The sequence below is a fragment of the Mobula hypostoma genome, chromosome 1 (genome assembly GCF_963921235.1).
Source record: "Mobula hypostoma chromosome 1, sMobHyp1.1, whole genome shotgun sequence".
NCBI lineage: Eukaryota > Metazoa > Chordata > Chondrichthyes > Myliobatiformes > Myliobatidae > Mobula > Mobula hypostoma.
Window position 1 is genome coordinate 171,350,156 of NC_086097.1, and position 288,358 is coordinate 171,638,513.

The 288,358-nt window shown below is 41.9% G+C and overlaps 1 protein-coding gene across 5 annotated transcripts; it reads right to left on the bottom strand.

Annotated features, from left to right (window-relative positions):
* Positions 1 to 23,543: 23,543 nt before the first annotated feature.
* Positions 23,544 to 169,422, bottom strand: LOC134352492 (cadherin-7-like). 5 transcript variants are annotated; one of them, XM_063059769.1, is made up of 13 exons: positions 169,274 to 169,422; positions 128,334 to 128,380; positions 123,078 to 123,388; positions 117,705 to 117,999; positions 116,391 to 116,510; positions 104,004 to 104,171; positions 95,916 to 96,103; positions 78,307 to 78,560; positions 67,872 to 68,008; positions 60,639 to 60,760; positions 47,822 to 47,939; positions 42,834 to 43,085; positions 23,544 to 37,187 (listed from the first exon to the last, which is right to left on the bottom strand). In XM_063059769.1, the coding sequence occupies exons 3-13, from the start codon at positions 123,261 to 123,263 to the stop codon at positions 36,700 to 36,702; spliced, it is 2,328 nt and encodes a 775-aa protein (XP_062915839.1). In that variant the 5' UTR covers positions 123,264 to 123,388; positions 128,334 to 128,380; positions 169,274 to 169,422; the 3' UTR covers positions 23,544 to 36,699. The 5 variants fall into 5 exon arrangements, with proteins under 5 accessions (XP_062915839.1, XP_062915836.1, XP_062915846.1 ...); XM_063059766.1 differs by lacking the exon at positions 128,334 to 128,380; XM_063059776.1 differs by lacking the exons at positions 104,004 to 104,171; positions 128,334 to 128,380.
* Between the last annotated feature and the right edge of the window lie 118,936 nt (positions 169,423 to 288,358).

Consider the following 288,358-nt stretch of genomic DNA (forward strand, 5'->3'; position numbering starts at 1 on the left):
TACCATACAGTCCATCCCTCAGCACCATCACTAAATAATTCAGCCCCATTGTAGCACCAGCAAGAAAAAATCTCTGGCACCGCCACCGTAGGTGGTGGTTATTTAAAAAGGAAGCTTTGAGAGCATTTGTCCATTGTACGTGGCCTATCAGAAGTGTCAACAGAGATTTACTAAGAGGTATTCCTGGCAGGTTGGCGGCAGTTATTTAAAAGAGGCCGTGGCTAGGAAGAGATGTTAGCTCCGTGTAAAGCGTCTGTCAAGGTTTCTTTTTTGTTTTTATTCCTCTCTTACTGTATCATTTAAATGGCTATGGTGTGCTCTTCGTGCCGGATGTTGGAGAACTGGGAGACCCAGTGCGTGAAGTGCATCCGGCTGCAGCACCTTGAAGACTGTGTTAGGGATCTGGAGCAGCAACTGGATGACTTTCAGCTTGTGCGAGGGAGTGAGGATATAATTGATCAAAGTTACAGAGAATTAGTCACCCCGAAGTTGCAGGAGGCGACTAGCTGGGTGATTGTCAGGAGAAATGGAAATAGGCATTTAGAGCAGAGCACCCCTGTGGCCATTCCCCTCAAAAAGAAGTATCCCACTTTGGATACTTTTGTGGAGGATGATCTCCTGCGAGAACGCCATGGTGACAGGGTTACAGGTACTAGGCATGGGTCCATGGTGCAGAAGGGAAAGAGAGAGAAGAAGGGAATGGTAATGATAGGGGACTCGATAGTAAGGGGAACAGACAGGGGATTCTGTGGACGTGAACAGGATGTGAACAACATACCTGGGATGGTTTGTTGCCTCCCAGGTGCCAGGGTCAGGGACATCTCAGATCACATCCACAACATTTTGGAGAGGGAGGGGAAGTGGCCAAATGTCTTGGTACATATTGGTACCAATAAAATAGGAAGGAAAAGCAATGCGGTCCTGAAAAGAGAATTTAGAGAGCTAAGTCGAAATCGGAGAAGCAGGACATCCCGGATTGTAGTTTCTGGATTACTGCCTATGCCACACGCCAGTGAGGGTAGAAACAGAATGATTTGGCAGATAAATGTGTGGCTGAGCAGCTGGTGCAGGGGGCAGGGCTTCAGGTTCTTGGATCATTGGGATCTCTTCCGGGGGAGGTATGACTTGTTCAACAGTGACGGGTTGCACCTGAACCTGAGGGAGACCAATGTTCTCGCGGGCAGGTTTGTTAGAACTGTTGGGGAGGGTTTAAACTAACTTGGCAGGGAGGCGGGAACTGGAGTGATGGGACTCAGGATAGGACAGATGGTAAAAAAATAAAGATAGCATGCGGTCAGACTGTCAGGAAGGGCAGGCCGGTGATGGGACTTAGTTGCAGCCAACAGGCTGAGTATCAAATCATTAGGGATGCAGAATCAGAAAGGATAGCAAATATGGTACTCAAGGTGTTGTATCTGAATGCGCATAGTATAAGAAATAAGGTAGATGATCTTGTTGCAATAGTACAGATTGCCAGGTATGATGTTGTGACCATCACTGAATCGTGGCTGAAGAATGGTTGTAGTTGGGAGCTGAATGTCCAAAGTTACATGTTATATCGGAGAGATTGGAAGACAGGCAGAGGGAGTGGTGTGGCTCTACTGGTAAAGAATGGCATGAAATCAGTAGAAAGATGTAACATAGGATCGGAGGCTGTTGAATCCTTGTGGGTTGAGTTAAGAAACTGCAAGGGTAAAAGGACATTGGTGACAGTTATATACAGGCCTCCCAACAGTGGCTGGGAGGTGGACCACAGGTTACAACAGGAAATAGAAAAGGCGAGTCAAAAGGGCAATGTTATGGTAGTCATGGGAGATTTAAACATGCAGGTCAATTGGGAAAATCAGGTTGGTAATGGATCGCAAGACAGTGAGTTTGTTGAATGCCTAAGAGATAGCTTTTTAGAGCAGTTTGTCATTAAGCCAACTAGGGGATCAGCTATACCGGCTTGGGTGTTATGTAATGAACCAGAAACAATTAGGGAGAGAAAGGCAAATGAACCCTTAGGAACCAGTGATCATTTGCAATTTGATAGGAAGAAAGTAAAGTCTGACGTAGCAGTAGTTCAGTGGAGGAAGGGAAATTACAGTGATATGAGAGAGGAATTGGCCAAATTGGTCAAAGCAGGAATGTCAGCAGAGCAGCAATGATGTGTGTTTCTGGGGGAAATGAGGAAGGTGAGGGACACGTGTATTCCAAAAATGAAGAAATACTCAAATTGTAAAATAGCCCAACAGTGGCTGACAAGGAAAGTCAAAGCAATTGTAAAACCAAAAGAAAGGCCATACAACAAAGCAAAAATTAGACAGAAGGTAGAGAATTGGGAAGTTTTGAAAAATCTACAGAGAACAACTAAAAAAATCATTAGAAGGAAAAATTGAAATATAAAAGCAAGCTAGCAAATACCATCAAAGTGGATAGTAAAAGATTTTTCAAATGTTAAAAATAAAAGAGAGATGGATATAGGACCACTAGAAAATGAGGCAGAAAAAATAATAACGGGGGACAAAGGGATGGCTGATGAACTAAATGATTATTTTGCATCAGTCTTCACTGTGAAAGACACCAGCAGTATGCCTGATGTTGTAGTGTGTGTAGGAAGAGAAGTGGGTGCAGTTACTGTTACAGCCTGATGAACTGGTTGGAATTCTTTGAGGGGGTTACAAGTAGGATAGATAAAGGGGATGCAGTGGATCTTATATATTTGGACTTCCAGAAGCCCTTTGACAAGGTGCAACACATGAGGCTGTTTACCAAGTAAAGAGCCCATGGTATTACAGGAAAGTTACTACCATGATTAGAGCATTGGCTGATTGGTAGGAGGCAGTGAGTGGGAATAAAAGGATCCTTTTCTGGTTGGCTGTCAGTGACTAGTGGCGTTCTGCAGGGGTTAGTGTTGCGACCGCTTCTTTTTATGCTGTATATGAACATTTCAGATGATGAAGTACTTGTCTTTGTTGCCAAGTTTGCAGATGATACAAAGAATGGTGGAGGGGCAGGTAGTGTTGAGGAAACAGGTAAGATGCAGTCGGACTTAGACAGATTAGGAGAATGGGCAAGAAAGTGGCAAATGAAATATAATATTGGAAAATGCATGGTCATACATTTTAGTAGTAGAAATAAATGCGCAGACTATTTTCTAAATGGGGAGAAAATCCAAAAATCTGGGATTCAACGGGACTTGGGAGTCCTTGTGCGGAACACCCTGAAGGTTAACTTGTGGGTTGAGTTGGTGGTGAGGAAGCCAAATGCCATGTTAGTATTCATTTCAAGAGGTCTAGAATACAAGAGCAAGGATGTGATACTGAGGCTTTATAAGGCATTGGTGAGGCCTCACCTTGAGTATTGTGAACAGTTTTGGGCCTCTCATCTTAGAAAAGTTGTGCTGGCATTGGAGAGGGTCCAGAGGAGGTTCACAAGGATGATTCCAGGAATGAAAGGTTTATCATTCGAGGAATGTTTGATGACTGGGTCTGTACTCACTGGAATTCAGAAGAATAAGGGAATCACATTGAAAACTTTCGAATGTTGAAAGGCCTAGACAGAGTAGATGTGAAAAGGATATTTCCCATGGTGGGAGAGTCTAGGACAAGGGAGCACAGCCTCAGGATAGAGGGGAGCCCTTTCAAAACAGAGATGCGGAGAAATTTCTTTAGCTAAAGGGTGGTGAATTTGTGTAATTTGTTGCCACATGCAGCTGTGAAGGCCAGATCATTGGGTGTATTTAGGCAGAGATTGATAGGTTCTTGATTGGACATCGCATCAAAGTTTACGGGGAGAAGGCCGGGAACTGGGGTCGAGGAAGAGATTAAAAAAAGGATCAGCCATGAGTAAATGGTGGAGCAGACTCAATGGGCCAGATGGCCTAATTCTGCTCTTATGTCTTATGGTCTAATATGTGATGTTGTGGGATGGATAGGATCATCATCGACACCAGTCTGCTGTTGAACTGAACATCTACCCACCTGTTCTAATCGGAATGAGAAATGAAGTGACCGCCGGCTGATGTGTAGACCCCGGAATCCTCCACCAAGAGAGCTGAAAAAAACTGTGGAGTGTTGTGGATACAGCTGAGCACATCACCTCAGAAATCAGCCTCCCCTTCATGCACTGTGTCAACTCTTCTCATTACCTCAGTAAAGCAGCCAGCAAAATCAAAGACTCAAAGACATCCAATTCCCCCCTCCCCCCCCCCCCCACCATCCCACCCTGGACATTTTCTGTTCTAGAATTAGTATCGGAATTGAAATTGTCTTTTTTTTTAATTGTCACACCTATGACTAACCACAAAATTTCCAGTGCACCTTCACTATTCCTCGCACACGGTAGAATGTCAGGTCCTCGAGTGGGGAAAGTTTAAGTAAAAGTTTGGGTCACAGAGAGTGTCAAGTGTCTGGAACCGGCTGCTGGGGGGAATGGTGAAAGTAGATATGATAGAGGTGATTCAGAGTCGATTGGATATATACACAAATCTCCAGGGAATGGAATGATATAGATCATGAACAGGCAAAAAAAATTTAGTGTAATTTGGCATTGTGTTCAGCATAGACATTGTGTGTTGAAGGGCCTGTTCCTGTACTATACTGTTCTCTAAGTCTCTTTGAATGATCTTTGCCCACTCATTTACTACATCTCTATTCTCCTGTGCTTTCTTCATAAGATACACTCTTATTAATCATAGTGACATTAGCAAATCTAGCAACCATGCCTTCTGTGCCTCTATCTGAGCCATATATCTTTTATTAAACCTTTACACAACAGTTGGGAGCCAGTTGAGGGATCGTATGCCATTCATAGGCCCAAAAGCGTAAGAAGATGATAGCTGTGGAGAGGGAACAAAGGAGATTTCTGGAACATTTCCAGGTGGGCAGGTCACAGGTTTTCAAGGAAGCTGGGGAAGCCGGAGCTGTATCCTTAGAGCAGGGAGATTAGAAACTGTTATGACAGAAGTGTTTAAACATCCAGCAAGAGAGCACCTGCGTACAATGCTCCCTCAGTTGACATCTTCTGGATAGACCATGAAACTCTTGATTTCACTTCTTTTATATCTGTTTTTAATCTTAAGTGTGTTTCTGGAACTGTTAGAGCCTGCGATTTACAGTTTGGAATCAAGAGAGTGATCCATTGGTTTGCTGTTTCTGAGAAGATTCCGGGAAGCAGCGAGTGTGAGCCATGAGGTGAAGAGACTATGAGATGGGGCACAAGCTGATGTTCACTGAATAATGCTTGCATTACTTGCTGAGAAAAGTGATGAAGTTTGAAACATCGAGGCGAATGCAGGAGGTGAGCTCCAACTACCTGTCTTTTATTTGCTGATGGGAACATTCTGCTGCCAGAGGGGGAGTCTGTGTGGCCTATTTCCATGCCTAGAGGTTGGGCCTCTGCGTTCCGGTGGTGTCTCTCTCTTTCAATGATGTCAAAGGATGTTACCAAGGTTTTGTGTTTACGAATTTGCACTATGAACTGTTTAGTCTTATAGTTTTTATATTCTGTGTTTTCCCCTGCTTTTCCTTGTTGTTGTTTTTGTGTGGAGGGAGGGGCTTTGGGGAATTGAAGTTTTTGTTGCATTTTGTGTGGGGGGAGAGGGGTCTTGGGATTGATGTTCTTGTTTGTTTCTGTTAGATTTTTGTGTAGGGAAGGGCATTTTGGGGGTCAATGTTCTTGTTGCATTCTGTGTGAGGGTAGGAAGGTTTGGAGGAGGGGTTGATTATCATGTTATGTGTGGGGGGGGCGAGTTTGCTGTTTCTCTTTGAAATGACTTCCATGGTTTTTCTTTGTTTCGTGGCTGTCTGAAGAAGAAGAATCTTAAAGTTGTATAAGGTATACACATTTTGATAATGATTGAACATTTGAACCTATGAATCTTTGAACCTTTAAGGTCATAGAAGTCTTCGAAAAGGTAAATAAGGAGAGGCCACAGATTTAATCAGATTGATTAATATTCAGAAAGGAAAATATACCTTCTGGAAACAGTGGTTAGGACTTAAGGCTCACAGACTGACAGAAAGGTATATTCAATAGGTCCAAATGACGAGTCTCGACCTGAAACGTAGACTGTCCATTTCCATCCACAGATGCTGCCTGATCCGCTGAGTTGCCCCAGCAGTTTGTTGTTCCAGGTTTTAGCATCTGCAGTCTCTTGTGTTACAAATTCAAATAGAGTCTTCAAAGGAAACTGGATTCTTAGTGGAGGGGAAGAAATGTAGGAATCTGGAGATGGAGTTGGGGAGTGGAATTAAATGATTATTCTGCATAGATGTTGTGGACCAAATGGGCTTCTGTACTTTTCTGTTCCATAATTCCATGTACTAATGGAAGTTTGGCTGTGTAGAATCATGGAATTATTATATAACAGGAGAAGGATATTTGGCTCATCAACTCTATGTTAGCTCCTAGTAAAATCAGTTTAATAATACCATTTGCACTCAACTATTCTATAAGATATTCTCCCTTAAATCTATCCAATTTATGATATATTCTCCCTTGGATGTTACCCAATTTCCTTTTCAATAACTGGTCTGATTCTCTTCTGAGCAATTCCAAAGTAAAGCATTCATCCCTTTTCATCACTGTCCCTTTTATCGTTTGTGAAAATGTTTAAATATGTGCCCCATAAACACTCAAATGACTGCAACAGTCCATAAAAATCAGGAGCAAAAAGTGGAAATTATTTGTTGCTCTGCAAGAGCTGGCATCAACTCGTTGGACCTAATGGTTAATTTCTATGCCATAGATTTGAAATTTTATGGTTGTAAAACTGCTGAAACTGTCACACAGAAATCACTGACAGTCTTCTGGAATGAGTGGCTTGTCCATGTGTTTGGTGAGGTTATAAGATGAGGGGAGTATTGGAGCTACTCTTTTCTAACAGAGGGATGGGTACCCGGTGGGGGGGGGGGGTGCTGTTGACTAAACACACGGTTAATAAAACTCTGAGTAATTAATCCTTGTGATCGGATGGTAGTGGCAGTCAGGGTTAGGTAAAACTCCCTTAGGAAGTGGAGATGTAAAGCACTGGGCAGAATGGAGCACAGTAATGGGAGGGACCAGAGCCCCTTGACATTGAGCTCTAAGTACAGGTTTATACGGTGATAATAACAGCCTGCCAGAGGATTCTGAACCGCCACTATGGTAGGTCATTTGGTTAAGACAGCATCTCCCAATTAAATGGGGTGATGTTGCCTTTATTGGGATGGACAGCTGGAGGTACCATAAATGCAGCCATTCGGTTGCCGAAAGGGTTGGAGTACGAGGGAAAATGTAAGCATAGCCCGGTGGGGAAACTGAATAAACAGACAAGGTGTGGTAGATCCTACATGAACCATAAGATGTTTTAAGGCATGGGTCCTAAAGGAACAGATCAATGGAGTTTTTACTCCCATGCGATGTGGAAGGTACACTGTGAGAGGAAGGGAACTGTTTAAGGGAGGGACATCTTCTGAGGCCTCCCCCACTAAGGATTCATCTGATACTTTGTCAGATTCCACATCTTGTGATCTGGGTTCCCGATATCCCTTGCTGGAAACTTTACAAAGGGAGCTGACAGGTCTCCAGCAGCAGTAGGGTCAGGCAAAGGGTGTGCCCTCTTGCCCCGCTCACATGGGGATGGGGTCAGGGCTCCTGGCGGATATATTCAGCGGCCCTTTCCCAGCCAGGGATGCAAGTGCCTTCCGTGCTCATTGTGGTGCGTTGACAGAAAGGAAAATGAGTAGCAAATGCACACCAGCAGCAAGAACACCATCATTCCACGTAACCCTGACAGGTAGCAGGGTCCCCGAGCTACAATAGAGGGTTTAGGGGGTTCCCTTCTTTCTGCCCAGGTGGCTACCTGCAAGTGGCCATTGGATTGTACCAGCCAGGACCTAGGACTGTCTTGGCAGCGATATTTCCCGAGTGCATTCTGGGTATGAATGTGCTGAAGGGTAGATCCCTGCAAACAAGTAAGGGTCACTTTACCTTTGGGGTGCCCCGGCTTAAGATATTGATGAGATTGCCCAAGTGGGAGCCTTTGGCGATTCTGCTTCCCTCGAGAGTGATCAACACCAAACAGTTCTTGATTCCGGGAGGCAACAAAGAGACTGGGGAGACTATAGGTGCCCTGTTGTGGGAAAGAGTCAGTCACCCCGTCACTTACCTCTCTAACAGCCCGGTATGGCCAGTGGGGAAGGGGATGGAGCACGGCACATGACGGTTGACTATTGACAGTTGAACAAGCATGCACCACCCCTCACAGCAGCTGCCTCAGATATGGTGACCATTATTGAGGAAATAGGGGGTAGGAAAGGGAACCACTGGTATGCGGTAGATGTCCTGTCCAATGACTTTTCCTCCATTTCCAAGTCTGGAATCACAGGACCAGCTCACCTTCATATGGGATGGTCGCAGCAACACTTTTCACTGCCTCCCCCAGGGGTATGTACACAATCTCACGTTGTGCCACTGCATAGTAGCTCAAGATTTATAGGGGATACAGCTAGATCCCAGTATCGCTGTACCCCACTATATAGACAATGTGCTGTTCCACGGGCCCTCACAGGATGAGGTGGTTACCTCTCTGAGGAAGCGGGGTTAGTCCATCAACTCTGATAAGATACAAGGCCAAGTCAGGATGTTCTATTCCCGGTCATTTTGTAGCATTCTGGACAGTGCAAGATACCTGATAAGACCAACTGAATGATCTTGAATGCTATGGATCCCACCTCCAGGAGTAGATGTAGCAATTTGTAGGGCTCCTTGTGTATTGGCGCCAACATACCCACACCTGCCCATGATATTATCACCCCTATAACAGGTCTCATGCAAAAAGACCACTTTCCAATGGGGCCTTTGAGACTGACAACAGGCAATGGAACGGGTCTCCCATTAGTCCCCCGACAGAGTGGACACCCTTTGAGACTGCCACAGGCAGTGGAAAGAGTCTCTATTATCCCTAGACAGAGTGGACACTCTTTGAGACTGCAGTTTTCAGCTAGCCCTGGAGTGGTCAAGTGGAGCCTGTGACAGGTGCCGAAAGGGTGACGTTTCCCCTTGGGGATTTTTGGACAAAGACTTTCCCCAAGGCAGAGACCCAATGTATCCCCTTCCAGAGGCAGTTTTAGGCCTGCTATTGGGCCCTCCTGGGCACTAAACACCAGACAGCCTCTGAGTCAGTTGTAATACGACTGCATCTCCCTATCATACAGTGGGTGAAGTCTGACAATACATTTTACACAGAGGGACATGCCCAGCAGTCTTCAGTCATTAACTGGAAACGGTACATTGCAGTCAGGCAGAGAAAGGTCCTGATAGGCTGAGCCGTCTCCATGGATAGGTCATCCACCTGCCTGATAACAACCGTTTCACTCACGATGACATCCCTACAATTGACCCCCTCACCCATACAGTGGGGTAAGGTGTAAGATGATCTGACCCCTGAGGAGAAGCAACATGTCTGGTTCACCAATGGCTCCAACTATTGATGGGATGGCAAGCAGTGGTGGAGGGCCACCATTTCCACCCTGCGATGTGCAAGGTAATAAATGAGCAGGAGGGAATGTGTGGGTCCATACAATTGGCCTGAAAAGTGGCTGGGCCTATTAGAGTCCACACCTTTTGGGACTTTGAGGATGCCATACTGTATATAGAGCTGCTCAGATCAGAATGGCCACAGTGTGCTCCGAGGTGCAGGACAGCGGTGGCCTGGTGGTCTGGGCACACCAGAAAAGTGGCCACTTAGGTGTGGATGGGATAAGGAAATGGCCAGATGCTTGGGGAGTATCTCTAACTTATGACAAGGCCGAAATGGCAGCAATAAGTTGATAATTTGCCTGACCTGCCAACAGATTAAGGCCAGGAGATGGGCAGCAGGTCCATCAGGACACATCTGAAGGGATACAGGAGGTGGTCAGGTCTGGCAGATAGATTATGTTGGGCCTCAGCCATAACAAATTAAAGAGCAGTATGTGCTGACCATAGTTGATACGTAATTCAGAGCCCAGTGACCATGCTGACCAGTAAAACACAATAAAAGGATTACAGTGCTTGTCATCCATGTATGGGATTCCCTAGGAGATTCTATCAGGCTCACATATTGCAGGAGCTAACATCCAGGATTGGGCTGTAAAATCCAGCACTTTGTGGGTGTATCAAATCCCATAATACCTGCAAGCAGTGGGGCTGATCAAAAGCATGAATGGGTAGTTGAAGAAATAGATTAAGCTATTGACCCCTACCCACTCCCTCCAGGAGTGTCTGTGTGTGCAGCAGCAAGTGATGGGCCACCTGAACTCATGGCCAGTGAGTCTGGGTAGGTCCCAAATGCCCCAACGTTTAGAAGTGTCAGACCCTCCAAAGCTTGAAAAAGTGAAGTTGGAAGAGGAATCGGGGTAAGTCGGGTGCAGCAACCACTTGGGTCCACTGGAGCACAGGGAGATTGTGGCACACAGGCCAGGGAATATGCGATTGGTGCTGTTACCGGGGGAGCTGGGAATGACATGTCCAAGTACCCAATGATTAACCAGGTGGGAGTAAGTGTGTGTCTCCCTACACTGCAGAATGGCGAAGTGGTGGGTGCTGATGGCAATGGTGATGACACTGATCTGTGGTGGGAGGTTCTATAACATGTTCCTGTGGATGGCGTGTAAATATGCAAACAGAACCAATGTGTCGGACTGCTGGACTTCAATGAGAACTCTGCCCTACACAGCAGAAGGAATCCCATTAAAACCAATCTTCTGTGGTCTGATCAATGATTTATCGAACCTCAGCATTACATCCTTGTTTTTATATTCGAGTCTTCTTGAAATGAATGCTAACACTGCATTTGTGCTGCTTGCTGCTGACTCAAACTGCATATTAACTTTTAGGAATCCTGCACTTCTCCTCTTTTACCTCTGATCTCAGAAATTACTCCATGTTTAGAAAATAGCTTATGACATTATTCCTCCTTGTTATGTGCATGGCCAGACACTACCCAAAACTGTATTTGAAATTGGTCGATTTAATGTTAAGTTCCAAAATCTGTAAAGTCCTGTTCAGTGTGTTTCCATTGGGCCCCATTGGAACAGTGTAGAAACCCAGTGACTGCAAAGTCAGAGTGAGAACTGACAACAGACACTGGACTCTGGAGCCACAGACTGCTGGAGGAACTCAGCAAGTCAAGCAGCATCTGTAGAGTTAAATGGCCAGTCGATGTTTTGGGTCAAGACCCTTTGTTTAACTCAAATAAACAGAAACCAGAAACCTCAGAAGATCATCAGTGAGGGAGGGTATTACAGAACCTCTGATGGAGAGAGCAGGAAAGGTTCTTCAAATTCAGCGTACCGTGAAGAAACGTCACAGTGAAGTAGTACAATAGGGACACAAGAGACTGTAGATAATGGATCTGCAGCAACAAGCAAATTACTGAAGGAAGCCAGTGAATCAGGCAGCATCTGTGGAGAGAAACAGAAAATCAGCATTTTGGGTTCAAACTCTTCATTTGATAATTAAAGTGACAAGAACCGCAGGGTAAATTGTAAGGAGGTACCCTACAGAGTGGTGGTCTGTTTGGTCACTGAGTACATAGGAAGCTGAGGCTGAACCATTTTGCAACACAAAGAATGAAGGTATTAGATACAAAATGTGCAATATATCAGCCCTGATCTAACTGAATGATAACTTGAAGGCTATTCCTGGCGTACTCCAGCTCCCATCCCTCTTCTTTCTGAGGTTTGTGGGTATTTGGCAGTCAATCAAAAACTGTGATTTGTAAGGCTTGGTTGTGGAAGTGTCTGGGACAATGACAAATAGAGGGAGTTAAGACACATATTGGCACAATTGAAATGAATGAGGAGACACTCTTGTGGTTTTGCTTCTGTTCCAAAGGTTAACTTGAGAAACAGTAGACCACTAACCCTCCTAACATCTGCAACAAATCATTAGAAATAACGAGAAGAAAGGGTATGAGTGTTAATACCATTTTAATTGCTTTAAATATAAATGGAATTATGTATCACTAGTAATGCCTCATTGCAGAGACTCTTAGAATTCAGTCAGATTCTACGACCAATACTTAAATGCTGGGCTCTGGATTGTTTGAGAAAATAAAAATGATTATTTCCATCTTCATTCATGACTTACTAACAATCTCTTGGTCACAGACAGTTTTAAACTCGTGATTTCAAAGAATGCAATTTATTTAAGGGAATGGGAAGAAGACATAAATCCAATGGTAACTCATCAGCTGTAATAATCCTTTGGTATTTGTCATGTCACTAAAGAGCCTTGCAGGCAGCATAAATTTACATGGGGTAAGGAAGGTATTATAGTATTAAGAGCAGAGATTCCAATTAAGTGCACACAGCAGAGCAGCTTAGAAAATGTACAACGAGGAAGAAATTCAAAGGGTCAAATCAGCCTCCTTGTAAATCTCCAATCATAATTGGGGATTATGTGCCTTGGTCATGTTCAGTTAGTTTCAGTCTTGGTTCTGACTCAATGTTAGACATTCAAATCCCAGCAGAGAGGTTTGTGTACTAAAAAAAATCTAGGTTGAATGTCAAGTGACTGTGACGCCGTCTTCTGTAGTTAATGTCTGCCTCTCAGGTGAGTGTGAAGAAACCTGAAAGCAATAAAGAGAAGGGAGAAGGGCAGTTCTCTGGTGCAGTAAAACAAGCTGCTGGAGGAGCCCAGTGGGCCAGGCAGAGTCCATGGGAGGGAAATGGACCACTGCTGTTTCAGACTGAGGCCATTCACCTGGTTTGAAACAGTAGACGGGAGATGGTATGGATAAACAGGTAATGGGATGGAAGATGTGGCAAGCGATGGATGATGCAGGCAAGGAGAGGTTGAAATGCAGCTGCAGTCAAATAGGGGAGGGAAGGGTGGAGAGAGGATAAAGAGCTTGCAGGTAATAGCTGGAGGCAGGTGGTGGAATCTGATAGGACAGGGAGGTGGAACATGGAACCAAATAAATGAGGTATGGAGATAAGATGAAGAGAGTACATGAACGGGGCCCAACGGGAGAAGTATTCGGGTAATAAACTGATAGAGTGGATGGAGGAATTCGGTGACAGAGGGCTGCGGTTACAAAGAAGGGTGTATGCATGAGAGGACCTGAGTTGATCAGAAAGGGTGAGAAAGAGACAGTATTTTATGGTCAGTATTTACCCCTCAGGGGACATCATTTGCATGCCCTGTGTTGAATCGCTGCACTTTGACACAAAGCAGCTCATCAGCTGTAATGTATGAGTTAAAATGTATGTGATGCTGAGAGGGATTGACAGGAAGATGCCAAGGAGATGTTTCCTTTGTCTGGAGACTAGACTTGGAGGATATAATCTCAGGGCTAGTGTCGACCATTTGGGAGTAAAACTGGAGCAAGGCTCCTTGAATTCCATTCATTAGCAAAGAATCATGCAGAAATACAGCACAGAAACTGCTCGTACAGCCCACCAGACTGCACCATCTTGTTACTTGTTACATACACCTGTTAGGGTGCATCCTCCAGATACTTTATAAGGTAACCATAGCCTTCAGCCAGGAGCAGGTGTCATCAGGTGATTCCCATCCTTCACCGAGTGTTTCAACCCTTAACCACGACACTCTCCAGTTGGTGGGCCAGCAGTGGTGGCCAAATCACGGTCCATCTGTTCCTGGCTTCCAGCTTCCCTCCTCTCGCCTACTCCAAATCCAACAAGAGGCTCGTTCTGCCTCTTCCCCCATCCTAGGATTGAGGAATAAGGATAAACCTCAATGCCATATACATGATTTAGGAATTTAAGAATTTGTGTTGGTTGTGGTGTGAAATGCGGCCTAAAGAGATTAAAGAATGGATATAGAATATGGAATCAAGCAGTTTTGGGCCCCTTACCGAATAAAGTATGTGCTGGATTTGGAGAGGGTTCAAAGGCCATTCATGAGAATGATTCTGGGAATGGAAGGGATATCATATGAGGAGCACTTGATGGCTCTGTGCCTGTGCTCGCTGGACTTTAGCAGAATGAGGGGGATTCCCATTGAAGCCTATCAAATGATGAACGGCCCAGAGAGAGTGGATATGGAGAGGATGGTTCCTATAGTGTGGAAGTCCAGGACAAGATGGCACAGCATCAGAATGTAAGGGCATCATTTAGAACTGAGATGAGGAAGAATTTCTTTAGCCAGAGGGTGATGAATCTGTGGAACTCATCGCCACAGATGGCTGTAGAGGCCAGGTCATTTTGTGCATTTAAGGCGGAGGTTGAGATTCTTGATAAGCCAGGGTGTGAAAGGTTATGGGGATAAGGGAGGAGAATGATTTTGAGAGGGAAATAGATCAGCCATGATCAAATGGTGCAGCAGACTTGATGGACTGAATGGCCTAATTCTACTCCTATGTCTTATGATTTTATGGAATAAATGTACATGAATACGTAAATACCAGTGAGTATTTACAATGTAAACATCATTATAAAATGTGGTTTAATGTGTTTACAATGCAGTGCAGTGACTGCAGTAATAGTTAGAAGAGTGTGGTGGTCTAACCAGAATGGCTGATTAGATAAACTGCCTGGAGGAAGAAACTTAAGATGGCATGAAGCTTTTGTTTTGTTTTTGTTGAAGGGAGATTTTGTTTTGTTTTTGTTGAAAGGAGATTTTGAAAAAGGCATTTTACAGGGTGGGTCGTGTCCATCTCCCCCACCCCCACTATTTATACTGATCCAACATTATTCCCATTCTTCTCTGCCCATATCCTCAGCTCCACCCAGATTCTACCACTCACGTCCATGAGTAGTGGCCATTTAACATACAGACTCATATCTTTGGCATTTGGGAGGAAACCAGAGCTCCCAGAGGAGACCCATGCACACACAGCAAAAATGTGTAGTTTCCACACAGAAGTTGGTCTGAAAACATGTGAGTGCTGTGAGGCAGTGGCTGTGCCGGCCGCCCCATGGTATAGCTCTTCATTCAATTCGTGTTAGATCTGTGCTTAAGTAAGTACTCAAATCAGTATAGGCAGTATGTTGCAGCTCATGGGCTATGGATCTAATATGCCCACTCTTCAATAGATATAGCAGCACACTTGGGTGCAGTGACTTCTACTGGGTCAATGAAAGGTGTTATTGTCCTTTTAAATGTATTTTCTATGATCACAAGATATTCCATGCAGGAATGCTGCAAGTCCAATTCATTGGTTTATCAGTGAATGGCGGGGGAGCTTCATGGCCTCGGTCATAGCAAGGACCAGGCCTCAAGCCTCAGTGTCGCCTGTTCGCAGCTACTCAGGCATCGGAGTTAGGCACTGCACCGGAATGCTGGAGGTAGTGTGGCGTGGTGTCCATGCTAGAGTCAGCGGTGCTCCCAGTGTTCAACTGGCAGAAGTCAAGCTGTAGTGTTTTGGACTACAGACTATTGCAGTGGGCTCAGGAACTTGGATTATATTTCTTTCTGTGATTACTATCTTAAATGTGCTGGCTATCTTATACATGTTATATGTCCCTTGTGCTGTGTATGACTGTTAGTATTGTGTTTTGCACCTTGGCCCTGGACTAATGCTATTTCATCTGGCTGTATTCGTGCACATTGATGTATGGTTGAATGACAATTATACTTCAGCTTGAACCTGAAATGGAGTGAATTTCAATCGAACTACATGCAACAGGGCAATGAGATGTGTAGCTTCAAAGAGCATAAAAAACAAGAAATTTCTGAAATATAAGATGGAACAATACCCATTAACTATTGCAAATAGTAACAATTGTACATTGTTGGCAAACATTCTCGAGAACTTTTAACTTAAAAATTTGTCATTACCTCCTTAGTTCTTGTCTTTTGGCATATTCTGGGTCAGTATAATTGTGTTAGTAGCTGTATATATTACACCCCCCCCCACTAATGCCGGCAAGGCACTGCATGCACTCTACAGCACCATCAGTGACTTTCAATCCAAAAACCCTGATGGTATCTTCATTGTCGCTGGTGACTTTAACCATGCAAACCTAAAAACAGTCCTGCCGAAATTTCACCAGCATGTTGGTTTTGCTACAAGAAGCAAGTGAGGCTCCTTCCCCCCGTCTTAACTGCATTTTTCAGGAGAACCATTGAGAGTGTCCTGGCAAGTTACATCTCCATTTGGTATGGAAACAGCAGGAAGAAGGTACAGGGGCCTTATAGTCTGTGAGCCAGTAGGGTTGGTCGGTACGATCCGAGGGAAATAATGCTCATAGTGATTTTTGGCAAGGTATACATCTCTAGAGTTAGAAAATATGTGACAGCTTTATTACTTCAAAGAAGTAATCACTTTTTGTATTGTTACGTACCCCGTAACTGGGTTGCCAAACCAGCAGAAATGGATCACTCAGTTGGAGTCTGGAGTACTAGAACTAAGAAAGTTTTATTAAAGAAACAAGCAACACAGTAATCGAAAGGATAATAAATGCAACAATTCAACAATGATAACCACACATGTGCACAGAATTAAGATAACAGCATCAATCAAGCTCTATCGTTGTCTAGGGGTAAATGACCAATTTCAAAATGACTCAAAGTTCAGTCCAGTTAGTAGTTCAGTTCGCAGTAATCGTTGCCATGGCGATGGACAAGGTGGGGGAAGAGAGACATAGAATAGGAACAACTGATCATTCAGAATGGCTTCACTCACAGACCAGCGAGATGGCTCACAAACAGCATTTGGGGCGGGTCCTTGGTGATGTCACCTGAGGTCACCGACTGTGACCCCTCCTCCAGATGCGGTCGATCCTCTGCAGTGAACCCGGCACCCAGGCAAGGGCGGACACACACCGGGTTCCCGCTGATCGTACCTTTCCACCCTTGTCGTTGTCTGGCACTTCTCACCCACTCGTGAGAGGCGCACCGCTTCCAGGGTCTCGTTACCTCGGGTGGCGTGTGTGTCTGTCTTAGCGAACCTGTCCCTTTTTATCCCCCTGCTGGGGTATCGCCTGTCCATCACTTCAAACAGTTCAGGGTTCAAAGGGAGGAGCCGCTCCAGACAGCTCTCTCTCCCACATCCCTTCATTACACAACTCCAGACGCTGCTCCATTGTTCCTTATCTCTCCTTCCCCTGAGGGCAGGTGGCAGACCAACTGCTGATGCCACTGATGCTAGCCCAGGCCAGCAAACATCTTAATTTTATGTGTATTCTCGTAACAGTATATATTCCAGATTAACATCAGTACAGCAGAAAATGTTACCCCCCCCCCAAAAGGTAAAAAACCTCATTTGGAAAGATTTCTGGAGTTTTATCAATGTCATGATATTTTCCATATTGTATCAAATCAAAACAATCTTAAGCTTTTGTCATAGCATATAGAATTACAGTACAATAATTCAAATGTGGAGTTCTACATGGCCATAACCTAGGCCCCATTTGGTTGTAAAATGAATATATAAACGTATTTAATCAAAGACTGCTTTCCATATTTTGTTTTCCATACTTTCATAACCTATTAATAATCATAATAATTTTCCAAGTCTTCCACATCTTCCACCTCTTCATCTGAACTTTCCACACTCTCTGAGGTGGATGCCTAGTTCTCACAGTCTGCCAGTCTACACATGTCAGTACACCTGAGGCCATTTGCAACACACATACATCTTGCGAGTGAACATTTTTTTGGACAGTTACAGGCCAGTAGATCCCGGATGGCATCGGGTGCTGGCTGGCCTTCCATCCAGTGCACTACCAACTGTTCAGCTTCCTCTTCTCTCTCCATCTTCCATCCTCTGCCAACAGGGCTTGGCACTTGTGCGTCCTTCTCCAAACATCTTCTCCATGTACCAGCCTGGTAGTTGGCATGCTGTGCATGTTTTGTTAAGCAGTCCTTGCATGGTGGGAGTTGATGACTTTCGATTCCACCTTTTTTGGCACAGTAAAGGTGATACCTGAGCCCATCGACCTTGGTGGTCGACGCTTTTGGGGCATACAGGAGACATGTAAGTGTCTCCAGTTTGTCCATCAGCTCTGGGGAGAGGTCCCATTCCTGTCCTAACTCTGAGAATGTGTCCTGAGTTTCCCTGCTGCTGATCAGTCAGAAGTTTTAGGGCACTTGTCTTCCCTTTGCCTGCAAAAGCACCTACAGTGTCATATCCTGTATATGTGTGCAACCCGATGAGAGCCCTACAAACCTCTATGCCAACAGTGGTAGCAACCTTCCTAATGTCTACAAGCCTTGTACAGGTTCTAGTGCCACACTTCTGGAACAATGGGGCCTCAATCCTGTCACAAAATGCTAAAGACATGAAAAAGACTTCTGTGTCTTCTGAGCAGACCACTACAGATTGGTATCCCTCTCTTGTGGCATGGGCAGCATGGAGAAGTAGGTGGCCATCTGCTTCTTCTTGTTGACCCGGAAGAGCTGACACCTCCTCACTGTCTTGAGACGTGATTCTGTAACATTTGTCATTCACAGTTGCATACAGAATCTTCTCCTGTAGCTTTGCTCTGTACTCCGCCTTCCTCCATTCATGGACTATGAAGCTAATGAGACTATTTTTGTTACTGACTTTGGTCAGCGAGCTCATTCACTGCCTCACCATCCGTGTGCCTGTGATACCTTGCAAGTCATGACCAGTCTCTTCATCCCGTAGAGATCTTTCACTATTCTTTATAGAGTTCTCCTTGTATGTGTCAAACACAACATTGATTCTGCTACTCTGACTGCCTTCCCTCAGAGCCATACCCAGAATTGTCACAGCAACATCTCTGAAAGTAATTTGATCACCTTTCACTCTTTGGACCAAGTTTATTCCATCAATGACTGTAGCAGAGTTTCCTGGGAGTTGCTCTTCTACTGCTACATTTTTCTGCAAGGTTGTGGCTTTATTTGTCTTTCTCAGCAATCCTTCTGGTGTGGACAGGGCCCAAGGCAATGGTCCAAGGGGATGAGAAAGGATATCCTCCATACGTAGACTGCGCCCTTGTGCCATCACTATGATATGCATCCAAACAAAGACCTGTCTGCTTTCAAGATGATCGCCCTCCCATTTGATTTCACTTCTCTCTTCTTACACATATCACTGAATGTTTTCAGCTTGTTGGTTTTCACTGGGTCATGGAATTTCTTTGCTGGTGGGTCTTCCTCTAGCCTCTCATCCTTGAAGGTTGCTTAGCATTGCTCACCAATCACATATGCCTTCATCAGGTCGGAGGCAACATCCTTGGGGCTGCCTTTGGCATAGAGATGCTAATGAGGTCCCAATTCTCTGCAAATGGGTTGACCATTCATGTATGAAGCTAACCACTGCTGAAACTACTTCCTCAACTTTCTGGATTCTTGACCGCTGCAGCTCCGCATGACAAAGCTCTGATTTGTTGCCTTGCACCATCTCCGTTAACTGTCCCACTGCGGTGTTCAGCTGTTATGTCGTAACGCTTGATAGCTCCAGCATTCAGGCTGAACCGTGATGTACCTCCAGGAGTCTGTGTGTGTCTTTGTTCACTGTGGCTTCAATAGCCTGGTCCACAGGGATCTGCCCAAAGGGGTTGTTACTTGACAGTTGCACTGAGAATTGGCCTGTCTTGAAGCCCTCACACACAGAAGGATTCTTCTCTGGGAGGTTCATCATCTGAGCAAAGTAAGGGGACAGGTACCTGGCATAATTCATCTTACCATAGGCAAAGCACCATGGGACCATGGTTCTTATAGCATGGAGGTTACCATGCAAGCTACCACTGCTGCAATGTTATCACATATTTTCTAGCACTAGGGGTGTATACCTTGCCAAAAATCATGATAAGGATTATTTCCCCCAGATGGAACCGGTGGCCCAAATTTGGGGTCCTAGTTCATGGACTATTAGGATTCATGCCACTGAGTTCAGGAATAGTTACTACCCCTCAGTCTTCAAGCTCTTGAACCAGAAGGGATAACTTCACTCAACTTCGTTTGCTGCATCACTGAACTGTTTCCACATCCCAAGGACTCACTATCAAGGACTCTTCATCTCATGTTCTTGATATTTATTGCTTATTTATTTTTTTCTTTTGTATTTGCACAGTTCGTTGTCTTTTACATATTGTTTGTCTGTCCCGTTGGGTGTGGTCTTTCACTTTGTGTCTGTTAGATTTATTGTGTATGCCTGCAAGAAAATTAATTTCAGGGTTGTATATGGTGATATATATGCACTGTAAATACTTTGATAATAAATTTACTCTGAACTTTTCTCTGTTGCTCCCCAAGACGCTGGAATTTGATGTTCTCAGTGGTTTTCCTGTCTCTCCGGCTTCATCTCGGCTACAGTGTAATAAGCCTTCACCTGTACTCCTAAACCTGAGGTGACCTGTATCTTCAGAAGCTCTCATCACCTCCATGTAACTGTAAGGAAGCCAGCTCATCCTGAGCCAGATTCTGACCGTGGGAAGCGTACTTGTTCCTGAGGGGTTTTGATAGTGTGGATGTGGAGAAGATGTAGATATGAATAAGAAGCATTTGTTCCCTTGAACGTGTTCCATCATTTAATGACTGACCTAACTGCAACCTCAACACTATATTTCAGTCTACCTGTGGTGAATTTTCATGCAACAAGCTATCTCTAACTTAAATTATTCACAAATTGTTACCAACATCAGTAGTAAGGAATGAAAAAAATTAATGCAATTATGTGGGTCCCCTGGAATCAGAAATATACTTGTAACTGAAATGACAGAATAATTAAACAAATATTTTTGTTTAGTTTTCAAATAATTGTTAAGGGACCAGAATCAAGAATCACCATCATGTATAATATCACCAGCATATGTTGTGAAATTTGTAAACGATGTGACAGCAGTACAATGCAATAGATGATACTATAGAAAAAAACTGTGATTTATGTCCATTTAGGAATCATATGGCAGAGGGGAAGAAGCTGTTCCTGAATTGCTGAGTATGTGCCTTCAGGCTTCTGTACCTCCTTCCTGACGGCAGCAATGAGAAGAAGGCACCAGGGATCTAATGGGGAGAAGGTGATTGGAGGAGTTGTGAACAGTATTAGCGAATATTGTGGGATATAGAACCCTTATAGATTTGGGAAGAGAAGACCACAAGACCATTAAACATAGGGGGCAGAATAAGGCCATTTGACCCATTGATTCTGCTCTTCCTTTTGATCATGGCTGATATATTTTCCCTCTTAACCTCATTCTCCTGCCTTCTCCTCATCATTAGAAATCAAGAAATTGTCAACCACTGCTTTAAATGTACACAATGACTTATCCTCCACAGCCATCTGTGACAATAATTTCCACAGCTTCACCACTCTCTGGCTAAATAAATTCCTCCTCATCTCCGTTCTAAAGGGATGAACTATTCTGAGGCTGAGTCTGCTGAATAACTCAAATGGCAGAAGAGTTCAATCTGAACAAGTGAGAGCTGTTGCACTTTGGTGTTGGTGGGGGGGTGGGGGAGGTGTCAAATAAAAGGAGGGAGTATGCAGTTACTGTTAGACCTCATGATATTGAGGTACAGAATGATCCTGGGGACCAGATCCATAGTTCACTGAAAGTAGCTACCCAGATTGTTAAGGTGGTCAGGAAGGCATGTTTGCCTTCATTGGTAAGGGTGCTGAGTAGAAGAGTAAGGATGTAATGCTGCAGGTATACAATTTTTTAATCAGGCCATATTTAGAGTATTATGTGCAGTCCTGAAGAAGGGTCTTGGCCCAAAACATTAACTGTTAATATATTTCCATGGATGTTCTGTGACCTTCTGAGTTCCTTCAGCATCTTGTGTGTGTTGCTCTGAATTTTCAGTAGCTGCAGAATCTCTCGCGTGTATTATGTGCAGTTCTGGTTGTCCCATTATAGAAGGATGTGGAGACTATGCTGAGGGTACAGAAGAGTTTTACCAGGATGTTGCCAGATTAGAGTGTATCAAATACAAGGAAAATGGACAAACATGGGTTATTTTCTCCGGAGCAGTAGAAGCAGAGGGGAGACCTGATAGAGGTTTCTAAAATTATGAGAAGTAAAGGTAGGTTTTCTCCAGGGCTGAAATACCAAACAGCTGAAGAAATGCCCCTAAGGTTAGAGGGAGAATGTTTAAAGGTAATGTGAAGGGCGCATTTTTATTTACGCAGGGTGTGGTAGGTACTTGGAATGAGTTACCAGGAGTAGTAGTGGAAGTAACTAGTCTGGTGGAGTTTAAGGGACCTGTAGATAGATGAATGAATATGAAGGGCATTGAGGGATATGGATGGTACACAGGAAGAGGATGTTCAGTATAAATCGGCATCAACATCAGCATATCCCTATGGGCCAAGTGGTTTGTCCTGCACTGTACTGTTCTATGTTCAAACTAAAGGAGATCAGCATTATTAAGAAATTGAGATTTAAGCCAGTCAGTGACCTGTAAACACAAAATAATCTGCAGATGCTGTAAAAGATCAAAGCAACACTTTCAGTACGCTGGATGAACTCAGCAGGTCGGGCAGCATCAGTCAGAAATGATGAGTCGATGTTTCAGGCCGGAACCCTTCGTCAGGACACTGACACTTCAGTCAGAGACCTGCCTTGATCTTGTGAACCACAGAGTAATAAACTAGGTGCCATAGAAATAGAAGTGCTTTTATTGCTATTTTCCAGAATTTTATAGATCATGAAGTTTCTAGAAATTGAAGAGTGGCATGAAAGTCAGGAAACTATAGATTGATTAGCATAAAATGAACAGTAGGCCACATGCTGGAGGTTCCTATAAAGAATTGGATAACAGTACACCTTCACAATATCAGTAGATGACTCAAAGTCAACATAGACTGCTGGAAAGGAAATCATGTTTGACAAACCAGTCCTTTGAGGCCGTAACTGGCACAAGAGATAAGGGAAATTTAGTGATGTGTACTTGGATTTTCAGAAAGCCTTTGATAAAATCCTGCATAAAGGAGATACAAGAGGCTGCAGATGCTGGGGATCAGAAGCAACAAATAACATGCTGAAGGAACTCAGTGGGTCAGGTAACATCAGTGGAGGGAAATGGACTGAGAACAATTCAGGTTGAGACAACTTATCTAGCCTGAAAGATTGAGAGGAGATAGCCAATGTAAAGAAGTGAGGGAAAAGGGTATGGCAAGATCTGGCAAGTGAAGGGAGGTACTAGGCAGACGGGGGGGGGGGGAGTAGTGACAGAGGCTCGGAGGTGATAGGTGGAGGCAACAGAGGACAGCAGATGATGGAATATGATAGGAAAGGAAGATGGAGCGTGGAGGTGGTGTGGGCCAGTAGGAACAGGTAGGAGACCGAGTGGGAGGAGAGTATGTTTGATGGGCTGCTGGAGTGTGTAGTGGAGGGAACAGAAACAGGATAATGGAGACTGAAGTAGATGTAAAAGGAACTGGGTTGGTCAGAAGAAGAGAGAAAAGGTTAAGATTGGGAGCAATTTACCTGAAAATGGATATTTCAAAATTCATGCCATTGGGCTGTAGACTACCCAGGCGGAATGTGATATGCTGTTCGTCCAGTTTGCATATAGCCTCACTCTGGCAGTGGACATAAATTCTTTCTGTGGTATGGATTATTCCCATTATAAAATAACCACCAGATTCTACAGAAAATGAATAGCAACTTGACCCAGTTATTGGAGACAAACTATTTTATTTTATACACATATATAAATAGAAATATAGGATAAAAAGAAATATATATTTCAAATTTACAGGGAACAGAATTTATTTCTTATGCAACAAAGCACTTTGTCATTGATACTCAAAAGCTAACAAATCTAAAGCACAAACATAGATGTTCTCAAATGTATACAAAATATGTTAAATAATGGAATAAATTTTTAAGTTTCTGTAGCAATGAAAATATTAATATTGCCCATACTTCTAGTAACAATTTGCATCGCCCCACTTTTACTTCTGCTTGTTGGAAGGGGTAATTACCTGGAAAAGGAGTGTCTTCTCCACCTCAGGGATCCAAACCTCACCCACTGAATGCATCCAGAATTTTCTGTTATCATTATAGATTATGGATGTTAGGTTATGTATTTAATTTTAAAAACAAATTGTCAAAATCAGGACTGAAGTGTTACAATCTCTTGATCTAGCTGATGACCATTCAGATTTGATAAATTATGCCAATGTTGTCATCAGATTTATGGGTCGAGTATGGGCAGCAGAATTCATTGCACTTTCTGTACATTCTAAATCAACAGCAAACTAGCTAGTTAATTATAAAGCATTTGAACTTATCCATAAATCATCAAACTCTTGATCACAATAAATGTCCCCAACTCTCCTTTAAACTCCTCCTCTTGAAGGATTTCGTCACCTGGTTTTGTACTTCTATGGTAAAGTGATGATGGCACCAAACAGCAACTCCTTTGCTTGTATCTTCGGAAACAGCTTTATTTCTATCTTTGATATCTTTTTTTTTCCTTTTCGAGGTTTTTTTGAAGACCCTAGCCTGGAGTTACACTCTGACTTCAGTTCTTTGCAGGAATGGGACCTGCTGTCAGGGCCTCACCACCAGCTACTTTTTTGATATCCCAAGGACGTGGCCTGGAAGACTAGTGTGCCTTCAGTGAACTGGATTTTCATGGCTCTGGAGATGGGCTGATTCAAGGCCGGTGCCCCTGACTGAGGTGTCATGGGAGAACATGGAACATCAGGAGCAGCGGGTTAGCTGCTGTGAGTTGTTTGTCCAGAGAGCTGAGCTTTCTGGGTGCAGAGCTTGAAAAAGCGGTGCAACAGACTTTTAACGTCATCAATCAGTGAGTTGTTTATTACGCCTGCCCTCGCGCTGTGAAACGGGGACATCTCTTTTTCCCCTATAGGGAGAGAAAGAGCCTGTGGTATGTCGAATTACCGGGTGAACGAGTAGACTTTAGGGTACTGCAAGTCTGTCTTTATTGATGCTTTGCTGCACACTTGAGTGCTTGGTGGGGGGCGCCAATGCTTTTTGTTGGTGGGGGCGGTGGTGGGGTCATTGCCTTTCTGCTGCTTGTGTATGAGAGGAAACGTTTAACTATCATTCATTCTTTGGGGCACTCCTCTGTTTTCGTGGATGTTTGCAAAGAAAAAGAATTTCAGGATGTATATTGTATACATTTCTCTGACATTAAATATACCTATTGAAACCTAAAACAGAGGAGTCGATGGACCTAGTAAAGGTTTAGTCACCTATTTTGTACATCTATGGTAAAGCTGAGAAAGCGATAAACCTAGTGAGGGTTTAGTCACCTGTTTTTTGTATGTCTATGGTAAAACAGAGGAGATGATGGACCTAGTGAGGGTTTAGTCACCTGTTTTTGTACGTCTGTAGTAAAACAGAGAAGGTGATGGACCGAGTGAGGGCAAATGGAATTAGTGTAGATCTGATGAGCTGAAGGGCCTGTTTCTATGCTGAACAAATCCAAAACTCTCAGAATGAGTGTTTCCATTGTAGCTTAGTCTCAACAGGCATGATAAAATTCTTGTGAAATATGTTGGCATCTTTGACGATTCAACCTTACAAAACTATAGAAAGATGATGACCCTTTTGTGCATTGAATTGGTAGTAGCTCTGTGTAACAGGAATTCATTGATCAAATTGCCTTAAATTCTCCTTATAGTTTGACACCTTACTCAAGTACTGCCAGTCCACATTTCAAAGCTACAATTAAATTTGTCTTCACTATTATATCTACTAGCATATTCCAGATTTGAACCATGAAGAAACTTTGTCTTCCTTTTCACTTTTGGTTCTTTTGCTAGTTACATTTGTTCAATGCCTTCTAGTTCTTGATCCACGCCACTGGTGAGAACAGCTTTTCTCTACCTGATCAGTCTATACCCTTCATTATCTTAAATACCTCCATTAGATTCTATTGCAATGTTCTTCATTTGAAGGAGAACAACTTTTCTCTATGATTAACGTACATTCTCTTGGAACATTTTTAGTAAATCTCTTCTGCACTCCTTCAAAAGTTTACAGCTTTCCCAGTGTGTTGTGCCCAGAAATGGATCCTCTCAGTCAGCTCCACCACTGCTTGTGTTCTTCTTAGTCTTAGCCTATCTCAAACATTCCTTGTTCCCTCAGTTTTTTCTCATTCTTGGCAACGTAAACTATGTTTGATTTATAACATGTCCTACAAGAACATCCATGATGAGGGACAGGGAATTATGGTGGCCCAAATGAAAGGACTCAACTTCAAACATAAACTGTCCATTTCCCTCCACAGATGCCGCTGGATCTTTAGAGTTCTTCCAGTTCTTTTGTGTGTTGCTTCAGCCTCCAGCATCTGCTGCCTTTTGTGTCCACTGTTCTAATGACGCTCAGCATTAGAGCAAGGAAGAGCATCTCACCTTTTGGCCAGATGCATCATAGTCCACTAGACTCTACACTTCAGATGATCAGCCTTTACAGTTTGTATCAGAACTGGCCAGCTCTGATGAAAGATTGTCAACCTGAAATGTAAATGATTCCCTCTGTGCGCCCTCCACAGATGGCTACTTCCAGCATTCGCCGATTTTATTTCAGGCTTCTAGTGGCTGCTGTTTTTTTGACATTGTACATACTTTCAGGTCAGAAATAGGACAACTGGTGTAAGGATAAAAGAAAGCTGAGGAGAGTCTGGAACTCTCCCTATAAACAGATGGTGAGGGCGGAAACCTTCAGACATTTAAAAACCGTTTTGCTGAATGTAATAAATCCCAAAATGATCACAGAACTATCAGACCATGATGAACACAATGGACCAAACAGTCTCCTACTCTGCTATTAATATTTATGACTATGATTATATGGTTAACATCTAGTACAAGCTTAAAGACCTGCTGAAGTGCTCCAGCATTTTGTGTGTGTTGCTTTGTATTTCCAGCATCTGCAGAATTTCTCATGTTTATGGTATGTTGAAAAGGAACTCCAAAGATATATGAAGACAATCAATGTTATTGCTTCTGCTGAAATTGCTACATTGTGAAATAGATTACAATTATGGAACTAGTGGGCTGAATGACCTGTTTCTCAGCTGTGTAGCTCTATTCACCGAAAGTCACGTCACAGGTAGACAAGTGGGCAAAGAAGGCTTTTGGCATACTGTCCTTCATCAGCCAAGGCAATGAGTACAGAGGTCAGAACATTATGTTGCAGTTGTACAAGATATTAGTGAGACTGCATTTGAAATATTGTGAACAGATCTGGTCACCCCGTTACAGGAAAAATGCCACCTAGTCAGAAAGAATGCAAAGGAAATTCACGAGGACTTGAGGGTCTGAGTTATGGAGAAAACTTGAACAGATTGAGACTTTTTTCATTGGAATGAGGGGTGATCTTATGGAGGTGTTAAAATCATGAATGCACACAGTAATTGCATCAGAGTTGGGGAATCAAGAACTAGAGGCCATAGACTGAGGGTGAGAGGGGAGAGATTTAATAAGAACTTGTGGGGTAAACTTTTCACCCCAAGGGTAGTCAGTATCAGAATGAGCTGCCAGAGGAAGTGGTCGAGGGAGGTACACTTACAACATTAATGTGTTTAAACAGCGACATAGATAAGAAAGATTTAGAGAGATAGCCCAAAAGCAGGCAAATGAAACCAGCTTAGTTGGGAATACTGGTTGGCATGGAACCGTTGAGCCGAAGGACCCGTTTCTGTGCCTTACGACTCTACAACTATAATCCAACTGTCACCTCTGGTTAGAAGAAATTGATCTAAACGATAACACTTACCGGGGCTATACACAGAAAAAAATATCTATAGTGTGCAAGTAGCTTTCTGTAATGTAGAGGTTAAATCCATAGAGATGGTACTCAGTATAAACAGGAGGCTGATAAATTTATCATAATGGAATACAAAATGTGGTTTTAGATAATGGTATAATGGATAAGCTGTGTACAATCTGACAGATGAAGATCTTTTCTAGCTCATCCCCAAACACTGCAAACAGTGGGGTTCAACTGTATGCAAAATGCCACCTTGGAACTGTGCAAAGATAGAAATAACTGCACAATTTTCTTTCTATTCATCTATTAGTTCAATTTCTGCAGATACAATTGAAGTGATTGTTGGAAATATTTCCACTGACAGCACTTACTGTATAAATGTTGGTTTAGGGATTCCTTGCCCAGTGGCGCCCTCGATAAATATAAAAAGCGGCAGCTTAATAAAATCTTCATCTTAAATTGTATGAGCAAGTTTACAGTTATTCCCAGCAACCGTACCTTGCAATAGGAATAAAGAGAAAGTTCAACGCTATATTACTACTAAGCTGGTATTCATCGGCTGGGGAGGAATAATTTATTTAAACAATGGCAGTTAAAATTGATACACACGGGGAAAAAAATCTCCAGTTTACAAATGTGTGTGTGTATATATATATATAAACTAATTGCATTCTTCTCATGCTAACCAAAGATGAAGAAAAGAGTTGTATTTATATAGTGCCCTTCACAAACTCAGGATATACTGAAGTGCTCCATATTTGGAGGTTGTCACTGTGATATTGAAGGAAACAATAAACAGGGGCATCTGCATTTCACCAGCCCACATATGGATCCACCTATTGCCTGCCAACTCTTCCCTCTACCTCTTTATACTGGTTCCCTCTCCTCATCTTTTCAGACTAGATGTAGGGTCTCAACTGTAACCGCTGATTGTCGAATTCCCTCCACAGATGCCACCTGATCCATTGAAATTCTCCAGTGTTTTCTGTGTTGTTCCAGATTCTAGCATCTGTAGCTTCTTGTGTCTCCACTCAGCTCTAGGTGTCTGCTAAATCATGGTTGATAAAGACATACAGCCACAACAATAACCTCTCACTCAATGTCAGCAAGACCAATGAGCTGATTATTGACTTCAGGAGGAGAAAACTGGAGGTCCATGAGCCAGTCCTCATTGGGAGATCAGAGGTGGAGAGGGTCAACAATGTTAAATTCCTTGATGTTATCATTTCAGAGGATCTGTCCTGGATCCAGCCCTCCGGTGAAAAATGATATCGTATCAGTTAAATAGGCGCCATGGACAATTCTAATTTGATGGAGAGGGATGTGAAAGCACAGAGGAACATCTGGAAAAATTTCTGAAACGCTCATTCGCTGCTGTCATTACTGCGCAGTTGGGAATCTTTCGGAGGGAAGGCCTCAAAATCCCCGGCTTTGCCTGCTGTTGGCGACCAAGAAGGAGGTCGAATCGTTCAGATAGAGATGGTGCTCAGTACTCGGTGTCGGAGAGCTGATCAGAGCTCGAAGTTTTCGGATGACTCAGAGCCGGACCGTGGTTGGATATGGCAGGGAGAGTTTTTCTTCCTTCTCCCGTCTGTGTGAGATGTGGGACATTTGAGAGACTTTGAACTTTTGCTGTGCTCATGGACTTCTTCATCAAGTTATGGTATTGTTGCACTGTTGTAACTATATGTTATAATTATGTGGTTTTGTTAGTTTTTTCAGTCTTGGTCTGTCCTGTGTTTTGTGATATCACACCGGAGGAAATATTGTATCATTTCTTAATGCATGCATTGCTAAATGACAATAAGAAAAGGACTGTGTGTCTTCATAATCTAATCTAAATCTAAGTGCCATTACGAAGGAAGTACAACAGTGCCTCTAGTTCCTTAGAAGTTTGCAAACATTCAGCATGACTTCTTAAACTTTGACAAACTTCGAGAAGTGAGATTATATTGACTGGTTGCATCACAGACTGGTATGGAAACACCAATGCCCTTGAACAGAAAATCCTACAAAAAGCAGTGGATATGAGTCAGTCAATCATGAATAAAGCCCTCCCCACTATTGAACATATATACATAAGACGCTGTCACAGGAAAACAGCATCTATTATCAAGGACCCCCACCATCCAGGCCATGCTCTTTTCTGGCATCAGGAAGGTGGTACAGGAGCCTCAGGGCTCATACCACCAGATTCAGGAACAGTTACTACCACCTTCAATCAGGCTCTTGAACCAGAGGGGACAACTTTATTCATCTTCTCTTGCCCCATCACTGACTGTTTCTACAATCTATGGACTCACTTTCAAGGATTTTTTCATCTCATTTCTCGATATGTATTGCTTTTTAATTTTTTTCTTTCGTATTTGCACAGTTTGTTGTATTTTTCACATTGGCTGTTTATCCGTCCTGTTGTTTGTCTGTCCTCCTGGGCACTGTCTTTCATTGGTTCTATTGTGCTTCTTAGACTTATTGTGTATGCCCACAAGAAAATGAATCACAGGGTTGTGTATGTACTTCAATAACAAATTTGCTTTGAACTTTAAGCATTGAAACAGACCCTACAGCCCATCTCACCCATGCTGATCTTTTCCTTCAGTGACACTTTTCTTATCCCATATACTTTCATATCCATCATCTCTGCCTTGAATAGACCCAGTGACTGATCTTCCATGGACCTGTTGGGTATTCACTCCTCCCTGGATGAAGAAATGAGGCCCTGACCCCTCATTCTAGACATGCCAAATTGATAGGATTTGGGTGATAGGTGAAATATTTAAGGAGGTCCTGAGAGGGAATCTCTTCACTTAGCGGGTGATACTAGTGTGAAACAAGCTACTAGCGATGTGGAAAATGTGGACTAATTACAACATTTAAGAGAAGTTTAGATTGATATATGGATGACAGGGGAATGGAGGGATTTGGTCCAGGTGCAGGTAGATAGGACGAGGCAAAACAATGGGCCAGCACTGACTAGATGGGCTAAAGGACTCGTTTCAGTTCTGTAGTATTCTATGTCTCTAAATTAGTGAACACATTCACCTCACGTCTCCCTTGTTGGACCCTGTAGGAAAGTTTTACATTGCGATGCAATTGCCTCACATTCTTCAAAACAATGGAAGATGAGCGAAGCCCTACCGCCCCCCACCCCGCCACATGCACCTCCAACAACCCATTCCCTCCCAAGCCTGTTCCACCATACCATGAGGTCATGACTGATCTGCACATTAACTCCATATGCTTAAAACTAAATCTATCATTCCTAAGATGAAAACTCACTGTCCATGCAGCCACAATTTCTATTTGCAGAAGAAAAATCAAAGGGTATCGCTTTAAGGTGAGAAGGGAAAGATCTAAAAGGACACAAATTACAACTCCATAGCCTAGAGGGTTATGCATATATGGAGTGATTTGTTAGAGGAAGTAGTTGAGATAGGTACGTTGACAGCATTTAAAAGACACTCAGATAAGTGCATGGATAGGAAAGTTTTGAATGGATATGTGCCACACAAGGACAAATGGAATTAGCTTAGGTAGGCACCTTGGTCAGCATGGACCTTTTTGGGGACAGCACTGTGTCTATGCTCTTTGGTTCTATGATTCTTTAAGTGAGTTCCAAATTTCTACCATCCTGTATGTACAGACATATTTCTTGATGTTAGAACTGAAATTAAACCAGGGAAAGCTGGAAATATTCAGCAGGTCAGGCAGCAACTATGTAGAGAGTATCAGATAAGATTAACGCCAACCTGAAACGTTAACTGAGATTCAATCTCCACAGCTGCTACCCAATTTGCTGAGTGTTCCCCACCCAGTTTGATTTTAGATTTTCACAATCTACAATTATTTTTCCCTTTGCTTATTAAGTTCTGAGCTCAGTAATTATACTCCTTAGTAGAATACTGTCATCTCAGTTCCAAAAATTCAGGCTTTCAGAGACAATTTATAAAGAAATTTAATTTCCAGGACAGTTAATGAATGAGAGAAAATTAATCTGTTGTCACACAGCTCAGCCCAAAGTCTTAAGTTAATCAACTTTTGATGCAATAAATGTTTTGGCTGAATGTGGAAGCTTTAGAGAAGTCAGAGCATATTTACCAGGATGCTGCCTAGCTTTGAAAGCATGTCTTATGAGGAAAGGTCGAGAAAGCTAGGACTGTTCTCTTTGGAGCAAAGCAGGATGATAGTCAACTTAACAGAGGTGAATAAGATGATAAGAGACATAGACAGAGAGGACAGCCTGTGCCTTTTTCGTAGAGCAGTGGTGGCTAATACCAGTGAGGATCCTTTTAAGGTGAGTGGAGGGAAGTTTAGGGGAGATGTCAGAGGTAGGTTTTAACTCAGAGCGAAGCAAGTGCCTGGAACGCACTGCCAGGGTGTTGGTAGAGGCAGATACATTAGGGACATTTAACAGACTCTTAGATAAGCACATAGAAGAAAAACAAATGGAGGATTATGAGCTTTATATGAGGGAAGGGTTAGGTTGATCGTAGGGTAGGTTAAAAGGTCAATACAACATCAGGTACTGAAGGGCTATGTTCATTTGCACAAACAGACTTCATTTCTACCAGTGCCCAGGAAGAATGTGGTAGCCAGCCTCAATGACTATCATCCAGTAGCACTTCCATCCTCTGTGATGAAATGCTTTGAGACGTTAGTGATGAAGCGTGCCAATTCCTGCCTGAAGAGCAACTTGGATCTGTTCCAATTTACCTACCATCACAACAGGTCAACAGCAGATGCCACTTCAATGGCACTCCACTCAACCCTGGAACATCTGGACAGTCAAGATGCATGCATCAGGATGCTCTTCTTTGACTACAGCTCAGCATTCAATATCATCATCCCCTCAAGACTAATCAATAAGCTCCAAGACTTAGGCCTCAATGCAATTGGATCATCATTCTTCCCACTTGTAGACCCCAGTCGGCTCAGATTGGCAACATCATCTCCCCCACAATCTACGTCAGCACAGGTGCACCACAAGGCCGTGTGCTTAGCCCCTATTTTACTCGCTTTACACTTATGACTGTACGGCTAAGCACAGCTCCAATGCCACATTTAAGTTTACTGATGACACTAATGTCGTGGGCCAAATCAAAGGTGGTGACAAATCAGGATATAGGAGGGAGATCGAAAATCTGGCTCAGTGATGCTACAACAGCAATCTCTTAATGTCAACAAAGCCAAAGATCTGATTATTGACCACAGGAGGGGGAAGCTGGACATCCAGGAGCCAATCCTCATAAGGGGATCTGAGTTGGAGAGGGTCAGCAACTTTAAATTACTCAGCATTATCATTTCAGAGGATCTGTCTTGGGTCCAGCATGTAATCACTAGTACAAAGAAGGCACGGCCATGCCTTTACTTTCTTAAAACTGTGTGTAGATTCAGCATGTCACCTCAAACTTTGAAAAACTTTTATAGGATGAGCAGCGGAGAGTGTAAAGACTGGTTATGTCATGGCTTCTTATGGGAATACCAATTTTCCCGAAAGGAAATGGCTTCAAAAAGTAGTGGATACAGCCCAGTGCATCACAGGTAAAACCCTCCCCACAATTGAGCACATTTACAAGGAGCACTTTCACAGGAAAGCAGCATACATCATCAAGGACCTCCAACATCCAGGCCATGCCCTCTTCTCTTTGCTGCCATCAGGAAGGAGGTACAGAAAATTGGATAGGCAAGAACTATCTACGGGAATAAGGGTGAGGGGACACTTGACTGCAACTTAATATCGCAAGGGGTTCTGACAGCATGGATTCAGATTTCTTGATGATATACTGTAGATGGGGGCCAAGCCAGTCTATACCAGCTGGATTAACCCACTGCAGAGGAGTAAGTGTAACCAAACGCACAGTGCTGAGGATATGGGACTGGGAGAGGAACCTTACAACGCAGCTGAGTGGGTCAATTGGATTGCTCTGTGAGCTGGCACAGAGTGGACCAATCAATCTGTCTGTTAATCCATGTCATTCGTATGGCCAACTTGTCTACCTGCACCTTCTCAGGAATTGCAGCACTATATTCTGCATTCTGCTTTGTTCTTTACTACCTCAGTGTAATTGCGTACAGAATGTGATGCTTGGATGGCACGCAAAACGAAAACACATCACTGCTTTTGTGCATATTGCTGGAGAAACTCAACCGCTTGAGCAGTATTTGTTGACATTTTGGGTCGAAATCCTGTATCACAATTGAGAATGAAAGGGCAGGTGGCCAGTATAAAGAGGTGGGGGGGGGAGGGAGTCTAAGGTGATCGGTTGACTGAGAGATGACAGGTTGTGTCAGGAGTTTGGAGTTAGTTGGAGTTGGGACAGTGGAGTGAAATGGGGGGAGTGGGATGGTGGAATGTGAAATATCTGGAATGAGAAATGAGATAAGCAACAACATGAAGGACCACCAGGGCTAGGCTGTGATAAGTAAAGGTGAATAGAGAAGCCATTAGGGGAGAGGGGAATGGCAGATGGAATCAAAACCAGAGAGGGGATGGATGGTGAAATTGTGGATGGACTGTGGTTGGATGGTGGAAAGTAAGCCAGAAGTTTGACTGAGTGAATAAATAAGAACAGAAAATGCTGGAAATATTCAGCAGGTTGGGAAGAGCAACAGAGTTAATTTTTCAGGTTGAAGGCACTTCATCAGAACTGGGAAGGAGAAAAAAGAGGCACACTGAACTGGAGGGAGGATCACAGGGTTATAGCGGGTGTGTCTCTGATAGGGTAAAACTGGGATCTACACAGAGATTAACTGTAAACAAGGCTACATTGGAGCATCAGTAGCTGAGAAGAGACCGATAGAAGTGCATAAGATTATAAGAGGCACAAATAAATAGTTTGATCTATTTCCCAGGTCTGAAGTTTCTAATACTTTCAGACATGCATTTAAGGTGAGAGGGATGAAAGTTCAAAAGGTATGTGCCTGGCAAGTCTTTTTTAAAATATAGAGCCTGGAATGTGCTGCCAGGTGTGATGATGGAGGCAGGTGCAATGGAGGCAGTTAATTAGTTCCTAGATAAGCACATTAATATACAGAGAACGAAGAGATATTGATCATGTGCAGGCAGAAGGGATGGCACAATATCATGGGTTGAGGGTTATGTTCCTGTGCTATACTATACTACGGTTTAGATTCTAAAGTGACTTGGTCAGTGAGTGAGAGAAAGGAGATATAGAGTGAGAACACAGGCAAAAGAAATTAGACAAGAGAATGCAGGAGTTAGAAATGCAGAGCAGGAAGACATGGTCAGATCAGGCTGGGCTTCTTCCCCACTTCCAGAGAGAGAACAATGGAAAATAAAACACAATAAACTGAGCCAATATCACCAATGGATGAGTGATACAAAATGTGGCTTGCACTCAGAGCTGCTTATTGCTGAGAATTCTGTAACAAATGGTGAGAGTCTGTTTCCATTGGTTGGATAGATAGTAACAAGAGAGAAATAAATTAAATCAGTCACCAATAAAAGAGCATTTTGATCACTGGAGCTATGGAATGAACAATCTTTCCGTTAACTGTGAGTACTGTTTGTAAAGTGAGCTGGTTCAGTATCAGTATTATTTCCTGCCTAGACATTGATAGGTCACATAAGCATCCCTAATAGGGTCCTAATCACTATTAAATTGCTACTGTCACGATAGTGCAGTCAGAAGTGCTCTTCTGAGATTGGTTTGGTGCTGAGCAAGTTTTGCTTTACACCGTACAAGGCAGTCTTGGTAATGCATGAGACAGGCGCTGCGTGACTGAAATGGAAAGTATCCTGTCTTGCTGAATAAGCGCAAAACTGCTCTAGGAAAGCTACAGGAAAACACAACAAAAGCAGGGTGATTAAAAAACTCTGCAGCTTAACTGGTAAGACTACTGACTCATAATCAAAAGGTTAAGGGTTCAAATCCCCCTCTGGGGAATACAGAACAACAAGTGGAGTATGTTATTATATTGGAGCAGTTGCCTTTTCAGAAGGATTGCTAAAGCAAGAACAGTCTGTTTTCTCAGGTGGATCTAAAGGATCTCACAATGCTATTTTGAAGCAGAAAAGGACAGTTCTGCCTGGTCTCCTGGTTAACATCAGTCCCACAGCTAGAATCAAAAAATGATTAGCTGGCTATTTTCATATTGCTGTTTCCAGGAGCTTGCAGTATGTGCAAATTGGCCAATATAATTCCTACACTACAATAGTGACTTGCAACTCATAAATACCTTGCTGATTAAAAAGTGCTTCAGGACATCTGTAGTGAAGGGTGTTATAGAAGTCTAAGGCCGGCTTTCTTAAAATTTGAAATATTCTCTTACTGATCCACAAAATGCACCAATCTACACACTTCCATCAGAATTTACACTGAAATGTTTTGTTGTAAATGAGTTAGTGCCTTTGTTAGAACAGCTTAGAAGATCTGGGTAACAGATTGTGCACTGCATCATCTTGAATGTTAGTTATCTGCATAACGCCAGATCCCCTCAATGCATCTTCCTCATCACCCTCCACTATCACCACACCCCTAAGTACTGTGCAACCTTGAAAAGATGATGTTTCTAGTGAGTGGCAACATCTCCATTTAGTATTGTATCTGAAAGAGGCCACCATGAGTGTCAGTTTAGTTCATGTATTCATGACCCTAGAGGGTAAGAGAACCCATAATCTACTGACCAATGGTAGAAAGACACTGAACCTGTAGATGTGGCTGACCTCTGACCCATGAGCTTAGGAAATGGAGGAACACTAATTCAAATTCCGTTGGTGCTCAAAATTTTACACCAACGAATTCAGAATGCTAAATAAATCACTTCATTTTGTCTTTAGTTTGCAATGTTCCAAGTCCATGTCAGGTGAGAACTGACATGAAAAGGATCTTCAGCAGTCACATTCTCCACAGATTCCCACTGAAGCCCATTTGTTATCCCAGTGTCGCTGATGAATTTTTCCATTGCTCTGGATTCACGCCAAGAATTTCAGGTTCCAAACATCTAATGAGAAGCAATCTTCTGAAAGTGGAAAGTGGTAAAAGTTTTTTTGCATCAGAAGGAATGCCCAGATGTAAGCAGGCACAGTAGGTGAATGAGGCGACATCAAAAGCACGGGGATGACCTCAACAGAGATACTCACGACTGCCTCCTGCCTTCATGAGGCTGTGTCATAGTTCCCATACAGTTCAGCCAGGTGGTGGAATCGGGGACCCCAGTCGCAGAGATAATCGTAAGGTGGGTCTGAACTAGAGGCTATTGAAGAGATTGAACTTAGGGATCCTGCCAGTGAGCCACTCCCCTCAAATGCATAGGTCTGCAGGGAATCATAAGGGAGAGCAGAGGGATCCGTGTCCGCTTCCCTCAGCCTGTCGTTGATAAACTCTCGGAATACAGCAGCATCAGGCCCCAACCCAAGAGACTGCCTGCATACTGACCGAACTTCTGATTTTACGTTGTCACGGAGCTTGGCTGCTCGCCTCATGTGAGACCCTCTCAGGGTAGCAATGTTGAAAGCCTGGGTGTCCTCCTCTCCGCCTCCTTCGTCGTCGTATCTGATAATGTTCTCACACACATCGTCACCTTCGTCAGCTGACTGAGGCTCCTTCTTGTGTTGCCTGAGCGTAAGGAGGAGGAGAATAATTGCTGAGGAGGAAAACAAAAGAAAGTTGCGTTACAGGTAGACAAGGTGGTGAGGATAGCTTTTGTCACACTAACCTTCAGCAGTCAGAGAACTGAGTATCAAAGAATGTTATGTTACAGTTGTACAAGATGGTGATAAATTTGGAGTATCACGTTTTATTTTGGTCAGCATTTTAGAGGGAAGATGGTATTAAACTGGAAAGAGTGCAGAAGAGATTAGCAAGAATTTTCCTGGGACTCAAGGGACTTGGTTGTAGAGAGAGAGTGAGAAGGTTGGGACTTTATTCATTGGAATCTGGCAGAATGACTGGTGAGAGCTGTGCTAAGTCATGAGAGATATAAATACGGTGAGCACACAAAAGTCTTTTTTTCCCAGGGTTGGGGAATCAAAATCTAGAGTGCATAGGTTTAACGTGAGAGGGGAGAGATTCAAGAGGAACACGAGTGGCAATGTTTTTACCTAGAGAGTGGCCCATATATTCCATATATAGCCAAGCTACCAGAGGAAATGTTTGAAGCATTTAAAGGACACTTGGACAAGTACCTGAATAGGAGTTTAGACTGACAAGGGCAAATGGGATTAGCTTAGATGGGTATCTTGGACGTCATGGATTAGTCGTAATTTGAAAAGATTCAGCTGGCCATTTGCAATACGATGATAACTTGAAGCAGGATCCAGCAACCAACATTGTAGCTGGACTTCAACCACACTGAACATGTCACACAGCACCTTTCAATACACAAGGTGCTGGAAGATTTGAAACTTTTTATTCATTGAAGAGATGTGAGCTTTTCAGGCTAAGACAACATTTAATTGTCCATCCCTATTTTTCCTCGGAGACAAAAGAGGCAACAGAGATGGAAAATGCTAGAATCTGGAATAACTCATAAGACTGGTGGCACTACATATGTCAGGTCAGGTACCAGCATCCTTTGAAAAGGTAGTGATGAGCTGGTTTCTTGAACTGCTACAGTGTTTGAGTTGTGAGTACTATCCACAATGTTATTAGTGAGTTAAAATCTTGGAAATCTCTCAGTGAAAGAATATAGTTCCAAGTATGGATGGTGAGAGCCTTGGAGGGAATTTTCCAGATAGGGACTTGGGACTCCACCTATCGAAGACATCTTCTGTTCGCCATGACATCTAAAAGTTCGACAGACTACCATGGGTGTGTAAGGGTGGGAATATTGACTGGCTGCATCATAGCCTGGTATGGAAACACCAATGCCCTTGAATGGAAAATCGTACAAAAAGTAAAGGATACAGCCCAGTCCATCATGGGTAAGGCCCTTCCAACCATTGAGCACATTTACACAAAGTGTTGTTGCAGGAAAGCAGCATCTAACATCTGGGACCTCAATCACCCACGTCATGCTCTTCTCGCTGCTGCCATTAGGCAGAAGGTACAGGAGCCTCAGGACCTCACCATCAGCTTCAGGAACAGTTACTACTCCTCAATCATCAGGCTTTTGAACCAGTGGCAACAACTTCACTCAACTTCACTTGCCCCATCACTGAACTGTTCCCACAACCAATGGACTCACTTTCAAGGACTCCATCGCATGTCCTCGATATTTATTGCTTATTTATTTATCATCATTATTTCTTTTTTCATTTGTATTTGCAGTTTGTTGTCTTTTGTATATTTTTTTTGTCTTCCCTGTTGGGTGTGATCTTTCATTAATCCTATTATGGTTCTTGGATTAACTGAGTATGCTCTAAAGAAAACAAATCTCAGGGTTGTATACGGTGATATATGTACTTTGATAATAACTTCACTTTGAGCTTTGACCTGCAGACTTAATTTCAAGGTCTCTTTACAACTCATGGTCTCAGTATTATATTTTTTTGAATTGCATTGTCTGCCTTATTTTGTATATTGGTTTATTGTCTGTCTTTGTCTGTTATGTATAGTTTTTTTTTTGTAAATACTATTATAGTTCTCTTTTATCCCTTTTAAAGGCCTGCAAGAAAATGAATCTCAAGTTAGGATATAGTAATATATACTGTACGTGCTTGGGTAATAAATTTACTTTGACCTTAAAAGAATCCAGTGATTGGAACTTCACAACTTTTGGGATGGAGCATTAGACAGTTTGATGACCCTTACACTGAGCCCTCCAGCACACCTCAGCCAAGGAGGACGGGTTGCACTTGAATCTGAGGGGGACCAATATCCTGGCAGGGAGGTTTGCAAAAGCTATTGGGGAGAGTTTAAACTAGAATTGCTGGGGGGTGAGAACCAAACTGAAGAGACAGAGGAAGAGGTGGTTGGCTCACATATAGACAAAGCTTGGAAACAGTGCGAGAGGGAGGATAGGCAGGTGATAGAGAAGGGATATGCTCAGACCAATGGTTTGAGATGTGTTATTTTAATGCAAGAAGCATCATGAACAAATCGGATGAGCTTAGAGCGTGGATCAGTACTTGGAGCTATGATGTTGTGGCCATTACAGAGATTTGGATGCCTCAGGGGCAGGAATGGTTACTCAGAGTGCCAGGCTTTAGATGCTTGAGAAAGGATAGGGAGGGAGGCAAAAGAGGTGGGGGCTTGGCACTGTTGATCAGAGATAGTGTCACGGCTGCAGAAAAGGAGGAAGTCATGGAGGGATTGTCTACTGAGTCTCTGTGGGTGGAAGTTAGAAACAGGAAGCGGTCAATAACTCTACTGGGTGTTTTTTATAGACCACCCAATAGTAACAGGGACATCGAGGAGCAGATAGGGAGACAGTTTCTAGAAAGGTGTAATAATAACAGGGTTATTGTGGTGGGAGATTTAAATTTCTCAAATATTGATTGGCATCTTCTTACAGTAAGGGGTTTAGATGGAGTGGAGTTTGTTAGGTGTGTTCGGAAGATTTCCTGACACAATAAGCCTACAAGAGGAGAGGCTGTACTTGTTCTGGTATTGGGAAATGAACCTGGTCAGGTGTCAGGTCTCTCAGTGGGAGAGCATTTTGGAGACAGTGATCACAATTCTATCTCCTTTACCACAACATTGGAGAAGGACAGGAACAGGCAAGTTAGGAAAGCGTTTAATTGGAGTAAGGGGAAATATGAAGCAACAGGTAGGAACTTGGAAGCATAAAATGGGAACAGATGTTCTCAGGAAAATGTATGGCAGAAATGTGGCAAATATTCAGGGGATATTTGTGTGGTGTTCTGCATAGGTACGTTCCAATGAGACTGAAAGGATGGTAGGCTACAGGAACCATGGTGTACAAAGGTTGTTGAAAATCTGGTCAAGAAGAAAAGAAAAGCTTGCGAAAGGTTCAAAAAACTAGGTAATGATAGATATCTAGAAGATTATAAGGCTTAAGAATGAAACTAGGAGAGCCAGAAGGGGCCATGAGAAGACCTTGGTGAACAGCATTAAAGAAAACCCCAAGGCATTCTACAAGTATGTGAAGAGCAAGAGGATAAGATGTGAGAGAATAGGACCAATCAAGTGTGACAGTGGAAAAGTTTGTATGGAACCAGAGGAGATAGCAGAGGTACTTAATGAATACTTTGCTTCAGTATTCACTACAGAAAAAGATCTTGGTGATTGTAGGGATGACTTACAGATAATTGAAAAGCTTGAGCATATAGACATGGAGAAAGAGGGTGTACTGGAGCTTTTTGAAAGCATCAAGTTGGATGTCTCTGGGACCGGATGAGAGGTACCCCAGGCTACTGTGGGAGGCGAGGGATGAGATTGCTGAGCCTCTGGCAATGATCTTTGCATCATCAATTGGGACAGAAGAGGTTCCAGAGGATTGGAGGGTTGTAGATGTTATTCCCTTATTCAAGAAAGGGAGTAGAGATAGCCCGGGATATTATAGACCAGTATGTCCTTACTTCAGTGGTTGGTAAGTTGATGGAAAAGATCCTGAGAGGCAGGATTTACGAACATTTGGAGAGTCATAATATGTTTTGGAATAGTTAACATGGCTTTGTCAAATTTAGAGAAGTGGATGTAGTGTATATGGATTTCAGCAAGGCATTTGATAAGGTACCCCATGGAAAGCTTATTGAGAAAGTAAGGATGGAGGCATAGGATCCAAGGGGACCTTGTTTTGTGGATCCAGAACTGGCTCACCCACAGAAGGCAAAGAGTGGTTGTAGATGGGTCATATTCTGCATGGAGGTCAGTGACCAGTGGTGTACCTCTGGGATCTGTTCTGGTACCCCTTCTCTTCATGATTTTTATAAATGACCTAGATGAGGAAGTGGAGGGATGGGTTAGTAAATTTGCTGATGACCTCACTACAGGAAGGATGAGGAAACTATAGAAAGGGTGCAGAGGAGGTTTACAAGGATGTTGCCTGGATTGGGGAGCATGCTTTATGAGAACAGGTTGAGTGAACTCAGCCTTTTCTCCTTGTAGCGTCGGAGGATGAGAGGTGACCTGATAGAGCTGTATAAGATGATGAGAGGCATTGATCGTGTGGATAATCAGAGGCTTTTTCCCAGGGCTAAAATGGCTAGTACAAGAGGGCACAGTTTTAAGGTGCTTGGAAGCAGGTACAGAGGAGATGTCAGCACTAAGATTTTTACACAGAGAGTGGTGAGTGTGTGGAATGGGCTGCCAGCGATGGTGGTGAAGGCAGATATGATAGGGTCTTTTAAGAGACTCCTGAATAGGTACATGGAGCTTAGAAAAATAGAGGGCTATGGGTAACCCTAGGTAATTTTTAAAGTATGTATGTGTTCGGCACAGCATTGTGGGCCAAAAGGCCTGTATTGTGCTGTAGGTTTTCTATGTTTCTTTCCCACCAGTGGGAGCTAGCATTTGCTGTTATTTATTCACCTCAATCCATCAGTGTAAGCCTCCCTTCCCTTCTTCACATGTTTGCCCAGCCTGCCATGAAATGAGAAAATACTATTGGGTTCACCACTCCCTGCAGATTGTCTCCCATTCTCACGACTTCAGACATCCTACCCTGCAAAAACTCATTTCAGGGAGGTAGCAACATCAACTTGCGGGAGACTCCCGGAACTTCCGGGAGAGATGGGATGTCTGCACTGTAGCTCCTTAGCAGCTAGCCAGCTAGTTTAAATAACGTTAGCTATGCTAATGAGGAAAAGACACCTGTTAAACTCACCTCAACATGTCTTTTACATTTTAACCCACCATAGGCAATAGAAAAGTCACTGTTGCAAACAGTGCAGCCAGCAACACTGTCATTATTTTGACCCTTATTAGGCAGGGGTACACTTTAGTGTAGTCTGGGGTGACGTACGTTTTATATTTGCTTATTTTGGAACACTCTGCCATGGCGTTCTCTCTCTCTCTGTCTCTCTCTCTCTCTCTCTCTTGTGGTCGCTCTTGCTCTCTCTCTCTCTCTCTCTCGTGGTCGCTCTCACACTGTCTCGCTTCCTCGCTCATTCTCAAAAAAATTGATTTGCGGGATATTGTATATAATTTGTGGGCACCAGGGAGCCACTATTAATATTTGGGAGTCTCCCAGAACTTCCGGGAGAGGTGGGATATCTGCTACTTTTTCACTAAGGAGGGAATTTGTAAGTTTAGCTACCTGTTTTATAACTTGACATGATTAATGTTGTTCCAAGATCGCAAGTCCTGATGTGAAGCACCCCCCCACATACTTTTCATCCCCACGGGTGACACACAGTGCTAGTAGAAAGGCAGTGAGCTTCCTCACCTAATATCATCAGAAGGCAGACTACCACAGCAATGAGAGCTCCTGTGCTAAGGCCAGCAGGTAGCAGTAAAGTCTCAGCGTTGCATAGTTGGCCAACGCCATTGTTACTGCATTTACACACAAAGACAGTGAGGGTATTGGTGCTGCTCCGAGAAGGCATCCCATTATCCTCAATCAGGATGGGCAGCAAGTAAAAGGCCTGTGACCGCCGATTAAATCCAGTTGTCCGTGTCAGAATTGCAGCGGTGTTATCTGCAGACCAAGACAATACACAAAATCTTTGTTAGGCAAAACAGTAAAATAAAATTACAGTAATTTAATAAACTGTTATTATCATATATTGAGGTACAGTGAAAGACTGCTATGTACGCCATTCCTACAGATTGATCCTTCATTTAGTACTTCGAGGACGGACTCGGGAAAAGCATCAAAAATATTACAGAGAAAGTGCTAGGTCTTTACGAGGATGATTAGTGAGGTCAAGAGTTCATCTTAAGAAGTGAGGGGATCATTCAATAGTCTTTTAACAATGGGATAGAAGGCATCCTTAAGCTTTAGTTCTATGTGCTTTCAGTTTTTGTATCTTCTGTCCAAAGGGAGTGAGAAGAGAGAATGTCTAGAGTGGTTGGGACATTGATTATGTTCTTTGCTTTACTGAGGCAGCAAGAAATGTAGACAGAGTCCATGGAGAGAGTGCTGGTTTCAGGGTCTGCTGAGCCGTGCCCACAATCCTCTATAGTTTCAAGTGATTACGTGCAGAGCAGTTGCCATATCAAGCTGAAACGTATCCAGATGGAATGCTTTCTGTAATATATTGATAAATATTGGTGAGAGACAAGGGGGACATGCCAAATTTCTTTAGCCTCCTGAGGGTGTAGAGGCACTGGTGAGCTTTCTTATCTGTGGCATCCATGTAGCTGAAACATGACAGGTTATTGGTGATGTTTATCCCAGGGAACTTCAAGCTCTCAACCATCTCTACCTCAGCACCATTGATGGAAACAGGTGTGTCCACTTTCCCACTTCCTGAAGTCAATAACTGGCTCTTCTCAGTGTATGTGGCAAAGAGAACACCCAGCATATTCTCCATGGGTTAATATCAAAAGACATATGACACAACACAGTGGTACATTAAGTCAAAGTCACTCTCGGTTGACATTCCTCCAATTTACATCCAGTCACAATGTCTGCTTGGATAACAAACATTATCCCTGTGGAACTATATATAAAGCATGCATAGGTTATTTGGCCCAACTTGAACATGCTGTTGACAAGGGCCTCCATCTGCACTTCCTCTTCATTCACAGAGCCACCTATTCCTTCTGTTTCAAGTGTCCATCTACATTGCCAAAGTACCTGCGGCTTTAGTTCACCATGTCATATTCTGACCATTCTGTCCATGGTCTCTTGAACTGCCACACTGAGGCCCAATGCAAACCTAAGGGACAACACCTCATATTCGGACATATTCCAGTCTTCAGGATTCAATATCAAATCCACTAATTTAAGATTACTCACTTTCTGTTTATATCAGAATTGTCCAACTCTACTCAATATCATACAATCAGATCATTAGGCAAATCATTCTTTCTTGCGCAGAGAAAATAGAAGGTGGAGTTTGATCTGGGCAAGGATGAGTTGCTGCACTTTGGAAGATCAAACAAGGGGAAAACAGTTTAAAAGGCAGGACCCTTAACAGAGTTGAATGTACCAAGGAAGAAGAAAGAATGAGCGGATTAAGCTGAGTCTTTATCAATTGAGTCCATCTGATCAATTGCAAGGGAGTAGAAGATCCCTTAGAATAACGATGCATCTCAGTGTGTACACGAGAAATTAAACTGTATTAGGTAGCTAAAAGAACAGAAGACACTAGAAATATTCAGGTCAGTTTGCATCAGTGGGAAAAAGAATCACCCTTCTGGGTCAGAGATCCTTTGTTAAATACTCAACAGCCTGGCCTGCTGAGCATTTACAGCATTTTCTCTGTCTGTCGTAGATTCCTGACATCCGCAGCATTTGGTTTTCATGTGCCAATTGACTTAAATGAAACCACCACATTTAAAAAAAAAAGTTACAGGACATACAACAAGAAAAGAGCTCAGAGTTTCTCTAGAGCACTTTGGTAAGTTACAGTATTTTGGGGGCAGAAACATTTCACTCCCTCTGACAAAAGCAGAGACACACATCCATCTGCAGTTCCTGTAGGATTGGCATTGCCCTTTACTGAATGCCAAGGTTCATGGACCTATCACAATGATCCTATATCACACTACAAAATGCACGGAAGACGTCCTGCCTCGACCCTGTGCCGAAGACGCCGCGCCCCAGTGGCCTCAATGACTACAGACCGGTGGCATTGACCTCCCACATCATGAAGACCCTGGAGAGACTTGTTCTGGAGCTGCTCTGGCCTATGGCCAGGCCACACTTAGATCCCCTCCAGATCACCTACCAGCCCCGACTAGGAGTTGAGGATGCCATTGTCTACCTGCTGAACCGTGTCTACGCCCACCTGGACAAGCCAGCGAGCACTGTGAGGGTCATGTTTTTTAACTTCTCCAGTGCGTTCAACACCATCCACCCTGCTCTGCTGGGAGAGAAGCTGACAGTGATGCAGGTGGATGCTTCCCTGGTATCATGGATCCTTGATTACCTGATTGGCAGACCACAGTACGTGTGCTTGCAACACTGTGTGTCCGACAGAGTGATCAGCAGCACTGGGGCTCCACAGGGGACTGTCTTGTCTCCCTTTCTCTTCACCATTTACACCTCGGACTTCAACTACTGCACAGAGTCTTGTCATCTTCAGAAGTTTTCTGATGACTCTGCCATAGTTGGATGCATCAGCAAGGGAGATGAGGCTGAGTACAGGGCTACAGTAGGAAACTTTGTCACATGGTGTGAGCAGAATTATCTGCAGCTTAATGTGAAAAAGACTAAGGAGCTAGTGGTAGACCTGAGGAGGGCTAAGGCACCGGTGACCCCTGTTTCCATCCAGGGGGGTCAGTGTGGACATGGTGGAGGATTACAAATACCTGGGGATACGAATTGACAAAAACTGGACTGGTCAAAGAACACTGAGGCTGTCTACAAGAAGGGTCAAAGCCGTCTCTATTTCCTGAGGAGACTGAGGTCCTTTAACATCTGTCGGACGATGCTGAGGATGTTCTACGAGTCTGTGGTGGCCAGTGCTATCATGTTTGCTGTTGTGTGTTGGGGCAGCAGGCTAAGGGTAGCAGACACCAACAGAATCAACAAACTCATTCGGAAGGCCAGTGATGTTGTGGGGATGGAACTGGACTCTCTGATGGTGGTGTCTGAAAAGAGGATGCTGTCAAGTTGCATGCCATCTTGGACAATGTCTCCCATCCACTACATAATGTACTTTTTGGGCACAGGAGTACATTCAGCCAGAGACTCATTCCACCGAGATGCAGCACAGAGCGTCATAGGAAGTCATTCCTGCCTGTGGCCATAAAACTTTACAACTCCTCCCTTGGAGGGTCAGACACCCTGAGCCAATAGGCTGGTCCTGGACTTATTTCCTGGCATAATTTACATATTACTATTTAATTATTTATGGTTTTATTACTATTTAATTATTTATGGTTTTATTACTATTTAATTATTTATGGTGCAACTGTAACGAAAACCAATTTCCCTCAGGATTAATAAAGTATGATAAAGTATAACTACGACTATGACTATGACTAATGTGCAGCTGCCAAGAGGGCAACTTAAGTTAAATCATGTGCTCAGTAGGGAGTAGCACAAAAAGCCAGAGACATCAGCAGACCTAGCCCTGACCACAACTCTGCATGGCACTGGAATTGGTTTATTATTGTCACATGTAACACGATATAGGGAAAAACTTGTCTTGCATGCTGTTCATACAGATCAAATCATTGAGGCAGAATGAAGTGGAACAACTACAGAAAAAGTGCAGTGCAGGTAAACAATAAGATGCAAGGTGGACAGTGAGCTGAATTGTAAGGTTAAGAGTCCAACTTATCATACAAGGGAACTATTCAACAGTCTTATAGTAGCAGGATGAAAGTTGCCCTTCAGCCTGGGGGAACGCACGTTCAGGTTCGTGTACCTTCTGATCAATCGAAGAGGGAAGAAGAGAGAACATCCAGGTGTAAGAGGTTTATTTATTATGCCGACTGCTTTACTAAGGCAGTAAGTGTACAGTCCAGAGAGGGGAGGCTGGTTCTTCTAATGCTTTGAGCTGCATCCACAACTCTGCAGTTTCTTGCAGCCATGTGCAGAGCAGTTGCCATGCAGAGGCATTATGCATCCAGATAGGATGCTTTCAATGATGCATCAATAAAAATTCAAAGTTCAAAGTTCAAACTATATTTATTATCAAAGTACATATACTGTATGTCACCATATACAACCCAGAGTTTCAGTTTCCTGTGGGCATGAACAGTAAATAAAAGAAACACAATAGAATTCATGAAAAACTGAATACAACAGAACAAGCAACCAAAGTACAAAGGACAATGAACTGTGCAAATAGAAAAAGAAAAGAAAAAATAATAATAATAATACTTAAGCAGTAAATATTGAAAACATGAGATTGAGTTCTTGAAAGTGACTCCATAGGTTGTAGGAACATTTCAGTGATGGGGCAAGTGAAGTTGAGTGAAGTTATCTCCTCCGGTTCAAAAACCTGATGATTGAGGGGTAATAACTGGTCCCGAACCTCGTGGTTTGGATCCTAAGGGTCCTGTACCTCCTCCTTGATGGCAGCAGCGAGAAGAAAGCATGGCCTGAATGTTGGGAGTACTTGATGATAGTTGCTGCTTTCCTGTGGATTGGAGAGAATCAAACGAACATGCCAACTTCTTTTGCCTTTTGAGGAAATAGATAGATACATTGATATCTTTCCGTTGCCATGGCATCTACATAGTTGGATCACGACGGGTTATTGGTGATGTTCACTCCTAGGAATTTAAAGCTTTCAGCCCTCTTAAACCTACCTTGATTATCTCTGACAGTGAAGTTGAGACTACTGGTAGCATCTGTAGCAAGAGTGAAGCGGAAATGTTGGCCCTCCACCGGATCATCCTTGTCCACTGCACTGATAGTCTGAATGAGCTGAAGAGGGAAAGATTCAAATATCAGCCTAACATAGAAACATAGAAACATAGAAAATAGGTGCAGGAGTAGGCCATTCGGCCCTTCGAGCCTGCACCGCCATTTATTATGATCATGGCTGATCATCCAACTCAGAACCCAGCCTTCCCTCCATACCCCCTGACCCCTGTAGCCACAAGGGCCATATCTAACTTCCTGTTAAACATAGCTAATGAACTGGCCTCAACAGTTTGCTGTGGCAGAGAATTCCACAGATTCACCACTCTCTGTGTGAAGAAGTTTTTCCTAATCTCGGTCCTAAAAGGCTTCCCCTCTATCCTCAAACTGTGACCCCTCGTTCTGGACCTCCCCAACATCGGGAACAATCTTCCCGCATCTAGCCTGTCCAATCCCTTTAGGATCTTATACGTTTCAATCAGATCCCCCCTCAATCTTCTAAATTCCAACGAGTACAAGCCCAGTTCATCCAGTCTTTCTTCATATGAAAGACCTGCCATCCCAGGAATCAATCTGGTGAACCTTCTTTGTACTCCCTCTATGGCAAAGATGTCTTTCCTCAGATTAGGGGACCAAAACTGCACACAATACTCCAGGTGTGGTCTCACCAAGGCCTTGTACAACTGCAGTAGTACCTCCCTGCTCCTGTACTCGAATCCTCTCGCTATAAATGCCAGCATACCGTTCGCCTTTTTCACCGCCTGCTGTACCTGCATGCCCACTTTCAATGACTGGTGTATAATGACACCCAGGTCTCGTTGCACCTCCCCTTTTCCTAATCGGCCACCATTCAGATAATAATCTGTTTTCCTATTTTTGCCACCAAAGTGGATAACTTCACATTTATCCACATTAAATTGCATCTGCCATGAGTTTGCCCACTCACCCAACCTATCCAAGTCACCCTGCATCCTCTTAGCATCCTCCTCACTGCTAACACTGCCACCCAGCTTCGTGTCATCCGCAAACTTGGAGATGCTGCATTTAATTCCCTCATCCAAGTCATTAATATATACTGTAAACAACTGGGGTCCCAGCACTGAGCCTTGCGGTACCCCACTAGTCACCGCCTGCCATTCTGAAAAGGTCCCGTTTATTCCCACTCTTTGTTTCCTGTCTGCTAACCAATTCTCCACCCACACCAATACCTTACCCCCAATACCGTGTGCTTTAAGTTTGCACACTAATCTCCTGTGTGGGACCTTGTCAAAAGCCTTTTGAAAATCCAAATATACCACATCCACTGGTTCTCCCCTATCCACTCTACTAGTTACATCCTCAAAAAATTCTATGAGATTCGTCAGACATGATTTTCCTTTCACAAATCCATGCTGACTTTGTCCGATCATTTCACCGCTTTCCAAATGTGCTGTTATCACATCCTTGATAACTGACTCCAGCAGTTTCCCCACCACCGACGTTAGGCTAACCGGCCTATAATTCCCCGGTTTCTCTCTCCCTCCTTTTTTAAAAAGTGGGGTTACATTAGCCACCCTCCAATCCTCAGGAACTAGTCCAGAATCTAACGAGTTTTGAAAAATTATCACTAATGCATCCACTATTTCTTGGGCTACTTCCTTAAGCACTCTGGGATGCAGACCATCTGGCCCTGGGGATTTATCTGCCTTCAATCCCTTCAATTTACCTAACACCACTTCCCTACTAACATGTATTTCGCTCGGTTCCTCCATCTCACTGGACCCTCTGTCCCTTACTATTTCTGGAAGATTATTTATGTCCTCCTTAGTGAAGACAGAACCAAAGTAATTATTCAATTGGTCTGCCATGTCCTTGCTCCCCATAATCAATTCACCTGTTTCTGTTTGCAGGGGACCTACATTTGTCTTTATCAGTCTTTTCCTTTTTACATATCTATAAAAGCTTTTACAGTCCGTTTTTATGTTCTCTGCCAGTTTTCTCTCATAATCTTTTTTCCCCTTCCTAATTAAGCCCTTTGTCCTCCTCTGCTGAACTCTGAATTTCTCCCAGTCCTCAGGTGAGCCACTTTCTCTGGCTAATTTGTATGCTACTTCTTTGGAATTGATACTATCCCTAATTTCTCTTGTCAGCCACGGGTGCACTACCTTCCTTGATTTATTCTTTTGCCAAACTGGGATGAACAATTGTTGTAGTTCATCCATGCAACCTTTAAATGCCTGCCATTGCATATCCACCGTCAATCCTTTAAGTGTCATATGCCAGTCTATCTTAGCTAATTCACGTCTCATACCTTCAAAGTTACCCCTCTTTAAGTTCAGAACCTTTGTTTCTGAATTAACTATGTCACTCTCCATCTTAATGAAGAATTCCACCATATTATGGTCACTCTTACCCAAGGGGCCTCTCACGACAAGATTGCTAATTAACCCTTCCTCATTGCTCAAAACCCAGTCCAGAATAGCCTGCTCTCTAGTTGGTTCCTTGACATGTTGGTTCAAAAAACCATCCCGCATACATTCCAAGAAATCCTCTTCCTCAGCACCTTTACCAATTTGGTTCACCCAGTCTACATGTAGATTGAAGTCACCCATTATAACTGCTGTTCCTTTATTGCACACATTTCTAATTTCCTGTTTAATACCATCTCCGACATGGAACTAAACATCTCAGCTCCCCCTATGATTGACAGGAGCTGGATTGTGGTTGCAGGATGGAATGGACGTTTAAATATTCTCTTTTGAAGCCATTTGGAGTCAATATGTGCCATTCTAGTCAATTCATTACAGAAAGGATGCAGAGTTTTTGGAAAGGTTCACTGGGATGCTGCCTACGGTAGAGGGTTTGTGTTATAAGGAGAGGATGCACAAACTTAGGTTGTTGACTCCAGAGTGCTAGACACTGAGCAGAGAAGTGAGAGAAAGTTTTTAAAACTATATATGGCTTAGAGTCTTTTTTTTGCCAGGGTGCTATTGTCAAATACTAGAGGGTATTGCTTTAAATAAGGAGTTGGGATGGGTGGCGAAGAAGTTTAAAGGACATGTACAGGGCTAACTTTTTAAAAATATGTACAGAGAATGATTAGTATCTGGAATGTACAAGCAGGAGTAGTGGCTGAAGCAGGCACAAGAGTGACATTTAAGACTCAAAGTCATTTTTTTTTATCATATCCACAAGTACATGTATGCACAGGTGCAATGAAAATCTTACTTGCAGCAGCATCACAGACATATAGTATCAGAAGCACACATTTACCATAAAACCATAAAATATAGAAGCAAAATTAGGCCATTTGGCCCATTGAGTCTGTTCCACCATTTCATTATGGCTGATCCAATTTTCCTCTCAGCCCCCATTTCCTGCCTTCTCCCCATATTCCTTCATGCCCTGACCAATCAAGTATCTATCAGCCTCTGCCTTAAATATACATAAAGCCTTGGCCTCCACAGCTGCCTGTGGCCAAGAATTCCATAGATTCAGCGCTCTCTGTCCAAAGAAATCCCTCCTCTGATCGCCCTCTATTCTGAGGCTGTGTCCTTGGGTCTTAGACTTACACCATTGGAATCATCCTCTCCACATCCACTCTGTCATGGCCTTTCACCATTCGATAAGCTTCAATGAGGTCATCCCTCATTCTCTTGAATTCCATAAATACAGGCCATTCAATCCTGGAATCATTTTCATGGATCTCCTTTGAAATCTCTCCAGTTTCAGTACATCTTTTCTAAGATAAGGGGGCCCAGAAGTGCTCACAATACTCTGTGAGACCTCAGCAATGCTCAGCATTCCAGACTCTAGTGATTCTTGAAAGATCATTACTAATGCTTCAATAATCTCTTCAGGGACCACTTTTAGAACCTTGGGGTGTACACCATTATTTACCGTCAAACCTTTTATTTTCCCAAGAACCTTCTCTCTAGTATTGGTAACTTCACACACTTCATGACCCCTGATACTTTGAATTTCCACCATTCTGCTGGTGTCTCCCAGAGTGAAGACTGATACAAAATACTTACTCAGTTCATCCACCATTTCCTTGGCCCCCATTCCACCCCTCCAGCATCATTTTCCCTCAGTCCGATATCCACTCTCACCTCTCTTTTGTACTTTATGTATCTGAAGAAACATTTGGCATCCTATTTAATATTATTGGCTAGCTTACTTTTGTATTCCATCTTTACTATCTTAATGACTTTTTTTTTAGTTGCCTTCTGTTGGTTTTTAAAAACTTCCCAATCCTGTAACTTCCTACTAATTTTTGCTCTATTATATGCCCTCTCTTGGCTTTTATGTTGGCTTTGATTTCTCTTGTTAAACACAGTTACGTCATCTTTCCTTTTGAATACCTTTTCCTCTTTGGGATGTATATACCCTGTGGCTTCTGAATCGCTTCCAAAAATTCCAGCTATTGCTGCTCTGCCGTCATCCCTGCCAGCATACTTTTCCAAACAATTCTAGCCAACTCCTTTCAATGCCTCCGTAATTCCCTTTACTCCACTTAATACAAATACATCTGACATTAGCTTCCCCTTTTCAAATTTCTTGATCACTTTCCCCCAAAGGTTCTTTTACCTCAAGGTGTCTAATCCTACCCAAGTCATTGGTACTTACATAGACCATAACCTCTGGCCGTTCACTCTCCCACTTAAGAATCCTGAGCACTTGATCAGAGTTGTCCCTGGCTCTGGCACCAGGGAGGTGACATAACATCCGGGAATCTTGTTCTTGCCCACAGACCCTGCCGTCCGTTCCTCTAACTGATGAATCCCCTATCACCAGAACATGCCTTTTCTTCTCCCCTTCCCTACTGCATCACAGAGCCGGACTCAGTGTTAGAGACCAAACAGCCAAATCAGCGGCAGGAGCAGGTCACAGGGATGAGGTTTCACACAGGTCTGCGACGCTTGTTTAAAAGTACAGAAGAGACAAGCGGGGTGGCCATTGCTGGAGTAGGCCAGTAGTGAGAATAGGAGTGTCAGGCTTTGGCTCAAAGGAGATTTTGGCTCCGGATAAGTTTCTGTTAAGGTTCACTTTTTTTCTCTCACTGTACCTAGTGTAGAAAATGGTTGTTGTGTGTTTTTCATGCCAGATATTAGAGTCCTGGGAGACCCAAAGTCTGTGTGAAAAGCATCTGGCTGCAGCTCCTTGGACACCGTGTTAGGGATCTGGAGCAGTAGCTGGATGACCTTCAGCTTGTACAGGAGAGGAGATCATCGATTGCAATTACAGGGAGGTAGTCAGCCCGAAGTTGCAGGAGGCGAGTAGCTGGGTGACTGTCAGAAGAAACGGAAATGTGAATAGGCAGTTAGTGCGGAGCACCCCAATGGCTGTTTCCCCTCAATAATAAGTATACTGTTTTGTGGGGGCTGACCTTCCAGGGGAATGCCACAGAGACCTGTTTATTGGCACTGAGCATAGCTCGTGGTCCTGAAGGAATAGAGGGAGAAGAGGCAAGTGGTAGTGACAGGGGACTCAAAAGTCAGGGGAACAGACAGGATATTCTGTGGATGTGAACGGGACACACAAATGGTATGTTGCCTCCCTGTTGCCATGGTCAGTGACATCTTGGATCATGTCTACAACATTTTCGAGAGGGAGGGAGAGTAGCTAGATGTCTTGGTATATATTGGTACCAATGATATGGGAAGGAAAAGCAAAGAGATTCTGTGAAGAGAATTTAGACAGTTAGAGAATTTAGAAAGCTGAGAAGCAGGACCTCCTGGGAAGTAATTACTGGATTGCTGTCTGTGCCACATGCCAGTGAGAGTAGAAACAGGATGATTTGGCAGATTAATGCCTGGCTGAGAAACTGGTGCTGGGGCAGGGCTTTTCGTTCCTGATTTATTGGGATCTCTTCTGGGAGGGGTATGGCCTGTTCAAAAGTGACAGGTTGCACCTGAACCTGAGGGGAACCAATATTCTCGCAGGCAAGTTTGTTAGAGCTTTTGGGGAGGGTTTAAACTAATTTGACAGGGGAGTGGGAACCAGAGTGAAGGGACTCAGGATAGGATGGATGGTAAAAAAGGAAAGATAGCATGTTGTCAGATTGTCAGGAAGGGCAGGCAGATTATAGGACATAATTGCAGCCAGCAGGGTGAGTATCAGTGCACTAGGGATGCAGAATCAAAAAGGATAGCAAATACAGTACTCAAAGTGTTGTATCTCAATGCATGGAGTATAAGAAATAAGGTGGATGATCTTGTTGCACTATACAGATTGTCAGGTATGATGCTGTGGCCATCACTGAATCGTGGCTGAAGGATGATTATATTTGGGAGCTGAATGTCCAAGGTTACACGTTGTACCGGAGGGATAGGAAGGTAGGCAGAGAGGGTAACATAGCTCTGCTGGTGAAGAATGGTATCAAATCAATGGAAAGATGTGGCATAGGATCAGAAGATGTAGAATCCTTGTGGGTTGAGTTAAGAAACTGCAAGGGTGAAAGGATCCTGACAGCAGTTATATTCCGGCCTCCCAACAGTAGCTGGGATGTGGACCACAGATCACAATAGGAAATAGAAAAGGCATGTCGAAAGGGCAATGTTATGATAGTCACGGGAGATTTCAACACGCAGGTCATTTGGGAAAATCAGGTTGGAAATGGATCTCAAGAGAGTGAGTTTGCTGAATGCCTATGAGATGGCTTTTTAGAGAAATTTGTTGTTGAGCCTACGAGGGGATTAGCTATACTGGATTAGGTATAAAGTAATGAACTGGAGCTGATTAGGGATCTTAAGGTAACAGAAACTTTTGGAGGCAGTGATCACAATATGATTGAGTTCAACTTGAAATTTGATTGGGAGAAAGTAATTTTGAGGGATAGGAGGTGGATTCTCATTGAGACCTTTTGTAAGTTGAAAAGCCTAGACAGACTAGAAGTGGAAAGGATGTTTCCCATAGTGGAGGAGTCTAGAACAAAAGGGCACAGCTTCAGGATAAAGGGGCGTTTATTTAAAACAAAAATGCAGAGAAATTTCTTTAGCAACAGGGTGGTGAATTTGTGGGATTTATTACCACAGGCAGCTATGGAGGCCAGGTCGTTGGATGTATTTAAGGCAGAGCTTGATAGGTTCCTGATTGGAGATGACATCAAAGGTTACGGGAAAAAGGCAAAGTAGTGTGGCTGAGGAGGGGAAAAAAAAGGATCAGCTATGATTAAGTGGTGGAGTAGACTCGAAGGGCCAAAAGGTTAAATTCTGCTGCTATGTCTTATGGTCCCGACCACTGTGAGTTCCTCTGTTAGGTCAACCCCTCCAATAGCAGCCAAAGTGATATTCCTGTTGTTAAGGAGAATGACCAGAAGGGTACTCTGCTCTGGCTCCTTAACTCATTTTCCCTTCCGGATTGTCACCCAGTTTCCTGCTTCCTGCACCTTGGATGTAACTACCTCTGTATATATGTCCTATCTATCACACCCTCAGTCTCCTAAATGATCCGGAGTTCATCCAGTTCCAGCTCCAACTCCTTAACGTGGATTGTTAGAAGCTGCAGCTGGATGCACTTCTCGCAGCTGTAATCAGAGACACTGGAGGTCTCCCTGCCTTCCCACATTCCCGCAAGAGGAGCATTCCACTATCCTGCCTGGCATCTCTACTGTCCGAGCTGAGCAGATATAAAGAAAGGAAGGAGAAAAAAGAACTTAACCTAGATCTTTTCTTTTCTTTACCTTCTCAGATTGAAGCCTCTGTTCGTGGAGCCTTGAAAAGCTAAAGCCTCAAGATCACCACTCTGACTCTGTTCTCTCAGACGATGGGCACTGCACTTGTCCCTGCCTTCCTTTAATTTACTCTTCCTAATTAATCACAAATGCAGATCAGCTTTATTGTGCTGCAGCAACGATCCACTGCTCCCTTTTCTACTTGAGCAGTGGACCTGAGTGAAACCCCCTCCTCTCAAAAGTTTCAATGTCTGGACTAGTTGCTGGTCAAAGCACTATTTCGAAGAGAAAAAATTCCACGTGAAAGAACACAACTAGAGGAAAGCAAAATCCATTGTAGTGGAAAGTGCTCACAATGTTTTTACACAGGTAATGATAAGAGTTGTGCAGGTTCGTTCAAGAACTGAATGGTTAAAGGAAAGTAGCTGTGGTAGATGAGGGAATTCAGGCTTCTGTACCTCATGCTGAATGGCAGCTATGAGAAGCAATACACACAAAATACTGGAGGAACTCAGCAGGGAAGATAGCATCTACGGAAAAGAGTAAACCGTCGACTTTTTTGGGATAAGATCCTTTATCAGGAAGGAAGGAAAAAAACTCTGGGAAGTCGATTGGTGAAAGAGATAAAGGGCTGGTAAAGGGGGAATCTGATAGGAGAGGACAGAAGGCCATGGAAGAAAGGGAAGGGGGGAGGAGCACCAGAGGAACGTGATGGTCAGGTGAGGAAATAAGGTGACAGAGGGAAATGGGAATAGAGAATGGTGAGGGAGCGGGAAGCAATAACAGAAGTTTGAGAAATCGATGTGCATGCCATCAGATTGGAGGCTATCCAGAAGGAATATGAGGTGTTGATCCTCCAACATGAGTGTAGTCATACTGCAGGAGTAGAGGAGGCCGTGGACTGACATGTTGGAATGTGAATGGGAAGTCGACTTGAAATGGGAGGAGAGGGGCAGGAGGAGGGGAGGGGGAGAGGGGAGAGGGGAGGTGGTAGCCGACAAAAAGGCAGGCATAGTTAAGACCCATGCAAATACCTGTGGCTACACCTTTTATTTGAAGGAAGTAGGAGGAGCCAAAAGAGAAATTATATATAATATAGATATAGAGAGAGAGAGAGAGAGAGATATATAGAGATAGAGAGAGAGATAGAGAGAGAGATAGAGAGAGAGATAGAGAGAGAGATAGAGAGAGAGATAGAGATAGAGAGAGAGAGAGAGAGAGAGAGAGAGAGAGAGAGATAGAGATAGAGATAGAGATAGAGATAGAGAGAACGAGAACAAGAACAAACCAGTTATGCTAGATGGTGGAGAATGGTGGAAGAGGGGAATTGTTTGGGTCTGGTGTCCAGAAGGCAGCAGAGAGCTTTGAGGCCTTCCTGTTGGGGGATAGAGGTGTATAGAGACTGGATGTTTCATAGTGAAAATGAAGCAGCTGGTCTGGGTAGTGGGGATCTTTGTTGATTTACATGCAAGGAAGGTAGAAGTGTGAATCATGCACAGGCAGAAGTACAATTCAAATTGGTACTATGGTTGGAAAAGACATCATGGACTGAAGGGCCTGTGACTCAGTGACAGTCCATACTGATCTATGTTCACAGCTCTGATGAGGGATGGTGCTACTCTTTACACCCTCAAGTCAGTCTTTCACTCTGATTGATGGGAAAGATTTATGAAGATTGATGGATGCTTCGAAGTCATTGTTTCACACCCTTAATGTCAACAAGATCAGAGATATATAAAAAAATCACATAGGCTGTGGGGACTATGGGAAGATTTAATCTCAGTATATAAAATTATCACTGGTCTGCACAAAGTCAACAGCAAGGGCAAACTCTCCTGAGCACAGGGGAAAATGGAGCATCCATTCAAAATAATTATTTAAAGGACTGGTGGAGGAGGCGGCGGGTGTGAGGCAGAATAATATCGCCCCATCAGTGGTGAAATTCACTGCCCAAAGGAACGGTGGAGACACAAAACTCAGCAAGTTACTTAATTACTTGCGTGAAATCTTGAAGTGCCAGGACTCACACAGGTGAGGTTCAGGAGCTGGGAAGTGGATGTCCGTTTGTTTTGTCAACACGGATAAGGTGGACCAAGTGGCCTTCTGCTCTCTAAGGTGTGATTTCTTTGTGTTTTTAAATGCACTGAAAGCAAAAACTCGGCACAGAAGCTGCCTGACTTCCTGTGTGTGTGTGTCTGCCAGTGGCTACTGAATGAGTCCGGTGCAAAGTAAATCATGGTAAAATGGTGCATAAAAGAATCTTATTTCTCTGCTGAATGCTCCACTGACTTTTTGGAACACATTGTTTCCCCATAAAGGATTGAAATTGGTGATTCTCAGATGAACAGGAACAGACAAGCTGGAGAAGCTTTGCAGGCACCGTGGTCTCTGCACACTCGATACTGGAGGCTTGCTTAACTCCAGCTGTTCCTTTCAATTGGTAAGCTGATTTGTTGTCCAACATCACTTGTAGGATTCGTTTTAGCAAGTTAGAATGATAAATGATAACTAGGTGATGCGGAATGGGAGAGCTCAGACGAGCTGGAGATACTCTCTTGTGGACATTAAGTGCCAAGTTTAAAAAACAACCGGGGCCTATTGGAACTTATCTATGGAGCAGGAAATTGCTTGGGTTATTAGTAACTTAGCAAGGGCCGAAAAAAAGAAGCGAGCTACAGGCAGAGCAGCCATTGTGGGAACAGACATTGTTGGAGTTGGGCAGTGTTAGAGTAATCATGCTTTTGCTCAACCAGCTTTGGTGAGAACAGGCGTAGGCTAAACCGTAAGCTTGAGAAGTTAGGGTTATAACAAGTGTAGGCAAGATGTAGTTCAGGCAGTCGAATGCTTCTCTTGGGAGATGTGGGACTTTAGGGTGCCTGACAATCTCCCTGATGACCACATCTGCAGGAAGTACGTCCAACTGCAGCTCCTGACTGATACGGTTAAGGAACTGGAGCCAGAGCTGGATGTACTCAAGGCCATCTAGGTGGCGGAAAATGTCATACTGAGGTGGTCACACCGAGACTGTGGGCTTCAGATACTAGATGGGTGACTACCAGCAGAAGTGAAGTGAATAAACAGTCAGTGCAGATTTCCCCTATGGCCATAGGACTCAGCAACAAGCATACCCCTTTGGATACTGCTGGGGGGGATGACCTATCAGGACACAGCAGCAGCTGCCAGCCCAGTGGCACTGTGGCCGGCTCTGAGGCTCAGCAGGGAAGGATAAAGTCAGGCAGAGCGATAGTGATTGGAGACTTGATAATTCGGGAGATGGACAAAAGATTCTGCTGCAAGAAATTCGCCAGGGTGGTGTGTTGTGTCCCAGATGTTAGGGTCAAGGATGTCTCAGAGGGGCTGGAATTGGAATGGTCGGAGGAGGGTTACATAGAAACATAGAAAACCTACAGCACAATACAAGACCTTTGACCCACAATGCTGTGCCGAACATGTATTTATTTTAGAAATTACCTAGGGTTACCTATAGCCCTCTATTTTTCTAAACTCCATGTAACTCTCCAGGAGTCTCTTAAAAGACCCTATCATATCCACCTCCATCACCATTGCCGGCAGTCCATTCCACGCACTTACCACTCTGCGTAAAAACTTACCCCTGACATCTCCTTTGTAGCTTCTTCCAAGCACCTTAAAACTATGCCTTCTTGTGATAGCCATTTCAGCCCTGGGAAAAAGCCTCTGACTATCTTGGTGGATATTGGGAAAAATAAGAATGTGAAGAAACGAACAGGATAGGCCATTTAGCCTCTCTTGTCTGTTGTGCTTATAACTCCAGCACCACCTTCTTAAACCATCTCCATATCCCTTGATTAATTTATTGGGTAAAACTCCATCAGGCCTTGAAGATCCTGTTGCAGAAGGCATTGGATTAAATTCTGAACTTTACCGTAAATGGAAATATTACCAATTTCCATTTACCTGAGTGTTCTGGGGACCCATAAAATGATTCAGACCTTAATTTTAGACTTCCCATTTCTTCTCCGAGTCTTTGCAAGACCATCTGACATAGAAGCACCACCCCACCCCATTCTCCCACCTCTGCCCGTAACCATGAAGCCCTTTACCAATAACATTATATCACTGCCTCAAATACACTCATTGATTTGGCTTCCACATCTCTCTGTGCAACAAATTCTACGGATTCACCACCTTCTGGCAGAAGAAATTCCATATCTCAGTTCTAAAGGAATGCCCTATAATTCTGAGCCTGCGCCCTCAGATTCTGGACTCTCCTACTAATGGAAACATTTTTTCCACTTCCAATCCATCCAGGTGTTCCAGTATTCTCCAGGTATAACAATCCAAGGCTGTAACTTTTCATGTGAACAATTACTGTCCTTTTTCTGCCAACTCATTCTAAATTGATCCAATTACCCTCTCCCCAGAACTCCATAAATCTTTTTCTGACAAGTGCTTATCTAGTGTTCTTTTCAACATAATTGAATCTGTTCCAGCAGGTCTGCAGAGTCTTGTCACATATAAACAGACCTATCAGCCCACTGAATCTCTGCTGACCATCACACGCCCAATGACACTAAATCCATATTCTACTCCTTGGATCTGCATTGGATCTCCTCCCACCCAGATCATACTGCTATCTCCCCATTACAGTTAAATAATCTACCAGCCACCACATCATCAGAAACTGGAACACACAGAGGAAACCCATAGAGTCACAGGAAGAACGTGCAATCTCCACATTGACAGCACTCAATGTTAGGATCGAAACTGGGCCTTTGGAGCCGTGAGACACCATTGCACTATTGTGTTGCCTCCAGATACCAGCATTTATCTCTCCATAAATTCTGCTACTTAGGCCATGAAATATTTTGTGTATTAAATAAAGTATCAACAATGAGGACCCTGAAATCAGTAGATCATAACATAATCTTTCATTGATTTTTTTGACAACTCATATGTAATACCTAACCCAAAGTCCACTCAATTAGATAGGTAAACTTCCCTCAAATCAAGGACCACACCCCATGGAGTGAATTCAAAAAACTCCTGAAATGATACTTGCATCTCCCACATGGCAAGTGAGAATAATTTGCAACAGGAACAGCCTCCTGTTTCTGGGGATTGCTTACCTGCCCGTACTTTGCATTTTCACACACAAATGTTTCATAGGGAATTGGAAACATCGGAGAGTGATCATTCTTATCCAGGACTCCTATGTGTACCAAAACAGAGGTAATCTTCTTTGAGTCATCTGGAGAAAGGAAGGGATAATGAAGAAGGGTTTACTAATATTTATACCTCTTTTTCCTCTAAGCCTAATCACTTCTCTTCTGACAATTTTGCTCAATGCCTGCCATTGCTTAAAGACTGTTGCTGATTTTAAAAGATTTTCCATTTGTTTCACTCATGGCAACAGACCCTTCAATCTGAAGATCAGTGTCCATTTACATTAATCCTAAACTGATCCCATTTAATTCTCCCTACAATCCTATAATCTAATCACCCACAAATTCTCCCATTAGGGTTAATTAACTTACCAACTTGTCTACTTTTGGGATATGGAAGGAATTGAAGCGTCCAGGGGAATCAATGCAATCACAGTGAGAACATGCATTAGACAGTGCCAGAGATCAGAATTGAACCTGGGATATTGGAGCTATGAGGCGATATACCATTGTGCCAGCCAGAATGAGCTGATTAGTTGGATTGTCTTTTTAACACCAGTTTCTGAATTTGATCATCTATTAGGCGGAGAAGATGGCGGCACGACGGTGGCGCGTGTGACCTCTCCGGTGACGAATATCTGTTATCTGTCAAGTAGGGGACCGTGCACAATTCTGATTTGATGGAGATGGACGTGAGAGTACAGAGGAACATCTGGAAAACTTCTGAAATGCCCGCTTCGCTGCCGCTGCTACTGTGTTGTAACCGGAATCTCCAGAGCAGAAGGCCCCGAAATTCTTGGCTTTGCTTGTTTCAGCGGCCGGGGCAAGGTCGAAGGTGCTCGGCAGACGATAGCACTCAGGAGGCTATATTGGAGGGGCTGGTCGGAGGCTCGAAGTTTTTGGACGGATGGACTCAGTGTCGGCTGTGGTCGGCTGCTTCCAAGGCATCGACAAGTTGACGGTGCCTGGAGGTTTATGGCAGGGAGTTTCTCCCTTTTGCCACCTGCTATCAGGGACTCGGGAGTCGATCGACTCAGGGACTTTTCAGACCTTTTTTACCGTGCCCATGGTTTGTTCTTCATGAAATTATGGTATTGCTTTGCACTGCTGTAACTGTATGTTATAATTATGTGGTTCTGTCAGTGTTAGTCTTTGGTTTGTCCTGTTTTCTGTGATATCTCTCTGGAGAAACATTGTATCATTTATTAATGCATGTATGCATTATAAATGACAATAAAAGAGGACTGAGTGTTCTCATAATCTAAATCTAAGCTCACAGTATTGATTGAGTAGTGACTCAGTGTGACGAGAATACACATAAAATTAAGATGTTTGCTGGCCTGGGTTAGCATCAGTGACATCAGCAAGTGGTCTGCCACCTGTCCCCAGGGGAAGGAGAGATAAGGAACAATGGAGCAGCGTCTGGAGATGTGTAATGAAGGGACGGGGGAGAGAGAGCTGTCTGGAGCGGCTCCCCCCTTTGAACCTTGAACTGTTTGAAGTGATGGACAGGCGATACCCCAGCAGGGGGATAAAAAGGGACCGGTTCGCTAAGGCAGGACACACGCCACCCGAGGTAACGAGACCCAGGAAGCGGTACGCCTCTGACGAGTCGGTGGGAAGTACTAGACAACGGCCAGGGTGGAAAGGTACGATCAGCGGGAACCCGGTGTGTGTCCGCCCTTGCCTGGGTGCCGGGTTCTCTGCAGAGGATCGACCGCATCTGGAGGAGGGGTCACAGTCGGTGACCTCAGGTGACATCACCAAGGACCTGCCCAAAAGCTGCTTGTGAGCCATATCGCCGGTCTGTGAGTGAAGCCATGTCTGAATGATCAGTTGTTACTGTTCTCCCTCTCTCTCTCCCCCCACGTTGTCCATCGCCATGGAAACGATTACTGCGAACTGAACTACTAAACTGGACTGAACTTTGAGTCACTTTGAAATTTGGTCATTTACCCCTAGATAACGATAGAGCTTGATTGATGCTGTTATCTTAATTCTGTGCACATGTGTGTTTATAATCGCTGAACTGTTGCATTTATTATCCTTTCGATTACTGTGTTGCTTGTTTCTTTAATAAAACTTTCTTAGTTCTAGTACTCCAGACTCCAACTGAGTGATCCATTTCTGCTGGTTTGGCAACCCAGTTACGGGGTACGTAACACTCAGTAATAACAAGTTATGTTTTATATAATTTACCACATGATATGTAGGCATCACAGGTAGAAGAGATACTACCCTTTTGTAACTGTCCCTGAAAAACGTGCTGAACCATCTTCTGGAACATCTGCAGACCTGGTAATGTAGGTTCTCCTAGATATGGGATTCTTAGGCTGAAACCTAGTAATGAGGAACAGTGAGATATACCCAAAACTAATTGGTGTGTAAGTGTTATCCTTCAAAGTACTTGCATGATTACTTACATGATAGTACCTCATTTAAATAGAGATGATGAGTGATTCGTGGTCTCAAGGACACAGAAAACTAGAAGTAATAGGATATTTATTATAACATGCAGATAATATGAAATGGAACAAGTAATCATACTTGACAGTTTGATTGCAATTTTGAACCTCTTCCATGAATGGTATTGGTTTGTTGCCATGTACTGATATAAGGTAAAATGAAACTATGTGCGCCACCCAAGCCGATCATACCATGAGTGTATTGAGGTAGTAAAAACAAAATAGAATGCAGAAGGTACTGTTGCAGCCATGGAGAAAGTGCATTTCAGGTTGGCAAATAAACTGCAAGGGTCATGAGTAGATCGGGAGATCAGTTGTTCATCTTTAACATAGAAGAGGTCCATTCAATAGTCTTATAACATTACCAATTATACCAATTTTTATCAATGCACCATAGAAAGCATTCTGTCTGGATGCATAAAGGCTTGGTATGACAACTGCTGTGGACACAGCTCAGCATATCGCAGGAACCAGTCTCCCCTCGACGGATCTATACTTCAAACTGCTGCAGTAAAGTAACCTGCATAATTAAAAATCTCACCCACCTCAGACATTCTTTCTTTTCCCCTCTCCAATCGAGCAGAAGATACAAAAGCCTGAAGTCATGTACCACCAGGCCCAAGGACAGCTTCTATCCCACTGTTATCAGACTCTTGTATGGACTTTTTGTTCCAAAATATGGATCTTAGGCCTTGCAACCTACCTCATTATGATCTTGCTTTTTATTGTTTACCTTCATTACACTCTTCTGGTAGCTTTTACTCTTTATTTTTCATTGTTATTGTTTTACATTATTCTTTCTCAATGCACTGTGTAATGATTTGATCTGCATAAACAAGCTTTTTACTGTATCTTGGTACGTGACAATAATAAACCAATGCCAATATAACCACAAGGTAGAAAGTGTACTTGAGTTTAGTGCTATGTGCTTTCAAACTTTTGTATCTTCTGTTCAATGGGAGAGGGCAGGGAGATGAGAGAATAACAAGGGTGGGAGGGGTGTCCTTGGTTATGTCGACTACTTTTCCAAGGAAAAAGGAAATGTAGATGGAGTCAAGGGAGGGAAAGCTAAATTACATGATGGACTGGGATAAGAATAGAAAATTGAAATTATGAGAGAATTTGCTAGATACAGTTTAGCATAGAGTCACCACACTCCAGCACCATTGATTGTGTGGTAATTGTATGTTTTATATCTAATGTCAATGGATTTTTATTAACCAAAACTATTAAGGAATAAGGAATATTAGGTTAGGTCACAGATTGATTATGCTTCCAAATGATAGAACTGGTTAGGGAAGATGTGGACTGAATGGTGTTCTCTTCCTCAGAGATGCAGGAAGATGGAAGATCAAATCTTCCTCTCTCATCTAAGCAACACACAAAAAAATGTTGGAGGGACTCAGCAGGCCTGACAGCATCTATGGAAAAGAGTAAATAGTTGACATTTCAGGCCGAGACCCTTCAACAGGACTGGTAAAAAAAAGATGAGAAGTCAGCTCAAGAAGTTGGGGGAGGGGAGGAAGAAATACAAGGTAGTAGATGATAGGTGAAACAGGGAGAGGGATGAAGTAAAGAGCTGGGAAGTCATTTGGTGAAAGAGATAAAGGGCTGGAGAAAAGGGATAAGGGGGAATCGGAAAGGAGAGGACAGAAGGCCATGGAAGAAAGGGAAGGGGGAACAGCACCAGAGAGAGGTAAAGAGATAAGGTGAGAGAGGGAAATGGGAATGGGAAAGGATGAAGGTGGATGGGGGGAGCATTACAGAAGATCAAAAAATTGATGTTCATGCCATCAGGTTGGAGGTTACCCAGATGGAGTATAAGATGCTGCTCCTGCAACCTGTGTGTGACCTCATCACAGCAGTAAAAGAGGCCATGGACTGACGTGTCAGAATGGGAATGGGAAGTAGATTAAAATGGGCGGCCACTGGGAGATCCCGCTTTTTCTGGGGGACAGAGCATAAGTACTCAAAGCAGTCTCCCAATCTACGCCAGGTCTCACCAATATACAGGAGGCCACACTGGATACAGTAGATGACCCCAACAGACTCACAGGTGAAGTGTCGCCTCACCTGGATGAACTGTTTGGGGCCCTGAGTGGTAGTGAGGAAGGAGGTGTAGGGGCAGGTGTTGCACCTGTACCACTTGCAAGGATAAGTGCCAGGAGGGAGATCAGTCGGGAGGGATGAATGGACAAGGGAGCCATGTAGAGAGCGATCCTAGTGGAAAGCAGAAAGTGAGGGGGAGGGAAAGATGTGCTTGGTTGTGGTATTCTGATGGAGAAGGTGGAAGTTATGGAGCATTATTTGCTGGATGTGCAGGCAGGTGGATGGTGTGAAGGCAGATGTGTGTGAAATGGAAGAAATGTGGTTGAGGGCAGTATTGATGGTGGAGGAAGGGAATCCCCTTTCTTTGAGCAGGGAGGACATCTCCTTAGTTCTGGAATGAAAAACCTCATCCTGAGATCAGATACGACAGGGACGGAGGAGTTGAGAGAAGGGGATGGTGTTTTTATAAGTAACGGTGAGAAGAGGTATAGTCCAGGTAGCTGTGAGAATCAGTGGGTTTATTAAAGATATAGGTAGATAAGCTGATGCAAGAGATGGAAACAACAATTGAGAAAGGGGTGGGAGGTAAATTTGAGGGCAGGGTGGACGTTGGAGGCAAAGTTGATGAAGTCAACAAACTTGGCCTAAGTGCTGGAAACAGCACCAATGCAGTCATTGATATAGCATAAGAAAAGTAGGGGCATGATACTGGTGTAGGCTTGCAACATAGACTGTTCCACATTGCTGTAAAAAAGACAGACACAGCTAGGACCCAAGTGAGTGCCCATGGCTACACCTCTTGTTTGAAGGAAGTGGGAGGAGCCAAAGGAGAAATTATTGGGAGTTAGGACAAGCTCTGCAGATGGAAGAAAGTGGTGGTGAGGGGGAGCTGGGTTGCGTATGGTATCAAGAAAGAAAAGGCGAGTTTTGAGGCCTTTCTGGTGGGGGATGGAGGAGTATAGGGACTTGACATCCATAGTGAAAATAAGATGATTGGGGAACTTGAAATAATTGAAAAGATCAAGAGCCTGTGAAGTGTCAGTGTTGTAGGTAGGAAGGAACTGAACCAGGGGATATAAAACTGAGTTGAGGTATGCAGGTACAAGTTCAGAGGACTAGGAACAAGCAGAAACAATAGGTCTACCTGGACAGGCAGGTTTATAGATCTTGAGTAGGAGAAAGAAATAGGAGTTGCAGGGTTAAGGAACTATGAGGTTGCTGGTAGTGGACAGGAGATCCCCAAAGTTAATAAAGTCGGTGATGGTGTGGGAGACAATGGCCTGGTGCTCCTTAGTGGAGTTCATTTTGAAGGGTAGGTAAGTGGAGGTGTCTGACTGTTGTTGCCTGGCCTCTGCAAGGTAGAGTTCAGTCCACCAGACTTCAACGGCACTCCCCTTATCTGCGGGTTTGTTGCTGAGTGTGGAGAGACTGGAAAGCAATGCGTTCGGAAGGAGTGAGGTTGGAATAGGAGAGAGGAGTAGTGAAGTCAAGATGGCTGATGGCTCTTTGGCAGTAGTGGGGTCCTGTCTGAGGGGTAGGTAATCCCATATACAACTTTTTCTCATCAATCCTTCACTGTGCTATCTCTTGTCTTGTTGTGTGGTGTTGTTCTTCTCATCGGCACTGGTTTTCCATCTGGTTTATGGGTTTAAAGAAAAGGTTCAGGTCTCTAACGAGCTGTTATAAATGTCTGGCATGGAAGGCAATGCACCCAAAATGGGTAAGTGTGATTAGAATAGACAGGTACAATGATCAGCATGAACACCCTCAGCTGAAGAACCCATTTCTGTGTTGCACCACCCTATGATTCTCTATGATGAGGAGGTGCTGGACTGCTTGAATCTGTATTGAAGTACTACTCAAGAAATTAGTCCTACTAACTGCTTTTGATGGAGATAGATCACATAACATAATAAATGAACTGAAAGGATTAACATAATAACATTATTGCCTTCCACCGTGTGCCAGGTTTTGAGGACGTTCAAGTTTTGGATGCTGAAGAGAGAATGATGGTCAGATTAATGGCTCTAGGTAATACACACAAAATGCTCGAGAAGGATTACAGCTCAATATGTTGACTATTTACTCTTTTCTATAGATGCTGCCTGGTCTGCTGAGTTCCTCCAGCATTTTGTGTGTGTTGCTTGGATTTCCAGCATCTGCCGATCTTCTCTTGTTTGAGATTAATGTCTCTGTTCATTCTGCTTTGCAAACTATAGGTAATAGCAGCTTTCTGATTGTATTACTAGATTAATAATCCAGAACTATCAAACAATGCACAGAAAAATCTCAATGCAATTGGAAAAATGTTTAAGCAATGGAATTGTTACTGAATTACAACTCCTTCCTTGTACATGTAAAATACAAGACCCTCATCAGAACTGTTATGAACTAAATTAAAGAAATTAACAAAATAATTATTTGGTGAAATTCAGCCTGATGTAGGAAGCTGCTATTGAAAATCAAAAACTAGATGATTAAGAACGAACTTTTAAAATGGAAACAAAATAGTCGATGGTGTAAATCTGAAAGAGAACTGTAAAGTGCTGGAAACACTCAGTAGGTCAGGCAGCACCATTGGCGAGTGAATGAGAGTTAACATTCCAATTTAATGATTATTTCAAAGACACCCGACCTGCCGAATGGCTCCAGCATTTATTGGTGTTACTGAGTATGAACTTACTTGCTTCTGAAGCCCACACTGATACATTGTACCAAGGGATCTCCTCTCGGTCAAGGGATTGAGAAGTTATGATGGTCCCGTTGTTTGCATCAATGATGAAGGCACCACCCATATTTGTCTGACGATTAATGGAATACCTGCACAGGAAGCAAACCACCCAATTTTAAAACATTTTGTCTTTGTAATGTAAATCCACAGCAGCACCGCACACTCTACAAATAAATAGTCTTCCCAAAATAAATTTGATTAGAATTCAATCTCTTTCCTGAACTTAAGTTAAAAGCAGCAAAATCTCATTTTTAAACAACGCAATCTCCAGACTGACAGAGCTGAATCATAGTTGAGCATTCACTTGCAAACATATTTATTGCAATAAAAATTTGGCAAGCTTCAAGTACCCTCCTCTCTGTTCAAAGTACAGAGCATTTCAGACACAGGGTTACTGGACTGAAACAATAACTATTTTCTTCTCTTCAGATGCTGCCTGACTGAATTGGCTATTGTGAGCTTATGTTAGAACTTCTATATGTATATGATACTGTTTAGACCATTTAATATATACTTTGTTGTGAACTTGAAGTTCAATGATCTGGAAGACTATGGACCAAGCAGGAGCTGACACACTGGCTCTTTCTTGATTGGCATGGAAACAATAGTCCGATTGGCCTTGTGACTTAATTTTATCAACTGGAATAAAATAAATTGAAATAATCCTCCTGGGCGGGGGGAGAACATGGTGGCATGACGGCAGCGTGTGCGGCCACTTCGGTGATGATACCTGTTATCTGTCAAGTAGGGGACCATGCACAATTCTGATTTGATGGAGATAGACGTGAGAGTACAGAGGAACATCTGGAAAATTTCTGAAATGCCCGCTTCGCTGCCACTGCTACTGTGTGGTAACCAGTATCTCTGGAGCTGAAGGCCTCGAAATCCTCGGCTTTGCGTGTTTCAGCGGCCGGGGAGAGGTCGAAGGTGCTCGGCAGAGGATGGCGCTCGGGAGGCTGTATCAGAGAGGCTGGTCGGAAGCTCGAAGTTTTTCGGACGGATGGACTCAGTGTCGGCTGTGGTCGGCTGCTTCCAAGGTATTGGCAAGTTGACGGTGCCTGGAGGTTTATGGCAGAGAGCTTCTCCCTTTTGCCGCCTGCTATCGGGGACTCAGGAGTCGATCGACTCGGGACTTTGAGACTTTATTTTTACCGTGCCTATGGTCTGTTCTTCATCAAATTATGGTATTGTTTTGCACTGCTGTAACTATATGTTTTAATTATGTGGTTCTGTCAGTGTTAGTCTTTGGTACGTCCTGTTTTCTGTGATATCACTCCAGAGAAACATTGTATCACTTCTTAATGCATGTATGCATTTCTAAATGACAATAAAAGAGGACTGAGTGTTCTCATAATCTAATCTAAATACACCAGTTGAGATCCAAACTATAATTGACACAAATACACAAAGTGCTTTGAGAAAACATCAGGAAGTCACAAGCGATTCTGCATATGCTAGAAATCTTGAGCAACACACATATAAAATGCTGGAGGATCTCAGCACGTCAGGCAGCAACTGTGGCAGGAAATGGAAATCAAGCTTCCAGTCTGAGATCCTTCATCATCACTGGCCTGCTGAGTTTCTCCAGAATTTCACATGATACCACCTGTTGATCCACCATTTCAATGCTGATGATTAAGAACCTATCAGTGCTAATCCTATTAACCAACACTACGCACAACCTTTTAAACACTGAGGAGTTGTGCTCATATAGATAGTTTGACATCTTTAGAAAGTTTCTGCCTCCACAGCTCTCAGAGAGTGTATTCTAGAACAATTGATGTTTTATTCCATTCTGTCACCATGGAAACAGATGCAGGGAGCATCACCTTGCATCTTTCCTGCTTATTACACATTGCCAATGGACAAGCATTACTGTTAGGGATTATTCTGGAGTGATTAAATTATGGAGAACATAATTATGGATTAATTAAAATCCATAACTGGTTCTCCGTTGTCTATCCTGTCTGTTATATCCTCAAAGAATTTCAGCATATTTGTCGGGGAATTTCCGCTTAAGGAAACTTTGCTGACTTTGGCATTTTATTGTGTGCCTCCAAGTGCTCTGAGATAAAGCCTATATACAATATAACTTTAACTGAGATTTTAAATGTACTGTTATTGGTTGATTATTGTCACATGTACTCCAATACAGTGAAGCACTTGTCACGTGTACAGTTCATACACATCGAATCATTACACAGTGCATTGTGATAGAACAAGGTAAAACAATAACAGAATACAGAACATAACAGCTACAGAGAAAGTACCATGCAGGTAAACAATAAGGGGCAAGAACATAGTGAGGTAGATTGCGAAGTCAAGAGTCCAAATTATTGTTCCAGGGAACCACTTAAGTAGTCCTATGAAACTAGTCATTGGGTATAGGACATTCTGATCCTGTACCATAGAAACTGCACAGCGGAAGACAATAGATAAATGTTCATATTAATTGGAGCCCATTGAAAACTTCAGGATGTGTGCAGGAAAGACATTCAATGGCCATTTCCTGTATAAAACCCATTTTAAAATGTATATCCCAGACTCTTAATGCATAATTGAGGACAACAACACACACACAAAATGCTGGAGGAACCCAGCAGGCTGGGCAGCCTCTGTGGAAAAAAGTACAGTCGACGTTTCAGGCTAAATGAGGACATGTCTGATTTGTCTCTATTAGGCCCAGGTCTGATCTGATTAGTTGTATTGTATGTTAAGGGAGACATAGCATAATACTGTAACAAAGGAGGGCATATTTGGGAGCTAGGAGATTGTGCTCAGAAGCACTTGTGAACAGACACCAGCACTGAAAATTCAAAGGGCTTGAAGGTTTCAAGGCAGCTGAAGAAATTGTGGTGATATTAGCAGTGATCTTTCAAGACTCAACAGATTTTGGAATGGTTCAAAATGAAAAAAAGCAAATGTTGCACCACTCCTTAAAAAGGGAAGGAGGGAAAAGACAGGAAAGTATATACTAGTCAGCCTCACTTCGTTAACTGGTAACATAATGGACTCCATTATTAAGGATGAGGTGTCAGTATACCTAGATGCACACAATAAAATGCTGGTGTCACTATAGTTTCCTTTAGGGAAAATCATCCCTGACAAATATGTTAGAATTCTTTGAGGAAACAACAGGAAAGGTAATAACAAGACCTTGGTCAGACCCCACTTGGAGTACTGTGTTCGATTCAGGTCACCTCACTGCAGGAAGGATGTGAATACTATACGAAGAGTGCAGAGGAGATTTACAAGGATGTTGCCTGGATTGGGGAGCATGCCTTATGAGAATAGGTTGAGTGAACTTAGTCTTTTCTCTTTGGAGCGACGGAGGATGAGGGGTGACCTGATAGAGGTGTATAAGATTATGAGAGGCATTGATCATGCTGATAGCCAGAGGTTTTTTCCCAGAGCTGAAATAGCTAACATGAAGGGGCATAGTTTTAAGGTGCTTAGAACTAGGTACAGAGGGGATGTCAGGGCTATGTTTTTTTTACAGAGAGTCGTGGTGCGTGGAATGCAATGCTGGTGATGGCAGTGGAGGCGGATACAATAGGGCCTTATAAGAGACCCTTAGATAGGTACATAGAGTTTAGGAAAATGCGGTAGGGTAATTCTAGGCAGTTTCTAGAGCAGATTACATGGTTGACACACCATTGTGGGCTGAAGGGCCTGTAACATTCAGTAGCTTTCTATGTTCTATATTCTAAAGACAAAGGAGAGTTAGAGGACGTAGATTATTTGCATTTTCAGAAGGGCTTAAACAAGGTGTTGAACATGAAGCTGCTGAACAAGAGTATGTGGTATTACAGGAAAAGATACTAACAGGGTAAGAAGATTGGCTGACTAGCAATAGGGAAAGAGTGGGAATAGATGTGTCTTCTAGATGGCTGCAGATGACTAGAGGTGTTCCACAGGGGTCAGTGTTGGGACCGCTTCTTTTCACGTTATATGTTTATGATTTGGATGATGGAATTGATGGCTTTATGGCCAAATTTGTGGAAGATACAATGATAGGTGGAGGGGCAGGTAGTGTTGAGGAAGCAGAAAGTCAGCAGAAGAACTTAGACAGATTAGGAGGATGAGCAAAGAAATGACAGATGGAATACAGCAGAGGGATGAGTATGTTTATTGCACTTTGGTAGAAGGAGTAAAGGCATAGACACCTTTCTATATGGGAAGCAAATTCAGTAGTCAGAGGTGCAAAGGGCTTGGGAGTTCCAGTGCAGGATTCCCTGAAGGTTAACTTACAGTTTGAGTCAGCAGTAGGAAAGGCGAATGCAATTCATTTTGAGATGATTAATGTATAACTACAAAGATATAATGCTTAGAATTTACAAAAATATTGGTCAGACCACACTGAATTCTTTTGGGCCCCATATGTAAGTAAGCATGTGCTGGCACTGGAAAGGATCCAAAGGAGTTTTACAAGAATAATCCCAGGAATGAATGGCTTAATGTTTTGGGCCTGTATCTACCAAATATTGTAAGAACTAGACAGAGTGGATGTGGAGAGGATGTTTCCAATAATGGGGAAGTCTAGGACCTGGAGGGCACAGCTTTAGAATGCTGTGGAGTACAAGTTATTAGGTATATTTAAAGAGGAAGTTGATCAGTTCCTGATCAGAATCAGGTTTCATATCACTGGCATATGTTATGAAATTTGTTAACTTTATGGCAGCAATACATGATAAATTAATATAGAGAGAAAAAAAACAAGTTGCTTTAAGTATATATACGTATGTATGTATATGTGTACCAAGTATTATTTATAATACTTATTTTAACTTAACTACTTTTTATATATATATATATATACACAAAATAGTTAAGTTAAAATAAGTATTATAAATAAAAACCGAAATAAAAAAGCATGGGATAGTGTTCATGGATTCAATGTCCATTTAGAAATCGAATGGCAGAGGGGAAGAAGCTACTCCTGAATTGCTGAGTTCCTGTTTCCTGACGGTAACAGCGTGAAGAGGGCATGTACTAGGTTGTGGGAATCCTTAATGATAGACATCACCTTCCTAAGGCACCTCCCCTTGAAGATATCTTGGATTCTAAGGAGGCTAGGACCCATGATGGAGCTGATTAATTTTACTCAGCTATGGAGGGAAAGGTAGGAGAATGGGGTTGAGGGGGAAAATAATTCAGTATGATCAAATAGCTGAGCACTCTATGGCTTGAGTAGTCTGATTCTGCTCCCATGTATTATGCTAATATTGAACCCCCCCCCACCCCCCACCGCTATCTTCATAGCTAAACAGTAAGAAAAGTCTGTTTAACCTTGAAAGCAGTTTCAGAAATGGTTGACTATTGAAGGCAGAGACATGAAAGTATTTCCTCTGTGGGTGTTGAATCTTTGGAATTCATTGACCTAGAGGGCTTGTGTGGGGAGCTAAGGTTTTCGTGAGGACCTGAAATGGGTAATAGTTGTTTAATGAGAGTTATTAATCATATAAGAGTTCCCTATGCTTTTTCCTTGTGATTCGCTCTTCATATTGCAGTCTCCCAGTGCTTTCCATTTAAACTTGTTAAGTTTTCTTTGATTGACTGAGGATTTCCCTGTTACTTGTATTATTTAAGCAGATGGTTATCACGGGGCCCTAGTTTTGAGAATCTTTGTCTCACAGTGTCACTCAGCTGAACCACTGATGTTCTTTTGGAATTCATATGAATAGACTCTGATTGCTGTCTCTACATTGGAATCTATCTTTCCTCTGCACTTGAGTTCCCACATCGTGAGCAGTAGAGCAATGGATGCTGTGTCAATGAATATGATCAGAGCAGAGATGAACCAATTTTTGGATTACTGAAGTGTTAATAGTCACAAAGGGAACTGGAGCTGAGACCCAAATCAGATCAGTTATCTGTTAGTGGGGTAGCATCAAGGTTCTGAAAGGTAAACTTCTGCTCCTTATCCTTTTTGGAATTGATGTAGATTCAAAGGTTCTCAGAAATCAAGGAGGTTATGGCCATTTTACTTAGTGTTACAAGAACAAAGAAAGGCAAAGAAAAAGTTGTAATAATCTCCAACTTAGATTAGAGATAAAGCACACTGCTAGTACATAACATATGAAATAACCAGGTTCAAGTGGTGTGACACCTGCTGCAGAAAAACTGAAGCTTCTAGAAAATACAGAATAAGTTGTATTAGAAAATTTACTGAACAATTGCACACATACACTATTGGTGATTACATAAAAATCAGAAGCAAGCAAAGGAAAGTTAAACTACAACAAAAATAACAATTCTACACTCTAATCCAACACCCTTGACATACTTGTGTATGGAATAATCTGTGCAATAGCATGCAGAAAGTAGTGTTTCATTATATCTCGAGTTACACACACACACACACAATACTGCAGAAACTCAACAGGTCAGGCAGCATCTTTGGAAGAGAAAGAACAGTCAATGATTGTGACAGAGACCCTTTGTCAGGACTGGATTGAAGAGCAGAAGAAGCCAGAATTAAAAAGGTGGGGGTACAGGGAGGAGTTCATGCCTGTAGGTGATAGGTGAGACCAGGTGACAGGGAAGGTGGCTGGTGCATGCGACAATAATAATCAAAATAATCTTCAGTTTTCTCTGCTAGTGAGAATACACCACAACACTTCAATTATTGGAAAATAATGTAAACATGCTTAAACCAGATTACATACCATACATCTGCTCAAATGTAAGGAGCTAAGTTTCTTCTTTTATCAACCACCTCAGCCCTTAAAGCTTTTTGCCAAGGTGGCTTCACGCGAGGAACAATGGTGTCCTGTTGTTACTGAACAAGTCACCGTTACCTCAGTAATACATGTTAACCTCACATAGTAGAACACAAAAGCCTTACGCACTAGATTTCTGACCAAATCTTGATGCAATTGACTCATTTGACTAAGCTGACAAGAAATTGAACTGCACAAGTTTAACCCTGCAAGAGAAAATCTGCAGATGTTGGAAATCTGAGCAAAACACACAAAATGCTGAAGGAAATCAGTAGGCCAGGCAGCATCCATGGAAAAAGGTATGGTTGACATTTCGGGCCGATTCCTCCATCTCCATTGTATCTGCTACGCCATCCTCTTTTCTCAATTCCTCCTTCTCCACCACATGTGCTCTCACGATGAGGCTTTTCATTCTTGCTTCTAATTTTATGTAATGTCCTCCTTTTTCAAAGAAAGGGGCTTCCTTTCTGCCACCATCGAAGTTGCCCTCAACCGCATCTCTTCCATTTCATGCACCTCTGCTCTGACCCCACCCTTCCACCACCCTACCAGGGATAGGCTTCTCTTGTCCTCACTTACCACCCCACCAGCCTCTACGTCCAGCACATAATTATCCGAAACTTTCGCCATCTCCAACGGGATCCCATCACCAAGCAGATTTTTCCGTCCCCCCACTTTCTGCTTTCCGCAGGGATTATTCTTTATGCGACTCCCTTGTCTATTCATCCCTCCCCAGTGATCTCCCTCCTGGCAAGTGGAACAAGTGCTACACATGTCCCTACACCTCCTTCCTCACTACCATCCAGGGCCCTAAACAGTCCTTCCAGGTAAGGCGACACTTCACCTGTGAGTCTGTTGGGGTCATTTACTGTGTTTGGTGTTCCCAGTGTGGCCTCCTGTAGATTGGTGAGACCCGATGTACATTGAGAGACCATTTCGTCAAGCACCTGCGTTCCATATGCCAGAAAAGACAGGATCTCTCAGTAGCCACGCATTTGAATTACACTTACACTTCCCATTCCCATATGTCCATCCGTGGCCTCCACTGCCGTGATGAGGCCACACTTAGTTTGGAGGAATAACACCTTATATTCCGTTTGGATAGCCTCCAACCTGATGGTATGAACATCGATTTCTCAAATTTCCAGTAATTTCTTCCCAACCCCCTCTTCTCCATTTCCCATCCCCTTTTCACTTTTGCACCTCACGTCCTTGCCCACTCATTGTCTTCCTCTGGTGCTCCTTTCCCCCCTTTCTTTCTTCCATGGCCTTCTCTCTCTTTCCCTAATCAACTTCCCGGCTCTTTACTTCATTCCTCCCCTTCCAGGTTTCATATGTCACCTAGTGGTTCTCTCTCTCTCCCCCCCCCCCACCTTTTAAATCTACCCCTCAGCCTTTTTTCTCCAGTCCTGCCGAAGAATTTCAGCCCGGACTGTCAACAGTACTTTTTTTTTCCATAGATACTGTTTGGCCTGCTGAGTTCCTCCAGCATTTTGTTTGTGTTGCTAAGTTTAACCCTGAAGTCCTTTTCCTGAGGATTGGTACTTTGTTATTAATAAAATATCTCCCATCTTTATTATTCACTTGATTCTGGAGGTCACTAGTAATGTGCCTCAGTCACGAATCTCCCAATTGATGCTGCTGTTAATTGCTTCTAACTGCAATCTGTTGAGCTCTCAATGTTTCAGCAAACATTCATCCCACAGTGCAGAAAAATATCTCTAGTCAGTATCAAATTGTTGTTTCTGGGATCTAGCTGTGTGCACATCATCTACTCTCTTCCTTCTGTTCTACAATGACTTCAACATAACGCATCTGTTGGATAGTTCCTTGTATCTTCCTGAGATTGTGAAAGTTGCTATACAAATGCAAGATCTTTGCTTACTTCCTCTGCCATTGATGCATATTCTAATTATTACAGAGTCAAACAGCACACTTAGCAATTAGTCCTGCCTGTGGTGTCATTTCTCCAATAAGCATCCCAAACAACAAGTGATTGTGTACAATAGCACAATGTCTTGAATTTCAAAAATCTGGATTAAATGCTTAACAAAAGTTTATAAAATTATGAAGAACATTGAGGTAGTGATAGAAGTAGACATGAGGAATTTAAGAGGCTGAATATGCAAGGATTGTAAGGATATGGGTCATGTTCAGGCTCAAGAGATTTAGTTTAATTCAAAATAGTGTTCAGCACACACATCCTGGGCCATTGGGTCAGTTCCTGTACTGTACTGTTCTCTGGTCTTGAATAGAATACCATAGAAACAAACTCTTCCAATGGAATTGTCCATGGTGAGCAAGATGCCCATCTAAAAGTAACCCCATATGCCATTGAAACTTTCCTATCTATGTACCTGTCCAATTGTCTTTTAAAATTGCACCCAGCTCAACTGATTCCTGTGGCAGTTTGTACTACATACACACCACCCTGTGAGAAGTTGCCCCTCAGACTTCAAATTGTACCTTCCACCTTAAACATGTGCCTTCTAATTCTTTTAAGTTTCCCTTCCCTGTGAAACAGATTGCGCATTCACTATATCTTTCCCTCCATGATTTTATACATTATAATAAGTTCATTTCAAAGGCTCCTACACCTCAACAAATAAATTCCTCCTGCAATTCAGGCCCTCAAGTGTTGGAAATGTTTTTGTAGATCTTCCTTGTCCACTTTCTAGCTAAATGACATGTTTTACATCGCAGGGTAACCGAAACCATTCACTATCACCGAAACCACGCAGCCTCACTAATGAGCTCATGGCAGCCAGTGTTCAATTTCTATCAAGTAAATTAAATGGGACCAGCTTAGGTGGGAATCTTGGTCAGCATGGACCAGTTGGACCGAAGGACCTGTTTCCATGTTGCACAACTAAAGTCTGATGTTAAACGTAACATTTCAATGATGATATCCACAGAAATCACATCATCAAATTCTAGTGTGATCTCTCAGAAGGGGTGAAGGAACCTTGCCATTCTTTTGGATGGCCAGTATATATGCAACTCCCCACTTACAGAACGTCTTTTGCACTCTTCTGATATGATCCAATGATCCACTTAGTTTAAAAAGCAATTAGGGTAGGTAATTAATGCAATCATGCACATATCTTTGAAATAAATATCAAAAAAAAGAAACATGACTTTAAGGTGTGCTGATTCATTGCTGCTGTACACACCTGGATAAAGGAAAATAAAAATTTCTGTCTTCCCTGCTTCAATATTGACAGGAGTATTCTGCTGGTTTAGGGAGATATGTTTGATATGTTCCTTGTGAATATGCCCACAGAAGCAGCAGATAATGCAAGCAAGTCTAAAGCCGGAGTAACAACATCACTAAATGATGTCAATAATGAACTAGCAACAAGACACTCGCAAGTGAGTCAATTACGGCGAAATCTTTGAAAGTTCATTAAGCACAACGTGAAAACAGGATGACAACTAATAATGGTTGCTTGTTTTAAGTGTTTATCTGGTCCTCCTGACTATTTTCATTGTCTTGAATTTATTTATATTGTTCAAAGAAGCGAAATAGCAAGGCTTAAGTGTGCAATTTCCTCCTCTGTTGTCACAGAAGCAGCAGGGGTTCCTGTAATCAGGATTGCATGGAGAATTTACACACTGCTTAATGGAATTGGCAATCAGCTCCATCATTCTGAAGCATCGCCTACCTGATTGAATTGTTTGCTGCGTCGGGGTCCCTGGCAGTCACCTCTCCTACAAAGGCTCCTGGCTCCCGGTTTTCGTGAACCCAGAAAGTGTACGTGGAAGAGAGAAAGAGCGGGGCCTCGTCGACGTCAAGCACATTGATCTTCACACTGGTTGTATCTTTAAATCGTTCCAGCCGGAGCTGCCGTGGGTCAATGTGCTTGTTGAGCACTTTCACCCTGAGGCTAAACCACCTTTTGGCCTCATAGTCCAGAGTCTGAAGGAAAGTACAGAAAGGATTCTGTTAACTCTCTAATCATTACTGATTCCAAAAACATCAGGTTATTGATCAGCCACACATTCCAACACAGATAACTTGCCAGCCACATGATTAAAGGCCTGCTTGTTCCTTTGAGTAGTTCTGCCATTCAGTTTTAATTAACCAGATTGTGGGCATCACTCACATTTGGTACCTTGCTTCGGGAGTAACACAGTGAGAATGGAGAGTGGTTACGAATTGATCATCTATTAGTGTAGGGCTTCCAAATAAGAGGAAAGTGACATGTAGAGCCTGACATTAGGAAAAAATTTCAATGTTACTGGAAATTACTTTAGAATTGAGCCATACATCAAAGTCAAGTTTATGACGTAGGTGAAGGAATAGGCCATTTTCTTAATAGGCCTTTGATGCCCTTATTAATCAAGAGCATATCTACCTCAACTTTAAATACGCCCAATGATTTTCCCTCCACAGCCATCTATAACAATGAATTTGACAGATACACCACCCTCTGGCTAAAGAAATTTCTCCTCACCTCCATACTATGAAGACATCTTTCTATTCTGAGGCTGTGCCCTCAGGTTCTGGACAGTTCCACTATTTCAATCATCCTTTTCATGTCTACCAGGCCATTTAATATTCGGTAAGTTTCAATGAGATTCCCCTTCATTCTTCTTAGCTCCACTGAGTACAGACCCAGAATCATCAAAAGGCTCCTCATATGTTAACCTTTCCATTCCTGTAAACCTCCTCCAGGCTCTCTTCAATGCCAACACATTCTTTCTCAGATACAAGGCCCAAAACTGCTCACAACATACCAAGTGAGGTCTGACCACTGCTTATAAATTCTCAGCATTACACTGTTGCTTATATATCCTACTTTTCTCAAATTAATGAAAAATTACATTTGCTTTTCTTATTACCGACTTAACCTGCAAGTTAATCTTTAGGGAACCCTGCATGACCCCTTGTATCTCCGATTCCTGAATTTGCTCTGTTTAGAAAATAGTCTTTGCTTTTATTCCTTCCACCAAAGATCATAACGTTTCAACCCCCAACACTGTTTCTATCTGCTGCTTCTTTGCCCATTTTCATAGCTTGTCTGAGACCTTCTGTAGCCTCTTTGTTTCCTCAATACTGCCTGCCCCTCCACTTACTTTGCATCACCTACAAACCTGGCCACAAAACCATCAACTCCATTATCCAGATCAATAACATATAACATGTAAAGTAGCTGTCCCAACCATGATGCTTGCAGAACACCACTACTCACTGGCAGCCAACAAGAAAATGCCCCCTTTATTTACACTCTTTGTCTTCTGCCAGTCAGCCAAGCTTCTGTCCATGCTGCACTTTTTCTATTGTATTATGTACAACAATATATATGGTCAGGAGCAATGAAAAACTTACTTGCAGCTGCATCACAGGTGCACTGCTTTAGAGACACAATGTTCAGAAGAAAAAAGACAAATGAAACATAAATTATACAAAGAATACATGGAGGAACAGAATCGGAGGAAGAACAATAAATCCAATTGTAGTGCAAAGCGAGGTAGTGTTTTTGCCGATGCGTTCAATAACTGAATCGTTGAAAGGAAGCAGATATTTTTGAATCAGTGGTGTGGGTCTTCAGTCCTGTCTGATGGCAGCTGCAAGGAGATGGCATGGGCCAGATGGTGGGGATCTTTAACAATGTATCTTGCCTTCTTGACATAGTGTCTCAGAGAAGCATTACTGCCCATCTCTAATTTCCCTTGATAACACAGAGCACAATAGGAGTAGCTGCAGGCCACCTGCCCTTTTGAGACTGTCCACCGTTGAATGGGTTCACATCCCTCGTTGTCATCATACCTTGGAAATGAACAATCAAGCCAAATTGGACAGCCCATTCCACCGGGCAGTAATCATTCTCTGCTGAGGGTAGGTAAGGACCATCCACTCATTCCGTGGACGTGACGCGTTAAACCACAAAAAGCCAACATGAAGAAATGTAACATCGATATCAACGTCAACAATTGGGAAACCAATGCCAAGGACAGGAAACTCTGGCAAGCCATCATCCAAGAAGGAATAGCAACTTTCAAAGCTAACAGATGTGCAGAATTACAAGAAAAGGGAAGAAAATGGAAAGAGAGGCAGCAACAACCAAAGCCCAATCTGCCATTGGAACTACCTGTCCTGAATGCGGAAGAATTTTCAAAGTCAAGATTGGACTCATAAGCCGCTTGAGAGCCCATAAGTAGATCAACAGAACGAAGACCATCATCCTCGACCTCCAGGGTTAGCCACGATGACCTCTTCTGTACCAGTTCCTCATCCCCCTCAGTTCTCAAATCTTTCAAAAATTCCAGCACTAAGAGGCTTGGACTCTTGATAGGGAGATGTGACTTCAAATCCCACCATTGAAACTAGAAAAGTTAAATTCAAAGACTTAAATAAATCTGACATTTTAAATCTGGTAGTAGGATTGCTTATTTTATTTTTTTCAGAAGACTTCAAGTTCCTGGTACACCTGGTATTTATTGTCATTCCCTAATGGGTTTTGAATCTAGGTTGGAGTTTTGAATCATTTATGTTAAGCATACAACTACTGCCTATAAACGTCCCATCTGCTGGGAGCAAGATATTCCAGGGATATCAACATCCCATCTGCTCTATTAAGTGAAAAAACCCTGTTGTCCTTGCTTGGTCTGACTAGAATGTAGCTCTAGACTGCTTTGTAGTAATGGCAACCCTTTTTCATTGAACTACCCTACCTATGTTGCCTTACTTTGCCTGTTTTTGCCAAACTTTGATTTCTCTAGACTGTATAGTTTCAAACTTTGGCTACCATTCAGCCATGCTTGTGTAATGGAAATTAGATCACACTGATTTATGAATATTTGCCACATTAACTCCCATTCAGCTTTTTGCAAATGCATTGTGCATTTAGATATACTGCTTACAGATTTAAACTTATAACATTTTTCCCAGAAAGCATTTTGCTTCAGGAGTTAATGTAGAAAGCAAATAAAATAGGCAGTCTAAACAAAGGTAGGCATTAAATTGTGTCAGAGCAAAGAAAGATGTTAAATTGGAAAATCATCATACGAAATGCGTAAATGGGCAAAAAAGGTCAGTGAGTTTAAAAAGGGGGCCCTTTACGTTTTTGATGATACCAGCTTTTTTAGGTTTTGGAATGGTTGCAGTATATTTATAGGAAGGAAAGGTGATCTCACATCCTTAAAAAAAGGAGAGAGAAAGCAGGAAAAATGCTAGAATCTGTAATTGTCATGGTCCCATCTGGCAAATCCCCATCTTGCTATTACCCCCTTAATTGGGCCTTAATCCCCTCGTCCGATTTCCAATTATTCCCAGTTCCACTAATTACAGCACACCTGGTTTCCATTAGTGAACATAGGATAAAACTCGTGTGGTACAGCCATACTTTGCCAGTTTGTTGGCTGACTCCAGAGTGAGTAGACCTTGTTTCCTGATTCCTTGGGATTGACAGTTCTAAGCTCTGTATCATTTCTGGGATACTCTATGTAAACCTCAACTCTGTATGAAGACTCTCCTGGATACTGGTTCCCTGTTTGCGGTGGTGCTAATGCCTCACGACTGCCTCTGCGCCTGTGTCCTGCACTTGGGTTTGTCCTCAGCCTCATCTGTGCAACAGAATGAACTAGCCAAGAATGAACCCAGCAGACACAGACCCTGTGCAATAGGCCCTCGATAGCTAGGGATACCTACTGGGTGCCCGCAACCAGCTGCTCAGAGAAATCACGGAAAACTTCTGTGTGCTGTCCACGAATGTGAGGAAGGTCAGTGAGCAGGTTGACTGGCTATTTGCTTCCCTTACTCCGTCCCTTCCAAGAACCCTGACTAACCAAACTGCACAGCCTGGGATGGCTACGCCCCTTGGATAGGCAACACACTCCCCTCAAGAGCTGTATGTACCCAAACTGAAACCCTACACTGGGGACCTAGGGAAGTGCTGGGCCTTCTTATTACAATGCTCTTTGGTCTTTGAGCAACAGCCACATACATACACCTTGGACAGATTGAAGATTGCATACTTCATGGGGCTGTTACGAGGTGATGCCTTGGCATAGGCCACCATGTCTGGAACAACTGCCCAGAGGTCTGTTCCTCCTTCGTCTCTGAAATGAGGAACGTCGTTAAACAGCCCATTCGCGGTAAGGACGCCACTAAGCGCTTGCTAACTCTCAGTCAGGGCTTGTGAAGCGTAGCTAAATACTCCACTGAGTTCCAAACATTAGCGCCGACTCTGGGTGGAATGACGAGGCACTACGGGAAGTGTTCCGACAGGGCCTCTCAGATAAGATAAAAGATGAACGGGCAGCGAGGGATGATGCAGACAGCCTGGACTCTCTAATCTCTCCAGCCACCAGGCCCAATAAGAGTGTCTAACCAGTCGCCCCGCTCCTCGGGTCAGCCCACGTCCCACCTTACCATCTTCAGCCAGCCTCCCTTCCCCAGCCGCTTCAACTATGGTTCCTGCTCCGACCGTCCCCACTACCCTGGGAGAGGAACCGATGAAGCTGGGACAGAACCATCTCTCCCCTGCTGAACGACTTCAGAGGCGGAGAGCTGGGGATCATTACCATTGCGGCCAGCCATGACATTTCCGGGATACCTGTCCTCGTCAGCCAAAAGGGAGAGCTCACCAGTAGAAAGGGGGACCCTGGTGAGCCGGATGACACTCCCTTCAGTCCGCCAGACCTGATGCAGATCCCAGCTACCATGAATTATCAACAACAGTCCCTGTCCCTATGTGCCTTGGTGGATTCCCGAGGGAAATCTGCTGGGTGAGGACAGAACCTCCCGGGCCGGAATACCTCGGGCCCCATTAAGTATCCCTCTGGAAGCCCTGGCACTGGATGGAAAACTGCTGGCTCAGATTACCCACTGTACGCCACCCCTGACCTTCATTCTGTCTGGAAACCATCAAGAGGAGGTACAATTTAATCTCATCCATTCTCCTCAAGCTCTTGTAGTTCTAGGATATCCCTGGCTGAACCACCACAACCCCTACATCGACTGGTCTACCGGGAGGATAGCCAGCTGGAGCCTGTTTTGCCACTCCACCTGTCTGCGGTCGGCTCCATCCCCTAGGGAGATTGCCGCAACCCCATCTGTCTTGGAACCTCTCGACTTGTCCAGAGTCCCCGCAGAATGCCATGACCTGGGATAGGTATTCAACAAACAACAGGCTCTTTCCCTGCCTCTGCACTGCCCATATGATTGCACTATCGACCTTCTCCCCGGGGCCTCGTTACCCACCAGTTGTCTTTATAACTTAGCCGGACCAGAAAGAGGCCATGGAGAAATACATTCATGAGTCCCTCGTGGCGGGCATTATTCGACCTTCATCCTCCCCGGTGAGTGCCGGTTTCTTCTTTGCAGAGAAGAAGGATGAGTCGCTTCATCCCTGTATTGATTACTGAGGTCTAAACAATATAACAGTTAAAAATAAGTACCCACTACCCCACATTAACTCGGCATTTGAACCACTTAACGGGGCCACCATCTTCTCGAAGTTGGATCTTCGTAGCGCCTACCATCTAGTCAGGATGAGGGATGGAAATGAGTGGAAGATGGCCTTTAATATACCTTTGGACCACTTCAAGTACTTGGTCATGCCGTTTGGCCTCACCAGTGCCCCTGCTGTTTTTCAAGCCCTAATCAATGATGTATTGAGGGACTTTCTTAATCACTGTGTTCGTCTACCTAGATGATATCTTAATATTTTCTAGCAGCCCCCAGAAACACACTCACCATGTCCATCTAGTCCTCCAGAGACTGTGGGAGAACAAGTTACTTGTGAAGGCAGAGAAATGTGAGTTCCACGTCCCTTCGGTCAGCTTCCTGGGCTACATCATCGAGAGCGGGCAGGTGAGGGCAGATCCTGAGAAGATCCAGGCGATGGAAGAATGGCCCAGACCCACAACCCGCAAGCAACTTCAGCGGATTTTGGGGTTTGCAAACTTTTATCGCCAAGTTATCAGGGATTACAGTCGGGTGGCGGCGCCCCTTACCCGACTTACCTCGCCTACCACACCTTTTTGTTGGGACTCAGAGGCTGATTCAGCATTCACTGACCCGAAGAGGCGGTTCACAACTGCTCCCGTCCTGGTCCAACCGGACCCCTCATGTCAATTCATTGTTGTGGCTGACTCCTGTGACTCAGAGGTAGGAGCAGTCCTGTCCCAACGATCAAGTACGGATGTAAAGCTTCATCCCTGTGCCGCCTTTACTCACCGACTGTCCCCCGCTGAGCAGAATTACGACGTGGGGAATCAGGAAATACTGGCAGTCAAGCTAGGGTTGGAGGAGTGGAGGCACTGGCTGGAGGGGGCAGAACACCTGCTTATTGTGTGGACTGATCATAAGAACCTGGGATATATTCAGACCGCCAAACGTTTGAACTCCCGCCAGGCCTATTGGGCATCATTTTTTTGGATGGTTCAAGTTTTCCCTCACATACCATCCAGGGTCCAAGAACAGGAAACCTGACACGCTCTCCCGCTAATACAACTCCAAGGAGGACACTTCCAGCCCAGAGACTATCCTCCCACCATCCTGTGTGGTGGCAACCCTCACTTGGAAGATTGAGTCCATAGTAAAGGAAGCCCAACGGTTTGACCCTGACCCCACCAATGGACCCACTGATCGCCTTTCTGTGCCTGATTCCGTCAGATCTCAGGTTCTCCGGTGGGAGCGCACATCTCAGTTAGCCTGCCACCTCGGGAGTGATCGGACACTGACTCTCCTGAAAAAACACTTTTGGTGGCCTTCCATGGAGGCGGATACCCATTCCTATGATTCTGCATGTTCCGTCTCTGCCCATGGGAAAAGCCTCCCATTGGCCACCTACGGGATTACTTCATCCCCTACCTGTCCCTAGTCATCCTTGGTCGTACATCACCCTAGATTTTGTCACCGGTCTACCCTCTTCACACAGAAACACCACTGTACTCACCGTGGTAGACTGGTTCTCCAAGCCGGTACACTTTGTAGCCCTCCCTAAACTCTCTTCTGCTCAGGAAACCGCAGACTTTCTCGTCCATCACGTCTTCCGCCTCCATGGAATCCCCACGGACATCATCTCCGATCAAGGTCCGCAATTCATCTCGCAGGTATGCAAGGCCTTCTGTCAAGCCTCAGGTGCCTCGGTCAGCCTGTCATCCGGCTTCCAACCACAGACGAACGGGCAAACGGAACAGGTCAACCAGGACTTGGAGGCGACACTACGTTGTATTACAACCAACAGCCCGTCTACCTGGAGTGACCATCGCGCGTAGGTTGAGTACGCGCACAACTCTCTGGTTAGTACTGCCATCAGAACGTCTCCCTTCGAGTGCTCCCTTGGGTACCAACCCCCGCAGTTCCCCACACAAGAAGAGATTGCAGTGCCATCTGTTCAGGCCCATATCAATCGGTGCCACAAGGTTTGGGAGGACACGCACGGCCCTGCTCAGATCAACTAATCGCAATAGGAGAATTGCTGATCGACACCGGACTCCTGCGCCTGAGTATCAACCCGGGCAGATGGTTTGGCTTTCATCCAAAGATATCCCTCTCAAAAACGAGCCTAAGAAACTCGCCCCTCACTTCCTGGGACCTTTCAAGGTCAAAAGTATCATCAACCCCACAGCAGTCCGACTTACACTACCAAGATCTATGCACATCCACCCTACTTTTCATGTTTCCCAATTAAAACCACTTTCAGTCAGCCCCTTGTGTCCTCCAACTGAAACCCCTCCACCCGCCCGGATCAACGACAAACATCCGGCAGCTACTAGATGTGCGCCGTCGGGGCAGGGGCCTCCAATACCTGGTCGACTGGGAAGGGTACGGCCCAGAGGAGTGTTCCTGGGCTCCCTGATCCTTCATCCTGGACCCCTCTCTCATCCAAGACTTCCATTGGGACCATCCGGACAAGCCTGGAGATTCGCCTGGAGTCACCCGTTGGGGGGGTGGGGGTGGTGGGTACTATCATGGTCCCGTCCAGCAATTCCCCATCTTGCTAGTACCCTCTTAATTGTGCCTTAATCCCCTCAGCTAATTACCAATCATTCCCAGTTCCACTAATTACAGCACACCTGCTTCCCATTAGCGAACATAGGATAAAACTCGGGTGGCACTGCCATGCTTTGCCAGTTTGTTGGTCGACTCTGGTGTGAATAAACCTTGTTTCCTGATTCCTTGGGACTGTCAGTTCTAAGCTCCGTATCATTTCCTGGATACTCTACGTAAACCTTGTCTCCGTAGACTCTCCTGGATACCGGTTCCCCGATCGTGGCGGTGCCAACGCCTCACGACTCTACCTCCGTGCCTGTGTCCTGTACTTGGGTTCGACCTCAGCCTTGTCCTTGCAACAATAATATAGAATAATTGTATAAAATCTGATCACCAGACTCGAGGGCAACTTTTGACCCAGTGCTATCAGACTCTTGAATGGATCGTTCAATTGCTAAAGCTGCACTCTTGATCTCCAAGTCTACCTCATTAATCCCTTGCACTTGCGTGCTGCACTTTCTCTAAAGCTGAATCAGAACCCGATTTATTATCACTGCCATACATTGAAACATTTGTTGTTTTGTGGCAGCAATGCAGTGCAGTACCTAAACATTAGAATAAGTTACAATAAGAATATATTAAAATAAATACAGGTCCACAATCCCTATCTGAAATCCGAAAAGCTCTGAAAACCGAAGTTTTTTTTTTGTGGAGCGTGTCGTAGCAAGGCATGTTTGGCTTTCCAACTGCTGACGTCACTCAGGTGTGACGTGGCCGCACTAGCAGAGGCCGCCAGACGTCAGTTGTGATTCAGCGCTCGTACTGGTTACACGTGCATTTGCTGTTCGCTGATATTTTGTGTTCACTGTTGACTTTGTGTTTAATTTCACTGTGAAAATGTCAAAACGAGCTGCAGATACCCCTATGGGTAACAATGAGAGAAAGAGAAGGAAGCATCTATCATTATTAATAACGCAGGAAGTGGAGTTATTGCAGAAGCTTGATCGTGGTGTGTCTGTGCAGCGTCTTACTGAAGAATATGGTGTCGGAACTACTACTGTATATGATTTAAAGAAACAGTAAGACAAGTTACTGCAGTTTTATAGTGACAGTGATGACCATAAACTAATGAAAAATAGGAAGACACTGCATAGGACAGAAAATGAAGATCTTGACCGTGTGTTGATTGAGTGGATTAGACAAAAAGAAGTGAACGTATGCCACTGAATGGCATGTTGATCATGAAACAAGCTAGAATATATCATGATGAACTGTCAATATTCAGAGGGTTGGCTGCAAAAATTTAAGAAGCGTCATGGAATAAAATATCTGAAAATCTGTGGTGAGGAAGCTTCTGCTGATCATGAAGCAGCTGAAAATTACACTGACGAATTTGCCAAGATAATATCTGATGAAAACCTTAGCCCTGAACACATTTACAATGCTGATGAAACAGCTTTGTACTGGCACTGCGTCCCTAGAAAAACATTAACACGGCTGATGAGAGAGCACCAAAAGGTTTTTAAGATGCCAAGGACAGATTAACTATTCTTGGGTGTGCCAATGCAGAAGGCACACACAAGGTGAAATTGGCAGTGATTGGAAAAAGCCAACATCCGAAATGTAAGAGAGCGCGGACTGGAAAAACCCGGAAGTTCCCTCTCCAGCACTCGTTGTTTGAGCATGTACAGACTTCTTTTCTTGTCATTATTCCCTAAAAAAATACAGTATAACAACTATTTACATAGCAATTACATTGTATTAGGTATAACAAGTAATCTAGAGATGATTTAAAGTATACGGGAGGATGTGCGTGGGTCCGGAGCTCCCCCGGGTCCTAAAGTCCACCCATACTGAGACTGAGACAGACAGGTTAATTATCAATATAATTTTCAATTTTCTGAAATCCAAAAAATTCTGAATTCCGAAATTCAACTGGCCCCAAGAATTTTGGATAAGGGATTGTGGACCTGTAAATAATGCAAAAAGAGAGCAAATTAGTGAGTTAGTCTTCAGAAATCTGATGGTGGAGGGGAAGAACAATGAGGCTACTGCACCTCCTTTCAGATGATAGTAATGAGAGGAGGGCATGCCCTAGCTGGTTAGGGTCCTACATAATGGATGCTGAATTCTTCAGGCATCAGCTTTTGAAGATGCCCTTGATGGTAGAGAGGCTTGTGCCCATGATGGAGCTGGCTGAATTTATAACCCACTTCAGCTTTCTCTAATCCTTTGTCTCTATACCAGATGGTAATGCAAACCACAGATCATCTGTGGAAAATTACAGAGTCCTTGGTGACAAACCAAATCACTTCAAATTCCTAAGAATTATCACTGCCGGTGTACCTTCTTCATAATTGCATCAATTGTTGAGCCAAGGGTAAATCTTCAAATATGTTGACACTCAGGAACTTGAAGCTGCTCCCCCTTTCCACTGCTGATCACTTGATCTTGACTGCCTTGTGTTATCTTGATTTCCTCTTCCTCAGGTCACTAGTCAATTCCTTGGTGGTACTGACAGTGAGAGTAATCTGCTACACTATGTTCTGAATTCTGCATTTTTGTTTCATTTTTGACTTCAGTGTACTAATGTATGGCATGCTCTGCCTGGGTTAGCATGCAAACATGAGCTTTCCACTGTGTTTTGGTACATGAGATAATCAAGAATCAATATCAATCAATCCTAAAATCAAAGTTCAAAGTATGTATATTATATACATCCTTGGGATTCATTTCCTTATAGGCAGTCACAAAACAAAGACACCCAATAAAACCTTTCAAAAAGGACCATTGAACACCCTATGTGCAGAGAAGAAAACAAATCGTACAAACAATAAAGTAATAAGCAAATGATATTCAGAACTGAAGTGAGTCCACAGCCACGAAGCCAGTCACCACTGCAGTTGATCCTAGAACTTATTAGTTGCAGGTGTAGAGGTGAGTAAACATCACTGAACAGCGAGCTGAAGACTGGCACATCCCTCACCTCCGGCCTTTCCCTTTTGGCCTGGCACTTAAATTGGTCAAACCTCAGGTTGTTGCTCGCATTCAGGTCTTTGCCCTGCTGCCTCACTTCAGTTCTGCCGCTTCAAATCACCTCCAAGTCCCCTCCGGCATAGAGTTGCCAACTGTCCAGTATTAGCTGGGACTCTGGTATATTGGGCTAAATTGGTTTGTCCCTTATGGGACCACCCCCTCCCCCGCCGTCCCTTATTTCCCCCACTAAGTAGAGTGTTCCTATGAAACCTTTCGTGCCAAAATGGCGTAACGCGAAGAAGCAATTACCATTAATTTATATGGGAAAAATTTTTGAGCATTCCCAGACCCAAAAAAAACAACGAAATAACACATAAAACCTAAAATAACACTAACATACAGTAAAAGCATAAAACGATATGATAAATACACAGCCCATATAAAGTAGAAATAATGTATGTACAGTGTAGTTTCACTGAACAGAATTGCCAAAACCGACTTGTAGAAAAAAAATCGGCACGTACACACGTCACACATGCACACACAGGTGCCCATGCAAGGCTTCATGGTCATGGTAGCCTTTCTCAGGGTAAACACAAGTGTCCCGTATTTGCCTGCTACTTTTGTCCCTTATTTGGAAGTGAGAAAGTTAGCAATCCTACTCCGGCAGCCAAACATTGGCTGATTCCCCACTCTCGGGCACGAGTCCAGCAGCCTTGATTCGGCCCAATACACCACACCACAACCATCCTACACCTTTGTAACTTCTGTTCACAATACAAAAATACCAAGTCATACAGCCGGTTCAAAAGCTAATTTCTAAAAAGGAAGCTACGGACTATTGATTAGAGTGATCATGGTCCAGAAAAAGTGTGATTAATAAAGTAATTAATAGCTGCTTTTACTGCCAGCAAGTCATCGCTATGTTTAATCAGCACCATCATAAACCGGAAAATCCTAGTAAATGACAATATGATTGAGTAGAGTCAGGGTGGTTTCATGAATGGGGAAGTACATTTAACTAATCAATTGGAGTTCTTTGAAAATATATCTAGTAGAGTGGATATGAGAGAACCAATGCATATGGTGTACTTGGATTTTCAGAAGGATTTTGATAAGTTCCCACATGGAAGCTTGGTGAACAAGATGCACATAGAACTTTGGATGTAATGTGCCAGTGTGGATTAAGATCTGGTTAAGTGATAGGGATGAACTAATTTTTCTCAATTTGGTAGGCTGTGCCTGGCAGGATTCCAGAACAATTGAAGCTTGGGTCCTGACCATATACAATCTGCACATCAATGTAGTGGACGGGACCAAATATAACAGATCCAAGTTTGTGCAAGACATGAACCGAAGTGAGAATGCGAGTATTGTTGCTGAGACTTCGGGGGCATATGGAAAAGGAAGTATCAGCATAGAGTAACAGAGTCATAGATTTATGCAGCATGAAAACAGGCCATTCAGCCCAAATTGTCCATGCTGACCAAGATGTCTATGTAAACTAATCCTTTTTGCCTGCCTTTGACACATATCCCTTTGAACCTTTTCCATCTATTGACATGCCTAAATATCTTTTAAACATTTTGATTGCACCTGCCTCTACAGCTTGCACTGGCACCTTGTTCCATATACCAATCACACTATCTGAAAAAGCTTTCCAACAGCTCCCTTTTAATTCCTTCCCCTGTCATCATAAACCTCTGTGCTTTAGTTTTAGACTCACATACCCCTGGAAAAAGACTGCAACTTTCTACTCTGAACCTCCTAGTTTTTTAAACCTATATTTGATCACCCCTCAGCCTCCTTCACTCCAAGGAAAACAGTCTTTACATGTAACTCAAGCCTTCTACTCCAGACAATATTCCTATCAATCTTTTCTTCACTATCTCCAGCTTAATCACAAAGTTCCTATAGCGTAGTTACCAGAACTGCACACAATACTCCAAGGATAGTGAACCAATGATTTATATGATCATAACATAACATCCCACTCCTGTAACTCAGTGCCTTAACTGATGTAGGCAAGCATGGTGTTCATCTTCTTCACCACTCTACTTAACCGTGTTGTCACTGAAGGAAATTTGCACATTTTTCCCTAGATCACACTGTTCAATAAACCTTCCCAGGACCCTATCATTCACTTTGTAAGCCCTGGTCTAGTTTATCTTTCCAAAATGCTGCATCTGGCAGTTGTCTGATTTAGATTCCAACAGCCATTCCCTTTTCCCATTTCTCATTTCTCATTGTTCTAACTTTCTTCATTGTCTACTATAGCAATTCTGCTCATATTTCTTATATAAAAATTTAATTACAATACACAGTATTTCTCATGTAATGTAGGTTACAGTAGGCTATTGAAAGATTCAGTACTGAGCTGAGAAGAGGAAGATGGAGTTTAATCTGGAGAAGTGTGAACTGATACACTTTGGAAGATGAAACTTGAAGGTAGGGTACAGGTTAATGGCAGGATTCTCAGCAGAGGGAAGGAACACCAAGGTTGATGTCCATAATCTCTCAAAGTTGACTTGCAAGTTGACTGGGTAGTTAAGGTGTATGGTGCATTGAGCTTTCTTAGTTGGGAGATTGAATTCAAGAGCCACAAGGTAATATTATAGCTCTATGAACAGTGGTGAGACCACTCTTGGAATATTGAGTTCGGTTCTGGTCACTTCACTATAACAAGTATTACCAAGATGCTGCCTGGATTAGAGAGCAGATTTTATGAAGATAGATTGAGAGGCTTGTGTTTTTCTCTTTGGAGCGAAGGTGACTTGACAGAGGTATACATGATATTAAGAGGCATCCCATGTCTTCCCACCCATAAAAATGCCATCCCCTTCTCTCAATTCCTCTGTCTCTGCTGCATCTGCTCTCAGGATGAGGCTTTTCATTCCAGAACTAAGCAGATGTCCTTCTCCATCACAGAAAGGGACTTCCCTTCCTCCACTACCAAAGCTGCATCTCTTCCATTTTGAGCACGTCGGCCTTCACTCCATCCTTCTGCCACCCCCACCAGGGATAGAGTTCCTCTCACCCTCATTTTCCATTCCACCAGTAACTTCAACCATCTCCAACAGGATCCCATCCCCAAACACATCTTTCCCTCCCCCTCACTTTCTGCTTTCTGCAGGGATCGCTCCCTATGCAACTATCTTGTCCATTCATCCTTTTCCCTGATCTCCTGTCTGGCAGTTATCCATGCAAGCAGAACAAGTGCCTCGTCTGCCCCTAAATCTCCTCCCTCACTACCATTCAGAGCCCCAAACAGTCCTTTCAGGTGAGGCGACACTTCACCTGTGAGTCTGTTGGGGTCATCTACTGTGTCCGGTGCTCCCGGTGTGGCCTCCTGTACATCAGAGAGACCTGATGTAGATTGGGAGATGGCTTCATCGAGCACCAATACTCCAGAAAAAGCAGGATCTCCGGGTGGCCACCCATTTAAATTCCACTTCCCATTCCCATCCCAACATACCAGTCCATGGCCATCTCAACTGCTGCGATGAGGCCACGTTCAGGTTGGAGGAGCAACACCTTATATTCTGCCTGGGAAGCCTCCAACTTGATGGCATGAACATCAATTTCTTCAGCTTCTGGCAATGCTTCCCCACCCCCTTTCCTTCACCATTCCTCATTCCAATTTTCCCCCCTCACCTATCTCCTTACCTGCCCATCACCTCCCTCTGGTGCTCCTCCCTCTTTTCTTCCATGGCCTTCTGTCCCCTCCTATCAGATTTCCCATTCTGCAGCCCTGTATCTCTTTCACCAATCACCTTCCCAACCCTTTACTTCACCTAACACCTTGTGCTTCTACCTCCCTCACCACCCACCTCCTTACTCTGACTAATCTTTTTTCTCCAGTGCTGATGAAGGATCTCGGGCGGAAGCATTGACTGTGCTCTTTTCCATAGATGCTGCCTGGCCTGCTGAGTTCCTCTGCCTTGTGTGTGTTGCTTGGATTTCCAGCGTCTGCAGATTTTCCCTTGTTTGTGTTGAGGCATAGATCAAGTAGAGAGCTAAAGACTGTTTCCCAGGGCAGAAAACAGCTAATATCAGGGGGCATCATTTTAAAGTGATTGGAGGAAAGTGTAGGGGGCGATGTCAGAGGTAATTTTTTTTTGCACAGAGTGTGGTGGGTGCATGGAATCCTCTGCATCAGATGGTGGTGGAGGCAGATACATTAGACATATTAGAAACTCTTAGATAGGCACATGGATAATAGAAAAATGTTGGGGTATGTAGGACAGAGGGTTAGATTGATCTTAGATTAAGTTAAAAGGATGACCCAACATCATGGGCCACAGGGCCTGTACTGTGCCTCATTGCTCTCCTTTTTATGTTCTACGTTCCAGATCTGATGAGCAATGAGTACATAGGGGCTGAACTAGTTCCCTTGACCTGCTAATGAATAATCAAAGGCTAAGATTCAAGATAATATTCTGCTATTATAGTTCTGAGAGCAAGAGGGGGAACCTTGTAACTTTCATGAGTGAGAATAGGGAACTTGTTACCTCTATATACACTGACCTGAGTTAGACTGCATTGAATTAATTCAGCAGAGGAAGCAGATTTAATAGGCATTTTCAAAAGGAAAGAGATAGTTCTTGATGGGGAAAGCAATGGGGAAAGAGAAGGATATGGGATTAATTCCAGCAAGACCAAATAATCTCCTGAGAAGAGCTTATTCACCATATAGTATACGCCGGGTATGCATTAGATCCTTTTTCCTGAAAGGGCAAATAGAGGAAATAAACTGCCAATTTTTACATAGTAAAAGACAGTGATTATAATACTGATAAGTGATTCCAGAAACATTAGGACCGTGGAAATAAATTAAGCTTCGAAAGTGCATATAAAACAGTGATGCAGGTCTCGGGCTGATCAATTAACAGAATGGATTGGGATCTTCCTTGTACTGAACAGAATAGATTACAGAGCAAGTTGTTTTATTTTTTTGAGAAAGCTGGAAATTTTAATGCAGGTTCAAATCCAATCCTCAATTGAAAATAGGAGTACATTTTGGTTTAAGCCTTGTGTTTGCTCATTTCACATAGAGCTTAAGATGCCTAACATTTTGTGTGGAGCTGAACAGGGGAGCTTGACATTGTGGAAACTAGAAAAACTTAAGGAACTCAGAAGAATAAGGGAGGGAGGAGAAGATGGCGGTGTGACGCAGCGCACGCGGCCGTTCCGAATGAATATCGATATGTGTAACTAAGGGTGCCATGCACAATCCGGATTTGATGGGAACAGCCATGAAGTGCAGAGGAATATCTGGAGAAACTTCTGAAATGCCTGCTTCACTGCCGGTGCTACTGTGCGATCGAGAATCTCCAGAGACGAAGGCCCCAAATCCTCGGCTTTGTGTATCGCCTGTTGCCGGGGTCGGGGTCGAAACGCTCAGCAGGGATTCTGCTCGGTGCTCGGTGCTGAATAGGTGGTCGGAGGCTTGGAGTTTTTTGGATGGACTCAGAGTCAGACTGTGGTTGGATGCTTCCGGGATGCTGCATCGGCAGGTTGGCGGCACTGGAGGTTTACCATGAGATGATGGGACTTTCGAGAGACTCTGAGACTTTTACTATGCCATGGTCTGTTCTTATCAAATTACGGTATTGCTTTGCACTGTTCTAACTATATGTTACAATTATGTGGTTTTTGTTAGTTTTTAAGTCGGTTTGTCATGTGTTTTTGTGATATCATTCTGGAAAAACATTTTTATCATTTCTTAATGCATGAATTACTAAATGACAATAAAAGGGGACTGCGTGTCCTCATAATCATAAGTCACATGATTAATTCATTAGCGTGATACACATACAGAAAGTGGGTTCAAATACCACCAAAGCAATTGAGAAATTTTAATTAATGAATTTGAGGCAGTATATAAAAAAAACCTGGTTTTAAAAGTGGTGGTAATGAAACTATTGGACTCTTGAGCAACACGTACACAATTCTGGGGGAACTTTGCAAGTCAGTCAACATCTATGGAGGGAAATAAACAGTTGATGTTTCAGGCTGAAACCCTTCACCTGGACCCTAAACTTTGATTGAAATCAAGCCTGAAACTTCAACTTTTTATTCCCCTCCATAGACGTTGCTTGACTTGCTGAGTCCCCCTGACATTTTTGTGTGTTTTGCCCAAACTATTGGACTGTTGTGATAGAACCCATTCACACAGAAAGAAATTGGCCATCTTTACCAAATGTAGTCCATATGAAACCCCAAACCCACCAAATGTAGTTGACTCTTAACTGTTTCCTTGACTTCGGGCATGTAAGGATGGAAATAACTGTTTGTAATGTGAGCAATCTGTATTTGAATTCCAAAAAACAAAAATCATCTGCACCAAACCTTCTTTAGAATGATGACACCTTCTTGGCTCTCACTATTTGTAAGTATGCCAAATGTATCCGAGCCATCACTGCCTTCTACAGTGTAGGTCATTTCTGTATTTTGTCCAATGTCGGCATCAGTAGCCATCACCTTCCCGATGGTGGTCTCGATATCGGCCGATTCTGGCACGGAAAAGTGGTACCACTCTAAAAAAGAGAAAGTAAATCCAATGCAATCAGTGACAAAGGTCCCTCTACAACACCATGCAGCTGCTGGAAGGTACTAAAGCAAGAAGTGAACACACATAGGTAATGTTGAAACATGTTCTTAGTGTCACAGGCAAAAGGCAAATGTGGGCCAGTAGTAGCTACAATCTGTTCTGAGGTACCAGTGATAATACAGGTTAGATCAGAGACTAGATTAGTTTAGCTTATTGTCATATATACCAATATTCAATTAAATGCCTTGCTTGCGTGAAGCCCAGAGTAAAATATGTTACATATCATAAATCTAATGTTAAATACAGTGATGAGCAAAAAGCAATTCAATGGCGCAAACATAGTCGTACAGTCTGTAGTCCTACCAAAAAATCAATGATAAAGTACAGAGGTATGGGGAGAAAACATTTCCAGATACAACCAGAATTATTTTGCTGGAGGAACTCAACAGGTTGAGCAGCATCTGTGGGAGGAAAGAAATTGCCAACATTACCGGTCAAGGCAAAAATAAAAAGACTCAGCCCAAAACATTGACCATCCTTTTGCCTCTACAGCTGACACTCAATCTGTTGAGTTGTTCCAAGTGTTTTCTAATTGCTCCAAATTCAAGTGTCTGCAGTCTCCTGTGTCTCCACAGTCAGAATCTACCTCTGTCACACAATAGTGAGCGAAATTTTCCACTCCCCACAGTAGTGAGATGACATTTCAAATTCCTGCTAAAATTCTTTCCAATGTCACAAATGTAAGATCTTCCAATCAGATGATGTGATGGAAATCAATAAAACTCCTGTTGCTTGAAACTTTGTTAGTTGGTAATAGTTTATTATTGTCACATGCAGTGAAAAGCTTTGTATTCATGCCATCCAGGCATGTATTCCATTCATCAATATATCAAGGTAGTACAAAAGGGAAAAAAATACTGAATGCAGAATATTGTACAGAGAAAGTGCATTGCAGGTAAATAAATTAAGCGCAGGGGCCATGGTGAGGTTGACTGAGGGATCGAGAGTTCATCTTTATTGTATAAGAAATTCATATTCAAGAATCTGATAATAGCAAGATAGAAGCTGTCCTTGAGCCTGGTGGTGAGTAGAAAATCCTCGACATGCTCCACGGGTCAGACAGCCTCTACGGGGTCACTAGCAAGGTTAAAACTGCAGATCGAAGCCCCTTCATCAGAAGTCAGGTGCAATAGTTTAAATTCTTTGAACCAATATATTCCTTGGAAAGTGGAACCCTAATGCAGTTTAATTAATCACAATACCATATTACAAAAGTATGTATTGCTGGGATGAGTGGTTTAAAATCCCTGATATTTGTGAGACCATGTTGAACCACTTAGCAGCTTCACTGAAAGACACCTCATTTCTTTGAATGTTGAATTAATTTTTTCAAAGTGAATTGGTATCTTTGGAAAAAGTAAAACAAAGGAGACTGCAGATGTTGGAATCTGGAAGAGAATACAGAAACTGCAAAAACTCGGTAGGCCAAGCAGCATCTGTAGAGTCAAGAGACATAAATCCATATTTTAGATTGAGACCTTGCCTCGCAAATGTTGACTCAAACCTTCAACGATGCTGCTTGACTCCACCCCCAACCTCACCCTAAATTTCTTCCAGCATCTGGTTTTATGTTCAAAGAAAATGAAATGCAGTTTGAGGTTCCTTCCTCAATGACCAGGATCTCAAACTGTTACCTGGTGTGAATGTGGCCAATTTGTGGGCAGATGCTAATCCTGACAATTTGATGAGTTAGCTCTTTCTTGTGAGGGAATTAAAATCAAAAGTGTGGTCACTGATAAACACAGTTGAGAAATTCTATTGTTGAGAAAAATTAGTTCAATGATGCAGCAGTGTCTGAGGTGAATATGACCGAGGCACTTACAGAGCAACAAGTAGTAAACACCTCTTGGAAAAAGGAACAGTATGGTGCGACAATAGAGTGAGGGAAAATGATTGCATGGCCCATCGGCACTGGTACAGCTTTGTTAGACCAAATGAAAATCAGCAGTAGGTTTAACATCACTGGCATATGTCGTGAAATTTGTTTTTATGTGGCAGCAGTACATTACAATACATTATAATAAATTATAGCAAGTATATATATTAAGAAGTTACATTAAATAGGTAGTTTAAAAAGGGAAAAAACAGTGAGATAGTATTTATGGGTTCAATGTCCATTGTGAAATCTGATAGCAGAGTGAACGATATTATTCCTGAATCATTGGGTGTGTGCCTTCAGGACAAAACCAAAGAACTGTTTTCTGAGTTTAATGCATACCTCTATATCACCATTCTAACAATGAAAAAGTCCAATAGGAGATTGCAATACTAATGCACTAAGGTCAAGGCTCTTGTGCTTGGAATAGTTTCACACTTCTTATGTGCCATGCTTTTCATAGTCTTATGAGCCTATGGTATCCTTTGGCCAATAAAAGCATACTTTCAAAGTAGTGTCATTGTTTTAAATGTAGGAAAAACAATTCCCGCAGAGCAAGCTCCCACAAGCAGCAATATGATCATACTGGGATAAATTGCTTTTCTGATGCCGAACGCAGGATAAATATTGGTCAGGAAACTGGGGAGAACTGCCTTGCTGCTTCTTCCAAAACAGCAACATTTGATTTTTAACACCTCCAAGAGGAGGCAATTTCTTGGTTCACTACCTTGCATAACAGATGGCACCTCTGACAGTGTAGCACATTCTCATAGGGTGTTAGTCTAGATTTTCTTGTGGCACTCCTGAAGGGGGGACTTGAATCTACAGCCAGGAGTTGCTACTTCTGATTCTGAGTGGTATAATTTCCTCTCGTAATAGATACATGTGTGGTAGCTTACTGAGGTAGAAAAGTCCTCACAATCAATTGTGTGTTTAAGTACTTCAATGTGCAACAGACCAAACTTTTAGCAATTGATACATGTTTATATTTTCTTTAAGTGATGGGTTTCTAGTGTTTCTTTGTGGATTGACACCGATTCTCTCAACCCATCACAGCATCTACTTGATATTATATCTTCACTTGCTGTGGAGTGCCATCTGCTGCAGACTCAAGGGAAAATATAATAGTGAGTTCAGATGGTGGTAACAAGCTGTCACTGGCTGATTTTTGGATGGAGGCAATCCATTTGCACTGCACTAGAAGTGAACTGGCCCTCAGGGCAGACATTTTGAGAATAAAACTCCAATTATCCAGATTGTGTAGGGAACCAGTGTGCCTACCACCAGCAGTTTGGGAAGCAATTGGTAATGAATGCAACAGAGGAAAATATAAAGCATTGGAGCAACACAAAAAATCTCAGGCAGATAAAAACAGTATTGTGTTTATTGTGTTTGGGTTTGGTCACTCTGCTACAGGAGCAATGCTATTAAGCTCTAAAGAGGGTAAAATATTTTTACAAGGCGTGTGAGGGCTTCAGGGACTGAGTTATATGAAGAGATCATACAGACTGTGCCTTTACTCCTTGGAGTTTTGGAGAATGAAGAGTGATCTCAATAAGGAAAATAAAATTGTGAGGGGCGTAGATAGGGTGAGCAGTTTTCTTCCAGGGTTGTGGAATTGAAAACTGGAGGCCATAGTGCCAAAGTTAAGGGTGAGAAGATTAGTAAGAACATGGAGGAATGGTTTTTATCCAGCAGGTAACATTGTTTGACCGGATTGAAATTCTGGTTGAATGGCGCCCCAACAACCTCTTACTCCAACGTTTGTAAAATCAAAGAGCTGATTATTGACTACAGGATGTGGAAACTGGAGATCATGAGCCAGTCTTCGTTAAGGGATCAGAGGTGGAGAGGGTCAGTAATTTTAAATTGCTTGGCATTATCATTTCAGAGGATCTATCCTGGGACCAGAACATATGACCCATTACAAAGAAGGCATAGCAGTGCCTTTACTTAGAGGTTTGCACAGATTTGGTAGAGCAAACTTCTAAAGGTACACAGTGTCCTGACAATCTCCATCACAACCTGGTATGGTAACACCAATGCCCATTAATGGAAAAGCCCTTAAAAGGTAATGGATACAGCCCTGTTTATCACAGGAAAAGCCTTTCCCACAATTGAGCACATCTATAAGCAGCACTGCCTCAAGAAAACAGCGTCCATCATCAGAGACCCAAACCATCCAGGCATGCTCTCTTTTCCCTGCTGATATTGGCAAGGGGGAATGGGAACTTTAGCTTCAACAGCACCAGGTTTAGGAACATTTATTATCCTTCAATCGTCAGGCTCTTGAACCTGCGTGGAAAACTTCACTCACCTCAAAACTGAACTGATTCCACAACCTATGGACTCAAGTTCAAGGACTCCACTACCCAGCTTCTCAGTAATATGTATTTATTTATTATTATCTATGTTTTTGTATTTACATAGTTTTTCTTCTTTTGCACATTGGTTGTTTGAGAGTTCTGTGCATCAGTTGTTAGAAGCATTGAGGAAGGTACTCCATACGTGCTGAAGAAGCACATGGACAGGTAGATGGATGACAAGAATTTAGAGGGCCTGGGAAATGGGATTGGACAGCATGGATGTGCATGGTTTTAAGGGCTCTTTTCTGAGCTGTGCAACTCTGTCTCTATGACTTCAATGAATGAAAGCTAACACTGGCCATCTACTTCTGAACGAGTGCAATGTTTGGTTGCAAATGTCAGAAGGTTCAACAGTACAATGTTCCTAATTGCATGCAAATTTGATTAAAGTGAAACTTGCATTTATATAATGCCTTTCAGGGTATAAAACTGTGCTTTAGAGCCAATTAAGTATTTTGTAATGTGTCATCATTATGGTAATGAAAGACGTTGCTTAGAATTTCCAGCATCTGTAGAATCACTTATGTTTATGATCAGCGGCCAATTTACAACCCGGAACTTACTATGTACAGGAAAGTGACAAGGTAATGTGTGTTTGTCATGTTGATTACAGAGTAACTGTCAACTGGGAGACATATGTACACTGTACATTTAATTGTATACATTCATGACACTGTATGACTTCTGACGTGGTGGAAACCATTTTGAGAGTAGTTAATGCAGTACAGGAAACAGAAAAGAACAAATAATACATCTGGATCATAGATTTAAATGTGTGCACTACATAATAAGGAGAAAATCTCCAGCGAGTAAAACATAAGTTAAAATATGAGTAATTGTATGTTGTTCTGGTTACTTGGGGTATTGTCTGCAGCTCTGGTCAGCACACTATAGGAAAGACTGCCCATAACCCCAATCCTGCCTTCGCAACAGATCACCTCTTGCATTACCATTTACTTGTCTCTGATAGTGTTTTGGTTTGCACTAATGTCCTGTATTACTAATGTATAATTTTATGTTCTATGTGCTCCATGCGTCTGTGAAGCTGCAGCAAGCAGGTTTTTCACTGAACCTGTACTTCAACATACTTTCGCTTATGACAATAACCTTGACTTGATGTGACATATTTAAGTTGGAGGGGAGCAGAAAATCTTCACAAGAACCTTGGCTGGACTGAAGGCTTGAGCTATTAGGAGAGATACAATAGATGAAGTCTGTTTCCCTGGAGCAAGAGAGGCTGAGAGGTGACATGAAAGAGCAATGAGACACATAGATTGACTCAGATAGCCAGCGTTTGTTTCCCATGGTAGGAGAGTCTAAAATTAGAGGGCATAGATTTAAGCTGATAGCGGAGAGGTTTGAAAGGGGTTCTGAAAAGTTTATTTATTTATTTATTGAGATATTGTGTGGAGTAGGCCCTTGTGGCTCAGCCAGGCCACACAGTAAACCGATTTAACCCTAGCTTAACTACAGGGCAATTTACAGTAATCAATTAACCTACCAATCAGTAAGTCCTTGGACTGTGGGAGGAAACTGGAGCACCCTGGTTGTACTGTAAAGTGCTCTGCTAACTGCTACGCTACAGTGCAGCCTCAATTACAAGACAATTTTTCACACAAAGATTAGTTAGTATCTGGAATGAGCTGCCAGAGGAGGAAGTGAACATTTAACAACATTTAAGAGGTACTTGAATAAGCAGAGCATAGAGGGCTAAGGAATTAATGAAGATTGGTGTAATTGGTGTAGATAGTCATGCTAGTTATCATAGACACGGTGGGCTGAAGGTATTGTCCTTATGCTGTAAAAGTCAATAACTATGAGGAATAATATTTATAGAAAAATTATGAGCATGACATAAGCAATTCTTCCATGATTCAGAATAAGTGACAATTACACATTTACAAAATAGGCTTCCTGAGAGATCTGAGGATGCTTCCCTTCTGTTAGAGACCAACATCTCAAACAATGAGGTATGGTAGCATACAGTGAGTCACCAAACTAACAGCCTAGCTTTTGAAACACACTGATCCATCAGCATTAGTTTAAATCCCACCATCACAACAGGGAAATTTAAATTCAAGATATTAGTTAAAGAAAAATATATTCACTGTAACACTCAGCATGAAGCTTGTGGATTGTTGTAAAATCTTTTGGTTCATTAAATGATCCTTAGAGAAGGAAATCTGCTGCCATTTCTCCGCCTGTTCTACCTCTCACATGCGGTGATGCCTTATGTTTGTGGTCCTGGTGAAATGAGGTAAAGTGGTAAAATGGTTTAATATTGTCACATGTACTGAGGTGCAATGATCTGTTTTGCATGCCATTCTTATAGATCATTTCAGGTAGTACAATGAAAAAAAACTCTCGCAGTTATAGTTAAGGTTCAGTGCAGGCAGGCAGTAAGGTGCAAGGCCATGATGAGGTAAAGTCCATCCTATTGTAACAGCAGCAATGGGGCAGCTTCTTCCCAATGCGACTAGAGAGAAAAGAGAATGTCCAAGGTGGGTGGAGTCTTTGATTATGTTTTGTGTTTATGCTTTGCTGAAGCAGTAAGAAACATAGACAGAGTCCCTGGAAGGAAGGCTGGTTTCCATGGTATGCTGAGCAACGACCATAACTCTGTGCAGTTTCTTATGGACGTGGGTAAAGATGTTCCTATACTAAGCCATAATGCATCTGAATAAAATGCTTTCTGTGGTGCACCAATAAAAAATGGTGAGGGTCAAAGGAGACGTGCCAAATTTCCGCAACTTCCTGAGGAAATAAAGGCACTGGTGCACTTTCTTGACTGCCAATGACAACACCATGATCCAAGCATCTATTGGTATGACAACCTAACTGTGATTCCCAGCCAGCTGAGCACATGATGATGGAACAAACCAGGAATCTCCAGCACTGGGATGTCTTTATCCATCAGGAACGTTTACTTCATAGCAGACCTACAAAGGGCTTAGTATTAATTAAGCCGTGCAACAGAACCTAGGAATGGGGGCCTAGTACCTTTCGATGCATCTCAAAGCACTTTACAGACAATTAAACTTTTTTGAAGCTTTGTTACTGTTTTAGTATAGGAATCATGACAATCAATATGTGGACAGCGAGCTCCTGCATACAGAAATAAGTGAATGATCTGACTATCTTTGACTGAAGGTAAATATTGTCCAGGACACTGGGACAGCACACTTGCTCTTCTACAAAAAAAAAAGGTGTATCCTTTCCATTCACGAGAGACGGGACATTGACCCTTAGTCTACCATTTCATTGGAAGGATAGCACCTCCAGATGTATAGCATTACCAGAGTCCTGCAACGAAGTATTAGCCTAGACTTTTCTGCAGGATTAAACGTCAGGAGTTAAAGGACTCTGCAAAGATCTCCTGATCTTGAAACAATTTTCTCTATCTTTATTACGTCGACAGTTTGTCACTCCAGGTGGTCGTTGCAAATAAATTTCCCTTCATGTTTTCATGAGATGTTCTGGTTATAAATTTATGCTAATGGAGACAGGAAGACATAATGCGGTGTCTTCAGTATTTATAACTGATGTGATACTGAGAGATCTCATTGAGCTGAGAACGTACTTACTGTGTTGGAATTTTGGTCCATTGTCATTAACATCAGATAAGGTGATGGTCACAGTTGTTGTCCCCGAGAGACCTCCTTTCAATCCAGCCATGTCCTTTGCCTCAACAATAACCATGTAATGTTCTTTGACCTCTCTATCCATGTTAGGTAAAGCTACACGAATAATTCCTGTGGAAAACATTCCACTCTTGATTAAAAAGGAATCATTCCTCCTTGTACAACATATCAGATAACCAAAAACAATAGCACACAATTTATAATTGGTTTCATTATCTCCTGTTAGCCGTGGTCGCAATTCTAGGGGATTTTCCCATGAGATTTGTAAAAAGGTAATTTCTGCTCATACAAGTAATTTAAAGTTCTTTCAATTCCATGAAATGACATTTCAGCTAGCTAAATCAGGGCAGACCTATTTTGTTGAATATTTCTATGTAGGACACTTAAGGCATTGAAAAAATGTGTGTCAACTCTAAATGAATGAAATATCATCATCTTTGCAATTTCCAAGCATTTGAACCATCAAGGCACAGAAGGCAGCAGAACAAACGCTGGTAGATGGTACTAGAATACAACAGGTGGGTATTTGATGTTCGACATGCGCACGGTGGACTGAAGGGCCACTTTCTATGCTGTATAGTTCTATGCCTCTATAACTGGTAACATCTCCCTCACGTTCCCACAACGTCAGATGATATGTGGCAAAGAACAGAAAGCTGGAGGAGTCCAGTGCATCAGGCAGCATTTGTGGAGAAAAATTTCCAAATTTTTCAACCAAATTTCCAGCTTCAGATGCATCAACTAGACTGAAAGGCTGGAGCCAGTATAAAAAAAGTTGGAGGGGAGGGATGGAGCAGGAGTTGGTACATGAGCAGGTGGATCCAGGTGAGGAGAGCAAATGGTAGAGGGGAGAGTGACACTATTCCCAATGTTTGTTGCTCCAGATGTTGGCATCAATTGTCTCCACATGACTCAACGGTTTCAACCAGTCTTACTTCTTCACTTTCCGTTGTGCAACATGGAGCCGTACTTCTGTACAACGCAGAAAGGGGCCTTCATGCACTCTACATGTGAAAAGTTTAAACTTTCATGGGCTTTAAAATTCCCTCTCATCTTGAACCCTCATTTTTTAAACTTTTGACTGATTTTGAACATCTTCCCTATCTCGAAATCTAATGAATCTTCACCGCACTCCCTCTACAAAAAGGATATAATTTCCTGGAAAATATGAATGGTTGAAAGATCTTTATTGCAGTCTTGCAGACAGAGGTGTTTAGTGAAGACACCATGAAAGACACTAGCAGTACGGTGAAAGTTCCAGGTGTCAGGAAGCATGACGTGTGTGAAGTTACCATATCTAGAGAGATGATTCTTGGGAAACAAAGGTCTCAAGGTAGATAGGTCAACTGGACAACACGGTGTAAACCCTGGGGTTCTGAAAGAGGTGGCTGAAGTGATTGTGGAGGCGTTAGTAATGATCCATCAAGAATCACTAGATTCTGGAAGACTGAAAAATTTCAAATGTCACTCCACTCTTCAAGAGGAAAGCAAGGCAAAAGAAAGGAAACTATAAGCCAGTTAGTATGACTTCAGTGGCTTGGAAGAAGTTGGAGTCGATTATTGGAAGATGTTGAGGTCTCAGAGTACTAGGAGGCACATGATAAAATAGGATGTAGTCAGCTTGATTTCCTCAAGGAAAAATCTTGCCTGACAAATCTGTTGGAATACTTTGAAGAAATAACAAACAGGATAGACAAAGGAAAATTGGTTGATGTTATGTACTTAGATTTTCAGAATGCCTTTAACATGGTGCCACACGTGAGGCTCCTTAACAAGAAATGAGCCTATGGTTTACAGGAAAGCTTCTAGCATGGATAAAGCAGTGGCTGATTGACAGGAGGCAAGGAGTTGAAATAAGGGAGCCTTTTCTCGTTGGCTGCCAGTGACTAGTGTGTTCCATAGGCGTTTGTGTTGGGACCGATTCTTTTACATTATATGTCAATGATTTAAATGAATTGATAGCTTTGATGCAAAGTTTGCAGACAATATGAAGATAGGTGGAGGGACAGGGAGTTTTGAGGAAGTAGAGAGGCTACAGAAGGACCTAGACAGATTAGAGGAATGAGCAAAGAAATGGCAGGTGGAATACAGTGTCGGGAAGTGCATGGTCCTGCACTTTGGTAGAAGAAATGAAAGGGTTGACTATTTTCTGAATGGAGAGAAAATACAAAAAAAAAATGAGATACAAAAGGACATGGAGGTCCTTGTGCAGGATTCCCTAAAGGTTAGTTTGCAGGTTGAGTTTGTGGTAAGGAAGGCCAATGCAAGGTTGGCATTCATTTCAAGAGGACTAGGACATAAAAGCAAGGATATAATGTTGTGACTTGATAAAGCAATGGTGAGGCCTCCCTTGGAGTATCGTGAGCTGTTTTGGGCCCCCTACCTTAGAAAGGATGTGCTAAAACTGGAGAAGGTTCAAAGGAGGTTCACGAAAATGATTCCAGCGTTGAATAGCTTGTCATATGAAGAGCGTTTGATGGCTCCGGGTCTGTATTTGCTGAAATTCAGAAGAATGAGGGGTGACTTCATTGAAACCTATCAAATGGTGAAGGGCCTTGATAGATTGGATGTGGAGAGGATGTTTCCTTTGGTGGGAGAATCTAAGACCAGTGGACACAGCCTCAGAATAGAGGGGCATCCTTTTAGATAAGGAGGAACTTCTTTAGAAAGAGAGTGGTGAATCTGTAAAATTATGTCACTGACAGCTGTAGAGAACAAGTTTTTACATATATTTAAGGCAGATATTGATAGATTCTTGATTATTGTGGCCATCCCTGAAACTTGGCTAAATGATGGCTGCAATTGGGAGCTGAACGTCCAAGGATATACGATGTATCAGAAAGATAGGTTAGTAGGCAGAGGGGTGTTGTGGCCCTGTGTATAAGAAATAATATTAAATCATTAGAAAGGGATGACATAGGATCAGAAGGTGTAGAGTCTCTCTGGGTTGAGTTAAGAAATGGCAAGGGTTAAAAGACCCTAATGGCAGTTGTATCGAGGCCTCCAAACAACAGCCGGGACGTGGATTACAAATTACAACAGAAGATAGAAAAGGCATGTCAGAACGGCAATGTCATGATAATTGTTGGGGATTTTAACATGAAGGTGGCATGGGAAAACCAGGCCAGTACTGGACCTCAAGAGAGAATTTGTAAAGTGTCTAAGGGATGGCTTTTTAAAACAGCTTGGTGTTGAGCCCACTGGGGGATCGGCTGTGCTGGACTAGATATTGTTCAATGATCTGGAGGTGATAAGAGAGCTTAAGGTTAAGGAACCCTTAGGAAACAGTGATCACAATATGATAGAGTTCACGTTGAAATTTGAGAAGCAGAAACTAAATTCCAAAGTGTCGGTATTTCAGCGGAATAAAGGAAATTTCAATTTCATGAAAGGGGAACTGGCCAAAGTTGACTGGAAAAGGACACTAGCAGGAAGGACAGCAGAACAGCAATGGCTGGAGTTTCTGTGAAAAATGAGGAATGTGCAAAATAGATATATTCCAAATAAGAAGAAATTTTTTAATGGAAGAAGGACACTACCATGGCTGACAAGTGAAGTCAGAACCAAATTAAATGCAAAAGAGAGGGTATAGAAGGAAGCCAAAGCTAGTGGGAGGATGGAAGCTTGAGGGGCTTTGAAAAACTTGAAGAAAACTAAGAAGGTCATTAGGAAGGAAAAGATGAATTATGAAAGGAAATTGGCAATTTATATCAAAAAAGATACTAAAAGCTTTTTTAAGTATATAAGGGGTAAATGAGAGTTGAGGGTAGATATAGGACCAATAGAAAATTACGCTGGAAACATTGTAATGAAAGACACAGGGATGGCATAGGAACTGAATGGGTATTTTGTATCAGTCTTCACGTTGGAAGACATCAGCAGTATACTAGACATTCAAGAGATCAGGGAAGTGAAGTACAGGGGGGGGGGTGATTGATAAGTTTGTGGCCTAAGGTAGAAGGAGATGTTATTAACTTCGAGCTTTCTGCATAATCACTCAAAGAGTTGAACTGCATGTGCATGTAATGAGAACTGTATAACTCATCTCCTTCTACCTTAGGCCACAAACTTATCAATCACCCCTCGTGTGTGCAGTGAAAATTATGAGTGAAAAGGTGCTCAGGAGGCTTAATGGTCTGAGGGTGGATAAATCTCCCGGACCTGGTGGAATGCACTTTTGGGTTTTGAAGGAAGTAGCTGGAGAGATTGCAGAAGCATTAACGATGATCTTTCAAGAATCGATAAATTTTGGCATTGTACCGGATGACTGGAAAATTGCAAATGTTACTCCACTTTTTAAGAAGGGTGGGAGGCAGCAGAAAAGAAACTATAGACCTGTGAGCCTGACATCAGTTGTCGGGAAGTTGTTGGAATCGATTGTTAGGGATGAGAATACAAAGTACCTGGAGGCATATGATAAGATAAGCCAAAGCCAGCATGGTTTTCTGAAAGGAAAATCATGCCTGACTAACCTACTGCAATTTTTTGAGAAAATTACAAGCAGGGTAGTCATAGGAGATGCAGTGGATGTGGTGTACTTGGATTTTCAGAAGACCTTTGACAAAGTGCCACACATGAAGCTGCTTAGCAGGATAAGAGCCCATGGGATTACAGGAAAGTTACGAGCATGGGTGGAGCATTGGCTGATCGGCAGAAAACAGAGAGTGGGAATAAAGGGATCCTATTCTGGCTGGCTGCCGGTTACCAGTGGAGGTCCACAGGAGTTGGTGTTGGAACCGCTGCTTTTTACAATGTATGTCGATGATTTGGACTATGGGATTGATGGATTTGTGGCTAATATTTGCTGCTGATACAAAGATAGCTGGAGGAGCAGGTAGTGCTGAGGAAACAGAGAGCCTGCAGAGAGACTTAGATAGTTTAGGGGAATGGGCAAAGAAATAGCAAATGAAATACAATGTTGGAAAGTGTATGGTCATGCACTTTGGTGGAAGAAATAAACGGGCAGACTGTTATTTAGATGGGGAGAGAATTCAAAATGCAGAGATGCAAAGTGACTTGGGAGTCTTTGTGCAAGACACCCTGAAGGTTAACCTCTGGGTAGAGTCAGCGGTGAAGAAGGTGAATGCAATGTTGGCATTCATTTCTAGAGGTATAGAATATAGGATCAGGGATGTGATGTTGAGGCTCTATAAAGCACTCGTGAGACCACACTTGGAGCATTGTGTGCAGTTTTGGGCTCCTTATTTTAGAAAGTATGTGCTGATATTGGAGAGGGTTCAGACAAGATTCATGAGAATGATTCCAGGAATGAAAAGGTTACCATACGAGGAACGTCTGGCAGTTCTTGGGCTGTGTTCCCTGGAGTTCAGGAGAATGAGTGGGGATCTCATAGAAACATTCCGAACGTTAAAAGACCTGAACAGATTAGATATTGCAAAGTTATTTCCCATGGTAGAGGAGTCTAAGACAAGAGATGCTGAGAAATTACTTTAGTCAGAGGGTGGTAAATCTGTGGAATTTGTTGCCACAAGTGGCTGTGGAGGCCAAGTCATTGGGTGCATTTAAGGCAGAGATAGACAAGTTCTTGATTAGCCAGGACATCAAGGGTATGGGGAGAAGGCAGGGGAGTGGAATGGCAGAAAGAATTGGATCAGCCCAAGATTGAATGGTGGAGCAGACTTGGTGGGCCAAAATGACCTACTTCTGCTCCTATATCTTATGGTCGGGGCACATAGGGATATGGGGAGAAGGCAAGATATTGGGGCTGAGAGGAAAATTATATCAGCCATGATGAAATGATGACACAGACTCGATGGGCCAAATGGCCCAACTGTGCTCCTATATCTTAAGTTGTTATGGTGACTCACGGACTGATGTGAGAGACCAAACAAATTAAGGTATGTTACAGCAACAAGAACAGCCCACTGCAATAAGATTAGCTCAAGCCTGAGCTCTGTGGAAAGGTTGTGTAGACTGGGATTTTATTCCCTGGACCGTAGGAGATTGAGGGGTGACCCAATTGAGATATACAAGATAATGTGTGATGAAGACAGTCTGCTTCCAAGGGAGGGGGTACTAAAAACAAGAGGGCAAAGGTTTAAGTTGAGAAGTGAGCAATCAGGAGCCCCTCAGGTTCCTGTTAAATGTCTGCCCTCTCACCTTAAACCTATGTCCTCTAGTTCTTGGTTCCCCAACCCTAGAAGAAAGATTGTGCGCATGAACCTTAACTGTGCCCCACATGATTTGATATCTTGTTTTTTTTATATACAAGAACTTTTGCCACAAGTTTGCTTTGCTCCTCCAGCAGTGTTATACGCATTGATAGAGCAGTCATCCGGGCAAAAGAAAAGTCATTGTATTAAAGAACAAATCTTCCTCAAATGCAGGGAACAAAATGTATCCAGATAAACCAACAATGTTGAGGATCAAATAGCAAGTGTAAAGCATTTTGTACTGGAGGCTGTACAAATCGCTCAGGGGTGGATTACCACAGGTTAAAACAAAGATAAAAAAGAAGTACTGTTGGAGTTTATCACTTTTGAAGGAAAATTAGCATTCTAAATTAGCTGAAAAAATTCATCTCTTTGGAATGTGTGCAGATGCTACTGTCATTAGTATTCACCACCTTTCTTCCAATTACATTGTAACAATTCGTATTCCCCTGCCATGATTCTGACTGCAGGTTCCGAAACGGTAAGAAACTATTTAAAGAAAAATACGTTTTTTCCCCCTTTTCTTTAGGGAATGCTACAGAGAAAAAAAAATGTTATTTATATTATTTTGAAGACCCTTAACTGCACTGGCTAGGTTACACCTCGATTATTATGTGCAGCACTGATCACATTATCAGAAAGAAGTGGTCGCAATGGAGAGAATGCAGAAGGAGATTCACCAGGATGGACACTCAGTTATCTGGAGACAACAAATAGTCTTGGCTTGTTTTCCCTGAGGGTACTGGGGGGTGATCTCATGCAGGGATATAAAATTGAGGCATAATTTACCCCGATATTCAGAATCTGTTTCCCATGGTAGGGTGTAAGTTTGAGAGAGGAAGGAGCTTTAAAGGGATTTGAAGAAATTATAGAAAGGATAGATAGAGCAGACAGAATCTTGTTCTCATGGTAGGGTATCAAAATAAGAGGGCAGAGGCTTAAGGTGAGAGGAAGGTGTCTTAAAGGAGATTTGATGGAAAGACTACCCTGCCCTGCAGAGAATGCTTGATATCTGGAACTCACTTCCAGAAAAGGTGGAGGAATAAATACAAAGGCAATACTTAAGTGATTTTTAGACAGGAACATAATAGGCAAGGCATAGAAGGATACAGTTTTAATGCAGGCAAATTGGATTAATGCAGAAGTGGAAAACAATCAGCATGGATGTGATGGGATGAGGGGCCTATTTCTATGCTTTTTGAGTCCCTGGCTGTATAACAGTCACAACTGCAAGGATATTTTTGAAGTTACCATTACACTGAACAGTTCCACAGATGACAATAGTCAGATAATATTGACTAATTACCAAATGCTGGTGAAGAAAACAGGGAGAGATCCCCAATTACTCTTTGAAATAGTATCAAGATGCCTGCAATGTCTCACTGAGGAAAAAGAGCCTTTGTTGTTTATCCTTCCTGATAGTGTAGCATGACATTCAGTCAGCCTGTAGTTTTGTCTTCAATTCTCTGCAGCAGAGAGCAACAAGTAATTTCCATGACATGTTGAAATGACTACTCTTCTATGCAGCTCCCAATGTGACAGAACTCCCTTTATTTTCTGAATGACTTTACTCCCAAAAGAACTCAAGCAGCTCAACACCGTCCAGGACATAATGGCACTGTGTGCACTACCTTAAACAGAAGCATGTGGAGACTTTGGGGGAGTGTGAAGAACAATTTTCCCAGTGTGTTTCCTGGATTCAAGGCTGTGAGCTAAAAGCAGAGGTTGCACAACAGGTTGTTTTCTCTGGAGTGTCGAAAGTAAAGATTAGAAAGTATGGATTTATAAAATTATGATAGGCATAGATATGGCAAACCAAACACAAAAAAGAGAAAATCTGCAAATACTGGAAATCCAAACAGCACACACACAAAATACTGGAAGAACTCAGCAAGCCAGGCAGCATCTACGGAAAAGAGTACAGTCAATGTTTCAGGCCGAGACCCTTCATCAGGACTTCATGCGGAGATCGTCGACTTTATTAACTTTGCGTCCAACTTCCACCCTGCCCTCAAATTCACCTGGTCTGTTTCCGACACCTCCCCTTTCTCAATCTCTGTCTCTATCTCTGGAGACAGCTTCCCACCAATTCTCACAGCTACCTCGACTATACCTCTTCCTACCTTGTTACTTCTAAAAATACCATCCTCTTCTCTCAATTCCTCCATCTCTGCCGCATCTGTTCTCAGGATGAGGCATTCATTTAAGAACTGAAGAGATGTCCTCCTTTTTCAAAGAAAGGGGGTCCCCTTCCTCCACCATCAATGCTGCCCTCAACGGCATCTCTTCTATTTCACGCACGTCTGCCCTCACCCCATCCCCCTGCCACCCCACCAGGGATAGGGTTCCTCTTGTCCTCACCTATCACCCCACCAGCCTCCCCGCCCTACATGCAATTCTGTGTAACTTCCGCCATTTCCAGTGGGATTCCACCAAGCACATCTTTCCCTCCCCCCCATTTCTGCTTTACGCAGTGATTGCTCTCTACTCAACTCCTTTGTCCATTCGTCCCTCCCCACTGATCTCCCTCCTAACACTTATCCTTGCAAGTAGAACAAGTGCTAAACATGCCCCTACATCTCCTCCCTCCAAACAATCCTTCCAGGTGAGGTGCTACTTCACCAGTGAGTATGTTGAGGTCATCTACTGTATTTAGTGCTCCCTGTCTATCAGCGAGACCCGACACAGATTGGGAGACAGCTTCGATGAGCACCTATGCTCTATCCACCAGAAGAAGCAGGATCTCCCAGTGGACACCCATTTTAATTCGGCTTCCCATTTCAATTCCAATATGTGAGTCCCAGACCTCCTTGACTCTTGCAATGAGGCCACCCTCAGGTTGAAAGAACAGCATCTTGCATTCCGTCTGGGCAGCCTGCACCCTGATGGCATGAACATCGATTTCTCGAACTTTTGGTAATGCCCCCCGCCCCCATTTCACTATTCACCATTCCTCATTCCTATTTCCCTCTTTTACCTTATTACCTCTGTCTGGTGCTCCTCCCCCTTTTCTTTCTTCCATGGCCTTCTGTCCTCTCTTATCACATTACCCCTTCTCCAGCTCTTTATCTCTTTCATCAATCGACATCAACTTTTTAGCAGTTTACTTCATCACTTCCCCTCCCCCTGCCCACTTCACCTATCACCCTGTGGTTCTTCCTCCCCTCCCCTCAGATTCTTACTCTGAATCTTCATCTTTTCTTCCAGTCCCAATGTAGGGTCTCGGCCCGAAACGTCAACCGTAGTCTTCTCCATAGATGCTGCCTGGCCTGCTGAGTCCCTCCAACATTTCATGTGTGTTGCATAAATAGCATAGATCCTTTTTCCCAGGGTAGAAATGTCAAGTACTAGAGGAAATGCAGTCAATGTGAGAGGGAGGGAGTGGTGGAAGCAGATGCAGTAGTGACATTCAAGATGCTGTCAGAGAGATACATAGATATGCAGGGAACAGAGAGATGAACAGATGCAGAAGAGATTTTGTTTATTTCAATATCATTTTCTGTGCAGACATTGTGGGCTGAAGAGCCTTTTCCTGTGAATTACTCAATGTTCTATGATGGCATTGGGTTTGATGACTGCGAAGTTTTAAGCTCAAATGAAAACCTAAAGCCTTACTGGATATATAGTAAACAACTATGAGCCCCCTCACTAAAGGGAGATTATACTGTAACTACCCAACCTTCAAAGACTAGTTTATTTTTCCATTTAATCTCCACAGTGAATTTAGCTGCCAAAATCCACAATTAGATCTGTGGGTCCCCTTACCCTACCAAGGAGAAGATACTTCCAGCTAATAAACAAGTTTAAAAAACAGCTATTTTATTTTCAGTGAAACAAATCCAAACATTCTTAAAACACGTTTAAAGCTCAGAGGATTTTAAAACAAAGCATTTTCATAACACAAAGATTTTTAAACCTAAAACAATTCCCAAATCATAAAGCACAAAACATGTCTGAATTATGAAGGATTTCTCAAATATAAAGAATTTTCAAAACACACCTACAATTCTTATAAACTAAAAAGACAAAGACTAACAAGTCATCTGTCACAGAAACTAAAGCTGGAGGAATAGATTTGCTTTGTGTTTTGCCCATATTTCTTTATGTTCTTGCTCTCTATAATTATAGCCATTTTCTACCACTGGTGTGACTTCACAAGCATCCGATATTTCCTCAGATTTTTTTTTAACATAAATGCTCTGAAAGCATTTTCAGAGACAGTTACCAGCTAATCCTGTAAAAAGCTAACTTTTCCAAGTATATAAAACTTACAACTATAAACACATTAGTTATTGATATAGTTAGTTAGGCATCTGTTAGTCTCATGAGACCATGGATTTGCGCCTTGGAAGGTTTCCAGGGCGCAGGCCTGGGCAAGGTTGTGTGGAAGACGTGCAGTTGCCCATGCTGTGAGTCTCCCCTCTCCACGCCACCGATGTTGTCCAAGGGAAGGGCATTAGGATCCATACAGGTTGGCACCGATGCCGTCGCAGAGCAATGTGTGGTTAAGTGCCCTGCTCAAGGACACAACACACTGCCTCAGCCAAGGCTCAAACTAGCAACCTTCAGATCATTAGACAAAGGCCTTAACCACTTGGCCACGCGCCAGCTATTGATAGAGTAAATTATATTATTCATCTGTTCTGTAAGTTTCCTTGAACCAAGTAACTTAAGAGATGGCTTGTCTGTTTGAAACAACCCAAATTAAACAACCCATTGTCATATACTACTCTTTGAGCAATAATAAAGCAGGTGTAGTGAGGTACCAACTGCTTCTTCACAGACAGTTTCTTCTATCGACAGAGCTTGTTTGCAAAACTGTTTTATAGGCAGTACTTTTAACTTCAAGCTGATTACTTATTTTTGAAAGCAAGCTTAGCAAACATGATATCTCTTGCACCAGATGGTGAATATCCATCACAATTCTGTTATTCTCCAAGTCAAAAACCACCTGATCTAGAAATATTTTGTGGTTTCCTCATTATTGCTGGTTCTACTTATTTTAGCAACCTCTTAACATCATGAATATATGAATTTTAGCATCAAACAATACCTATGAAGCTATGGATTAGAATGAGGGGTAGCCCAAGTGTCTCTTTGAAACATAATTGCTGGTACATTTCTTGTTCAATGAGACAAAGAGTGAGTGGTTAGGAGCAATTGGCTAGAAGTTTCCTACGGTGACACAAATACCTCAGAGTGGTGTTGTTGTTGTTCAGTCGTTTAGTTGAGTTCGACTGTTCATGACCTCATGGACCATAGGGTCCATAAGGTTTTCATGGAAAGATACGGAAGTAGATTGCCAGGCCTTTCTTCCATGCAGATACTGCTGCTGCTCAGGTTGGGACCCAGCTGGGTTTGAACTCAGGACCATCTAACTTGAAGTCCAGTGCTGATGCCACTACACCACCAGCTGGCCCATAGAGTGGTGTAGAAGAGAAAAAGGCCTTTTGGTCCAGCATGTCCATGCTAAACTTTGTGTCCATCTACAGTTATCCCATTTGCCCACATTAGGACCATTTCCTTAAGTGCTTTGACTATTTACTTGCCTGTCTAAATGTTTATTATATTTAATATCTGCTTCTGCCTCCACCACTTCCTCTGGCAGCAAGTTCCAGATATCAACTACACTCTTTGTGAAAACATACCCCTCATGTCCTTTTTATAGTTCCTTTCTTTCACCTTAATCATATCTCCTCCTATTTTGATGCGCTCAGCCTCCTTCACTCCAGGGTAAACAAACCCAGCTTACCCAAGCTTTCCTCGTAACTAAAGACCTATAGTCCTGACCACATCTGGTGAGGCTCTTCTTCATTCTCTCCAGCACAACATATCTCCTATAATGTGGTGACCAAAAATTACCCAGTACTCAAAATATAGTCTAACCAAGGTTTTGTAAAGTTGCAACATAACATCCCAACTTTTGAAATTTTATGTATCTGAAAACTCTAGTCATGATCTAGTTGAATGGCTCAGGTTGCTGAAAGGATAACCGGTTCTTTTTCTTTTATCCTGTTCCTGTTACAAAGAATGTAATTCCTTTATATTTTAATACCAATTTGAAATATGTTTCTCATCTTGATTGTATATTACCACTCATTATTCAAGCTTATTGGGGAAGACCGTCACACTATGAGGTACAAGACTCTAGTATTACCTGTTGTTGGTTCTATCAGGAAGTATGGTTGTCCTTGAAGTATACGGTACACAATCCTGGCATGGGCCCCAAATGAGGGGTCGTCAGAATCTGTAGCTGTTACTTGGGTAACTGAAGTTCCTGCACACAGTTCAAGGAACACATTCATTAAACATTTCTCGCACACTCTTTTCCATTCAAATCCTCTCCTGTTAAAATGAATATACAGCATCAAACACATATGGCAGTAAAAATGTCTTCCATTTATATAGCACCTTGCTTTATGTGTAAAAAAATCAAGGCCTTTAGAAGAGCTCAGTAGGTTAGGTGAAGGGAGGTTAGGTGAGTTTCTCTTGGCTAAGGAGCCCTGAATCGATAGTCTCAGAATAAGTGGTCAGCCATATTGAAGATGAGATGAACTTTTTTTTCCACTCTGAGTGGTGAATATTTGTAATTTTGCACCATGGTAAGCTATTTTTGAGATTGTTTGAAATATACTGATAGGTTTATGTATATTAAATGAATTAATGGATTTGTAGTTAGCGCAGGACATTTGAGCAAAGCCATAATCTTAACAAATGGTGCAATAGGTTCAATGCCTAGAATGGCTCCTACCACTTATGCTGCTGTTAACAAACAGAATTATGATGAAACCCAATGTGGTAAAATTATGTGCTCTATTATATGTAACAAAAATGCATCATGTAGTGTTGTACAGGTCCTCCTGGGATCTATTTCGTGTAGACACACAGCTAATGATTGGCACAGATTTAGGAACTGAAAGGCAAAAGCAGTTTGAGGGGCTGAATGGCCAGTCCTGTGCTTATTTTTTTTATGGAAAGTTCAAAGGAGTTGTGCAGGGCAAGTTTATTGACTTACACAGAGTGACAGGTGCTTGGAATGCACTACTTGGAATGGTGTTGCAGGCAGATATGATAGGCTATTAGAGACGCACAGGAATGTGCAGGAAATAGAAGGATATGGGCATGTGTAAGCAGAAGGGATTAGTGTAGGGTGCATTTCATTACTTATTTAATTTGATCAGTACAGTATTGTGGGCTAAAGGACTTGTTCATGTATTGTGCCATTCTGTCTTCTATTTTGCAGAAATATAGTGCGAGTATGTACAATCAAACTAATCCGTCCCATTTCCCTCATCTATTAGAGTCATTGTCTAGTAGAGACAATGGTACAATAAGTAACCACTATTTATATAGAACCTTTAATGTATCTATCATATCTATCAGCCAACTAGTAGCGATTGCTGTACACCCAAAGCTCAGTTGGAGAGGTGAGGTGATGATCAGAGCTGCACATAATATTCTTGGTGCTTACCGTCAGGTGACATTTCAGGGACGGTGGCAACATAAGGACCATCCAGAAACCTGGGTTCATTGTCGTTGATATCCTGGACTTTGATGTTGAATTCAGACTCTGGTTCAACAAGCTCATTGGTTGCCTTATTTATCACTTGTGCCCGCAATGTGTAGAAGGGTTTTTCCTCTCGGTCCAGCTTCTTCATGAGATAGATGTCTCCTTTATCCTCCACAATAGTGAATATGGTGCCAGCTCCTTCACCGCTCAGGGTATATCTCAGAGTACCATTACCATTGTCTGAATCAGAATGTAGCTGTGGGTATAAAGTTATCCAGGCAATTTTAAGGTTGCAATTTCACTGGTAATGCAGGGAAACCACCATGACTCCAGCAAAACTCATCACAACACAATATTAACAATAATTCCACCTTACACTGAAACATCACTGTATTCAAAACAGCTGGCTTTGAAAACTTGTAGCTGTCCAAAAATTGGATGCAATGTGCTCACTCTCAGGGATGGCAGGAATTTACTGCAGACAAGTTTGAGGTGTTGCAGATTGGGAAGATAAACAGTGTAGGACTTATGCAAGGAATGGTAAAACACTGAAAGTGCAGTAGAAGAAAGATCTGAAGATTCAGATTCATAATTTCTTAAAAGTGGTGTCACAGGTAGATAGGGTCATAAAGAAAGTTTTTGGCACATTGGCCTTCCTAAATCAGAGCACTAAGTACAGGAGTTGGGATGTTATGTTGAATTTGTGCAAGATGTTGGTGAGGAAAATATGGAGTATTGTGTGCATTTCTCCTTACCTACCTACAGCAAAAATATTGAAAGGGTACTGAAAGAGAAAATTTACAGCGATGTTTCCGGGAAATGTCCTGAATTAGAGGGAAAGGTTGAATAGGTTAGGAGTGCAGTAGACCGAGATGAGATTTGATAGAGGTATACAAATATTATGAGGGTATAGAAAGGATAAATGCAAGCAGATTGAGTGAGACTAGAACTAAGATCATAGGTGAAGTATAAAATGTGAAATATTTAAGAGGAACCTGGGGGGTTGGGGATTTCTTTACTCAGATGGTGTTGTGTGTATGGCACGAATTTCTAGTGGAAGTGATGGATGCGGGTTCAATTACAACACTTAAGGGAAGCATGGATAAGTACATGGACTAGATGGACAGAAGGGCCTGTTTCTGTGCTGTAGTGCTCAATGACTATGAATTTAAATTCCATACGCCAGCCTGCAAAATGCTATAATGAAATGAAGAGTTTATGATGGCACACATTATGAATTTACATTGCATAATACCACCTCTGACTATATTGGTATTGGTGTATTTTTCTACATGTACCAAGATACAGTGAAAGGCTTGTCTTGCATAGTGTTTATGCAGATCAAATCATTGCACAGTGCACTGAAGGTAGGACAAGGTAAAACAATAACAATGCAGAATCAAGTGTAACAGTTATGGAGAAAGTGCAGGGCAGTAAACAATGAGGAGCAGGCTAGTAATGTAGTGGATTGTGAGGTCAAGGATCCATGTTATCATACACAAAGTTAGTTCAAGAATCTAATAACAGTGGGACAGACACTGTCATTGAGCCTAGCAGTACATCCTTTTGTAACTTCTACCCATCAAGAGAGGGGAGAACAGCGAATGCCCAGAGTGGATGGAGTCTTCGATTATTCTGAGTTCTTTACTGAGGCAGCAAGAAGTATAAACAGAGTGTGTTGTGGAGAAGCTGGTTTCCATGATGTGCTGAAATGTCCATAACTCTCTGCCACTCTTGTGGTCACAGCAGAGCTGTTGCTATATCAAGCCATTACATGTCCAGATAGAATTCTTGCTCTTGATTAAAATTGGTAAAGGTCAATGGGGACATGCCATGGAGTAAAGTCTAATTTATTGGTTCTAATTGTGTTCTTTCTTTAACAATTCTTGAATAAATTTATGTTTATTTTATGTATTCTTCTAAAAAGGTTATATCTCTAACACTATATGCCTGTGATGATCCTGTAAGTTTTTTAGTTGCACTTGTACTTGTGCATATGATAGTAAACTCTACTTGGCTTCGTACTGCAGGTGCAATGTTCCACCCAGTTGTCACAAAATGGACAATATTATGCCAAATATCTTTATTGTGAAACCATTACACCAGATGTCAGTTGCTTAAACTTCAGCAAGGTGATACAGAATGACATGGTTTATCAGTTCCATAGCAAGCTCCTTTCATGGAATATTATGCCCCAAGTTACGTCATCCAATATATTCTAACACTGAGCTCTTTTATAACTCTTCATATCTCTCACTGAAATAGAAATGAGCAGGGACAAGGTTTCTGCTTCGCAGATGTCCAAAACAAGTACTATAATTTGTAGGCACAACAACACTCTGGTGAAAGTATTGGACTCCCCTCCACAAAGCCTGAATTATTGATCCAAGGACTCTGAGAGTTGGGGAATTACCACTCAAGCAACCTAAAATAAAACCCTTGTCAGTGGTGACCAGGGAACTATTGATTTTCATAAAAATCTATCGCTGAGGAGATACAGGAGCTTTAAGACCCTTATTGTTCTGGCAGAAGGGATTAGTTTAATAGGGCATTTGATTACTAATTTAATTAGTTTGGCACTACATTGACGGCCAAAGAGCCTGAGGGCCTGTTCCTGTTCTGTACTGTTCTATGTTCTAAATTCTTGTGATATTTACACAGAGGAACTTAATGTTCTCAATTTTCAGAGTGTGTGGAAACCTGATTCAATTCTGAAGCTGAGTGGCTTACTTCTGGGTTGTAAAGAAAAATGAAAAATACAATCTGAAATTTTGGTTAAAGTAAATGATAAATAGAGCTATGTGATATTTATGCATGAAATCAGGCACAGAATATTAGACCTAGTGGTTTGTATAGAATCATAGGGTCATCCGGCACAGAAGCTCGTCTTTTGGCCCAATTGGTCCATGCCAACCAAGATTCTCATTTGTCCCATTGGACCGCATTTGGCCCATTTCTCTTTAAACATTTCCTATCTATTTACCTGTCCAGATGTCTTTTAAATGCTATTATTGTATCTGCCTCAACCACTTCCTTTGGCAGCTCATTCAATAGACTGTGCATCTTCTGTGTGAAAAGGTTGCCCATCGGGGTTGCAAATAAGTATCTCCCCCTCACTTTAAACTGAAGCAGCCATTTCTGTGCCAAAGATCCTACATATAGGGTTCTGCCTGTACATGATCCCTGTGCCTCCATTCCCTGAATAAATAGTGCAGATAGCTCAACAAGTAGGATTTTAAGGACTATCTTTCAGTACGAGAGAGAGAGAAAGAAAGTCGAGGACATAGGGAGATGATGCTCTAATGAGGTAACTATAAACTGAATGAGTGATCACAGAAGATCTCTGGTTATCCCATTACACTGAGCCCTCTCCTTGGCCTATCTCCACAGCCCCTCCTTTACCTTTGCTTAATAAAATCTATAAATATCACATTTAAAATTTACAATAGATCCAATGTTATTTGCCATTGGAGGAACAGAAGTCCAGAAATTGACATTCTGAGTGTGGAAATGAACACTATCTGTAAAGGCTGGCTCTAATTTTAGCTTGTCTCCTTGTCCTAGATTCCCCAGCCAGGAGAGTTAGTATTTTTTCTACATAGTAACAGTTCTACTTCACATCATGAAATCTTCAGTCCATTATCATTTAACAAGGTGCACAAGTGTTCTTTAAAGTTTAACACGAATTTCAAATATAGAAGAATACAGCAAAGTAACAGGCCCTTCAGACCACAATGTCTGCTTGAACACAGTGTTGAAGTAAACTGAATCCCATCTGCTTGCACATGATTGGTATCTGCCCCCGTCCCCACACACCTATCCTTGCATATTCATATGTCTAACAGTCTCCTAAATAGCACAGTCATACCTGCTTCCACCAATACCCATGGCATCTTGCTCCAGGCACCTACCACTCTGTTAAAAAACTGCACACAATACTCCAAGTGCAACCATTTTATATAGCTGTAGCATGACTTCTTCACTCTTATACTCAATGTGCTGAGCAAGGAAGCCAATCATGTCATATGTCTTTTTACCACCTTATCCACTTGAGGCCAGTTTCAGGGACCCATGGACTTGGACCTCAAACTCTCTGTACATCAATGCCTTTAAGGGTCCTACCATTATCTATGTACTTCCTCCTTACATTTGACCTCCCTTATTATTCTGATAAATGCAGCAAGGTAAGCATAATCTTCCATATATCTCAGAACTGCTCTTAATGCTCCAGGTCTGATTTCAGGTCTTTGTATCATTCTGGTACAACTTTCCTGTTTTTATCTTCCGGTTTACTGACAGCCATCCATCTGCATTTATGACTATGTTCCACACCTGATCATATTGGTGAGAGGAGGCAAGCTGAAACAGGGAGTTGTTCAGGGTATTTTTTTCATTACACATAGTGGTGGGTGCCTGCAACACACAGCTGGGGTAGTGATGGAAACAGACGTATTAGAGGCATTTAAGAGTCGGTTAGATAGGCACACGAATATCTAGGGATATAGATCATGTACAGGGTGAAGAACTTTAGTTCATCATGCTTGACACAGACATTGTGAGCTGAATTACTGTTCCTATGGTTTACTGTTTATGTTACATGTTTTATAAAGCTTTTCTCTTCTTTTTTCAAGCTCTAGAACTAACATGTTAGAGGAATTGTCTCAACAATCCAATGGATTCATGTTCAATTTTAATTGTATTTCAACCATACACATAAATACAGCCAAACAAAACAACATTCTTTTGGGTGCAAAACACAGAACCAACAATCATAAACAACACATATAATTATGATAGCAGAGAAGCCTACAGTTACAAACAAGTATTTAAAAATTCGTAATACAGCCCAAGTCCCTGAGTGTCATGGCCTGTAGATTGATGGCGCTTGAATGTTGTCCTGGAGCCATGTTTCTACAAGAATAGCCCACAGAAGTTCCTTACTATGCATAGTGCAGCCTCAGGTGAAGGCAATCCAGCTTGTCTCCCACTGAGCTGACAGTGAGAGACAACACCGATGGGAGAATCCAGTGGCATATAGTCAGCGCCAGCATCTCCTTCCTCGGCAGCTGCAACAGGCAGCCCCGAGGCACGAACGAGGACCTTGTCCGTGCACACAATCAAGGCCATGCGGCTTCCCCACCAGTCTCACCAACGAACTAGCAAATCAGAATCACAGTGCGGTATTCTATATTACCAATGTCCAACAGGGTTTTGCAATTACAACAAAAACGTCCACACCCTCCATTCAATTATACACTGGCTCTGCGCAACACTTTGTGTGATTATACTAACACATTATTAACTTTAAAAATGATCTTAAAACCAGTGGCTCACCTTCCCAATGTAGAGTCGATTCTCTATGACTTGCTCTTCTAAGACAAAGAACTGGTTCCACACCCACTTCCGCTTGACACGATGCTGAGGGTGATGGTGATTCCCGACCTTGTGGTGCTCTGAGTAAACCAGGGTCATCAGCCAACATCCCACGAGAATGGCCCACCAGTTGCGCCAGCTTAACATTACTGGTGAGCAGGGAGTGATTCACATGAAGGAAATAATCGGGGCAGATGTTCGATGGATAATAACTACATCTAAACTTCTTCCCTTATAATGCAGTCTGAAAATCAGTTGAACGCTTCATATTTCTGGAAGTAAAGAACAAGTTGAGTCATAATGTCAGAGTCATCTAGTCATCGGGTAGACCCTTCAGCCCATTGAATTTGTGCTGGCCAGTAAGTGCACACTTGCTTTGGATCCATCTCTTGCTTTGATAACGTGAACTGGTAACATTGACCACTCAGCTTTCACACTGTGCTATTTAGCTTCTAGACAATATTTTAATATGTCCAATGTTGCAGAAGGGGTTAGTTTGGCTTAGCATCATGGTGGATCATATAGCATCATATTTTGGGCTGAAGGACCAGTTCCTGTGCTGTGTTTGAAGTAATTCAGACTTGGGATTTTTAATTACCTATTTCCCCATGGTTCCCACAATGCTTTTCAATATTCACATTTATATTTATTCACTTTCAAAAGTCTTCATTTGATTTGCTTCCTGCAGCATTTTAGGCACAACATTCCAGATTGCAACAGGCTCCAGCGTTAAATATTGTCCGCTGTCATTGCTCCTGTCAATGGCTTCAAGTCTGTCTCCTTATTCCCATTCATTAGCTGTGTTTACTTCTGCAAACAGCTATAAAAATAGATTCTGTCTCAGATAGTATTGTCCTGTTGTTCTTAGAGATGGTCACCATAGATGTTTCTAGATTTGAGGACATTTAATTTTTCCAATCACCCATATAATACACAGACAGAGGTTGATGTGGTGACAAATATGACAAAGGCATTTAAGAGGCATTTGAGAAGCACATGTATGTGTAGAGAGTGGATCTAGGCAGAAGGCATTGGTTTAGTTTGGTGTATAATTAATTAACTGAAAGACTGAGGAAACTTTAAAAAGCAACAAAGAACTACTAAGCAAGTAATAAGGAAGGGGAAGGTAGATTATGAAAGTAAACTATCATAAAATGTAACAACAGGTAGGAAAAGTTTCTATAATTTTAGAACATAGAATAGTACAGCACATTATAGGCCCTTCAGCCCACAATGTTGTGCTGACCCTCAAACCCTGCCTCCCATATAACCACCCCCCACCTTAAATTCCTCCATATGCCTGTCTAGTAGTCTCTTAAACTTCACTAGTGTATCTGCCTCCACCACTGACTCAGGCAGTGCATTCCATGCACCAACCACTCTCTGAGTAAAAAACTTTCCTCTAATATCCCCCTTGAACTTCCCACCCTTTACCTTAAAGCCATGTCCTCTTGTATTGAGCAGTGGTGCCCTGGGAAGAGGCACTGGCTATCCACTCTATCTATTCCTCTTATTATCTTGTACACGTCTATCATGTCTCCTCTCGCCCTCCTTCTCTCCAAAGAGTAAAGCCCTAGTTCCCTTAATCTCTGATCATAATGCATACTCTCTAAACCAGGCAGCATCCTGGTAAATCTCCTCTGTACCCTTTCCAATGCTTCCACACCTTATATAAGGTGGAAAAGGGTGGCTAAAGTGAACTTAAGTCTCTTGGAAGATGAGAAAGGAGAAATAATATTGGCTTAATGTAGAAATGTTGAGGCCTTGAATGACTATTTTGTGTCAGTTTTGATAATGGAGGACACGTCTAACATGCCAAAGAGAGATGTTATGGATATGATGGGAGATGATGACTTTGATACAGTCACTGTCACTAAAGGAGTAGTGATGAGCAAATTAGTGGGCCTAAAGTTAAACAAGTCCCGTGGTCCTGATGGGATGCATCCCAAGGATACTGAAAGACATGGCAGAAGATATAGTAGACAATTTTGCGTTAATTTACAAATTTTCTATAGTCAGGAAAATGTTTGAAACTATCATTAAGGAAGAAATAGTGAGTCATCTAGATAGATTTCCACCAGGCAGACAGCATAGATTCATGACAGGTCCTGTTTGACAAACTTACTATAATTCTATGAGGATATAATGGGCATAGTGGATAGAGGGGAACAGTGGATGTTTTATACCTAGATTTCCAGAAACCATCTGATATGCTGCCATATAAAAGATTTAACCATGAGATAATGATGCATGGAGATGTGAGTAATGAATTAGCATGGATAAAGGATTGGTTAACCAACAGAAGACAGAGTTAGGGCAAATAGGTGTTTCTCTGGTTGGCAGTCGGTGGTAAGCAGAGTGCCACAGGTATTGGTGCTAGGTCCAGAACTGTTCATGATATACACTGATGACGTGGAAGAATGGATCAAGTGTTAGTAAACCTAGGTTTGCTGATGACACTAACTTGAGTGGAAAAAAAATTGTGCAGTGGATGCGAAAATTCTGCAGAGAAATATAGATAGGGTAAGTGAGTGAGCAAGAGCCTAGCAGATGAGTACAGTGTTATCAACTTTGGAATGAAAAGTAGAAGATCAAATTATTATTTAAATGTTTAAAACCATACCGTGCTGTTGAGCCGAGGGACTCGAGAGTGCCTGTGCATAAATTGCAAAAGTTGATTTGCAGGGGTAAGAGCTGATCAAGAAGGCAAATGGAATGTTAGTCTTCAGTTCTAGAGGGTATGAATTTATGCTGGGAGGTTGTGCTGTAACTGTACAAGGTGCTGGTGAGGCTTTACCTGGAGTTCTCGTCGCCACAGCGGACAAAAACATTTTGGGTTTGGAGGCAGTGCAGAGTAAGTTCAGGAGTCTGTTTCTGGAGATACAGGGATTAGCCCATGAGGAGAAACAGCCTCCTGGGACTAGCTGGAATTCAGAAGAGTGAAGTGGGGATTTGAAAGAAACATAAAATTATGAAAGGGCTAGATAAGATAGAAACAGGAATATTGTTTTCACTGGTAAGTGAGACCAGAACAAGTGCAGATGGCCTCCTGAGTTGGGGAAATAGACTTAGGATGCAGATGAGGAGAAATGCCTTTTCCCAAAGAATAGTGAATCTGTGGAATCCTCTGCCCAGGGAAGCAGTGAAAGTGACCTCATTAAATATACTTAATTTGCAGTTAGATTTTTGCAAAGCAGGGGGATTAAGAGTGATAGGAAAACAGAAGATAGATGGAGCTGAGTCCACAGCCAGATCAGCCATGATCATACTGAATGGTGAGCAAGCTCAATGGGCCAGGTGGCCTACTCCTGCTCCTAACATTTATGCCTGGATGAGTAGTAGAATCTGGGGGAACTGGTGGGAATAATGGGAGAATAAAATGACATCAGTGCAGGACTAGTGTAAATAGGTGCTTAGTAGCTGTGGTGAACCCCTGGGCTATTTCCATGCTGTATGGCTCTGCAGTTCTGTGTTAAATCACCTGTCCAGTTTCATTTCCTAAGATAAGATCAATTACTGTCCATCTCTAGTAAGAATACTGATGTTGTTTCAAAAATATTCAAGTTTATTTAACAAATTCCAATCTACCAAAGTTCCTTGCACTATAATCCCAGTCAGTATTCAAAAAGTTAAAATCCCCTCTAACATAACCGTAATTGTTCTTACACCTATTTGCAATTTGCTTACCTCTTGTACCTAATAACGTGGTCTCTAAGAGTATGTACATGGCCCTCTGCTGCTGTAGCCAATGCACTTCAAGGTTGAATGCGTTGTTCACTGAGAGATACTCTTCTACGCACCACTGTTGTAACACATGGTTATTGGAATTGCTATCACCTTCCTGTCAGCTTGAACCAGCCTGGCCATTCTTTTCTGACCTCTCTCATTAACAAGGCACTGCCACTCACTGGTTTTGTTTGCTTTTCACACCATTCTCTGTAAATTATAAAGGCTGTTGTGTGTGAATCCGAGGAAATCAGCGGTTTCTGAGATATTCAAACCACCTCGGCTGCCACCAACAAATATTCTACAGACAAAGTCACCTAGATCACAATTTTTCCCCACTCTGCTGTTTGGTCTGAACAACAGACTTAACAAAGTCTGCATGCTTTTATGCATTGAGTTGCTCACACACGATTGGCTGATTAGATAAATAGATTAAGGACTAGGTATACAGGTGCACCAAGTAGCCACTGAGTGTTTCTGTTGTCTCTGCTTACTGTTATTAACTCAGCAAAGTGATAGATCTGCCCTTATTCTTAAATTCTACCCATTTTGTGTAGACGATCTCCTTAATCTCTGGTGTGACCCGAATTCTCTGTCATGCCTGAACCTGGTTTACAGAGTATGCATTATGATCAGAGATTAAGGGAGCTAGGGCTTTACTCTTTGGAGAGAAGGAGGATGAGAGGAGACATGATAGAGGTGTACAAGATGATAAGAGGAATAGATAGAGTGGATAGTCAGCGCCTCTTCCCCAGGGCACTACTGCTCAATACCAGAGGACATGGCTTTAAGGTAAGGGGTGGGAAGTTCAAGGGGGATATTAGAGGAAGGTTTTTTACTCAGAGAGTGGTTGGTGCGTGGAATGCACTGCCTGAGACAGTGGTGGAGGCAGATACACTAGTGAAGTTTAAGAGACTACTAGACAGGCATATGGAGGAATTTAAGGTGGGGGCAGGGTTATATGGGAGGCAGGGTTTGAGGGTCGGCACAACATTGTGGGCTGAAAGGCCTGTGCTGTGCTGTACTATTTTATGTTCTATGTACTATGTTCTCTGTTCTGGAACAATAAGCTGCTAGTTCTGCCCGTCACTTAACTACTGTTCTGTGACCGCAGTAACATAATAGGTCCAAGTGTTGATCCATCTATAGAATGAGTTCTGGTCTATATACTTACGTTTAGTGCACCCTGATATAAGGAGGACTGATCAAGGCAATAGCTCAACTGTAAATCTTCTCACAATGATTAAATATCTTCCAGATGGAATGCAATCGATATTCAGAATATGAAACTACATTAAGATAACATTAGCTACTCATGGACTGTATTTTGTTTTACATTTGAGATTGGATGTAAGTGCAAATTGCTCTTGTAATCACCTTGTTATTGATGGCTTAGGATTCAACTTCATTGAAATTTTCTGCACAAAATATATCATATTGATTCTAATGTCAGTCCATTCCATGCTTTCTTTGACCACTGGAACATCTTACCCAATTGACTGTGCTCTGTATCACTGCCACTCCTCTCAGAATGTCCCCTATCCAGAGAGAACACAGAGGAGATTTACAGAAATATCATAGAGTCACAGAGTACTACAGCAAGAAACAAACCCTTTGGCCCATCCACTTCAAACCAACCCAATCTTCTGTCCAGTCCCACCTACCTGCACTCAGATCAAGTCCCTCGAAGTCTCTCTCAACCATGTACTTATCCAAACTTGTCTTAGCTGTTACAATTGAATGTGCATTTGACAGCTAGTTCCGCACTCTCACCAGGGATGACGTCCCTTGATTACAAAGGAGAGGTGTAGTTGTCTTTGTTGAAACAAGAGAAGGCTGAGAGCAGGTTTAATTGAGATGAGGTAGAGTTGGGAAGGATTTCCCTGACCAGAGAAGAAAATGCATAGGAGGCAAAATAGAAGGTAGCTGATGGATTATTGTAGGTGGTTGATGTGCTATTTTTATACTAGTGTAAAAATGGGTGATCAGCACAGATCTAGAATAGTCACAGACTCCTAGAATCCTACAGCATAGAAACAGGCCACTCAGTTCAACTAGTCTACGACAACCAGTGAGAATCCTCTGTATTAATCCCATCTCCCAGAACTTGGTCAATACTCTCTATGCCTTTTGTGATTCAAGTGCTGGCATTTCTTAGGCACTTTTTAAATGCTTTTAGTGACCTGGCTTCTCAGGACATGCACTTTCAGTACTTAACAGTCTCCGGATGAAGACAGGTGCCTCACATCCCCTCAACATCTCTTCTCCCTTACCCTAAATCTGTGCCTTCTAATTTTATCTACCTCTGATAAAGGGATTTTTCCTGCATTCTTACAGGGGCATCTTCTTCAGAGCAAAGGGGAGTTTGTATTTGAATGAGTTGCCAGAAATAGCATATTAACAATATTTAAAAGCCATCTAGATAAGGATGTGGGTAGGACAGGTTTGGAGGACTGCAGGCCAAACTTGGGTAGATGGGTCTAGGTCACTGGGAAACACATGGATGAGCTGGGCTGAGTGGCCTGTTTCTGTGCTGTATGACTATGACTCTTTAGTCGTTCTGGTTAAAAAAACAGAGCTTACAAGAAATAGCAGCTCATTTATTTTATGAAGTGTTCACTGTGCTCTTTAGATAATGACTGGATCTAAATTTCCTTCAGCAATGAAACAGTGGGGAAGGATTCAATGCATAACAGGAAACACATTCCTAGGTTAGAAATGAGGCAAATAGGTTCTTGCTCTGCGGCAGATAAATATCTCTCCTGTAAATGAGTTTGAATGCATTAAACCTAAAAAAAGATAATTTGAGTAAGTGGTAGTGGCTTGAATGTGCAATATGAAAGAGGGGCTTGCTAGTCGGTCTATTGAACCTGAGTGAGGGTTCAATGTTAAATATATTTTCTCCTCCATTTGCCAGCACTCCCAACAGGACTGAATTCAAAAAGCAAGACCGCAGAAAAAGTCGGCAAAGGAAATAAGTCTGTGGAACAGCTGCACTGTTCTACTTTCGAGTCAGTCAGAATTAACTGGCTCATCTTGTTCTGTGCCTTCCACAAGTCAATGTTTTTAAAATGAAAAGGAAAAGTGCAGCCTGAGAAGCCGCCTTCTCTGCCTGTCAGTTTAATTGATGCCACAAGTTGTCCTTTTTGTGAACACAGCTTTTCCGAGGATTTGAATGTATTATCTTTGGTAGTGACTAACTTCTATATCATTGCAATCAATGCACTGTCAGTCTGACACCAACCAGTTTAGCTCTGACTTTTTCTTAGGCCTGGTATAAAATTATATTCCCACTGGCTCCACAGCACCCTGCTACCTGAGCACTGCCTCTTTTTGCGTTATCTCAGAATCGGCTTTATTGTTACCGATAAATGTTGTAAAATTTGTTGTTTTGCACCAGCAGTACAATGCAATACATAAAAAGTACCACATTGCGAGAATATACTGTATTAAAAATAAATAAGCAGTGAAAAAAGAGAATAGTGAGGTAGTGATCATGGGTTTATGGACCGTTTATGGATCTATCCCATGAGTGTCGTGGAATAGTACAGCACAGAAACAGACCCTTCAGCCCACTGTCTGCATGTTGGCCTATACAGCTCCCATTTACATGGAATAGTACAGCACAGAAACAGACCATTCGGCGCACTGTCTGCATGTTGGCCTATACAGCTCCCATTTACATGGAATAGTACAGCACAGAAACAGACCATTCGGCCCACTGTCTGCATGTTGGCCTATACAGCTCCCATTTACATGCATTTTGTTTTCTGTCCCTTAACGATTTAAGGGCTTACTTGTTACTTGTTGCATACACCTGTTAGGGTGCATTCTCCAGTTACCTTATAAGGTAACTGTAGCCTTCAGCCAGAACCAGATGTCATCAGGTGGTTCCCAACCTTCACCAAGTGTTTCGACCCTTAACCACAACACTCTCCAGTTGGTGGGCCGGCAGTGGTGGCCAAATCACTGCCCATCTGCTCCTGGCTTCCAGTTTCCCTCCTCTCACCTACTCCAAATCCAACAAGAGGCTCGTTCTGCCTCTTCCCCCATCCTACGGGCTGCTTGTTTTTGCTCCTTTTGTCCAGGCCCAGAGCTGACAACAACCACCATGCTGATTTGGCTGGGAAACCTCTGCAGCCGATCTCCACAGGGAACAACCATGCCTGCCATCCCTTGTCTTTACACTCCTGCGCTAAGAGCTGGTACTTCAAGGACTTTCTCTCGTAGGCCTCTTCCCATCCCTCCTCCCATGGCACAGTCAGCTCAACAAGAATTATTTTCTTGTCTTCGGTTGACCACAGTACAATGTCCGGGCGTAGGGTTGTATGCACCACATCCAGGAACGGCAACCTCCTTCCCACATCGACCCTCATCTCCCAGGACCTGTCCGTTAGCAGCAGATTGGGCTTTGGTTGTTTGGTTACGAAAAGCCTAGCTCCCTCTTTGATGAAGGTGATGGCCTTCCTCAAATCTGTGCCAGCCGTCCTCTTCTTGCATCTCTCCGGCTCTAGTGTCAGCAAGAACGAGAAGCACCTTATCATAGTGCCACCTATACCGTCCTCGAGTTAGAGCTGTTTTACACCCGGACAGTATATGAGCCAGTGTTCCCTTTTGACCACAGAGCTTACAGTTTGGGTCCTCTCTCATCCCCCGTGTGTACAGATGTCATGGTGAAGGAAGGGTGTCATACACAGATTGCAAGAGGAAGGAAATACAGAAGGACTCCAGTCTCCATAACTCTGCCGATAAGATCTTGTGCTTAGGCAGATCCCATTTTGTCCAGGCACCCTGGGACCCTTGTTCTACTGCCTTTGACATCTGCTTCTCTTCCTCACAGATCCATACTTCTGCCTGTAACATGTCTCGCCTGTTCTTTATGCTTGCGTTTTCCCACTGCTGGAAGTGAGGTGAACCGAGGCCTTGCCGCTCATTGATCCACATCTAGACCCGCTCTGGTGTATCTTGAGCCCTCTGATGTTCTTGCAGATTTTCCCGCAATGACACCTTACAGTGAATTCCTCTCCGGTCAGTGTTGTTTGCTTTAGCTTCCTCTGCTTCCTGTCCTGGCCATTGCCAAATACTTCTTAAATGTTGTGAGAATACCTGCCTCCACCACCCCTTCAAACAATGTGTTCCAGATTTCAACCAGTTACTAGATTAATAAATTATTCTTGAAATCCCCTATAAACTTCTAACTGCTCAACTTAAATCTGTCCCCACTTATTTTAGGCACCTCAGCTATGAAAATAAATGTTTCCTTCTATCTGCCCTATCTTGTGTACACTTGTGCTGATGGAGATTATGGAGGAGATGTTGTTGCCAATCCAAGTAGACTGGGGTCTGCAAGTGAGAAAATTGAAGATCCAGTTCCACAAGGAGGTATTGAGGCCTAGGTTTTGAAGCTTAGTGATTGGTTTTGAGAGGATGATAGTATTGAAATCTGAGCTGTAGTCAATGAAGATCATCCTGATGCATGATTCTTGAGGTTTAAGATATCGGTGAACACTTCAGCCAGTTGATCAGCAGAGGTCTTTAGTACTCGACCAGGTACCCCATCTGGGCTGGATGTTGGCCTCAGAGGCGGAAATCACAGGGTCATTGTGGGCTCTGGGTGTTTGTGAAGGTACCTCCTTGTTTTGATGGTCAAAGTGTGTATAAAACACATTGAGATCATTCGGGAGCAAAGCCTTGTTGTCAACTTTGTCAGAAAAACACACAAAATCCAGACTTTTATGTGTATTGCTCGGGTTTCCAATATCTGCAGATTTTCTCTTGTTTGTTACCTATGTCAGTTTGTTTCACTTTGTAGGAGGTGATGGCATTCAAGCCCTACCACAACTGTTGATCATCCTTCAGTGATTCACTTTGGTCCGGAATTGCCACTTCGCCCATGAGGTGACTTTGCAGAGATCATACCTGGACCTCTTGTATTTTACTTAGTCATTAGACCTGAATGCCACTGGTCTGGTCATCAGCAGATTGCAGATCTCATGGTTCATACAGGACTTCTGATTAGGGAAGATTTTGAGTGATATTCTGGGGATACACTCATTTACAACTGTTTTTATAAAGTCTGTGCCAAACATGGTGCATTGGTTCGAATCCTCTGATGAGTCCTTGAACATGGCCCAGTCCGCTAACTTGAAGTAATCTAGTATCCGCTCCTTTGCCTTCCACGGCCAACTCTTTGTTGTCCTAATCTCTGCAGCCTTGTCTTTAATGTTTGCCTGTATTCAGGATAACTAAGTGATCAGATTTCCTGAAATGCAGTCTATGCATGGGACAGTAGGCATTCCTAATCATGGTATAGCAGTAGTTGAGTGTATTGGGAACCCTGGTGCTACAGTTGATACGTTGATAATAATTGGGCAGAGATTCCTTCATACACATCTGACTGAAGTCCCCTACAATGATTTGAAAAACATTGGGATAAGATGATTCTTGTTCAATACACAGAGTGCCTGCTTAACATTGGATTGTGCTGGTATGTAAACTGTGCTCAGGATCATGGAGGAGAACTCTCCCGGTAAGTAGAACAGTCGGCACCTAGTAGATCAGATGTTCCAGGCCAGGTAAACAAGAATGTAATAAGGCCGCTCAACAAAGAATTTATCATGAAACACAGACCCTCAGCGTCTGCCTTCTCCAAATCAGCAGTTTGGTCCATTTGGTATATCAAGAAACCCTTGGGTCTAACGGACATATCCGCCATATCTCTGTGAAACACAATAATTCTGCATTTCTCTCCGGTAGAGCAACCTTGCCCTTACGTCCTCAGTCTTGCTCTCTAGTGACTGCACTGATGCTGGGTGGATGAAATTTTATGCCTCCTTTTTTAAGCCTGGCTTGGAGTCAGTCCTCCCCTCCTCCCTTTCTTTCGTCATCTTAAAGAATGCCTGAGGGTTAAGTCTGCCTGAGTCCTTCAGAAGATGGTGAAATTGCTAGTTAATTCAGATGGTTCAAAGGTATATTACTTAAAGAGAAATTACAGGCTGCAGATTGCAGTGAGAATAGTTGAGTAGTTCAAAAAAGTATATTTAGAAGTTTTGTAAGGTGCCTGTAACATGTCACTGTGGCTCACCAGCACCATCTTGCACCACAAGGCTACGTGCTTAGACTCCTTCTCTACTCACCTTATATTTATATGGTGTGGGGCTAAGCACACTTCCAAAGCCATATTTAAATTTTGCTGTCATTGGCCCAATCAAAGTGATGACAAATCAGCAAAAAGGAGAGAGATTGTAAATCTGGCTAAGTGGTGCCACATTAACAACCTCTCACTCAATGTCAGCAAGAGCAAGGAGCAGATTATTAAAATGAGGACAAGAATACTGGAAGTCCATGAGCCAGTCCTCATCAGGAAGTCAGAGGTAGAAAGGGTCAGCAGTTTTAAATTCCTCAGTGTTTTCATTTCAGAGGATCTATCGTAGTTCCAACAGGTAATTGCCATTATGAAGAAAACATGGCAGTGTCTCTACTTCCATAGAAGTTTGTGAAGATTCAGCATGCCACATAAAATGTTGATAAATCTCTAGATATGCATGGTGGAGAGTATATTGACTAGTTGCATCATTGTCTAGTATAGACACACAAATGCCCTTGAATGGACAAGCCTACAAAAAGTAGTGGATGTGGCCCAGTCCATTACAGGTGGAGCCGTTCCCACAACTGAAAGCATCTGCATGGAGCACTGTAGCAGGAAAGCAGTATCCATCGTCAAGGAATCACACCATGTTCTCTTCTCACTGCTGTCATCAGGAAGGAGGTAGAAGAGACTTTGGCCCACACCACCAGGCTCAGGAAAATACCCCTCAACCATCAGGCTCTTGAACCAGAGAGGATAACTTCACTCACCCCATCACTGAAACGTTCCACAACCTATGGACTCACTTTCAAGGACTCTCCATCTCATGTTCTCGATATTTATTGCTTATTTATTTATATACATTTTGGATTTTCACATTGATTGTTTGTCCGTCCTATTACAGGGTGGTCTTTCTTTGATTTTAGAGTCATAGAGTCCTTGAGAAGCGCAGCGTTTAACCTGCCTGATGCCAGTGACTGGCACTAGGACCTTAGCCCTCCATATCACTACTGTCCACTTACCTATCCAAACTTCTCTTAAACACCGAAATTGAGATTGCATGGATCACTTGTGCTGGCAGCTCATTCCAGACTCTTACGACCCTCTGAGTGAAGAAGTTTCCCCTCATGTTCCTCTTAAACTTCTCACCTTTCACCCTTAAGCCATGACCTCTGGTTGTAGTCCCACCCAACCTCAGTGGAAAAAGCCTGCCTGCATTTACCCTATCTATACCCTTCATAATTTTGTGTACCTCTAACAAATCTCCTCTCTGTCTTCTACGTTCTAAAGAATACAGTCCTAACCTATTCAATCTTTCTTATAACTCAGGTCCTCTAGAACTGGCAACATCCTTGTAAATTTTCTCTGCACTCTTTCAATCTTGCTTACATCTTTCTAATAGGTAGGTGACCAAAGCTGCAAACAATGCTGCAAATTAGGCCTCACCAATGACTTATACAACTTCAACATCTTCTGTACTTAACACATTGATTTATGAAATCCAATGTGCCTAAAGATTTCTTTATCACCCTATCTACCTGTGATGCCACCTTCAACAAATTATGCACCTGTATTCCCAGATCCCTTTGTTTTACTATTATATTGTGTTTCTATTGTGTTTCTTGTTTTACTGTGAAAATGAAAATGAATCTCAGGGTTGCATATGGTGAGATTTATATTTTGGTAATAAATTCACTTTGAGCTTTGAAGTATACCCCTCGTAAGGGAGGTGCTTGGAATGCTTGCTTTTGTTATTCAGGAATTCAGGAGTTCAGACGTCATGTTACAGATGCACAAAGTATCGGAAAAGCCACATTTGGAGTACTGAGTTCTGGTTGCCTAGCTCTGGGAAGAACCGCATTGAACTAGAGAGGTTGCAAAAGAGATTTACAAAGATGTTACCAGGACTGGAGGGCTTGAGTTATAATGATAGCCTAGGACTTTTTTTCCTTTGAAAATAAAGGGTCTAGGGGAGGCCTTATGAATTTACTGTATATAAAATCATGAGGGGCATGCATAAAGGGAATTACCAAAGTATTTTCAGGAAACAAAGGGAGTCCAAAACTAGAGGGCACAGATTTAATTTGAAAGGGCAAAGATTTAAAAAAAGGCACAAGAGAGATTCTGCAGATGCTGGAAATCTTGACCAACACACACAAGGTGCTGGAGGAACTCAGCATCTACGGAGGGAAGTAGTCAACATTTCAAGCTGAGGTCATAGCTCCTCCAGCATTTAGTGTGTGTTGCTCAGGATTTAAAATGGTTCTGAGGGGATTTTCATCCCCAGGGTGGTATACGGATGGAATTGGCAGAGGAAGTGGTAGAAGCAAGCACAATAATGATATTTCAAGGCAGTTGAACAGTTAGAAAGATAGGAAAGGTTTAGAGGGATATGAGCCAAACACAGACAAGTGGGACTAAGTCAGTTAGGGTGAAGGAGGAACCTGCTGCATGGGCAACAACTTGTTCTCATATCGTAATGCCCTAGCTCGCGTATTGATGACAACTAGGACACAGCATCCGTGGTCAACCCCAAACACTGGAGGACTCCTAGATTTAAGGTTGGGAGTGAAAGGAAAAATTAACAAGGAATTACAAGGCAGGTTTCTCACACAGAGAGTGATAGGAGTGGTGTGTGACTGTTTCACCTCGGGGTACGTGGTGGAAACAGATACAATAGCAACATTTAGGATGTATTTGAGCAGTCACATGGACAGTAAGGGAATAGAAGGATATAGATCATGTACAAATAGTTGGGATTAAGTTGGATTGGCGTCATAGTCTGCATAGGCACTGTGGGCCAAATTGTTCCACGTCCTATGTGCTTTTAATCACTGTTCAGTACAAGGAGAGATTAGCAGATTTTCACACAAAGAGCAATGTGATCATAACCAACCACTGTTCTGGCAACATTGAGTGAGGGATAAATATTATCAGGGCTGCTGGCAGGACTCCCTGCCTCTTCTGTGAAAGCCTGCTCTGGGTCACATACTGCGTGCTACGACACCTCATCTGAAACCCAGCATGATTGTGTGGCGCTCACTCTGCACCTCTGTGTTAACCCAGCATTTTTGTCTGCGAACTTCTGGCATGGGAATTGAACCTACAAGATTTTGCTTAAGAGGAAAAGTGGTATTACCCATGAAGTCAGACTTGGCTCTATTATCGGACAGGCAAGAAACGGCAGATGCTGGAATCTGGAGCAACAGACAAAATACTTGAAGAACTCAGTGGGTCAGATAGCATCTATGGAGAGGAATGTCCAGATGACATTTTGGGTCAAGTCCCCTCATCTGCAAAGTTCCACCAGTGTGTTGTATGTTGTTAGCTCTCTATAACTGTTTAAAAGGCAGTTTTTCAGATGCGATCGTTAGCAGTCAGCAACAGTATTATATAGTGACTGAGTGGAAAAATCTTTTATTTTGCAAAGTGATGCTGATAAAAAAATAGCATCTCATGAACTTAAGTGGTGAGATCCCTGGAACCCACTCGAAGTAAATAGGAATGAGCTGATATATAATTTTTTCTAAACAATCTTATAGTTTCAGAATGTAAATTGTTTGGTTTTGATAGAGGCTCTGAGGTACGGGTTAAAACACTATAGAGCTGTGTTCATGCCATCAAATTCATTGATGGGGAACGGTTAAAATTCAGAGCACATATCGCTGGCTCGTGTGTAAATCTACATTGAAAGAATGTTTATTCCCATTCTGTTACTGCAAATAATATCGGCTATAGGCAGTATTGAAGAATGAGGCTCATTATTATCCAATCCTCCATCCCCAAACCTTCCTGGGAAGAAGACTGCAAACAAAGGGACCTAGTGAATGCTGGGCTGGTTTTGAAAGGGAAAGTGAAAGAGAGAGAAAAGGAGACGATGAAAGGAAGGAGGAGGCAGGGTGTTGAAGGATGGCATGAAGGAAGGGGAGGAAGGAAAAAGAAAAGGTAAAGGAGAGAGAAAGTAAGAAAGGTATGGTGGAAGGGAGAGATGGAAGGAGGAAAGCAGCAAAGGAGGGGACAAGGAAAGAGGAAAGGAGGAAGGGGAAGAAGGAGGCAATATGTGAAGAAAGAAATGATGTAGGGAAGGAAGGAGTGAGAAAAGGAAGAATGCAGGGAATGGAAGAAGGAAGGAACTGATAATGGAAGAAGGAGATGAAGGAAAGGAAGGTATTGATATTGGTACTGGCATTAATTTATTATTGTCGCATGTACCTACATACAGTGAAAAGCTTGTCTTGCATACTATTCATGCAGATCAAATTGTTACACAGTGCTTGGGGTAGAACAAGGTAAAACAATAACAGAATGCAGAATGAAGTCTAACAACTATAGAGAAAGTGAAGTGCAGGTAAACAATAAAGTGCAAGATCATACCAAGGTAAATTGTGAGGTCAAGGGACCATCTTATTGCATTAGAGAACTACTTAATAGTCTTATGACAGCTTGATAGAAGCTATCCTTGAGCCTGGTGATATGGGCTTTCGTGCTTTTATATCTTCTGCCCAATGGGAAGGGGAAAAACATTGGCTACCTTCTCTCTACTCTTTCAATCCAGATGAAGGTCTCAACTTGAAATGTCACTGCCCAGTTCCCTCCAAAGATATTATCTAAGTTCTTCCAGCATCTTTTTTGTTGCTGCTGTTTTGTATTTTGTTTTCTCAGTGGAGTCGTAAAATGGAGACACAAGAGACTGCAGATACTGGAGTCTGGAACAGAAAATAAAATGCTGGAGGAACTCAGTTAGGGAGCTTCTGCAAGCAATAATGAAGGTCATAGCCTGGAAATTAACCATTTGTTTCCCTCCACAGATGCTGCTCAACCTGCTGAGTTATTCTGGTAGTTTGATTTTTACGATGTTGTATTTCTTGAATTTCTTTTGTTCATGAATACATTTTGTTTTTGAAATTAAGCATGCTTTGGGGAAAGAACATGGCCTAAGATTCTGTTAAGATTTGGACACTGAGTGTGTAACGCATGGAATGGTATCTCAAACATCACTTATGTGTATTGTTAAACTGTGTTGTTGCATTACAGTAATATTGTATGTATTAAATAGATGGCACAATAAATCTAGGGAAAGGTATGTACAGACTTCCTATGTAATCTCCATCTACTCATTTACTTATTTGTCTCCATGTCTGTTTTCTTATTTATTTAATATTTATTCATTTATTCGGTTATTATAAATTAGTAACTTTTTTAAGTCTTGCACAGTGCTACTGCCACAAAGCAAGAAATTACATGACACATGTTAGTGATAATGAAACTGATTCTAATTCCAATTCTGAATATTTTTGAAATTTTAAAAAATGTAATGTTAAAGCCTTTATCAGAAGAACATGCTGATAAAGGGTCTCCAACATGAATCATTACTCCTCTTTCTCTCCACAGGTGCTGTCTGACCTCCGAGCGCTTCTGTCACTTTGTGCTTTTATTTGTACAGAGTCTGCTGTTCAGCGCGACTGCTCCCACAAGGGACCCGTGCAAGCATGACTTGTATCATTTCATAGCAATTTCTTGTTTCAGATTGTCCAGTTTTGATGCTGGATATATTTAGGTGGGTTGTTTTTAAATATTTGATTAATTTGCATGATGTTCTCACTTCTCACAGGTAGAGTTCTGTTGTAGATGTCTCCAACTTCAGATTCCACACTGCATAATAGGGCCACTGACACAGAATTAGACCCCCGGGAATATTGATAGCGCAATTTTTACGCTACTTCCTATGCAGACAATTACAGGGTCAATTATTATGAACCAAGGCCAGATGTAATGGCTGAGACACAGTGAAGTGATCCATAGGAGATTGTATTGAGTTCGTGAGATAGCAAACTCCATTGCTAACAGATTCCAGTCCTTTCACTCTCATGGAGTAAGAATTGCCCATTTGGTTTGAGAAGACAAATTTGTTGAGAAGCACTAGACTCCAGAAATTAAAGGTACTACTTTGGGTAAAACTTTACTTTTGCCCTCATACTAAATGAGTTGAAAATGAATTTCTTCTCACCTTTTGTTCAGCTGCCTCATGACTACAAAAGCAACAAAGGGTAAACAGTGGTGCTAGAAAGTTTGTGAACCCTGTAGAATTTTCCCTATTTTTGTATAACCTAAAATGTGATCAGATCTTCATGTAAGTCCCAAACTAAATAAAGAAAACCCAATTAAATAAATAACACAAAAATTATATTTGTTCATTTATTTATTTAGAAAAATGATTCCATATTACATGCAACACACATCAAAGTTGCTGGTGAATGCAGCAGGCCAGGCAGCATCTCTAGGAAGAGGTACAGTCGACCTTTCAAGCCGAGACCCTTCATCAGGCATTCACCAGCAACTTTGATGTGTGTTGCTTGAATTTCGAGCATCTGCAGAATTCCTGTTGTTCCATATTACATGTATTTGTTGGAAAAAGTATGTGAAATTTTACATTCAGTAACTGGTGTGACCCCCTTGTACAGCAATGACTTCAACAGAGCATTTGTGGTAACGGTTGATTCGTCCTGCACATCAGCTTGGAGGAATTTAGATGCATTCCTCCTTACAAAACTGCTTCAACACTGGGGTGTTGGTGAGCTTCCTTGCAGAACTACTGCTTTGGGTCTGTCCACAGCATTTCTATAGGATTAAGTTCAGGACTTTGACTTGGTCATTCCAAAACACAAATTTTCTTCTTTTTAAACCATTCTGTTGTTAACTTACTCTTGTCTTTCTGATCATTGTCTTGTTGCATTATTCAACTTCTATTCAGCTTCAGGTGATGGACTTCCAACCCTGACGTTATCCAGTAAAATGTCTTGATGAATTAAAGCAGCCTCAAACCATGATGCTCCTTCCACCATTCTTCACGGATGGGATGAGGCACTGGTGTTGGTGTGCAGTACCGTTTTTCCTCCAAACAGAGCAATGTGCATTTCTTCCACAAAGTTCAACTTTTGTCTCATCTGTCCACAGAATATTGTCCCAGGAGTGCTGTAGAACATCCACGTGGTCCTTTGCAAATTTGAGTTTTGGAGAGCAGTGGTTTCCTTCATGGTGTCCTTCCATGAACACCATTCTTGTTCAGTGTTTTCTTTATAATAGGTACATGAACAGAGATTTCACCAAGTTCTAAAGATTTCTGCAGGTCTTTTGCTGTTACCTTTGGGTTCTTTTTCACCTCCTTCAGCAATGCAAATTGTGCTGTTGGTGTGATCTTTGCAGGATACCCACTCCTAAGGAGAGTAGCAACAGTACTGAGTTTCCACCATCTGCAGACAGTTTCTCTTACTGTGGACTAATGAGCACTCTGGTCTTTAGATATGCTTTCGTAGCCTTTTCCAGCTATATGCATCTCTACAATTCCTCTAAGGTCCTCTGAAAGTTGTTTTGATTGAGGCGTGGTGTACATAAGCAGATCTTTCTTGAGAAGAGCAGGCTCTGTCAGTAACCTGACTTTGTGTGTCTTTTTTATAGGGCAAGGCACCCCTATAGCCCACACCTCCAATCTCATCTCATTGATTGGAACAGCTGACTCCAAATAGCTTTTGTGGAAAGCATTACCCCTGAGGTTCACATACATTTTCCAACAAATATATGTAATATTGGATTATTTTTCTTAATGAAAAAATGAACAAGTATAATGTTATTTGTACTATTTATTTAATTGGGTTCTCTTTATCTAGTTTTAGGACATATGAAGAACTGATCACATTTCAGGTTATATTTATGCAGAGATAGAGGAAATTCTACAGGGTTCACAAACTTTTATAGCATCACTGTAGTTTTAAGATGAGAGGGCAAGGATTTACAGAGAGAGAGGTGGGTGCTTGAAACAGGCTGCCAAAGATAGTGGTGGAAAAGTACAACAGTGTTTTTCAGGAGGATTTTAGATAGTCACATGAACAAGTAAGGAATGGAGGGACATGGACAGTGCTAGCCGGAGCGCACGGGAGCGCTTCTGGCACCTCTTTAAGAAAAAAAGCCGAAATAAACAAGCTAATTAATTAGGTGCCGCCCAGGGTGATTTGGGTATCTCAGAAACTGCTGATCTCCAGGGATTTTTACACACAACAGACTCTGGAGTTTACAAAGAGTGGTGCCAAAAACAAAAAAAAGAAATCTAGCGAGTGGATTTAACAAGATGTTTTCACTCACAAAACAGCCACTCACTGAATGCTTTTTTTTGTTTTTGGCACCATTCTTTGTAAACTCCAGAGTCTGTTGTGCGTAAAAATCCCTAGAGATCAGCAGTTTCTGAGATACTCAAATCACCCTGGGTGGCACCTAGTTAATTAGCTTGTTTATTTTGGCTTTTTTCTTAAGGAAGTGCCGGATGTGCTCTGGTGTGCTCTGTCTAGCACTGTACCCCTGGACATGGACCACCTCCAGGCAAAAGTTTAAGTTAACACAAAATAATCTGCAGATGCTGTGATCAAAGCAACACTTTCAGTATGCTGGATGAACTCAGCAGGTCAGGCAGCATAAGTTAGAAACGATGAGTCGACGTTTCGGGCGGAACACTTCGTCAGGACTGAAGAATGAAAGATGGGGAAGGATTTGAAGAATGCTTGTAGCTTCAGTTGAAAGACCAGTAACTTGAAAGACAAAGGGATGGGGGAGGGGGAGCATTGACATCATAGCCCTTGAAAACAATGGGCAGTTGAAGTCTTGAAAACAATGGGTAGTAGAAGGTTTAAATTGGCATTAAAAGTTTAAAATTTTAAATTGGCATTCATGCTCAGTACAATCATTGTGGGCTGAAGGCTCTATTCCTGTGCTGTACTGCTGATGAGACCATGGTCTAACAAGATGAAAAAGTTGCTCCTTAGGTTCCTATTAGATACCTCCCCTCTCAGTTTAGATTCATATTAAATATCTCCCCTCTAGTCTTGATTCCTCAATCCTGGGAAGAAGACTGGCCACATTCACCCTATCTATACCCCTTATAAGTTTGTACATTTCAGTGGATGTGGAATAATTCTTATTAAAGGCAGAGATTTGGTTTAAATCAGCTCCAGATGGTGTCAACTACCCAGTCTTAGAACTGCACCACTTGGATATGCATCAAAGCAACCACAGAGCCAGAATCTGTAATCCAATAATGACCTGAATTTGTGCCCCAAGGTTGAAGTGTGCCGAATACTAGACTTAAGGGTCCTGTCTTAAATGATGTATTGAAGCAAGAAGTGTGAGAGGCGATTTTATTAAAACATAAACTTTTGAGAAGGGTTGACAATGAAGGACATTTTCCTTCAGTGTCAGATTCCATAATATGGGCCACTGTTTCAGAATTTAGGTGCTGATTTAAGCCAGGGATATGAATTTTTTGTTTCATGCATTGGACTGTTATTCACTGAAACTCTCTACCTTAAAGAGCTGTGGAAGCTAGTCACCAAGTAAATTGAAGGTGAAGGTAGAGTTTTAGGTAATAGAGTTAATGTGGTCAGGGCATAAGATTAGAGTTGAGACCAGGAATCAGTCGCGCCTTGGTGACTTCTCAAGCGACTGGGTTCTTATGTTTTTCATCAGTCATAATCCATCAGAATTTATTCCTCCTCATAGTTGCTTTCCAGTCCTGATGATCTACCTCCACCCCACCACTTATTCTTTCCTTTCTCAGCTTTGTATCCAGCAAAACATTACTGTTACGGCAATACAATTTTGCGGAGTATATATAGATTGGCGAATTTGCCCCCGAGTGATGCAAGATGATTTCAAATCCGATAAAGGCACATTTTTTTTTCACAAATCCTTGGTCGTTGATTCCTTGCCTGATCTGTTACTGATCTTCTGATGATAGGTTTGTCTCTTATTCTTGTTGCCAAAGACATTTTCAGTTTATACATCCACCACCCTGACCTGCAGGAAAGAATTAAGGCTTTCTTTGGAAGGACTTGATGCAGAAAAATGAGAGTAATCTTTGATCCCATTTTTATCTCCAGTGATGATTGGTTGCAATGTGTCTTCCATTTTAGACAAAGGTTTTATTGATTGTGAGGAAAAACAATCTGTTAAATGCCACAACAAGAGTTGGTGAGCAGCTAGGAGGCAGTGAGTATGGATAATGGGTACTGTATTAACTCAAACTGTCAGGATGAGACTTGTGTCCGCAAGGAGTCTGTGGGGTTTCTCACAACATCTATCAGTGGCTTGACTAAAAGAATGGAGAACCTTATATCCAGATTTGTTGATGTAATCTAGTCAGCAGGAACAGTGCAGATAGTGGGGGGAAGCTTCCAAAGAGATGTTAAAAGAATAAATGAATGGGCAAGATTGTGGCAGATGAGGTTCAATGCGGAAAAGAAAGTCTTTGGCTCTAGGTCTAAAACAAAGATAGATTTATGTGTTTTGTGAATAGGAAAGACCAAGGAACTGTGAAGAAGATTTGAGGGTCCTTGCACAGGGGTAATAAGTGGGACTCGATGGGCTGAATGGTCTAGTTCTGATCCTATGTCTTATGCTCTTATGAATCATTGAGAACTGATGGATTGGAGGCAATGTCATTTTAAAAAGGCCAGCTTTAGACCATTTTGGATGATTGAATGAGGAGAAATTTCTTTACTCACTGAACCTTCTTGTATATTAGAGAAACCAAAGAATATAAGGATATTCCCTAAGTGGTGGTAAGTTGCGAGTTAAACCACGATCTTGATCAACAGTGGAACAGACTCAATGGGACAAAGAACCTACTTCTGTTTACCACAACCAAGACAAGCATTTTGTTATAAATTTCACATTTATTTATTTTGTTACGTGAATGCAAATTCCTCAGGAAACTTGGCAGGATTCAAACTTATACTTCTGGATCAAAGATGCAAGAATGTGCAGGAGAACTCACACATGGTGTACAGTTCTAGTTGCTATGCAGAACACAATAACACCAGGGACCTCACATGGTAATGCCGCAAGATGTGGCCAGGAGTCTTTCGGTTAAAGGAGGAGAATTGAGACAGTGGATCCATTTCCCTTGGAGCAGAGAAGGCTGAAGGAGGAGCTGAACAATATGTTAAAAGATATGGATTGGGGGTCTAGAGTAGATCAGGGTTCCACAACTGGGGTTCTACAGAACCCTAGGATTCCATGAGAGGCAACTAGGGGATCTATGAGAGATCATGATTTTAAAAAATCAATATCACTTTCTGAACTTCTTGCAACATGCAATGCCAGCACTCGCAGTGATGGGCAGTGATCGAGCAGCCCCTTTAGTAATTTCGTTAGAGGTCCCTCAGCCCAGTATGGACTGTGTTTATTTGCTTGAGTCCATTCTCAGCTTTTGATGGAAGATAGAGGAGGCCATTGATAATTGATGAGCACTGTATTGCATGGAGGAGAGGATGGTAGGCTGATAATTGGTGACCACTGTACTGCACAGAGGAGAAGACAGTAGGCTGATAATTGGTGAGCACTGTATTGCACGGAGGAGAGGACGGTAGGCTGATAATTGATGAGCACTGTATTGCATGGAGGAGAGGACGGTAGGCTGATAATTGGTGACCACTGTACTGCACAGAGGAGAAGACAGTAGGCTGATAATTGGTGAGCACTGTATTGCACAGAGGAGAGGACGGTAGGCTGATAATTGGTGAGCACTGTATTGCACAGAGGAGAGGACGGTAGGCTGATAATTGGTGAGCACTGTATTGCACAGAGGAGAGGACGGTAGGCTGATAATTGGTGAGCACTGTACTGCATGGAGGAGAGGACAGTAGGCTGATAATTGGTGAGCATTTTACTGCACAGAGGAGAAGACAGTAAGCTGATAATTGGTGAGCACTGTATTGCACGGAGGAGAGGACGGTAGGCTGATAATTGGTGAGCACTGTATTGCATGGAGGAGAGGACGGTAGGCTGATAATTGGTGAGCACTGTATTGCACGGAGGAGAGGACGGTAGGCTGATAATTGGTGAGCACTGTACTGAACAGAGGAGAAGACAGTAGGCTGATAATTGATGAGCACTGTATTGCACGGAGGAGAGGACGGTAGGCTAATGAGGAGCCTGCAGTGCACTTTCTAAGCATTGAATGACATCAGCCTCTCCCTGCCGAATTAGCCCCCACCCCAACTTCCCCTTACACACCACCAACTGACTTATGGGAGTGAACAAATGACTGGCATAGTAGAAAATTGGAGTGAAAGTTTCATTCTGAAGATGGTCCAACATGGCCATTTTTGTAGAGGAGGTGTGAGGCGGAAGAAGAGAATTTTAGGCCTACGGACAATTCTGATTAAGGCGATTGATGAAGAATCAGAACTTTCTGAGTCTTTTCACTTTACTAGTACAACACCAGACAGAAAAAATCCATCTTTACAATGAAAACTACTTATCAATGGGTTTTACACAATCTGCTGTTCCAAGTTGTCCTATTCCATGTGCCTAGTCTGTGGAAAGCAACTTTCAAATGTAGCAAAGGCTCTAGTAACATTGTAAAGACACTTAACTACAAATCACAGCTGTATGACATGTAAAATGCTGATTAATTAAACGACTATTGGATTCTCAAAACAAACAAAATAAAGTCAGTCAGTAAAAGAAATCAGGACACAAGTTATTTAGTAGCTTTAATACCAGTTTCACTTGAAAAACCATGTGAAAACCTGGACAAAGAGCACAGCAATCTCCTGCTACAGACAGAAATCCGGTGGCTTAGCAGAGGAAGAGTTCTCGACAGGGCATTTGAGCTGAAAGGTGAATTGCAGGAGTACTTTCAAGAAAACACTAGGCCAGACTTTGCTTTGAAGATGAAGAATGGTTGTTGAAAATAGCCACGTAACATACATTTTCATCACATGAACTAGTTGAACAAGTATCTGCAAGACCCTGGAGAAAATATTTTGACTTCAAGTTACAAGATTCTTGGATTTAGAAGGAATTGAAACTTGGAAAAATCATGTTGTAAAAGGAAAACTTGAAATGTTTCCACTGTTGCTTGGGCTTGAGAGGGAGGAAGGATATCAGAAAATCATGAGTCTTATTGAAAACCACCTGGAAGAACTACAGAAGAAGATTGAGCATTATTTTCCCTCCCTTTGAACACAAGTGTACGACTGGATGAGGGACCATTTCTCTGAATCTTCTGCTTAGCCTGAGAACTTGACTTTGAGAGAAGAGGAAGAACTTTGTGAGCTGCACTCCGATCGTGCACTTAAGATGAGATTTACTGACTTGCCCCTGGACAAGTTCTGAATTTCTGTGAAAAAAAGAGTATCCAGCCATTCATTAGAAAGCAATTAACATTTTGTTGCAGTTTTCAACTTCTTTCATGTGTGAGCAAGCTTCGTCTTGCTTAATAAGCATCAAAAGCAAGGACAGAAATTGTCTCATTTCAGTTGAAGATGAAATCTGTGTGTGCTTATCTTAAATTTGAACCAGAATTGAGAAATGTATTATGTTTGCTTTATGAATTTTTAAAATTTATGAAAGGGAAAGAAAGAGTAATTTCAAGAAAGATAAGCTAATCTTAACTATCCTTATTTTTAAAGTAATGTGTGTGTGTGCATGTGTCGTGAAATGAGGAGGAAGTTAAGGGTCAACCAAGTTGATGGGCTATGAGTCAGATATAGGCCAGACCAACTAGAGGTCCCCTTCTTTGAACGACATTGATAAAACCTACTTACCAACCGAACATTTGACTTAGTGTGATTTTGTGCCAAATATATTGCTCATCTTTTTGCTTGCAAAGAGCTTTTGTCATGGTAGTTCATCTCAAAGTGTTGCTCAGATTTTTTGAAAAATGAGCAGGTTTTAAAGGATATCCTAGAGAAAATGAAAGGGGCAGAGCAATGGAGCGGGTTAAGACAAAGGTCCAGATTTTAGGCAACTGTTGGTGTCAGGGTCAATTGAAGTTGTGAATTGCAACTGACTGCATTTGCCTCAGGGATACCATAGAATGAGTCCGTGGGGAGATCTGAAAGCAATGTGGTGAGTTATAAAATCTGTATGTTCACGGAATGGGTCGGTGAACACAAGACTAATGGTGCATAGGACCACCTACGAGCATAGATCTAGGATACCACTAGTAACTTCGAACGAAAATATTCATAACTTCTGCAGATCCATAAAGATCAGTAAAGATCAGCAAAAAGACCAGGATAGAATATAGTGTTCTCAGTAGCACCATTAATATGTTTACCCAGCAAGTAACAAACAAATACACATCCCAATATATTAATTTTATGTGTCAGTTAGTAGCAGTAATAAAGAATTGCTGAAGCAAAAATGTGATTTTAGTAATTCTGGCAGAGTCCTTGAGTTCTACGTATAACAAAATTGCTATTTCAGTTTTTATTAAAGTGATTACATCCTAAGTGTATTTAAATGTGACACTTGATGGCATTGCTATGGGTTAATGACATTAATTACCTTTGTCCAGTGCTATGATATTTTATTATTGAAGATATTTTTATTTACTGCTTGTTGAACTTCATAATGGATGCCTATGTAACGTTTTAAAGTATTATAGAGTCCTATTGCAAAATAATCTGTTTGACATTGCACAGTTAATTGTATTCTCTGAATAAAATTGTTTTTGACTTTGTTTCCCTTGTCCAAAATGGGTTCACTACTCACTGGTTAAACTTCTTTTAAATGTAATCATCTCCTTTTGTAAGTTTTTCTCTTTCTTGTAATAAGATGCTTTTTGGTATTTAAAAAAGTACACACACTTTAAACAATATCTTCACAAAGATCAGATATCTCACTAACTATTTACCTGAGTATCAGACACTTCTAACACAGTAATGAGTATATTGTTTACACACTAACTTACAAATTCATCTTTCGTGAGTACTTTAGCAATTATAAGAAAATAGGAACTAGAAGCAGGAATAGCTGATAATACCTCAGTTCCACTTCCCTGCACTAATGGTATATTCCTGAATATTGAATATTTTTATTATTTTTAACTTCTGGCTAGGCACAGCTCCAATGTCGAATTTAAGTTTTCTGATGAGACCATGGTCTAACGATGATTCAAAAGTGATGACGAATCAGCATATAGAAGGGAGACTGAAAATCTGACTGAGAGGTGCCACAATAACAACCTCTCACTCAATATCAGCACAAGACCAAGGAGCTAATTATTGACATGAGCGGGAAGAAACTGGAGGTCCATGAATCAATCTTCATCACAGGATCAGAGTTGGAGTGGGTCAGCAACTTTAAATTCCTCTGAGTTATTATTTTGGAGGACCTGCCCTCAGCCCAGCACATAAGTGCATTTACAAAGAAAACATGTTAGTGCCTTTACTTCCTTAGGAGTTTACAAAAATTTGGCATACCATCTAAAACTTTGGCAAACTGCTATAGATACTGTATGTAATGGAAAGTATATTGCATGGCTGTATCAGAGCCTGGTATGGAAACACCAATGCCCTTGAATGGAAAATGCTACAAAAAAGTAGCTGATACAGCCCAGTCCATCACAGGTAAAGCCCTCTCCATCACAGAGCATGTCTACACAAAGCATTGTTACAGGAAAGCAGCATCCATCATCAGGGACCCCCACCACCCAGGACATGTTTTTTTTCTTGCTGCTGCCATCAGGAAGAAGGTTCAGGAGCCTCAGGACTCTCATCAACTGGTTCATGAATAGTTATTACTCCTCAACCATCAGGCTCATGAAACAAGAGATAACTTCACTTCATCATTAAAATGCTCCCACAATCTATGGACTCAGTTTCAAGGACTCTTCATCTTTTGATCTCAATATTTATTGCTTCAATATTTATTATTATTATTTCTTTCTTTTTCAATTTGCACAGTTTATCATCTTTTGCACACAGGTTGAAGGCCCAAGTTGGTTCGGTCTTTTATTGATTCTATCATAGTTAATATTTATTATGGATTTATTGAATATGCCTGCAAGAAAATGGTGACAGATATGTAGTTTGATAATAAATTTACTTTGAACTTTAAACTTTGAATACACACAGTGACTGAGTGTCCTCAGCCCTCTTGTAATGAGAATTCAAAAAGCTCACTCCTTTGAGTGAAGAGGTTTCTTTCCATATCTTTACCCCTTATTTTGAGACTGTGATGCCCAGACCAACTCACTCCTGTCAGAGGACATGTCACCTCCACTTTATCCTTCAATAGGACCATGTCAATAGGACTCTTTAGGTTGTTATAAGGTTGTTATAGCCAAGTGTGGTAGTGGGCATAAGCTCCCACCAACTATTAAAATGCTCCCAATGGCATACATGTCAAATAGCCTCTGACAACTGAGTCCAGCTCCTGGTCTTCATGTGTGGCTTAGCTACTAGGCTCAGTGGAACCATTACCCACTCATGAGGAAGGCCTATGGAAAAAGTCAAAACTGGAGTCCCTAAGGCAATCCTACATTGAGTTCAACATTGACTCGCAATTCCTGCATTGCCCCTGGTGCCAAATTGCATTGGATTCATCAGCTGCATGGAGAGGGGAAGCCTGTTGCATGGGCAACAGCTTTCTCTGCATACCGTAATGCCCTGACTGGCATATCACTTAGGCAGATATATGCTCTTGGTTCTAGAGAATACAAAGTCGATCTCTGTATCTCCGTCTTATTAGACGATTCCCAATTCCCAGGCAAATCTACACTATATTTCTGTTATCCTAACTACATCCAGAGATTAGTTCAAGTTCTTTTTCAAAGCCATCACTGGTGTATTTGCTTCCATTACCTTTACAGGCATTAATTCATAACATATTTTGTTTTCTTTGTATTGATCTTGTCTCAACAACCACTGATTTGTGTCTCTGAACATCAGCTTTTTTGAAAACAGATTCTCCTTCCTTATCCAATCAATGATCCTTGTAACCTCTGCCTGGAGAAGAGCCTTAGATTTGGAATCTGTGTGTAGGGGGATATCTGGTGGAACAATGAAAAGATTTGTACTGAAAGGGGGATACACTAAAAGTGGACATTCTTCTGAAGGCATTTTAAGCGGAGAGACCAATATATGCAATGAAGAAATGGGACAGGGTGGCGGGGGGGGGGGGTGGCGGGGAAGCCAGAAGGATTGACTCCAGGAGGAAGGAAGGGTAAGAAGATTTTGGAGAATGGTCAGGATTGTCCAGAGACTGGTGCAGCGAGAAAAATTCTGAGGACTTTGGGAATAATTTTATTTTTTCTTCTTCCTTTACATGTCCAGAGAAAGCAATGGCAGAGAGGATGTGTTTTGGTTCCACAGCACCGTTGACAGCATTTGTGCCCATGGAATAGATGTCTTCAGGCCATCCTTTATAACCAGGTCCAGGGCAGGACTTTAGAGTGTGCTTTAGTGACTGTGCCTTGATATATTGTTTGGTCAGTAGGTAATGCTACATCTCATCAATAAATTGACCCTCTTCCATTCCTTTTACAACTGCAGCTTGATGATGCCCAAATATTGAAATTATATGAGGTATTTAGGCAGGCAGAATCAGAATTAGGTTTATTGTAATTGTCTTACAAGAAAGTAGTTGTGATAGAGGGATCTAGCCCATGTGTAGGCAATGGGTTTAGTCTAAAACGGCATCTTAGACAGTGCAGGTTTTGTGAGCTGAAGTGCCTGTTCCTGTGTTGCACTACACTGCTCTATCTTCTATGCACTGCTTTGGGAGCAGAACAGGACTCCATATGGTCACACAGTAGATACAGTTATTTCCAAATACAGCAACAACCCCTGGCTGAGTTGACTGCCCTCAGCTCAGCACATCACAGGAACCAACCTCACCTCTGTGGACTCTTTCCACACTTCTCACTGCCTCAGTAAAGCAGCCAGCATAATCCAAGACCCCACAAACCCCAGACATTCTTCCTTCTCCCCTTTCCTATTGGGCCGAATATGCAAAAGCCTGAAAGCACATTCCACCAGGTTCAAGGAGAGCTTCTATCCCACTGTTACCAGACCTCTTACATGATAAGATAGTTTCATGGCCTTGCAATTTACCTCATTATGATCTAGTACTTAATTGTTTGTCTGGACTGCACAATGCACTGTGTAATGATTTGATCTATATAAACAGTTTGCAAGACAAGCTTTTCACTGCATCTTGGTACATATGACAATAATAAACCAATACCAACACCCTACTCCAACAGCTTACGATGTCTTGTACTGTTACAATAGGGCCCAAAGCAAATGTAATGGACAGCAGCTCATCTTCTGTCTGGGCACACTGTAGCTTTCTGATCTCAATAATGACTTCAAGAACTCCGTCTGTTTAAGCCATCCACCTTCAATATTAGCTTTCCTTTGTTTTCTTTTTTTTTCTTATTTTGTTCTGGGAGTAGAGAACATGACAACTCTGATCAGTTGGGTAAGGCCTCGTGTTTAGCATTTCACATTCCTGCATTCATCTATCAATGTTCTGTTAACTCTCTGTAACTGCTGCATTCACTCAATGACCAGATAACGTTGCTCCTTGATAATCCCAATGGTTACCTCATGTTTACCCATCACACAGAAACCAGACTCCCTTCCATGGATTCTGTTACACTGTTTGCTGCCTCGGTAAAGCAGCCAGCAAGATGCCTCCTACCCTGTACCCTTTTCCCCTCTGTCATTGCACAAAAAATACAAAATCCTGAAATAGTATACCTCCAGACTCAAAGACAGCTTCTATCCTGCTATTATAAGACTACTGAAGAGTTCTCTAGCCTGATAAGATGGAATCTTGATCTTACACTCTACCTCATTATGATATCTACCCTGTACTGTACTTGCTCTGTTACTGTACACCTTATTCTGCATTGTTATTGTTTTGCCTTGTACTATCAATGTAATGTTGTAACAAACGGAACTGCATGTGTCATATGCAAAAGAAGTTTTTCACTGTAGCTTGGTACATGTGACAATAATAAAGGAGTGTATAAATTTACAACCCTCCTGCAACTGAGAAAGCTTCTTTTGCCTCCTGTCTATTTCTGACAAAAAGTGTTTGACCTGAAACATTGTCTGCTTTTCGACCTCCACCTGTCTGGACTGGGGTAGGAGGAAGAAAATTTAACTGAGGTTGGGTTGAATCTGAAGATGGCTCACAAAGATTAGTGGAGCTGGAGCATGTGGGCAGGGTTTGAACTGCTGTCAGACTGCATGCTAGTAGCTTATTTGGTCACTGTAAGTTGAAGGTGAAGAGTAGAAGCTGGGGGAGAGTTAATGGGAATGCATAGAGAATAAGGTGGTATCAGTACACAAGTGATATTATTTCCAATAATATCGTTACTCATAGAGCAAATGCTTTGTAAGAAGACTTCCTTACCAGCTCTCCTTAATAGCCCCACTGCAGTTAATAAGTCACATTTTAGTAACAGCTTCGTGGTTGGCAGCGCTATAAGAATTTGGAAGCAGATTCAACTAAACATTAAGGCCCCAAAAACTTATATTGACACTCCGATTTGTGACAATCATTCCTTTTTGCCTGGCCTGAATGATACTGTTTTTTCTACCTGGAAACAGAGAGGCATCTGCAGTGCAGGTGACCTATATATTAATGGAAACTCTGGCTCATCTGCGCAGTTACAAGCAGTTTACAATATCCCTGCATCTAGTTTTTTTAGATATTTACAAATTTGAGATTATGTTAGGAAATATATACCTAACTTCAAAGTTTTAGACAAACATGAGTTCCTGGAGGCAATAAATAAATTTGATCCTGTTACTCGTAGTCTGGTATCCTATTTTTATCAGATCCTACATAATGGAGCTCGCGTGAATACTGCAGGTTTTAAACAGGCGTGGGTGGATGAATTGGGTATAGAACTGACAGAGGAGGTCTGGGATGAGTGTGTAAAGAGTATACATGCTTGTTCGGTCAATGTCAGACACAGACTTATACAGTTTAAAACAATACATAGACTCCATTATTCCAAAGAAAAGTTGCACAGTTTCTACCCTGATGTTTCACCAGTTGTAATAGATGTAAATCTGTGAACGGCAACTTGTCACATTCATTCTCGTCATGTTGTAAACTTTATGCATACTGGAAAAGTATTTTTCACTGTTTCTCTGAGGCTTTTGGGAAGCGCTGGGAACCAGACCTGCTCATAGCCATCCTTGGAGTAACAAGCTCCCTATCTTCAGCCAATATGTATGAAAAATGGCTGTATTATTTGGAATGGTGATTGCTAAGAAGTTAATCCTGCAAATGTGGAAAATGGACTCTGCCTACATACGATCTGTAGCTGAGAGAACTGGCAAATACTTTACATTCAGAGAGACTGAGACTATATAATGAGGACAGAGGAGACATCTTTGAAAGGATATGGGGCCCTGTAATGGACTTTCTCACGGGGTGAGAACTGAGGTTTTTTTGGCGTGGTGAACCTCTGCTGTGTATGTTTACATTTGCCTTTATATTTTTCTCACTTTTGCTGCTCAATATTTAATTTGATTTTGTTATGGTTGTGGTTTTTGTGGATGTGCTGTATTTTTTGTGTCATTTTTGTTTGTTTGTAATAAATAAAAATAAAAATATATAATCTAAATTTGGTATTACTACAACAATGGTATTAGTTCCAAGTAAGTGGCATTAGTACATTTATGCAAGGAGGGAGCAATTTGAAAAGAACAAGACTCATCGGAAGTGAGTCATAATTTGAAGCAATAAGTGAGTGAGAGTGAAACATCAATGCAAGGCATGAGCCATTTGAAAGGAAGAAGCCTTGTCAGGAGTACGTTTTAATTGAGCCAAGAAAAAGAAGGAAGGTTTAAGCGGAGTGGCTATTGCTGGAACAGGCCAGAGCAATAGTGGGAGGTTTTTGCTCAGCAGGCTCAGCAAGAACTGACTTGGGAAAGCACAGGTAGAGGTTCTAAGCAAGTCTCTACTAAACTTTTTCCTCTTTCCTTGTCTATCAGTACATAGCTAGTGCAATGAGGGGTCCAGTGTTAGTGGTATGTTGTCTGTGTGAGATGTGGGAACTTTGGAAGACCTTAAGTCTCCCTGATAACTACATCTGCAGGAAGTACACCGAGCTGCAACTTCTTAGAAACTATGTTAATGAACTGGAGCTGCAGCTTGATGACCATGGGCTCACACGGGAGAATGAGGAGGTGATAGCTAGGAGCCACAGAAAGGTAGGCACCCCAGAGTCACAGAAGGCAGGTACCCTGGGTGACTGTCAGGAGAAGACAAAGAATACACAGCCAGTTCAGAGTACCCCTGTGGCCGCTCCCCTGAATAATAAATATAAAGCCACGGATACTGTTGGGGGGTCGTTGGGGATGACCTACCGGGGAGAAGCTGCAGGTCTCTGGCACTGGCACTGAGTCTAGCTCTGTGGCTCAGAAGGGAAAGAGGGAGAAGAGAAGTACATTAGTGATAGGGTATTCCATAGGTTAGAGGAACAGACAGGAGAAAAAGAAACCCGAATGATATTTTGCCTCCCGGGTGCCAGGATCAGAGATGTTTTGTACTGGGTTCACAGCATTCTAAATTGGGGGTGGGGGGGTGAGCAGCCAGAAACATGGTACATATTGGTACCAACAACATATGGAGAAAAAAGAGTGAAGGTCCTGAAGAAAGAATATGGAGAGTTGGATAGAAAGCTGAAAAGCAGGATCTCCAGGGTAGTAATCTCTGGAATGCTGTCTGGAACATCTGCCAGTGAGGGTAAGAACAGGATAATTTGGCAGATGAATGCATGGCTGAGCAGTTGGTGCAGGGGACAGGGTTTCAGATTTCTAGATCATTGGGATCTCTTTTGAGGGAAGTATAACCTGTACAAAGTAGACATGTGCCGGTCGTGCATGCAGCCTGGTACAGCCGTTCTGATCTATTCTTACTTTCTTCTTCTTACTTTTTAATTTATGTTATTTTTTGTATTTTTTTCTCTCGCGATAACACGTCGAAGCTGCACCCTCTCTAACATGCTGGTAGAGAGAGTTTTATTTGGGTTTTCTTTAGCGCTGGAAATGGTTACATCCCGACACGCGGGACAGAAGCAAGGTTTCATTGTGTATTCCACGGACCAGCAAATACTGGCCGGTTTAGCAAGCAGAGTGGCGGACACCTCTGTTGAAATCCGGAGGAAAACACACAGAGGATGCAGAGGGGGATCACAAAGTTGAGGAAAGAGGACTGGGTCGAGACAACAGAGACTTTTGAAGAAGAGGAGTTCGGTGGGTAATACCATTCTGGCTGACCGGAAGTGCACTGAGAGCGGTCAGCGTAAAGAAGTTGGGTGCTTACTGATCTAGTTAACAACAGATGGTACAATCGAGGAACGATCGAGGAACGTGTTTGCAGACTGGATATTGAACTTTTTACTGTTGGACTTCGGCCACATTCCACCGTGATACAACACTTGGCGGCACGGGAGGTCGTTCCTGCCTGTGGCCATCGAACGTGCAGCTCCTCCCGTGGAGGGTCAGACACCCTGAGCCAATTGACTGGTCCTGGACTTATTTTCCACCTGGCATAGTTTGCATTTTGTTGTTTGATTGTTGGGGGTTTTTGTATTGCTATATTCACGCTCTATTCTTGGTTGGTGTGGCGGTAACAAAACCAAATTTCCCTTGGGATTAATAAAGTATATCTATCTATCTATCTACCTAAACCCAAGGGGGAGCAATATCCTTGCAGGCAGGTTAGCTAGAGTGGTTAGGGAAGGTTTAAACTATGATGTGGACATGACTGAGTCGTCACTGAAAGAAGATCATAGTTGGGAACTTAACATCTAAGGATACTTTATACCTTATACTTTATTGTCGCCAAACAATTAATACAACATACAATCATCACAGCGATATTTGATTCTGTGCTTCCCGCTCCCCGGAATACAAACCAACAGTAAATATTAAAAATTTAAATTATAAATCATAAATAGAAAATAGAAAATGGAAAGTAAGGTAGTGCTAAAAAAAATCGAGAGGCAAGTCCGGATATTTGGAGGTTACGGCCCAGATCCGGGTCAGGATCCGTTCAGCAGTCTTATCACGGTTGAAAAGAACCTGTTCCCAAATCTGGCCGTACGAGTCTTCAAGCTCCTGAGCCTTCTCCCAGATGGAAGAGGAATGAAAAGTGTGTTGGCTGGGTGGGTCATGTCCTTGATTATCCTGACAGCACTGCTTCGACAGCGTGCGGTGTAAGGTGAGTCCAAGGACGGCAGATTGGTTTGTGTGATGTGCTGGGCTGTGTTCATGATCTTCTGCAGCTTCTTCTGGTCTTGGACAGGACAACTTCCATACTGGGTTGTGATGCACCCTACGGTGCATCTAAAAAAAGAGGGTTTTAGGGGACAGGCCAAACTTCTTTACCTTTCTCAGGAAGTAAAGGCGCTGGTGGGCCTTCTTGGCAGTGGACTCTGCTTGGTTGGACCAAGTCAGATCATTTGTGATACTGACCCCAAGGAACTTAAAGCTTTTGACCTGTTCCACTTGCGCACCACTGATACACTTTGTATCAAAAGGTAGGCAGAGGATGTAGGGTGGCTCGGTTGGTAAAAAATGAAATCAAATTCTTACATAAAGGTGATATAGGATTAGTTGATGTAAATCCTTGTAAGTAGAGTTAAGAAATTGCAATGGTAAAAAGACCCTGAAGGGACTTATATACAGGCTCGTACGGGGGTTACAAATTACAACAGGAGATAGAGAATGCTTGTCAAAAGGACAATGTTATGATAGCAATGGGGGATTTCAATATGTAGGTAGATTGGGAAAACTAGGTTGGTGCTGCATCCCAAGAGAGGCCATTTGTAGTACGCTTATGAGATGTCTTTTTAGAGCAACTTGTGGTTGAGCCCACTTAGGGGAAAGATAATTCTAGATTGGGAGTTGGTAATGAACCTAATTTGAATAGGGTGCTTAAGGTAAAGAAACATTTAGTGCTCATTTCACCTTTTAAATTGCTGAATTACTTCTGATGAAGATATTAGAACAGTTTCTCCAATTCTCCTGTTTCAGGTAGCCTACTCTCCTACCTCTTTTCTCTCTCCTCCTGATCTACACAGATCCTCCTACACTTAGCCTCTTATCATCCAGCCCCAAGTTTCTTTCTCATCTCCACCCATTCCACCTGCCCATCATCCACACATTTCTCGTTGTCTCGTTTACAACTCCCTCCGCGTATCCCACCTCCTTTATTCGTTTCGCTGCTTCACCTTGCAGTCCTTTCAGATTCCATCATCTTCACCCCTTTACTGTCTCCACCTTTCTCCTCTTAGCCTACTTTGCTACTTCCATCCTTCCCTCCTTCATCTGCCTTTCATCCTTTCTCACCTAGATCCACCTATCGCTTGCCGGCTGTTGCCACACCCCTCCTGCTCACTCTTTTATACTGCCCACCTCCCCTCTATCTTTCAGACTCTCGTCCCGAAATTTCAACTGTCCATTTTCCTCTGCCGATGCTGCCTGACCTGCTGATTTCATCCAGCATCATTTCTTTTTGCTATTGATCTGGATTTTTTTTTGTGGAAAATAATATTAAACAATAATGAGAAATAATGCTGAGGAACAGCATCCAACAGAGTGTTACAGTTACAGGGGATGCGCAGTGCAGGCCGAAAATAGGGCAATATCATAATGAGGTACGTTGTAAGGAAGATTGTGAGAACTGAAATTAAAAAGACTTTGTGGGGAAGGTCCATAATGCTACGAGGTTCCTCCAACATATTACGTTCCTACAGTGATGTTGGGAAAGGTGTTCCACTATTTAGACTCTGCAGCAACAAAGGATTGGGAATGTGGGTTTAAATTAGAATCGTATGCAACTTGCAAGCGGTGGGATTTCTATGTTCCCAGTAGTCTTGTCCTTGGTTGCCAAGATGCAGAGTCATTGTCAGAGTAACTTCAGTGTATTTTGTAGATGATGCACACTGTACTCGCTGTGCATTGATGGGAGAGGGAGTGAATGTTGAAATTGTTGATAGGGTTGCCAATCAAAATGGCTTCTTTGACCCGGAATCTGTCAAAGTCTCAAGCTTTGCTGGAATAATCCTCTTCCAGGAAAAATGGGATAAAAATTACAGTGAAGGTTTTGAATTTTGATGATTTTCGTTCTGTAGCTCAGTGCCAAGATTTTAAAGGTTTCATAAAGACCCTTTCATAAAAAAATCACACATATCCTTCAGCCTTTAATATAGAAGTGAATCATATACAACTCAGATTAAATGCAATACTTCAATGTACTATAACATACTGACAAGATGTTTCCTTTACAAAATGTCAGCTGTGGCTCAGTAAGTACAACTCTCAGCTCTGAGTGAATATGTTACCCACTCAAGGTCAATTCCTGAGACCTGACTGTGACCATGTGGGCTTACATTGCAGAACTGAAGGAAGCTGCACTCTGTAGCCTGCATCTCAAGTGCTAACTCGTGCCTGCCTTCTCCATCAAAATATGGAGAGCACAGGACACAATCTTGAAGAACAGCAGGGTAGTTTCTCCTTGTGTCACATCCTGTATTTATCCTTCAATCAGCATCAGATTCTGATCATTCTCATGTGACAGGTTGTGGGAGCTTGCTGCAAGCACATTGGCTGTCATGTTTCCCGTTGTAGAACAGTGACAACACTTCAAAAAGGACTTCAGTTTCTACAGAGCATTTGAGGCACTTGAGGTTTGTGAAGTGCTGCAGAAATGCAGTCTTTCTTTGAAAGAATCTTACAGAATAGAAATAATATCCTCAGAGTACTGAGTTCACACTGACAAACAAGAATCCATTTACACATAACCTATAAAAAAACATTTTCATTCTCTCCACTGCCCCTAGATTCTACTACTCACTTACACACAAGTTAGTCACCAATTAACCCAGCAGTGTGTAAGATTTAATTACATCCTCTCAGCTGGTCATCACTGAGAGAAGATGGCCCCAGTGCCTATCAGATGCATCCACCTCTACCACAAATCTTCCAGAGGGGTTTGAATGGCAGAGAACAGGAGTGGTGGTGAAATGTCCCTTGACTCCTCAAAAGCATTGTCTGTGCCAACAGACCTGATTATCTGTGAGGGAGGTAAGAGCCACAGTAATTTGGCTGAGGAAACAACTGTAGAAGTTGGAGAAGCCCGAGAAGTGATGTAGCTGATTGAGGGAACAGTATGGGGGGGCCATTCAATGATAACAGACAACCTCTCTGGGTCCGTGGTTATGCTTTGGGGTGAAAGGATGTAACACAGGAAGGAAATGACTGGGATGCAGAACTGGCACTTCTCTAACTTGCAGTAGAGTTGGCTTTCGAGGAGACATTGAAGGACTGTGCAGATGTGACGGATGTGGTCTTGGCGTTCCTTGGAGAAGATTAGGGTGTCGTTGAGGTAGACAAACACATAGCTGTGTAGCACGTCTCAGAAAATCTCTTGAATGATGGCTTGGGAAATGACTGAAGTGTTGGATATTCTGAAAGGCAGTACTCGTGGTGGCCAGTGGGTGTTATAAATGCCATCTTCCACTCATCCCCCTGGTGGTTGCAGATTAGGTTGTACGTACTCCAGTCTGGTAAAGATCTGGACCCCATGGCGTGTTTTAAATGTGCTATCAATCAAGGGGCGAGCGTAGCAGTACTTAATGGTGATTTTGTTGAGTTTATGATAATCAATGCAGGGACAGAGACCCACAACTTTCTTTTAGACAAAGAATAATCCTGCACTGGTTGAATGAAGCCATGCTGTAGTGCTTCAGCAATGTAGTCATTAATGGCTTCGCCTCAAGAGGGGAGGGGGAGAACAGATGACCTCGGGGGGAGTGATTGCACAGCCGTGTGGTCTGTGAGGCAGCAGGTTCTCACTTTCCTTTTACTGAGGTTGATGGCTAAGTCGTAGTGTTCCTGCTGGAGTTTGGTGAAGTTGAGGGTTTACTCCATCTTCAGATGTACAGCATGAACATCTTGTAGGTTTTTGCAAGTGAATTGATGTGAGGCATTTAAAGTTTACAAAAAAGAAAGAGAACAACATATTTATTGAACATCAAAACCTGAACGCAAATTGTGTTGAAGTCCTTTACGTTACCATATCATCACGTCAGACCAGCCTCTTAAAGTGAACCCCAACTCATCGTTAGTGGTTATGAATTATGTGCGTTTCCACCAACTACATTACCCTACAAACTGAGTTTGCAGGCAGGTGGGTCCCCACCTCAGCAGCGAACCAGATGATGAGGCGAAGTGAGGGTTGTGAGTAGAGACCAGGGGCTACTCAAGATGAGAGGAGTGTTGTGTGAGTCAATAAGGAGGAACTGGGTGGATTCACAGTACTCCCCGATACTCAAATGCCCAGCCTGTGAGCACACTCTGACTATCCCAAACACCAAAGGACATTTGTCAATGGCCGTACTGCAGAAGGGGTGAGAGATAGGCTCGGTGGGGAGTCCACAGTGCACACATAGAGTCCTGTCTCGAAAGTTGTCTGATGCGCTGGAATCCACCAGAGTCTCCTGTGTGCATAGAGCTGTTGGGGTGTGGAGGAGGATGGAGGGGGTGAGTCAGGCATCGGTGCTGGAATGAGAGACTGGAGAGTGCTTTCCAGATAAAAACCCCCTCATCTCTACCTGGTGGAGTTGTTTTCACAGACAGAGTGGCTCTGCGGTGAGTGCACAAGTTGTTTCTCCACTGATGTTCATGCTTTTCTGGGGGTTAAGAGAGTTCTCTCTGACTGCATGGGTTCTGGATGCATTGATAATGAGGGTTCTGCAGCCTGAAATTGTTCTGGGAATGGAACTGGGGTGCTGGCTGATGATGTAGAGGGTTGTTCCATAAGACCCTTGTCAACATGGACAGCCAGAGCGATAAGGCTTTGAAGGTTGTTCGGTATTTCCCAGGTAGACAGTTCATCTTTCAAGTGGTCTGAGAGTCTGTGACAGTAATGGGCCAGCAGCACTTTTCCATCCCAGTTACACTCCACTGCGAGGGTTGTGAATTCCTCCGTGTAATCCAGCACGAAGCGTTAAGTGTTGGGACTGGCCAAGTATCCAATCTGCCTTCTCCTTTCTACTTCTTGGATGGTTGAAAATTCAGCGCATCTCAGCAGTGAAACCCTCATACTTCTTGCAGATGGTGGTTTTATTGACCCATTTAGCGGTAGGCCAGATCCGAGCATACTCAGTCTAGAGAGATGACAAAGGCAGTCTGGCTCGGTCCATGGAATACAGAGCTGGCTACAACTCGAAGTGAAAGGTGCACTGGGACAGGAAGTGAGGCATCAGGATGGGGATCTGTCAATGTGTTTGGGCACCAGGATCCATGGCTCTGAGGGAGGTTGACTGGCATGGCGTTGCTGTAATAAGACGGAAAGTTGGTTGAGAGTGACGAACAGATGGTCAATGGTTTTCTGCTGCTCCTGCATCATGTGTTCATGTCAGCTGATGACTTCCTTGAGGCGAGCATATTCTGCTAAGTAAATCACCAGTTCACCCACCCTGTCGGGAAATGTAGAGGAGACGACCCAAATGCAGAGCAGCAGAGATGATTTAGCAGTGAGCAATAACTTTACTGATAAACTGCATAATAACAAGCCACAAGGGGCCCTGAAACAAGAGATAATGGATAGTTAACATGACAAAGCAACTGAAGACTAGGAGCATGGTTGGTTTGAATAAGTGAACAAGGATTGTGGACGAGAGCTGGGTTTAAGTGGACTGCAGGGGATGAGTTAGAAACGTGGCAGATGATTCGTGTTAGCCGGGTGGAGATTGGGATGTGTCTGCCAGTATAGATGCATTTGGGGCATTTAAGAGTCTCTTAGATAGGAACATAGATGAAAGAAAAATGGAAAGTTATGCGCTGTGTAGGAGGGAAGGGTTCAGTTGATAATGGAGTAGGTTAAAATGTCAGCACTAGATCGTTGGCTGAAGGGCTCATATTGTACAATTTTCTGTTGGAGAAAATTAAAGTACCCAGTGGAAACCCATATAGTCGGAGGGAAAATGTGTAAACCCTACGCAGAGAACATTGGAGGTCACGATTAAACCCAGGTCATAGGAACTGTGAGGTGTCAGTGCTACTGTGCTGCCTGTTTCTTTGTGTCACCAATACCAGCATTCAGAAAAAGGAGCTTCCAGTAAAATTAAGCATAAATGTATAGAGACAAGAGCTCAGAAATATTCAGACCGTAGGACAAAGAACAGCACAGCATGGTAACAAGACCTTCAGCCTACAGTATTTGCGTCAATAATGCTAACATTTTAAACTAATTCTAACTGCCTGCATATATTCAGGTTCCTCTACTCCCTACCTGTTCACGTGCCCATCTAAATATCTTTCAAATATTCTATCATATCTGCATCCACCACTACCCCTGGCAGAGCAATCCAGGCACCTCCTATTCTCAGTGTTAGATAAAACTTGTATCATAAATCTCTTTTACAGTCACCTCTCTTACCTTAAAAGATATTTTCACTCCGGGTAAGAGAAGCTGCCCTTTCTATGCCTTTCATAATTTTGTAAACTTCTATCAGGTCACCCCTCAGCCTTCAATGTTTTTGAGAAAATAATCCTAGTTTGTCCAGACTCACATTCAGGCAATATCCTGAAGAACATCTTCAGCACCTCTGCAAGCCTTGGTATACGCTCTGTGATGGGGAGACAGACTTTGTGTGATCATGTGACCAGCAGATTCACACAGAGCTGCACACACTGACTTTGTGTGATCATGTGACCAGCAGATTCACTTGATGAGCTCGCTGGCATTGATTTCCACCGTATTCTGTCTATCATATTGCAGTGTATTGATGTTGTACAATACTTAAATATGCTCGGAGCTGTAAGGGTCTGCAGATGCTGGAACCTGGAGCATCAAACAATATGCTGCAATAACTCAATGGATCAAGCATCATCTCTGCAAGTAAAAGAAATGTCCATATTTTGAGTCATGGCTTGAGCAAGGTTTTGACCCAAAGCATTAACATTTCCTTTCTCCCCACAGATTCAACTTGACCTGCTGATTTACTCCAACAGATTGCTTGTTATTGTGATGAATTCATCCTGTCAGTAAACAGCATAAGTACTTCATGCTCTATAGTTGCTGTTCATAACAAATTACGGACACTTGTTCACGGTTTCTGGTGTCTTCATGTTATTGTTATTTGTGCTCATGCAAACTAACTGTCCTAAACTTGTTGCAGTTCACCTCCAGGTAGGAGAGAGATGAATTAAAGAGCTGGGAAGTTGATTGGGAAAGAGATACAGGGCTGGAGAAGGGGGAATCTAACAGGAGAGGACAAAAGGCCATGGAAGAAAGAAAAGGGGGAGGAGCACCAGAGGGAGGTGATGGGCAGCCAAAGAGATAAGGTGAGAGAGGGAAAAGGGGATGGGGAATGGTGAAGGGGGGTATGCATTTCCAAAAGTTTGAGAAATCGATGTTAATGTCATCAGGTTGGAAGCTACACAGACCGGATCATACTGGAATGGGAAAGAGAAGTGGGAATAAGATGGGTAGCCACTGGGAGATCCTACTTTATCTGGTGGACACACCATAGGTGCTCAGCGATATACAGGAGGCCACACTGGGAGCACTGGATACAGTAGATGAGCCAACAGACTCACAAGTGAAGTGTTGCCTCACCTGGAAGAACTGTTGTGGCCCTGAATGGTAGTGAAGGAACAGGTGTAGTTCAACAACAATTTCGTCCCCACTGTCATCAGGTTCTTGAATCAACCTGTAAAACCCTCCTTTTACCTTGGTCTATTTTCCCTCAACTTATACTGATATTGTTATGTTCATATTTGTTTATTGTGACTGTAAGTTAACTAATTTATGTTAATATAAGTTGAAGTTAATTTAGGGCTGTCAAGTTTGTAATGTACTGTGCTGCTGCAAAAAAAACCTAAAAAAACCCTAAATTTCATGGCATATGCCAGCTTCGCTGCCGCTGCTACTGTGTGGTAACCAGTATCTCCGGAGCTGAAGGCCCCGAAGTCCTCGGCTTTGCGTGTTTCAGCGGCCGGGGAGAGGTCGAAGGCACTCGGCAGAGGATGGCGCTCGGGAGGCTGTATTAGAGAGGCTGGTTGGAAGCTCGAAGTTTTCGGACGGATGGACTCAGTGTCGGCTGTGGTCGGCTGCTTCCAAGGCATTGGCAAGTTGACGGTACCTGGAGGTTTATGGCAGGGAGTTTCTCCCTTTTGCAGCCTGCTATCGGGGACTCGGAAGTCGATCGACTCGGGGACTTTTGAGACTTTATTTACCGTGCCCATGGTTTGTTCTTCATCAAATTATGATATTGCTTTGCACTGTTGTAACTATATGCCATAATTACGTGGTTCTGTCAGTATTAGTCTTTGGTCTGTCCTGTTTTCTGTGATATCACTCCGGAGAAACATTGTATCATTTCTTAATACATGTATGCATTTCTAAATGGCAATAAAAGAGGACTGAGTGTTCTCATAATCTAATCTAATATGTACCCAGGGTAAGCATGCCCATGACAATAAACTTGAACTTGAAATACAGTTTAAGGGTGATCAGAATTTCTGCCTCTCTCACTTCTTCAGGCAATGAGATCCCCATCACCAGCACCTGTGGGGTGAAAATATTTTTAAACTCACCTCCCCTCTAATCTTCTATAGGATCATTTTAAATCTCTACCCTGGCTTTTGACTCCACTGCTAAGTGAAATTTGTCTCTCCTGTTCACTCGATTGTGGCCTCTTGTAATTTTATACATCTCAATTAAGTCTCACTCATTCTCTTCTCTCCCAAAGGAACAACCACATCTATCATAAGAGCTACAAATGTTTCTGCCTTGGTAACCTCTTCATAAATCTTCAATGAAATCATCTTGTTTCAGTAACGTGGTGATCCAAGCTGCATACTCATAGAATCGTAAAGACATACAGCACAGGAAGAGGTTGTCTTCCCAGCTCGGGGATATGCAACAGCCAAAAAAACACTAGTTCGGTCATAGGAAGAGTGTGCGAGCTCCACACAGGCAATACTGGATCTCAGGATTGAACCTGGGTCACTGGAGCTGCAGGATGGTAGCCATACACGCTAGCTGTGTCACTATGCTCTGGTCTAACTAATGTTGAATACATTTCTTGCATGACTTTACATTCTGCAGTAAAGGAAATCATTAAAAAACTAACTGCAAGCATTGGAAATCTTAAACCAGGGAGGCACTCAGCAGATCAGACAGCATCCATGGGGAGAGAAACAGAGTCAATGTTTTGGGTTTATACTTTATACTTTACACTTTATTGTTGCCAAACAATTGGTACCACAACGTACAATCATCACGGTGATATTTGATTCTGCGCTTCACACTCCCTGGATTACAAATATTAAATATTAAAAATAGTTAAAATTAGTAAATATTAAAAATTTAAATTATAAATCATAAATAGAAAATAGAAAAATGGTAAGTAAGTTAGTGCAAAAAAAGCGAGAGGTAGATCGGGATATTTGGAGGGTACGGCCCAGATTTGGGTCAGGATCCGTTCAGCAGTCTTATCACAATTGGAAAGAAGCTGCTCCCAAATCGGGCCGTACCAGTCTTCAAGCTCCTGAACCTTCTCCCGGCGGGAAGAGGGACGAAAAGTCTGTTGGCTGGGTGGGTTGTGTCCTTGACTATCCTGGCAGCACTGCTCCGACAGCGTGGGGTGTAAAGTGAGTCCACGGACGGGAGATTGGTTTGCTTGATGTGCTACGCCGTGTTCACGATCTTCTGCAGCTTCTTTCGGTCTTGGACAGGACAACGTTCATACCAGGTTGTGATGCACCCTAGAAGAATGCTTTCTACAGTGCATCTATAAAAATTAGTGAGGGTTTTAGGGGATAGGCAAAATTTCTTTAGTTCTCTCAGGAAGTAAAGGCGCTGGTGGGCCTTCTTGGCAGTGAACTCTGCTTGATTGGACCAAGTCAGGTCATTTGTGATATTGATCCCGAAGAACTTAATGCTTTTGACCTGTTCCACTTGCACACCACCGATGTAAATGGGGTCGTGCAGTCCGCTACTCCTTCTGAAGTCAACAACCAATTCCTTTGTCATTCTGATTTCATTCCTCTTTATGCTTTGTGCCTTGCACCATGGTTAATAAAGAAAGATCCCATAGGTTATCTTAACTATATTCCAACCTATTCAACAGCAGTTATGGATCCGTACACATCAAGTTCAAGGACATGCTCAGGTTTATTGACATTCAACTGTACACGAGTATGAGACTAAATGAAACAATGTTCCTCTAGGACCAAGGTGCAAAACATAGTATATATATCACATACAAAACACACAATTATACCAATACAAGTAACAGATAATGCAAAAATATTCTGTCGATGTACAAGTTGACAAAAAGTACACGTACAACCTAGAGGTAAATATGCCACATTATTAATATTACTAGCACTGTCATAAGTAATATGTACTGGGTGGTAGCAGGGTGTTGAGAAGTCTCACAGCCTGGGGAAGAAGCTACTACCCAGCCTAACAGTCCTTGTCCTTATTTCTGTAGTACTGTACCTTCTGTTTGATGGTAAGAAGTTAAAGAGATTGTGGGACTTTCTACAATCTACTTCTTTCATCCTTTGTTAATCTCACTAACAATTTTGATTCAGCTGGGAAAATCATTACTGTGCTAAATTAATTCTAGATCAGTATGAGTGGGACTGGAATATTAGCTCCAAGGAATCTCACAGATAGCAATCTTCCAGTCATGAAAGTATCTATCAATTATCATCTCTATTTCCTGCCTTTAAGCCAACTGTAGATGTAGCTTGGGGCAAAAAATAAATTGTAGGAAGAACTCAGCAGGTCAAGATGCAAAGAGATGATCAACATTTCAAGTCGTAGACCTTGCATCAGGACAACACAAGGCTCCCCACCATTGAGGACATCTTCAAGATGCCTCAAGAAGGCAACATCCATCATTAAGGATACCCAACACCCTGGACATACATGAAGTACCAATGCCTTAAGATGCACACTCAATGTTTTAGGAACGGCTTCTTCCCTTCTGACGTCCAGTTTCTGAATGTTTCATGAACACTAGCTCACTATTCCTCTTTTGCACTAATTATTTAATCTGTTTGTTTGCTTGTTTATTTATTTATTATTGTAACATAATAAATGTTTATATCTTGCACTGTACTGCTGCCAGAGAACAGCAAATTTCATGGTATATGTCAGTGATAGTAAACCTGATTCTGCAGATGTTGGAATCTAGTGCAAAAATTCAAACTGCTGGAAGAACTCAGTGGGTCAATCAGCAACTGTGGAGGCAAAAGAATGGTAGATATTTTGGATTTAGATCCAATTCTCCCCACTCGCCTTTAAATTTGCAATGGTTTGTATTTGTTTCACCAGCTTGCCATGTAGGACTTCGGTAAACCTTTGCTGAACTTCATGAAGATCACATTAAAATGACTGCCGTCACTAACACACCTTGTTATCTCCTCAGGAAATCCAATCATGACGCACATTCATGCTAACTTCCCCTGACTAGTCTGGGCCTTTCCAAATGTACCTTATAATGGACTCCAATACATAAAAGCAGTCAAACCACCTGGTCACAATTACATGGTTTAACCCTTCACCCCCTTTTAAATCGAGGTACAACACAAACTTTTGAAGTATTTGAAATTTTGAGTGCTTTTTGTGCCTTCTTTTACACTAGTCTTTTATACTTGTTCAAGATGCCCACCCACTGATTGCAGTGGTTGACTACAGTCTCTTCCTACTGTCTTCATTTTCACAGGTGCTCCCGTGATGTTGAGTGTGTCTTATGTCCTACCCATAAATGAGTATGTTAGAGAACCTACAGAGCTACAGTACAAAAATGGAAAGATTAAGTGATTCAATTCAGTACTTTACAATTGTGTATAGGCAGGTAGATGACTGGATATGTTCATTGACAATGTTTTTTTATGATAAATACACTTTCAAATAGATTAATGAAGCTGTACTAACTCCCTGTTCTTAAAAAATATTCAGACTTTTAACTTAATAGGCTTGTTGTATTCCACTGCCAGATTTCACCAATGATCTCATATTGAGTATTATATGCAAACTTGAAAAGTGATCTAATCAACACAACTTCAAGAAGAATTTGGACATTATTTCCTTATTATGTTCAAATATTGTCTCATTTTCACACATTAGTTAAAAATATCAGGTATACATTTTATACATTGTCAAATGTAAAACATTTTGTGGAAAAGCTCAGATTTCAGTATGAAGATTCTGATCAAATTCAAAAAAATTCCACGTTATCTCCATCAAGTATTATCTATAGTTCTGTCCAAATTACATTGAATTAACTGGTTGCGTTTCATGCATAAACACTTAAAAGCTCTCAAGTATTTTCACTTACATCATGAATTGCTAATGTATTTGGAAAATTAAATAGTATCACTTTGAATTTTACTCTCTGAACAAACAATGCGGAATATATTATTCAACTTACAATGATCCCACAGTATAAATACTGTAAGTAAAAATGCAGCATGCTCAAAAATACTCAAGGACAGTTTACCTTGGATAGAATGTGCAGCAATTTGTTCCAGTCCACACATAAAGCTCATACAGACGTACAACCACAGGCAGAACCGGCTTGAACTTTTCCTGTTCTGTGTATGTTTCTGTGGAGAACTATCCACTCTTGAAAGTTACCCAGCTGAAGAGTCCAGTTCTCCCAAAAAAGCATCTGGACAGTACACCTATCTAAGCATTCTTCTTGATGGTTTTGCTGGCTGTCAGCTCTTGTGTCCCGTGAGAAGTACTTGGCAGTCAGAAAAAGAACTTCTGTCATGCATGAGTCAGCCACTGCTGATTGTGATGCAGATAGCCCAAGCCAAGTGCAGTACAAATGGAATTTCTCCGAGAAAAATCAAGAGCTCATTGGGGGAAAAAATGAGCTAGTCTTGCAAAGAGGCAATTCATCCTGTGCTGAAGTACTTGCAAGTGCAAGGAATGTGTCTTTCATTCGGTGATTAGTCAGAGAGAAAGCGATCGGTTTAGGAACTGGGAGGAGGGCCTTCAAAGAAAACAGCAGCAAACTTTGCCTTTCCTCCTCCAACACTCTGACCATTATTCCTTTTGGAAACATAACCGTCTATTACTCTGCGTAGCCCTAGGAATTCCTGGCCACAAGCTGCTCTGCTTTCATCCAATTCCTATTTACACACGTCTTTTAGAGCCAGCACACTAGTGTCTGTATTTAAGTTCATGGACACCCTTGGAATGTAAATGCACGTGGTTAGAAGGTATGTCTCTTCGGTTAAGCACAGCACCAGCTCTGAATTCTATGATTAAGTGGAATCAAAGAAATGTTTGTATTCCTTCTTGTGTTATTTTTAAAGGCAGGATTTGCTGATCTGGTGGTTTTTGCTCTCAGAGAAATATAGAAGCACAGAGCATGTATGGAAACCACTTGGTTCACCAGGTCTGCAATAATTCTTTGTGAGAGCAAGCTGATTAATAAAAACAGAAGATGCTGGAAGCAATTCAGTGAGTCAGGCAATATCTGCAGAGGGAGACAGAATTAACAATTGAAGGATATATGTTGAATAACTTTATTTTGGATTTCCAACATCTGCAATTTTTAACAATTTCCAGTCATTTCCCTGACTTTCTCCCTATTCACAGTAAACCTTCCAAATACATTTCCACACTATTTTTGAAAGATGTTATTGAACGTGCTTCCTTTAGCGTGGACCAGTGTGGTCCAGACACCAGCAGCTCACTGCTTTAGACAAAAAAAAAGTGGTCTTTCCTTATCTACTTTGGGTACTTGAGCAAATTATTGCAATCAGGGTCCTTTAACACTGACCCTTCTGTCACTCAAAATTGTTTTTCCTGACACAGACACAATAGGCTGAAAGGCGTCCCTGTATACAGTAACTATTCTATGAGATTGGTGTCGTTAAGCATTTTGGTCAGCACTGATGAGAATCGGAATCAGTTTTACTATGGCGTGAAATTTGTTGTTTTGCGACTTAACTACAGCACATGGCCTGAGTCTGTCAGTGCTGGTAGAAGTATATGACATAAGCTATTTTGAACAGTTTATTGAACACCTCTCTATTCCAAAAGACTTAAGAAAGTTTGTCTGCATTTATAGCATAAACTGAGAAAAATCTTTAGCTGTTGCACTTCATTCTGTATTCCGTTATTGTTTTACCTTGTACTACCTCAGTCCACTGTTTTACTGGTGCATGAATGGTAATGCAAGACAAGCTATTCTCTGCACCTGAGTACATGTAACAATAGTAAACCAATTGATCAAGCTACCAGGCTTACTCCCATTTTTCCAGCCTTGGGGAATCAAGAACAAGAATGCACAGGTTTAAGATGAGAGGGAAGAATTTGAAGGGCAGAAATTTTACACAGAGGATGGTACATTTATGGAATGAACTGCCACAGGAAGCTGTTGATGCAATCAGAAGGAAAGTGTGCCAGAGTCTTCATTTTCTTCAGAGGTTAAGGGGTACAGTTTCTCATGGAGCAGTAACAAACTTCTACAGATAAAATGGTGGAAGAACTCCTGAATTTTGTGTGTGTTGCTTGGATTTCCAGCGTCTGCAGATTTTCTCTTGTTTGTGATTGGACAATTTCTATAGATGTACTGCTGAACATATCTTGACTGGTTGACCAGTTGTATCATGGTCTGGTACAGCAATTCAGATGTGCAGGAACATAGAAGCTGCAGAGATTTGTGAACTCAGTCCAGTATATCACATCCCTCCCCTCCAACAGTCATATCTACATTGCGTACTGCCTCAACAAGAGAACGTCTACCATCAAAGATCTGCACTGTCTTCTTCCAGCTAACGTTGGGGCAGGTAGTACAGAAACCTGAAGTCCCACACCACCAAATTCAAGGACAGCTCCTTCCCTTCAACTAGCAAATCCCTAATCACTGTAGTTTAGAAATACTACGACCACTTCAACTACTTTGCACTGAAATGGACTTTGTTTTGTTTTTATAGTAATTGTGTATTCTTGTAAAAACATGCAATTGTGATGTTTAATTTTTGTTTTCTTCTGATGCTACGTGATGCTGTTGAAAGTAAGCTTCTCATTTCACCTCTACATAAATGTACTTGTGTAAATGACAATAGACTTGACTCTGACATTGATTCTGTCCTGGGGTTTAAATGGGAGAAAGGAAATATGATAAAATACTGTGGAAAATATTATATTTTTTATTCCTTGGAGTCTATATATGCTTCCTGATTTGAAAACAAGCTTTTTTTAAATTATTTAAACAGCAGCTTTTAAATGTCTTTGAATATCAGAAATATTTAAAAACCTTGTCAGCATTTCAATCAATTAATCAAAGTACATTTATTATCAAAGAACGTATAAATTATACATCTTGAGATGTATACAGGCAGCCACAAAACAAGAAACCAGAAGAACCCAATTTAAAAAAAAGAAAGACCATAGCTTCTGTGCAGAGAAAGAGGAATAAAACACATACATCATGCAAATGTCAGCATTCTGAACCAAATGGAATCCTTAGATTCACTCCCTGGAGCAGCCCAAGTAGTAGGCCCAAGCCTCGATCTCAAATTCATCATAAACACTGCGAAAACACTGCAGAGACGATAGCCACTGGAGAGAGGAAAGAATATTGTGGGAGAGCAATCGTAATCAGCCCAGCCCTTGCCTCCAAACTTGGGCTTTCCAGTGTATCTAGATGGCTTTTAAATTGTCCAAGCACCGAGTAGTGCCTCGCTCTAGGACCCAGGCCCCAGCATAGCAACACACCCAGGCCACACAGCTCAAAGCTGTTCTCGATCTCACCGAATTGGTTCAGAGCTTGGAATGATTCAACCTTACACCTGGGTTAGGTGGACGGGCATTTAAACTCTTTCACATTGACTCCTCTCCAAATCATTCACTCTAACTCCGACAGTGATACCAACTCTGCCCGTGACCACGTCTTGAACACGTTGCACTCGAGCTTTACACTGCTCCTGAATGGCCCATCCCATGAATTAGCTTCACCTCTGCTTGCTTCTTCACTGTTTGCTATGATAGGTGACCCCAATTTACTTCAGAAAAAGCTTTATTAGTAATGGATTTAGTCGTATATTTTACCTTCTGATCTACCAGTAAGCTGTCGCACAGCTTCAGTAGTGCCATCTTAAACTGAAGATCTTAAATCAGAAGAGGTAACTATAGGGAAATATTGGACAAAGCTGGGTTGGTCTCCCTATGGCATTGGAAGCTGAGGAGAGACCTGATAGTGTTTTTTTAATTATGAGAGGCATAGGTAAGTAGGCAGTTAGAATAATTTCCCCAGGGAAGAAATGTCATATACCAGAGGTCATAGCTTATAAGATTAGAGGGGTGTCATTTAAAGGCAACATGAATGATATGTTTTTTACAGAGAGCAGTAGGTGTCTAGGATAGACTACCAGGGGTAGTAATGGGAGCAGGCAGCATGGTGGAATTTAAGAAGCTTTTACACAGACACATGATTCTGAAGTAACTGGAAGGATACCGATGATATATTGGAAGAGAACGTATATTATAAGTTGGCATCAAGACCGATGCAACACCATGTGGTGAATGGCTATCCAGTGTTGTACTGTTCTACATTTATTGACAGTAGGTGAGGTTCTGCCCCTAGCCCACCTATCTATCATAGGTCTTTAGGGAGCAGGCATCAGGAAGTTAGCTTCACTTGTTGAAGCCCCAGTTAGGCATGGAAAGTGAGCTCATTTGGCTCTTTTTCACGAAGCAGTTTCGGGGTGGAAGGAAATAATGGACATCAGTCATGGATGGGCCAATTCTATCTTGGTTTTATAAAAAATCAAAACTACCCGCAGAACCCAGAAATCTGAAAGAAAAACATGAAGAAAGACTCAGCAGGTCAAGCAGCATCTATGCAGAGAAGTAACTGATACTCTTTCCACAGAAGCAATGTGGCCTGATAGGTTTTGCAGCCATTTCAGTTTTGCTTCACCTTGAGTCAACATTTTGTTCTGAGGAAGTCTTCCATCCATGGAAATGTTCCAGTAAATCTTCTCTGCAATAATTAGAACTCTCATACAGTTGAACTATTAGGTGGGACATCAAGCTTTTGATAGACTTTGGGTGATCACTGACTGTTATGTGGACCAGGGGCTTTGGATGATCTTGGAAGTTAACTAACATGAATGCTGCATTGACCTCAATCTTTAGTTAGGTAGTAAAGTCACCTTTGATGGATACATTTCCATAGCTGCCATCACTCCTCAGAATAGGGTGGGTCTAAAATGAAGGGAGAACTGTTCTGTGATGACAGAAAACCTACAAGTAATCATTGGAGACTGGGGTGCCAAGGCTCAGAGTTCCATCAGCACTGAGGAGTGCCTGGATGGAGAGAGTGAGGTCTGCAGCCTTAGGATGGAGACTGAGGAGTCACAGTCAGAGCAAAACCTTCCATCCTGTAACAAAACATCACAGGAAACTTTTTGGGTGAGTCACTGAACAGCTCAGCCATTGTTCCTCAAGGATACGTTCTGGAAAATTGGTTCTTTTGCACATTTTTGTAAGCCTGGGTGAACAGTGTTATAGAGAGACATACAGTAGTATCATATAGCACAGAAACAGGCCCTTTGACTCAACTTCTCCATACTGACCAGGATGCCCATCTAGCATTTGGCTCATAACCTTCTAAACTTCTCTTATCTCCATTTGATTCCATCAGCCCATCTACCTCTCTTCAGCTATCACCTGCTTGCTTTTCCTCCACTCCCTATCCTTACCTTGTTATACTGGCTATCTTCCCTGTACCCTTTCAGCTCAGAAGAAGAATCTTGATCTAAAACATTGACTGTCTATTTCCCAGTGAGTTTCCCTTAGCAGCTCATTCCTTGCTCCTGATTCTGGTATCTGCAGTTTGAAATTGGAATTGGTTTATTATTGTCACATGTACCAGCATATAGTGAAAGGCTTGTGTTGTGTATTGTTCATACAGGTAAAATCCTTTTTCCTTTGTACATTGAGGTAGTAGAAGGGAAAATAATACCAGAATGCAGAATCAAGTGTTACAGTTACAGAGGAAGTGCAGGCTATGAGGTCCCATAACGAGGTAAATTGTGAAGTCAAGAATCTGTCTTATCCAACTAGGGAACCATTCAATGGTCTTATAATAGCTGAATAGAAGCTGACCTTGAGCTGGGTGATACGTGCTTTCAGGTTTTTGTTTCTTCTCCCCAATGCGGTTGGAGAAGAGAGAATGTCCGGTGTAGGTAGGGTCTCCTTTCCATCATATGGGATAAAATTGTGACATTGTTGTGTTTCCTCAGTAATCTGCAGGAAAACAGATCTCCCTGTTAAAGCCCATTGGTGCTGGAAAGAGGGAGCAATTCTGTAGCTGTATCCTAGTGAGCATTTGTATGTTCTGGAGAGGGACAAAGAGAAACATACCTAAACTGATAATTCATTTTGCAGCAGCTCCCTCCTGTGCTGTTAAAATACTCAGACTTCTTAACAATTTACAGCAATAAATAACTGCAAGACATCTAGGTTGCTCTTCATCTGCCCTTGCTATATTTTCCAGGAAGATATCACTTTCATCTTGTCATGCTTCTGTCAGACAATGCCAAGGGAAACTTTTGAGATTCCCACGTGTATTTCTTCTGGTAAAGTAACAAAACAAGCCTTCAATGTCAAAAACAAAATTGAGGAGGTTTTCATTGTAAAATGAAATTTAACTTCTTGCAAACTGAGGATCTGTGAAAACAATCACCATGTCTGCATGAAGAACCCACTCACAGCACAAGGAGAAGACTTCAGGGGTTTGCCTCAAGGACCACAGGTTTAATGATAAACAGGGTTCGGTCTCAGTATTTCACTTCGCAAGGACAGAAAATGAGTTGCTGGAGGAAGGCAATGTGTGAAGCAGCATCTGTGGAGGGAGATGGGCACTTCATCTGCAGTGACTCCAGCTGCTTGGTATCTTCAGCAATCGCAGGTGTGTGTGTGTGTGTATGATGCACTGCAATATAACCAGTAATTCAAACAAAGAAAAGAACTCAGTAAAAATAGCTCATATTGTGTAAAATGGCATGACTTACTGTTGTTTGGTTTACAGACAGCCAGTTTTTTTTCTCCAGAAGCAAGCAAACTGAATGCTCTACCCTGTACATTAGTATAACTCAAGGCACGGTAGTGTGGTGGTCAGCACAGTTCTTTACAGTACAGGTGACCCAGGTTCATTTCCCACTGCCGCCTGTAAAGAGTTTGTACATTCTCCATGTGACTGTGTGGGTCTCGTCTGGGTGCTCAGCAATCTTGTCTCTTGCCTCCTTCAATGACCTGGTGTAAGTCCCATCAGGCCCTGGGGACTTATCTGCCTTAATACTCATTAGGGTGCCCAACACTTCTTCCACCTTGACCTCTAAATGTCCTACCATATTTATACACTCAGCTCTGATCTCCTGGTGCTCCATATCCTTTTCATTGGTAAATACTGAAGCAAAGTACTCATTAAGTACCTCAGTCACATTCTGCACATCCAAGCAAATTATCATCCCCTTTCCGTAGTTATCCTCTTGCCATTGATGTATGTATAGAATGCTTTGGGATTCATCTAGCTTGCCAAGGACTTTTCATGGCCCCTCCTGGCTTTCCTAGTTCCCTTCTTTAGTTCTCTTCTGGCTTCTTTATACTCCTTGTGTGCTTTGTTTGATCCTAACTTCTGAAACTCGACATAATTTTCCTTTTCCTTCTTAACTAAATTTATCACCTCTCTGGACATCCAAGGTTCTCTTATCTTTCCATCCCCATCCTTCCTCCTAACAGGAACATACCTTTCCTGTCCTCTGTGCAATTGATCTTTAAATACCCTCCACATGTCTCATGCACCAGAACCAATAAGCGGTTCTTAGTTCCTGCCTAATGCCCTCATAATTTGCCCTACTCCAGTTCAAATCTCTCCCACAAGGACCAGGCCTATCCCTATCTATAGTTATCGTGAACATGTTGATTAATCTTTTCTGAGCTCCTTCTGGTGCTACCACATCCTTCCTGTCGTGTGCTGACCAGGACTACACGCAGTATTCCAAGTGCAGCCTATCAACGATTTCTACATCTGTTACATGGTATCCCAACGACTATACTCAGTGCCTTGGCTGATGAAGTCAAGCATACTGTGCGCCTTATTTTCCGCTCTGTATACCTGTGTCTCCAATTTCAGAGAAATATGGAATAGGCTACAGTCCACATGAGTAAGATGCTTACTTGAGCAGCATCACAGTCACATAGCTTCGTATAAGCAGCATTCACAAAAGAAGCATAAACTAAACATAACTTATTCCTAAATTTTACAAGAAATAACGCAGGTTGAACAAAAAAAATGTAAGTATAAAGTTTTAAGTGCTAAGAGCTCGCACACACACACACACACACACACACACACACACACACACAAAATGTATATTTGTTGTGAAAGGGAACCAGAGCACTTAGAGAAAAACCAAACAATCACAGTGATAGTGTCAAACTCCATACAGACAGCACCTACAGTTGAAGTCAGAAGTTTACATACACCTTAGCCAAATACATTTAAACTCAGTTTTTCACAATTCCTGAAATTTAATCCTAGAAAACATTTCCTGTCTTAGGTCAGTTAGGATCACTACTGTATTTTAAGAATGTTAAGTGTCAGAATAATATTAGAGAGAATGATTTATTTCAGCTTTTATTTCTTTCATTACTTTCCCAGTTGGTCAGAAGTTTGCATACACTTAGTATTTGGTAGCATTACCTTTAAATTGTTTAACTTGGGTCAAATGTTTTGGGTAGCCTTCCACAAGCTTCTCACAGTAAGTTGCTGGAACTTTGTTCCATTCCTCCAGACAGAACTGGTGTAACTGAGTCAGGTTTATAGGCCTCCTTGCTCGCACACACTTTTTCAGTTCTGCCCACAAATTTTCTATTGGATTGAGGTCAGGGCTTTGTGATGGTCACTCCAATACCTTGACTTTGTTGTCCTTAAGCAATTTTGCCACAACTTTGGAGGTATGCTTGGGGTCGTTGTCCATTTGGAAGACTCATTTGTGACCAAGCTTTAACTTCCTGGCTGATGTCTTGATGTCTTCAATATATCCACATAATTTTCCTTCCTCATGATGCCATCTAGTTTGTGAAGTGCACCAGTCCCTCCTGCAGCAAAGCACCCCCACAACATGATGCTGCCACCCCCATGCTTCACGGTTGAGATGGTGTTCTTCAGCTTGCAAGCCTCAGCGTTTTTCCTCCAAACAGTAGTCATTATGGCCAAACAATTCAATTTTTGTTTCATCAGACTAGAGGACATTTCTCCAGAAAGTAAGATCTTTCTCCCCATGTGCACTTGCAAACTGTAGCTTGGCTTTTTTTTAATGGCGGTTTTGGAGCAGTGGTTTCTTCCTTGCTGAGTTGCCTTTCAGGTTATGTCGATATAGGACTCATTTTACTGTGGACATAGATACTTCTGTACCTGTTTCCTCCAGCATCTTCACAAGGTCCTTTGCTGTTGTTCTGGGATTGATTTGCACTTTTTGCGCCAAAGTACATTTCATCTCTAGAAGACAGAATGCGTCTCCTTTCTGAGCGGTATGACGGCTGCGTGGTCCCATGGTGTTTATACTTGCATACTGTTGTTTGTACAGATGAACGTGGTACCTTCAGGCATTTATAAATTGCTCCCAAGGATGAACCAGACTTGACATCATTTTCTGACCTCAATCTGATAGAAAATTTGTGAGCAGAACTGAAAAAGCGTGTGCGAGCAAGGAGGCCTACAAACCTGACTCAGTTACACCAGTTCTGTCTGGAGGAATGGAACAAAATTCCAGCAACTTACTGTGAGAAGCTTGTGGAAGGCTACCCAAAATGTTTGACCCAAGTTAAACAATTTAAAGGCAATGCTACCAAATACTAACAAAGTGTATGTAAACTTCTGACCTACTGGAAAAGTGATGAAAGAAATAAAAGCTGAAATAAATCATTCTCTCTACTATTATTCTGACATTTCACATTCTTAAAATAAAGTAGTGATCCTAACTGACCTAAGACAGGGAATGTTTTCTAGGATTAAATGTCAGGAATAGTGAAAACTTGAGTTAAGTGTATTTGGCTATGGTGTATGTAAACTTCTCACTTCAACTGTATGGTCAGGTTGAACCTGAGTCACTGTAGCTGTGAGGTAGCAGTGATTGTTCATTTTGTCCTGACATTTCCTCACTTGAGCATGTCATATTTAGTTTGATAATGCTCCTCAGAACATCTTGCAACAATAATACATATGCCAGTGTGGGTGTTGACATACTTCATAGCAGTCCAATATTACCTGCTATGTCAATAGAAATTTAGCTTATTAAATGAAGGCATTTAAAATATGCTGGTCCAAATGGGTAAATTACTAGGTGCACTAGATATTGTACCTGAATAAAATGTTATAGTATCACTGAAAGGCAGCATCATTTCAGCAAAGAAAGAATATAGCACAGCAAATGATTTCTTTGCAAACTGCCTTTCACACTGTTTTGTGGGCATTATTTCCAGATAATCTATACCTTGGAGATGACATCTTGTTATTGATTCTGGCAGTCTAGGATTAACCCTGCGCATGTTGACAACTGTGATTTAGTCAGATTGAAGGTTTGTACCCAATTTAGCAAGAGCAGGATTCATAGTCAGCACACGCCTTCTCTGCATATCACTTGAGAATTTTTTAGCAGATTGAGGTGAGGTGATCTCCCGTTTCTTCCACATCGATGTATATAGCATTTCTCCAGGGAAGATCAGATAGAAATTTATAAGATTATGAGAGGCATAGATGGAGTAGAGAGCTGGTATCTTTTTCCCAGGGTCAATATGTCTAATAGTTGAAGACATGCATTAAAAATGAGAAAGTGGCTAAGTTGAAAGGGGACATATTGGGCAAGTTTTATTGTTCATAAAGTGGTGAGTGCCTGGAATCTGCTGCCAGAGATGGCACTGAGGCAAGTATGATAGCCGCATTTAGAGGCTCTTAGATAGGCACTTGAATGTACAGAGAATGGAGGGATATGGATGTGTAGGCAGAAGGGACAAGATAAGTTAGGCTTTTAATTACTAGTTCAACTAGCCTGCTAAAACATGACTGAAGGGCTTGCTCCTGTAGTGTACTGTTCTATATTCTATGTTCCTCTATATTCAATCAATAGATTAAAACACCATAATCTGGAACTCTAGGAAATTAGGTGGCACTGGAAGACCAAATTTTCAAGACCATTTGATGTTATTCACCATGAATATGGGATTACATGGTTTATGTTTTATAAGAAAGGCAAGAAGAGGGGGCGAAACCACTTTGTTTATTCCCTTTAATCTCTGTTTTAAAGGGACGTCCTTCTAGTCTGAGGGTGTGACCTCTGGTTCCAGATGCACACACCACAGAAACATACTCCACACATCCACTCTATCTAGGTCCTTCAATATCCAACAGGTCTCAATGAGAACTACCCCCCCCCCACCAATTCTTCTAAACTCGAGCAAGTATGGAATATTTCATTCACGGAATCATTCACGTGAACCTCCTCTGAACCAATGCTAGAACATCCTTCATCAGATAAGGGGCCCAAAACTGTTCACAGTACTCCTAGTACAGTCTGAACAATGCTTTCTATAGCCTCGGTATTAGATCTTTGTTTTTATATTCTATTCCTCTAAAAGTGAATGCTAACATTGCATTTTCCTACCTAACCACTGAGTCAGCCTGCAAGTTAACCTACAGGGTATCCTGCTCAAGGACTCCCAAGTCCCTTTGCTCCTCTGATTTCTGAATTCGCTTCATGTTTAGAAAAGAATCTATACCTTTATTCCTTAAACCATAAGTCAGAGGAGTAGAATCGGGCCATTTAGCCCATCGAGTCTGCTTCTGCCATACCATCATGGTTGACCCAGATCCTTCTCAACCCCATAAACCTGCCTTCAATTTTTGCTTTAAATATACCCATGACCTTGGCCTCCACAACTGTTTGTGGCAGAGCCTTCTACAGATTCACTATTCTCTGACTAAAAAAATCCTCCTTAGTTCTGTTCTAAAGGGTTATCTCTCAATTTTGAGGTTGTGCCCTCTAGTTCTGGACACCTCACCATAGGAAACATCCTCTCCATATCCACCTTGCCTAGTCCTTCCAATCAGTAGGTTTCAATGAGATACCCCTCTGCTTTACCAAAGTGCATGACCATACGCTTTTCCACACTGTGTTCCATCTGCTACTTCTTTGGCTTTTCTTCTAATCTGCCTAAGTCCTCCAGCAGACTACCTGTTTCCTCAAAACTACCTACCTCTCCACCTATCTTTGATTTGTCTGCAAAGCTATCAATTCCATCATCCAAATCATTAATGTATAACATGAAAGAAAGTGGTCCCAGCATAGACCTCCATGGAACATCAATAGTCACTGACAGCCAGACAGAAAAGGCCCCTTAGTTCCCACACTTTGCCTCCTGCCAATCAGCAAATCATCTATCCATACTCGTATAATTCCTGTAATACCATGCGGTACTACACGGTGCAGAAAATATTTTGTCACTGAGGTGTGGGGAAAGATGGTTCCATCATTTTGGGCAGCAGAAACCTGTGCATCTGTAGACCTCAGGAAGGTAGAAAGGATTGTGAATTCTCTTAACATTGAATACTGTTCTGGTGAGCTGCTGAACAGGTAAAAATCCTTTCAAATCCAAAATCTGTTGCAGATAAGCAAAACACGTGAAAGTGACTGGTGCTAACATTGAGGTGATCTAGCAATCTTCAGTTACTTTCCTCCAAAGAAACAGACCTAATCAACAATGCGATGTGGAAATACATTAGCTACACTTGTTCAGCAAACACACAGACTCACCTAAAAACTTAATTAGTATGTGGATAAAGTGCATAAGAGCTCTGATGTATCAATGGACATAATTAAATTGAAGTTTTTTCCCTTGATATTTGAGAATTGCTGAGAGGTGCTCACATCTGAAGCACAGAACTATCTAAAAGTCATTATTGACACAGACTAAAATAAATGAGTGGTGCAGTGGTGCAGCAGGCAGAGAAACTGGCTCACAGAGATCACAACCTTGAGTGCTGTCTGTGAGAAGCATTCTCCTTGTGACCTCAGGGTTTTGTCTGGGTGCTCCAGAACCCATTAAAAAAAGACCAACAAACACCCAATGTGCAGAGAGAAAACAAACACACATCGTGCAAATAAAATATCTGGAGGTATTGAAGGGGAATATGGGGAGAATAAAATAGGATTGGTATAGAACGAGAGTAGATTGATAGTTGATGGTCAGTGTGCACTTGGGCTGAATGAAGGACCTGTTTTAGTGCTGTATGACTCAGTGACTCTCCAAAACTAATTTAAACTTGGATTGGTCGTTCTCCATCATATCTGACAATGACAGGAAATGTTTGTGGGAGGGTTTTTAAAGAGGAAAAGCCACTGCACTGGGACAGTTTCGCTCTCTCGACTTCAGAATTCTGAGTCCAGTAGTATGAACAAGCATCACAAACAGGGGTCTTCCTTACTTAGAGTGGATGATCATGACGTCTTCTGTGCCTTGTTATGCCTCTGGCTGTCCACAGAGGGTTGTAGTACCATCTTTCTAGCCACTGGATCTCATGGTAGATCTTATCCGCACAGTTGGCTAGAGCTGACTTCACATGCAAGGACAGACATGTCCCCATCTCACCGGGGTATGAGGTTGCCAGCTACACTCACCTGGTTTAGCCCACCTGGTGAAGCAGTGTATGGGGTGTGGATGCAAACAGATTCTTGAAGCCACAGGTGGAGACCAAATGTGAGTGAGCCCCTTCACCAGAGGTGCTACCCCTCCCTGGACACCCCATTTAAAATAGGCCATGTTTATTTTCTTTCAAACTTTGATGCTAATCTTGGGAACCTACAAGCAAGAATGACAGACTTAAGAATGTCAGCAGGTGCAGGTCGGTTTGGAAACCTGGAACAGATCATTCGTAACAAGTCATTGCTGAGGCTACACATGAGAGACTACAGCAAAGATACCATTAAGCTGGAAAGAATGCAGCAAAGACTTACAAGATTGCCAGCGCCTGGAGACTGGCATATAAGGAGAAATTGGGCAGGCTAGGATTTTATTCGTTGGAGTGTAAGAGACTGAGGGTGATCTGATAGAGAGTAAAATAATCATGAAGGACATAGAAAGGGTGAATATACAGAGTCTTTTCTCTCAGGGGTGGGAAACTAAGAATTTATGGGCATAGATTTAAAGTGAGAAGGAAAAATGTAATAGGAACCTGAGTGGCAGTTTTTCCACAGGGAGGGTGGTGCATATATGGAACGAACTACAGAGGAAGTGATTAAAGGAGGTACAATACAATACTTTAAAAATATTTGGATAGGTACATGGATTTGAGGTTTAGAGGGATGTGAGCCAAACACAGGCAAATAGGACCAACATAGATTGAGTATCATGGATGGTATGGACTAGTTGGCCTGAAAGTTGTGCTTCCGTGCTGTACTGCTCTGTAACTATGGCTCAGTGCAGGACACATGCTGTAGATTTCAGGACTGCTGTAGGAAGCATGTCAGCCACTTGCACTTTGTTAGGCTGACCCTGATGACAGTTTTTGGTGTTGCTCTGTGAAACGATGGAATCAGCAGAGCTACTGTCTCCTGTCTCCAGAGACCCAGGTTCAGTCCTGACCTCAGGTCTGGTGTTTGTGTGTTCTCGCCATGAATGCACCAGGTGCTCCAGTTACTTCCCGCATGCCAAAGATGTTGCTAGCCTATAGATGAGTGCTAAAATCTGGGGGGAGTTGATGTGACAAAAAATAACTAATGAACTGGGATTGATGGAATTGCTCTGGCTGTCGGTTTGGTCCTGATGGGTTGAATGTCTTCCTTCTATATCACAAGGTTTAAAAAAACCTTTCACTTTGACTTTCTGTCTCATTAAGCTAATCTCACCTCCAGTTCTAAATACCCTTGTCACATCTATTTTGCTGACTGTCATTATTTCTTTATTCTCCCCTATTTCATCATGCCTCCCCAAATTCTACATGCACCTACACAAGGGGGCGAGGGGCTGGGGGAGTTAATTTCACACGTAGTTAAATCATGTACGTATAATTTATTAATTTGTTGATGTTAACATATGTTTGTCTTTGTGATTCTCTGTGATACAGCGGCAAAAAGCTAATTTTCATGGCATGTATGTCTTGACATTTCCAAGTTGAAACCTGAAACACTCACAGTCGGTAGCAGCCTTTAGATCAGCTCTCCATGGCCAAATCATTTCAGCCCGTAGAAACAGGTGGAGACAATTTAAACCTTCAAACTTTTCCACTAGTCAGTGAGATTAGACCATAGAACAGTATAGCACAGGAACAGAAACATGAGCAAATCTGTAGATGCTGGAAATCCAAAGCAACGCACACAAAATGCTGGAGGAACTCAGCAGGCCAGCCAGTATCTACGAAAAAGGTTAAACAAGTGTGTTTACTCTTTTCAATCAATACTGCCCGGCCTATTGAGTACTTCCAGCATTTTGTGTGTGTTGCTTTGGCACAGGAACAGGACCTTCAGTCCATTATGTCTGCCATGTCCATTGCTTCAATCTAAACTAAGATGATCTACTTCCATGTCCTGAGCCCTGAACGTACATGCAATCATAAGAAAGTGCACCAGCATGCTTACTTTCTTACAAGGTAAAGAATCAGAATCAGGTTTATTATCACCGGCATGTTACGTGAAATTTGTTAACTTAGGACAGAGGTCCCCAACCTTTTTTGCACCGCGGCCTGGTTTAATATTGACAATATTCTTGTGGATTGACTGACCCGGGGTTGGGGGGGGGGCGCGGTGTTCAAGTAGGGTTAAACTCACCTCAACATGTCTTTTACAGTTAAGGTTGCCAACTTTCTCACTTCCAAATAAGGGACAAAATTAGCAGTCAAATCCCGGGACACTTTACCCCAGGAAAGACTACCATGACCATGAAGCCTTGCGCAGGCACCTGTGTGCGCATGCGTGACGTACACGTACATGCCAATTTTTTTTCCCACAAATCGGTTTTGGCTTAATCTTCCCAACTATACTGTACATACATTATTTCTACTTGATATAGGCTGTATATTTATCATATCGTTCCTGCTTTTACGATATATTAATGCTATTTTCGGTTTTATGTGTTATTTGGTATGATTTGATAGGTTATTTTTGGGGTCTGGGAATGCTCAAAAATTTTTCCCATGTAAATTAATGATAACAGCTTCTTCGCTTTATGCCATTTCGGCATGAAAGGCTTCATAGGAACGCTTTACCTTAGCGGGGAAATACAGGACAAGGGTGGTCCCGTATGGGACAAACCAATTTAGCTCAGTATATGGGATGTCCGGCACATACGGAACAGTTGGCAATCCTATGTTCAAGTTCAACAGTGCGTGACAGGGAATGAGGAGAGGTGCAGCTGACTCATAATCGTTTCCTCACGGCCCGGTAGCACATGCTTTGCGGCCCAGTACCGGTCCGCAGCCCGGTGGTTGGGGATCGCTGACTTAGGAGATTTGGCTTATCACCAGTCAACAAACTTCAGCAAATGTACCGTTGAACACAATCTGACTGGCTGCATCATCGTCTGGTAGAGTAATTCGAATCTGCAAAAATGTAAGAAGCTGCAGAGAGTAGAGGTCACTGCCCAATATATTATGGCTATATCCTGCCCCACCACTGATAATGTCCATAGGAGTTGCTACCACAAGAAAGTAACATCCATTATCAAACATACCACCATCCGAGCCATGCCATCTTCTCACAGCTACCGACGGGCAGGAAGTACAGAATCCTGGAGACACCCACACCAACAGGTTCAAGACCAGCTACTTCCCTTCAATTAGCAAATCACTAGCCACTGTTGTTTAGACCATAAGACCATAAGATATAGCAGCAAAATTAGACCATTTGACCCATCGAGCCTGCCCCTGAGAAAAAAAGACTGCGTATTCACCCTTTCTATGCCCTTCATGATTATTTTACTCCCTATCACAGCTGATCCAATCTTTCTCTCAGCTCCAATATCCTGCCTTCTCCCTATATCCCTTTGTGTCCTGACCAATCAAGAATCTAGCAAACTCTGCCTTAAATATCTATAAAGAATTGGCTTCCAAGCTTAGACTCTCCTACCATAGGAAACATCCCTTCCACTCTATCAAGGCCCTTCACCATTCAATAGGTTTCAATGAGGTCACCCCTCATTCTTCTCAATTCTAATGAATACAGGCTCAGAACCATCAAACACTCTTCATATGACAAGCCATTCAATCCTGGAATCATTTTCGTGAACCTCCTTTGAACCTCCTCCATTTTCAGTACATCCTTTCAAAGATAAGGGGCCCAAAAGTGCTCACAATATTCCAAGTCAGGCCTCACCAGTGTCTTATATACTGTAGTTTCAACATTGTATCCTTGCTTTTATTTTGTATTTCTCTTGAAATGAACGCTAACATCACATTTACCTTCCTCACCGCAGACTCAACTATCAAAATAATCTTTAGGTAATCCTGCACAAGACCCCTTAGTCTATTTGGGCCTCAGTTTGTTAATATTTTCTCTCCATTTAATAATAGTCAACCCTTTAGTTTCTTCTACCAAAGTGCATGACCATACACTTCCTGAAACTGTACTTCTTTGCCACTTTACTTCTCTTAATCTATCTAAATTCTTCTGTAGCGTCTCTACGTCTTCAAAACTACCTGTTCCTCCCCCATCTTAATTTTGTCTGCAAACTTTGCATCAAAGCCATCAACTCCTTCATCCAAATCATTGACATATAATGTAAGAAGAATCGGTCCCAACACATACCCCTCTGGAACACCACTAGTGACCGACAGCCAGCCTGAAAAGGCTCTCTTTTTTCCCACTCTTTGCCTCATGTAAATCAGCTACTGTTTTAATCCATGCTAGAATCTTACCGGTAATACTATAGGCCCGTAACTTGTTAAGCAGCCTCATGTGCAGCACCTTGTCAAAGGCCTTCTGAAAGTCCAAGTACACAACATCAACCAATTCTCCTTTGTCTATCCTGCTTGTTGTTTCTTCAAAGAATTCAACAGATTTGTCAGGGAAGATTTTCCCCTGAGGTTGTTGGGAAGTTGTTGGAGTTGATTGTCAAGGATGAGGTTACAGAGTACCTGGAGGCATATGACAAGATAGGCAGAACTCAGCATGGATTCCTTAAAGGAAAATCCTGCCTGACAAACCTATTACAATTTTTTAAGGAAATTACAAGTAGGCTAGACAACGGATGTTGTATATTTGGATTTTCAGAAGGCCTTTGACAAGGTGCCACACATGAGGCTACTTAACAAGTTAAGAGCCCATGAAATTACGGGAAAGTTACATACATGGATAGAGCCTTGGCTGATTGGCAGGAAACAGAGAGTGGGACAGAGTGGTTGGCTGCCGGTTATCAGTGGTGTTCCACAGGGGTCCGTGATGGGTCCGCTTCTTTTTACATTGTACATCAACGATTTGGATTATGGAATAGATGGCTTTGTGGCTAAGTTTGCTGACGATACAAAGATAGGTGGAGGGGCTGGTAGTGCTGAGGAAACGGAGAGTCTGCAGGGAGACTTGGATAGATTGGAAGAATGGGCAAAGAAGTGTCAAATGAAATACAATGTTGGAAAGTGTATGGTTATGCACTTTGGCAGAAGAAATAAACGTACAGACTATTATTTAAATGGGGAAAGAATTCAAAGTTCTGAAATGTAATGGGACTTGGGAGTCCTCGTACAGGATACCCTTAGGTTAACCTCCAGGTTGAGTCAGTGGTGAAAAAGACGAATGCAATGTTGGCATTCATTTCTAGAGGAATAGAGTATAGGTGCAGGGATGTGATGTTGAGGCTCTATAAGGTGCTGGTGAGAGTTCACTTGGAGTATTGTGGGCAGTTTTGGTCTCCTTATTTAAGAAAGGATGTGCTGACGTTGGAGAGGGTACAGAGATGATTCACTAGAATGATTCCGGGAATGAGAGAGTTAACATATGAGGAACGTTTGTCCGCTCTTGGACTGTATTCCTTGGAGTTTAGAAGAATGAGGGGAGACCTCATAGAAACATTTCGAATGTTGAAAGGCATGGACAGAGTGGATGCGGCAAAGTTGTTTCACATGATAGGGGAGTCTAGTACGAGAGGGCATGACTTAAGGACTGAGGGGCGCCCATTCAGAACAGAAATGCAAAGAAATTTTTTTAGTCAGAGGGTGGTGAATCTATGGAATTTGTTGCTACGGGCAGCAGTGGAGGCCAAGTCATTGGGTGTATTTAAGGCAGAGATTGATAGGTATCTGAGTAGCCAGGGCATCAATGGTTATGGTGAGAAGGCGGGGGAGTGGGACTAAATGGGAGAATGGATCAGCTCATGATAAAATGGCGGAGCAGACTCGATGGGCCGAATGGCCAACTTCTACTCCTTTCTCTTATGGTCTTATGGAAACCGTGCTGACTATGGCCTATTTTATCATGTGCCTCCAAGTACCTGAGACCTCATTCTTAATAATTGACTCCAACATCTTCCTAACCACTGAAGTAAGACTAACTGGCCTATAATGTCCTTTCTTTTGCCTCTCTCCTTTCTTGAAGAGTGGAGTGTCATTTGCAATTTTCCAATCTCTTGGAACCATTCCAGAATCTGGTGATTATTAATAATGCTTCCACAATCTCTTCAGCCCCCTTTTTCAGAACCCTGGGGTGTACACCAACTGGTCCAGGTGACTTATATACCTTCAAATCTTTCAGTTTCCCAAGAACCTTCTCTCTGGTTATGGTAACTTCAGACACTTAATGTTCCCCTGACATATGGAATTTCCACCATACAATAGACAATAGGTGCAGGAGTAGGGCATTCGGCCCTTCGAGCCAGCACCGCCATTCACTGTGATCATGGCTGATCATCCACAATCAGTACCCTGTTCCTGCCTTCTCCCTATATCCCTTAACCCCGCTATCATTAAGAGCTAACTCTTTCTTGAAAGCATCCAGAGAATTGGCCTCCACTGCCTTCTGAGGCAGAGCATTCCACAGATCCACAACTCCCTGAGTGAAAAAGTTTTTCCTCAACTCCGTTCTAAATGGCCCACCCCTTATTCTCAAATTGTGGCCTCTGGTTCTGGACCCCCCCAACATTGGGAACGTTTCCTGCCTCTAGCATGTCCAATCCCTTAATAATCTTATATGTTTCAATCAGATCCCCTCTCATCCTTCTAAATTCCAGTGTATACAAGCCCAGTCACTCCAATCTTTCAACATATGACAGTCCCGCCATCCTGGGAATTAACCTCGTGCACCTCCGCTGCACTCCCTCAATGGCAAGAATGTCCTTCCTCAAATTTGGAGACCAAAATTGTACACAATACTCCAGATGTGGTCTCACCAGGGCCCTGTACAACTGCAGAAGGACCTCTTTGCTCCTATTCTCAACTCCCCTTGTTATGAAGGCCAACATGCCATTAGCTTTCTTCACTGCCTGCTGTACCTGCATGCTTACCTTCAGTGACTGATGAACAAGGACACCAAGATCTTGTTGTACCTCCCCTTTTCCTAACTTGACACCATTCAAATAATAATCTGCCTTCCTGTTCTTGGTACCAAAGTGGATAACCTCACAGTTATCCTCATTAAACTGCATCTGCCATGCATCTGCCCACTCACCCAACCTGTCCAAGTCATCCTGCATTATCTCAACATCCTCTGCACATTTCACACTGCCACCCAGCTCTGTGTCATCTGCAAATTTGCTAATGTTACTTTTAATCCCTTCATCTAAATCATTAATGTATATTGTAAGTAGCTGCAGTCCCAGCACCGAGCCTTGCGGTACCCCACTAGTCACTGCCTGCCATTCTGAAAGGGACCTGTTAATCCCTACTCTTTGTTTCCTGTCTGCCAACCAATTTACGATCCATGTCAGTACCCTACCCCCAATACCATGTGCTCTAATTTTGCCCACTAATCTCCTATGTAGGACTTTATCAAAGGCTTTATGAAAGTCCAGGTACACTACATCCACTGGCTGTCCCTTGTCCATTTTCTTATTTTCATCCTCAAAAAATTCCAGAAGATTAGTCAAGCATGATTTCCCCTTCGTAAATCCATGCTGACTCAGACCGATCCTCTTACTGCTATCCAAATGTGCTGCTATTTCATCCTTTATAATTGACTCCAGCATCTTCCCCACCACTGATGTCAGGCTAACTGGTCTATAATTCCCTGTTTTCTCTCTCCCTCCTTTCTTAAAATGTAGGATAACATTAGCTACCCTCCAGTGCTCAGGAACTGATCCTGAATCTACAGAACATTGGAAAATAATTACCAATGCATCCATGATTTCTAGAGCCACCTCCTTAAGTACCGTGGGGTGCAGACCATCAAGCCCTGGGGATTTACCAGCCATCAGTCCCATCAGTCTATCCAACACCATTTTCTGCCTAATGTGAATCTCCTTCAGTTCTTCTATTTCCCTAGGTCCTCCGGCCACTATTACATCTGGGAGATTGTTTGTGTCTTCCTTAGTGAAGACAGATCCAAAGTACCTGTTCAACTCGTCTGCCATTTCCTTGTTCCCCATAATAAATTCACCCGTTTCTGTCTTCAAGGGCCCAACTTTGGTCTTAAATAATTTTTTCCTCTTCACATATCTAAAGAAGCTTTTACTATCCTCCTTTATATTCTTGGCTAGCCTGCCTTCATATCTCATCTTTTCTCCCCGTATTGCCTTTTTAGTTATCCTCTATTGCTCTTTAAAAGTTTCCCAATCCTCTGGCTTCCCGCTCATCTTTGCTATGTTATACTTCTTCTCTTTTATTTTTATACTATCCTTGACTTCCCTTGTCAGCCACGGTCGCCCCTTACTCCCCTTAGAATCTTCCTTCCTCTTTGGAATGAACTGATCCTGCACCTTCCGCATTATTCCTAGAAACACCTGCCATTGTTGTTCCACTGTCTTCCCTGCTAGGATGTCTTTCCAGTCTGCTGGTGTCCATACTGCTACTGTCTTCGACCATGAAGACTGATACAAAAGAACTTATTCAGTTCGTCCACCATTTCATTGATTCCTATTACTTCCTCTCCAGCATCATTTTCCAGAATTCTGATATCCACTCTTGCCTCTCTATTACACTTTAGTATCTGAAGAAACTTCTGGTACCTTCTTTCATATTATTGGCTACCTTACTTTCATATTCCATCTTCTTAATGACTTCTTAGTTGCCCCGTTGTTGGCCAGAAAGACTGACAATCTACAAATCAGTGAATTCAAATGAATCAAGAACGTTGGAAGAAGTCTTGGTTCTTGCCGCATGCTTGGGGATGGAGGCTGCCATTTTGTGAAGACACTCTATTCTCCATTTTGCGAGCTTGACCTGCTGGGCTTAATCAATGTTTTAAAGAAGACACGATGACTCGTCAGGTAATCTGCTGGACTGGAAATCATTTCCAAATAAGAAGCTATTTGTGAGATGTTCCTTGGTTGGCTATAACATGCAGGTTTGTGAATGTTGGGGTTGATGCCTGCCTGAAGTGATTCGAGCTCATTGCTGATTGAGAACAAACAGCCTTAAATTATCGACTGTCACTTGAAGGGAAGAGGGCAATAAATTGAGCAGAGCCAATAACAAGGTGTTAAGGACAGACTCACGGCCTGTGGCCAATGACTCTGGAATGCGATGTTTGAATTGATAAGGAACGGATATAAAAGTGGATGCTTTGTGTGTGCTGGTAGCGGTAACCATCGCAGATACAAGCGTGAGTAACTCTGTGTGAAACACATGGCTAGTGAATCAGCATAACGGGGAACGCCTGGCCAGTGTAAACTCCTTTGCCCAGGTGATACCTTTGCTATTCTTTGACTGTTCAGGAGAGTCAGGAATACTTAGTGGGTGTGCACACAAGGTACTTAGTGTATGAATTTACGTACCAGTTAGTTTGAACAATAAAGGTACTTGTCAGTAAATACAGATCTCTCTGTGCCTCACTAAGCATCACTGTAAATAAAAGTACTATTTTTTTTTACAACACTGTTGATTTTTAAAAGCTTCCCAATCCTCTAACTTCCCTCTAATTTTTGCTCTATTATATGCTCTCTCTTTGGCTTTTATCTTGGCTTTGACATCTCTTGTCAGACATAATTGTATCATTTTTCCTTTAGAATACTTGTTTCTCTTTGGGATATATTTATCCAGTGCTTCCCGAATTGCTTCCAGAAATTCCAGCCATTGCTACTCTGCCATCATCCCTGCCAGTCTTTTTTTTTGATCAAATCTGGCCAACTGCCCTTTTGTGCCTCTACAATTCCCTCTACTCCACTGTAATACTGATACATCTGACATTAATGCCTCCTTCTCTAATTTCAGGGTGAATTTGATCATATGATCACTTGGCCCAGAGATTTCTTTTACCTTAGGCTCTGTAATCAATTCTGGATCATTACACAACACCCAATCCTGAATAGCTGAACCCATAGTGGGGTCAAAAAAAGCTGTTCTAAAAAGCCATCTCGTAAGCACTCTAGAAATTCCCCCACCTGAAATCCAGCACCAACCTGATTATCCCAACCTACCTGCATATTGAAATTCCCCATGACTACAGTAACATTCCCCTTTTGACATGCATTTGCTATCTCCTGCAACACTCTGGGCACTGTGACCACTGCGTACTAAAATAGAATGGGTTATTTTGTTTTCATGGAAAAGACTTTAGGAGTAAACCCCAAGGAAAAATCCAGACCTGGAGTCCCTAAGGCAGTCCTGTGATGAGTTCAACACTGACTGGCAACTTCTGTGACACTGCTAAACTGTATCAGTCTCCACCGTTCCTTCAGATTCATCAGTTGTGGGGGGTGGGGGCGGTGGGATGGGATGTATGTTACAGGGCAGTAACGTACTGCCCTGGCTCGCATATCACATTAACAGGTAGGGTGCAATATCCATGGTAAGCACATCCAATGGAGGCCTCAGTTGTGTTTTCAGAACTAAATGACTACCATCCAGTGGCACTGATGCCAATCATCGTGAAGTGCTTTGAACAGCTGATAATGGCACATATCAAAAACCTCATACATGCCACAGTGGATACTCAGCAATATGTTTACTGACAGCACTTCTCTGTAAAAGATGCTATAGCATCTGTCATGCACCTATCCCAGCTACAACTAGAAAACAAGGACGCCTATTTAAGAATGCTCTTTCTGGATTTCAGTTTGGTATTCAGTACTTTTGTCCTTCGGGCCCTGGTGAACAAACTGCTACTCCTCAGTCTAAATGCACCATTGTGAAACTGGCCATCAGACAGGAAGGCTCTACAACAGGTAGTCAAAATTGTCCATTGTATTACTGGCACCAGCCTACCTGCCATCAAGGACGTTTATACAGAAAGGTGCCAGAAAAGGGCCATGAAGGACCATGAAGGTTTCCACACACCCTGCTCATGGACAGTTACCCCAAGCAGTAATGATGATCAACACCTCCACCCACTATCTCTACCAGTTCTTTGTTATTTCCCATCAGTCACCTTATGTACAGCCAAGCATCAGTTTATGGACATGTAATCATTCTATGTATATAAGCTATTTTGTGTATTGTTATTTATAGTGTGTTTTTTATTATTATTCTGTTCTTTATCTTTTGTGTTGTTCTATGTGCTGCATTGGATCCAGAGTAACAAGAGTTCTCCTTACCCTTGTGTACAGGAAATGACATTAAACAATCTTGAATCTTGAAAAACATGTATAGTTTATGTTTAGTTTATGCCTGTGATACATGTAATTGTGTATAAGACAATAAACTCAACTTTGACCCTGACTTGTTATATGATCCATATCATTCTTCATTCCTCCTCTGCCTTTTCATGTACCTATCTAAATGCTGCTTAAACGTTGCTAACATCTGCTTCCACCACCTCCCTCAGCAGCATTTTCCAGGTGCCTACCACTTTCAGTTTACAAATCTTCCCTTGAACATCTTTAAACTTTTCCTCACTCACCGTAAATATATGTCCTATGGTATTTGACATTTTGAGCCCAGGAGAAGTATTTTCTCTCTACCTGATCTAATGTGTTCACTTCTATCAGTTCCAACGCTCCAGAGAATACAATCCAATCTATCCAACCTGTCATTATAGCTAATACTCTCCAATTCAACATCATCCTGGTGAACCTCCAAATCTATCACATCCTTTCTGTAATTCAGCAAACAACTACACACAGTACTCCATATATGGACTAACCAAAGCTTTGTACGCCTGTAACATAATGTGTCAATTTTTAGACCTAGTGCCCCAAGCAATGAAGTCAAGCACCCTGTATGCATTCCTATGAATTGTGTTGCCGATTCCAGTCAGGTACCACAAGATCCCTTTGTGCATCAATGCTCTTAAAGATGGTGTCATTTAATGGATACTTGCATTTGAACTCTAGAAATGTACGACCTTACACTTGCTTGGATTAAACTCAATCTTTCATTTCTCTGCACCGTGTCCTTTGTAATCTTTTGCTAATCAGACCAACTAAATTTCTGTCCAGATCATTCATATATTAAAAAAAAACACACAATGGCCAATTAACTGACCAACCTACCTATTTGGGAATGTAGAGGGAAACCAGAGCACCTGGATGAAACCCATACCATCACAAGGAAAGTGTACAGACAGAACTGAATCTGAGTCAATGATACTGTGTGCCATTGGCTGTACTAGCTGAATAATGGCTTGATAAGGAAACTACTTAGCCTGTGACTGTAAGAAACTGCAGAGCGTTGTGATCACTGCTCAGCTCATCACAGATATTAGCCTCCTCCCAAAGGACTCTGTCTATATTTCTCCTTGCCTTGGTAAAGCAGCCAGCATAATAAAAGACCCCATTCACCTGGACATTCTCTCTTTTTCTCCTCCCATTAGGTAGAAGATACAAAAGCCTGAAAGCACTTACCACCAGGCTCAAGGTCAGTTTCTATCCAGTCGTTATTAAACTATTAAATAGTTTCCTGACACTTTACATTGGGCTATTGACCTCCCAATCTGTCTTGTGATCTTGCACCTTATTGTTTACCTGTACTGTGCTTTCTCTGTAGCTGTTACATTTATTCTGCACTGTTAATGTTTTATTTTTTTCTACCTCAATGCACCGTGTAATGATCTGGTCTGTATAAGCAGCATGCTTGACAAACTTTTCACTGTGTCTCAGTACATCTGGCAATAATAAACCAATTCTGAAAATGAGAGCACTAGATCCCTCCCTTCCATGCCCTGAATATTCATATTCTGGTCATTATGCGAATTTCTCCCTCCACCACCAGTTTTGGCAGGAACCAGCCCCACCCCTATAAAGTTGTTTGAAAGTAAGCAAACAACTCAGTGGAAACACAGAAGACATCACAGACAGAATGGCTGCTGTGCCAACTTGAAAGGTGAAAAGAAAATATACAAGTTACACCTTGTTGACTTTGGCAAGCGTCACAATCTCACAGAAGTCTCTAAAGGGAGCTGGTCTCATGCATTTAAATTGTCAGCTTGGTGCAGGGTGGGTGATATTCACTTCCTGCCTGAGGTGTTATGGTTTTAAAATTATCCCACACAAGATCGGATTGGAGCTGAAAACACCTTCACAGTCAGGTCCTTTGCAGTGCGGTTATATAATCTGACCATTTTATTTCTCCACAGGAGTCATTATCATTGTCTTTTTTTGGTATGGGAAGAAGTATTTAATTTCCTGGAAGGTCATTTATTGTTACAGATAGGGAGAGATGAATGCCTTAAAATGGCACATCTCATTTATTTATTCTTTCACCACATATGAATGTTTGATAAAGCCAGTATATATTGTCCTTCTTTAATTACCCCTGAACTGACTCAGAGAGCACAGAACAGGCCCTTCAGACCAAGCTCTTTAAACTAGTACCTAAATGCCTAATTAAACTAAACCCTTCTGACTTCACAATGTTCCTATCACTCCATTCTCTGCATAAACACATGCCTATCTAAGAGCCTCTTAACTACCCCTGTTGTGTTTACCTCCATCACTCCTAGCAGTGCATTCCAGGCACCCAATATTCTGTGTAAAAATAGCCCTGCACATCTCCTTTCAAATTACTTCCTACCCCATCTTAGCTTATATGCATGCTCTCTATTATTAGACATTTCAATCCTGGAGAAAGATACTGGCTGTCTACTTTATCAATGCCTCTCATAATTATAAATTTCTATCAGGTCTTCCCTCAACTTCTGCCTCTCCAGAGGAAACAGCCCAAGTTTTTCCAACCTCCCTGTATAGTAATGTCCTTTAAATCAGACAGGATCCTTCTGCAACCTCTCCAAAGCGTCCAAATCCTTCCTGATGAGTTGACTAGAACTGAATGCAATACTCCAGATGCAGCCCAGCAGACTTTTATACAAAAGCAATGTAACTCAATGGACTCTTGAACTCCATTTTTTTAGGAGATACAGCATGGGTACTTTTGCTACTTAGGAAGCTGGGTGACATCAGATGGCAGGTGCGACATGGACATCAAAAGAAGAATAGGGATAGCAAAAGACACCTTTATGAGAATGAAGAGTGTACTGACCAACACTAAACTAGGCATGACAACCTGCCTCAGAGTACTGAAATGTTACGTTTATCCAGTTATGATATATGGCTCAGAATGTTGGGCAATATCTAGTGACATGAGGAAACGAATTGAAGTAGCAGAGATGTGGTTTTTGAGGATGCAAAGAATATCATGGATGAAACGAATATGTAACGAGGATGTCATGAACAGAGCAAGCACAAAAAGAGAAATAATGTATGAGATCACAAAAAGGCAATGTAACTTCATTGGACATGTGATTAGGAAAGAGGAGTTAGAATACACGGTAATTATGGGAAAGATTGAAGGGAAGAAAGCAAGAGGAAGACAAAGACAAATAATGATGGAGACAGCAGCCAGAGAACTGGAAATGAATACCAATGAATTGATCCACTTGACCTGAAACAGGAGTGTGTGGGCCATGGCAGTCAAAGCTCAAACTGGGCATGGCACCTAATAATGATGATGACAGCATGGGTAACGGGCTCTTTTGGCTGAACAAGCCCACTGTCCATTACACCCATGTGATCATTTAACGTACAAACCTGTACGCCTTTACAGTGTGGGAGGGAAACCGAAGCATCGGAGGAAACCCAGACGTTCACAGGGAGAGCAGATAAACTCCCTATGGAGAGCAGTGGGAATTAGTCCTTTGAGTAATAAAGGACCTTCTTTACCACCTATTAACTTGTGTAGACACTTTCACTATGGGCTTTGACCCCAGATCCCTCTATACGTCAATGTTGTTAAGGGTCTTGCCTTTAACAGTGTACTGTCCCTAATTATAAGCAATTGGAAGTCAGTAAGTGAATGACAACCACATTAGTGGGTTTGGAGTTACATATGTAATCAGATCTAACATACTTCTATCCCTAATAGCTGGTATAGAATCCGGTGTTTTTTTTTGCAACGTCTATGAGTTTCAGGTCAAGCCAAGTCGAGTTTATTGTTGTGTGGATAGTACAGTGAGGTAGGGGTACAATGGAAAGTTTGCTTGCATCAACATTATAGGCATCTGGGTTCAGGCAACACACAGAATATAAGCTATACATAAATTATATCAGTGACAAGAGAGAGAGATCAAAGCATAATGCAAAAACAAGACCTTAATGCAAAAAATACATAATCAGAGACAAGTCCGCAAGTCCATAACGTAAGAGGTGTTTTGGGATGTTCCATTGCTGAGGTAAGGTTATGGATGTACAGATTGGTTCAGAAGCTTAATGGCTGTAGAAAAGTAGCTTTTCTTGAAAATAATGATGTGGGACTTCAACTTCTGTGTCACCTGTCTGACAGTAGCAGTGAAAAGAGGGAGTGACCTGAATATTGGGGATCCCTGATGATAGATTCTGTCTGCTTGTGGGAGAGCCTCCCGTAGATGCTGTCAATGGTGAGGAGGGCTGTGTCTGTGAAGGACCAGGATGAGCCCACTACTCTTTACAGCCTCTAGCATTCTTGCATAATGGCATTTCCATACCAGCCAACCAGAATACTTACAGCAGTGCATCTGCAAAGATTTGTTAAAGTATTTGGTAACATGCCAAATCTCCTTGAGCTTCAGAGAAAATAGATGTGTGGTCATGATTACCAATAATGGCTTTTAAATTCCAGATGTCTTTAATTACTTGAATCTAAATTCTTCAGCTACAGTAGTAGGTTATGAACTTAATCCTCTGGGTCAATGTACCTCACAATACTATTCTAGTTACTTAGTTACCATTCTAACATACTCATTGTCTGCTCTGAATACAAGTCCTGCCAGTTAACTCATGAAGCTCTCTCCCCAACATTGCTGTGGGAGTACCATCACTAGAGGGGCTGCAGCAGTTCAAAGTGCCTCATCACCAAATTCTTGGGGACAGTTACAGAGGGGCAGTAAACGGTGGCCTTGCCACTGTCGGACACATCCAGGGAGTGAAGGAAATGAGGTTCTTTTCCCTACTTGTCAGTTGTTGTTGCCAAGCTTCCATGATTGCCTTGAAATTATTGTTCCATCACCAACAAAGAGCCAGACTTATACTGCTGTAGTACTGGTCACCTACCTTCTCAGCAAGTCCCATGAGGGTTCCTAACTGAGCAGTCATTACTGTTCAGAGGTGGGATGTGCAATAGTCATTTCATGCACAGTAAAATCCCCAAAATATGAATGTTACAATGACCAGAAAACCTTTGATTCTGTGACATGGTGTGTTAAGGGCAATGTTTTCAGTACATTCTATCTCCTAGATTGGTGGGGTTGATACATATGGGATGCTTAAGTAATTCAGTGATTTAACATGAGGCACATCAAGACCTTGCTGCACCCCCTCACTGGACCTCTTGCAGTTGGCGTACCGTCCCAACTGTTCAACAGAAGACACCATTGCCATCACCCTCCACCGGGCCCTAACCCACCTGGACAAAAAAGACACATACGTTCGAATGCTGTTCATAGACTTCAGTTCAGCATTCAACACAATCATTCCTCAGAAACTAATTGGAAAGCTGAGCCAACTGGGCCTGAACACCTCCCTCTGCAACTGGATCCTAGACTTCCTGACTGGGAGACCTCAGTCAGTCCGGATCAGGAGCAGCATCTCCAACACCATTACACTGAGCACGGGCCCCCCAGGGCTGTGTGCTCAGTCCACTACTGTTCACTCTGCTGACCCACAACTGTGCTGCAACACACAGCTCGAATCACATCATCAAGTTCACCGATGACACGACCATGGTGGGTCTCATCAGCAAGAATGATGAGTCAGCATACAGAGAGGAGGTGCAGCGGCTAACGGACTGGTGCAGAGCCAACAACCTGTCTCTGAATGTGAACAAAACAAAAGAGATGGTTGTTGACTTTAGGAGGACTCCGAGCAACCACTCTCCGCTAAACATCGACGATTCCTCTGTAGAGATCGTTAGGAGCACCAAATTTCTTGGTGTTGACCTGGCGGAGAATGTCACCTGGTCCCTCAACACCAGATCCATAGCAAAGAAAGCCCAGCAGCGTCTCTACTTTCTGCGAAGGCTGAGAAAAGTCCATCTCTCACCCCCCATCCTCACCACATTCTACAGAGGATGTACTGAGAGCATCCTGAGCAGCTGCATCACTGCCTGGTTCGGAAATTGCACCGTCTCGGATCGCAAGACCCTGCAGCGGATAGTGAGGTCAGCTGAGATCATCGGGGTCTCTCTTCCCGCCATTACAGACATTTACACCACACGCTGCATCCGTAAAGCAAACAGCATTATGAAGGACCCCACGCACCCCTCATACAAACTCTTCTCCCTCCTGCCATCTGGCAAAAGGCACCGAAGCATTCGGGCTCTCACGACCAGGCTATGTAACAGTTTCTTCCCCCCAAGCCATCCCAGAGCCTGGACTGACACCAACCTACTGCCCTCTATTGTGCCTATTGTCTTGTTTATTATTTATTGTAATGCCTGCACTGTTTTGTGCACTTTATGCAGTCCTGAGTAGGTCTGTAGACTTGTGTAGTTTTTGTGTTGTTTTTACGTAGTTCAGTGTAGTTTTTGTATTGTTTCATGTAGCACCATGGTCCTGAAAAATGTTGTCTTGTTTTTACTGTGTACTGTACCAGCAGTTATGGTCAAAATGACAATAAAAAGTGATTTGATTTGACTTGACTTGAGTAGTTGGACATTCTCCCTTCACCCTCCTTCCATCGGATAGAAGATACGAAAGTCTGAAAGCACGCAACACCCAGCTTAAGGACAGCTTCTACATCACTGTTATAATTCTATTAAATAGTTCCTTCATAGAATAAATTGGACTCTTGACCTCACAATCTATCTCATTATAATCTTGCATCTTATTGTTTATCTGCATTGTACATTTATGTAGCTGTTACACCTTATTCTGCATTGTCATTGTCTTACCATGTTCTACCTCAATGCACAATGTAATGATCTAATCTGTATGAACAATATGCAAGAAAAGCTTTTCATTGTAACTTGATACATATAATAACCTAATCTGAGTTCCAATTCCAATTCAATACTTCCTCTGGTGGGAGATGTTAGAAGGCTGAGAACTGAGACAGCCTGTTTAGTGGTGATGTCAGGAAGAAGATTGAAGATCAGGAGCTCACTACTGGAAAACCTGTTAAGCAGGAAGGAGAGTCAGTTTGGTCAAATAAAACATTCAAATCTTTCCAATTTCAAAATTTGAAATTCCAAAATTTCAAATTCATATTTGCTAGTGATGAACTCTCAATCTCTCCATTGGGTGGAATTTACACATTCTCCCTGTGATCGCCTGTTGCTCTGGTTTCCTTTCATAGAAAATAGGTGCAGGAGTAGGCCATTCGGCCCTTCGAGCCTGCACCGCCATTCAGTATGATCATGGCTGATCATCCAACTCAGAACCCTGTACCAGCTTTCCCTCCATACCCCCGATCCCTTTAGCCACAAGGGCCATATCTAACTCCCTCTTAAATATAGCCAATGAACTGGCCTCAACTGTTTCCTGTGGCAGAGAATTCCGCAGATTTACCACTGTCTGTGTGAGGAAGATTTTCCTAATCTCGGTCCTAAAAGGCTTCCCCTTTATCTTCAAACTGTGACCTCTCGTTCTGGACTTCCCCAACATCGGGAACAATCTTTCTGCATCTAGCCTGTCCAATCTCTTTAGGATTTTATACGTTTCAATCAGATCCCCCCTCAATCTTCTAAATTCCAACGAGTACAAGCCCAGTTCATCCAGTCTTTCATCATATGAAAGTCCTACCATCCCAGGAATTAATCTGGTGAATCTTCTTTGTACTCCCTCTATGGCAAGGATGTCTTTCCTCAGATTAGGGGACCAAAACTGCACACAATACTCCAGGTGTGGTCTCACCAAGGCCTTGTACAACTGCAGTAGTACCTCCCTGCTCCTGTACTCGAATCCTCTTGCTATAAATGCCAGCATACCATTCGCCTTTTTCACCGCCTGCTCTACCTGCATGCCCACTTTCAATGACTGGTGTATAATGACACCCAGGTCTCGTTGCACCTCCTCTTTTCCTAATCGGCCACCATTCAGTTAATAATCTGTTTTCCTGTTTTTGCCATCAAAGTGGATAACCTCACATTTATCCACATTAAATTGCATCTGGCATGAATTTGCCCACTCACCTAACCTATTCAAGTCACCCTGCATCCTCTTAGCATCCTCCTCACAGCTAACATTGCCGCCCAGCTTCGTGTCATCCGCAAACTTGGAGATGCTGTATTTAATTCCCTCATCCAAGTCATTAATATATATTGTAAACAACTGGGGTCCCAGCACTGAGCCTTGCGGTACCCCACTAGTCACTGCCTGCCATTCTGAAAAGGTACCATTTATTCCCACTCTTTGCTTCCTGTCTGCCAACCAATTCTCTATCCATATCAATACCTTACCCCCAATACCATGTGCTTTAAGTTTGCACACTAATCTCCTGTGTGGGACCTTGTCAAAAGCCTTTTGAAAATCCAAATATACCACATCCACTGGTTCTCCCCTATCCACTCTACTAGTTACATCCTCAAAAAATTCTATGAGATTTGTCAGACATGATTTTCCTTTCACAAATCCATGCTGACTTTGTCCGATCATTTCACCGCTTTCCAAATGTGCTGTTATCATATCCTTGATAACTGACTCCAGCAGTTTCCCCACCACTGACGTTAGGCTAACCGGTCTATAATTCCCCGGTTTCTCTCTCCCTCCTTTTTTAAAAAGTGGGGTTACATTAGCCACCCTCCAATCCTCAGGAACTAGTCCAGAATCTAACGAGTTTTGAAAAATTATCACTTCATAACCTAAAGGCATGTTGGTAGGTTAGCTGGCTACTCTATGTGATCCATTAGACTTAATATCCAAAATGCCAAACTCAAGGTTGAATTTATTGTCTTATGCACATGTACATTTATGCACAAATACAGTGAAGAACTTAATTGCAACAGCATTACTGACACAGCACATCGGATAAGTGGAATTCACAAGAAAAAAACATACACATAAATTATACATAATTTTTGCAAGAAAGAACATAATTAGAACAAAAATATCTATTTTAGTGCAATGTAATCGAAGTGGTGTTAATGCTGTTAAAGTTCAGTTTGTTGGTTCAAGAACCGAATTGTTGAAAGGATGTAGTGGTTCTTTAACCTGGTGGTATTGGACTTCTCAGACTTCTGTGTCTTCTGCCCAATGGTAGCAGAGAGAAGATGGCATGTCCTGGATGGTGGGGATCTTTAATGACAGACATTGCCTTCTTGACATAAGATGTAGGAGTTCAGTTAAGTTATTCAGCCCATCAAGTTTGTTCTGCCATTTGACATTGGCTGATTTATTTTCCTTCTTAACCTCATTGAGGTAGTATCTTCAGTAGACCCTTACGATGCATAGGAGAGAGGTACCCATGATCTATTTGGCTGACTCCACTACTTTCTGCAGCTTTTTTATGCTCCCGTGCATTCAAATTACTATAGCAGACAATGATGCAGGCAGTCCGGATACGATCAACTATACATTTGTTGAAAACGAACATTTGTGAAGCTGAGTAAGTGGGAGTGGAGATTGAAGGCAGCAGGGAATGAAATTGATGGGATTATTCTGCTGAGAACTAGAATGAAGTGACTGGCTTCCTACTGTGTTGTAAGCAAGTAGCTGGAGTTAAAATTCCTATAAGCTATTAACTAATACAATAATAAAAACAGAAATTGCATCATCTGTGTAAAGAGAAGCATTTAATTACATTTAATTGGCATTTCCACTCTGGGATAAAGACCATTTACTCTATTTATACCTCTCAAAATTTTTATATACTTCCATCAGATCAGCCTTCAGACTCTGTGCTCAAGAGAAAGCAATGATTAAAAGACACTTGAACAGGTGCATGGATGGGCAAGGTTTGGAGGAATATGGGCCAAATATGGGGCCAGCTCAAGTTGGCAAGTTGGTTGGTATGGATGAGTTGGGTTGAAGGACACATTTTTCTGCTGTTTAATTTTATGGCCATATGAATAAGGCAATAGAGGTCTATCCAACCTCACTTTATATATAATACACTTAAATCTTCTATACCCTCTCCAAAGTCTCCACATCCTTCCTTTAGTGAAGTGACCAGAAATGGATATAATGCTCCAAATGGGGTCTAACCAATGTTCTATATGCTTGCGACAATACTTGGAGCTTTTAAACTCAGTGACCTGCTGATGAAGGCAAGCAGGCCGTACACCTTCTTTCCACCTGGTCTACTTGTGTTGCCACTTTTAGGCAACTATTGACTTCTACCCCAAGATCCTTTTGTACATTAATGACCCCAAATGTCCTGCCAATTATTGTATATTTCCCTCTTGCATTTGACCTCCCAACGTACATCACCTCATGTTTGTCTGGATTCATCTCCTTCCTATTGCATCTGTTACTTCTAAAAAACAAATAGACTCTCCTGATATTGGGTTTGACTGTGACAAACTATTCCTCCAAAGATTAAAATAGAAAAGACAGGAAACACTCAGCAGATCAAGCAAAACCTAAAACTGTTTGCTTTCTTTTCTCTCCACAGCTGCCCAACCTGTGGAGTGTTTCCAGCATCTTATGTTAAATTGGCTTGATATTGTCAATTTACATGCCATCCACCCAGGTCATCCCAAAGCAAAAGTACCTGAAAATGGAAAAACAACAACAGAAAGTAAAATATAGTTACAGAGGAAGTGCAGTGTAGGCAAATAAATCAGATGCAAGGGCCACATCAAGGTAGCTTGAGAGGTCAAGAGTACTTTATCACACAAGCAATTTATTCAAGAGTCTCACAGCAGTGGAATAGAAGCTGCACTTGAGCCTGGAGGTACATGCTTTCAAAGCTTTTCTCTCTTCTTTCCTTTACTTGCTTTAGTTTCAGATGATCGAGGACGTACTGATAAAACACAGTAGGTCCAGCAGCATCTATGGTAAGGGAAACACTTAACATTTCAGGACGATGAAACTTCAGTAGAACTGAGCAAAAAATAAAGCAAGTTAGCCTAGGTAACAGAGGTCGTAAAGAAATGAGAATCAAAAAATGCATCTGTTACAGACATAGGAGAAAGCTCATAAATCAATCCTATCAGTTCCAATTCCCCTGTTTATTTTCCTGTGATCTACACTCTTCACAAAGTCGTTAGCACACCCTCGTTTCTTCCACCAGTCACCCATGTGGGCAATAACTTACAGCAGGCATGTGAACTTAACCTGAATATGTGTGGGGAACCAGATCACCTGGACCTACAAGGTCACAATGAGATTAAAAAATAGACAGCTTTGGGGTCAGGATCAAGCCTGGGGTCACATCGAGGCGGCTGCACGTCCTGCTGTAACTCCTCCTCTTGAAGCATTCCTCAAATTCTGATCTCATGAGCATCTTGGAAGTTAAGTCTCTTCCCTCTGCTTTTTGATAGCAATGCCTTTAACTAACTGTGGATTGGAATCAGAATTGAATTTATTATTATTATTGTGAAATGTGTTGTTTTGAGGCAGCAGAACAGTACAAGACATAAACATTACAATAGGTTACAATATAAATAAGTAAGTAGCACTTAAGAGGAACAGTGAGATAGTGTTCGTAGGTTCATGGCAGTTCAGAAATCTGATGGCAAAGGGGACTAAAACATTGAGTGTGTGTCATCAGGCTCCTATACCTCCTCCATGATGGGGAATTTCCTCTTAACTCCCTTCCACCTCTTCTCTCTCAGGATATTTTCAGTAACTGGCCTTTCTGACTAAAGTTCTTTCCACCTGATCTCAACACTACTTTGCTAAAGTTTGTTGATGACCCCCCCCCCCCCACCCTTATGTTATTTCAGGGCATTTTTCTGTGTTAAAAACATTTTATAAATGGAAATGCTTGTCATAATCTCTGCAAATGTCTTTCCACTAGTTTTGAGCAAAGCAGTCTCAGAGTTCCATAATGACTTTTGCACTCTACATCCAGTCTCACAGCAGCCTCCTGGCATCACAACAGAAGCTAAAATGTCAGCACACAATGGGAACTTTATTTGACCATTTAGTTTCTGGCAGGATTGGGTACTTGGAGCTCGATTAATGTCAGGTTTTGGAGCACAATTAGTCATATGTCATGTACTCTGAGTGACCAGATCCAGATGTTTAACTGAGCAAGACAATCCAGCCTTTTCAAATAAGCGGCAAACTCTCCCTGATGGCGCCATAGTTAGAGGCGATTAACTCAAAAGCAACTTTTTTTAAAGAGTTCTGAAAAGAGCAACAAACACAAGAGACTGTAGATGCTGGAATCTGAAGCAACAAACTCGGTTAGGACATGCTATGAGAAATTGGGTTAAGGATTTATTTCCTGGAGTATAGAAGAATGAGGGGAGATTTGTACAGAGGTGTAGAAGATTATGAGAGTTATTGATAGGGTTTATGCAAACAGCTTTTTCCACTGATGTCGGGGAAGACTAGAACTAGAGGTTTCCCAATTAACCAATTTCCCCTGGGATCAATAAAGTATCACTATGACTAGGTTAAGGGATAAAGGTGAAATATTTAAGTGGAACCCGAGGGGGGACTTCATCACTCAGAGAGTGTTGTGTGTGTAGAATGGGCTGTGAGCAGAAGTGGTGGATGTGAGTTCGATTGCAACATTTAAGAGAAGTTTGAATAAGTACATGGGTGGGAGTGGTATGAAGGGTCAAGGCAGAACAACAGTTCAACATGGACCAGATGGGCTGAAGGGCATGTTTCCTTGCTGTAGTGCTCTATGACTCTAAACAATCTGCTGGTGGAACTCTTAGGATGAGCAGCGCCTGTTGGGGGAGGGTGGAATTTTTGACATTTTCCTGCATTAGCACTCAGAGTGGGGAGCGGTTTTGCCCTAAAGTGTCAACAATTATTTTCCTTCTGCAGATATTGCTCTACCTACTGAGTTAGTCCCAGCAGATTGTTTGTTGCATTATCAAGTGGAGATGGAACTAAGGAACAGGGCAGTGGTCGGTTGAGTTAATGTGTCCAAACACGCTCTGTGGAGCAGCTGTGAATAAAACAAAGACGTATCTTTGATTATGATCTGTTGAATGGTGGAAATTCAAAGCAGCAGGGGCCATTTGGACATGGGTGACAAAGTCACCTGGGGAAACTGCTGATGCGTCTCGTTCTGCGGCTCACCTTTGCAGCCCTGTATATCATACCATTTCAAATAATCAGCGGTTGTGAGGATTGACAGTGGAGAAGGTGAGATGGAAGTTTTGACTCTTAGTGCATGGATATAGACCACTGATTTCCAGACAAAAGCCTCCAGACTCCTTTGATGATGCTTTCAGCTCTGTGTCAGGGCTTCATCCATCTCCTAAGCCCCTGTAGAATCTCATCCATGCATAGCGCAAATATAATTATGCTGCAGAGCCCTGACTCTTGAAATCCATGCATAATTCTTGGGACCAGACAGATTAAATGTCGGCATTGAAATCACCAATTTATACAGTGATCTGTATGTAAGACAGAAACATACATGCAGAGGCTGTAACGACATTAAATCTAATTTCCATCAAGTGAGAGTATATTGGATTTTAAATCCTTACCAAATTATAAAAAAAGGTCTTGTCAGAAGAAGTGAGGAGCCTATAATGGAAAATGTTAATCCCTCTTCCCATTTAACCTCCTGAAAACCATGGTACTGTTTCAAATAGAAATAGGAATACAAAGCAGTTGGATTTTGATTTATTCAGAGAATATACAGTGGATACTGAGAGGGAGAACCCAATCTCTCTGATTCTGTATTAATACTGTTCTTTACTCACAGAAGGCTCTTTGAATTTTTTTTTTCTCTGTTGGACATTTTATCAATAACAAGGGCAGTGGCTTAAAAAGGACTGTGAGCACAATGTCTTTTACAGAGATATTCTGTAAAAAGGAATGGCTGTTATCCAGAAACTTCCATTCAGATTATAAAATAGGAGATACAAATGCATTCAGCTTTCGTCACCCTGCCATAGAAAAGATGTTACAGAACTAGAAAGGCCGCAGAAAAAGAATTTAGAAGAATGTTGCCTGGACTTAAGGGCCTGAGTCAGAGAGAGAGGCTGTACAGGCAAGGGCATTTGTTCTTAAAGCATAAGAGAACGAAATATCTAATGAAGATGTGTAAAATTGTGTGGGGTATAGATAAAGTGAATACACTCAGTCTTTTTCCCAGGGTTGGGGATTTAGGAACATAAGAGTAAAGGTTTAAGGTGAAAGGGAGAACATTTAATAAGACCCTGAGGAGAATTTTTTACTTGGAAGATGGTGTGTATATGGAATGAACTGTGGAAGGAAGTGGCTGAGGCTGGTGTAATGACAAGTTTTAAAAGACAAATACAGGGTTAGAAAAGTTTAGAGTAGGGGTTCCCAACCTTTTTATGCCATGGATCCCCACCATTAACCAAGGGTTCCGTGGACCCATGGTTCAGACAGATCTGGGCCAAATGCTGGCTTGGATGGACATCTTGGTAGGCTTGTATGAGTTGGATTGAAGGTCTTGTTTCTGTGCTTTATAACTATGACTCAATATAGAAGGGATGGTGGAATGAAGGTTGCAAATTGTCATTTCCCACTGCACTTTTGATGACAGGTATTTGAGTGCTGTTATGTTACTGGCTGTTAATTTAGTGACCTAGACTGAGAATGTGTGTTCCAGTTTAAGTGTAGTTAATTCAATAATTAAATCACCTTATAGAAGTTTATAAGATTATGTGAGGCTCAGATAGGATAGAGAATCTGAATCTTTTACCCTAGAGTAAAAATTTCAAATACTAGAAAACATGCATTTAAGGTGAGAGGAGGAGTGGTGGAGGGGTTGAGTTTAAAGGCGATATGAGATCAAAGATTCTTTTTAACACAGAGATCAGAGGGTGCCCAGGCAGCCCACTAGGGTTGTAGTGGAAGTGTATATGATAGTGGAAGTAAAGAGGCTGGATTGGAAGGATATTGATCATGTGAATGCAGAAGTGATCTGGATTAATTTGACATTATATTCTGCACAAACATCATGGGCTAAGGTGCCTATTCAATGCTGCATTGCTCTATGCAGTAAACTCTGGAAATCTAAAGCTAATATTAGAAATGGTGACACTAAACTATGGAATTACATATATGGAAAATCCATCGGATTCACTAATGCATCTTTTGCGAAGGATATCTTCCTGGAGCTGGTTTCTCGAAACTGTAGCTTCATGTTGATTTTTGCACGCTGGGTGAAGTGACTCCACAAACTGATTAGAGATGAGCAATGATCGTTGGACTGTAACCGCAAGAAAATAGCAACAAAATTGAACACCCCACCTACCTCAGGCATTCTCTTTTCTCCTCCCATCAGAAAAACAGTATGCAAGACAAGGTTTCTGTTGTATCTCATGTGACAATAAACCAATTTACCAACTTGCTCATCCTATCAGTAGATAAGGCTTTTTAAAACAATTGCTACTTAGAAAATGTGACAAACCTCTTCTTGATTGTAACTGTAACTGAAAGGTTTGATACAGGATTCCACATTGCTTTGAGTTTAGGAATATCTGAGGCGATCTAGCATTACCTTGCAAGGAATGAGGTATAATCATCAATAACCAAATCTAGGAGGCACAGACCCATGGGCTGATCTGCACCAGAGTTTTTAGAGATGCCTGCAATAAATGTCAGTGTTTTTTCAAAGCCTGTTTTGCTTTTAAATGCCGAAGTCCTGATGGTCATCTGAAGACCTTGGATGCCCAACTCACCCTCAGCAACCCCTGAACAGCTGCTTCTAATGTTCTCTCACCCAACTCTACAATTGTTCGAAAGAAGTCTCACGCAAGTGCACGCTGTTGATAAGAAATGCCAGTTCTCTTCATCCATTGCCCCCTACCCCCCACTCTGGTGGAGATCCAGTCTGAAGGATTGAAGGCCTGTGATGCATTGAGATCTATTATCCTAGACCAAATTCTCCTCCCTGTAGTTCAGTCTCCCAACCTTCATCACAGTGTCCTGTATTCCAGCTTCTATGCAGACACAGTTCAAGCAGGTTTACTCTGTATTTCTCATTTCCCAGTAGATACCCATTCCTCTGGAAGCAGCAAGAAGAACAACTTGCATTCAGTATCTAAACTATGAACAATCACAGTAAAGGTAGTGCTACTGCCTTACATTTGCAGTCACTGAAGATGTCTGAGTGTATGCTTGTGCAGAATTCCTTGGTTCGTGGCAGGGAGTGTTGCTGGTAAATTCTAGAGGATCTTGAGTTCATAAACAGAGAAACTGAGTATACAGGCAGGTTAGATATGTTAAGTCTTTACAAAACACTGGTTCGGCCATAATTCCAACTGCAAGGGTTTCTTCTGTGTTCGCCAGTCTCCTCCCACATTCCAAAGGCCTGCTGGTTATTACTTTAAGTTACCTGTTAGGGGCAGGTGATTTTTGAATCATCAGGGAGCTCATAGGTACGTCAGATGATCTTAGGGACATCACTGATTATTTCGTTCACACCTGCTTTTTATTTATTTTCAGTTCGATCTGATATGCGTGTGCTTCTTATGATATTGCTCTGTTGCTACATCATGTGAAGCCTCATCTTTCAATGCCTTTGGTACAGTGACACAGCTACCAGGGTGCCTCCTGGCAGTGCCAGTAACGTAGGTTCAATCCTGTGCTTGAGTGCTGTTCATGTGGAATTTGGCTCACTTGTCTTCATTGGTCAGGGCATTGAGTACAGGAGTTGAGACATCATGTAGAAAATGTACAAACTGTTGTCTAGACCACAGTACTTCATTACTCCTCTTTTTCACTGCTTAGTTGTATTTTGTAACTTATGGTAACTTACAAGAAAGATTTGGAACAGAGCTGAGGAACAATATTTTCACACAGAGGGTGGTGGGTATGTGGAATAAGCTGCCAGAAGAAGTGGTAGAGGTGGATACAATTACAATGTTTTAAGGACACTTGGAAAGGTATATGGATTGAGGGATATGGGACAAATGCAGGCAACTGGACCTACCTCAGGTAGACATTGCCAGTGGCATGCATGAATTGTGCCGGAAGGCCTTTATCTGCGCCCTATGAATCCTTGCACACCTTCCATAAGACCATGAAATATTGGAGCAGAATTAGCCCATTTGGCCCATTGACTCTGCTCCGCCATTTCATCACGGCTGATCCATTTTCCCTCTCAGCCCCAGTCTCCTGTCTTCTCCCCACAAACCTTCATGCCCTGACTAATCAAACTCTACCTTAAATATACCCAATGACTTGGCCTCCACTGCCACCAGTGGCAAAGAATTCCACAAATTCACCACTCTCTGGCTAAAGAAATTCCTCATCTCCATTCTAAAAGGATGTCCCTCTATTCTGAGGCTGTGTCCCCTGGTCTTAGATTCCCCCACCATAGGAAATGGACAGAGAAGTTCCCACAACTGTGATTTATCTCCAGGTGCTCAAGTTTCCTCCATTTAACGGAGATGTGCAGATTACCCGCAGGTTTGGGGTCTTGTGGATAGTGTGGAGGGCTGTCAGAGGTTACAGTGGGACATCTATAGGATGCAAAACTGGGCTGAGAAGTGGCAGATGGAGTTCAACCCAGACAAGTGTGAGCTGGTTCATTTTGGTAGGTCAACTATGGTGGCAGAATATGGTATTAATGGTAAGACTCTCGGCAGTGTAAAGGATCGGGGGATCTTGGGGTCCAAGTCCACAGGACACTCAAAGCTGCTGCGCAGGTTGACTCTGTGGTTCAGAAGGCATACAGTGCATTGGCCTTCATCAATCGTGGGATTGAGTTTAAGAGCCGAAAGGTAATGTTACAGCTATATAGGACCCTGGTTAGATCCCACTTGGAGTACTGTGCTCAGTTCTGGTCGCCTCACCAGAAGTATGTGGAAACGATAGAAAGGGTGCATAGGAGACTTACAAGGATGTTGCCTGGATTGGGGAGTATGCCTTATGAGAATAGGTTGAGTAAACTCGGCCTTTTTTCCTTGGAGCAACGGAAGATGAGAGGTGACCTGATAGAGGTGTATAAGATGATGAAAGGCATTGATCATGTGGATTATCAAAGCCTTTTTCCCAAGGCTGAAATGGTTAACGTGAGAGGGCACAGTTTTAAGGTGCTTGGAAGCAGGGATAGAAGAGATGTCAGGAGTAAGTTTTTTACGCAGAGAGTGGTGAGTGCCGGCAACAGTGGTGGAGGCGGATATGATAGGGTCTTTTAAGAAGCTCCTGGATAGGTACATGGAGCTTGGAAAAATAAAGGGCTATGGGTAACCCTAGGTAATTTTTAAAGTAAGTACATATTTGGCACAGCATTGTGGGTCAAAGGGCCTGTATTTTACTGTAGGTTTTCTATGTTTCTATGTTTTTATGGGTCAATTGGTGATTGTCAGTTGTTCCTCGAGTGTTGGCAAATCGTAGAAACAGGGAGAGTTAATAAGAATGTGAGAATGAAATGGATTTAGTGTAACTTAGTGAAGACTCCAATGATTGAATGTCTTGTCTCCACATTGTACAATGTTACAGCTTCATCTTGGACTGGTTGCCATTTTTAGTCCCAATCCATCATGCACAGATCTTTCCATCTCCAATTATCTGCTAACACTGCTGCCTATTTACTTCTATGTTGAAAAATGCTGTCGATTTTTCCCTTGTGTTCCCCAAATGAGCAAAATTGCAACATCAGGTCAGAGATTATGTCAAGGGCAGTTTGCCAATCCTGATGACAGATCACCAGCCTGAAACATTAAACCTCTTTCCCTCTCTGCATTGTTTGTCTAGTATTTCCACCATCTCCTGCTTTGGTAAGGCAAGAATGTTTGTCTCTGAAAAGAGTCTAGACAGTTCAAACGAGTATTTCTCCTTCTGGGCTCAATAGGCAGGGTACAGTTGCCATAAATGCAATCAACCAGTTAGTCAAGAGCTCTCACAATGTCAGCAGATTAACCACAAATTTATTTCTCAAATGTTAGGATGGGATTGAATCTTATAAATCAATATACACATTCTCAGTGGAGAGAATCAAAAGAATGAATGCTGACAGGCAGTAATTTTTGATAAAGGATATAAGACCTCACAAGTAAAATCATCTCTTTCAGAATTGGTGATGTCTTTGTTACAATTTAAAAGCCACTGCTCTCACCAACTTGGTGATACCAGTGGATGGTGTGAGATGCCTTGCACTATTTTACATAAATTAAAGGTGTTATGTAAATATTAATGGTCATTAAATTGGCAAATTTGTTTATTATTGTCACATGTAATGAGGTACAGTGAAATGATCTCTGTGGTGTGCCAGCCATACAGATCATTTCATCACATCAGTGCATTGTGGTTGTACAGGGGAAAGGCAATAGAATAATGCAGAATAAAGTATTACTGTTACAGAAAAAGTGCAGTGAAGGCAAGCAATATGTTGCAAGGCCATGACAGCGTAGACTGTGAGATCAGGAATGTCAGACCTGCACATCTCCCAATCTCCACCCAATTTACAGAAGTCACCTGCCACTTGTTTCTAACTCATCACTTGCAACCTATTTAAACACACCTCTCATCTACAGTCCTTGCTCACTCATTCTAGCCAATTTTCAGTTACTTCATTGGCCCAGCCTTCAGTTACCTTGTTGCCGTGTTGTGTTAAGTACCCATTCACTCTTGTCTTTGGACCCTCGTGGTTTGCTATTTTGCAGTTTATTATCAAAGCGATTGCTCACTGCTAAACCATCTTCAATATTCTGCGTTTGGGTCAAGACATCTTTACATTTCCTGACGGAGTCCATGTTAGTGTTCAAAAAGTATGTTCATTAGTCTTGTAGCAGTAGGATAGAGGCTGTCCTTGAGTTTAGTGGTAAATGCTTTCAGGGATTTGTATTTTGTGTGGAGTAGCAGGGAGAACATCAGAAGCATCTGGTCTGAGAGGAATTCTTATTTGGTTAGTTGTTTTATCGAGTCAGCAGAGTTGCTTCTGAAATTGAATCAAGCACAAATTTTGTGAAAATTAGACATGGCTAAATATACCCAAAACTTTCTGAGCTTCCGTTAGCTCCTGGGACTCTCAAATATAGGATCTAATATGTGCAGCTATTTGTTGAGAACATTTGGCTTGTGTAGCAGGGATGTTCACTGCACTAAATGATTCCACTGCCTTGATTTTACATTCACACTGTTTCACTGTCAGGTTTTACTTATCTGCATTAATACACCTGCAGGAACATTCTGTTTTTAAAGTGAAATCTCAGCATTACATCATCACCTGACATCTGCGAAGGAAGAGCATAATACTGTTGTCATTTGTTAACAATTTAATGTAAAATGTTCTTGCTACTGTTGTGTACATCTGAGTTAGACACAACTATAACATCCTGTAGATTCAGCACTTGCACTACCAGTAGAAGCCAAAGGAAGTGAACTTGACCAATATTTCAAAATGTATTTTATTGGGATCTTGGCATCCTGTAAGGTCAATATTTATTGCTGAAGGACAAAGGCGTTTTGGCAAACTGGTTCCACAATTGGCTTGGAAGTGGGAGACAGTGGATAATGTTTCTCTGACTGGAATTCTGTAATGAGTTGTGTACCTTGAGGACTGATGTTGGGAGTTTAGTTGTTTGTCATGTATGTCATTGACTTGGATGTCCTGATAGATGATGAAAGTAGCTTTCCTACTGCAGGGGCTTTCATAAGGAGGGGATATAATTTCAGAATAATGGATCAATATTTAAGACACATGAGGAGGAATTTCTCCCCTCTGAACATCACAAACTTTTGCAATTCTCCAAACTGGAGTGCTGTGGAATATTCAGGGTTAAACCTACAGAAGGGTTAGGGATTGAAGAAGGTGGCGCTGTGACCAAGAGCAGGGTTTATTACTAATGTTATTGTCATAGTGCAATAAAAAAAAAGACATGCTTGTAGCAGCCAATTAGCCTATCAAAGTCAACCGACATGCCCTTGGGATGTAAAAAGAGACCCAAGTACCCACAGGTAACTGATGCAGTCAAAGGAAGAACATGTAAATGCCAGAGAAACAAGACCCAAGGTCTGCATTGAACCTGGATCTCTCGAGCTGTGAAGGGATAGCTGTACAGAATGACTGCGGTAATTAGAATGGTCAGATGATACTGAGGTATCTCCTACAGTGAAAAAATGCCCAAATCAGTCTCTTTCCTGTGAGGAGTTTGTATGTTCTCTTCGTGGCTGTGTGTGTTTCCTGCAGGTGCTCTGGTTTCCTCCCAGTTGTTCTGTTAATTGTTCATTGTAAATTGACCTGTGATTACGCTCGGATTAAAAACTGGGGATTAATGGGTGGCATGGCTTGAAGGGCCGGTAGGGCCTACTCTGTGCTGTATCTCAATAAATAAATAATTCTTGGATTATGCAGTAAGAACACATTGTTCTGAAACGTATTGCTTCTAAGAAAGCAGTTCTAAATAGCTCACGAAATAATTAATTCCTTCCATTATTGTTAGTGTACCAACTTCTGAGGAATTTAAAGACAAAACACAACAATGGTAATTTGGGTTGAGGAAGCAGTGATTTGATAGATACTGTAGGCAGATGGTTGGTGAAACTATTTCAACACTTGGCTTTGGTGCCCCCAATTTTGTGTTCCTGCCCCATTCCCATTAAAGCAGCGAAGCATGGAGTGCTCCCTGGTCAGAAGGGGTTTGATCCTAATCCACCTTGTTCTCTCTCAATGATCGTGATCCTCATCTCTCTACACCTCCATCAGCTCCTTTCCTTATTGAGAACACCAAAGGTTCAGTAGATTCTCTGACCCACTGAACTCTACTTTCTATGGACAATGCAAACAGTGCACAACAGACACCAGCATTTGAGTTGATCTGTTAGACTTGCTTTCCCAGGTTTAAGCTACCAACTGGAAGGAGTGCAGAAAAGGTCTACAGGGACATTGCCAGGATTAGAAGACCTAACTTATTGGAAAAAGTCAATCAGGCTAAGTATTTATTCTTTGGTACATAGGAGAATGAAGGGTGGCCTTCCAGAAGTATTCAAAATTATTTGAGGAAATCCTGGATGGCAACAGTCATTTCCTCAGGGTAGGGGAGTTCAAAACCTATGGGCATAGATTTAGAGTGAGAGTGGAAAGATTTAAAATTAACCTAAGGGGCAATATTTTCATGCGGAGGGTGGTGTATATATGGAAATTCCTCAACACAAAATAATCTGCAGATGCTGGGGTCAAAGCAACACTCACAACACGCTGGAGGAACTCAGCAGGTCGGGCAGCATCCGTAGAAAAGATCAGTGGATGTTTCGGGCCGGAACCGTTCGTCAGGACGGAAATTCCTGATGGGTGCAGGTGCAATCATATCATTTAAGAAGCTCTTAGATGGAGGAGCAGAGCCCAAAGGCATGTGGGCTGAACACTGGAAATTGTCTTTATGTGTTTGACTCTACACTAACTTTGAGTCACTGGATTTCAATTAACCATTTCTACCTGGTTACCCAATTACTAGGGAAACGCAGAGTCTCTTGTACATCACTTCATGTCAACAAAAATTTATAAGCCTCAGAGAATTTAGCTGCAAAGCTAACTTCATACATTTTTAAAATGAAGATAGTATCACCCTCTTAGTCACCTAAATTTTAGAATAAATAAAGACAAATGACTGGTAGGAGAATCAATGAATGAGCGTCTTAGAGAAAGGAAAAGGCGATAGAGGAATTCTTTTCTACAGAGTTGTTTTGATTTTGAATGGAGAACCTGGCAAAACAGAGGTAGCAGTCTCAAATTGGAACTTCAAGAGGGAAGAGAATAAAAGTATAATAGGTCAGAAAAGGGGAATGGTAAAATTGGATAAATTGGAGAACCCAGCTCTGAGAACCTAAAGGAGCTGGTGGAAATAAAATGGTTTATAATAAGAATTGAATAAAAGTGGAAACATGATAGTCACACAAACCTGATGGGCTGAAGGGCTTGATCTCAGTGCTAAGACCCAGCATGAGGAATGTGGAAAGTATTAGGGACTAAATTAGATGTGCTCCTTCAGAAACAGATTTGTCAGAGGAAATATTTCCCCCAGGTTATGGTTGTTATATGGGAATAGTATTGATGGAAGGGATCCCATAACAAATGGAGAATAAATTGAGTCAGGAGCAGCTGGACAGGACCGTAAGACCATAAGACATAGGAGCAGAGAGAGGCCATTCAACCCATCATATTGCTCTGCCATTCAATTATGGCTAATTTACTTTCCTTTTCAACCCCATTCTACTGTCTTCTCCCTATAACCTTTGATGTACTTTGAGTGGTGATATAAAGAAGTTCATATAAGGGTAGTAACAATCTGGAACTCTCCACCCTTAAAATTGACTGAGATTGTATTTCAACATTGCAATTGATAGATTTTTTACAGTAATTTTAATTAAGAGTTTGGAGACAATATATAACTTTTAATAATTTATTTCTCTACATGGTTCACTTAGGACCTCACCGTTATCTTTTAGCACAAAGCACAGTTTGCACTTATTGCCCTTAATAAACAGAGCCGATTATTCCTTTACACCGTAAGATCATAAGATATAGAAGTAGATATATTTAATTTGGCCCATTGAGTCTGCTCTGCCATTTCATCATGGCTGATCCAATTTTTCTCTCAGCCCCAATCTCTTTCCTTCTTCCCATATGCCTTCATCCCCTGACCAATCAAGAAACTATCAACCTCTACTTTCAATATACATAAAGGCTTCACCTGCACAGCTGCCATGGCAAAGAGTTCCACAAATTCACCACTCTCTGGCCAAAGGAATTCTTCCTCATTTCTGCTCTAAAAGGATATCCCTGTGTCCTCTAGTCTTAGACTCTCCCACCATATGAAACATCTTCTCCACATCCACTCTATCAAGGCCTTTTACCATTCGATAGGTTTCAATGAGGTCACCCCACATTCTTCTGAACTCTAGTAACTACAGACCCAGATCCATCTTAATATGACAAGCCATTCAATCCGGGAATCATTTTTGTGAACCTCCTTGGAACCCTCACCAGTTTCAGCACAGTCTTTCTCAGATAGGGGCCCTAAACTGCTCACAATACACCAAGTGAGGCCTCATCAGTGTCAAAAATTGCATCCTTATTTTTATATTCTAGTCCTCTTGAAATGAATGCTAACATCACACTTGCCTTCCTCATCACAGACTCAACCTGCAAATTAACCCTTAGGGAACCCTGCACAAGGACTCCCAACTCCCTTTGCACCTCAGTTTTTTGTATTTTCTATCCATTTATAAAATACTCAACTCTTTCACTTCTTAGAAACATAGAAAACCTACAGCACAATACAGGCCCTTCGTCCCACAAAACTGTGCTGAACATGTCCTTACCTTAGAAGTACCTAGGCTTACATATAGCCCTCTATTTTTCTAAGCTCCATGTACCTATGCAGCAGTTTCTTAAAAGACGCTATCATTTCCACCTCCACCACCGCCGCCGGCAGCCCATTCCACGCACTCACCACTCTCTGCGTAAAAAAACTTACCCCTGACATCTCCTGTGCACCTTCTTCCAATCACCTTAAAACTATGCCCTCTCGTGCTAGCCACCTTCTATCAAAGTGCATGACCATACACTTCCTGACATGGGATTCCAACTGCCAATTCTTTGCCCAATCTCCTAATCTAAGTCCTTCTGTACCTTCTCTGCGTCCTCAAACTATCCACCCCTCCATCTGTCTTCATATCCTCTGCAAACTTTGCAACAAAACCATCAATTCCATCATCCAAGTCATTGACATATAATGTAAAAAGAATCAGTCCAAACACAGACCCCTGCGGAACACCTCTAGTCAGCAGTAGCCAACCAAAAAAGGCTCCCTTTATTCCCATACTTTGCCACCTCCAGTCAGCCACTGTTTTATCTATGATAGAATCTTTCCTTTAATACCATGGGCTCAGAGCCTGTTAAGCAGCCTTACGTGTGGCACCTTGTCGAAGGCCTTCTGAAAATCTACGTGTACAACATCAACCAATTCTACTTTGTCTATCCTGCTTGTTATTTCTTCAAAGAATTCCAATAGATTTGTCGGGCAAGATTTTCCCTTGAGGAAACCATGCTGATTACAGCCTGTTTTATCATGTGTCTTCAAGTACACTGAGACCTCATCCTTAATAATCGACCTCAACACCTTCGCAACCACTGAGGTCAGATTAACTGGGCTACAGTTTCCTTTCTTCTGCCTCTCTCCCTTCTTGAAGAGTGGAGTGAGATTTGTAATTCACCAGTCTTCTGAAACCATTCCAGATCTAATGATTCTTGAAAGATCATTCCTAATGCCCCCACAATCTCTTCAGCCACCTCTTTCAGAACATTGGGGTGTACACTATCTAGTCTAGATGACTTATCTATCTTCAGACCTTGCAATTTCCCAAGAACCTTCTCTCTGGTAATGGTAACTTTACATGCTTCATGATCCCTGACACTTGGAATTTCCACCATACTGCCAGTGTCTTTCGAAGTGAAGACTGACGCAAAATACTTATTCGGTTTATCCATCATTTCCTTGTCCCCCATTACTGCCTCTCCAGCATCATTTTCCAGTGGTCCAATATTCACTCATGCCTCTCTTTTACTCTTATGTATCTGAAGAAACTTTTGATAGTGTCTTTAATATTCTTGGCTAGCTTACTTTTGTATTCCATCTTTATTTTCTTAATGACCTTTTTAGCTGCCTTCTGTTCATTTCAAAAGCTTCCTAATCCTCTAACATCCCGTTAATTTAAACTCCATTACATGCTCTCTCTTTGGCTTTTATGTCAGCTTTGACTTCTCTTATTAACCATGGTTGTGTCAGCTTGCTTTTAGAATACTTCTTCCTCTTTGGGATGAATGTATCCTGTGCCTTCCAAATTGCTTCCAGAAATTCCAGCCAATGCGACTCTGCCATCATACCTTCCAGTGTTCTTTTCCAATCAATTCTGGTCAACACCTCTCTCATGCCTTTGTAATTCCCTTTACTTCCCTGTAATCATGATATATTTGACTTTAGTCTCTCCTTCTCAAATTTCAGGGTGAATTCAATCATATTATGATCACTTGTCCAAAAGGGCTCTTTTACTTTAATCTCTCTAATCAAATCTGGTTCATTGCACAGCATCCAATCCAGAATAGCTGATCCTCTAGTGAGTTCAACCATAATTGCTCTAAAAAAAAACTATCTCATAGGCGTTCTAGAAAATCCCCCTCTTGGAATCCTGCCCCAATCTACCTGCATATTGAAATCCCCCATGAATATTGTAGCATTGCCCTTTTGGCATGCATTTTCTATCTCCTTTGTAATTTGTAGGCCACATCCTTACTACAGTTTGGTAGTCTATATACAACTCCCATCTGGGTCTTTTTACCTTTGCAAGTCCTTAGCTCTATCCATAATGATTCAATACCTCCTAACCTAAGTGTCACCTCTTTCTTATGATTTTGATTTCTTTTTTTACCAACAGAGCAACACCATCTCCTCTGCCTTCCTGCCTGCCCTTTTAATACAATATATATCCTTGGAAATTAAGCTCCCAGATATAAACTTCTTTCAGCCATGATTCAGTGATGTCAACAACATCATACATGTCAGTCTGCAACTGTTCTGCAAGTTCATCTACTTTATTCCGTATGCTGCTCACATTCAGATATAATACCTTCAGTCCTGTATCTATCCTTTTCAATTTTGTCTGCCTCTTATGTTAAAACTCATCCTGTTGACTTCAGATTTGTCCTCTCAGCAGCCTCTTTTCAGTACACATTGCCACGGTTTGTAAACCAGCTGCCTCACCTTCAGCTCTATCATCCACCTTTCCTATGATACTTCTTACATTGAAATATACGCAGTTCAGGACATTAGTCACACCACGCTCAACCTTTTGATTCTTAACTTTGTCTGAAGTCTTACATACATCTGCTCCACAAGCTCTCCACTGACTGCTCTGTCTCTTTGGTTCCCATCCCCCTGCCACTGTAGTTTAAATCCCATCATGTAGCATTTATATCCTAGTGGGAAGGTTTGTTAGTCCCCCTCCAGTTCCAATGCAAACTTTCCCTTCTATACAGGTCCTACTTGGCCTGGAAGAGAGCCTAATGATCCAAAATTCTTATGCCCTCCCTCCTACACCAAATGCTGAGCCACGTATTAAACTGTATAATCGTCCTAGTTCTGGCCTCTCTAGCACGTGGTGATCTTGTCATTTGTCTTACCCATGACATTGGTCCCTAAATGGACCATGATCTTTGGCTGTTCGCCCTCCCACTTAAGAATGCTGAGATTCCCAATTTGAGATGTCCCAGACCCTGGTACCGGGGAGGCAACGTACTATCCGGGAATCTCATTCTCGCGCACAGAACCTCCTGTCTGTTCCCCTAGCCAATAAATCACCTATTACCACAGCGTACTTCTTCTCCCCCCTTCCCTTGTGAGTCACAGAGGCGGTCTGAGTGCTAGAGATACTGTTAGGAGAACTCCCGCAGCTGTATCCAAAATGTTGAGTATGATAGCCACAGGCCAGTACTCTACCCTAGCTCCTTCCCTCTTCCTGACTGTTACCGAGTTTCCTGTGTCCTGCACCTCTCTGTATGTCCTATTTATCACCCCTTCAGCTTCCTAAATGATCTGCAGTTCATCGAGTTCCAGCTCCAACTGCTTAATGCAGATTGTTAGAATCTCAGCTGCATGTACTTCTCACTGGAGGTCTCGGCGCCTTCCCACATCCTGCAAAATATCCAGCCTGTAACACATACATAAAAGGCTTTCAGGTTTATCTTAATCCTGCCTGCAGAGATTTCTTGTCCGCTCTTTACCTTCCTAATTTCCTTTATATGTGGAAGGAAAGTGATTAAATCAGAGGACAACCAGCATCAAAGATAGTAAGGAGAGATCTTAATCAAGTCAGAAATGATAGGATGGGATTCATGGATACTAGCAGAATTATAGGGAGAAAATTGTTGACAAAAAGGTCTAGCTTTCCCACTTGCTGCTGGCACAAGCACAACCAGAAAAAGCATGCGAGTGATGAAAGCAGCAGGTTGTGCTGCAGCTTCACAGAACCCAGTGACCCGGCTTCGATCCTTAATTCTGTGTGCCTGTGTGGAGTTTGTCTTCTTCTCCTTGGGTGGTGTGGTTTCTTCCCACATCCCAAGAATGTGTAAATGATGTTATTGAGATGTATAAGATTCTGAGGAAGGAGAATTTGTTGAAATTTCACTTGGTGAGGAAATGAAGATGTAGAGACATAATCAGAATCAGGATTATTTTCACTGAGTTAAATGACATGAAACTGGTTATTTTGTTACAACAGTACAGTTCACACATGTAAAATTACTATAAATTACAAAAATAAGTAGAACAATGAGGTAGTGTTCATTTGGATTATGGATGGCTCAGAAATCTCTAGGCAGGCAGAAAGGATCTATTCCTGAATCAATCTTCAGGGTCCCCCAATGGCAGTAACAAGAAGAGGGCATGTCCTGGATGGTGATGGTCCTTACTGATTGATGCCCCCTTCTTGAGGCAACCCCACTTGGAGATACCCTCTAGTTGTGCCTTAATTGAGAGTTTGTTGAGGCTTTGGAGAGGGTGCAGAAGAGGTTTACCAGAAAGCTGCTTGGATTAAATGGCAAGTGTTGTAAGGAAAGTTTGGATTATTTTTTCTGGAGCAGCCGAGGCTGAGGGGAAACATGATTGAGTTTTATAAGATTATGACAGGCATAGATAAAGTAGTCAGATGGTATCATGTTCCCAGGATTGAAATGTCTAATACAAATGGGCATGCACTTAAGATGAGAGGAGGTAATTCAAAGGAAATATACAGGGGAATTTTTTTTTACAGAGAGGGAGGTGGGTACCTGGAATGCCCTGTCTGGGGTGGTGGCGGAGTCAAGTATGATAGAAGCATTGACAGTAAGAGTCTCTTAAAAAGGCATATGAATGTGCAGGAAACAGAGGATATGGACATTTTGTGTGCAGAAGGGAACAGTTACATCGGGCAGTTTATTACTAATTTAATTAAATTGGTGCAACATCATGGACCTAAGGCTCTGTTACTGTGCTGAACTAAGTTTTATGTTCGGTGTTCTACGTATGTATTTAAGGCTGCAAAGGATTTAGAACCATAGAACCATAGAAACTACAGCACAGAAACAGGCCCTTTGGCCCTTCTTGGCTGTGCCGAACCATTTTCTGCCTAGTCCCACTGACCTGCACACGGACCATATCCCTCCATACACCTCCCATCCATATATCTGGCCAATTTATTCTTAAGTGTTAAAAAAGAACCCGCATTTACCACCTCGTCTGGCAGCTCATTCCATACTCCCACTACTCTCTGTGTGAAGAAGCCCCCCCTAACGTTCCCTTTAAACTTTTCCCCCCTCACCCTTAACCCATGTCCTCTGTTTTTTTTCTCCCCTTGCCTCAGTGGAAAAAGCCTGCTTGCATTCACTCTATCTATACCCATCATAATTTTATATACCTCTATCAAATCTTCCCCTCATTCTTCTACGCTCCAGGGAATAAAGTCCTAACCTATTCAACCTTTCTCTGTAACTGAGTTTCTCAAGTCCCGGCAACATCCTTGTAAACCTTCTCTGCACTCTTTCAACCTTATTTATATCCTTCCTGTAATTTGGTGACCAAAACTGAACACAATACTCTAGATTCGGCCTCACCAATGCCTTATACAACCTCATCATAACATTCCAGCTCTTATACTCAATACTTCGATTAATAAAGGCCAATGTACCAAAAGCTCTCTTTACGACCCTATCTACCTGTGACGACACTTTTAGGGAATTTTGTATCTGTATTCCCAGATCCCTCTGTTCCACTGCACTCCTCAGTGCCTTACCATTAACCCTGTATGTTCTACGTTGGTTTGTCCTTCCAACGTGCAATACCTCACACTTGTCAGTATTAAACTCCATCTGCCATTTTTCAGCCCATTTTTCCAGCTGGTCCAAGTCCCTCTGCAGGCTCTGAAAACCTTCCTCACTGTCTACTACACCTCCAATCTTTGTGTCATCAGCAAACTTGCTGATCCAATTTACCACATTATCATCCAGATCATTGATATAGATGACAAATAACAATGGACCCAGCACTGATCCCTGTGGCACACCACTAGTCACAGGCCTCGACTCAGAGAAGCAATTCTCTACCACCACTCTCTGGCTTCTTCCATCGAGCCAATGTCTAATCCAATTTACCACCTCTCCATGTATACCTAGCGACTGAATTTTCCTAACTAACCTCCCATGCAGGACCTTGCTGAAGTCCATGTAGACAATATCCACTGCCTTCCATTCATCCACTTTCCTGGTAACCTCCTCGAAAAACTCCAACAGATTGGTCAAACATGACCTACCATGCACAAAGCCATGTTGACTCTCCCTAATAAGCCCCTGTCTATCCAAATGCTTGTAGATTCTGTCTCTTAGTACTCCCTCCAATAACTTACCTACTACTGACGTTAAACTCACCGGCCTATAATTTCCCGGATTACTTTTCGATCCTTTTTTAAACAACGGAACAACATGAGCCACTCTCCAATCCTCCGGCACTTCACCCGTAGACAGCGACATTTTAAATATTTCTGCTAGGGCCCCCGCAATTTCAACACTAGTCTCCTTCAAGGTCCAAGGGAACACTCTGTCAGGTCCCGGGGATTTATCCACTTTAATTTTCCTCAAGACAGTAAGCACCTCCTCCTTTTCAATCTGTACAGTTTCCATGGTCTCACTACTTGATTCCCTCAATTCCATAGATTTCCATAGATTTCTTGGATGAAAGATATCCAAAGTTTTTGGGAATTATGCAGGAAGATGGAGTTTCTAGTTGAAGTTAGAGCAATCATGATCTTAATGGTTGGTAGAACTGGCTTAAGAAGTTTTTTTATTTTATTGAGATACAGCATAGAATATGGCCTTCCAACCTTTCGAGCCATACCATCGAGCAATCCCTTGATTTAACCCTAGCCTAATCACAAGACAATTTACAATGACCAATTAGCCTACTAACTGGTACATCTTTGGATTGTGGGAGGATACCAGAGCACCTGGTGCAAACCCACGTGATCATGGTCAAGATCAAAGTTCATCGTCATGTGCAGAAGTACATGTTGTGCGCAGGTAGGATAAAAAAGTTATTTATAGCATCAGATACACCAAATTCTCAAGAATCAGAATCAGAATCGGGTTTAATATCACTGACATATGTTGTGAAATTTGTTGTTTTGTGGCAGCATACATTGCAATACATAATATAAAGTATAAATTACAATAAGAAGTATATATATAATGAAACTTAAATTAAGTAAGTCGTGCAAAAAGAGAGGGGGGAAATTACTGAGGTAGTGTTCATTGGTTCATTGCCCATTTGGAAATCTGATTGCAGAGGGGAAGAAGCTGTTCCTGAAATGTTGAGTGTGTGTCTTCAGGCTCCAATACCTCCTCCTTTAAGGTAGCAATGAGAAGATAGCATGTCCAGGGTTATGACCATCTTTGATGAACAATGCCACCTTTTTGAGACATCAGCTTTGGAATGTGTCCTGGATGCTGGGATGGCTAGTGCGCATAATGGAGCTGACAGAGTTTACAACTTTCTTTGATCCTGTGCATTGGCCTCTCCATACCAGGTGGTCACGCAACCTCTTAGAATGCTCTGCATTGTACATCCGTGGAAATTTGCGAGTATCTTTGGTAACGTAACAACTCTCCCCAAACTTCTGACGAAATATAGCCACTCTCATGCCTTCTTTGTAATTGCATCAATATGTTGGGCTCAGGATAGATCTTTGGAAAATTTGACAATCAGGAACTCGAAACTGCTCACCCTTTCCACTTCTGATCTGTCGATGAGGATTGGTATGTGTTTCCTAGATTTCACCTTCCTGATGTCCACAATCAATTCTTTGGTCTTACTGACATTGAGTCCAAGGTTATGGCTGTGATACCACTCAACCAGCTGACTTATCTCATTCATATACACCTCCTCACCAACATCTGAAATTCTGCTAACAATAGCTGTGTCATTGGCAATTTTATGGATGACATTGGAGCTTTGCCTAGCCACACAATCATGGGTGTAAAGATAGCTGAGCAATGTGGGCTAAGCACACATCCTTGAGGTGCACTACTGTTGATTGTCAGAGGGACGATGTTACTTCCAATCTGCAAAGACTTTGATCTCCCAGGGAGGAGGTCAAGGTGCGGGTTTTGGAGCTTGTTAATTAGTATTGAGGATATGATTGTTTTGAACACTGAACTGTAGTCAATAAACAGCAGCCTGATGTAGGTATTGTTATTGTCCAAATGATCCAAGGTCAAGTGGATAGCCAGTGACATTGTAACCGCTGTAGACTTATTGTGGCAATAGGTAAGTAGCAGAGAGTCCAGGTCTTTGCTTAGGCAGGAATTGATTCTAGCCATGACCAACCTCTCAAAGCACTTCATCATACAGATCTGAGTACACATTTAGATGTGTAGTAGTTGTGAGTCACAGTAGATGTAACAACATAAATTATACAAAATAATTTGGACAAACAGATGAACTCTTATTTCTCTGTTCTTACCAAGAGATTCAAACTATACAATAGGAACCTGATCTCCTACAGAGGTCTGGTCTCTAGCAAGCTGACCTGTTCTATTTTTAATCCTGCCAGAGCACTCTGCATTGTTCAAAGAGTGACCAATCCAAGCTATCAGAACAAGCTCCTACATCAATTAGTTTTAGCTTCTCATTCTGCACTCCCTGAAACTAACCTCCAGTCCCTACCTCTGTTAATAGCTTCCCTCTCCTCTTTGTTCTCCAGCCTTGTGGGTTTTGAAGGTTTTACACTGAATGCTGACTACTGGACTTGAGCCAAGAGACTGGAATCAAATTCAGGAACCTAACCGACATTTCAACATTTTGTGATTAGTAAGCAACACCAGGAGTGAGATTATCACCTTGACCTCAATGCCCATGGTTTGTTGCTTTTTCCATTTATGTTAGTTAACAGTTAAAAATTGCAAGTTGTGTAGCAATTATACACAATCTTAGTATTCAGTAACATAAATAGTTTTTTATGCAGTATTGAGGGAACAAGGAAGTGATGGTCTCAGAAAGGATGCAGGGAAGGATTACCAGAATGGTATCAGGGTCGGGCTACGATTAGACTGGAGACTTTGGTATGGTGGGCAACAAGCAATTAGCTAGACTATTTCAGTAACATCTATAAGTGGAGGGGGAGAGGACATTTCAGGTAAAAACCCCATTGTGCCTAGCGCCACTTTATGAACATAAAATGAATCTATGTATATAAGCTTTTTTATATATTTATACTTACTAAATATTTTTAAAATTACATTCTTTATCTTATTGTATTTCTTTTGGTCCTGCATCAGATCCAGAGTAACAATTATTTCATTGTCCTTTACACTTATGTACTGGAAATGACATTAAACAATCTTGAATCTTGAGAACAGAGTCGAGAGGGGAGATAGTCAGTATAAAAAGGAAGAGAGGTGAGACATAAGTCTAAGGTGATTGGACTGAAGGGTACAGGATTACAGAAAGGTTGTGCCAGGTTTGAGAGAGGAGTGGGGATGGTGTTGGAAGGCAGAGAAAGAGGGAAAATAAAATGAGAGGCAAATGGATTGAGGTAGGGGAGGGGGGTAGAGCTTGGAAAGAGCTGCTGGAGGGTGTTAAGTAAGAACGCAAAGGATTACCAATGCTGAACTCAGAAAAGTAAAGGAGGTGAGATTGCAAATGTTCAGGCAGAGGTAAATGGCAGAAAGAACCTCTTCCCCAACCTTGTTCCATCAGTAACTCACTTTTCCTTTCTCTATGTCCACCTCATTCTATCATCCACTTGTCACTGTCTCTCAACTCCATCACTAATCCCCTCTCTTTCATGGCACAACCTGTCTATCATTTTTCATTCTTCCCCAGTCTTTCAATCACTTCGAACTCCTGTCTCACCTCTCCCATTCCTCTGCCAAGCAGGTTTCCTGTCACCATCGGACATGACAGACAACAACCATTATTATTACTAGCTTATTATTGTCACATATAGCGAGGATAGCAAGGAAGCTTGTCTCGTATTCTGTTTACACGGATTGAATCATTACATAGTGCATTGAGCTAGAATAACTTTAAGTGATTTTTCTTTCATCCAGACAAATTTATCAGCCTCTGGGTTCAGGTGCAGACTAGAATGAACTTTGTTTAATTTTGTACCAGAGCAGACCTCTGACCTGGTGATTATGAGATGAAGTGATAAAGCCAATTGCAGTAAAACTCTGCTTATCCAGCACTTTCAGAATCTTGGACACACAAAGAACTGCAGATGTTGGAAGCTGGAGCAACACAGTGCCAGTGGAACTCAGTGAGTCCGGCAGCAAATGTGAAGGGAAATGGGCAGCTAATGTTGCGTGTCGAGACTCTTCATTTGGATCCTTTGTCAGTCCAGAGGACAGGCTTTGACCCAAAATGTTGACTATCCATTTCCTTCCACAGATGTCTAAACTGAGTTTCTTGAGGTCTTCGTGAAGAAGTTCACGATCTCGGTGGAGCAGAATGAGCAGATTTTCTGCATTATTGGGTATTTTCTCATTCAATCCCAACACAACTTTTAAATCAAACAAAAACCTGCAGGAGCTCAATGGGTCAGACAGCATCTACAGAGGGAAGTGGACAGTCTGTATTCTGGGTCAAAATCTTTGATCAGCACCTGAAACATTGATTGCCCATTTCCCTCCACAGAGGCTGCATGTCCTGTTGAGTACCTCTATTGTTTGTTTATTTCTCCAGATTTCCAGCATCTGCATGTACCCTTGTCTATCCATGTTTTAATTCACTTTCATTGGGTATTAAATAGCATTATAATGACCTCACTGGAGAGTCCAATAAGTTTAGAAGGAGCATGGGAAACAAGGCCTAGCTCAGTTTAAAGAGTGTACAGGGGGAAAGGGCCACAGAGATGAGTGGAAGCATAGGCCCACAAATCCAGTGAGTTGGAATTAAATGCAGGAACTGAGTACCATTATGTCACAGAAGGAAAAATCTTGTTTTTTTTTCATACCATGACATTAACACAAATCAGATCAGTCTCTCATCTTAAGTATTGACAGGCGTTTGGACTTATGGTTTTATTATCATCACAGAGATCAAGCCACTTACAAATCAAACTGTCAAATAAAAGTTGAGCTACCTGTCCATCTGTTCTCTGCCCTTTCATTCTGTTGTGCCACTCTCCATGGTTCAGGCGCTGAAAGCTTCTGACACAGCAGTGCCCAGAGACATTGACAGCAGGGGGGAACATCTGAGTACAGTGGCAAGTCCAGTCAAGAAGCCTCCTTGAAAAGTTAATAAACTGGTTCTGAAACTTGGTGATTCTCTCCATGAGATGAAAATCAAAGGAACTGCAAATACTGTTAATCTGAAACAAAAACAGAAAATGCAGGAAACACTCAGCAGGTCAGGCAAAATCTGTGGGGATTCAACCAGAAAAATTAACTCTGCTTCTCTTTTCACAGATGCTGCCAGATCTGCTGAGTGTTTCCAACATTTTCTGTCTTGTCTCCTCTCAGAAATTGTGTTCACCTGACTTTGTAAAAAATAAAAAAGGGTTCTCTCATTCTAACTTTTAAAAGTAATTCATGAGCAATGTGTAATGGTATTGGAATTGGTTTTGTCACATGTACAGAAGTACAGTGTAGCACTTGTCTTGCATATTGTTTATACAGATCAAATCATTACCTATTGAGCTGGAATAAGGTAAAACAATATCAATGCAGAATAACATATAAAAGCTACTAAAAGTGCAGTACAGGTAAACAATAAAGTGCAAGATCATAACGAGGTAGATTGTAAAGCTGAGTCAAACTTATTGTACAAGAGGCCCATTCAAGAGACTGATAGTGGCTGGAGAGGGAGAAACTGTTGGTAACTTTGTCAGCTTGGATGATGTGGGCTGAAGGGAGAGTTTCCCTTTCCTATGACTTGGTGATATTTCTTTGACTCTCTTAAGTAAACAAATTATGATCTTTCCCTCCTAATTAAAGCCCTTTCAATCTCTTCTGCTCCAAGGAAAACAGTCATTTATTTTTAAGTTCATTTTTGGGACCGGTCATTACCTGCAAGACCAGCATTAATTGCCTATCCCGAACTGCCCTTGAAGGCAGTAATGAGCTGCTTTGGTGAACTGCTCCAGATCTTCTGCTAAATGTAATCCCATGGTGCATGAGATGTTCTAGTGTTTAGATCCAGTGACAATGAAGGAATGGTGATATATATTCCAAGTCATGATGGCATGTGACTTGGAAAAGACCCTTGAATCTAAGAGCAGAACACAGGAAGGTCTAGATTATGTACACAAATCTTGTCCACTTCCTCAGAAAACTAAGGAAATTTGGCATGTTTCTGATTACCCTCACATATTTTTATTTGTGCTCTAAAGAAAGCATCCTATATGGATGCACCATAGCTTGCTACGACAACTGGTCTGCCTAAGATTGCAAGAAACAGCAAAAAGTGCTGGCACAGTTCAGTTTGTCATGAAAACCAGCCTTCCCTCCATTGACTCTGTCTACACTTCCTGCTGCTGCAGGAAGACTGCCAAGATATCAAAGAGACCTCCTACTCTGGCATTTTTCTCTTCTCCCTCCTTCCTTTATGCAAAAGATACAAAAGCTTGTGAATATGTACTGCTAGGCTCATGGACGGCTTCCATCACACTGCTAAAAGACCTGAATAGGTCGATTATAAGCTAATGATGAACTTTTGATCTCTCAAGCTACATCACTGAGGTCCTTCTACCAATAAAGAAATGACTAATTCTATTCTGCAGTCACTTAAAATGGCCATCCTAGTTAAATCGAGTGGATTAGATCCATGATATTTTTTTCAGTGTACCCTGTCCATTGAGTGGAAGGAAATACACTAAGGTCATAAAAAAAGGAGAGAAATAAAGGAAATAATAATATCAACACTGAGGAACAAGGGATATAAAATTCTCTCCTGTCATTGTTGGTTCACTGGGTTTTATCAGAGCTCCCGGGTGTGATAAATATGATGTGTTTGCAGGTTCTGTTCAGTTGCTCTCCAAGGTGAAACAAAGCAAGTTCTAGTAGCAGTCAGAAACTAAAGTTAGTGACCTTTGCAAACAGTAAAACGTCTATTGGAAAACCATTTTTCTTGTTAAAATGTAAATTAGTAACTTGGTTTAATATTGTCACATGTACAGAGATACAGTGAAACGTATTGTTTTGCATGCCATCCATACAGATCACTTCATCACATCAGTGAATTGAACTAATACAAGGGGAAAATAGTGTCAAAATAGAATGCAAAATAAAGTGTTACAGAGAAGGTGCAGAGCACTTAGACAGTAAGGTGCAAGATTGCAACAAAATAGATTGTGAAGTCTAGAGTACATCTTATCATTGAAGGGAACCATTCAATCGTCTTACAACAGCAGGATAGAAGTTGTCCTTAAACCTGGTGGAATGTGTTTTCAGCCATTTTCATCTTCTGTCCAAAGTACTTGTATATGGAATGATTTGTCTGGATTGCATTCAGACAAGAGTTTTTTAGTGATTCTAGGTACATGTGATAATAATAAGCCAGTTACTAATTCTATCCTTCAATCACTTGCAATGAACAAGGGGGAGAATAGTGAATGTCTGGGGTGGGTGGGGTCTTTAATTACGCTGGCTGTTTTACTGAGGCAGCAAGAAGTAAAAAGTCCATAGAGAGGAGGCTATTTTCCATGATGTGCTGAGCTGTGTCCGCAAATCGCGGTAGTTTCCTGCGTCGTTGGGCAGAGCAGCTTGCTGCATTGTATTAGATTTTGTAAAGTATTGGATGAATGTCTGAACAGTTTAAAATTACAATTTAACTCTTGGTCTGCTCACAGCATGCAACATGTGCATAGTCAGAGGCTTTTTCCCAGGGCTGAAATGATTGCCACAAGAGGACACAGGTTTAAGGTGCTGGGGAGTAGGTACAGAGGAGATGCCGGGGTAAGTCTTTTACTCAGAGAGTGGTGAGTGCGTGGAATGGGCTGCTGGCAACGGTGGTGGAGGCGGAAATGATAGGGTCTTTTAAGAGACTTGTAGATAGGTACATGGAGCTTAGCAAAATAGAGGGCTATAGGTAAGCCTAGTAATTTCTAAGGTAGGGACATGTTCGGCACAACTCTGTGGGCCAAAGGGCCTGTATTGTGCTGTAGGTTTTCTATGTTTCTATGTCTGTAGAAGATAAACACTGTAGGCTTGCTAATGTCCAATGCTTTTTGATAGCAGCTGGATTATTTCTTCGTCATAGACACCATTAACGTAAGGATGTCTGTTAATGACTGAATGTCTGTTGGTAAGTTTGAGAGCTAGTCGATGGATTCTTTCTCAGCGTCTGTCAAATTGGATTGATGGATTCTTTTTTGAATTCAAACTTATTGCTTATATGTAATATTAATGTTCTTTTGTAACTAAAGGAATGTTAAGTCCAAAACATTGTTGGACTGATGGATGAGGAATGAGCATTAAAATTCCTATTTGATTTGTAAGGGCATGCTGAACAACGTGTGGATGAACACATGTGTTGTTTGAATGAAAGAAATTAGGCTGAGTTAATGGCATGAGAACAAATGATCAAACAGCTTGTCTGTCTGTGTGTCTTTCCATGATTGTAGAACTCGTATTTATGAAGGTACCTTTCTCTCAGTGCTTTGGACTTCACTTAGACTGGAGATTCATGATCAGTGCAAAGACCCAGGGTGGTTTAACGAGTTAGTTGGAATTTGGAGCTCCCCCCAAAGCAACAACAAGCAAGTGGTGACTAAGAATCTTGAGCCCTGAAATATTTGTGACTTACTACATAGTATTTTGTGTGGTTTATTTGTATTTTTTATTTTATGATAATAAATTAGGCTTAAATTATTTTGTGCATCTATGTTTATTACCACATCTCCTGGATGTTCAAATTATTTGGGTTTGATCAACCCAGCCCATTACACCTGCTATACCAAGCTGTAATGAATCCAAGTTTGCTACATTCTAAGTTTTTGATATGGTCTATGGTTTGCTGTATGTTAATATAGAACAGAAAACACAGAACAGCACAGGTCCATCAACCTAACCCTAACTCTCCCCACCCACGTAGGCCTCCATTTTGAGTCTCTTAAATATCACTAATGTTTCCACCTCTACCAGAAGCCCTGGCAATGCGTTCCATGCACTTACCTCTGTGCGTAAAACAAAACAAACAAACAAAACCCTTCCTCTGATATCCACCTTTGCTCAAAAGAGAAAAGCTTTATCTCACTCAACCTTTCCTGATAAGACATGCCATCCAGTCAAGGGAGCGTCCTGGTAAATCTCCTCAACACCCTCTCGAAAGCTTCCAATTTTTTTCTATAATGAGGTAACTAGAACTGAACACAACACTCTAAATGTGGTCGAACCAGAACTTTATAAAGCTGCAACATTACTTCACAGCTCTTGAACTCAATCTCTCAACTAATGAAGGCCATACACCTTTTTAACAACCTTATCAACTTGGGCGGCAACTCTGAGAGATCTATAAACATGGACCCCAAGTTCCCTTTGTTCCTCCATTCTGCATTCAGGTTTGACCCTTCATTGTGTATCATCTCACACATTTCTGATTTGAATTTCATCTCCCATATCTCAGCCTCAGCATTGCCTCCTATTAATATCCCATTGTAACCTACGACAACCTTTAAAGATAAAGATGAAAGTTAGCTTTATTTGTCGCATGCCGTAATACCAACATTTACAGTGAAATGTGTTGTTTGCATCAGAGACCAGCACAGTCTGGGGATGTGCTGGAGGCAGCCGGCAAGGGTCACCTTGCTTCTGGCACCAGTGTAGCAAGCCCACAACTTTACGAACCCCTAACCATTACGTCCTTTGAAGTGTGGCACCTGGAGGAAACCCATGCGATCAGATATACAAGAACATATAAATTCCTTCAAGACAGTGGCAGGAATTGAACCCCAATCTTCGGACTGCTGCTGCTGTAAAGCTTTATGCTAACCTTTACGATACACTATCCATAACACCACCAACTTTTGTGTCATCTGCAAACTTACTAACCCACTCTTCCACTTCCTCATCCAAGACATTTATAAGAATCACAGAGAATAGATCCCTGTAAAACATTACTAGTCATGGAATTCCAGGCAAAATATATTCCGTCCACTACCACCCTCTCCCTTCTGTGGGCAAATCCATGCCTGTGTATTTAACATGGAAATTGCTGTGTGCATCTCTGCACAGACGCAGGGGAGTGAAAGAATAGGGTGCAGACAGCAAGCATAAAGAACTAAGAGGGAGGGGTTGGCCAGTGATAGGTGGGAGATTAGGAGAGGGGAGAGTGGAGGTAGTGACAGAGGCTGGAAGGTATTACGTGGAGGCAACAGCAGATGGAATCTAATAGGATAGGAAAATGAGGTGTGGGTTCACGTTAGGAATGTGGTAAGGGTGAAAGGAGCTGAGGTGGGGGTGGAGGCGCCCCACTGGAAGGTGTGTGTTGGTAATTCACAGATGGAGTGGCTGAGGAAGAGGAGAGAAGCCAGGTGATTGGTGGAAATGGCGAGGGTTATAAGAAAGGTGAGTATGACAGAACCTGGTTTGATCGGTAGGAGAGAAAGGAAGAGAGTGGGAGCAAGTCACCTGAAACTGGAGAATACAGTATTGTTACTGGCAAGATAGAGAGTATTCTCTATATTGATAGCTTGACATCAGTGGTTGGAAAGTTGTTGGAGTCGATTGTCAAGGGTGAGGTTACAGACTACCTGGAGGCATATGACAAGATAGGCAGAACTCAGCATGGATTCCTTAAAGGAAAATCCTGCCTGACAAACCTATTACAATTTTTTGAGGAAATTACTGGTAGGCTAGATATGGGAGATGCAGTGGATGTTGTATATTTGGATTTTCAGAAGGCCTTTGACAAGGTGCCACACATGAGACTACTTAACAAGATAAAAGCGCATGGAATTATGGGAAAGTTACATACGTGGATAGAACGTTGGCTGATTGGCAGGAAACAGAGAGTGGGAATAAAGGGATCCTATTCTGGTTGGCTGCCGGTTACCAGTGGTGTTCCACAGGGGTTCGTGTGGGGGCCGCTTCTTTTTACATTGTACACCAACAATTTGGATTATGGAATAGATGGCGTTGTGGCTAAGTTTGCTGATAATACGAAGATAGGTGGAGGGGCCGGTAGTGCTGAGGAAACAGAAAGTCTGCAGAGAGACTTGGATAGATTGGAAGAATGGGCAAAGAAGTGGCAAATGAAGTACAATGTTGGAAAGTGTATGGTTATGCACTTTGGCAGAAGTAATAAACGGGCAGACTATTATTTAAATGGGGAAAGAATTCAAAGTTCTGAGATGCAATGGGACTTGGGAGTCCTTGTACAGGATACCCTTAAGGTTAACCTCCAGGTTGAGTCGGTGGTGAAGAAGGCGAATGCAATGTTGGCATTCATTTCTAGAGGAATAGAGTATAGGAGCAGGGATGTGATGTTGAGGCTCTATAAGGCACTGGTTAGACCTCACTTGGAGTACTGTGGGCAGTTTTGGTCTCCTTATTTAAGAAAGGATGTGCTGACGTTGGAGAGGGTACAGAGAAGATTCACGAGAATGATTCCGGGAATGAGAGGGTTAACGTATGAGGAACGTTTGTCCGCTCTTGGACTGTATTCCTTGGAGTTTTGAAGAATGAGGGGAGACCTTATAGAAACATTTCGAATGTTGAAAGGCATGGACAGAGTGGATGTGGCAAAGTTGTTTCCCATGATGGGGGAGTCTACTACGAGAGGGCATGACTTAAGGATTGAAGGGCGCCCATTCAGAACAGAAATGCAAAGAAATTTTTTTAGCCAGAGGGTGGTGAATCTATGGAATTTGTTGCCACGGGCAGCAGTGGAGGCCAAGTCATTGGGTGTATTTAAGGCAGAGATTGATAGGTATCTGAGTAGCCAGGGCATCAATGGTTATGGTGAGAAGGCGTGGGAGTGGGACTAAATGGGAGAATGGATCAGCTCATGATAAAATGGCAGAGCAGATGCGATAGGCCGAGTGGCCGACTTCTGCTCCTTTGTCTTATGGTCTTATGGTTATTCAGGTCACCTGAAACCAGAGAATACAGTATTATTGTTGTCAGCCTGTAGACTATTCCGGTCACCTAAAACTGGAGAATACAGTATTATTGCTGTCAGGCTGCAGACTGTTCCGCTGACATGAAACTGGAGAATACGGTATTATTGCTGTCAGGGTGTAGACTATTAGGGTCACCTGAAACTGGAGAATACAATATTATTGCTGTCAGACTGCAGACTATTCGGGTCACCTGAAACCAGAGAATACCATATTATTGCTGGCAGACTGGAGACTATTTGGGTCACCTGAAACTGGAGAAGACTGGCAGGATGCAGACTATTCGGGTGGAATATGAGGTTCTGTTTCTTCAGTCTGCATCCAACTTAAAGTAGGCAGGATAAACCGGACCAGGATTTCTCAGCTGGGGTTCTGCGAGAGATTGCGATTTAAAAAAAATAAACATCATTTTGTTTTTACTTTGCACGATGTGCTAGCGCCTGTAGTGGTGGGCTGTGACCAAGCAGGCCCATAGCAATCTTGGTCGCAGTCTCTCAGCCAGTTTGGCAGTGCACAGTGGGACTGTGTTTGAGTCCTCTCCCTCCTGAATTACCTCCCCAAACCTCCCCTTACTGACTGACTTATGGGATTGAAGTGTAGGAGAAAATTGGAGGTAAATCTTCATTGTATAGATGGTCCACTGTGTGATTTTTGAAGAGGAGGTGTAAGATGAAGGTGGAGGATTCTAGGCCTAGGCCTATGGACAATTCTGATGAGGTTAATGATGAAGAATTACAATCTTCTGAGTCATTTCACTGCACTAGTGCAATAATGGACACAAAAAGTCCGTATTTACAACAAAAGCTACTTACCAATGGGTTTTACATAGACTGGTGATCCAGGTTGTAAAAGGACTCAAGAAGCGAGTTACTTAGTAACAGAACTTATTGCCCAGAAAAGGAAAAGTCACACAGTTGGTGAGAACATAAAGATGCCAGCATGTAAAATTATAGTGGCTGAAAGACTAGGACAAAATGAAGTATGAGAAATTGAAAAGGGTTCACTTTCAAACAAGACGATAAGTTGACATATTGATGACATGTCACATGATGCATAAGATGTCTTGTGTGAGAAACTGAAAAACAGCAGCTTCTCTATCCAGGTTGAGGAGTCAACAGATTTCACCAATAAATGTCATATTGTAGCATTTGTAAGATTTGTAAATGATGGTGAAATTCAAGAAAACTTTTTTTCTGTTGTAAAGAGCTGCCCAAAGCAAGTAAAAAACCATGATACGTTTAATGTTTTGCCATCATATCTGGAAACAAAAAGTCTGACTTGGAGGAACTGTATTGACATCTGTATTGATAGTGCCCCATCAATGGTTAGCTCGATGAGAGGTTTTGTTTCTCTTGTTAAAATAAAAGGAAATCCTGACATTGTCACAACACACTGCTTTCTTCACAGAGAGGAGCTGATGTCAAAAACTCTTGGAGATGAAATGAAAAACGTTCGGAATGATGCTACAGAAATGGTTAACTTTTTAAACAAAGACCAGTTTACTCAAGAATGTTTGAAAAAATGCATAGAAACCCAGACAAAGAACACACCAATCTCTTGCTACATATGGAAATCTGACGGTTTAGCAGAGGAAGTATTCTCAACGGGGTGTTTGAGCTGAAGGGTGAATTGCAGGAGAGACATTCACAAAAGTTATAGGCCAGATCTTGCTGAGTGCATTGAAGATGAAGAATGGCTGCAGAAATTAGCCTACTTAATAGTTATTTTTCATCATATGAACTAGTTGAACAAGTTTTTACAAGGGCCTGGAGAAAATATTTTGACTACAGGTGACAAGATTCTTGAATTTAAAAGGAAATTGAATCTTTGAAAAAATATGTTGCAAAAGCAAATCTTGAAATGTTTCCACTGCTGCTTGGGTTTGAGAATGAGGAAAGATATCAGAAAGTTTCAAGTCTTATTGGAAACCACCTGGAAGAACTGCAGAAAAATTTGAACAATATTTTTCCTCCCTTTGAACACAAGTGTACGACTGGGTGAGGAACCTTTCTCTGAATCTTCTGCTCAGCTTGAGAACTTCTCTTTGAGAAAATAGGAAGAACTTTGTGAGATGCAGTCTGATCAGGCACTCAAGATTATATTTACTGATCTGCCCCTAGACAATTTTTGAATTTCTGAGAAAGAAGAGTATCCTGCCATTCATAGGAAAGCAATGAACATTTTGCTGCAGTTTTCAACTTCTTGACAAACATCAAGAGCAAGGATAGAAATCGCCTCATTTCAGTTGAAAGTGAAGTCCGTGTGTACTTGAATTGAGTATTTGTGCAGCAAAAAACAAGCTCAGGTTTCACACGCTAGGCCTGGATTTGAGTCTGATGATGTTACTAAATAAGAAAATGTTTTTTTCAAAATCCTGCATAAAATTGTGTCTTAGGCTATATTTTTATTTATATTGCTTTGGCTTATGGTTTTCAGTAACTTCACTATTTAACATGGTCAATAAATTTTCATGTCGTAAATAGCATTAATTAAAATCAATTTATAGCCTTTATTTAAAAGAAATCTACTGAGCCTACCTTTAGAAAATTAAATCTCATTTTGGCTTAAGCCAGTTATTTAACAGAAGTTTATGTTTGCCTTAGAGTTTTTAAAATTTATAAAAGGGTAAGAAAGCGACTAATTTCAAAAAAAGTAAGCTAAACATAACTACCTGTGTTTTTTTCAAGAAAGGCTGGCTAAAAATTCATTCTCTACTAGACAATTATTTTTGGATTATTATATCTACAAATTATTGATCACGCTAATGTATTGTGAGCTGTAGATATAATAATTTTTACACAGGGGTTCCCTGAGACCTGAAAATTATTCCAAGGGTTCCTCTAGGGCAAAAAGGTTGAGAAAGGCTGAGAAAGACTTTGTCTTTCAATTGTTTTCTATCAGACAAATCACAAAGGACTGGGACATCTGCCATAGTGGTGTTGACCAAAGCAGAGTCAATTCTGATAGCATGTGACATATGACTTCACTGGTTACTTTATGGGTTAAGCAGGAATAAGTCATAGAGAGATACAATTAGGAAACCATTTGACCATTGGACCAATGGACCTTCAGGCATTTGAGCCTGTGCCCACTATCAGCCACCCATTTACACTAATCCTATTTTAGCCCACATACCCATCAAATTCCCCAGATTCACCACTCACCAATTTTCAGCAGCCAATGAACATTCCAACCTCTGCATCTTTGGGATGTGGGAGGAAACTCAGGCATTCGGAGGACACATATGTAGTGTGATTAAAGCTAATTTTTATCTTTATCAGTCCAAGGCTGGAAAGACAAAAATGATGCTAGTGATGAAATGCTTAACATATGAGGGGTATTTGATAGCTCTGGATGTGCACTCAGCAGAGTTCTGAGGGGTGACCGGGATCTCAACGGAAGCTGACAAATGCTGAAAGGTGTGGGTGGAGTTGATGTGTTAAGTCTAGGATGCAAGGACACATTCTCAGAATGAAGGGATGACCCTTTGGAACTAAGATAAGGAGGAATTTCTTCAGAGGATGGTGTATCCTTGGAATGGGTCACTACAAAGAACTGTAGAGGCTAAGTATCTGGGTGTATTGAAGGCATAGATTGTTAGGTTCTTGCTTAATATGGGAGTTAAGGGATACAGGGAGAAGGCAGGACAATGGAACTAAAAATAAAACAGCAATGACTGAATAGTGGAGCAGGCTCAATTCAGATTAATTCTGCTCCTATACATACGTATGACCTTACAGATGTCACAGGGAGAAGATAGAGGCTCCAAGCAGACAAGACCAGAAGTCAAGAACAAATGAGAGTCTTTGACACTGTGAGTGTGCTTTCAAGTAAGGATATGATAAATGAGTAGAAGTGGACATTACAGCCACTTCAGAGGGATCTTCCTTTTAACGTTTGATTTTTAGAGATTCACCACTGGTTTAATTTACTCAGCTCTCCAAAGCCTGTTCAATTGAATACACGTGAAAATAATGTTACAATGTGCAATTAATAGTCTCCGTTAGATCTCCTGATGCAAGTATACCCATGGGATGACATTACACAGCCCAATCTGTCATTAAAAAAACCTTCTCTCTTCCAGTGACTCTGTCTACACTTCCCACTGCAGAAAACCTACTTTTCTCATTTATGTAAAAACTGGCCAACGCTGCTGGAAGCGTATCAACCTGCAGCACTAACTCAGTTTATTTTTCTCTTTCCAAAGATACTGCCTGACCTCCTCAATATTTCCATGCTGTCTAGCTTTTACTTCAGTGCAAGGGCAGTTTGGAACTGCTCTTGCTGACGTGTCTCAGACCAGAGGGCATAGGTTTAAAGGTAACGTTTCTGGGTCACTTGGGGATTCCAGAGAGTCATTGCAATCTGAAACATTCTCTGTGTGTGGTGTAGGCAGGTACTCTTAGAAAGTTTAAGAAGCAACTGGACAAACACCAAGGTATCATGCAAGGACCAAGGAGCAGTATGGCTCTGGATAGGCCATTCAGCCCATAATGCCATGCTGATCTTAATGTCCATTTATACTAAATGTTATCTTCCTGTCCATCATCCATATCCCATCAGCTGGTAAATGTGATTAGACCAGGTATATGTGTGATACTCAGCATGGTCTTGATAGGCTGATATGGCTCACTGACTCTCTGGTAATATGATTCAAGCTCTTCTGAGGCATGTAACAGCTAAGACTTTCATGGAAGGAGTTATAAACAATTTTTAATTTGGAAGTCTCGTCTATGTTAGAATTAATTCATTTCTTTAAAACATGATTATTTTATTTTACTCAATAACGAAAGCACCACTCCATAAAAAAGCAAATATTAAATGGCTTTGAAATGTTTTAGTAATCACATTGGACACTGTTTTAGCTTCTGATTAAAATTAATCTTTATTTTTACACAAAGTAATATGCTAAATTACTTTATGCATTTCGCACATTCATTAAAAGATGGCAGAAGAGATTAGTTTAACTGATTATTTAGTTGACTAATGGGTAATGAGATATTGTCTCCATGATCTTTTCTGCAGTGCAGCCTGAGTTGTAACCTCCCTCTGGCTGGAGTCTGACAAAGTGGCTGCCAACTGTCACCATGCTATAGCAAAGACATCACCAAGCTGGAAAGAATGCAAAGAAGATTTATGAAAATTCTGCCAGGTACAGAGGGCTGGAGTTACAGGGAGAGGTTGTTCAGGCTAGCTCATTATTCTCTGTTATGTAGGAGAGTGAGGGTTGACTTTAGAGAAATGTTGAAAATTAAGGGACCAATAAGCTAGATGGTAGCTAGAAGGTAAGGGAGTCCAAAACTAGGGCTGTGGATTTAGGGCAAGAGAAGGAAAGATTTCAAAGGGATCTTAGGGTCAACTTTTTCACTCAGAGGGTAGTGAATGTATGGGATGAACTGCCAGAGGAAGTGGTTGAGGCAAGTATAATCATATCATTTAAGAAAGACCTGGTTAGACACATGAGGGGTGGGGGCTTGAGTTAGATGCAAGAAAATGGGACTAGCTGGGCAGACAACTTTGTCAGCTTGGACTGGTTGGGTCAAAGGGCCTGTAAATATGTTATATTAGTCTATGACTGAGTCTAATTCGCCTTATGGTGTGTGTAACTCTCGCTTCGGCTAGTGGATTAATACAGGGCGTGACAGCCCCCGGCCTGGCCAAACTTAAGAAATCTCATTTGGGTGGATGCTGCACGATGTGTCCCTTGTTACAAATTAGTACCCTGAAATAACAAACAGTACACAATATGCGATTAAACTATAGGCTTTATAATTCTTACTTTGGCTATATGGTTAGTAAAGAAACAAAAAAAAAGGGAAAAAAAGGCCCAATCTTATTAAACAGTCTGTGTGCAATGTTGGAGCTCACTGATAAGTCGATCGTCCACCATCCACTTCCTCCAATCGTCGCTGCCCTTCGGACCCTCGCTCCAAGTCCACCCCATCTGGTGGTCTACCAACTCTCCCCATTCGAGTCTTCTCTCCTCGTCTCTCCCTGGCAAAAGATCGTGAAAATCTCTCTTCCAGCTCACAAGAAAGAACAACAGCATTCCAAACCCCATAATCTCTAGTCATAACCCAAACATTGCTGCTACAGAGAAACCATTATATTATCAGTGAAACCTTACAGCGTGTTACACAGCAGTGAAACCCTACAGCATGTTACATATGTAATAAGTCACCATTGCAATCTTCAAGATGCTGGAGGAACTCAACAGGTCAGGCAGTTCCTATGGAGGGAAATGGATAGTCAATGTTTCGGGTCACAACACTTCATCTGCAGTCTTCCTCTCCAAACACAGGATCTTAACCTTGAAATGTCGACTGTCCAATCCCCTTCACAGATGCTGTCTGACCTGTGAACTCCTCCAGCATCTTGAGTCTTGCTCCAGATTCCAACATCTACATTCTCTTGTGCCTCTGCTTACCATGAGGAGACTGGAGACTGGAGGATGTAGATGCTTGACTGAAGGCAGTTTCTCAGTCACTGCAATGCATCGATCCTTACAGGTTAGACAGTGAATTCATTAACAGAGAGCCCAGCCCAAACAACAGGCAGCTCATTGACAGAGGCAGGAGTCCTTGTCGAAGGTAGTTGATTCTGCACACATGAGAGCTTAAGCCCCATTCGTGCTGAGCTTGTCAAGGTTCTGCAACAAACAAATGATGCAGTGCAGAATTAAGCAACAAGAAAATCCTTCCTGGAACTTCCTCACATTTATTATGTAACTGTTTCCTTTTTACTTCAAGAGACTCCCTCATCACTGAAAAGGGTTGCATCACTTTTTAATGCACTGTCTTATTACTGCAAACCCTTATAAATTATAGACCAGTGGCAATCTTCCACCTTCTCTAAGGAACAAACTTGCATCTCAATGATATTTTGTGACTTTATTGAACTTGAGGCTTTCCAAACCATCCTCATCTTTCGAAGTACTTTTGAGCTCCTACATACTATGGGGAAAATACCAGCTAGTAATCTGCATGGGCAGAAAAGAGAAGGTGATGAAATAATCCATGTACTATTAACGATAATTGAGAGATAATTAATGACAAGGATACCTTCAGCATAGTGTTTCGATTGGGTTATTATTGGCACATGTACTGAGTTACAGTCAGAAGCTTTACTTTTGAGTGCCATCCTGAAGGATCATTCCATGCATAAGTACACTGAGGCTGTAAAAGGACAACAGAATGCAGACTATAGTGTTACAGTTACAGAGAAGGCACAGTGCAGATAGCAAATAAATTCAAGGGCCATGGTGACATAGAGCGGGAGATGAAGGTCACAGCATTTAAAGTAGGAGAGGCCTGTTCAGGACATAACAATGGGATAGAAGCTGCCGTTGAGTCTGGTGGTATTGCTGTCAAGCATTTGGGTTTGCAGCCTGATGGAAGAGGGGAGATAAGGGGATGACTAGAATTGGGAGGTGGAGGGGTCCTTGATGTGATGGCTGTTTCACCAAGGCAGCGTGAAATCCGTCCTGATGAAGGGTCAGGGTCCAAAATGTCGGCTGTTTATTTCCAGCCACAAATGCTCCCTGACCTGCTGAATTCTTCCAGCATTTTGTGTGTGATGCTCAAGGTCTCCAGCATCAAAGCTCAAAGTAAATTTATTATCAAAGTACAAATATGTCGCTATATACAACAGAGAGATTCATTTTCTTATGGGAATACCCAATAAATTTAATAACCATAATAAAATCAATGAAAGATAACTAATGTACAAAAGACAAAAAACTGTGCAAATACAAAAAGAGAAAAAAGAAATAATAATAATAATAAATACATAGGAGGTTGACAAGCAAAGAAAGTAGATCATGGAGTGATAAAGGGAAAACTTTTGACAGAATTTAGACCATAAGCCATAGGAGCAGAATTAGGCTATTCTGTCCTTGGAATCTGCTCTGCTATTTCACCATGGCTGATCAATTTCCCTCTTAACCCATTTTCCTGCCTTCTCCCCATAACCTTTCATGCCCTAACTCATCAAGAACATACAAAATCTGCCTTAATACACATAATGGCCTGGCCTCCACAGCTGCTTGTGGCAATGTCCCACTATTCTGAGGCTGTGTCCTTTGGTCTGAGACTCCCCCACCTTAGGAAACATCCTCTCCACATCCACTCTATCTAGACCTTTCAACATTCGACAGGTTTCAATGTGATCCTCCCTCATTTATCTAAATTCCAGTGAGTAAAGGCCCAGAGCCATCAATCGCCATCGCTCCTCATATGATAAGCCTTTCATTCCTGGAATCATTCTTGTGAACCTCCTCTAAACTCTCTGATGACAGAACATCCTTTCTTAATTATGAGGCCCAAAACTGCTCATAATACTCCAAGTGATGCTTCACCAGTGCTTTATAAAGCCTTAGCATTATATCTTTGCTTTTATATTCTAGTCCTCTGGAAATGAATATTAACATTGTATTTGCCTTCCTCACCATTGACTCAACCTGCAAAATAATCTTTAGGGAATCCAAATAAGGACTTCTAAGTCCCTTTGCACCTCGAATATTTGAATTTTCTCCCCGTTTAGGAAACAGTTTTTACTTTTATTCCTTCAACCAAAGTGCGTAACCATACACTTCTCAAAACTGTATTCCATTTGCCACTTCTTAATCCATTCTCCTAATCTGTCTAAATCCTTCTGTAGTCTCCTTGCTCCTCAACACTGCCTGTACCTCTACATATCTTTGTATTGTCTGCAAACTCGGCCACAGAGCCATCAATTCTGACATCTAAAATCAACCATTGTGGGACGCCACTAGTCACAGGCAGTCATCAGAAAATGCTTCCTTTATTCCCGCTCTTTAATTCCTATCAGCCAATGCTCTGTCCATACTAGTATCTTTCCTGTAATACCATGGGCAGCACCTTGAGCGGTCTCATGAGCGGCACCTTGTCAAAGGCCTTCTGAAAATCCAAGTACATAACATCTTCCAATTCTCCTTTGTTATTTCTTCAAAGTATTCCAAACGATTTTTCAGGCAAGATTTTCCCTTGAGAAAACCATGCTGACTTTGGCCTATTTTACTATATGCCTCCAAGTACAATCTTAACAAAAAGCCACATCCTTAACAATCAATTCCAACATCTTCTCAGTCACTGAGATCAAGCTAACTGGCATATAATTTCCTTTCTTCTGACCACCTCCCTTCTTGAACGGTGGAGTGACATTTGGAATTCTTCAGTCCTCTAGAACTAATGCCTCCGGAATCTCTTCAGCCAACACTTTCAGAACTCTGATGTGTACACCATCTGGTGCAGGTGATTTATCTACCTCCAGACCTTTCAGTTGCCCAAGAACCTTCTCTCTAGTAATGGTAACTTCACACACTTCATGACCCCTGACACTTGGAACTCAAAGCTGGAGACCTCTTCCCAGAAATCGTGACAATTCAGGACCAGATGGTTAACACAAAACTTATCAAAAATATATAATAAGGGATCATCAAATTCAATATAATAAACATAGAAAAGGCCAAGAGAAACCTGAAACAATCCAACACATTACAGGAACCTGCAGCACTTTAGCTCAATCTGATTACCTAGGCAGGCACAATCAAGTGGGAAAATCAGTCACCAAAATCTTTGCTCTAAAATACAAACTCATAAAAGGCAACATACCTTACTATAAATACAAGCATGATCCAGTTTTAGAGTTGGAATCCTTCAGATTATATAATGACTGATTCATTATTGTAGATAGGAGAATACATAATAATCATCCGGATATAATGTTACAGGATAAACAAGCAAGAACAATTTACTTAATAGATATAACCATTCCAAACACACATAACATACAGAAATCAATAAATGAAAAATATCAGCAATATGCTGAATTAAAGGAGGAAATTGAAAGACTATGGAACACAAACAGGCTATACATTATCTCAACAGATATTCCTACAACTGGTATCATCCCAAAGTCATTACACAATAGCACCAAACAATTAGGGCTACAAAAATATTTCTGTAAGTCCCCAGAAAGCTACAATACTAAACGTCACGAGAATAGTCCAATAGTAATTGAGAAATGAATGTGCTTGGCTATGCCCTTCCCTCAGGTTTTACCAGCTTGAGCTGGAGAGAAAAAGTAATAAATATCAAGAGCATGAGATGAAGAGAGCAGAATATCCTGTGTCTCGAGCCTGACTGCTTAATATCTTCCTTTACCTCCCACCCAACACATTGGCCACCACTCCCCATTCTCCATCTCTGCCTTGTTCCCAGGAGTAGTGATGGAAGCCAATAGGATAGGGGTGCTTGAGTTTATTAGACCATGAATATGCAGGGAATCAAAGGATATGGTTCATGTCCATTCAGAAGAAATTTAGTTTAATTTGTCATCATGGTTAGCATAAACATCATGGGCTGAAGGGCCTGTTGCTGTGCTGTACTGTTCTATGTTTTATGTTTAACTCCCTTCCCTGTTCACTGGAAGCATCAATGAATTCTCTTACTTCAATGTTACTGCCACACAACAATGCCGACCTTCTAAACTCCCTTTGCACCACTATCCAATCACCTTGTCTCCCCGACCAGCTTTCCACCAAAATCCAAGCATTATAAGTCTCACAATCCCCTGCCACAAGGATCCAGTATGAATTATCATGTTCCACCCCATCCCAAAGCAAGAATCACTACTCCACGCATATACACATCTTGTACTTGAAGTGAGGTGCAGAAAGATTTTGAGACAAGTACTTTTTATATTTTTGGATGTTTACTTTTGAAGCACAACTTAATGTTTAGCTTTCACAGTGCAACAGGAAAACTGCTGTGCCCAAGGATGCAAAGAATTGCAGCGAATTGTGAATGATGACCTGTGCATCACACAAACCAGCCCCCTTTACACTGACCTCCACCACCTCAGAAAAGCAGCCAATGTAATCAAGGACCTCCTCCCCCCTCACATTAGGAAGCTGATGCAAAAGCTTGAGAACACATGCCCCCAAGCTCAATAAAAGCTGTAGTAAGACTCTTGAACGGACCTCTTGTATAATATAGGTGAACTCTTCATCTCATAATCTACCTCGTCTGGGCCTTTGCACATATTCTATCCACCTGCACTGTATTTCCTTTGTAGCTGTAACACTATATTATACATTATCTGTTTTACCTTGATGTTCTTATGCATGGAATGATCAGTATGGATGGCCAGCAAACATAAGCTTTTCACTATGTCTCAGTACATGTGATCATAATAAACCCATTACCACAACCTCAATAAAGCAGAATCATTATTGGATGTGTAGAATAGGTTGCCTGGAATGGAGAGGCTCAAAGATGAGGGAAGACTGGTCTGTCTGGATTAGTTTGCCTTGGAATGGCTAAGGAGTTGATTGAAGTGCATGAAATTGTGCAAGGTCTAGATAGAGTAGACAGCATTAAACTTTTTACCACATCAGAGATATCTAAAATCAGAGATCATAGTTATAAGTCAAGGAGTAAAGGGACATATTTGGCATAATTTTGTGGGCCAAAGGGCCTGTATTGTGCTGTAGGTTTTCTATGTTTCTATGTTTCTATGTTTATGGAGAATGAAAGAAGAAAGTTTTCCCAAATACAAGAAAATCTGCTAATGCTGCAAATCCAAAGCAACACACACAAAATGCTGGAGGAACTCAGCAGTGTAGGCAGTGTCTATGGAAAAGAATAAACAGTCAACATTTCAAGATTTTTGCCTGGATGGTGGGGAGAGTCTGGTATGCAATGAATGAGTGGGTGGTGGAGGCAGAGATTCTCACAACATTTAGGATATATCAGGGCATACACTGGAATTGCCAAGACATAGAAGGCTACAGACCAAGCACTGGTGAACAGGATTTATTTCAATAATCGCTGCTGGTGTGAACAGTGTGGACAAAAGGCCTGCTTCTGTTTTGTATGACTCACAACTATGATTGTTCCTTTAGCTGAAAATCTCCTGGGATAACATAAGGCAAAGCATTATAAAAATGTCATTTTTATACAAGTTGTTGTTTTTCTTTTACTGTTTTGTTTTGTTCACACCCATTGTGGTGTTCCATCAATACTTTCAATTACCTCTGAGAGTGCCCCCTGAAAATAAACATGTAGAAAGCAGTGTAGGTAAAAGTTAAGAGCTGTAATCAGCCTTCAGGCAGGAGAACCACATTTAATTTTATGTTGTGTTCTCAAAGGAACGAGGCACCAAGGAAACCCTCTTCCAGCAGAAGAGAAACAATCACAGTACCCAATTCAAGGCTGAATTGGTGAGAACAATATAATGGGGCTTATTATACGATGTGATTTCAGATTGAACCAGGCAATGGAGTGCTAATCACCTAGAAAGCAGTTGAGTCATTTCATATTTATTGGTGATGCTTGGGAGAATTCAGCGGGCCCAGCTTAGTCTTTGCCCATTTGCAGTGAAGAAACTGAAGATGATAAAGGAAATACAAGTGTTCCACTTCATTTTGTGACGACTTAATGGAAAGTGACTCGGGTGATAAGAAAAATGCTATCTTGAATGTAGGAGAATGCATTTGCTTATCTGTCATTGTTTAGCCCAGTAAGAAACAGAATATTTGTGACAGGCCAATAGAATTAGCTGGTACATTGAAGCACAATGTGCTTCATTTTTCTCCTAACGTATCCCCATAATTAAACCTTTGAAAAATGCGCATTTGTCATTTTATCATACTGTCATTGGGTATCCCGAAAGGACAGAACTTTGTTTCAGTTAGCAAGATTTCACCCTAATAGAGTTGAACTGTATGATAAATATCTCCTGTAAATAAATGTTGTCATTTTAAAGGGATCTGCTGAGCTTATGAGGCCTTAGTGACATTTATAGAGAAAAGATAAAATCCATGCTAACAACTTTCAAAAACCTGTGGCATTCTACTCAATGAGAGCTGTCAAGTCAGGAATATAAGTGACCTGTTTGTTTTCGATTATTATTTGAATATTATTGTTCCAGTGTTTCCAATCAGCGTAAGAGATACAGTTGTTCAAAGCAGTTTGTGTATCTCGGTCATGCTTGATCCAAACTTCCACCCATTCCTCTTTCCACCTTTACTGTTTTTGGAATATTATGAGTAATTTTCAGCCCCCGGTGGTGGGCCTAGATCGACCAGATGAAGTTCACTAGAATGATCTCAGGAATAAAAGGTTTAATACATTAGATTAGTTTAGATTATGAGGACACTCAGTCCTTGTTTAGACCATAAGACCATAAGACCATAAGACAAAGGAGCAGAAGTCGGCCATTTGGCCCATCGAGTCTGCTCCACCATTTTATCATGAGCTGATCCATTCTCCCACTTAGTCCCACTCCCCCGTCTTTTCACCATAACCTTTGATCCCCTGGCTACTCAGATACCTATCAATCGCTGCCTTAAATACACCCAATGACTTGGCCTCCACTGCTGCCCGTGGCAACAAATTCCATAGATTCACCACCTTATTTCTGTTCTAAATGGGCACCCTTCAATCCTTAAGTCATGTCTTCTCGTACTAGACTCCTCCATCATGGGAAACAACTTTGCCACATCCACCCTGTCCATGCCTTTCAACATTCGAAATGTTTCTATAAGGTCTCCCCTCATTCTTCGAAACTCCAAGGAATACAGTCCAAGAGCGGACAAACATTCCTCATATGTTAACCCTCTCATTCCCGGAATTATTCTAGTGAATCTTCTCTGTACCCTCTCCAACGTCAGCACATCCTTTCTTAAATAAGGAGAACAAAACTGCCCACAGTACTCCAAGTGAGGTCTCACCAGCGCCTTATAGAGCCTCAACATCACATCCCTCCTCCTATACTCTATTCCTCTAGAAATGAATGCCAACATTGCATTCGCCTTCTTCACTACTGACTCAACCTGGAGGTTAACCTTAAGGGTATTCTGTACAAGGACTCCCAACTCCCGCTGCATCTCAGAACTTTGAATTCTTTCCCCATTTAAATAATAGTCTGTCTGTTTATTACTTCTGCCAAAGTGCATAACCATACACTTTCCAACATTGTACTTCATTTGACACTTCTCTGCCTATTCTTCCAATCTATCCAAGTCTCTCTGCAGACTTTCTGTTTCCTCAGCACTACCAGCCCCTCCACCTATTTTCGTATCATCAGCAAACTTAGCCACAAAGCCATCTATTCCATAATCCAAATCGTTGATGTACAATGTAAAAAGAAGCGGCCCCAACACGGACCCTTGTTGAACACCACCGGTAACCGGCAGCCAACCAGAATAGGATCCCTTTATTCCCACTCTCTGTTTCCTGCCAATCAGCCAACGCTCTATCCACGTATGTAACTCTCCCGTAATTCCATGCACTTTTATCTTGTTAAGTAGCCTCATGTGTGGCACCTTGTCAAAGGCCTTCTGAAAATCCAAATATACAACATCCACTGCATCTCCCTTGTCTAGCCTACTGGTAATTTCCTCAAAAAATTGTAATAGGTTTGTCAGGCAGGATTTTCCTTTAAGGAATCCATGCTGAGTTCTGCCTATCTTGTCATATGCCTCCAGGTACTCTGTAACCTCATCCTTGACAATCGACTCCAACAACTTCCCAACCACCAATGTCAAGCTAACAGGTCTATAATTTCTTTTTTGCTTCCTTGCTCCCTTCTTAAATAGCGGAGTGATATTTGCAATCTTCCAGTCCTCCGGAACCATGCCAGAATCTATCGACTTTTGAAAGATCATTGCTAATGCCTCCGCAATCTCCACAGCTACTTCCTTCAGAACACGCGGGTGCATTCCATCTGGTCCGGGAGATTTATCTACCTTAGGACTATTCAGTTTCCTGAGTCCTTTCTCTGTTGTAATTGTGACTGTGCACACTTCTCTTCCCTGCCACCTTTGAGTGTCCGGTATACTGCTGATGTCTTCCTCAGTGAAGACTGATGCAAAATACTCATTCAGTCCCTCTGCCATCTCCTTATCTCCCATTACAATTTCTCCAGCATCATTTTCTATCAGTCTTATATCTACTCTCACCTGTCTTTTACTCTGTATATACTTGAAAATGCTTTTAGTATCCTCTTTGATATTATTTGCTAGCTTCCTTTCATAGTTAATCTTTTCTCTCTTGATGACCTTCTTAGTTCCCTTTTGTAAGGTTTTAAAAACTTCCCAATCCTCTGTCTTCCCATTAATTTTCGCTTCCTTGTATGCCCTCTCCTTTGCTTTAACTTTGGCTTTGACTTCTCTTGTCAACCACGGTTGCATCTTTTTTCCATCGAAAATTTCTTCTTTTCTGGAATATACCTCTTTTGCACCTTCCTCACTTCTCGCATAAACTCCAGCCACTGCTGCTCTGCCGTCTTTCCTGCCAGTGTCCCTTTCCAGTCAACTTTGGCCAGTTCCTCTCTCATGCCACTGTAATTTCCTTTACTCCACTGAAATACCGACACATCAGATTTTGGCTTCTCTTTTTCAAATGTCACAGTGAACTCAATCATGTTATGATCACTGCCTCCTAAGGGTTCCTTCACCTCAATCTCTCCAATCACCTCCGGTTCATTACACAATACCCAATCCAGTACAGCCGATCCCTTTGTGGGCTCAACAACAAGCTGTTCTAAAAAACTATCTCGCAGACATTCTACAAATTCTCTCTCTTGAGATCCAGTGCCGACCTGATTTTCCCAATCCACTCGCATGTTAAAATCCCCCACAATTATCATAATATTGCCCTTCTGACAAGCCTTTTCTATTTCCTGTTGTAATTTGTAGTCCACATCCCTGCAGCTGTTTGGAGGCCTATAAATAACTGCCATCAGGGTCCTTTTACCCTTGCAATTTCTTAGCTCATTTTGACATTTTTGCTTTGACATAATTTATATGTGGTTTCCAGCTTAATTTATTATTTATTACCACTCCTAAAAATTTCACTATGAAGGAAACAGATCCACCCACATGAAAGCAGTGTACCATGGAGGAGATGGTGGCAGTATTATGAATACCAACTTATTTGTGCCTTCTAACCAGTTCTGTTTCTTCTCTGAAACACACGGGGAAGACTGCATCAACACACTTACTGCATGGTGGATGAACTCAGCGGATTGGGCAACATCTATGGAGGAAGATGTACAATTGGCATATTGGGCAAAGACCATTCTCCCCTCTCCCCCCTCTCCCCCCTTTCCCCCACTCTCCCCCCTCTCCCCTCCCCCTTTCATCTACCCAGCCCAACCTCAACTGTGCTATCCTGCTGTTTTCAGACACTTGAATGGACTCGCGCTCTAAGGATGAATTCTTGATCTCCCAATCTGCCTCATCATGTCCCGTGCATTTATTTGTCTTGCTGTGGTGTTTTTTCTGTAACTACATCATTTTTTTCCAATCTGTTTTTGCTACCACAAGATACTTATTTACATAGTGATCTACCTGGATGACATGCAGACAAGATCTTTTCATTTATCTCAGTACACATGACAATAATAAACCAACACCAATATCCATTTCGACACACTTCAGTTTCATAGAACCAGACTCATAGTATTGAAATAGCACAGAAGGACTCTATTCAACCCCTATAAATATTTATTTTGCAGTCTCATTATCTTCCCAACTCTTATCTCTGAGCCCTGCAAATCCTTCACTTTCAAGCACCCTTTTGAAAGTCCTGATGAATTTCTGATCATTACTTCATTACTTCACTCTGCATAAAAAGTTCTTCCTCATGATACCTCAGTTGCACCCCTCCCGTATCCTCGCCCAAACTCATGCTCACTGATCTGTAAACTTACAAGTGCTCCTATCCATCAACCTCTCCTTAATCTTCACGCCCCAAGGATAAGAACCCAAATGCACTCACCTAACCTTGTACATGAAATGCCCCATTTTTAGAACTATTCCAGTTAATCCCTTCCACACTTTCATTAGGAACTTGAAATCTTTTCTTACACTTGATGACCAGAACTGGATGTAATTTTTGACTCATATCCTAACCAGTGCAGGAATGAGAATCAGGATCAGATTTGTCATCATTGTCTTAATTGCTATGGTTCCTTAAGGTTGTCATAGTTGGGGGGTGGAGGGGCCTTTGCATTAGTGGAGATGAACTTTCACTACCTATTTGATGCTCCCTATGGTGTGCATCTCAAATAGCCTCTGACAACCAAGTCCACCTCCTGGCTTAGCTACTTAGCCCGGTGGAACCATCTCTACTGACAGGAGAACAGGCGAAGGTTGGTTACAAATGCCTTAAAACCAGCCAATCCAGGCAGATGGAGCTTGCCAGCTGTGGTTGGTCGATCATCTTGGAGAAGGAAAGCTCTGATTTCAAATTTTCACTGCCTTGCGGCTACACCTACACATGGGGACGACTTCAGGAGTAAACCCTGAGGGAAAAATCCAGAGCTGGAGTCCCTAAGGCAGTCCTATGTTGAGTTCAATGCTGACTGGCAACTTCTTGACTGGTGCTAAAGTGTATTGGCCTCTGCCATTCGTTTGGAATCATTAGTTGTGTGGAGAGGGGGAGTCTGCTGCATGGGTCTTCATATTGTTCTTGCTCTTCATATTGGGCTACCCTGGCTTTTGTATCAACTACACAGATAGTTGGGGCGCAGTATCCATGGTCGACCCCAACCAGCGGAGGGTCTCTCTATATGAAGTGAAATTCATTGTTCTGTGGCACCGGTATAGTGCAGAGATGAAATTACTATAAAGGTCAAAATAAATAAATGAATTGTGCAAAATATGATTAATGAGCTTGTGTCTATGAGTTCATAGTATGTTCAGTTATCTGATGGCAGAGGGGAAGACGCTGTTCCTGAATCACTGAGTGTGATTCTTCATGCTTCTCTACCTCCTCCCTACTGTAATTTTGAACAGCTTCAATACTGATTCATGGAGCAAAACAGCACAGATAAAAGACGCATCTAGTCCATGCCAGCTCAATCTTCTGCTTAGTTCCATTTACCTGCACCTGGACATTATCCCTCCAAATTCTTCTATCTATCCAAACTTCTCTGAGATGTTACAGTTGAACCTGCATCCTGATAGCGAAGGAATTTCAGAGGCTCTGATTATTAGTGCTACTGGAAATCTGAGGACTGCTGTCATTGTACTTATGTTTAGATAGGGAGTAAGAGGTCCACTAAATAATAACAGACCATTTTGTTTAATTTTGATGACTGAAATATGATTGGAATCCATCGTAAATGACAGTGTAAGACTTCACTTAGAAAGGTGCTGATTAATTGGTAGTATAGTGGTTAGCACAAAGCTTTATTGTACAGGTGATGTGGGTTCAATTCCTGTCGCTGCCTGTAAGGAGTTTGTACGTTCTCCCCGTGACCACATGGGTCTCCTCCAGGTACCCTGGTTTCCTCCCACATTCCAAAGGTATACTGGTTGGTAGGTTAATTAGTCATTGTAAATTGTCCCATGATTAGGCTAGGTTTAGATTGGGAGATTGAAGGACCAGAAGGGCCTACTCCAAGCTGAATCTCAAATAAATAAATAAATAAATAAATAAATGGTGATAGTCTGCATGGATTTCCAAAGGAAATGGCATATCTGACAAAAGAATAATTTCTTCGAGGAAGTGAAGTTGAGGATTGTTGATGGCAGTGTGTTTGGTAGAAACATAGGGCATGAGTTGGCCATTTTCTCCTCCCAGCCTTTTCCTCCACTTAATATGATCTTGAGTGATCATCAATCACAATCTATCCTCCTACTTTCTCCACATCTCCTCGGTGTGGCTTCAGCTGGAAATTTATCATTTCCTTTTCAAACAAAGCTTGATATGTTTTTCATAAATATGCTCCAGTCTACATGGATTTCATTAAGATTTGCAACAAGGTCTCCCTCAACAGGCTGGTCAATGGAGTTCCCATAGGATTCATGGGAGGATAGCAAATTGGATTCAAGGGAGAGTGACAAATTGGATCCAGTGCAACTAGAATAGCTATGGAGGGAATTGAATAGATGAGACTTCAGGCTGAGGCCCTTCATCAGGATTTTGTTCCAGCAAGCAACAGGTAATGATTCACAGGTATCTCTATAACTCGAAGGGTGTAAGCCAGTTCCATTTAAACTCTCAAATCAGCCACAAATCTTTTCTGCACTAATTTCTTTCTGTGTAATTGACATAGCATCTTGTTGTAGGCTATGATTTGGGTCTGGGGTACTAACTGGTGTCACCTTGCTTTCTCAAGTTTCACCAGCATCTGGAGTACATCAGCAATAGTTGAATGGACCAGTGATAGACTGAACAAACACTAGCCTGCTTGTATCTGGCATGTCAGTAACGCGTTCTTAACTGAGTAGAAAGGGATTGATCTCTCCTGAAACCAATGCAGAAGTTCTTAGCAGATAGTGCAAGGTGACACTGAGGGATGGCTGCACTGTTCGATTAAACTGCAGTTCTCATTCTCAGCTAGACACCGCAGATCCATGACATTATGAGCTCCAAAATCTAGCTCTGAATTAACATCATGAAACAAATTAACTGGTCATCATCATGTCACAGGTACTTGCCATGCACACCTTGACCATTGTGTTTCCTGCATTAACACAAATAAAATTTGAGAAATACTCAAATGACTGCAAATCATTTTGGGACAGGTCAAATTGTGAGTGACATTATAAAAACCGAAGTCTTTCTTCTTGCTAATGTAAGTGACTGCAGATGCTGGATTCTGGAGTAACAAATATCTTGGTCGGAGTGTGGTTGAAGAGCCAAAGGATGGAAGAAAGACGGGGATCAGTGCAAGAACATTTCACAGAACTCTGTCAAACAGGAGGACAACTTCTTCAAAGATGGCAGACCTTGAAAAGACTTCTGATTCCGAGTTTCCATCCAAAATGTTCATAATTCTTTCACTCACACAGACACTGCTCTATCTGCTGAGTTCCTCCAGCAGACTGTTTGTTACTCTCTCTTGTTCTCAATTGGGGTAAACCCTGACCATATACATTTGTGTAAAGCAGGTTACAATAAATTGAGAGATTTGATCAGCTGGCTGACAACCTATAGTGCAATCACATAAAGGTCTATACCTAACAACTTGAAGCAGGAATACATTTGCACATTTACCAGACAGCTATGTGGTCTCATAATCTTTAGTCAGTCAGGAATAAATATCAGTATATGACATATTTTCCAGCTGCATGTTCTTAGTCTAGTCTCCTCTCCTCATCTGAGACATTTCAAAAGGCAACAACAGCAACTCATAAAAATTGTAAGTTCTGGTACCTGAAATGAACAATAAAGATTGCTTGGAATCTCCTCTATTGAATTTTATAATTGGAATGGTAACAATCCTTCCATTAAAAATCACAAGTCTGGAAAAGTTACAATTACATAATAAAACAGCACCTTCAGAACAGAACCTCAACACAGTTTTGTATTTTAGATAGCACATTATTTCAACTCCGATGTGCTAGTATCTTTTGAAGAAGGTTACATGTGAGTCTCTGCAATACTAAAACTTTTCCTTTTTTTTTAAACTGGTATAAGGATTTATGAAATTGAGTTGTACTATTTGAATGCAGGCTAAAAGCAGTATTATTACAGTCTAAAGATTAGTTTAATCAGCAATGCATTAAATAAAGCAGAAAACCTGCCACATTTACCTTCCTGATTCCCATCTTCATTCACATCACATTAATTGCCAGAAGCGTCATTTACACCACAGGTAATCTAGGCACAAAACACTCTGATATGACAGATCTTTTTTTATATATATATAGACACCTCATTTGTGCATTTCTAATTTAAAGCTATCAAGATATTTCTCAAGCATGCTTTAATATCCTGGAGGCATTAAAATCTGCAGTGTAAAGGCTGGCATACATTAGAAATTGGATCAGGAGTTGGCCATTCACCCTCTCAAGTTCTGCTGTTCTATAATATCACAGCTGATCTGATCTCAGCCTCTTTTCTTCCCGATACTCTGAAGTCTAAAAGTCTCAGCCTAATGATTCGTTCATCATAGTATCCACAGGATTCTACATATTATCTACAGGATACTATGGAGTATCTACAGGAGGTGCTGCCTCAAGAAGGTGACATCGATCATCAAAGATCTCCACCAGTTGGGCCATGTCATCTGCTTGCAGCTACTAGTGGGCAGGAGAAGTCTGATGATTCACATCAGCAGGTTCAAGAACAGCTATTTCCCCTCAACTAATTGGTTCTTAAACAAACTAGCAAAAAAAAAGGTTCTTTGAACCTTTGAACCTTTGAACCTATCACCAGAACACAGTGACCACAATGAGTTCTATCACTTTGCACAAAAATGGACTTGGTTCTTTTTTTATTCTAATTTTGTTCTTTCTTATAAAAATCGTGTTTAATTTATGTCTTTCTTGTGAATGCTGCTGAAATAATGCTATGAGTCTGTGATGTTGCTGCAAATAATGTTTACATTGCACATATATTTACACATATAATAATAAACTCAATTTTGACTTTTCATATCTTTTAGAGAAAGAAATTCTCCTCATTTCAGACTAAAGTGTCCCTGACATCATTATATTGGATTATTACTATCAAGTGTAATTGATAATTTTCTAATTGGTAACTTTTTTTGTCACACTTGCTGAAGTATAGTGCAAAACTTTGTCTTCCACGCTGTCCTGGCAGATCATTCCAAAACAGAAGTTCACAGGGAAAACCAATGACAGAATGCATATTATAGTGTTACAGTATAGTTGCCATTACAGGGAAGGTGCAGTGCAGATGCACTGATTTACAGTGAGGAACTTTTGCTTGCAGGTGATCCTGATGGATCATAACACATATAATTGCATCAAGGAAATAAAAGAAAGCAGAATGCAGAATTTTGTGTAGCAACTACAAAGAAAGTGCAATGCAGATAAACAAATAAAATGCAAGGGCCATGACAAGGTGGAATGGAAGATACAAATTTATCTTTAGCGTATAAGCAGTACATTTGATCAGCAAGATAGTATCTGCCTTTGAGTCTGTGGTACTTTTTTCCCAAGCTTTTGCATCTTCTGCCTAACAGGATAAGGGAGAAGAGAGAAGCACTGAGGTGTGATTGGTCCTTGATTATGTTGTACAATGAATCTAAGATTCCTAATTTTAGGTTCCCACCAGACGAAACATCCTTGAGTCAGAAGAAACATCTACCTTCTCAAGACTCCTCATGTGGCAGGAAATGTAGATGAGGCTTGACCCGAAATCAATGCAGTGGTGAGCAATAACTTTAATAATCAACTGCAAACTAACAAGCCACTAAGGGCCACAAAACAAGAGAGAACAGTTACTAAAAAACACAGACAACAAGGTAACTGGCTGGTTTGATCAGGGAACAAGAACTGTAGCTATTGTTAGTTAGGTGGGAGGTGCCTGTCTGTACAGGCCTGACATTGTGATCAAATACTTCCAGGACGATTTGATAATCTATAGCAGCGGTCCCCAACCACCGGGCCCTCGAGGAAACGATATGATTTGGTGATATGAGTCAGCTGCACCTTTCCTCATTCCCTGTCATGGCCACTGTTGAGCTTGAATGCACGCATGCGTCATCCATGTCAGCGCGGGAAGGAGATCAACTCCTCGAGCTTTCAAATGACGGCAGGCTGAAAAGTATATTTGACATAACATCTCTGCCAGCATTCTGGATCAAAGTCAAGGCTAAATATCCTGAGATAGACACGAAAGCACTGAAAAGGTTGCTTCCATTTCCAACATACCTCTGCAATGAATGCAACGAAAACTAAATTGTGGAATAGACTGGACATAAGGAACCCTCTTCCAGTATCGCTGTCTCCCGTCACCCTTCGATGGGACCGTCTTGTTGCAGGGAAACAAGCCCAGGGCTCCCACTGATTCAGCCATATTGGTGTGTTGCAATGATTTGATATGTTCATACGGGGAAAATACGTTACTTAAAATGTTATGATGCTATTCACTTATAAGTGACTTATATAACCATATAACCATATAACAATTACAACATGGAAACAGGCCATCTTGGCCCTTCTAGTCCGTGCCGAACGCTACTCTCACCAAGTTCCACCGACCTGCACTCAGCCCATAACCCTCCATTCCTTTCCTGTCCATATACCTATCCAATTTTTCTTTAAATGATAATATCGAACCTGCCCCTACCACTTCTACTGGAAGTTGGTTCAATATTTACTTCAAGCTCCCCTGTCCTCCCCTGATAATTGACATATTCATGTGAGGAAAATATGCGCTGTGTGTTTAATATTAAATTTGTTAGATTACCCTTTTAGAAACGAAATTGAGTGTATTAGCCACTTATCACCTATATTCCGGTCGTGATTAACACCCCCACCCGAACAGAATCGCCAAAAACGATTTGTAGAAAAAAATCAGCATGTACACACATGCGCACTGGTGCCCGCTCAAGGCTTCATGGTAATTGTATATTTGTAGTCTTTCTCTGGGTACACACAACATATTTGATTGCTACTCTTGTCCGTTGGCAATCCTACCCCCCCCCCCCCAACCCCGGGTCGACCTGTCTGCAAGAATATTGTCAATAATAAACCGGTCTGTGTTGCAAAAAAGGTTGGGGACCTCTGACCTATAGTGTTTTTGAGAGGGTAACACATATATGTTAAATATACGAAAACCACTTGCCAAATAATCAAAGAAAGACCATTATTTTGAAATCAGTTTACTTTGGATGCAGAGAACTTCATAACATTTGAGGTATTAATATGGTAGTTCTGTACATTGCCAATGGTTGCATTTCCATTAAGACAGCACTATTGGATATGGCTCAGTGGATCAAATTCTTGATCAATATTTGCCATTTTGGTAGGATTCTTACTTTGAGGTGTTCTGCCATATTCCTACTGATTGGTAGCTTTGTGCTATTGGCTCCTTATTTTATTGCTTGAGAACAATTGAAGAGACTTGGGTATAGAATTCCAGACTGACATTTCCATTAAGTACTATGTGAATGATCCTCCAGCAGAGGCATAGTCAAGTAGAGGTCTTACCTACTCTTTCATGTGTGTGGAGTTAGTTCTCCCAAAAGTATTTGGTCAGAACTTAGAAGATAGATACCTGGTTGAGTGCAGGGGGTCTTTATATCTTTTTTTATCTATTAAAAACTAACTTCTTAAGTGAGTATTTTTAAGTTATTGCAAATGGAGCAATTATTCACAGCCGTTCCAAAGACATTGATTTAATTCTGAGTCAGACATAATTCTGAAAGGCATAGTTATGGATTCTTTTTAATAAAAAGCAGATGTCAGGTACTTAAAGAGATGAACAGCCAGATCAAAGAGTGATCAATGAAATTGTACAGAGGGACAGAGAGTGATGGGCAACATAGAAGGGAAAGAGAGAAACAGTAGACGACTCAGTCTCCTCTACCCTAACATTAGTTTATTATTGTCACATGTGTTAAGATACAGTGAGAAGATTTTGCCTTGCATACAATCAGATCATAATATAAATAGAACTTAGGTAGAAAATAGAACTTAGAATGCAGAATTTAGTACTACAGTGACAAAGAAAGTGCAGTAGCCACAACGAGGTAGATTGGGAGATCAAAACTTTGTCCTTTAGTGTATTTGAGATCCATTCAAGTAGGGGGAATAGATGTTGTCCTTAAGTATGGTGATTTGTGTGGTTAGCCGCTTATATACTCTGCCTGACAAGAGAAGAGAGAAGAGTGGATGCTTGGGGTGGGAGGTTTCTTTGATTATACGGGCTGCTTTTCTGCAGTAAGCAGCAGTTTTGGTCTCCTCATCTAAGAAAAGATGTGCTGGCATTGGAAAACATTCAGAGGAGGTTCACAAGGACAATTTCCTCAATAAAAGGGTTATCATACAAGGAACATTTGATGGCTCTGGGTCTGGACTCACTGGAATGTTGAAGGATGAGGGGTGATCTCATTGAAACCTTTCAAATGTTGAAAGGCCTAGACAGAGTAGATGTGAAAAGGATATTTCCCATGGTGGGGAAGTCTAGGACAAGAAGGCACAGCCTCAGGATAGAGGGCCATCCATTTAAAACAGAGATAAGGAGAAATTTCTTTAGCCAGGGGATGGTGAATTTGTGGAATTTATTACCACATGCAGCTGTGAAGGCCAGGTTTTTGGGTGTTTTTTAAGGCAGAGTTTGATAGGTTCTTTATTGGACACAGCATCAAAGGTTACGGGGAGAAGGCCAGGGAGTGGGACTGAGGAGGGGGAAAAAGGATCAGCCATGACGAAATGGTGGAGCAGGCTCGATGGGCCAAATGGCCTAATTCTGCTTGTATGTCTTATGGTCTTATGGTGTAGATAGAGAGAATGGGAGGAGGGGACGCTGGTTTTTATGATGGACTATACTGAGTTTACAACTTCTGCCATTTCATATGGTATTGCACAGTGCAGATTTAATGCTAGGCTTTGATGCAACTGGATAGATGTTTCCTGAAGTGCACCTATAATCTTGCAGAGCCATTTGGGGACATGCCTTATTTCATTAGTCTTCTGAGGAAGTGGATATATAGGTATGCTTTTTAGGCCATATCATACGTGTTGCTGGATCAGGAAAGCTAATAGGTTAGTTATACCTTGAAGCTCTCAACCATCTCCACCTTGGTACCATTGAACTGGAATTCAGAACTGATGTATTATTGTCACATGTTCTGAGATGCAATGAAAGCTTGTCTTGCATACTGTTCATACAGATCAAATCATTACACAGTGCATTGAGACAGAACAAGGTAAAACAATAACAAGGCAGAGTAAAGAGTAAAAGCTACAGGGAAAGAGCAGTGCAAATAAACAGCAAGTTGCAAGCTCAGACAGAGTCATGTACGCCACTCATTTCCAAAAGAAAATGGCCAGCTCTTTTGACTTGTGCCAGTTCATTTTCTGACAAGGTTAACCTCATTGAGATAGGCAATGAGACAAAGCAGAAAATAACCTAAGTTCAAGCAAGAAAATGGTTGAATGCTGGCCTCATCTTATTCGGAGTATTTCCTCTTAAAAAATAATTCTTGTCAAAATATCAAAATGCTGAATAAAAGGTAACAAAAATGACATTGTTGCCAATCAAGGTCTGTGGACAGAAAAACAATGATAGGAACAGCAGGGAAAAGGACAGCTAGACCCTGCTTCTCTGCACTCAGATAAAATTAGGCAGTCCAATCACTGCATGTGCATTAAATCCTGTGCATGGGTTGACTGGGTTCCATTGAAGCAGAGACTATCAGAGTTGGAAGTTACAGACTCTTGCTGTGACCAACACAGTTGGAAAGAAATTGACTGAGCTTGTGAGCGAGGGTGTGGAAGAGAAGGTAGACTTCTCCACGCAGTTAAATTATGCATCCTTTAAAAACTGTAAAATTCTGTCAGTTACATATGATATTGCTGATTTATTCCTGTATAGATTTGATCCTTATGGCTTATCAGGAATGAAATGACATTATCATTAGTGTCGTAGAGTTATACAGCACAGAAACAGACCATTTAGCCCAACTTGTCCATGCTGACCAAGATTTCATTTAAGCAAGCTCCATTTACCAGTGTTTGGCCTGTATCCTCCTAAACCTTTCCTGTCTATGTACCTGTCCGAGAGAATTTTAGAAGTTGGTATTTTACCTGCCTCAACCACTTGCTTCGGCAGCTCATTCCACAGGGATACCACTCTTTGTGTAAAAATGCTGCCTCGGAAGTGCCGATTAAACGTCTTCCTAAATTTAACCAAGTTGCCCCTTGGCTCTCTATACCTACCCACGTACTTGTCTAAGTTTGGACCAAAGAGCTGAATCCCAAAGGTGGGAGCAAGTGCACTTAACATCTAGGCAGGAGCTGACCAAATACAGTGGCTAGAGTAAGTGGTCTTTTCTCCCAGGTTGGGGAAGCAAAGACTAGAAGACAAAGTACAGAATCAAACCCAGAATCAAGTTTATTATTGCTGACATAGTTTAAGAAATGTGTTTTAGAGGCAGCAGCAATGAAAAGACATAAAATTACTAAAAATTACAAAATAAATTATAAAAATTCCACAAAAGCAATAATGATGTAGTGTTCATGGGTTCATGAACTGTTCAGAAATCTGATGGTGGAGGGTAAGAAACTATTCCTAAAACGTGTGTGTACTTTCATGCTCCTGTACCTCCTCACAGATGGTAGTCATGAGAAGAGGGTATGTCCTGGGCGGTGACTCTCCTGGTTGAGTCTACAATCTTCTGCTGTCTCTTTTGATATAGGAAAAAGTTTAGTATGAAATTGAGGGGCAACTTTTTTGAATACAGTGAGTGATAGATCTATGGAACCAACTGCCAAGTGGTTAAGGCAAGTATATTAGACACATTGATTAAGTTTGTGATCAGGCCTATAGACGCCAATAGGTGTCAAGTGCTAGGAAATGGAATAGTTTGAAACAAACAAACAAACAAATAATTAAATAAATATAATTTTATTTTTAATTAATTAATTAATTTACACATGTACATTTTGGTCAGCATGGACATGTGAACATGTATGGGCCAAAGAGCCTTTTTTTATATTGTGTGAACCAATGACTTTAGGTCAGTAGCATCTAAAGTGCTCCAGCAGTTGGAGACATTCCTTGTCAAAAGAAAGATATCTGTGGTAGTCAGATATCAATTATCCCAGTCCCAGGACATCACAGCAATGGTTCCTTGTACCAGTGCCCTGGACAAAACAGTCTTCAGCTGTTTCCTTCATGACCTTCCTTCATCAAGAGATCAGAATTGTAGATGTTCGCACAAATTTCAGTTCCATTCCCAGCTCCTCATTTACTGAAGCAGTCTATTCCGAATGACTTGGAGAATATTCAAGCATGGACCGATAAGCACAAAGTATCATTCACATCACAGCAATGCCAGGAATTCTGGATCTAACCACCTACCCATAGCATTCAGTGGCATTGGAATCACTGAGTCTCTCATCATCAACATCCTCCAGGAAAAGGGAAAGAGTAGACTATTATTTAAATAGCAAAAAATTGCACCATGCTGCTGTGCAGAGGGACTCGGGAGTGTTTGTGCGTGAATCACAAAAGGTTTGCAGGTGCAGCAGGCTATCAAGAAGGCAAAAGGAATGTTGGCCTTCATTGCTAGAGGGATTGAATTTAAGAGCAGGGAGGTTATGCTGCAACTGTACAGAGTACTGGTGAGGTTGCATCTGAAGTAATGTATGCAGTTCTGCTCTCCTTACTTGAAGGAGGATATACTGGCTTTGGAGGCGGTGCAGAGGAGGTTCACCAGGTTGATTCCAGAGCTATAGGGGTTTGACTATGAGGAGGGATTGGGTTGCCTGAGAATTCAGAAGAATGAGAGGAGATCTTATAAAAACATATAAAATTATGCAAGGGATAGATAAGATAGAGACAAGAATGTTGTTTCCATTGGTAGGTGAGATGAAAACTAGGGGACATAGCCTCAAGATTCGGGGGAGTAGATTTAGGGCAGAGATGAGGAGGAACTGCTTTTCCCAGAGCTTGGTGAATCTGTGGAATTCTCTGCCCAATGAAGCAGTGGAGGTTACTTCAGAAAATATATTCAAGGCAAGGTTGGATAGATTTTAGATTTTCTCATAGTAGGGGTGTTAAGGGTTATGGGGAAAAGGCAGATAAGTGGAGATGAGTCCATGGCCAGATCAGCCATGATCTTATTGAATGGCAGTGCAGGCTCGACAGGCCAGATGTCCGACTCCCACTCCTATTTCTTATGTTCTTATGTCCAAGTCACCAATGACTGAAAGGCCAACAGGACTGGCCAGGTAGATACTAAGGTTACTCTAGATCAGGTCAGATGTTGGGTATCCTGCAGAAAATGACAACTCCTCTTGGCACTGCAAAGATTATCCACCATCTGCAAGGCATGAAACTATTTGCACCACTTGCTTGGACGATGATTGTTCCAATAGGTTCTTGATTGGTAAGGGGGTTAATAGTTATGAGGAGAAGGCAGTAAAATGGGGGTCAAAATTAATAATCTATAATTGAATGGAAGAGCAGACTTGATAGGTTCCTATAACTCATAGTCTTATAAGCTAACAACTCTCAGAATGCTCAACGTCATCCAGAGCAATGCAGCTTATTAGGTTGGCAAGAATCAATTACCTTTATAAGAGTACCTGACCATTGCCTACTTCAAGCAGTTAGGAAGAGACAATAAATGATTTGATTTTTATGAACTCATTTTTTTACCATGCGTCCCTTGGACTTTAAGAGTCAACAAACAGCCTTCTAGATCCACAAATGTTAAGGTTGGGGTAAATTTGATTTTTGACAGGTTGTCTAGTCAATATAGTTCATTCAGGAAAATCTAGCTCTTAAAACTGAGTGGACAGTCCAGTCTGAGAATTCATTGCAGGTGATTTGGGGAAAGATGCAACAATTCCAATATTCCAAGAACTGAATAAAGGGTCATCTCAATGGAATATCTAGTGAGCATACTTAGGAAACACGTAAGTAACATGTAAAAACAATGACTTTTGAAGAGGCAACAGTAATGTTAAGCTAGGATTTCATATACTTCATTGAAGGGTCAATGTTGGAAAAAGTCAGCAGCATCACATTCCTAGGTGTCAACATCTCAGAAAATCTGTCCTGGGTCACCACATTGATGCAATCATGAAGAAGGTGTGCCAGCTGCGTGACTTCACTAGAAGTCTGAGGGGTTTGGTATATCACCAAATACTCCAGCAAATTTGTATAGGTGTACAGTTGGTAACATTCTGACTGATTGCATCACAGACTGATATGGAGTCTCCAAGGTGATGGATCAAAGAGGCTGCAGAGGGTTCCATCAAAGGCATAGCGCTCCCCACCATTGAGGACGCTTCAAAGGATAGTGCCTTAAGAAGGCAACTTCCAGCATTAAGGATCCCAACCATCCAGGAAATGCCCTCTTCTCATTACTATCATCAAGGAGAAAGAATGGGAGGCTCAAGACCCATACTCAATGATTTAGGAGCAGCTTCCTCCCCTCTTCCATCAGTTTTTGGAATGGTTCATATCCATCTTTTGCGCGGTATATTTACTTGGTTCTACTAGAACCTATAGTATATTTTATGTTTTCAACTGTACTGCTGCCACAGAACAACAAATTTTACAGCATATGTCAGTGAGAATACACTGGATTCTGATTCTGAATCAGGAGTCCACTCAGGAAGATCTACCTCTGAAAACTGACTAGATGGTCTTGTATGAAAATTTACGGCTCATGATATGGGAAAGATGCAAAAATAATCTTTTTGTATCTGAATTTACTGCATTTAACATATCACATGAGGGTTTCCTGAGTATGCTCACTTGACCTTCTACTGAAGCACAACTTTAATCCAGTTCTTGGGAAACACACATGTGATGGGTTGAACACAATTATTTTTAAAAGGGCAACAGCGGTGTTAAATATGGATATTTATGCTCCTGTGTGGAATTCTGTGCTATGCCTTCAAACATTATTGCAACAATTCCTACAGTCAAATGGTCTTTGGAATCAATTCTACTGAAAGCTGAGTTTATTGTTCTCCAATTCCACAAGTCTGCTAGTGATAACACTCACATCTCTCGACACATGATCTGCCTCTAAACTGTCAAATTTCTAATCTCAGATTAGACAGGCAGGACAGAGTCAAAGAGTCATACAACAGAGAATCAGGCCTTCAGCACAATGCATCTATGCAAACCATAGTGCCTACCTGAGTGACCGCCATTTTCCCATGTCTGTGAGACGCTGCCTGAGTTATCCACTGTTTTCTGCCTACGCTTCATTATAAAGGGTTGACCATTTCAGATTGGCATCAGAAGGAATTTCTTCACCCATAAGGTAGTGAATTTTTGCAATTCCTTGCCCATAAGGGTTACAGTAACCCATACAAGGCAGATGTTAATAGATTTTTATATTGATATTAATAAGACAAACATTTCTGGTATTAGTGCGGGGAAGTGTCCCTTTGGAGAAAGATCAACCATAAACTTATGGATAGTAGAATTGGCATGCTGGGCCATATCACCTGCACCTGCTTCTGTTTCTTAAGAGCTGGTGAGCTGGTGTAGATTACAGTAATCTAAGAATTGGTGCAAAGTTAATATCATATTTGAAGCACAAGAAACTACAGATACTAGAATCTGCAACAACATGCAAAACAATGGAGGAATTCAAGAGGCCAGCAGCCTCTATCAAAGGAGAGGGACAGTCAATGTTTTGAAAGAAAAAGGGGAGCTGACCAGTATAACTTGGAATCAGAATCAGGTTTATTATCACCAGCATGTCATGAAATTTGGTGGCAGAAGTACTGTGCAATGCATAAAACTTACTATCAGTTACAAACAAACAACAGATAGAAAGATAGCGCAAAAGATGAATAATCAAGTAGTACTAATCAGTCAGTAAACCATTCAGATGTTTGGAAATCTGATGTTGTATGGGAAGAAGTTACTTCTGTGAGTATTCAGACTTCTGTTTCTCCTCTCCTATTATAATTATGAGAAAGAGTACATCCCGGATGCTGAGGATTCTTAAAGATGGATACCATCACCTTGAGACACTGCCATTTGAAAATGTCCTTAATGCTGTGGTGGGATGTGCCCCAGATGATGCTGACTGAGGCTACGTCCACACTAGACTGGATAATTTTGAAAACGGCGGTTTTGAGTAAAAACGACAGGCGTCCACACTAGGCATTTTTCAAAATATCTCTGTCCATATTAAAACGGTTATTTGGGCAAATCTACTCCTACTGGGCATGCAGAAAACAAGCGAAGAGGACATGGTATAATATTTACGTATTTGTGGCAGCATTGTGCTATTTCAATTGGTGAAAAACTAGAGTACCAACAGCAATAGCAAAAGAAAGTTTTCAACAATGTCTTCGAGGAATACAAAGAAAACCTCCGCTGGAAAAAGCAGACCGGACTTCTTCGTTTGGACAGACAATGAAGTCGAGCTGTTTCTGCGAGTTACAAACGACTACAAAGTCAGCAAAGCAGTGGAGAACATGGAGGTGTTTAACTTCAAACAAGCTATTAACGTAGACAATAAAGTAAACAACACACGCATGAAGCCGTCCTCTACTCAAGATCAACAAGAGAGTGGAATCTTCTGCCGCCAGACCTGCGCAGTATTTCTGACATTAATATTTTTAAAGATAGACTCAATCAAATCAATTTAGGAGATCTAGTCAAAAAAGCTCACTTTACAATTTAACTCTCACGCCGTTTACACTGACTGAGCATTATAACAGCCATTGCCAAGCAGAAGCAGAAAAAGCATTGTTGTTGTGGTGTTGTCATGACAGCATTTTAAAATATCTCTGTTTACCCCGTACACACTACAACACGCAACAATCATTTTCAAATATACACACTCTGGAGAGTGTTTTAGAAAAGCTCCATTTTCGGGGGTTGAAAATGCTGTTTCAATGTGGACGGAGGGTCAAAACGAAGAGAAAAAGCTTCGTTTTCAGAATTATCCGGCGTAGTGTGGACGTAGCCTGAGTCTACAAACCCTGCAGTGGAGCCTCCATACCAGGTTATAATTCTGATCAGAATGCTGTCTACTATACATCTGTAGACCTTTGCTAGAGTGTTTGGTGATGTACTAAATCTCCTCAGACTTCTCAAGCAGAGGGAAGGGTTGTAGCAAAATCTAGCAGTTGATTGCTGGATCCAAGTGAGGGGGATGATGGGCAGATAAGGGAATGATGACAGAGGGAGGAAGAAATCATTCCTATTCTTCACCCCTCCTTCATTTACCAACTCTTGCTCCACTCCTTCCCTTCACCTCTTTATATTGGCTATCTAATCTCTTTATTGCAGCCCAGCTGGAAAGTCATTACTCAAAACAATAATTATCTATTTCCCTCTTGTAAAAGTTACTTTATATACATTTTTGGTCAACTCAAAATTTTTTGTGTCAAACCATTTCCATTCACAAAACCACTTTGAATCATATCACCATGAAATAGCACTCCAAAATCAACACTGCAAGATGAAATTACACACGATCTAATCATACGTTTAACCAACAGCTCTGCCTGCGGCATTTTCATGCCAAATGAATGCATCTTTCCTTCAGACCTTTTCATGGAGATGTTGGTTTCAGGCAATAAATCCAGGTACTCTTACTGTATATTACACCTATAAATTATTTATATGTTCTTCTTTATTTTAGATCTTTTTTTTACTCTCCAGTAGGCGAGAACAGAAGAGAAGGTCCAGATGGGTCAGGTACCAGGAGAGACTAGATGTCACAATGGTGCTGGGAGCAGCTTTAAAAGTCTGGGGAAGGCTCTTGAACTACAGAAGGCAATTCTGGTGGTAGTATAAGTAGAAGGTTAAAAAAAAACCCTGTAAAATAAACAGGGGAATCATAGTTATAGAATTACAGAGTACTACAGCATAGAAACAGGCCCTTCGGCCCATCTAATCATACCAACAATTTTCTGCCTAGTCCTATCTACACCCACCTGGAGCATATCCCACCAAATCCCTCCCATCCATGTACTAATCCAAACCTTTCTTAAATATTATAAATGAAATCACATCTATCATTTCTGTTGGCAACTTCTTCCATACTCACACTACCATCTGAGTTTCCCTTCAGATTCTTCTCAAATATTTCGCCCTCCACGCTAAAATTATGACCTCCTGTTGTAGTCTTGTTCAAGTTATGGGGAAAAAATTTGCTTGTACTGACCCTGTCTATACGCTCATAATTTTGTATACTGCTGTAAGATCTCTCCTTATTCTCATGTGCACCAGCGACTCTTGTCACAGCTGCCACAGAGAATGGGTGCAGTCGTAGGCAAGCAGCTGAAAGAAGGGTCTTTTTAACCTTGCAGTTTCTTAACTCGACCCACAATGCTTCTATATTTTCTGATCCTATATCACCTCTTTCTTAAAATTTGATTTCATTTTTACCAACAGAGCCATCCCATCACTTTGCTTACTTGCCTGTCCTTTCGAAACAATACGTATGCTTGGAAGTTAAGCTTCTAATTACTATCTTCTTTCAGGCACTTTCTTCCAACCATGATCATTTTTTTTTCCCTGTGGTGGATTGGGCTGTATCCATTACTTTTCAGAGGCTCTTTTATTCTTGTGCATTTGTATTTCCATACCAGGCCGTGATGCAACTAGTCAGGATACTCTCCACTGTGCATCTATAGAAATTCGTCAAAGTTTTTGATGGTATGCTGAATCTATACAAACTTCTAAGAAAGTAGAGGTGCTGTGTGCCATCTTTGTACTGGCACTTACATGCTGGTCACAGGACAGATCTTCTGATATGATAATGCCAAGGATTTTGAATTTGCTGACCCTCTCCACCCTTGATCTCCTAATTTGGACTAGCTCATAGATCTCTGGTTTTCTCCTCTTACAGTCAATAATGATGTCTGATCAATAATGATGGGTGATTGTGATTGATTTTAGGAGGAAGCGGACGGTAATGAGTCCTGTATACATTCTGGGAGAAGAAGTCAAGGTGGTGGAGGAGTAAAAGTACTTGGGTGTTCACCTCTACAACAGACCTGACTGGAAAACCAACACCAAGGCTGTTTACAAGAAAGGGATGAGCAGACTCTATTTTTTTAGGAAGCTGAGATCCTTCAATGTGTGCAGCAAGATGTTGGAGATCTTTTACCAGTCTGTTGTAGCGAATGCAGTTTTCTTTGTGGCTTTATGTTGGGTGAGCAGCATCGGTGCTGGTGGTGTAAAAAGACTAAATAAACTCATCAAAAGGGCTGGATCCGTCCATGGCTACAACCCAGACTCCTTTGAGTTAGTGGTGGAGAGGAGGTTACCAAGCAAATTGTTATCCATTATGGACAACCTGTCATGACAACTGAATAAGTAGCAGAGCTCCATTTCAAACAGGCTCATTCAGCTCCTCTGTCAAGGATTGTTACAGAAAATCTTTCCTTCCAAATGTAGCAAGCATATACAACAGTTCATCTCTGTGCAACAGGCTAACACACATCATAGTACAATAGTCTCCGTTTTTTTATTTTGTACATTATTGCACAGTATTGCACCTTATTGCACATTGGTAAATTACTATTGTGTATTTTATTATTCTGTACTTTATTATTGGTTAATGTTATTATTATATTTATTATTATTTACTATTATTGTTAATTGTGTTTTAAAATTTTGCTACTGTACAAAATAATTTCCCACGGGATCAATAGAGTTCTTCTTCTTATTATTATTATTATTATTATTATTATTAATCAGATTTTGGTTTTGCTGATATTGAATGAGAGGTTGTTGTTGTGGCACCATTCAAGCAGATTTTCATTCTCCCTCCTATATGCTAATTTATTACAACCTTTAATTCAGCCAGTAACAGTGGTGTTGTCAGCACAATTGATTATAGCTTTGGAGCTGTACTTATCCTCATAGTCATAAGTATGAAGTAAGTAGAGAAGGCTTATCATATAGCCTTGTGCAGATGGTGATTGTGGAGGAAACATTGCAAATTTGTACTGATTGGACTTTCGAAGCAAGGAAATTAAGGATCTAGTTACACAAGGAGGTACTGAGGACTAGGTCTTGTAGCTTATTGATACATTTCAAGGAAATGATAATGTTGAATGCTGAGGTATAGTCAATGAATTTTCATCCTGATTTATGCATTTTCATTGTCCAGATGTTCCAGAGCTGAGTGAAAGGACAATGAAATGGTATCTGCTGTGGACCTGTTGTAACAGTGGGCAAATTGGAGCAGATCCAAGTCATTCCTCAGGCAGGAGTTGATATGCTTCATGGCCAGCCTCTTACAGCACTTTATCACAGTGGATGTACTACTGGGATTGCAGGCTATCACATCACGAGGAGGAGGAGAAAAATAGCTAAGCAAATGCCATATTCTTCCAAACATCCACAGATTCAGGGATGGTACCTAAGGCCTGGAGTACTCCAGAAGTATTCTAATCAGGAGTAGAATTCGCAATTATTCAGGTAAGCATGGATGAATCAGCAAAAACCAATACCAATTCTTAAAGCCCATTCATATCCATCTCATAGAATCCTTTGATAAAGCAGGTGAAAATGTGACTGAAGAATACATGGTTGATGTTAGATATATTGGCTCTAAAAGGAATTTAATAAAGTGGCACATAGTGAACATATCAAGATTAAAGAACACAGAATAGAAGGTGGCATATGAAGAGAAAATTGACTATCAATGCAGGTAATAGTAGTGATTAGAGAGACATATGCAATGATCTTCCTCCATTATTATGACCACTGCTTCTCCTGGGTATATATTAATGACTTAGACTTGGCTGAACGGGGTACAATTTGCTTTTGGCATGTAGCTTAAACCTAGGAGACATAGAGAACTGTGAAGGGACATACTAGCAGTTTTCAAAGAGATTAAGGCAGGCTGGTGATTGATGACATTTAGAGCTGTGAAATATGATGGGCTACATCTTTTTAGAAGAAGAAAAGGGATATTTTAAATTAGAGGGCATAATACTAAAGTGAATACATGTGGTTAGTGAGATCTGGAAGTATATGTATATAGTTCAGTGACATTGTTTGGACTGGCAGAAAGACAGGGACCATACAGAGATACAGAGACCAGAGCAAAAGTTAGAAAAGAGAAAATTCCAAGTGGAATATAGAAAAGTCAAATGCAAAGGGTACAAAATTGCTAGATTCTAGATTGACAATGCGTGTAAGGGTACTTTATCCGAACACCCGTAGTATTCAAAAGAAGCTCAGTGGACTTGTGGAGCAACAAAGTACAAAGGGGTATGACTTTATGGTTATTACAGAAAAGATGTTGCAAGATAGAGACGACTGGGAATTAAATATCCAGTGGTATCAGGTAATACAGAAGGATAATCAGGAAGGTAAGGGAGGTGGGGTGATGTTCTTAAGTTTGAATAAATCAGAGCAATAGTGAGAGACAATATAAAATTCAAGAAGTAGAATTTTGAGTCCCTCTAGGTATATATTAGGAATAGTAATGGAAATTTCACTGGTGGGAGTTGTTTATAGGCCACTGAATAATAACATAACAGAAGCACGGGAAATAGACCATGAAATATCTGAAACACACACGAATGGAACGGCAGTTATGTGGGAGGACTATAACTCGTACAGAGTTTTGTCGAATCAAGTTGGTCGAGGCTGTCTTGAAGTGCACTCATAGAATTCCTCAGTGATAACTTTCTTGTGTAGCATGTTAGTGAAACTACAATGGAAAGTGCCACCCTAGATCTGACCCTGTGGAATAAGAAAGGGAAAATTAATGATCTTATAATTAGGAATCTTCTTGGAAAAAGTGCTCACAGAATGATTAAATTTCTCACAAAGAGGATGCAATATTGCAATATAAAACCAATGTATTGTGCTTAAACAAAATGGGATGAGGTTGGAGCCAGCTAACATAGAATGGAACACAGGATACGTTGTGGGATAGTTGAGGAACAGTGAAAGACTTTCAAAGAACTATTTCACCATGTTCAATGAAAGCATATTCCAGTAAAAAATAAGGACAGTAGGGTTGGGGAGAGCCAGCCTTGGATAACTAAGTAAATAAAATAAAGTATCAAACTAAAGGCTCATTCATACAAAGTTTCCAAGAGTTTTGGGAAACTGGAAGATTGAGAATACTTTAAAGAGCAATAAAAAAAACATCAAGCAAGCATTAAGGAAAGGGAAGATAGATTATGAAAGTAAACTAGCACCACATATAAAACAAAACAGTAAACATTTTTATAATTATAAGAAGCAGCAATGGTGGTTAAAATGAACATAGGTCCCTTGAAAGATGAGAACTGGAATTAATAATGGGAAATGGGAAAATATGACTATCTTGTGTCAGTCTTCACAGTAAAAGACGTCTGACATGCCGAAGAAGATGGTCTGAAAGCAAGGGGAGGTAAAGACCTCAGTACAATCATGCAAGAGGTAATGATGAGCAAACTAACAGGCTTAAAGGTGGACAAGTCCCCTGATCCTGATGGGATGCATCCTGGGATACTGACAGAAATGGTGAAAGTTATAGTAGACATGCTTGTGATAATTTTTCCAAAATTCCTTATACTCTGGGCAGGTCCTGGTAGATTGGAAGACAGAGAATATCATGCCATTGTTTAAAAAAAGATGTAGGCAAACAGCAGGTAACAATAGGCCAGTTAGCTTAACATCTGCAATCAGGAAAATGCTTTTAAGTTATGATTAAGGAAAGATAACATGACATATGGATAGAAGTGGTTCCATCAGGCAGGCACAGAATGGTTTCATGAAGGGCAAGTCTTGTTTGAGCAACTTGCTGGAGTTCTTTGAGGATATCATGATCTCAGTGAATAAAAGGGAACAGGTGGATTCTGAACACTTGGATTCCAGAAGGTGGTCGATAAGGTGCCACATAAATGACTTATTCATAAGATGCATGGGGTTGGGGTTCTTGTATTAACACAGATAGAGGATTGGTTAGTCAACAAATGGAAGGGAGTTGGGATAAACGGGTGTTGGCAATCAGTGGAGAGCAAAGTGCAACAGGGGTCAGTGCTGGACCCACAAATATTCGCAAGATATAGGAACAATTTTGTAGAGTGGGCCAAGTATAGCAGAACTAAGTTTTCTGATGACACAAAAGTGAGCAGAAAAGCAAATTGTGCAGAGGATGTGGAAAGTCTGCAGAGAAAAATAGATAGGGTAAGTGAGTGGGTAAATGTTTGGCAGATGGAGTACAATGTTGATCTATGTGAGTGATAGATTGCAGTGACATATTTGGAAGAAAAACTAGATCAGAATATTATTTAAATAATGAAAGATCACAGTATGCTGTTGTGCAGAGAGATCTGGGAGTGCTTGTGCATGAATTATAAAAGATTGGTTTTCAGGGAAACAGGTTATCAAGAACGCAAATGGAATATTGACCTTCATTGCAAGAGGGATTGAATTTAAGAGCAGGGAGATTATGCTGCAACTGTACAGGGTACTGATAAGGTTGTCCCTGGAGCACTGCATGCATTTTGGAGACAGTACAGAGGAGGTAAACCAGATTGGTTCAGGAGATAAGGGTGTTGGCTTATGAAGAGAGATTGAGTGTCCTGGGACTATATTTGCTAGCATTCAAATAAATAAAGATGCAATCTCATAGAAGTATATTAAACTATGAAAGGGATATATAGGATAGAGTAGGAAAGATGTTTTCACTGGTTAGTAAGACTAGAACTAGGGGACATAACCTCAAGGATTGGGGGAATAGATTTAGGACTGAGATCAGGAGAAATTGCTTTTACTGGAGAGAAGTAATTCTGTAAAAATGTGTTCTCTGGAAGCAGTTCAAAGTTTAAAGTAAATTTATTCTCAAAGTACATATATGTCACCATACACAACCCTGAGATTAATTTCCTTGTGGGCATACTCAGTAAATCCAAGAATCATTAGAGAGTCAATGAAAGACTGCACTCAGCAGTGCAAACTACCAATGTGCAAAAGACCATGCAAATACAAAAGAAAAAAAGAATAATCATAATAAATAAATAAGCAATAAATATCAAGAACATGAGATGGAGAATCTTTGAAAGTGAGTCCATAGGTTGTGGAAACAGTTCAGTGATGAGCCAAGTGAAGTCGAGTGAAGTTATCCTCACTGTTTCAAGAGACTGATGGTTGAGGGCTAATAATTGTTCCTGAACCTATTGCTGTGAGTCCTGAAGCTCCTGTATCTTCTTCCTGGTGGCAGTAGTGATCCTTCTTAGCGTGTCGCACCAGACAGTCAGCCATTTTTGTCTGGCGCATAGTGTCAGGATTTGTCTCCTTTCTGATTAACCGGGTCACGATATGAATGTTCCTGACTCGACCCATGTTTTTTACGAGGCCAAGTGGCTAGCTCGACGCTCAACCCAGCATGGATGGAAAGTGTGCTTGGTGGGTGGCCCGACTTAGATTCGAACTTGGGAGCCTTCACTCCGAAGATCGATGCTGATGCCACTGCGCCACCAGCAGTAGTGGTAAGACAGCATCACCTGGGTGATGGGGGTTCTTAATGGTGGATGCTACTTTCCTGTGACAATGCTTTGTGTAGATACGCTCAATGGAGGGGAGGGCTTTACCCATGATGGACTGGGCCATATCCACTACTTTTTGTAGCTACTCAGTAGAGGTTACTTGATTAAATAAATCTTAGCAACAGCTTCTTCCTCATGACCATTAGATTTTAAATGGACAATGAACCCATGTACACTGCCTTACTATTTGTTTCTTTTTCTTTGCTCTCTTTTTGCACTAATTATTTATGTATACGATACTATGCAAGTCTTAGGCATATATATATTGCTAGTGTGTTCACGACTTTTGAAAGGAACTGTACTTGTCATCATGGAATGAAGATCAAGTTTGTAAATCTGGTGGGAGCAAAGGATGTTGGGAATGATGAATGTGGAGTGCCAATGGAGGATTGTGGGACTGGTGACAAAGAAGGAGTGCTGGGGCGGGGGAGGGGGGAGGTGCAGGTAGTCATACTTTATTGATCCCGGGGGAAATCCCGAGGTGCAGATACAACCAGTTCTGAGACACAGGGGAAGGTCACTTGATCGCAAACAGTTGGTTTAGTGATCATTACAGAATGTCTCTCTTGTGCTACCTGCACTCTCCACTCTCCTTTCTCTTTTTCTCAACCATGATTCTCCTCTCCCTGCCCTCTTCCCAATCTCAGACCACAATAGAGACTCATATCAGAATCAGGTTTATCATCACTCAAATACGTCATGAAATTTGTTTCTTTTGTTGCAGCAGTACAATGCAATACATAAAATTACTACAGTATTATGCAAGTTTTAGGCATCCTAGCTGAAATAGCAATGACCTTATTGAATTGAGGAGCAGGCTCGATGGGCCAGATGGCCTACTCCTGCTTCTAATTCTATGTTCTTATATTTTTATGGCAGGCTGAGAAAGAGATTTCAAAAGTATGTTGTATGCTGGGTTTTATAAAGGAGATCACAGAGAGCAAGAAGAAAATGTCATGGTGGACCTTTATACAATGCAAAAAGGTAAACTGGAGAAAGAACCCAAAGGATTAGACTGCATCGGTGGAGACAGGGAGAAGCTTGATATTTCAGGATAAGACCTTATATCATGACTAAGAGTGTAGAGGGATGATGCCCAGTACATGGAAATGAGGGATGGTTGGGGCAGGGACAGTTTGGTGCTAGGTGAAATCAGGTAAAGGAGGGATAATGGGTAGGTGGAACCACGTGAGGAAGGAAATTAGTAAAGGGTGAATGAAAGAAGAAGAATCTCATGTGGATTGGTTTGTGGGTGATGGTGGTTGGAACTGGGTGGTTTGGGTAATGTACCTGGGTAATCAGATGGAGGGAGATTTGGAAGGGGTAAGCAAAAGGAGAGAGAACTCAGGGAAATTGGTGTGAGCGGGAAAGGAACACTATCTTGACTACAAGAATGATATTTTCAGTTCTGGATGCTGCTCTTTAGGAAAGATGCAAAGTGAGTTCAGATCTGGAGCAGAAGAGGTATTTCAGGGCTTCCAACAGCAGAAACTTTGCTTCCGGCTTCTGAGGCCTTGCTGTTGTTTGTGGCCTTCGCTGCCCTGTGGAAGGGCTCTCAGGCGTAGAGAGCTGGCCCAGATGGACACACTGGACACTGAGTGGGTGAGGCCTAAGATGACTGGGCCAAATAAATGTCCCTGTTCCGGATCCAGCTGAAGGCTGATATTTACTTATAGGGTATCCCAGGGCTCAATGTGTAAACTACAGTTGTTGGATTGGAGATGGTGATATCCAGAAGGTTCTTCGGAAGTAAAATCTGAAGTGAAAACAACCATTTTATTGGATGTTATGGGGAAATGGCAGATAGTTGAGCTGAAGGGTCAACCATGATCTTATTGAATGGTGGAACAGACTCAACAGGCCTAATTGCCTACTGCTGCTCCTATTTCTTGAGTTCATCATGGTAGAGGTGGGACGGTCAGCCTGATTCAGCATGTAAAGCAGATAAGTAAGGAACTGTAACTGTAATGAACTGCAGGTGGTTGTACCTGGCAATAACTGACCAGCTGTAACTATGTCTGGCTGTAAACTGGCTATAACTGTGACTGTAACAAAAGAATATGAGCACATGGTTTGCTTTCATATTGCAAACTGGCTTGGACCAGTTAGAGAAAAGAAATGAGTTTATCAGGTGCAACACACACAAAATGCTGAAGGAACTCAGCAATTCAGACAGCATTATGGAGAGGAATAAACAGCTGATGTTTCAGGCCGAGACTCTTCATCAGTTTATCTGGCACTGATTCAATCACACTTCAGATTCTCAGACATAAAAACTGCAAGAGTATGTGGTTTCAGGACAGGGAAATAAAAGGGTAGAAATCAGAATAAGAAGGTTGGGTTCTGGGATAAAGTACAAGCTGACAGCTGATAAGTGAAACCAAATGAGGGGTAAGGAGGGTAGGTGGAAGAGGAAGTACAAAGCTGGGAGGTGATAGGTGGAAAAAGTAAAGGGCTGAAGAAGAAGGAACCTGATAGGAGAGGACAGCGGACTATGGAAGAAAGGGAAAGAGGAGGGAAAGAGGAGGGAACAGAGGGAGGCGATGGGCAGGTGAGAAGAAGTGGAAACTAATCTCAGCATTGCTGCCAACTTTGGTTCCACATTAAAAATGTTACATAAAGAAGAGGACCTCCTATAGACAATGCCAGCCTCTCTCTAGGAATAAAAGTGGAAAGATTGTAAGAGTCGTGCACTTCGCTCAGTTGACCATACCATATGAAATTTGACTTTAACAATTTGAAGACTTTTCGGCTATCAGTTCATGCTTCAGTCAGAGATCCTATAATCTCTTTTCCAGAATGTTTCCAATTTGTAATGAGAACAAGCTCTCCAAATCCCCACCAGCCGAGTCTGATTTGCAAATATCATTTTGAACATGATTTAGTTTATTTTATTCTTGAATCCAATGGACACAGCTGCAAAAATGATCTTCAGTCCGATTCACTTTGTGGTGAGGTAGAACAGCAGCTTCTCTTTCTCTCTTTGCAATTTATGAACAGTGTTTCCTTTTCTGTACCTATTAGAAGATAAGAAATGGTAGTAAAAGTAGGTCATTCAGTCCTACCAACTTGTTCCACTTTTCCATATCAATACTCTCATGCACAATTCCCTCCTGGTAATTCATAAGTCTATCAATATATTCAAAAACCTGGCATTCTCGCACCAGGGATTGCAGAGATTCACAACGTTCCAAGAACTGGCTAGGAATTTTTCACATAGATGAAGGGTGACCTTATGGAGGTTTATAAAATTATGAGTGGCATCGGTAAGGTGGATAGTCTCAGTCCTCCGGGGGGGGGGGGGTGTCTAAAACTAGAGGACATAGGTTTAAGGTGAGAAAGCAGAAATTTAAAGGTTACTTGAGGGGTCAACATTTTCACACAGAGTATATATGGAATGTGCTGCCAGAGGAATAGGTAAAGGTGGGTACAATTCATAACACTGATAAAAAAACATTTGAGTGAGTGCTTGGACAAGAGAAGTTGAGACAGGTATGGGCCTAACGCAGGCATATGAAACTGGCTCAGGCAGGAAACTTGTTCAACATGGATAAATGGGGCAGAAGGCCCTATTTCCATGCTGTATAACTCTATGGTTCTTATAAGATTAGATTGCTCCTTGGTTAACATATGCACAGTATTTAATGTACGGTCTTTCCAGAAGCATTTGCTATAAAGGTATATAGCAACAGCAGTTACTCAGCTGAGAATACTTTCAACTCCATATTAGAAAGTTGTGTGATGATGTTGATTGAAGCAATGTTTTCAAACTGAGGAATGAAAGGTTCAGATGGCAGCATGGATTATAGAACTGCCAGTTCCTTTACTGCAGAGACAATCCAGAGGCACAGGTTTAGAACCTAGCCTCGATGCTAGGGAGTTAAAATTCAATCAGTAATGTAAATATGGAATTAATGACACCCAAGCTATCATAACAGGTAATATGATTCACCAATAGACAAGTGGATTCAATCTGAAACATTGCCTGTTCTCTATTCACATATGATACCTCACTTACTGAGTGTTTTCAACATTCGTTTTTGTTTCAGAATTTCAGCATCTGCAGTTTTAAAAAAAATTTTTTGAAGCACTGACACCCCTTATCTGTTTTCCTTGTCCTCCCTAGCCTATACTTGTCTTCAAACCTATACTTGAGTGGCTATACTTCATTCTGAATGGTTGCATCACAGCGTGCTATGAAGGTTCAATGCACAGAATCGAAAAAAGCTGCACAGCCAATTCTGCAGAGCCAATTCCATCATGGCAGTAGCCTCCCCACCATCGAGAACGTCCTCAGCATGCGGTGCCTCAAATATGCAGCACCCGTCACTGGGACCCTCGCCATCCAGGGCATGCCCTCTTCTCACTGCTGCCATCAGGGAGGAGGTAGGGCAACCTGAAGATGCATACTCAGCAGCTTAGAAACAGCTTCTTCCCTGCACCATCAGATTTATGAACAGTCCGTGGACTCTCTCACTATTTCGCTCTCTTTCTGCACTACTTATTTAGTTGTTTTATATTTCTTATTGTAACTTAGAGTACTTCCTGTGCATTCTGTGAGAATCATGCCGTAGAGAATAAAACACTTTTACAACAAGGTCTATTTTGAGGCAAAAAGTGCTGTGTATCTTCAGTTTTTAAGTCATAAACCTCCTTGGAACTCTCTGCATCAAGGAGGTAGTCACTCTGGGCACAAGACTGCATCGAGAAACAACAATGGGTAAATTAACATATGGAAAACAAACAAGTTCAAGAGTTGAATGTTTTGAATACATCTCAGAGAGAGGACAGATTGATGGACTGATTCCAAGTCTGGAGAGAAGGATGGAAATGAAATACAATGTGGAATTGTTGCCTGGTTGAGCAGAAATAACAGATCTTTCTTTATCTTTGGGGAATTTTGTTATTCATATAATAGTACTGAATATTCAGTTACAACAAAGACAGTAAACTAGATCATATTCCAATTAAACATCTGTCAATAAATGAAGGCACATCTACAAAAGAGAGAGAGAATGAATTTCTTTCTCTCTCTACAACCAATATCAAATTTAAATATAAGAAATTAAAAGTTAAAAACAAAGAGTATAGACAGAAATGCTGGAGCCAATGGAATCCTAGGCCAGAGGATATCAGCAATAAAAGAAGGCAGTTTCAGATCAAGGGAAATACTTTGCTTTGGGTGTAGCCAGGGTTGCTGTGAGAATAAACTGTAAGCTATCTGTTTGTAAATTGATAATTTAGTTTATTATTTTCACGTGTACTGCGGTACAGTGGAAAATTTTCATACATGCCATTCACATACAGTATTTCATCACTGAGGTAATGCAAAGAGAAAGCAATTACAGAATACAGGATGGAGTGTGGCATATACAAAGGTAATGCAGCGCAGGCAGGCAATAAACTGCCAGGACGTAACAAGGTAGATTGGAAGATCAAGAGTTCATCTTATCACGCTAGGGAACAATTCAAAAGCCTTATAACAGTGGGATAGAAACTGTCCTTGAGCCTAGTGCTGTGTGCTTTCAGGCCTTTTTATCTTCTGCCCAATGAGGAGAGAAGTGAGAATGTCTGGGTGGCTGGGATCTTTGACTATGCTGGCTGCTTTACCAAGACTGAGAGAGGTGCAGACAAAGTTCATGGAGGGGATGTTCGTCCACAACTATCTGCAGTTTCTTGCAGTCTCAGGCAGATCAGCTGTCACAGCAAACTGTGGTGCATCCAGATAGGATGTTTTCTTAAATAAAAATCAATCAGTGTCAAAGGGACTTGCTAAGGGGGAGGGGGAGAGAGAGAGTGATAGAGGGAGGTAGAGGTAGATAGATGGATAGAAAGAGTGGGAAAGAGAGAAATAGCACAGAAGCTGGCCCTTTGACTTAACTAGTGCATGCCAATTAACTTTTTTTTACCTGAGCTGGTCTTAGTTCCCTGTGTTTGCTCCATTCGAATCCCCTTTATTCTTTCTCCCCTCACCTTATATGAATGACCTCCAGTTTTACACTACCTCACCCTGGGATCCATCCTCCTTATCTATAGCCCTTATGACTTTTATATACCTATTTTAATACCTTCAGCCTCCTACATGGTAGGAGAAATTCCTCAGCCTATCCCATTATAGACCAGCCTTCCAGTTCTGGTAACGCCCTAGTGAATCTTTCCTGCATTCCCTCCAGATTAATGGCCTTTTCTGCTACTGGGGGACCAGAAATGCACACAATACTCCAGGTGTGGTGTCACCAATACTTTGTACATCTGTAACGTAACATCCCAACTCTTGTCCTCAGCTCCCTGACCAATGGGGGCAAGCATACTAAATGGCTTTGTCATCACCCTGTTTAGTTCTGTTGCCACTACCTACTATAGATAAAGAAAGAGAGAAAAATAGAGGAAGAGAGAAAAGAAAGCACAAGAGAAAAAATTAGTGAGAGAGAGTGAGAAAGAGAGCAAGAAAGATAGAGAATGAGGGGGGAGAGAAAGTGAGCAAGAGAAAGAGGAGAGAGAGTGAGAGTAGAGAGGCAGCAAGGGGGCACAGTGATTATAAGAGATGGAGCAAAAGAAAGAGAGGGAGAGAATGGAGAAAGAATGAGATAGAGGGGGACAGAGAGGGCAAGAATGTGAAAGAGAGGGAGAAAGAGAGAACACATAAAGGGATGTAAAAGCACATTGCACCCTTCTAAACTTAGGATTGAATCGTACCGATACAGGTAAATATTTTTCTTTGTTTGCATCAGAGCGGGTCAGTTCTGCTGTCATATTAGCTCAGCTAATTTGCCCAAAATCATATAAAGTACATATAAAGCACACATGCCTCCCTTCCTATGATTTAGTTCTGGGATTCAATGACACAAAATCTGGAGAAGGAGAAACAAATGTGTCAGGTAGTAATTAATGTCTAGAGATCATGTACTGCCAGGTATTAAAGCAGAAGGCAGGAGAGATGATGCATGACAGTGCAAATTGAGTTATTTCGGTAAACAGGTTAAGAAGATCAAGTATAAGATTTTGTACAAGACTACCAGTACTGTGTGCAGGATTTGTTGCTCCATTATAACAAAGACATCATTAATCTAGAACAAGTATAACAATGCTGCCAGGATTGGAAGGCCTTAATTATAGAGAGAAATTGGGTCGGCTAGGACTTTATTCCTTGTAATATACAGTAGTAGATTGAGGGGTGACCTTATAGAGATGTATAAGATCATAGAGTCATACAACACAAAAACAGGCCCTTCAGCCCATTAAGTCGACACCAGCCTGACCTTCTGCCTAGTCCCATCTTCCTACACTTTGACTATATCCCTTCATATCCTCTCATCTGTGTATTCAGACTGTATTTCGTTTGCTCCCTCACAACCTGTATGTATAACCATATACACACTTATATGTATGTTTTTCGCTCAGAGAATGATCAGTATATGGAACGAGCTGTCAGCGTGAGTGGTTGAGGCAGGTACAATAACTACAATAACAACATCTCAAAGGCACGCGGACAGGTACATGGATAGGAAAGGTTTAGAGGACAAATGTGCCCAAGTGGGGCTGCCTTCGAGTGGAGTCTTGCGCAACCCAGTGTAGTTGAGTCAAAGGGCCTGTTTCCATACTGTATGACTCTATGACTCTATTACTCTAAGCCATGGATACATTACGATAAATTTATGTTAACTTCTGTTTCTCTTAATTGTAATGTACTGTACTGGTACTGCAAAAAGCTAATTTTCATGACATTTATACCCTGGGTATGTATGTCCAGGACAATAAACCTGAACTTGTACTGAAAATCAGTTCTGATAAATGATCTTCGCCATAAAACATTAACCATTTCTCCTTCCATTGACTTTGACATCTACTGAGTTTTTCCATCACTTTCTGTTTCAGGCCAAATGGCCTATTGATGGAAAGATCAGTGTTACTCAATAACTGAGGAGAACTCCCATGCTCTTTTGTTCAATGAAATGCTGACCTACTTCAAGAGGACAGTTGAAGGTCAACCATGTTATCATGGGTTTGGGGAGCAGAACTCCTGCCCTGAAGCACATAGTGAACTTACTGATTTTTGTTGACCACTCCGTAGTTTCATGCTGATCACTTCATGACCTCCTGAGATAGCAGAAATGATGAAGCACAGGACAGAAGATTCTGACACTGCAGTAAAATTGTGGCATGGCAAAACTCACCTGTTATTAGATGGCATCATATAAACATAGTACACCATCCTGATCTCATACCATCAAAGGCCAAGGGGATAGCCACTGAATCAGTTTAAGCATCATCCGATTTCATTTTGATGATACTTTTATCGGGCTGATTTTGAGCTGCTGGAAATGAAGAATCATGCATGAGGACAAAAGCTATTATTTTCATGAATTGACCTGGGGTTATATATAAAAAGATAGGGCTTTATAGCAATTGTTTCAGCAAAGAGAAAAACAATAACCGACTTATTTATTTGAAACACTGCAGGTAATTATAGATATAGGAAATTCAAAGTAAGCATTTACAAGTGACTAAGTATTATTGGCATTCATATTACACAACACTTTAGTATGATGTTATTTATTATCGATGAGTGACGTTAAAAATGATCACAGCACCAGAACTGTACAATATTGCTAAAAGGATACAGAGGCACAGGAAAGATCTATCAAAGTGACAACAGAACTATGAGGCTTAACTTATCAAGAAAGATTGAACAGAGTGAGAGACCTTTCTCTGGAACAGAGGTTGAGGTGAAGTGATAGCTACCTTTAACATTATAAACTTGCTAAGGAAAAGTGGCAGTGGCAAAATGGTTTTGTAACTGGACTAGAAATCCAGAGGAATGAACAATTCACTGAAGGAACTTAACATGTCGAGCAGCATCCTGGGAAAGGAATGAATTATCAATGGTTTGGATTAAAACTCCACATCAGGACCTGAGATGTTGCCAATCCAGAGGCTTGGATCAATGATCAGGAACATAGCTTCTAATCCCATCACTGTGCATAAATTTAAAGTTAATTTCAAAAAGATATTCCAGTTAAATAAAAAACTAGGATCACAAAATCTGAAATAGCTTGCAACAACTACAAATTATTAAACCATATCCAAGCTGATTCCACACACAATTAATCTCACTCCCTGTCCTCTCCCCATAACCCTGCAAACATTTTCCAGATATATGCAAAACAAGCTTGTCACTGTAGCTTAGTACATGTGATAATAATAAAACAATTCCAATTCCATAAGACCATAAGATATAGGAGCAGAATAAGGCCCTTTGGCCCATTGAGTCTGCTTCACCATTACATCATGGCTGATCCATTTTCCCTCTCAACTCCAGACTCTTGCCTTCTCCCTGTATCCTTTCATGCCCTGACTAATCAAGAATCTATCAACCACTGCCTTAAATACACCCAATGACTTGGCCTCTACAACCACCTGTGGCAATAAATTCCACAGATTCACTACTCTCTGGCGAAAGAAATTCCCCCTCATCTCCATTCTAAATGGACGCCCCTCTATTTTGATTATAGATTAGATTTGATTAGATTATGAAGACACGCAGTCCTCTTTTATTGTCATTTAGTAATGCATGCATTAAGAAATGATACAATATTCCTCCAGTGTGATATCACAGAAACACAGGACAGACCAAGACTGAAAAACTAACAAGAACCACATAATTATAACATATAGTTACAACAGTGCAACAATACCATAACTTGATGTAGAACAGGCCATGGGCACAGTAAAAAAGTTCCTCTAGCCTTAGATTCCCTAAATTCTATAACTTCAATGATAGATGCCTCCTATTTTGTTACTCTGCCAATAATCTTCACTCTGTATCATTTGGTTTTTGACCCGCCTGGGAAATGTTCCTGATTACTTTGCCTGGAAGGAAGAGAACTGAGTTGATGGATTAAGGCAATTACAAGAGTTTTGAAACAGAGTTATTTGTGAATTAACCTGAATCTAGTCCTGAACAACCTAATAGGAAGAAACTGTGGCAGGATGTCAGAATGATCACCCAGGCTAATAATGGAATATTAAATAGTGGATGATAGAGGAAGAGTATAATTTTAAGTTATCTATAATAGAAAATATATAACAAATGGCCCTCATGAGCACAAAATAGAATGATCAGAAATGCTTTTCTGTGAATAGAAATTGTCCTTTAGTCTGCATGATTAATTGTACAAGATAGAAACATAGAAAACCTACAGCACAATACAGGCCCTTCGGCCCAAAAAGCTATGCCGATCATGTCCTTACCTTAGAAATTAGCAAGGGTCACCCATAGCTCTCTATTTTTCTAAGCTCCATGTACCTATCCAGGAGTCTCTTAAAAAACCCTATCATATCTGCCTCCACCACCATTGCTGGCAGTCCATTTCACACACTCACCACTCTCTGCGTAAAAAACTTACCCCGATACCTCCTGTGTGCCTACTTCCAAGCACCTTAAAACTATGCCCTCTTGTGCTAGTCATTTCAGCCCTGGGAAAAAGCCTCTGACTATCCACACAATCAATCCACACACAATCTTATACACCTCCATCAGGTCACCTCTCATTGTCCGTCGCTCCAAGGAGGAAAGGCCGAGTTCACTCAACCTATTCTCATAAGGCATGCTCCCCATTCCAGGCAACATCCTTGTAAATTTCCTCTGCACCCTTTCTATGATTTCCACATCGTTCCTGTAGTGTGGTGACCAGAACCGAGCACAGTACTCCAAGTGGGGTCTGACCAGGGTCTATATAGCTGCAACATTACCTCTTGGCTCCTAAACTCAATCCCACGATTGATGAAGGCCAATGCACCATATGCCTTCTTAACCACAGAGTCTACCTGTGCAGCAGACTTGAGTGTCCTATGGACTCGGACCCCCAAGATCCCTCTGATCCTCCACACTGCCAAGAGTCTTACCATTAATACTATATTCTGTCATTATGTTTGACCTACCAAAATGAACCACCTCACACTTATCTGGGTTGATCTCCATACCTCGACACTGTTTTATCCCCCCTTGTTCAATCCCCTCCCACCTATGTTCGTAACACTTCTCACGCTCTGAATCTTTTCAATGATTTTAAGTTCCCTGGCCCCCACCACTTTATTTTCACCATGGATGTTCAGTCCCTATATACCTCCATCCCCCACCAGGAAGGTCGGAAAGCTCTCCACTTCTTTTTGGATTCCAGACCTAACCAGTTCCCCTCTACCACAACTCTCCTCTGTCTAGCTGAATTAGTCCTTCTCTTAACAATTTCTCCTTTGGCTCCTCCCACTTCCTCCAAACTAAAGGTATAGCCATGGGCACCCGTATGGATCCCAGCTATGCCTGCCTTTTTGTTGGCTTTGTGGAATAATCCATGTTCCAAGCCTATTCTGGTATCTGTCCCCCTCTTTTCCTTTGCTACATCGATGACTGCATTGGTGCTGCTTCCTGCACGCATGCTGAGCTCGTTGACTTTATTAACTTTGCCTCCAACTTTCACCCTGCCCTCAAGTTTACGTGGTCTATTTCCAACACCTCCCTCCCCTTTCTTGATCTTTCTGTCTCTATATCTGGAGACAGCTTATCTATTGATGTCTACTATAAGCCTACGGACTCTCACAACTACCTGGACTATACCTCTTCCCACCCTGTCGCTTGCAAAAATGCCATCCCCTTCTCGCAATTCCTCCATCTCCACCACATCTGCTCTCAGGATGAGGCTTCTCATTCCAGGACAAAGGAGATGTCTTCCCTTTTTAAACAAAGGAGCTTCCCTTCCTCTACCATCAACTCTGCTGTCAAACGCATCTCTCCCATCTCACGCACATCTGCTCTCACCCCATCCTCCTGCCACCCCACTAGGAATAGGGTTCCCCTTGTCCTCACCTACCACCCCACCAGCCTCCGGGTCCAACATAATATTCTCCGTAACTTCCGTCACTTCCAACGGGATCCCACCACTACGCACATCTTTCCCTCTCCCCCTCCTTTCTGCTTTCCACAGGAATTGCTCCCTACGTGATTCCCTTGTCCATTCATCCCCTCCATCCCTTCCCACCAATTTCCCTCCCAGCACTTATCCTTGTAAGCGGAACAAGTGCTACACATGCCCTTACACTTCCTCCCTTACCACCATTCAGGGCCCCAGACAGTCCTTCCAGGTGAGGCAACACTTCACCTGTGAGTGGGCTGGTGTGATATACTGCATCTGGTGCTCCTGGTGCGGCCTTCTATATATTGGCGAGACCCAACGCAGTCTGGGAGACCGTTTCACTGAACACCTACGCTCTTTCTGCCAGAGAAAGCAAAATCTAATCAGTGGCCACACATTTTAATTCCACGTCCCATTCCCATTCTGATATGTCTATCCACGGCCTCTTCTACTGTCAAAATGAAACCACACTCAGGTTGGAGGAACAACACCTTATATATTCTGTCTGGGTAGCCTCCAACCTGATGGCATAAATATTGACTTCTCTAACTTTCGTTAATGCCCCTCCTACCCTTCACACCTCATCCCTTATTTATTTATTTAATATATTTTTTTATTTTCCCCCCTTTTTACCTTTCTCTATTTTCTCCCTCTGTCCCTCTCACGATAATTCCTTGCCTGCTCTCCACCCTCCGGGCTCCCCTCCCCCCTTCTCTCTCTCCCCAGGCTCCCCGTCCCATGATCCTCTCCCTTCTTCAGTCTGCTATCTCTTTTGCCAATCAGCTTTCCAGCTCTTAGATCCACACCTCCCCTCCTGTCTTCTCCTATCATTTCAGATCTCCCCCTCCCCTCCTACTTTCAAATCTCTTACTATCACTTCTTTCAGTTAGTCTTGTTGAAGGGTCCCGGTCCGAAACGTCAACTGTACCTCTTCTTATAGATGTTGCCTGGCCTGCTGCGTTCCACCAGCATTTTTTGTGTGTGTTGCTTGATCTCCATCTGCCACTTCTCAGCCC

Excerpts from the sequence above, each read along its gene's own strand:
- LOC134352492 (XM_063059766.1), bottom strand. The coding sequence starts at position 123,263 with ATGTTAAGCTGGCGCAACTGGTGGGCCATTCTCGTGGGATGTTGGCTG. Across the intron at positions 118,000-123,077 it reads ATCGACTCTACATTGGGAAG|CTACATTCTGATTCAGACAA; the intron begins GTGAGCCACTGG and ends TTATACCCACAG. Across the intron at positions 78,561-95,915 it reads GTGTCATCATTCTAAAGAAG|ACTCTGGACTATGAGGCCAA; the intron begins GTTTGGTGCAGA and ends ACTTTCCTTCAG.